At 31.0% G+C, this 243793-nt stretch overlaps 12 protein-coding genes and 1 long non-coding RNA gene across 15 annotated transcripts in view; 3 read left to right on the top strand and 10 right to left on the bottom strand.

Moving 5' to 3' along the window:
* Window positions 1-1834: 1834 nt before the first annotated feature.
* On the bottom strand, window positions 1835-28432 carry LOC126743088 (CLIP domain-containing serine protease HP8-like). Its single transcript, XM_050450038.1, has 7 exons — window positions 28170-28432; window positions 27780-28016; window positions 11483-11608; window positions 11321-11429; window positions 11063-11268; window positions 2286-2419; window positions 1835-2230 (listed from the first exon to the last, which is right to left on the bottom strand). Exons 1-7 carry the CDS (start codon window positions 28231-28233, stop codon window positions 1925-1927), a joined length of 1182 nt encoding a protein of 393 aa, XP_050305995.1. The 5' UTR covers window positions 28234-28432; the 3' UTR covers window positions 1835-1924.
* Window positions 28433-30991: 2559 nt separating this feature from the next.
* Window positions 30992-32754, bottom strand: LOC126743290 (craniofacial development protein 2-like). Its single transcript, XM_050450320.1, has 2 exons — window positions 31096-32754; window positions 30992-31036 (listed from the first exon to the last, which is right to left on the bottom strand). The coding sequence occupies exons 1-2, from the start codon at window positions 32752-32754 to the stop codon at window positions 30992-30994; spliced, it is 1704 nt and encodes a 567-aa protein (XP_050306277.1).
* A 10232-nt stretch (window positions 32755-42986) lies between these two features.
* On the bottom strand, window positions 42987-43739 carry LOC126743286 (uncharacterized). The gene has a single exon (XM_050450315.1). It carries the CDS (start codon window positions 43737-43739, stop codon window positions 42987-42989), a length of 753 nt encoding a protein of 250 aa, XP_050306272.1.
* Window positions 43740-48014: 4275 nt separating this feature from the next.
* LOC126743001 (NADPH oxidase 5) lies at window positions 48015-204340 on the top strand. The gene is made up of 20 exons (XM_050449908.1): window positions 48015-48522; window positions 54527-54906; window positions 166253-166347; window positions 171400-171511; window positions 171602-171699; window positions 175719-175839; window positions 175901-176051; window positions 181877-182087; window positions 182139-182368; window positions 186398-186586; window positions 186645-186838; window positions 195759-196077; window positions 196133-196462; window positions 197138-197276; window positions 197334-197560; window positions 201365-201501; window positions 201559-201621; window positions 201761-201970; window positions 203043-203246; window positions 204015-204340. The coding sequence occupies exons 1-20, from the start codon at window positions 48324-48326 to the stop codon at window positions 204210-204212; spliced, it is 3807 nt and encodes a 1268-aa protein (XP_050305865.1). The 5' UTR covers window positions 48015-48323; the 3' UTR covers window positions 204213-204340.
* On the bottom strand, window positions 202675-203624 carry LOC126743002 (uncharacterized). The gene is made up of 3 exons (XR_007662754.1): window positions 203329-203624; window positions 202993-203231; window positions 202675-202928 (listed from the first exon to the last, which is right to left on the bottom strand). It is a non-coding gene; the product is annotated as an uncharacterized LOC126743002 (long non-coding RNA).
* A 474-nt stretch (window positions 204341-204814) lies between the features above and the next one.
* Window positions 204815-205808, top strand: LOC126743160 (iron-sulfur cluster co-chaperone protein HscB). The gene has a single exon (XM_050450137.1). It carries the CDS (start codon window positions 204885-204887, stop codon window positions 205623-205625), a length of 741 nt encoding a protein of 246 aa, XP_050306094.1. The 5' UTR covers window positions 204815-204884; the 3' UTR covers window positions 205626-205808.
* On the bottom strand, window positions 205794-206611 carry LOC126743161 (TM2 domain-containing protein CG10795). Its single transcript, XM_050450138.1, has 3 exons — window positions 206286-206611; window positions 206148-206229; window positions 205794-206094 (listed from the first exon to the last, which is right to left on the bottom strand). The coding sequence occupies exons 1-3, from the start codon at window positions 206512-206514 to the stop codon at window positions 205818-205820; spliced, it is 588 nt and encodes a 195-aa protein (XP_050306095.1). The 5' UTR covers window positions 206515-206611; the 3' UTR covers window positions 205794-205817.
* A 179-nt stretch (window positions 206612-206790) lies between these two features.
* Window positions 206791-208739, bottom strand: LOC126743159 (solute carrier family 46 member 3-like). Its single transcript, XM_050450135.1, has 4 exons — window positions 207591-208739; window positions 207394-207531; window positions 207088-207331; window positions 206791-207030 (listed from the first exon to the last, which is right to left on the bottom strand). Exons 1-4 carry the CDS (start codon window positions 208588-208590, stop codon window positions 206859-206861), a joined length of 1554 nt encoding a protein of 517 aa, XP_050306092.1. The 5' UTR covers window positions 208591-208739; the 3' UTR covers window positions 206791-206858.
* A 915-nt stretch (window positions 208740-209654) lies between these two features.
* LOC126743162 (uncharacterized) lies at window positions 209655-215135 on the bottom strand. The gene is made up of 3 exons (XM_050450139.1): window positions 214968-215135; window positions 214843-214916; window positions 209655-210061 (listed from the first exon to the last, which is right to left on the bottom strand). The coding sequence occupies exons 1-3, from the start codon at window positions 215010-215012 to the stop codon at window positions 209800-209802; spliced, it is 381 nt and encodes a 126-aa protein (XP_050306096.1). The 5' UTR covers window positions 215013-215135; the 3' UTR covers window positions 209655-209799.
* A 9418-nt stretch (window positions 215136-224553) lies between these two features.
* LOC126742958 (uncharacterized) lies at window positions 224554-228167 on the bottom strand. The gene is made up of 4 exons (XM_050449846.1): window positions 228019-228167; window positions 227673-227949; window positions 227414-227617; window positions 224554-224725 (listed from the first exon to the last, which is right to left on the bottom strand). Exons 1-4 carry the CDS (start codon window positions 228091-228093, stop codon window positions 224718-224720), a joined length of 564 nt encoding a protein of 187 aa, XP_050305803.1. The 5' UTR covers window positions 228094-228167; the 3' UTR covers window positions 224554-224717.
* Window positions 228168-232938: 4771 nt separating this feature from the next.
* LOC126743188 (uncharacterized) lies at window positions 232939-234449 on the bottom strand. 2 transcript variants are annotated; one of them, XM_050450169.1, is made up of 6 exons: window positions 234038-234449; window positions 233863-233981; window positions 233727-233808; window positions 233493-233671; window positions 233223-233436; window positions 232939-233169 (listed from the first exon to the last, which is right to left on the bottom strand). In XM_050450169.1, the coding sequence occupies exons 2-6, from the start codon at window positions 233959-233961 to the stop codon at window positions 233102-233104; spliced, it is 642 nt and encodes a 213-aa protein (XP_050306126.1). In that variant the 5' UTR covers window positions 233962-233981; window positions 234038-234449; the 3' UTR covers window positions 232939-233101. The 2 variants fall into 2 exon arrangements, with proteins under 2 accessions (XP_050306126.1, XP_050306125.1); XM_050450168.1 differs by having other exon boundaries at window positions 233493-233675; window positions 234038-234442.
* Window positions 234450-237414: 2965 nt separating this feature from the next.
* On the top strand, window positions 237415-238938 carry LOC126743150 (uncharacterized). Its single transcript, XM_050450123.1, has 4 exons — window positions 237415-237527; window positions 237582-237843; window positions 237901-238206; window positions 238264-238938. The coding sequence occupies exons 1-4, from the start codon at window positions 237486-237488 to the stop codon at window positions 238905-238907; spliced, it is 1254 nt and encodes a 417-aa protein (XP_050306080.1). The 5' UTR covers window positions 237415-237485; the 3' UTR covers window positions 238908-238938.
* The window catches only part of LOC126743152 (alpha-tocopherol transfer protein-like), an 11685-nt gene continuing 6813 nt past the window's right edge, over window positions 238922-243793 (bottom strand). The window contains exons 2-6 of one of the 2 annotated variants that reach the window (XM_050450125.1): window positions 242439-242585; window positions 242085-242244; window positions 241758-242013; window positions 239227-239440; window positions 238922-239174 (exon numbers count right to left, since the gene is read on the bottom strand). In XM_050450125.1, coding sequence (XP_050306082.1) covers window positions 239023-239174; window positions 239227-239440; window positions 241758-242013; window positions 242085-242244; window positions 242439-242580 — 924 coding nt within the window. In that variant the 5' untranslated portion in view covers window positions 242581-242585 and the 3' untranslated portion in view covers window positions 238922-239022. Of the gene's footprint in view, window positions 239175-239226; window positions 239441-241757; window positions 242014-242084; window positions 242245-242438; window positions 242613-243793 lie in introns of those variants that run through there. The other variant, XM_050450124.1, reaches the window with a different exon arrangement.

Below are 243793 nucleotides of genomic sequence, written 5' to 3'. Positions count from 1 at the left end.
AAACTAGTTGACCTAGAATAATGAAATTTGACGTAGAGCTTCTCTATAAAAGTGTCCAGAGCTGTACAAAAGGATTTTTCCAAATTTTTACCTTAACTGGGAAAAAACTGGAATAAAGGTCTTCGTCTACGAAGTCTAGGCTGAACGGACAGGGAAAATTAGTATTTCTCCTAAATTGGTTGAAGTAGAGTCATGAAATTTAAAACAAAGCTTCTCTATAAAACTGTCCAGGGCTGTACAAAAGGATTTTTCCAAATTTTTGCCTTAACTGGACAAAAACTGGAATTAAGGTCTTCGTTTGCGGAGTCTAGGCTGACGGAATAGGAAAATCAATGTATTTCTTAAACTAGTTGACCTATAGTTATGAAATTTGACAGAGAGCTTCCCTATAGAACTGTCTAAGGCTGTATCAAAGAATTTTGCAAAATTCCTTCTTTAATTGAGAAAAATCCGGGATAAGGGTCTTCGCCTACTGAGTCTAATCTGAACGGTTCGGAATAATCAGTGTTTTTAATTAAAGTAGTTAACCTAGAGTAATAAAATATTAAGAAGAGCTTCTCTACAATAATATCCAAGGCTGTATGAAAAATTTTTGTAAAATTCCTGCTTTAACTGGAGAAAAATTGGGAATAAAGGCCTTCATCTACAAGTCTATACTGAACGGGCTGGAAAAATTAGTGTTTTTCCTAAAGTAGTTAAAGTAGAGTCATGAAATTTGGAATAAAGCTTCTCTATAAAACACTTCAGGGCTGTACAAAAGAATTTTTCCAAATTCTTGCCTTAACTGGAAATCAAACTGGAATAAAGGTCTTTGCCTACAAGTCTAGACTATACCGGCAGAGAAAATTAGTGTTTTTCCTAAGCTAGTCAAAGGAAAGTCATGAAATTTGAAACAAAGCTTCTCTATAAAACTGCCCAGAGCTGTATAAAAGGATTTTTCCAAATTTTTACCTTAACTGGAAAAAAACTGGAATTAAGCTCTTCGTCTGCGGAGTCTAGGCTGACGGAATGAGAAAATCAATGTATTTCTTAAACTAGTTGACCTATAGTTATGAAATTTGACAGAGAGCTTCCCTATAGAATGCTCTAAGGCTGTGTTAGAGGATATTGGAAAACTCTGACCCTAACTAGGAGAAATTTGGGATACGGGTCTTTGCCAATGGAGTCCAGGCTTACCGGACAGGAGAAATCAGTGCTTTCCTTAAAATAACTAACCGAGAACCATGAAATTTAAAGCAAAAATAGCCCTAATAACATAGTACCTTACTGCAATAAGTAAGGTTGAGGTTCGCCGCTATTTATTTATTTATTGCTGATCATGTAGAAAAAGGAACTAAAAATCTGACGTTACGACAGACTTAAAAAGTGCTAAAATCAACTTTAGCAAGGCAAATATTATTTATTTTCTAATTAATGTCCATTTCTCGACAAAGTATTACTGTCACATTTTGCACAGTAATCAATGGGCCTGTTAAAATAATCAAAAAGTGTTGTTGCAGATTCTATCATACATTTTTAAAACGTCTGCATAAAGTAAGAAGTGCAAGAATGGTGAAAACAAGAATATATAATTTAAACTTTATTTTTCACATATTTAGGAGTAACTGCAAAAAATATATGGGACGCCCATGATAACTCCGCTCTCGCACGCTTTTAATTTGCACACGTGACACGACATTGGCCGCAGTCATAGTGATGGGTGTGCCTGTTCAGTGGTGTATCATTTAACATTAATTTAATTGCAAGTTTTGGTGTGACGAACTGCGGTGCCGTCAACATTATTCTATTTCCTGTAAAAACTGAAGATGGAACAAAATATATAAAACCAACTAAACTTTCTATAAGACTTTTATTCATCACACGCGCACCATACAACTTAAACATCCGGAACCTCACTGTTTTCTCTCGAAAAACAACTTACTACTCATGCCCTAAGTTTATCAACGATCCAGGGCACGTAATTCGAAACCTTAGTGTAAATCCCCGGCCAGTTTTGCATACCGCAAGGGGACGGGCCGAAGGACACCACCCCGACCGAATACCAATTCAAGGACGGTATCCCGTCACCAGACGGATCCGGAGCGACATTCTGGATCATCAAAGGACCTCCGCTGTCTCCCCTACAGGAATCCTTGTTCTTTTTACCGCCGGCGCACAGTTGACCGCTCCCTAGACGCACGTTCGCTTGACTGTACGTTCTGGTGCACACGTCGTCTGGATTCACCGGGACCTAATGGATACGGACACTGGAATCAACGGGAACTAAATCGGGCGGACACGCTTACCGCTAGTTTCAACTTGATGTTGCTCTCGGATCGGTTCTCGGTTTTACCCCAGCCGGCTACGATGAGGTTCTGGCTTACGTAAGATTTCGTGAGGAGTGTCGGTGTTTTTGGGATACAGATGGGCCGCACGTATGCTGCAATATGAGTTCCAGTTATTAGATGCGTAATAATAATAATTATTAACCAATCAAAAGTAAATCCGGTTATTGTTGGAGACGGAAGTTGTTTGTGTAGGGTACTAAGCCTTTATCTGATAAGCACAGAGAATTAAGAGTAAGATCTTTATACTATCTTAAGAAAGATTGGGACGAAGTCGAAATATTTCCATTAAATCTAAGTAATATAGACAACTGCTATTTTCAAATGATGAAAGCAACAACATATTATCCAGATAGCACCGTTTGTCCAATGGACATCCAAAATTAGTTCAATTATTCAGTATGTTCAAGTATAAAGAATGAATATTCATTGGACAGCTAGTTTTGGACATCCAATAGATTCAATAACCAAAGTATGCACTTATGTTTTTGCACCGGTTATATAAGATTTCTCGACTAGAAAATTCAACAAATTCATAATTTTCACATATAGTCTATAATTGTTAGTGTTGTTTTTGTTCTGTATTGGAGCTAAACGTACAGCAGTGTATTCTAAATGCCTAAAATGATAAATGTAAAAAAAGCGTTTTTAGTTATTAGAGTACGATTTTATGATTAGTGAACCTCGATTGAATCTGTAGTCCATTCTTTACCAGAGGTCAAATAATAGTTACTTATCTATATATTAGTTACAATATCAAAAAACTAAGGGAAACATTTCTTTAACATATTGTAAATGTTCAGGCACTTAAAATGCTTAACTAATTTATGTGTAAAAATAAAAGAAGATATCTCTTTAACGTAATCCGAAGAATTTTCCCTTATTTTTTTATCTTAAACATACGTGAAGCAAATTAATATCAATTTAATTCATGTTTACAATATATTGTCTACGTCTCAATTTTAATTCTTAAAAGCTATATATTTTTTGAATTTTTTAAATATTATTCCTTCCAGGCACTGCAGTGAGGAAATATCAATATGTTTATTATTAGTGTATGTATTTTAATATTTTTTTTCCGCAGTTGCTTGAAAAACTCTTGAAGTAGCCAAGAAATCATTAATTACAACATTTTAGTCACTAGAAATCAAGTTATTTGATAGTCAATAAAAGTCAAATTATTTTTTTTCTTCCAGGCACTCCAGTGCGAAAAATATCAATATCTTGATTTCTAGTGTGTGGATTTCAATAATTTTTTCAGTATTTCCTTAAAGGACCCTTGTAGTATCTTAAAAATTGATAAATACAACAATTTAGCCACTAGAGATTAAGATATTCGATAGTCAATAAAAGTCAAAATATTTTATTTTTTCCAGGCACTCCAGTGAGAAAAATATCAATATCTTGATTTCTAGTGTGTGGATTTCAATAATTTTTTCAGTATTTCCTTAAAAGACCCTTGTAGTATTTTAAAAATTAATAAATACAACATTTTAGCGACTAGAAATAAAGATATTCGATGATCAATAAAAGTCAAATTATTTTTTTTCTTCCAGGCACTCCAGTGAGAAAAATATTAATATCTTGATTTCTAGTGCGTGGATTTCAATAATTTTTCCAATATTGGTTTAAAGGGCCCCTGTCGTATCCGAAAAATTAATAAATACAACTTATTATCAACCATCACCATAATTGTATTGAATTTTCCACAAAAATTTATACAATTAACTATAGGACATTATATCGTGGTCGTACAAGCAAATCCCTTTAAGTCCACTTTTTGACGAACTTGAGTTTTTCGTACCACTAAGTCCGCGCGATGATTTCTCATCAAGTCAACAATCATTTAAATCCATTTTCCCCATACTTTAAAAGATATAGGCCACATGTATTTGCCTAAGTCCAAAATATTTTAATTTTGAACAAAAAAAATCAGTTATGTGCACTTAAGCGATTTTTATTGGGAGCATGAGACAAGTTTAAACAGGAAAAAACCTGTAAGTCCATTTAAGTAAATATTTACGCGTACTTGTGTTATTTTATTTGCCGGCAGTTTACATTATTTTGTTGTTTGTGGCGGTTGGTCAGTATGTCTTCCAGAGGGAAAAAACTTGTGTTTATGGCGTGTAATAATACACTAAACCAGAGAAGTAGTAGTGATGAAAACTCTTTTAGTTATAATAGAATAATAGGCTCTAACGTGTCCAGGTTTTATGAAAGGGTTGGGGAACATCGCGATGCTACACCGAAAGGTAAGTAGATAGAACTTCTTAAATTTTGGATATTTAGAGTTAAAATGCATTTTACAGTTACAGCAAATTATTATCTGTTTCATTTTTATTAGATTTTTATTCGCTAGTTTTAAACTGTGTAGGGACTTCAGTTTTTTTTCTGTTTGTGGTATTCGTAGGTAAATGGACTTAAGTTTGTCTTCCTGTTTGTGGTACTAGTAGCTTAACGGACTTAAGTTTTTTTCTAAATTTTAGATAAAAATATAGAAATTGAAAGAGGGTCAGAGATGGGAAATTTAAATGTATCAGAACCGTCTGTTGATCACGTGTCTCAGCATTCCTTCAATGAAGACGATTTAGCCTTAATTGAAGATAGTGATGACTCGATCCTAGATCCAGACTTTAATGAAACAGATGATTCAAATGACGGTAAGATTTTTAGTTGTCACAGAAAAATTAGAAAATGCCTTAATTGCCTTACTTCTATTTTTTTGTAGAGCTTGGAAATGACACACAGCTTAAAAGATGGAAAGAAAGTCAACCTAAAAAGTGGAAAAGAGCTGTGGCGAAAAAAGAAGAAGCGAGGGACTTGATTATGTGACTAACAACAAACAGCGGCCAGCCAAGAAACCTCAAGCCATTAACTGTGAAAAGTGTCGTTTTAAATGTCAGACAAAATTTTTAGAAGAGGAAAGGCAAACTTTGTGTTTAACGTATTGGAGAATGAATAATTTTACACGGCAAAAAAAGATTTTATTCTTGCAAATGTCACAAGCTCTTCTCCAGAGAGAAGAAGACAGAGAAATGAAATTAAGGCTCCTAGAAGTAATTCTAAACAGTACTATTTTACAAAAGATAAAAACAAACTAAGAGTTTGTCAGGCATTTTTTTTGAAAACTCTTAATATAAGTGCTGATGTTGTAAAAAATTCATTTTGTTATAAAGGCTCTTCTGGCGTCTATGTCGGTGAAGACAGACGTGGCAAATCGGTACCCAAGAACAAAACCAGGCCAGAACTTCTTGCCGATGTAGAAAGGCGCATTTAAAGTTAGTTTTCCGACCGTACCATCCCATTATTCCCGAAAGTCAACTTAAAAGGAATACTTGGACAGCAAATTATCAATAGCTAAGATGTACAACCTTTATGAGGAAAAATGTAAAACAGAAAAAAAAGAAGATGTATCGTTCATAACGTATAAAAGGTATTTTGGTTCCAAATTTAATTTATCTTTTTTTCACCCTAAAAAAGACCTTTTTCAAACTTGTGAAAAACATAAGACAGGCGATGAGAGTCAGACCGATATTGAAAAATTTGAAAGACATGAAAGTCGTAAAAGGGATTGCTACTCTGCCAAATAAAAGGACAAAATATGCGCTCTTAACGACCCGACATTTATTTCAGCAACTTTTGATTTGCAGTCAGTCCTTTAAATACCCTGCTCCGACGTAAGTCCCATGTACTACTCAAGAAAACTATGTGTTTTCAACCTTACTATTTATAACTCGGCCCCTCCAAATGATGCCAACTGTTATTGCTGGACTGAGATTAACGGAAAAAGAGGAAGTTCAGAAATAGGCACTTGTTTGTTTGAATATTTAACACACCTGCCTCTGCATGTAAATCGGGTGTCACTCTGGTACGATACATGTGGAGGACAGAACCGCAACCAACATGTTGCAGCTTTACTGCTTTATTTAGTGCAGGTTACGCACCTTCAAGTAATTCAACATAATTTTATGGAAAGTGGGCATTCCTACATGGAGGTGGACTCCATGCATAGCTCAATTGAACATGCAAAGAAATATGTACCAGTTTACACAATTCAAGATTGGCTTAATATTTTTAGACTCGCCAGATCAAACAGAAAAAAAAACAAAAAAAGTCAACCATACAATGTCCAAGAATTAAAATTTAATGACTTCTATGATCTAAAGGCTTTGTCTGTAAAAATACTTCGAAATAAGAGTAAAGATACAGAAGGAAACACAGTCAATTGGTTACTAATCAAATCATTACGTTACTCAAAAGACAAGCCAAGCATAATTGAATTTAAATACATGCATTCTGACCCTTATAAGTATATTAATGTTTTTGGAAGGGGGAAAACCCCAACTTTTCCGAAGGTCTTAAAACCATTATACAGCAAGCAACTGCCAATCACTGAAAAGAAGAAAGAGGATCTTCTAAAACTGTGCCATAACAATATAATTCCGGCCGAATTCCATGGATGGTACAATTCTTTGCCAACATCCACAAATGCACCAGAACACTTGGTCGAATCAGATAGTAGTGATGATGACGATGATTTACCATTAATCACTTATGTCCAACAAAATAAATAAATTTATCAGAAAAAAAAATTAAGTCCAAGCTGTATGTAAAAAACGTAAAATTAAAAAAAAAACTTAGATGATATAGGTGTTTTACTGATAAATTATCATTAAAAAAAAACTAACAAATCATGTCTACAGCTTTAAAATATCACATATTCAAAAATAACTTTTACAGGCAAATTAAAATCTTTTTTTCCATTTTTCTCACAATTCACTTTTATGGACTTATACGGTTTTGCTTGTACGCCCACGATATAGGGTCATTATTTCAATTTTCTAGGTAACATATTTTATAGCGTCTCCTTATTATATATTCTGAAACGATTATTTAAATTCCCTTGAGTCTCTTTTTTAGACATTTAAATCAGTTTAAGTACCTAGAATTACTATTAAGTAACAGTGAGCTTAAGAGCCTGGAATGGCCTTATTTTTTTATACATTCCAGGAATTTTTTATGTCATTCAAACCTTTAATGGAAAATTGAAGTCTATTCCAGGCATTTGACTTGTCTATGCATCTAAAGTAATTTTGTGTATCTTTTAGGCAATTAAAGGCATTTTTATATGTGTCCAGGCAAACACAGTCCTTTTTTACATGTTCCATGTATATAGAGTCATTTTTCATATATTCCAGGCATTTGAACTTAGTTTTTTATTGATACCGGGTATCTATACAAATTTTGTGCGTCTTTCAGGCATTTAAAGGCATTTTTATACGTGTCCAGGCCAGCACAGTTCTTTTTTACATGTTCCCTGTATTAAGAGTAATTTTTCATCTATTCCATTCATATTGTAATTGTCATTGAAACTTGTAATTCTATTCCAGGCATTTCAACTTAGTTTTTTATAGATCTGAGGTATCTAGACTAATTTTGTGTGTCTTCCAGGCATTTAAAGGCATTTTTGAACGAGTACCAGATATACGCAGTCCTTTTTTACACTTTCCAGGTATCTAAGAGTCACGTTTTCTATATTTCTAGGTATTTTGTATATCTTTTAAGTTATTGAGAAAAATGTTAATATCTTCATTTTTGGTGTATGCATTTTAGTAAGTTTTTCAAAAAGTGCTAAAAGAGCCCCTGGAGTATCCTAGAAAAATCAATAATTGCAGCATTATAGTCATTAGAAATCAAGATATTCGATAGTCAATAAAAGTCAAATAATTTTTTTTCTTCCAGGCACTCCACTGAGAAAAATATCAATATCTTGATTTCTAGTGCGAGGATTTCAATAATTTTTTCAGTATTGGCTTAAAGGGCCCTTGTCGTATCCGAAAAATCAATAAATACAACTTATTATCAACCATCACCATAATTGTATTGAATTTTCCACAAAAATTTATACAATTAACTATAGGACATTATATAGGGTCATTATTTCAATTTTCTAGGTAAGATATTTTATAGCGTCTCCTTATTATATATTCTGAAACGATTATTTAAATTCCCTTGAGTCTCTTTTTCAGACATTTAAATCAGTTTAAGTACCTAGAGTTACTATTAAGTAACAGTGAGCTTAAGAGCCTGGAATAGCCTTATTTTTTATATACACCAGGAATTTTTTATGTCATTCAAACCTTTAATGGAAAATTGAAGTCTATTCCAGGCATTTGAGTTGTCTATACATCTAAAGTAATTTTGTGTATCTTTCAGGCAATTAAAGGCATTTTTATATGTGCCCAGGCAAACGCGGTCTTTTTTTACATGTTCCATGTATTAAGAGTCATTTTTCATATATTCCAGGCATTTTGTATGTCATTCATACTTGTAAGAAAACTTTGAATTCTACTCCAGGTATTTGAACTTAGTTTTCTATAGCTCCGGGGTGTCTAGACTAAGTTTGTGTATCTTCCAGGCATTTTTGAACGTGTATAAGACATACGCAGTCCGTTTTTACATGTTCCATGTATTTAGAGTAATTTTTTATATATTCCAGGCATTTGAAGTTAGTTTCTTATAGATCCGGGGTATCTAGACTAATTTTGTGTGTCTTTCAGGCATTTAACGGCATTTTTATAAGTGTCCAGACAAACGCAGTTTTTTTTTTACAAGTTCCATGTATATAGAGGCATTTTTCATATATTCCAGGCATTTGAAGTTAGTTTCTTATAGATGCAGGGTATCTACACTAATTTTGTGTGTCTTCCAGGCATTTAAAGGCATTTTTGAAAGAGTACCAGATATACGCAGTCCTTTTTTACATGTTCCATGTATATAGAGTCATTTATCATATATTCCAGGCATTTGAACTTAGTTTTTTATAGATCGCGGGTATCTAGACTAATTTTGTGTATGTTCCAGGTATTTAACGGCATTTTTATAAGTGTCCAGATAAACGCAGTCTTTTTTTACATGTTCCATGTATTTAGAGTAATTTTTTATATATTCCAGGCATTTGAAGCCAGTTTCTTATAGATCCGGGGTATCTAGACTAATTTTGTGTTTCTTCCAGACATTTAAAGGCATTTTTGAACATGTATAAGATAGACGCAGTCCGTTTTTACACGTTCCAGGTATTTGGGAGTTACATTTTTTACATCCCAAGTCATTTAAGTTATTGAGAAAAATATTAATATTTTCATTTTAGTATTTTTTTTTTAACAAATGCTAAAAGAGCCCTTGGAGTATAAATTAATAATTACAACATTTTAGTCACTATAAATTTTACTTTCCAATACTTTATTTACTTTCCAATAGGAGACCAATAATTTTATTGGTTCCAGGCACTCCACTGATAAAAATATCAATATCTTGATTTCTACTGTATGGATTTCAATAATTTTTACAGTAGTTGCATTTAGAGACCTTAAATTATCCAAAAAATCAATAGTCACCACGTTTTAGTCACTAAAGATTAAGATATTCAGTAGCTAATAAGAGTCAAATTATTTGAATTCTTCCAGGCACTCCATTGCGTAAAACACCAATATCTTGATTTTTAGTGTATGGATTTTAATAATTTTTTCAGTTATTGCTTAAAAAGTTCTTGAAGTATCCTAGGAATCAATAAATACAACATTTTAGTAACTAGAAATCCAGATATTTACTTTCCAATAAGAGATTAATAATTTTATTTCATCAAGGCACTCCACTGAGAAAAATATGAAAATCTTGATTTCTACTGTATGGATTTCAATAATTTTTTCAGTAGTTGCTTGAAGAGCCCTCGAAATATTTTAGAAATCAATAATAAGAATATTTTAGTCACTAAAAATCAAGATATTCAGTTATTAGTAAGAGACAAATTATTTGATTTCTTCCAGGCACTCCAGTTCAAAAAATATCAATATCTTGAATTTTAGTGTATGGATTTCAATAATTTTTTCAGTAGTTGCTTAAAGAGCTCTTGAAATATTTTAGAAATCAAAAAATTTTAGTCACTAGAAAAGCCCTAGATATATAATAGAAATCAATAATTATAATATTTTAGTCACTAGAGATCAAGATATTCGATAGTCAATAAAAGTCAAAATATTTTATTTCTTCCAGGTACTCCACTGAGAAAAATATCAAAATCTTGATTTCTACTGTACGGATTTCAATAATTTTTTCAGTAGTTGCTTGAAGAGCCCTTGAAATATCCCAGAAATCAATAATTAGAATATTTTAGTCACTAGAAATCAAGATATTTAGTCGCCAATAAGAGTCAAATTATTTGAATTCTTCCAGGCACTCCATTGCACAAAACACCAATATCTTGATTTCTAATGTACAGATTTCGATAATTTTTTCAGTTGTTGCTTAAGAAGCTCTCGGAAAATCCTAGAAATCAATAAATACAATATTTAAGTCACTAGAAAGCAAGATACTTTTTTTTCCAATAAGAGACTAATAATTTTATTTGTTCCAGGCACTTCACTAAAAAAATATCAATATCTTGATTTCTACTGTATCGATTTCAATAATTTTTTCAGTAGTTGCTTGAAGAGACCTTAAATTATTCGAGAAATCAATAATGTCAACATTTCAACCACTAGAAATCAAGATATTCAGTTGCCAATAAGAATCAAATTATTTTATTTCTCCCAGACACTCCGCTCATAAAAATATCAATATCTTGAGTTCTAGCGTATGGATTTCAATAATTTTTTCAGTATTCGCTTAAAAAATCCTTGGAGAATCCTAGCGAAAAAAAAATTACAACATTTTAGCCACAATAATAATCCTTTTTTTACCTGTATATGCAACATTCCTACTTAACCTCAACAGTGCGATATCGTGGTACTGATTGGTATCCAGCGGGTTGTACCGTTCATGAGCGATCGTCTCTTCGACAGGCACATCCACCGCAGGAGGTGCGCATATGGTCTGATTGGTATTTTTAATTTCCTCACAATCCTCTTCGGTTTCAGTGTTGTACTCCCCAAGACGCACGCTCACACTAAAAAAAAATTGATTATTTTCAGTCTGGAAAGTGAGGAAACATGAGTTACATTTTCCAAGTGGGAGGGAGGTCTTTGCCTTTCAGACAATGCGCGGCAGTGAGGATGTACCTCGGGTTGATCAGGACTCCTCCGCAATAAAATCCTCTCTGGCCGTTACCTGGAAGGTTAAAATGTAAGGGAGGTTTTACGTGGGGTTGGAATAGGTGGTACCTTTTTGGTATTGGACCAGGACCATCCAAGGGAACTCGTCTATCCCAGCAGTTTCGCCGCCGTAAATGCGATTGTTGGTACCTTGGAGCCCGCACTCGTCAATGTTCGGCAATAAGCTCGTGTCAACTATGGACAAATGATAATTCGATTTTATACTATGCATTTCATGACTGTACAACCCTTTTGGTATAATTTTTTTCTTAATTACACCAAACTAATTATTTATCGGATCTTTGTCCGGAAATTCTTGTTTTAGTTTATGGGGTGTAATTAGATGGTATTTAATTGGGCCGGCCACGCCCACTTTTTCACTGGAAAGGGTGACGATGGCGACACGTTACATGGATAATGCATGCTGGTTTAAATGAGTTACCGGGGAGTGTTAAAAGGTTATGTAATTTAATTTATAAATTAAAAGTTATATATACAGGATATAATAAGTGTGTGGGCTTGGTAAGGCAGAGTACTTCTAAAGTTATACAGAAAAAAAACGTTTTTTTTAAATCTGTATTTAAAGAGATTTTTTGAAATTATGAAAATCGTGATTACAGCCCTGCACTTTTTTTTTAAATTTCTACACTTATTAAATAAGAAAATATCATGGGACGCCCATGGTGACTCCGCCTTTTCGGTCGTAGTAGGCGTGACCGTTCAGTGGCGTTTCGAATTTTTTTTAATTCAGATTTTTTCAATTTCAAAATGACAATTAATTGAGCATTTAACTGTACATGATTGGTTCTCCAAGAAATATAATGTGTTAAACAAAGAGAGACTTTTTTTTAAAAAACTGCAGTTGATGATGACCGCCAAAAGCCGTTGGATTGACATCAGATTGACGTAATGGCATAGGCGCACTTTAAGTAATTTATTTTAAATTATTATTTATTTTTTTTTAAATTATTGTTATTGGCATAAGTCTCTCTTTCTCTAACACATTAGACCCTTTTATAGCCTAAATAAATTATTCTTCAATGAAAAAAGCCGCCCATCACGCTACAGACGAAAGACAGACTTATGACAATATCAATGTGTAAGATAAAGACGGATATATCTGGAAATGTCTTTTCTTTAAAGGAAAGATATATCGTAAATCTTATTGACGTGGATTCAAAAACTCTTGAAATAAATTAAATAAAAATGCAGGGGCGTATTTAAGGAAATAAAGTTGACAATGTCCGTGCATATCCGAAACGTCGAATTTTATTTATTTATTTACTTCATATTTAAAAGACAAAGACAATTAATTTTAAAAATTAAAAAAAAATACAGTACGCCCCTGAATGGTTACGCCCTTCACGACATTGTCGGCCAATCAGAATAACATAAAGGCGAAGCAACCCCATAGGCGTTCCAAGAATTTTAGTAATTTATCATCTTATATATTATTTTAAATAAAATCAGTGAGTTAGAGAAAGACGGACTTATAGCAACAAAAATGGGTAAAATAAAGATGAGCTTCTTTAAATCTGTCTTTCTCTAAGAATCGTTCCTAGCCTAAATAAATTATTTGTAAATAAAAAAAAATCTTGGGACGCCCATGACACTATAGACAAGAGATAAGAAAAAGACAGACTAATGACAATATTAATGTGTAAGACAAAGACGTATATATCTAAACATGTATTTTCTTCGAAAACAAAAGGTAAATATTATTGACACGGTTTGTATGGGATTCAAAAACTCAAAAAAAAAAAAAGTACAAAGCGTAAAATTTAAAAAATCTTGTACGCCCCTGAATGGTTACGCCCTTCACGACATTGTCGGCCAATCAGAATCAGAAACCCCATAGGCGTTCCAAGAATTTTAGTAGTTTATCATCTTATATATTATTTGAAAATCAGTTTGTTAGAGAAAGACGGACTTATGGCAACAACAATGGGTAAAACAAAGATGAGTTTAGATAGAAGATTTTAAAATTACTTCTTAAGGAAGTTTTATTATTAACTTTGTGCCCATGTTTATTTTATTAATTCTTTAAATCTGTCTTTCTCTAACACATCAGAATCTGAATCAAGAATTTGTATATTTAAAAAAAATCTTGGGACGACCATCACACTTTAGACAAGAGATAAGAAAAAGACAGACTAATGGCAATATCAATGTGTAAGACAAAGACGTATATATCAAAACATGTATTTTTTCTTCAAAAAATAAGGTAAATATTATTGACGCGGCTTGTATGGAATTCAAAAAAAAAACATACAGAGTGTAAAATTTAAAAAATCTTGTACGCCCCTGAATGGTTACGCCTTTCATAATATTGACGGCTAATCAGAATAAGGTAAAGGCGGAGCCACCATGGGCGTCCCAAGAGTGTTAGAGAGAGACCGATTTATGTTCACAGTAATGAGTAAAACAAAGAAGGACTTATGTAGAAAATTCTAAGAGTCTACTTTTCAGAGATATTTTTATCACATTAGAACCTTTAATAGCGTTATTAAATTAAATTATTTGTAGATAAAAAAAAGCCTTGGGACACCCATGACACTACAGACAAAAGACAAGAGAGAGACATACTGATGGTAATGTCAATGTGTAAGACAAAGAGGCATATATTCGAAAATGTATTTTCTTCAAAAAAAAGTGTAAATGCTTGTATGGAGTACAAATTAAATAAAAATGCAGGGGCGTATTTAAAAAAAATAAATTTGTTAATTTCAAAAATTAAAAAAATCTATTACGCCACTGCACGCAGTTACCACCTTTAAGGGTATAACGTGGGCGAATATAGAGAAAGACAGACTTACGTCAATAACAACAAGTAAAATACAGAGGAATTTATTTCACATTTCAGCAATTTTATCAGTTCAAAATGTCAAAAACGTCAAAATCAGCCTTAAGGTGCCTTCACCAAAATATCAAGAATCCTCTCAAATCAGTTGAAATTTAATTGCAACATAACAGGATCTCCCTGCTCTCCCTCCATCCATAATCGATCCAATGATGTGCCAGTTCCTTACAATTAAAAAAGATAAACTTTTAAAGTTTACTTAAACAAACTTATATCGATTACATTTAAAAAAAAACGAACATATATGGGTCAAACGTCTCAATGACTTTATCAATCAACCCCGGTAAACCGAACTCGACCAGCCATATAAATACCATGAAAAACCCATTGGAACTTCATTAAAAAGACACTCAATCATGTCTCAGCTACAGCTTCTGTACGTACCGAGTAAAATCCTCCTCGGTACGGCCATATGGCCGAAAACTAATCCCAGTTTCAGCTACAGACTGCGAAACTGGTTTACCCGACTGAACTTAATCCTGTTGACTATTTGTCTCACGTATAACGCGGCCGGTTATCGCGGCGACGTAATCAAATTTTCGGAGAGTCTGTTCATGATGTTCTCTGTACTGAACAGCCTGGTGAAAACCGAAATGATCTGTTTTAACGGCGACAGACTCCTAAGACTGTTGGGGATGCTACAGAAGCGGAATTTTCAACAGGCCGAACTGGATTATGCCGAGGTGTTTCGGCATTATCACGGAATAGTGAAGAGGTTCACGATGGTTTATTTGGCCATTGTGAATTCGACTATTGTCTTATTTATCTTACATCCTGGTAAGGTGTTTTTGGGGGGGGATATTTCTGGATTTATCCTGTGATATATGCAGAGCGTGGTCTGTAACAGTTTAAGGTAATTTTTTTATTGAGACGCCCCTGGTGGCTCCGCCTTCGCGTCATTCTTATTGGCCGTGGATGTTTATATTATATTAGTATGGGCGTCACCATTCAGTGGCGTGTTGAGTTTCTTTTAGGGAACTGATATTTTTAAAATAAAATAATTCATTTTAGGTATTTTTAGGAGTTTTTGGGAATAGAAACACGTATGTTTAAAGTAACATTTTATTTTAAGTGCGAAAAATTCTCAAAAGTGAAGAAATCTAAGGCATAAGAACTATGAGTTATATTTTACTTTTCCAGAGAATTTGTATTCCTTCCAGGCATTTCAAAAAGAAATTCCTGGATGATCTGCAAAAAAAAATAAATGAACCTTCTCACAAAAAAATAATTTCAATAAAATGAACCTAAACGGTCTGGAATGGCTATAAAAAAAATTTATTTGACTTTTCCAAATATGAATTAAACGTTAAGGTTAATGATCATAACTTAACTGACACAGTCAAACGCTTTAGGCAGATCTCCATATGCTGTTTCCGGATACTTATTGCCCTGTAAGTAGGATTCTGTGGACTGCAAGAAGTTCCTGTAATGGTCCCCCTAGTAAGACTTAATACCTTTTATAAGTGATGACATTGCTAGGACTGTTTAGGAAGGAAATACACTAGTATTTAATTAATCTATTGAAGAATTTGTATTTATATAGTAGAAAAACGAATAGAACTAGAAAGAAGGAAAATAGTGGAAGCATTCCTGCTTAAAGGTCTGTATTATTAATCCTCCGTTTCTGGATAACTGGAAAGCGACAATTGGGAGGAAATAGGACAATCTGGAAAGCAGGTTAGGCTTGTAAGAATATAAAAAAATTATTAATTCTTCTTAAATTTTCTTGGAATTTTTTAATCCATTTTTTGACAATATAATATTTTGAAAATAAGTCCTCGAACGCCCATGGCGGTCCCTCCTACACGTCGCTCTGATTGGCTGTCGATATAGGGCGTGACCGTTCAGTGGCGTACTGGATTTTAGAAAATAAATGAAAATTTCTTTTTCCAAATATAATTTTTTGATAAAATTGAAAATGCGATGTTTTAGCCTTGGGTGATTATCATCAACTTTTTTTCCTGTAAGTTTTATTTATTTACTTTTTTGATATATAAGCAATGAAGCATTAATATTAATTTTTCTTCCTTGTCTTACACATTAATATAGCAATACATTTATTTTTCTTTAACACACAAATGCAGTTAAATTAATTACTCACATGTTTTAAGAAAAAGACCTGGGACGCCCATGACAGCCCCGCCTTTAGGTCGTTCTGATTTGTTGGAAAAATCGTGATGGGCGTGACCATTCAGTGGCGTACTGGATTTTGGAAAATAAATAAAAACTTTTCTTCTAAATACAATTTTTAAAAAAAATCTAAAATGCGACATTTCGGCTTTAGGTGGTCATCATCAATTTTTTTTTTTAATATACTCCTGTACTTTTTATTTTATTTTTTTTGATATATAAGCAATGAAGCATTAATATTAATTTTTTATCCTCGTCTTACACATTATTATAGCCATAAATTTATTTTTCTTTAACACACAAATGCAATTTAATTAAGTACTCACATGTTTTAAGAAAATGACATGGGACGCCCATGACAGCCCCGCCTTTAGGTCGTTCTGATTTGTTGGAAAAATCGTGATGGGCGTGACCGTTCAGTGGCGTACTGGATTTTAAAGAATAAATAAAAAAATCTTCTAAATATAATTTTTTTAAAAATTCTAAAATGCGACATTTCGGCTTTAGGTGGTTATCATCAATTTTTTTTTTAATATACTCCTGTACTTTTTATTTTATTTTTTTTTGATATATAAGCAATGAAGCATTAATATTAATTTTTCTTCCTCGTCTTACACATTATAGCCATAAATTTATTTTTCTTTAACACACAAATGCAATTTAATTAATTACTCACATGTTTTAAGAAATCGACATGGGACGCCCATGACAGCCCCGCCTTTAGGTCGTTCTGATTTGTTGGAAAAATCGTGATGGGCGTGACCGTTCAGTGGCGTACTGTATTTTAATTACGTAATCAAAATTTGTCTTCTAAATTTCATGGAATTTAAAATGCGAATTTCGGTTTGGCAGATTATCATCATTAATTAATTTTTTTTTTTTTAAATATGCCCTTGTAATTTTAATTTGATTTTTCTTGAGAGTTATTTAAATATACATGGAAGCAACATTCTGTAATATATTTTTTCTTTCTCTGACCCATTGATTGCCATCAGCTTGTCTTTTTCTGACACACTAGATATTTTTTGTGAGAAATTTTTATTTCTTTGGAATTACATAAATGAAATTTTGTCCTTTAAAAGGTTTGAAACTAACATTTGAAAATTATGCAGAGTACTTGTAATAAAATGAGAATTTACCTCAAATGCTTAAGAGACTAGAAAAATTATGTCTAATGCCAGGGAATTAATTTATATCCTTAAAAAGTAAAAAAAAATATATGGAAAATGCCTGGAGGAAAATGGAAAAACGAAAGATGCCTAAAAGATATATACAATTATTTATTATACCTGGAAGACATAAAAAATACTTCCAGGCACCTGGAAAATTTGAAAACTTACTTCAGATTAGAGATATAATATGCTTGGAATATTTAAAGGTATGACCGAATTTGACTGTGTTAGAGCAAGGCAGACTTATGCCCATAACAGTGCAAATTTTTTTTTACTTAGAAAATGCCGCAGTTTGAAAAAAATCCAAAAAAATCAAGGATTTCCTTGAAGTCATTTTCCAGAAATTTATTATGTGTTTCTCTCAGACAGTGAAAAAAACAATTTTTTTCATACGATTCCTAAATACCTTCATGATCATTCTAAAGATAATCTAGCAAAAGTAGAATACTTTAAAAAAAGGTCTAAAAACAGCTTCAGACTACGCTCTAACAGAGTCTAGCTTATCTAGCTTATCTATACAATCGACACATATCCAGGGACAAATCCAGAAGCATTTCACCAAAATCTTCACTTGTTTACGAAAGTTTCTACTCAAAATTCCGTTTTTTTTTTAGTGATGGGTAGTAAGGCCTTACCAATGGACTTTCCCCATTTCAATAACGGCACTTATCACATACCATTTTTCATTTTCGAGTCGTTTTCTTTGGCTTTAGCGGCTTACCAGAACGTCGGTGCCGATCTTTTGGTTAATGTGGTGATCCTAATGGCGGCCATCCAGTTAAGGATCCTAAACCGGAAACTGATCGATTCCCATGAAAATGTTAAAAAGTCTGGACATGGAGACGCAGCAATTTTATCATACTTGAACGACTGTTGCGTTCATTACAGCGATATCGAGGAGTATAAGAGTTTTATCACTCAGGAATCTTTTCGTTGTTAAACAAGTGTTTTTTTTTCAGTTACGTTAAATGCATAATTGAGGTGTTCACGGTGCATATTTCGATGCAATTGGGAGCGAGCGTGGTGGCCATTTGCAATTCCGGAATTATGATTTTAACGGTAGAATTTTCGCATTTTGGGGTCCGGTTTAATGAAAAATTAATTTTAGGCAAAAGCTAATTCTGTTGAAGTGCTTTCTTTGGCCTACTACTTTATAGGCATGATAACCGAGTTATGGATGTACTGCTGGTTTGGCAACCAAGTTCTTGTAGAGGTAACTAACATGACAACGTTTCTGTTTAACGTATTAAACAAAATAGTGGTTTTTACAGTAATATGTTGTTAAATTTGACAACGTTGGTTAGCTAGATTTGTTATCGTTGGTTCAACATTAGTCCAGTGTTGCCACTTAATAAATGGGTTTCTTAGAGGGGTTTAACAACGCTGTATCAATGTAATTTCATTTATTTTAGGTATTTAGATTTTTTTAGTTTTGTTTTTTATTCCAGGCAGTTCATGATGTCATTTTTCCCATTTAAATGAAAAGTAATAACAAGTATTTGGACTCTATAAATATAAATAGTTTTGGCATATAATAAGGTGTAACTAAGTAATATTTTTAGAATATTTGATCTCTTCCAGGCACTCCAGGATTTAACGATAATATTATATATATAATATAGTATATTCTCAAAAATATGTTTTTTCTCTGCACCCTGTACTTATTTCAATAAACCATGAAAATTAGGTGTCTAATCAATTTAATTTAGGAAAATCTGTGTACAAATTTTTAAGTCTGTAGGTTTTTTAGATTTTGAATTATGACTATTTTCTCAATTTAAAAAAAAAATTACTTTCTTAAAAATATTTTTTCTCTCTAAATCTTGTACGTTTTTTGAAAATCACTTAAATAGGTATTCAATGAATTTAATTGAAGAATCTGTATACACATTTTCAAGTCTGTAGGTTTTCTGGTTTTTGCGTTATTGCCATTTTTTCGACTTTTATTTGAAAAAAAAATTTGACTATAAAATATTTTTTTTCTCTTAATCTTGTGCGTTTTTTGAAAATTGCTTATATAGGTGTCCAATGAATTTAATTAAGGAATCTGTGTACAAATTTTCAAGTCTGTAGGTTCTCTGGTTTTTGCGTTATTACCAGTTTCTCAATTTTTATTAAAACAAAAATATTATTTTTCTGTGCATCCTGTATATTTTTCAAAAAACGCAATAATTTGTATTTAATAAATTTAATTGAAGAATTTGTATACAAATTTTCAAGTCTGTAAGTTTTCTGGTTTTTGAGTTATGGTAATTTTCTCAATTTGTATTAAAAAAAAATATTTTCTCAAAAATATACCTATTTTCTCTACACTGTGTAAATTTTTCAAAAAACGCTGAAATAGGTATCTAATGAATTTAATTATAGAACCTGTGTATGAATTTTCAAGTATGTAGATTTTTTAAATTTTGAGTTACGACCATTTTCACAATTTTTAAAAAAGAAAATTTACTTTTTCAAAAATATTTTTTTCTCTGTATCCTGTATATTTATCAAAAAACACCAAAATAGGTATCCAATAAAGTTAATAGAAGAACATGTCTGCAAATTTTCAAGTCTGTAGTTTCTCTGGTTTTTGAGTTTTTCATTTCTTAGAAAAAAAAAAGACATTCTCATAAAAATTTCTCTGCCCCTTGTATGTTTTTCAAAAAAATGCGAAAATTGAATAATAAAGAAGGAATTATTATTTAAATAAATTTTTTATACAATTTTTATTTTTTATTATAACATTTATACAAAAATTTTTTTTTAGTATTTTTAATTTTTTAATTATAAATTGAGAGAAATTTGATAAACAATTTCAATTTTCGGGGAGACGTAAATCAATAATACTTTAATTTTTAGTTTTTTTTAGGCAGTTTATTTTTGAAAATCATAATTGGAAAATTGAATCTTCCTGGAAATTGTAATTATTTTTTTATCTTTATATTACAGTTTTCAAACAAACGTATATATTTTCTTTTTAGATTTTTGTTAAATATAAAAAAATAAATAAAGGTTTTTTCACGCAGTCGATTTTCGGAGAAAAAAATCTGGAAAATTAATTCATTCTTGAATTACATCTTTCTCAAAGATTAAATTATTTAAAACCAATTTTTTATATTATAGCATTTAAAGAAATATATATAAATATCTTCCAGGTCTTTAAATATGAAAAATATAAAAAAAAATTAAATAATGAACAAATTTCACATTCCAGGCAGATGTAACTTGATAATGATTTTATTTTCCAGAATTGTTTCGTTTTTTCCAGGGAGTAGATTTGATGAACTTTTATTACATTTTATTAATAATGTAAATGTATTTTATTAATAATACATTTTATTATATTTATTACATTTTTACATTTTTACATATTATATTTATTACATTATTTACATTTTATTAATAATGTAATGGGAGAGAGAAAGGAGTCAAAAATGATGAAGCAGTGAAGGGCTTCAATTTATGCTTAAAGTGGGCTGAAGAAAATCGAGTGCCATTGTATGATATTCTTGTTCTTCAAAGACTTAAAAAAATGGCTTTTATGAAAAACCAAGAAAAAGTAAAGCAAGCAAAAATTACAGATTTTTTTAATTAGCTTTATTATGTACCTACTACATAGCAAACATGTAATTTAGTTTATCTTTTTAATTTGTATGTTTTTCTCGTTTATCACATATTTGTAGGCAATTTTTTAGTTATATACATATAATATTATTCCCTAATAAAAAACATATATGTATGTAAAAAGACATCATGTTTCAGTAATCCGAATTTTTCGTTAATCCGGATCACCGTCGTTTTTATTAGTCCGGACTATCGAGGCTTTACGGTACTAGATCACATTTTCCTAGGAGTTGGAATTAATTTAATTATTTTTTATAAAATTTTTAATTTTATATTGTAACATTTAAATATTTTTTTTTTAAGGATATTCTTCTGAAGAAAAAATCTTGAAAAAATTAAAATGAAAAGAAAAAAAAATAATTTTTTTAATGCAAAAAAAATTTTAATAAAATTTAAACAAATAAAAACAGTATTTTCAATAAAAAAAAATCCCCGGACTGCCTGTATTTTCTAAAAGAAAAATACGTTTTCCTGAATCTGGAACATTTTTAAAATACATTTTTCAGTAAGTTTCCAGAAAATTAGTACAAAAATGTCAAAAAACAAGTTTTTTATTACGTAATTTCTACAGTACAAAAATCCAAGTTTCGTCCTTACAACGTTGTTAAGCTCCTGTAAAAAAAAATATCCTCTATTCTTTTTTACAGGATAATTTGAATGATTGATGAAGAATTGATTACCTTGTAAAAATTTGAATATTACATAAATTAATAATATAAAACAATAAAAATATTTCAAAATTATTTTTGAATTTTTGCGGAAAATGTAATTTTTATGAGGAATACTTTACTTTCCAGAAATGTTGCATTACTTCCAGGCAGTCTAAAAATGCTGAACTTTTCTGGATTTTTTCTAAAATTTGTCTTCAAATATAAAAAAGCAGAATTTAAAAAAAAATCGATAACTCAACAACCATACAATAATAACACACACAAAAAATTCAAACTCTTTCCTTATTATTACATTTCGACCCTACATTCTTCAACGTCAATTTGATGCTTAAGTACTACTCCGATAATAACAAATTATGCTAGTCTTAAAAGGCATTTCAAACACTTTAAAACTTACTATAATCTGAAAACCTTACTTAATCCTTACTAATTATAATAAAACTGGTACAAAAATACATGGAACAAAATTGAACAGTCAAGGACTAAGGAAAAAATTCACTAAAAAACTTCAAAAGCCTGGAATAAAACATTAAATTAGTCTAAATACCTGGAATAACCTAAAACGTCCCTATTAAACAACAGAGATTTTAATAATGTAATTTATGGATAATAACTGTTTTTTAGAGTGCAGAAGTGTTGACCTCGTGTTACTTAACCAAATGGTACGAGTACGGTACCGCCGTAAGGAAAACCTTATTTATGCTAATGGAGAGGTCCAAGAAGCCCTTACAGATCAAAGGGTTCAGATATGTTAGTTTGTCTTTTGTCACTTTTATAGCGGTAAGCTTATGAAAATCTTTGATTCTCGATTAACTCTCAATTTTTTAGATATTAAAATGGTCGTACTCGTATTTTGCCTTATTGAGGAATTACACCATGAAGGACAATAATTAATTTTAGGGATAAAAAAGTATTTTTTTTTTGTATTTCGGCAGCATTTAGTTCTCTCAAATGAGAATTTTTTCACGTAATCAAGATCATCAATTTCTAGAATGACTTCTAGATAAGGATTTTATTTTAATCAATTTTTTCAGCTTCAATTACACCTCACTCCTCACTTACAACCTTAATTGCCTTGACATTTTAATTTATTCTTTCTTAATTATGATCCTTACTTACATTATTGCAAGGACTCGTAGGTCTCAGGTTAAGATTTATGCAAAAAAGTAAATTTTTTGTTTCTTGACTTATTTATTAAAAATAAATGCTTTTGACATTGCAACAAATAAATTTCATTTTTCCTTTTACTCTCTCACGAAACTTTTTAAATGTTCCAACCTGCTTCAGTTAAAAAGAAAAACGTTAATTTTATAGGGCATGCAATTATCATTGCAAGTTACGTAGATTTAATTACGATAATAAATCACAATCTGCAAATTTTCTAAATAAATCTACTAAAGGAAGATTATAGGTACTCAGTATGGTCATAAGCTTGATTCCTTCTTAATTTTTTTGAGTGTTTAATTCACTTTTCTTCAATAAAGTTTATAGCAGTAATAGAGGCCTAAGCAATAGTAGCTGCTGACAATGAAGTTAAGGGTAGCTAAGAAAAATGCTGTTAGTGCTATTTTTGACAATCTTGTATTTAGACTCTTGATTACCTACTTATAAATATTTTTTTTTGTGATATTAAGGTGACCTAATTATTTTAGGTAAATAAATTACTTATTCGAGATACAGATTAATCCAGACATAACCTTGTGACTTATTCAATCTGAAATCCAGTAAATAAATGCAGGTCAAAAAGGTGCTAGGCCATTAAGGAGTAACCTTTACTTATTTTTTTAAACAAGCAATAAAGGTTGTATGGAAAAAGTCAAAAAAATTATGAAAAAGTCAATCAAAGTCCCCAATTCTGTCTTTTCTAATTCCCTGGAAAAGACAGAATACTAAAACCTTTTTGGTTTGTTAAGAGTGTTTTTTTTTTGTTCTATATGTTAGTCATATATTTTATTTTAAACAAATTGGACATTTCTCAAAATGCTCTTCTTACATCCTCAATAAAAAAGTAAAAACACTAACTTGGTCCTCGATGGTTATACGACCTATTAATGGTCCTCAGATCTCGTAGTTAAAATTTAGAAATAATTGTAAATGGTAAATTGGTAAATGGTAATTATATTAATTGTAATGGTAATGTAATGGACTACTCTGAAGAATAATGAAATCTAAATCGATGCACACAAATTTAGGATATGGGAATTCTTATTCCAGGAGACATTATTGACGAACGAATATCTAAATTTGTCATTGTCAAATTTTTTAAATTATTATATTATAAACTACTCCAAAGATGTTAATAGTGTTTTTTGAAAAAATGACTAAAATCGATGCATTATAAGATATTGGAATTCTTATTCCACGAGTGCCTTTAAGAAACAAATAAATTTGTCTATAATTGACAAATTATTACCCTGGATTCTTGTAGTCAAAAGTTAGAGGTTATTGATTTATGGACTACTCTGAAGACTATTTTGGTCTTTTTGCACTCGAAGTCAAGATATTGGAATTTTAATTCTAGGTGTGCCTGTAAGAAATAAAAGACTTTGTCTGCTTTTGAGAAATAAGTATCCTGAATTCTGGTAGATCAAAGGTAAAAATTATTGATTTTTGGACTAGTCTAAGGACTCTATTAGTCTTTTTTAAAGAAATTACTAAAATCTATGCACTATAATTCAAGATATTGGAATTCTTATTCCAGGAGTGCCTGTAAGAAACAAAAAACTTTGTCTCTTATTGACAAATGAATATCTTGGGTTCTCTTCGTCCAAATTTAAAAATTACTGATTTTTGGACTAATTTAATGACTTTTGTAGTCCTTTATGAATAAATGATTAAGATCCATGCACTACAAGTCAAGATATTGGAATTTTTATTACAGGAGTGCCTATAAGAGGTAAGAGACTTGATCTTTCATTGACAAATGAATATCTTAAATTCTCGTAATTAAAATTTAAAAATTATTAATTAATGGAATACTCTGATGGCTTCTTTAGACTTTTTTTAATAAATGATTAAAATCAATTCACTATAAGTCAAGATATTGGAATTTTTCTTCCAGGAGTGCCTGTAAGAAACAAATAAATTTGTCTATAATTGACAAATTATTATCCTGGATTCTTGTAGTCAAAAGATAGAAATTAGTGAACTATGGACTTTTCTGAAGACTTTTTTAGTCTTTTTTAAAAAAATTATTAAAATCCATGCACTCGAAATCAAGATATTGGAATTTTTATTCTATAGGGGTGCCTGTAAGAAACAAAAGACTTGAAGAACTCAAGATATTGGTACTTTCATTCTAGGGGCGCCTGTAAGAAATAAAAGACTTTGTCTGCTTTTGAGAATCAAGTATCCTGCATTTCTGTAGTCCAAAGTTATAAATTATTAATTTTTAGACTAGTGTAAGGACTCTATTAGTATTTTTTGAAGAAATTACTAAAATCGATCGATTATAAGTCAAGATATTGGAAGTCTTATTCCATGAGTGCCTATAAGAAACAAATAAATTTGTCTATAATTGACAAATTATTATCCTGGATTCTTGTAGTCAAACGATAGAAATTAATGATCTATGGACTATTCTGAAGACTTTTTTAGTCTTTTAAAAAAAAAATATTAAAATCTAAGCACCCAAACTTAAGATATTGGAATTCTTATTCCAGGGGTGCCTGTAAGAGGCAAAAAACTTGACCTTTTATTAATAAATGAATAACTTTAATTCTCGTAATTAAAATTTAAAAATTATTGATTTATGGAATACTCTGACGCCTTCCTTAGTCTTTTTTTAATAAATGATCAAAATCAATTCACTATAAGTCAAGATATTTGAAATCTTATTCCAGGAGTGCCTGTAAGAAACAAAAAAGTTTGTCTGTTATTGACAAATGAATATCTTGAGTTCTCATAGTCAAAATTTAGAAATTATTTATTAAATAAACTATTTTAACCTTTTTTCGACTAAAATCGATGCACTAAAATCAAAATATTGGTATTCTTATTCCAGGATGCCCGTTTTTGTCTATTAAAGTGTTTTTTTCTTGTTTTATATGCTAATACGCGCTTAATTATATTTAATTCAGACTCATAAATTTTCTATAAAAAAATAAATGAGCAATTTCTCCAACACAAAACGCACGTCCCTATTTACCAGTGAAACGTTAAAAACCATTCATTTAAATCCTCACACATAGCAGATGATGGTTTGAAACTGAATTTTTTTAGACAAATATTTATTTTTAATGTATATTTATTAAGTGAATAATTGCTCAAATGCTAATAGCTAGAATGCACGTATTTGTTACAGCTGTCAATTAATAATAAAAAAATTAATTACGATTTTTTTTTCATTCAAAAACCTCTGTATAGATTTGATTTTTGTTAGTAGTTTGAGCTGTGAATGAGCGATTTCTTAATGAATAACTATTCAATTTTATTTCACATTCACTTTTTTAATCCCTGAAGTTTTTTTTAATTATTCATTCAAACGCTTTTTGAAAATACCACAGAAGAAATTATATAAATTTTTTTAAATGAATATATATTTAATCATGCGTGGACACTATTTGAGGACAGATACACACAGATTGAACTTCTTAGTCCATTTTAAATTGAATATTTTTTAATGAATATTTATTTATTTTAAAATTCTTGTGAGTAAGCTAATACCCATAAAACTCCTTCATTTATTAGACCTCCAAGCTACGAATAAATTGTAAGGTAACTTTTACATATTTTAATGAATATTTATTCAGTCGAAATTGTAATGTAATGTTTGTAAATTTAAGTACTGATCTTTTAATTAATTTCATTCCTTAGGAAATTAATTAATCTTTTTTTAAACGAATAATTATTCATTCAAAAGTTCTCAAGAAGCAGAAATAACGAAATTATTTCTTCTAAAGCTGCTAAACTTATTAGTCTAATCTAATAAACTCTATTAAATAAATTTCTTAATAAATAATTATTTAATTAAGAGCTGAGTATTTACTCACTTTTTTAATCCCTGAACTTATTCGGAATAGCACGAAACCACATACATACGAAATTATTTGTTCAAATGCTGCCAATAGGAATTTTGTTAATGAATAGTTATTCAATCATAAATCGAATAAGTATAACTCATTTACCTTTTTTGAATGCTTCATTAGAATTATTCTTAATGAATATTTATTTATTCATGTGCTAAACAAATGCACATAGTTTACTTTTTGTTTAATTACTAAAGATCCATTACGAAAAAGTATCTGGAATTGAAGGAATAAAAGGAAAGTTTTAACGAATATTTATTTAAATAAAATAAGCCATTTGTTATGGAGTTTGCTTTTGCTTTTTTGAATGAATATTTATTCAGTAAAAATTAGTAGCTTGTAAAAAAGAGTCTAAATTTCTTTGACTAAATATTTATTCATTTAAAGTCTACTTCACAGTTTTTCTTTGACGCTTCTTTAAAAAGCTGCTAATGAGTAAAACGTAATTTTATTTAATGAATATTTTATTCAATCGAGAGCTAATATGAACCAATAAATAGTAAAGTTAGTGTTAATTATTCGGTAATTTTTACGAAATATTTATTGAATTAATTATTGAATAAATGCTCAATTGAATAATATATAATAAGTAATGTTTCATTAATGAACTCATTCATTTATTTATTCAAAAACTGCTGAAAGCCGTTAGTTATTTAAAAATTAGTAAATTAATAATTTTTTAACGAATATTTATTTATTCAAATACAGTTTTTGCTTGAAAGTTGAATGAATAACCTATGATAAAATTTAATGAATATATATATACTCTTTTGAAAAGCTGCTAATGAGTAAAATATAATTTTATTTAATGAATATTTTATTCAATCAAGAGCTAATATGAACCAATAAATAGTAATGTTAGTGTAGTGTCAAAAACCTCACTAAAAAAACACTAACCTGTTCCTCGAGGATTATACGACTCAGTAGTGGTGGTGGTAGTAGTCGGTAAAGGTCCCGAAGGACAACAAACCTTCGGTGTATGTCCCTCGAAACCGCACTGGGACCTCCTGAGCAGATCTGCCGTGGAGGAGGTCAGCGGTCTCTGTTTGAGGAGCTCATAAAGCGGCTCACAGTTGAGGAGGTTTATGCATTCTCCCTGCTGTCTATACGGGGTTGTACAGAAGTCACCCGGTTCTAAAACAAACGTCAAATTAAGGAGGTTTATATGGCCTGAATATTCAAATGATCTCATTAAACCCAGAATTCCCACGGTTTTTCCATAATCCTTTATAGCTTTGTGACTATAGAAGCATTTAATTGCGAGGGTTTTTCCGTAAACGTACTTACGACAATGAGAAAAACCTGCGAAAGACACCAAACTGATCGCCACCAACAAAAATCGATTCTTCATGGCACTTTTTGAGAAATTCCTTAATATACTTAGCACACAAAACTAACAGCGGTCTTACGATCTGTTGCACTAGAACATTGAAACCATCGAATTAATTAATTAATTTATTTATTGACCCGCTTTAGTTGATAAACTTTAAGGTTTTCTGCTTTTCGACTAAGAAGCGAATAACAAAAGTGACCGCCGATAATATGAACAACAATAATGGTAATTCTTGTCAACCTTGGAAAAGTTGCGGCTAAGCTTTTTATTAAGTCGGGCTATAAGTACCATCATTAGCATTCTGCATATTATGTACATTGGCGTACGTACGTACCTCCTTTTAATTTAGGAGATTTCGTAAGAGGGAATTCCGTGAATTTTGTTTAAACAATTTATGCGCAAAGGTTTATTGTTGTTATTTCGTAACGATCATAGTCACTTTTAATCAGTTTGATTTATTAATAATAGGCAATGTGATGGTGGAAATTCGTTTTATTATTTTTTTTATCAAAATGTTACGGTATTATGGTTTTTGAAACAGTCAATATTTTTAACCGTCGTTGGTTGTAGTCTTAAAAAATTGTAAAGTCGATACACTAAAAGTGAAGATATTGGAATTTTTATTCCAGGAGTGCCTGTAAGAAACAAATGACTTTGTCTCTTATTGACAAATAAATATCTTAGATTCCTGTAGTCAATATTTAAAAATTATTGTTTTGTAGACTACTCTGAAGAGTTTTCAAGTATTTCTTGAAGAAATCACTAAAATCGATGAACTAGAAGTGAAGCTATTGGAATTTTTATTCCAGGAGTGCCTGTAAGAAACAAATGACTTTGTCTCTTATTGACAAATAAATATCTTAGATTCCTGTAGTCAATATTTAAAAATTATTGTTTTGTAGACTACTCTGAAGAGTTTTCAAGTATTTCTTGAAGAAATCACTAAAATCGATGAACTAGAAGTGAAGCTATTGGAATTTTTATTCCAGGAGTGCCTGTAAGAAACAAATGACTTTGTCTCTTATTGACAAATAAATATCTTAGATTTTCGTAGTCAATATTTAGAAATTATTGTTTTGTAGACTACTCTGAAGATCTTTTAAGTTTATTTTGAAAAAATGACTAAAATCGGTGCACTAGAAGTCAATATATTTAAATTTTTATTCCAGGAGTCCCTGTAAGAAACAAATGACTTTGTCTCTTATTGACTAATAAATATCTTAGATTCTCGTAGTCAATATTTAGAAATTATTGGTTTGTGGACTACTTTGAAGACTTTTAAAGTCTTTTTTGAAGAAATGACTAAAATCGATGCACTAGAAGTGAAGCTGTTGGAATTTTTATTCTAGGAGTGCCTCTAAGGAACAAATGACTTTGTCTCTTATTGGCAAATAAATATCTTAGATTCTCGTAGTCAAAATTTAGAAATTATTGTTTTGTGGACTACTCTAAAGAGTTTTTAAGTCTTTTTTGAAAAAATGACTAAAATCGATGCACTAGAAGTCAAGATAATGGAATTTTTATTCCAGGAGTGCCTGTAAGAAACAAATGACATTGTCTCTTATTGACGAATGAATATCTTAGATTTTCGTAGTCAATATTTAGAAATTATTGTTTTGTAGACTACTCTGAAGATCTTTTAAGTTTATTTTGAAAAAATGACTAAAATCGGTGCACTAGAAGTCAATATATTTAAATTTTTATTCCAGGAGTCCCTGTAAGAAACAAATGACTTTGTCTCTTATTGACTAATAAATATCTTAGATTCTCGTAGTCAATATTTAGAAATTATTGGTTTGTGGACTACTTTGAAGACTTTTTAAGTCTTTTTTGAAAAAATGACTAAAATCGATGCACTAGAAGTCAAGATATTGGAATTTTTATTCCAGGAGTGCCTGTAAGAAACAAATGACTTTGTCTCTTATTGATAAATAAATATCTTAGATTTTCGTTGTCAATATTTATAAATTATTGATTTATAGACTACTCTGATGATTTTCTAAGTCTTTATTGAAGAAATGACTAAAATCGATGCACTAGAATTGATGCTATTGGAATTTTTATTCTAGGAGTGCCTGTAAGAAACAAATGATTTTGTCTCTTATTGACAAATAAATATCTTAGATTCTCATAGTTAACATTTAGAAATTGTTGTTTTGTGGACTACTTTGAAGAGTTTTCAAGTCTTTTTTGAAGAAATGACTAAAATCGATGCACTAGAAGTCAAGATATTGGAAGTTTTATTCCAGGAGTGCCTGTAAGAAAAAAATGACTTTGTCTCTTATTGACAAATAAATATCATAGATTCTCATAGTCCATATTTAGAAATTATTGGTTTGTGGACTACTCTGAAGAGTTTTCAAGTCTTTTTTGAAGAAACGACTAAAATCGATGCACTACAAGTCAAGATATTGGAATTTTTATTCCAGGGGTGCCTGTAAGAAAAAAAATGACTTTCTCTCTTTTTATTTGAACTTTGTTTGTTTCTATCTCTTCCGAGATTTTAACGGTGATTGTCGCATTTTCGTATATGTGTTTGAGAAGTTGCTTGTATCGAGAGTCGATTCTTGCATTGTTCATGGCCTTAAAAATAGCCCACAACTCTACGGAGTCAAAAGCTTTGTTATAGTCAACAAATGCGAGGTGTAGTGGTTCATTGTATTCGTTGCATTTTTCTATTATAGTGCGCACGGATTGTATGTGTTCTATTGTGCTATGACCTTTTCGGAAGCCAGCTTGTTCCGGGGGCTGATAGCCATCTAGTTTAGCTGTAAGCCTATTTGTTACTATCTTTGTCAGAAGTTTGTACGGGTGGAGTAAGCTAATAGGTCGATAGTTATCGATTCTCAACCTATTTCCTTTTTTGTACTGTAAAATTACCTGGGCCTTTTGCCATGCTTGAGGTATCACGCCTTCTGTCATACATTTATTAAGAAGAATTGTCATTGCTTCTACAGTGGTTCTTCCCTCAAGTTTTATCATTTCAGCTGTAATTCCATCTTCCCCTGGTGCTTTACCGTTTTTCATTTGAGACAATGCTAGTTCTACTTTTTCTCTGGTGATGTCAGGAAGATCTTCGGAGCCTACATTGAGAATCGTTTCATCAACTCCGATTGCTTGTTCTGGATTGTCTCCTGTGTACAGTGTGCTGTAGAAATTTTTCACGATATCCATTAAATCTTTACTGTCCTCTTTGATGTTTCCGTTTGCGTCCCTTAGTTGATGTATTTGGAAACGTCCATCATTGTTACGTGTTTTAAGTGCTTTCATGTTTTTGTTGTTTTCGATGGTCGTTGTTATCATTTCTGTGTTGTATTGCCTTAAATCTTCCCTTGTTTTCTTTTTTATCAATCTGTTAATTTCATTGTATTTATGATTCCCTTTCTCCAAGTTTCTTCTCTTCGCCATGAGTTCTCTAGTTTCCTTTTTTATTTTTGAATTATTTTTCTTGGTAGCGGCACATATCTTTTTGGCTGTCGTTCTAATGTCAGTACTTATTCTGTTTTCTAGGTCGTTTATATTTAAGCTGTTCAGTGCTTCTTTATTAGACAATTTCTTGTCGAGTTCAGCTTGGAATTTTTGGCGGTTTTTCTGGATTGTTTTTGATATGGGAAATGGTTGTATTTTGATTAGCTTATTTCGTTCACTCTTCACGTTTATTTCTATTTTAGCTCTTACCAACCTGTGATCGCTACCAGTATCAAAGCGATTTAGGGCCGAAATGTCTTTTATATTAAGCTTTCTATTGGTTAGTACGTAGTCGATCTCGTTTTTCGTATTTGAGTTCGGCCTTCTCCATGTCCAACGTCTCTTTTCTGATTTTTTGAAGAAGGAGTTCATACAGTACATACTTTCTTTTTGGAGATAATTGATCAGTCTTTCTCCTCGTTCGTTGGTACAACCCAGTCCAAATTTACCCACATATTGATTTTCGTTTCCCGCTGGTACTCCTAGTTTAGCATTGAAATCGCCAATAATGTATTTGTAGTGTGCTGTTTCTATTGTCAGCGCTTGTGAAATGTCATCGTAGAATCTCTCTACCTCATCATCGGGTGCAGAGCTTGTAGGGGCATATTCTTGAATTATTTGGACGCTATATCTTTTCGATATCTTCAATACTATGTAAATGACTCTACTCGATATGGATTTCATCTTAGTAACTAGCCGCTTTATACTCTTATGAATCATTATCGCTGTTCCGCCAATGTGTGTATTATCCTCTCTGTTGTTTCGATACAAAAGGTGGCCTGAATTCAGTGTGATGCATTTTTCGTCCGGTAATCTGGTTTCGCATAGGCCCAAGATGTTCCATTTGATATGGGATAGTTCCACCTCTAATTCTTCCAGATGTTCGGTTGATCTCATTGTTCGAATATTATAGGTGGCTAGGTGAAATTTAAATTTGTTCTGTATTAAGAGTGGAGGAGATGAATTTTTGCCTCCCCCAGAATCCTTGAGGCTGACCTTGTTACTGGTGTGGGATTTGTCACGCGATGATCTACCCACCTGGGGTACTATTTCGTTTGTTTTAAAATCCATCATGGTTTACGGGGGTTTTTAGCCATAATCTTCCACGTTGGCTTAACGGGTTGGAAGATGTGAATATCAGCCGCTCCCGACATGGAGAACAGACGCTGTTTACAGCCGTCCACTCTGACAAATGAATATCATAAATTCTCATAGTCAACATGTAGAAATTATTATTTTTGTTAAGAGTTTTTAAGTCTTTTTTGAAGAAACGACTAAAATCGATGCACTAGAATTGATGCTATTGGAATTTTTATTCTAGGAGTGCCTGTAAGAAACAAATGACATTGTCTCTTATTGACAAATAAATATCTTAGATTCTCGTAGTCAATATTTAGAAATTATTGTTTTGTGAACTACTCTAAAGATTTTTTAAGTTCTTTTTGAAAAAATGACTAAAATCGATGCACTAGAAGTCAAGATATTGGAATTTTTATTCCAGGAGTGCCTGTAAGAAACAAATGACTTTGTCTCTTATTGACACATAAATATCTTAGATTCTCGTAGTCAAAATTTAGAAATTATTGTTTTGTGGACTACTCTGAAGAGTTTTCAAGTATTTTTTGAAGAAATGACTAAAATCGATGCACTAGAAGTCAAGATATTGGAATTTTTATACCAGGAGTGCCTGTAAGAAACAAATGACTTTGTCTCTTAGTGACAAATAAATATCTTAGATTCTCGTAGTCAATATTTAGAAATTATTGTTTTGTGGACTACTCTGAAGATTTCTTAGGTCTTTTTTGAAGAAGTGACTAAAATCGATGCACTACAAGTCAAGATATTGGAATTTTTATTCCAGGAGTGCCTGTAAGGAACAAATGATTTTGTCTCTTATTGACACATAAATATCTTAGATTCTCGTAGTCAAAATTTAGAAATTGTGGTTTTGTGGACTACTTTGAAGAGTTTTCAAGTCTTTTTTGAAGAAATGACTAAAATCGATGCACTACAAGTCAATATATTTAAACTTTTATTCCTGAAGTCCCTGTAAGAAACAAATGACTTTGTCTCTTATTGACAAATAAATATCTTAGATTCTCGTAGTCAATATTTAGAGATTATTATTTTGTGGACTACTCTGAAGAGTTTTCAAGTCTTTTTTGAAGAAATGACTAAAATCGATGCACTGGAAGTCAAGATATTGGAATTTTTATTCCAGGAGTGCCTGTAAGAAACAAATGACTTTGTCTCTTAGTGACAAATAAATATCTTAGATTCTCGTAGTCAATATTTAGAAATTATTATTTTGTGGACTACTCTGAAGATTTCTTAGGTCTTTTTTGAAGAAGTGACTAAAATCGATGCACTACAAGTCAAGATATTGGAATTTTTATTCCAGGAGTGCCTGTAAGAAATAAATGACTTTGTCTCTTATTGACAAATAAATATCTTAGATTCTCGTAGTCAATATTTAGAAATTATTGTTTTGTGGACTACTCTGAAGATCTTTTAAGTCTCTTTTGAAAAAATGACTAAAATCTATGCACTACAAGTCAATATATTTAATTTTTTATTCCAGGAGTGCCTGTAGGAAACAAATGACTTTGTTTCTTATTGACAAATAAATATCTTAGATTCTCGTAGTCAACATTTAAAAATTATTGCTTTGTGGACTAGTCTGAAGACTTTTGAAGTCTTTTTTGAAGAAATGACTAAAATTGATGCACTACAAGTCAAGATAATGGAATTTTTTATTCCAGGAGTGCCTGTAAAAAGTAAAAGACCTTATTTGAAGTCATCGTTGGTCCAAATATTTTTACTATACATACCCTAGACAACCCACCTAACATCTGCTTACTACAGAGACCGACGAGCGTGTAAAGAAGTGACTGCTATATTTGTTAATCAGTGTCAGTTTTCAGTTATTTTTCCTATTCGAGGTAGTTGAGCAATTATTTTTGACAGTTAAATATATTTTTAAATAAACAGTCTTTGTTTTAAGCCCTCAATGGTCCTAATGTTTTTAACACATGTAACCGAGACAATTTGCAATATATCGGTCAACGAGAGTCCAAAATATTGACTCTCCAAGGATTAAATCTTATACTAATTGAAATAACATAATAAGAGAAAAGTAAAGTTTTTATAATCCATCCAATAGTTAGGTCACATTGGATGCAAAAAATCCGTTATTACAAAACCTCTGGATAAGTTTACTTGTAGTAATGTTGATTGTCTAAGTGTATGCAGATGACAGCTGCTTTATGATAGCCCCAACATTATCCAAAGAGTCTCTTAACATAGATATTTGATCCATAAAATTAAAGAAGTTACGATTATCAAATTTATGCAGATGACAGCTGTTTTATGAAAGCTTCTATAGAGCAATCTTCTTCTTCTTCTCTAGCCTGTATCTATCCACATGTAGGCCTTCCAGTGCTTTCTATGTTGTATATCTAAGGCAGTTTGGAGCCAGTTTCTCCCTGCTATTCGTTGGTGGTCTTCCCGCATTTCTTTTTGTGGCTCTTGGGCGCCATTGCATGATTTTGTTAGTCCATCTAGATGGGTCTTGCCTTGCAACGTGACCTGCCCATCTCCATTTTAGTTCGGCTACTCTTCGCATAATCACGTCCGTTACCTTTGTCCTTCTTCGAATCTCATCGTTTCTAATGTGGTCTCTTAAGCTACTTCCCAGCATGGCGCGCTCCATGGCTCTCTGGGTTGTTCTGAGTCTTTCTGCGCTCCTCTTTGTCAGTGTCATCGTCTCGAGTCCATACGTTGTAACGGGTAATATGCAAGCCTCGTAGATTTTCCGCTGGGATCTTAAAATGTACCCTAGTCTTCCGAATGCTGCCCAGCTAAGTCTTGTTCTCCGGGATATTTCGGCTGTTTGGTTTTGTTTTCCCAGTCTGACAGCGTGGCCCAGGTATATGTATTCCTCGACGTTTTCGAGAGCGCGGCCTTCTATATTTATTACTGTTTGTTCGTTATTTTGGTTTTGTTTAGATTCATCTTGAGTCCAATTTGTTTTGATGTTTCTTGCAATTCTTCCAACATATCTTTTAGATCGTTGATGTCATCACTAATGACAACAATATCATCAGCAAATCGAAGGTGACTTAGTCGAGCTCCATCTACGTTGATACCTTTATTTTCCCATGGCAGCTTTTTAAACGAGCTTTCCAGTGCCATCGTGAAGAGCTTAGGGGATATGGTATCTCCTTGGCGGACCCCCTTTTCTATCTTGATCTTATTTGTTGATGGTCACTTGTAGTGTTGCGTTGTCGTAGATGTGTTTTATAAGTTTGGAGTATCTTGTGTCAATTCTTGCCTCGTCCATTGCGTTCAGGAAAGCCCAGGTCTCGACAGAATCGAACGCCTTCTCGTAATCGACGAACGCCATGTGCAGGGTTATGTTATACTCAGAGCATTGCTCTATTAGAGTACGGACGTTTTGTAGATGGTCATTTGTCATTTCCTGAATCCTGCTTGCTCGACTGGTTGATAGAAGTCAAGTTTATTTGTCAGCCGTATATAGAGCAATCAAAATAAAACAGTTTTTTTAGGTAATTTGCATTGGCAAATTAAAAGCTTTGCAGACGAGAGGTCTTTTATACAAGCAAACATCAAATCGTATCTTTTGGTTAGGTTTACCTGGAAAACTTTTGGCCCGATCAAGTTTATGCAGACAATAATAAATTAAAAAGAAATGTCCTGGTATTTAGTCATATGAGTGAACCGGAACATTTATTATATAAAGTTATGCAGATGACAGCTGCTTCATAAAAACAAACCCGAATTAAAAAAATACTTTTTTGGTCAAGAACACGTGAGCGATTATTAAAGTTATGCGGACGACAGCTGTTTCACGAAAGCTCCCACCAAAACGATCACTATCGAAAGACCGGTAGATAATGAGCTAGTTAAATTTCATTAGGTCTTGCCTTCCGTTTATGGTCCGGTAAAATAATTAAATATTTCATTTAATAATATGACTTGGCACTATCCTTATCTCTCATGCTAGTTATAATGGTAAATTATAGGCAATTTTCTATCTATATAAAACGAAAGGCCTCTCTCGCTCAGTTAACTGATTAATTGTTTATTATTGTTCATATATAAAACACTGGGTGGATATTTTTTTTTAAGTTGCAACGAATGTTTTTGAATTGAGGTCACGTACGCGTGTAATGATCTCCAAGGAGTACATCCGTATTATTTTTTTTTGTAGGGTTTAATGTAGTTTTAATGTAGTTTTGTTTTTTGGGTTGATTACCTCAGGTTACATGCTTTATAGGCGAGCTTTACAGTATGTGTGTGCTTTAGTGGTAAGTTTAAGTATCGGTCATATTGTGAAAAAACTCGGGCTTCAATGGTTAAAATTGCAACGATTTCTGCATGTTTTTGACCCTCTGAATCAAATGAGTTTAATTAGAAGATCTTACCTTCATTTCAAAAAGTTTAGTTTTAAATATTTTTTTAAATTCCAGGCAGTTGATGATAAATTCTATTTTTAAGTTATTATTTTTAGTCATCGTTGGTCCTAATGTGTTTACTATTTATGTAGTGTAGGCGATACACCCATACATCTGCTTAGTATAGAGACCAACAAGGGTGCAAAGCAGTGACTCTCTTAGGGCTATTTTACCAATTTATATTTTAAAGAATTTTATATATTTTAGTTCTGAAATAATAGCTTAAACCCTGCTTTACAAGGTGTCATACATAAATAAATTATTTTGGTTTGCAATTTTAGACGTATGATTCGCAATAAAAAAGGCCTTTAATTTTTTCTAATAGGTCATTATTTTTAGTCATCAAAAAATTCGTACGAATAAAATATCCTTTGAAAATTCAGATAAAAATCAAAATTTGTATTTTTTCGATTTTTTTTCCAAATATACCTTGGCCTTGTTAAAAAAAAAATGTAAAAACATTTGTTTCTTAAAAAAAATCAAGAAAAAGTCCAAAAATTCATAATTTTTGAAATTTTCCTTTAATATATCACAGAAAATCAGCAAAAATGTTAAACATGATAAAATAGTTTTTCAGAAATTCGAAAAAAGGAAAATTTTATTATTTAAAAAAAAAATAAAAACTGGATTGTGTATTGAAAAAATAAATAAAAAGATCTGGAAAAAATCCAAAATTTAATAATTTCCAACGTAATTCGTTATTGGAACTAATGAAACCTCACTAAAAATTATTGAAAATGATAAATATTCAGCAAGAAAAACAAATTATTTTTAAAATTTGTAAACAGAAAAATTGTAAATATTCCTTTAAAAGTGTAAGTAAAAGAAACTTTTTATTTACAGGTTTTCTTTTTAAATTAAAAATATGCACATTTCCCTTAAAATTCGTGTTTTTGTTGTTTTCAGTTGACATAATATTTTTGAACATAATTTTTTTCATAATTTCTTTGAACAGAATTTTCTGTTTAAATTTTAAAAATTTGAATAATCTTACTTTATTGACTTATATATTTTCAAATAAAATCAATTGCATGGAATTGAAGAGCCAGGGGGAATAAGGATGAAAGTCCATGAAACATAAAATCGAAATATCGATAAAATTAAGTTTGAAACCATTCTATATTTAGCGTAAAAACTATTCAATGAATAAATATGTACTATTGGGTAGTTCAACGGCGTTACTACCCGAAAAAAAAATTGTAAGGCTCTAGAACAATAAACAACAAAAAATTCTAGCAGAGATCGCAAAAAACTGAGAAAGAAATATGAGGGTCCAGTGACTTTCATCGATATTTCCTCTTATTATCAAGAACTTATACGGTTTTTCAATAAAAGCTCAATTTTACAAAATAAATCTTTATTGTTTGGTGACAAAATGGAGACTACGAAATAAAATAGAAATTCTCAATTGTGTGGCAGGCTGCAAATGTACTCCTGTGCCGATTCTTCACAAAACTTGCAAGCTTAGTTAGATCTTTGAACTTAGCACCTGATAAAGGGAGTAGACCTGAAACAAGACAAACTGAATAAGGTAAAATCTCATCGGAAAATGCATACAAATTTATACCTTCGTAAGAAATTCCAGGTAATTCAAACTCCCCCCCTATTGTTTGGCACCAATGGTTTTCCGACGATATCAGCTGACTGCCACTCCCCGTTGAATGTTGTCCGGAAATACACAAGCCTTGGATTTTTCTTTGAAAATTTTAGTTCCCTAATAACTTTAGTTGGAAAAAGACATTTTTTTTTGTAAAATGTATTTAGAAGCACTTCCCATTGCCGGAAAAAGTGTTGTTGAACATTTTCAGTTTTAAAGGGCGATGGTTTATTTCGACTTGACTCGAAAGCCTCTATCCAGTCTTGCGGTATTTCTGCTCTATGCTTTTGATTCACTGCGGCTTGTCGCACTCCACATATGAATGGCCTCGAATCGGAAATGTCATTTGAATAAAGTCCAAACGTTTCTGGAAATGTATAACATAATGCAAGTATCTAAACATTGTCCAGTTTTTATTTTGTCCTGGGCATGAGTCACAGAAAATGTTTAGTTTCCTCGTTTCCTGATTTAAATGATTGTACAGCATATGATGCAATAACGAACAAACATCCGAGCTTTCCTTTTTGGCTATTACTTCTGGATCCGTATAGAAAATAGCTTGATTATCCGATAAAATGTGAATAATAAATGTGTAAATTGACAATTGACGGCAATAATACACGTCATTTGTGGAAATGTTTGGAACTGGCAAGTTCTTGGCATAATCGATGCATATTGATTCCATTTCCATTTTCTTTCTACTCTCATTCTTCGCAGCTGTTTTCCTTTTGTAAAAGGTATCTGCTTTCCTCAAATGAATATCTTTATCCAGTTGCAGTTTCTTCAGTTCTCTGAGAATTTCAGCAGTACTTTTTTCCGTCTTTGAGAGTTTTGATTGAAGATTTTGTATTTTGACGTTTATCTCGTCACAAAAAGAACAGGTATCTGAACGAGGGTACCCAAAATTAATGTTGAAGTTCTTGTTAAAAATTTCTCGATAGTTGTCGTAAGATAATTTCATATCATAATGTTTTTGTTTAAACAGTTTATGCATTTTTGCAACATTTAGGTCCTCCGATAGATACGTTTTCTTGGACTTACTTAAGCTGTAATGGCTGCTACGGGATTTGAAAGACGAGATGTGCTGCTTTACACACGCAATAATTGTTTCCTTGGACAGAGCATGCTTTCTATTTCTGTGCTTACCTCTGTTGTCAACTGGAGAAACACCTGTCATTTTTAATGACCTTTGAATTGTTTGGACACGCCGCCCACTTATTCCGTGAATTGACAGGAACGCTTTAAAGCATATCTGAACGTCAGAAGTGACACCGTCTTGCCTCAAGACTCTAACTTTTGACTAATTTGTATGATGACTGATTAAACTTAGTGACTTCATTTTGCGGTTTACGGGGTCGTCGTTGAGCTGAATGGGTACTACGGAAATTAGTCCGGCAAGATACGAGTTCTGCTCATTGTATGATGATAAAGAATTATTGAATTCACGCAAAATTATACGACGCGTTTCTTCGTTTACAACAAAAAAACATTTCAAATTGTTACACTTACAATCACTGCCAGTCTCATTAAATTTTAAGCGAAGTTTCTTTGTAGCATCACAAATACGTCGATCTTTCGTTCGTTTTTTCGTCAGAGCGCTAGGCAAACTATACTCCATAACCTCAAAAATGCACGTGTTTACAATATTTATCAGTTATCACTCACAACAACATAGTGGCACTGATTTAAAAGTGATATTATAAAGTAATATTTTTAAAGGCGCCATTCAATCCATATGGGACTCTCAGCGTTTTTTCCTCTGACGCATGGACTTTCAGCGTTCTTTCCTAGTACATCTAATTTTATTTCGATTATAACTCTGGACTGTCATCTTTGTTTCTTCTTATACTGTAACCCGACAAAATAGAGGCTATACGCATCGTTTTGCATTGAATACTTTATTTTTCGTTAAATGTGGACTTTCATCGTTCTTCCCCCTGACTCTTCAATTTAATAATTTTTTGTCCAGATACAGTTTAACAAATACCAGGGGATATGTTGATAGAATATTTCCTACTAAAAAAAAGTATATAAAAACCAGCAAAAGTTATCCAAAATGGTCAAAATAAAGTGTGGGTCATTAAAAATTGAAAAAAAATTGTCAAAATTGTGTTTGAAAAATAACACACAAAATAAAAAAAATGTACAAGGATTTTCAATATTTTCTAAAATAGCTGTATAAACAAATATTCGATTTTTTTAATTAATAAATTCTTTACTTAAAAAAACATTATTAATTAAATATATAAAAATTGATGAAGAAAAAACTCAAACCAGTTAATGGCTATTTTCAGTATAAATAAACAATTTAATAATGTATGTTTTAAATAATAAATAATATATTATGTTTGATAACGATAATTAATTGGTCAAAATTTATACAGCTAAATTGTTATCTAAACGTGCAATTTTTAGAATAGATTTTTTTAAGATCTATAAATGACTTTTGCATTAAAAAAAATCATCAACAGTGAACTAGTAGCATACCATATACAACGAATAAAACGGCGAATGCACTGGGAAAACCCACCGTGTTAAATCAAGATGATAAAGTATCTTAATTACTATAATTACTATAAAAGATAATTAATACCTCCATTGAAATAAATTAAAAACAAGAAGCAACAAATTTTCCATTTTCCACAAAAACACGTATGTATATGTACTACATACGGTGATGATTAATTGTGTATAACCATAACGAGTTGTTCTAAGTACACCTAGTTTTTTTTTAATTCCTTTATCCCATCCCCCCCAATTAATCTTCCCATTACCATCTGTTCGAATTCAATCAAAATTAGCTCCGTATAAGGTTGACCGGTTCGCCGTCTAATTAAATTCCAAAATTGGAATTTAATAATTTTTAATAACAAAAAGCGAGAGTGCACCAAAAAAATTAATAAGTACATTAAAATCGTTGATCAGGCAGTTTGATCCTGTCAAATTGTAATTTGAGGTTGTGTTTAGTTTTTAGGTTAAAGAGGATCCGTTTTGTTATATAAATCACTCTTGAGATTATATGGAAGGATTCTGAAATCATTGTTAAAGTTAATAGTTTATCGTCTTTTAAAACTGCTTATTTTGCTGCTTTCTGGTTTTACAATTATTATTATATGCGCATAAGGTGATATTTTTGCATAATATATAAAACATGCAGAAATTTAAAATAAACTTAGAAAGAAAGTATAGGTAAACTAAAATTTTGTTAGCATTTAAAATGTATTTTCCTTTCCTCTTTTTGCATTTGTTCTCAATACAGTCTTTCATGTGTTTCTTATAGTAGCGGTTATTTGTAATGGATATCTTGCTCTTTTTGTCGCATAAAATATTGTCTTTTTTAAATTGTTATTATATTTTTTGTTTAATGGACAAATAAATGCTTTTAATTTTGAATTTATATTAAATAATGATCAAATAAATGTTAAGTAATAAATTATTATTAAAAAAATAACAACACTAAAAATAGCCACTTTCCGGATTTATCTTTGTTAAAACCTGATCAATTTACATGCATTTAAATAAAGTCAAACATAAATTAATTAAAAAAAAAACAAGTATACCGGATGGACCAGTAAGAGCTGAAAAATGTATATATATACTTTTTGGGTTTTATGTTGTTTTTTTCTATAAATTAAATGGGAGGGAGGCATTTTCGATTTTTTTTTCATGACTGCTAGTTTGTATTAAAAAAAAAGTATTGATTTTTTTCTCCAGTTTTTAAAGAATTCTGATACGATTCTCGAGTTTTCAATTAACTAAATATCGAGAAAAAAATTGTCTTTTTAACAGATCTTGAATTAAAAAAATTAAAACTATTAAAGAAAATGAAACGATGATATAGAGAAAGGTGGAAAAATTGTATTCTCAATTATAGAGTAAAACGGGGAAATATGGCGACATAAATGTCAATCGTTCACATTCTGACCTCCATCAGAGCTACTGGCAATACGAACACTGAACCTTAGAGCGTACCCATTTAGGTTTGCGACGTCAAAACTCTCGTTGGCATATTCTCGTCGTCAGAAAGAGTATAATCATAAATAATGTCCAATGATTAAACGGTATTGCCATATTACCCGCACCCTGGCATCTAGCTCAGGGTAATATGGCATGTTTTCGTCATGTAAAAATTAGGAATTAGGAGTTTTTTTTAATAAAAAATGCTAATGATCCCAAAAACATAAATTTATTTCTAATAAAAGAAGTCAAATACAAAACATGAAAACTTATTAATATATATAATTCCTAGTGGCTACTAGTACAATATTTAATAGTTGGGCAAATTGCAATCGGCTTAGTTTTCGACCAGGATTGCTATGTACCCAGTTTTGACAAGTTTGAGCCCAATAAGCGTTCAAGGACTTAAAGAATGAGCGATCAAGCGGTTGGAGCCAATGAGTGGTGTGGCTGGGAAAAAAAAACAGGATCACATCATTCGCTAGAGCATAATCTAAGAGTTCGACATTGGAACAGTGCGAGGAATGTCCATCCATAATTAATAGAACCTTTCCGCGGAATAAAAAAGTCTTTAAACCATTGGAAGAAAATTTCAGATGTGACATAAGCTGACTTTTCGCCCATAATAACCTTGCCGTTGCTTCGAATGCCCGTTTTGTATTTTTGCCCTTAAATATGCAGCAGGGTGGGAAAAAAGTCCTTTCCGCGTTTACACAGGTTATAACGGAAATAGTTTCTCCCTTTTCAGCGCTTGTGATACAATTTACCATTTTAGCGCCTTTTGTTACCACAACTTTGCCTGGATTGTTATTCAATTGCAATCCTGTTTCATCGAGATTAAAAATCTTTTGTGGGGTATTCAATAAATGATTTTCTCTAAGAACGTTTCCCAGTAATTCAAAATATTGTGTACATTCTTGTTTTGTCATGCCCTTGGCCCTGGCAGTAGACATACCTTGAGCCTTACGAACGGCCAGTACAGGGTGTCTTCTCATAAAGGCTAGAAACCAGTCTTGTCCTGCCATTTTCCGTTCAGTATTGAATTTATGTGCAGCGCCGTAGCAACAACATAACGGGCCTGGGTTCGAGACTATATCCACGGGCCCCTAAAGAGATACTAACCGTCGTCTCTCCCTAAATCGACGGCTTAAGAAAAGAAAAAATTTAAAGGCTATTACATGTTAACTAAACTTTTATGAAATTAATATTAAGACAAAAATACTAATAACAGTAGTTACGGAAAAATATAAAAATATTAAAAACATATGTACATAATTATAAAAAACATTTACAAAAGGATACAAATACAAAGTTAATATAGAAGAAATACACCCATTAAAAAGTTACTTTTCGAGATTTAGCAGTCGCAAATGATTTAATAATTTCCTTTAAATCTATAGAGCGAGCAACTTTATTTTCAATGGACAGCATTGCCAAAGAAGATAATCGATTTTGATTCGTCGAATTCCTTAAATATGTTTTGATTAATTTTAATTTTGAGAACGATCGTTCTGCCGATGCAACCGTTACAGGAATTGTCAGATATAGGAAGCATAATGTTATTATTTCAGTAAAGCTACTACTAGATGAATAATTGTCAACCAGAATAAATTTAAGCAAATCTTTAACTGACCTAATATTTTTAAGATCTTCAGAAAAACATGTTCGAAATGCTAATAATTGATTAGAAAGTATATCTGATATATCATGTTGATATATTTTACGAATATTTTCAGCCATTTGGTATATTACTGTGTCACTAGAATTTAATAGAACTTCTGTATCCAAAATATTGAAGTTAGTAGATATTTGTTGTAAACTAACTGTTCTACATTGTAACTGACTAATAATAATGTCCAGCGTTTTATAAAAAACTTCAACTCTAAAGATATCTTCCGCAGTTTGTAAAACAAAGTCATTTGCAGATTCATCAAAAAAACGTCTACGTTTAAAAATTCGTTTTTGTCCAAACTCTGGACTTACACCCCATTTACTCGCCGTGGCTTGAGCTTCTTCTTTTACATTTAGAAACTCATTTCGAAGATCAGATATGTCATTTGTAACGTTTTTTAGGAGTTTACTCGATTTTTGTATATCTTGCTGCTCATTTTGTAAAAGTTTTGATGCTGCGTCTATGCTATTTAAAATTCTAGATTGCAAAATAATTAGAAATACTGTTTCAAAGTTTTGCAATGTAGTTTTATATCCTTTAGAGTCGTCAATTTCAGTTTTATTATTTGATGTTAAAATAATTTTTGACAAGGCCTTAAGAGCATCAAGATACCTAAATTTTAAGGCTTTTATAGAAAAATATACAAGCTTTGCACTAAAGCAAAAAAATTTCTAATTTTTTCTACATTATTTACAGAATCGTTCAAAACCAAATTAAGGTTATGCGCAGCACAGTGTACAAAAGGAGCATTTTTCGCCACTTTTAAAATTCTAGATTGAACCCCATTATACATACCGCTCATATTTGCGGCACCATCGTAACCTTGACCACGCAATTTCCTTAAGTTGCTAATTTGGTTAATTGCATTTATAATTTCATTGGTAAGATTTTCCGATGTCTGATATAATAATAATATAATAATATGTTTAATAACAATATCTACTAACTTCTTATTTTGATCATATTCAACAGAAACATATCGAAAAATAAGACTAAGCTGATCAATTTTAGATATATCCTGGGTAGTATCTATAATTATTGAAAAAAAAGGAGCCGACTCTATAGATATTTTTATTTCATTTTTAACAGCTTTTCCTAAAATATTTATTATTTCATTTTGTATTTGCGGACTTAAATAAGTAGTTTTTGAATGATTCTCTAATAAATTTTCTAAAACTTGATCATACTTAGAAAGTAACTTTATAATGGACAAAAACACTCCTGGATTGCTTGAATTTAAGTTTTCATTAGTACCTCGAAATGGCATATTTGTTGTCGCTAAAGTAAGAATTACATCAATAATTCGCTCTAGTATTTGCCTCCATTTATTAATCTTCTGACGAAACAAATCTTCTTGGGCTTTGTCTATTGTTTTATTATTTTTCCATTTATCAAAAATAGCACAACAATTATTATGCTCATCATTGGCTTCGTGTCTCTTTATGATACGGTTTAAGTGATTCCAGTCACTAAAACCATAAATCAATTGATCCGGTTTTTTTATGTTCCAGAATAACCAACGTGGTTGACAGTGACATTTATTTAGCTTCAGTGAACAACATAGCCACCATCTTTCTGTTTTAATGCCAGCCTTAGATATTTCTGAATAATAAAATGAGGAAAAACTTCTATTGTTTGCATCTTTGGGAAATGGTCCTCGTGGACGACAAGGTTCGTTATCAATAATAAATCTTTTCTCTTGGATTGATAAAGCTTCGCCAAAATTAGTTTTGTCCGTAGGAAAATTTACCTATAAATATTATTTTTTATTCCTAGTTTTAGCTCTAACGCTAAAACTATTCTAGAATAAAGAGATGTGGAATGGAACAAATGAATATGGAACAGCGAACGAATAAAAAAAATTAATACAAATTACCAAAAAAAAAAACAAATAATAATTATTATTCGTGATCTAATTTTAATATAGGTTTTTTACAATCTGATCATAAAATGCGATTTTAATAAAAACAGAAATATTTTATGTAAAACCTACGGGACGTTAGTGTTACAGATCCATTTGTCAGACTATGCACCTACTTACATTAATATCTGGTTCATCGGTGATAAGTATCTCTGATTCGAGTTCATCTTTATTAGTTGAGCTAAGGCTAGCGTTATTTAAATCTGTGCTAAAGGCTAGAAAAGATGCTTCGGCTGCGGATAGGCACATCGATGTAAGAATTTTAGCTGTCTTGGATTTTTATGTTTTTTATGTGGTTTGTTCAATTATATAAGTTCACAATATATTATTGAGTTTTAGTTTAAATTTACATCCTTTGTTTATTTATTTATTATTATGTTTATTAGCTGGCTACGGGCCCTTGAGAGTGGCGGGTCTGGTTCCACCGAACCCGTGGAACCATTGTAGCTACGGTGCTGTTTATGTGGTATATTTTGTTGGACTACAAAAGAATAAGCAAGCTTTCTTATATCATGAGCAGTCGTAATAAAGCAAAGCCGTGAAATGCCATAATTTGTATATATTTGGCTAAACTTGCCTCTTGTTCCATAGTAAGTGAGCCTTTGCGACCTTATGCCATCTTATCCAAATTTCCGGAACGCATTCTTCTCATTAAGGTTCTAACTGGAACATTATAAGTACGATTTATTTCCCGAACCGACCCTTTGCCTGCACGAATATCACTTACTGCATTTCGAAGATCTACTTCTGAACATTGGGCCCTTCTATTTTTTCGAATTTAAGAGTTTTATTTTTACTTGGGGTAATATGCCGCACTTGCATTTTCATGCGGCATATTACCCCACGGTGCAATACCAACGCTTCAACTGAAAAGCAAAAACCCGGTGTAAATACAGTCAGCGGCGAAGGTGTTAAATGTTAATAGTTCTCATTATATATATCCCTATCCCAATCTAAAAATTAGAAGAGCATAGGAATAAAATGATGTTTTTCGGGTATAATTAGACACATTATGAGATAAAAACACTATTTCCAACCGATGCAAATACTATTTAGAAAATGAAAGGATGATATAGAAAAAGGTGGAGAAATTGAATTCTGAATTATATATCCCTATCTCAATCTGAAAATTAAAAGAGGATGGAAATAAAATGATGGTTTTTGGGTATGATTACACAGACTACAGGAGAAAAACACTATTTCTAGTATTATAAGTAGTCGTATAACTGAAAAAAGTTGCCAAGAATTATTTAAAAATTGAACATTGTTTTGAAAAGAAAATTGAATTTGTTAAATATTTTCACCCAGTTTGATATTTATTGTTTCAGTTTTTAGGTAAAATATGCAAAACCCTATAATAGAATTTAAACTTTTTTATTTTTTTGAAAAAATCTTCGTCATTACTGTGAATTTTTTTCAAAAATCTATACCTTTCACGTCTATATTTATGCACAAACCGAACACCTCAGGACCCCACCTTTTGACGTTTCAATGACACCCTGTACACACCAATAAAATTCCAACTCTCAGTGAGTGCGTCACAACAAACACCAATAACCGTTAATCTCGCTTACCGCGATAACCGATCCGAAATTACGCCCCAGAGCAACGAAAAAAATCGGGTTGTCCTCAAAACGTTATTTTTAACTCACATAAATCTCGTTATTGACCCAATTTATCCCCCTTCAGAAGACAGGTGGAACCACCACTCTCTTGCTCCCACCTTAAGAGTGAGTGAGGGCGGGAGTGCACCACTCACGGTACCTCCCTTTCAATTTTTTTCTTATCCGCGACCTTCTTTCGGTACCAAAAGAGCACGTGGTCGCATTCCCACCCCCTCCGTGAGTGAAGTGAACGGAGCGAGCGGGTCTCTTAACATTGGCCGTATCACGTAACACCGAGATGAGATGAACACAGTTGGACGCGGATTAACCGCTAAAGAACTACTTTGAGACTTGCGACCCCCTTGCGTACAGAGTTTGAGTGAGTAGTGGCGAAAGTGGCGCGGGAAAAATTATGTCCGGGAGCGAGAAATTGTTGGTGGCCAATCGGAGGCGCGATAATAAGGGATTCGATAATTTCGGTTTGGAGGTGGAGAGTGACGAGGAACTAGGCGAAAGTGTACGGGTGGACAGTGCCGGTACGACCGTACGCGAAAATGGGAAAGTTATCATTAATGTGTTTCAGGCGGGGGTGTTGGATGCGAGTGCCCAAGGTAGGATTAACTGACCTAGGAAGGGAAAGAAAATCGTATTGTAATGGATTTTGAATTTTTGAGTTTTTAAGTTTTTGAATTTTTGAATTTTTGAATTTTTGAATTTTTGAATTTTGGAATTTTTGAATTTTTGAATTTTTGAATTTTTGAATTTTTGAATTTTTGAATTTTTGAATTTTTGAATTTTTCAATTTTTCAATTTTTCAATTTTTTAATTTTTCAATTTTTCAATTTTTCAATTTTTCAATTTTTCAATTTTTCAATTTTTCAATTTTTCAATTTTTCAATTTTTCAATTTTTCAATTTTTCAATTTTTCAATTTTTCAATTTTTCAATTTTTCAATTTTTCAATTTTTTTAAAATCAATTTTATAATAATAAGGACTTTATTTATACAGGGTGTCCCAAATTCGAGGGTGACCGTTGAAATCTCGGAAACCGTAAGAGTTACAGGGTCGGTTAAATGCAGGCAAAGTTGCGCAATTTAGAGCTTTATAAAATGACGTTTAAAAAATTCCGGATACTTCCGGAAATATCCAAAAAAAACCGAAATTTGTCAACATCGTTTTACCTTCTACCGACTTTATTTAAAGAGATATCGGAAAATTAAAAACAGTTTTTCATTGCCACTTTTTATGTATTATAATATGACTCAAAAAAAAAATTAATCCGACGTTTTGTTTTTTTCCGATCATCATCAACTTTATTTTTTCTTATGGGCGCCACATCAAATTTTCTCATTTTTAAAAAGTATTTTTAATTGCCTTTAAAATGAGGTATGGCACTTGCATATCCAATTACTCTTTCTAGTACTTCCCATAAGAACTCCATGAGTGCAAGAGAGAACGTAAAAATAGAAAGTAAAAATAACAATTTTTCCGTTTTTGAATTAATAATAATAATAATAATATAATATCTCTTCAGTTTAGTGTTTGTGACCCAATATCTTTAATATTGCGAAGGGTTGTTGGGTGGGCTTAGAAATAAAACAGAAACCTGTTTACTTAAATGTCGACGTTTCGACTTATTACTTTAGTCATCCTCGGGACACTGAAATGGATGTTTTTTTCAACAAAAAAAAAACCCTTCAAGTACTCACCGAGATGAAACAAAATAATTTCAAGTACATAAAAAACATTATTAAAATAAATGTGTTTTACGTGTACAAAGTTTCTTTAGTTATTATTAAAATACATTTATAATATTTTCCTTAATTATCCTAAGTTTTTCTAATTCCTTTTCTAATTTGACTGACTATGCCATTTCTTTTTGCCCTATATTCAGCTCCTTAGTAAAAATGTCTCTTTCATTGAAATTTGTAATTTCAGTATTAATCCATTTTTTGTCTAGAAACTTTTGTTTTATAACAGATTTATATAAAGGACACATAAGTTCTAATTTTGCTGTAATTGTTGTGACAAAATTCTCTGCTTGTACATTAACATCTGAAATGTTGTTGTTCCTTGTGCATTCAGGATGAAAGGAACAAATTCATCTAAAATGCAGGTTGTTGTTTCTTCTTTTATTTTTTGACAGATCAATTAATATTTTACACTCGTTTTTGAAATAAAGCATTTTGATACAGAGTGCCTCAAGTAGAAACTATGGCGCCAACATTCATTTTTTAAATAGAGGACCCTCTGTATATTATGACGTTTTATAATTCTATAATATATTCTGAATACTTTATGTATAGCAATTCATATGTCTAAAGTCAACGATTTATCAAATAGACATCCATGATAATTTTTTTTCTCGAATTTTCCGAAAATTGGCAAATTTTGATTTTTTTTTGGTTACAAAAATACATAAAATCTTAAAAGAAATTAGGCCAAATTCCACTGAAAAACCAATAGTATCAGTTTACTCGATGTTTCTTTAAACGTTTATTTTATTTCAAAAATTTGGGTTTTCTTAAAGAATCTCTTTAGAATTTCTTATCAAATTTCATGTATATTTACACTTCTTAATTAATTTTATTCTTAAGATTTTAGCAAAGAAATTCGACAAAAAAAAAGGATTTTAGAAAACTCCAATCTTGAAATACTCATATTTCCTTGAGTTTTTTTTCTAACTAAAATATTTCAATTTTGACTAGAAAAAATTCTTTTTTGTTTTTTTTCTCAAATTTTGTAAACTAAAATCATCATAACATTTTACCAGTTTTCAAGTTTTTCTTTAAGAAAAATAAAAAAATTTAATGGACTTGATCAATTATTTGGATAAACTGACTGGAAAAAATGTAATTCGGAATTTTTGGAATCGATATTTGTTAATTTTCTTTTTTACCCTATTAAGCAAGTTTCTGGTTTAACAATATCTAAATTTTAAGGCAGTTTTAACTAATTTTAAATATTTGTTAATTTTTGTTGAGCCTATTTGTTAATATTAAATAAATTCCATAAATAATTTTAGCATGCATAAAAGAAAATCGAAGAATCCAAGTTTCCATTTTAACAATCTCGAAAACTCATGAATTTACCTTTTGGATGTTTGACCTGAGGAAAATTCAAATTTTAATGGTTCTACTACAGTTAAGTGATATAACTTCAAATTTCAGATCTTTAAAAACTCCCAAAATTTAAATATTTTTGAATTTCTTTCCCAAAACTAAACAAAAGATCCTTCTATAGTTTTTTTTCCCTGACAATTAAATATATCTATCGAATTGATAATTAAACAAAATCTGAAAATTAAAATTGAACCATTAAAAGAAAAGTATATAATTAATTAAAAACGTAAAACGTGATACTTTATGCCGATGCGAAATATTTTGTTTATCTTAAAAACATGTACGTACGTGGACGTTTCACTATTCAAATCTACACTTTAAAATAACTATCTCCTGTTAAACCGGTAGTTTAAAAACAACTTAATTTGAATATTGAATTATTCAAATATTTAAAGATGAATAAATGATGACTCGACTAATTATAATTCCAAAGGGATTATAATGAATGTTCATTTTGAACAAATATTTTCTTGTTTTATTGAGAGAAATTGGAAATTTACAATGATTTTTTGACTTATTGAATATGATTTTTTTAAATTATTGACATGCAAAAAATTATTTTTTTTAAAGGAGAAATAACAAAAAATGTTTTTTTTTAAATTAAAAATGACATAAAAGTTTTCTAAATAAGACCCAAACATTTTATGGAAAATTTCCAAATTTTAATAATGATTTGATTAAATTAGGAAAACCTTTCATAGAAAAATGGCAAATAAAGAAAAAATCAATTATTTTAGACAAATAAATAAAAATTGAAATAAAATATTGTCTTTTGTTTAAAAAGTTTTGTGCCCAAATAGTGACAAAACCAAAATATAATTTTCTGCATTTACTTTGATTATATACTTCATAAAATATTTTATAAGTGGCGTATAATAACAATAAATTAAAAAAAAAATTTGGCCTTTTTTTAATTTAAAAAATCCAAAAGTGGCACTCATATGCTTTTTGGATCAGATTTCTCCAAAAACTGACTTTATACACCTAACTCTACCAAAACCATTGACATTTTAATTATTTCTTAATACAAAAATGTAAGAGCTAATTCACTGAGTTAAAATCACTGTTTTTAATTAAAATTTAAACATTAAATTTTTTTCGTATGTTCTTTGATGACACTCTTAATATAAATAAGTAGGAGCATCTGCAAAAACAACTAGAGGTTCGTAGCAAAATTTCTTAAGGTAAGACATAAATAACTAGGGGTACGTACTAAAAAAAAAAAATAGTAAAATTTATGGGCATTCGTCGTACATTAACTGGAAAGCAAATAATAAACAATTCAAAGGCAAAATTCCAGAAAATCACAATTTGCAGAGAGTAATTTAGAAGTAATGTAACTCTAAAATAAATAAAAATAATATAATTAGTCGTTGATTGTCATGATGCTCAATAAGAAGGAGTATCTACGAAAATAACTAGAGGTTCGTAGTAAAATTTGTCTATGGAAAAATTATAACTAGGGGTATGTACTAAATTGTACATGTATGTAGGGGCATGTATAAAAATCTTGAAATTCATGGGGAGCCCTCGTACTTTACCTAGGATACTAAAAAGAGATATAATAATAAATTAGTCGTTGATTATCATAATGGTCAAAATAATAATAAGTAGGAGTATCTACAAAAATAACTAGTACACTCTAGAAATCTATAATTACCGTAAGAGTCTGAATTAACGGTCTTTTTATTTAAAATACTTTAAATTCAGTTCAGGTTTTTTAATTAATTAATTAATTAATTACTTATTCCAAGCCTTGCAAACACAGATGCTAAAAGTTTAAGTCACTTCAAATGCTTGAATAAGAGTCTATCCCAAGCATCTTTAAATAGCCTTCAACTTACCCAAAAGAGGGTTAAAGTGCCTTGACTATAATTAACTGTATTTTGATTTATTTTTAAATGCTTATGGAATTAATCAATCGCTTATTCCAAGTGTCTCAAATGCCTTATCACAGCCTAGTATTTATTCACTTAGTCCAGGATTTTCAGACATTTACTCCAAATGTTAAAATTCCATCATATCCAAGAGAGAATTTAATTTCTTGGGTTAAGTGACCAACTAATTAATTGCTCACTTATTCCAGGGTTTTAAACACTTGAATTAAGTTATAGAACCCTTTTAATTAATAAGACACCGATTCCATTTGGAGTTCAAGCATTGGAAGTAATTAGTCATTTATTTCAAGGCCTATGAACTAATTAATTCTTTTTTCCAGCCTTTTGAATAAATAATACTAATTAATTAATCAGTTACTTCAGAAAATTAGACATAAAGACTTATTCTAGGCACTCGAGGTACTTAATTAAGGCAGTTAATGGAATGAGTTACCTAATTCAAGGCCTATGAACTAATTAATTCTTTTTTCCAGCCTTTTGAATAAATAATACTAATTAATTAATCAGTTATTTCAGAAAATTAGACATAAAGACTTATTCCAGGCATTTGGGGTACTTAATTAAGGCAGTTAATGAAATGAGTTACCTAATCAAGGCCTATTAAATAATTAATTAGGTATAAGTGTTAGTTAAATGATAATCCAGGTTTTTGATTTATTCGATTAATAATTTGTTTCAAGCCTTTAAAACACTTACTCCAGATGCTAAAGTTAAAGTTTTTTTTTAAATAATAATAAAATGAAAATTATAAATAGTCCAAAGAATTTAGAGAAAAAAAATAAAAGTTTTAACAAACCTGACCGCAAAAGTATGGATTTTTTGGATCAAAAGATTTTAATTAATTAACAGTAATTGGTAAAAAATCCGAAAAACATTAAAATTTGTATAGTAGTGTAAAATTAGTAATAAATTCATGGACATTCCGCAATTGTAATTAAAAATTATTATTATTATTTAAATATTTTGCTGTATTGACCTTCCAGTTTTTTTGTAACTTTAATCATTCTTATGAGTTTGCTAGGTATTCCAAGTTCTTCTATTCTTGATGCCTGTTTATGGTCTACGTATAGATTTGATAAATTTTTATTGAATTACCATAATTTTTCTAGGGGTTGTCTTAACGTCCATAGTTGCAATGTTGTTAATCGTTTCTTTCTAAATCGACTCTGGTATTGTCGAACTATATTTTCTCTGCATTGTGGGTCAATCAAGACTTCAGTCTATATTAAATAGGTCAATAAAGTATTCTATCCAGGTAATGAGGACCTAATGTTTGCTAGTCATCATCATTATTGAGCACTGTAGAGCTTCTTGGTCGAAACCTTTTTTTTGCTTATATTAATTTACTGGTAGAATTTTCTTGTTAAACTGTTCTATACCTTTCCACTTTGTGTAGTTTTACCATTCTATTTTATCATTACTACTATATTTGTTTAATTATATTTCCTTAAGCTTGCCAGCTCTGTAAAGCTTTAAAATAGCCTTCCTCTTAGAATCTCAATAAATATATCTATACCGAGAAATCTAAATTCTCATTGTGTTTCCCCATAGTATGAACTGATCTGTAACAAATGATCGCACGTTGTTATTTTCAGAATCCGGCGTGGAAACCGGCCATCAACCGACCGGAGCGCCGGCATCCGAAACCCTGGACTTATTAAAAGATCAGCAGAGAAAAAAATCGGAAAAACTGACGGATGTCCAGTCGCGGTCGATCGGTGTCGGTACAACGAGCGACGACGATCCGGATCCGGAAGGACCCAAGTCCGGAAAATTCGAGAATAATAATCAAAAGCAAATTTACGTGGACGAGGGTACGGCCTTGAGGAGACGCTCGTTGGTGCCGATGAGCAGCATGGAGGAGGAAAACTTGAGGGAGAGATTGAGGATCGGACATTTGAGGTTGTGCCAGGAGGTGGTCGGTAGGGAGCAGAGGTATACCAGGGACGGACTGAGGAAGTTGTTGCAGTCCAAGGTAGGATGTGATTTTTGTATTACGTGTGAAAAGAGTTTGGGTTTTTTATGACATTTTTGAATTCGGAATTTTTTGAAATAAATGCATTAAGTTTTTTTCGTATTTTCGTATATGTTATATAAAAAATTTGTAAATTAAACGAACTTACTTATAATGAAGTTCGCTTGTTATTATATGAAGTCCACGTGAAGTAAATAAGATAATAAGGTAGTCTCTCTACATATACCGTATACCACGAATTTTATAGAAAATAATCCCAGCATAACACCTAACTCAATTATATTTATTACACCTTTGCCATAGATGATGCTGTATGTGTTTTATGAAATGCATATTTGACAATATCACTATCAGCGTTGACTGAAAGAGTTTGAGCTCTTAAGTCTGAACTCTTTCAATCAACGCTATTAGTCCATTTTAATCAAAACTTTACGGATCCAGCATAAAATTGTTTGTGCTGTGGTACTGAGAATTTCATCGAGATTTTGTAGTTTCTATATTCTCATCGTCTTTGTTAAAATGGCGACCCAAGATTAGGTTGAATTTTATCTGATGGGCCAAACGTTTTATGATATCGTCGTCCTAAGGTGCAAATTGCCAAAGTCCATTTTTAATAAAAACAAAGGTGTTAGTGCCATCTAGTTACAAAAGCATAAACCCATGACTTGACAATGGCTTAAATCCCTAACTGAACTTTTACGAAGCGAAATTACATTAAAGGCATTTTGCCTAGGTCCCATATTTGTATTGGAACCGTAATCGTTGAATGTAAACAAAACGTGGTTTCAGTTTCAGTGCCTCTTTCAATTAAAAAGGTAAGTAAAAAACTTTTTAAAATAGTGAAATCAGAATTTAAGCTGAAGTGTAATAGTTTTAATATAATCATTAGATAAAAGATCTAACGAATTTTTGCCGTTTTAACTAGTTTTAACATCGGCGTGGAGTTAGGCAAATTTCTTCCTTAATTATTTTAATAAAAAATGGTAAATGCACGCAGTTAGGCAACTTCTTAATATCTGTTACATGATTACAAAAGCGTAGTTATAGGTTTTTTTTTGAGGGAGGTACTATATTTACACCCCCTCGCCAGAAAAAAGATAGGAAAAAAAGCATGCCGCAGGCGCAATTTGGGGGTGTCATGTTCAATTTTTGTTATAGGTATTACTTTCTGTATTTTCTAAGGGCTAACTAAGCCTGTGCTGTTTTAAACATTAAAGATTGGAAAATTGTGGACAAACCGTTTTGTCTTCTATAATATAGAAAGGAAACATTGGACTTCAGACATAATAATACAGACTGCAGATCCATTGTGTACTAAATCTTTCTGCTTCTTTGTCTTATTCAATCAATATTGTTTCTCACTTGTTGCTAGGGTTTTTAAATATTTGATTTTTTTTAGTTTTGTCAAGTGTTTTTTTTTAATTTATTTAGGTACATATACTCAAATATGGTTTTGGGATGGACCCGCATATCTACGCCTTTACCTGGGTACATGTCAAAACGTATTTCTTTTATAGGTCCAAATTTAGGCGTTCTGTTTTGTCATTGTATTTAGGTAAAAGTTTGCGCGTTCTTTATTGTCAATTTTTTTACCACTTAAATTAAACTTTTAATTGGACGTTGAGTATTGTAGTTTAACTTTTAAAAATCTTATTTTTTCAGAAGGCTACGTTTTTAAATAATTTTTTCATATCTTTGTCTTAATTTTCGAAAAATACTTCTTTGTATGTCGGTATTGACTTCAGGACTATAAATTTCGATTTTTTGCAGAATGGATCCGCGGTCCAGAGCATCCAAAATGTTATCCCTTGCAGGCGTAAGCTTAACAAGAGAAACTTTAGATTTAGAACCTTCTACTAACTTTTTGATGGAAATTAATGAAGACGGCGCGGCGGCGGCGTTCTCACAGAGTTCGGAGCTGCACTAAATGATGATGTATTGCTTAAAATGGTTGATGACGCTATTAAAGACCTACAGGAAAGTTCCGAAAATATGCAAGTTCCAACAATAGATTTTTCTGAGCAACTTCCTTACAGTGATGATGATTCTTGTGAGGCTCGTTTAGAAAATATTGAGGGGCAAACAACCAATGATGATGATTCAACTGACTCAAGCTATGATATTCTACAAGAAGAAGAACCTGATTCTTCCGACACTGAAGGCGATAGTGAAGAAAGTGACGGCGTTGTGTCTAGAGCTGATGAGACTGGAGTCCGAGGAAATGAAGAAATAGTTAAAAGTAGAAGCAGAAGAAAGAGACGTCAAGTAAATCAAAATGACTGGAAGAAAAACTCCGAAAAACTTAAAAGGCAATAAGAGAAAGAATATTTAGGAAAGCGAAAAAATGAAGGAAAGTGGGACTACCAGATAGTTAAAAAAAATAAGAGTATGGGAGAGAGGTGTAAATATGAAAACAAAAGTGGCCTAAATTGCAAAGATTTAACAGAAGAAGATAGAGCTCTAGTTTTTGATCACTTTTGGAAGCTGTCGTGGTCTGAGAAGCAAATATTTGTTACTACACTGGTTAACAAATGTCCAGCTAAAAGAGCTAGAAACCGAAAACAAGAGGAGCAGTAAAGACGAGCAAAACATCGTTTTGCAGACCTTAAAACGATGTTTTGCAGTACACTAGGCATACCAAAAAGAACAGTTGGCTATTGGCTTCTTGAAAAAAATATTGATAGTGCCAAGGATATTGGAGAACAAAAAGAAAATAATCCTAGGCAGGTGAAAATAAATAAACAAAAAGAGGTCTTAATTTCTTTTTTAAATAGCTTACCGAAGATGGAGTCGCATTATTGTAGAAAGTCTACACATCAAGTTAAAAAAGAAGAAGCACGAAACGAAAAACAAAAAGACAAAGAAGCAGAAAGTTGTAGTGTATACACAATGGATCTGCAATCTGTATTATTATGTCCGAAGTCCAATGTATCCTCTCTATAACACAAGACAAAACTGGTTGTCCACAATTTTACAATATTTAATCTTAAAACCAAGGATGGTTATTGCTACATTTGGCACGAGGGAGAAGGAGGAATGACAGCCAACATTTTTACATCAATCTTGTATAGCTTTGTCAGAAACCACGTAATGCCAGAAAATGAAGCTTTAACCAAAATTATTTTTTTTAGTGATGGTTGCACCTGTCAGATCAGAAATGCATTGCTCACAAGCGCCCTTTTAAACTTATCACAAGAATGTAAAACGACAATTGAGCAGAAGTCCCTTGAAAAGGAGCACACGCAAATGGAATGCGATGCTATGCACTCAAGTATTGAAAGGAAGCTGAAAAAGTTCTTAATTCTATAAGACCAGGAAGGACTACAGGTGGTGCAGCTGTCACTGACATAAGAGCTTTGAGATATAGCCCAGATGGTTCCATCTGGTTTAAAATTCGCCACTCAGAAGAATGGAAACTTTTGCCATGTCGCTTGAATAAAAATAAAACTGTTTCATCGTATGACGCCCTTTTTCGATGCATCTATACCAATTCAAAAGCAAAAATTTCAACATTTAATGGATTTAAAACTGTGTTTAAGTAAAGACTATCATGCGTTCGATAATTTGTCCCACTTATAAAATGTGAATCATTCTATTACTATTATATACTAATCCCAAATTTAGTTTTTTTTTTGTTTAGAATCTTTACTGGTATTATTAATAAAACGTTTTTTAAGTGGTTTCTTTGTTTTTCTAATAAACGAAAATGGCCCAAGTCCAAAATTATAATTTAAAAAGAGAAGGCAAATTGCCTATGTCCATTTAAAAATGTAGCAAAAAAAAATATATATACATATATATATATACCGTAAACAATAACCTTATTAAAAACACGCAATGTTAAAACATAATCAGATTTTATTTTCTTCTTATTAAAATAAAAATTGACAAAGTTTTTAGGCTCTCCTGAAAAACTGTTATTTTGTGAGTTAGGCAATTTGCATCTTAGGACGACGATATATTAATCTGACCTTAAAGCTTAACCGTATGACCTTGTCGCAGAAATCTATCTGTCATTATTGTCAAACTTGACGTCCTGAGACGAGAGACTTATTTGTCATTAAAAATTTAAGAAAGTTTTGGCAGAACCGTTAAAAATATTAAAATTTTGATTTTACTGATCGACCTTTTGTGAAAAATTAGGGGGGGAGGGGGTCACTCGACTAGACTATTTCAAAGTTTAAAAAAGTTACCTTTTTTAGGAAAACGGTTAAGGATATCAAAATTTTGATTTTACTAATTGATTTTAAAGGCAAAACTAGCAAGAAAAGAGGGGTCACTTGACTTGCATATCTCAAAATTTAAGAAAGTTGGCTTTTTTGGAAAGACCGTTAAAAATATCAAGATTTTGATACTTTGACAACTTAAATAACTTGCAAGTTATATGGGAAAATGTATTAGAATAATTTTAAAAAATTAAGCTTCTAATTTGTGCCTTCTTAATCGCAATTTGGTGATCACTCGCTTTTGCCAAATAAAATTATTGATATTTCAGAAAAAGTTAGATTCATAAATTTTTTTTACATATCAAATTATTCCTTAGGGAACTCATTTCTTTTTGTGTGAACCCTCCATTTGAATACTTCAAAAAGTTTTCAAATAATGCTTGAAAAAACTAAAAAAATTACCATGAGACCAAAACTCCTCTACCTTTATTTAATAAACTTTATTGCACACTAGGGGAATATATGCTGAAAAAAAATCAACGTTTTATTGATAGTCATCCCAAACTGACCAGTATTACACTCCGTGCTTTCTGTTTCTGAACAAGTAATAATAAAAATTACAAGAAGGTTAAAGACGAAAAAATCTCCTGGATTTAATGGCATACATATGATAGTCAAGGAAATTGTACACCACTTAAGTCTTTTAATAAATTTTAATAAATTCCAATTTGTTTAAAAACAGGTATTATTTTACCAATGCTTAATTCTGGAAGTAGATTCTTCTTCTTCTTCAGTAACAGGTGAGCTTTTCATGGTACTCTAATCATTCTTCTATGCAGCCACATTTTAAATGCTTCTTAATAATTTAATAATTTTTGTTTTCTAGAATTTTTATGAAATTTATTACGTCTCCCAGGAATTTGAGATAGTTTTTATTTTTTTCTAATGTTTGACGTTAAATATCTGACCCTCTCCTCCTTAACATGATTAAAAAAAAATTATGGCAATTTTGCAAACAATTACAATACAGTAATGTACAAGAACATAACGAACCTTCTTAGCCCAGCAATTTCAGTTAATTGTACGTACGGCGTATCGGCTCATAACCGCAGATGATGTTGTAAGGACCTTTATTAGTCAAAAATTACGTGGTAAACCGTATGTTCCGCCAATAATTTTGGTAAAAGAGAAATTATAGGAGCCGAATTGGTCTGGTGATGGTAAAAACGGGTATTTAGGATAAAATGCTCCGTAAAAATCCATCGAAAGAAATCTGGTTTTGGGCTCGCAACAAATTCGAAAGTAATTTTTCACAAAATGGTGGCCCCAAAAGACATTAGAATCCAAATCGTCCGCGTTGATCTCTCACATTTCGCCTTGAAGGATTTCTCGACTTTTTCGCCTAGATTCCGCAAAAAAAAACAACAGACTTAAAAGCTATAATTACACGCTATCCGCCTGCGGCTTTATAACAAACTCTATTAACTTGATGGAAAACACAATTTAAAAGTTTAAATAAATCACGTTTTGCACGTTTTTATTATAAGCAGATTAGTAAAGCCGTGTCTTGCCCAATAAAAACCAGTATCCGACGTTTAATTGGTTTAATTACCGCCATTTAATTTTCCATATTCGTTTGCCGTCGCTAAGATGGGTATTACACGTACATGCGTGTCCCCCATTTAAAGTTCAATTGAGGCCTAAAATGTCCTTTTTAACTTTTATTTTACCGAATTAAGGATTTTTCCTGCGTTTTTGCGATCGTTCCAAAGGCATGGATGAACGTGGATTAAATATTAATGATACAATACAATAATAATAATAATAATACTAAACGTGTATTAGGCACAAAAAATTGTACAAAATAAACTACTGAGAAAGTACAAAAAAAAAACTGATGAAAACAGCAAAAGTACATTTTTTTTAAATAATGCACTTACGTTCGCTTATATTTCCCTGGTTCTTTTGTTCCACATTTCACTAAATATTCTTAATTTTTTTTTACTCTAATTTGACTATTTTACTCTAACTTAAAATTTAAGGAATTTAATTTTTTTTTTTAAATTAAGGTATTTTACAGTAACACCCCAAAAGTTAGTTAAAGTTGTGCATAACTTAAGTGGATACGAAGAGCACTTAGCTACAGACATTATTTTTTATTATTTAAAAGTTTGTTTATGATTCAATAAAGTTAATTATAAATAAATGAAATTGAGTGTAGAATACGTAAAATATTTATAATAACTACTGCTGACGAAAGTAGGTTGGTATGTAGACTATAAAGTTTCACATTGTCTTCATAGAATTAAAAAAATATATAATGTATTTAATACAAGGTCCTGAGCCCACGTTTTTTAATAATGTGCTATTTACGGATGAGGCAACATTTCATAAAAACGGCAGATCGACTACCAGCATAGGTGGTCATTAAATGTTTGGGGTGGAATTATTGGAAGCACCATTATCGGTCCCTATTTTTTTAATGGTCTGGTACCTTCAATTTTTACAAAATGAACTGTCTAGATTACTTGCAAATGTTACATTAATTAGTAGAAACCGAATGTGGTTTCAACAGGACGGAACTCCTCCACATTTTTCTCGAAATGTCACTTAATATTTAAATGTCTAAGCCTTTGAAGAAAAATGGATTGGAAGGAATGGACCTATTAATTGGCCAGCCAGATCACCTGACCTAACAAAATTAGATTTTTTTTATGGGGTTTTGTAAAAGAAATTGTTTATAGAAATCCACCTACAACGGCAGTAGATATGGAGCAGAGAATACGGGATGCGTTTGCTCAAGTAACTCCACAAATGTTACATGAAGTAGAAAGAAGTTTTCAGGAACGTATATGTTTTGAACAAAACGGAGGACATATTGAACACTTAATGTAATAATAATAAAATGATAAATATTTTTAATATGCTTGTTTAATTATTATCGTGAATATTTTAAAAAACGACTAAAGATAGCTAATATATTTACATAATAAAAAATGTTCACGTATTAAAACTTCATTAAAAGGATTAACAATATACAGGGTGTTCCATTTAAAAAAAGCGAGAAATGGAGTTTTGAAATTTGTAAAATATGATTGCTAACTACGAACACCCTCTATATGACAGAAGGAAACAATTTAAGTCAAAGTAATTCTCCATTCTTCTCGAATCGCAATTAAGTCCAATATTGACATTGAATTAACATTTCTAGTATCAAGATGAAATTAAATGATTTTTAGATTTTTTTTATAAAAAAAATTATTGCAGTCAAACTGCGCCATATTTAGCGCATATACTAGGTAGGCTAAGGCAGTCTTAAAAATAAAATTAAAAAAATGGCATTCCATTAAAAAAATGCTGCTTATATCGCCTTACTTTTTTGAAACACCCTGTATACTTCAAAATATTTTCCAGATATGCGCTATCAGGTCCCAATATTTTTTTAAGAGGTTAGAAATTTTTAACCTTATTTTTTTAGGCTTTATGGAAGACCGACGCACTGTTGCAGGACCCTCTATATATGCTTAATAAAAATATATTATTATTATTTAATTTTGTCGCAATATCGTTAATACCATACAAAATTAACAGTTTCTTGCAAATTTGTAGGCTTTTATGACAACGCTCTTTTTTAATTTCATAAAATACTGAAGATTGTTGATAATTCTATTTCTCTTATTTAATTTTTTTTTCAAATAAAAAAAAATTCCCTGAAGGTTGTCCCTGAATTCACCCCTAATCAAGTAAGGCTTGTAATGTTTAAAAAAATTATAATTTTTATAGGTCATTGTCTTAATGGCCCTAGTACTGACAGTACCTTAAGAAAAATAAAAAACAAGGTCCGACTGGCCGTGCACGAACTGCGCCGGATAGTAATTATGATCGAAACGATACGTGAACAGCGAGGAGTGAGCAAAATTTATGTTTTGTGGACGCCAACTCGACCAAGAGTTATCGATATGACGACATGAAAATATTTTAAAAAATCATGAAATATAACTTTACAAACGAACAGAAATTTTATACAAAAAAAAGCAATGGTTTTCTATTTTTCAATTCGTTGAAATTTTACCTTTTTTTATAATGTTTTACTAATACGTTGGAAATTCCTTAAAGTTTTTGAATTGAATGGAACTTATAAGTTTATTCAGTATTTTTTCAAAAAAATGTTTCAAGTTTGTTCGTCTTTAACTTTCTTGCAGTTGTCACTAATTTTTAGCACATTTTCTACGCATATCTTTCTAAAGAATCATGTACAGTAGTGGCCAAAAGTAGATAGACAAAGTATTATTTTCATATAATTGTTTACAGATTTACCCACAGGTTCGCTAGATTTTAAATTATTGTTATTTGTAAGGCGGTCTATAAAAATATACCAATAAATTTCAGTTAAATATTTTGCTTGCTATCAGATAGAACGTCGACATCTTATTAGTTTCAAGACGCGGCAAGTCAGTTCGTGTGCGAAAATTTACATTGGCACACGGTTTTTTCTTTTCGAGATTTGTGATATTTGGGGTTAGCGCGTACCCCAGTGTAGCAGTTGCAGTGTTGTGTGTTAGCAGTGTAGCACGAATAATGGCTGGGCAGAAAAAGTTTTTCGACCTAACAAAGCCTGAAGATGTCGGAGAAATTCATCGCATTCTCTATGAATCTGATTCAGACAGTTTTTCGGATGACAGCGAGGAGGAACATGCCGTTATACCTGATTTTAGAGAGGAGCCAGAAGAGGATGAAATACGCGGCAATCAAATCAATCTTAATTCTTTTATTGCACCAGAACAGACTCAGGATACCTTTCCATCTGATACAGATTCGGAAGATGACAATATACCATTGGCAGAAATACAGGCGATCAACAGAGATATGGTGGAAAGTTTACCAGTGCCTACCAAATTAAGGGGTAAAAATGGGTTTATGTGGTCAGGTAAGAAAGGCGCAATTCATCGTACACCAAAACGAAATCTGGTTTTGCATTTACCTGGAAACATCGGGAACTGAAGCTTGGAAATTATGTTTCACTCAAGAAAATCTCGATAAAATTACCCAATATACTAATAACGAGATCCAAGTTCAACGATTGAAATATTCAAATAAGAACGATGACCAATATACTGATGCACCTGTTATTACGCCAGTAGCTAAGAGACCCTCTTGGACTAAATATACAAACATCATTGAACTCCAAGCACTTTTCAGGATATTTTATTATGCCGGTGTTATAAAAATGGCCGGAGTTTTGACCAAGGAACTATTTGATAAAGACACAGGAATTCCAATATTCCGTGCTAACATGCCCGAGGCACGTTTCAGGTTTTTGATAAACTGTCTTCGCTTTAATGATAAGCAGTCCAGAGCTGAAAGAAAAGAAACTGATAAGCTTGCAGCTTTTCGAGAGGTATTTGAGAGGTCAATCGTTAAAATGAAAAATCTATATACTCCTTCAGAATATATTACAATTGATGAACAATTGGTTGGTTTTAGATACATCCCTTCAAAGCCCAATAAATACGGAATCAAAATTGTGTTGTCCTGTGATGCCAAAACAGCTTTTGCACTTGATGCTGAAATTTATATAGGAAAAGGTTCCACACCAACTGATGTTACTGTAGCCCAGTATTACTGTAATAAGCTAACCAGTTCTGTCCAAGGAACAAATAGGAACTTGACCATGAATAACTGGTTTACTTCTATTGAGACCGCGAAACATCTTTTGGAGAGGAAAATTACCATTGTTGGTACTGTGAGAAGAAATAAAAACGAAATTCCTGAGTCGTTTTTGGAACTCAAAGAAAGGAATCAAAATTCTGCCATGTTTTGCTACAGTGGACATCTGACACTGTTATCATACTGTCCACCCAAGAGTGCTAAAAAAGCAGTAATTATACTTTCGACAATGCACGAAAAAAGTGATGAGCCATTTACGACCAAGTTACCAAAAATTATTCAATTTTATAATTCTACAAAAGGAGGAGTGGATACTTTAGACCAGTTGTGCCACACTTATTCTACTGGTAGAAAAACACGTCGCTGGCCATTATGTCTGTTCTATAATTTGTTGGATATTCTGGGATATAATTCAATGATTCTTTTGCCTGGCTCTGGTGAAGTGAATAAAGAAATTGTAAAGCACAGGAGAGAATACCTCAAGAAGCTTGCCCTTGACCTGGTCAGACCGCACATGATGAGTCGTTTGGAAGCTCCAACTTTGAGGCGCGAACTCCGTGAAACTATATGTGGGGTCCTCAAGATAACCACTTCAGAAGAAGTACCTACTAGGCTTACAAAAACAGTGGGACTCTTCTGGGACAAAGCACACACCTATGCTTTGTCCCAGAAGAGAGGATCGAAAATCGAGAGTAAGCTGTGCTGTATGCAAAAAGTTCGTGTGTTTGCAATATCAAAAAAAAATATGCTCAATGTGTGCCGCATGAACATTTTATTATGTTACATTTTTTTTAAGTTATTATTTTTCTATAAGGGAATAAATTTTTCGTTTTTCTAAAATACGACGTGTTTTATTTGGGGTTCGGTTGTACCCTTGTGTAGCAGATGCAGAGTTGGAAATAAGTGTAGCATTCCAGGGTTAATGCATATCGCGCGGGTGATCGTCAAACTGATATTGCTCGTAGATTTGATGTTAAAAGAAAAGCTGTTTGGGCAATTATCAAAAGATATGAAAGGACAGGATCATTAGAGCCAAAAAATAAATCTGGTCGACCAAAAATAAAGGACATTAGAGCTGTACGCAAATTAAAACAAATTAGCCAGAATAACCCTTTCATGACTTCTCGTCAAATTCAGATAGAATTAAAGGCTCTAGAGATTTGTAATGTGTCCTCAAGGTTGGTAGAAGAGAATCTATTTGCACGTAGGCCAGCAAAAAAACCATTGCTTTCAAAAAAGAATCGCTTAGCCGGATTGGAATTTGACCGTCAGCATATACACTGGACAAAGCATGAATGGAAACGTGTTTGCTGGAGCGACGAATCGAAGTTTAATTTGTTTAATTCCGATGGAATTCAATATGTTAGACGTCCTTCTGGATATTATATAATTTTACTAACTAGTGTCTTATTGCTTGTACAAACGTTCGGGATATACTAGTGTTTCGAGTTTAGTGTTGGCTGTAACTTCTTCTCACAGATATTTTAGTGTCATATAAAACAGGTAAAGCGTTTTTATTTATAAGGAAAAAATTTACAAATCCATATAATCACAAGACGCTCCATTAAACGTGCCTTAATTTTTCGTAAAAAAATACCGTTACTCTGTTTTATTAGAACGTAATGTCAAAAAATTAGCAACGTATCCATCAACCAAACGTCATTTGTTGGTAAGTGCAAATTTACTTTTTAGTGGTTTAATAATTTCACTGCAAGACTAACGGTTAAAAATATATAATTATATAAAATTTAAATAAACAAACTGTGTTATTATATTAGATATTGATGATGAAACCAGTTGTTATTTATGCGTATTATTTTGGAAAACCATAATTTTTGAAAAAAATATTATGTGTGGGGTGCCCCACCCACCCGGTACAGGGGTAATGTTAATGAAAAAAGGTTTATTTGCAAAAAATAATTGCCTGAGAAAATAATGCTTTTTAAGAAAATTATAGGTGATAACAAAATCTATAGGTTTTCGAGTAAAATGTGAAATTTATTTCTTGAAAATAAGGCGTATCGCTACGAAAATTGCAGTAGTTGCCATTTTTTATCGAAAATAAGTAGAAATTCAGTTTTTTTTAAATAAGTCGTTAAGTTTTAAAAAAATAATTTTTTTTTTGAGTCTAGACAACTTTTCATTATCTAGGTCTGAAAGTTGATTTTCTTTTTTAAATTTAAGCTATTGGTATATTTATCAACCGTATATGATCAAGGTATATTTATAAAATTGTAAAATATACGTATATCATATACGATTCTGTTTACAAAAGGGAAAAAATTTCGACATGGGATTTACATATCTAGTTTATAACTCGATTACTATACACCTCAAATATTTGACAAAATTCTTCTGAAAAATCACAGTTTTTCGTCCATATATCCAATCTAATAACGCTGTTCTTATACTAAATATTTATATAAGAAATTATACTCAATATAAATAATCAATGTTAATTAATTAAATATTAAAAAAATATTTACTGCAAAAACATTGTTTTTTTATCAAAATAACCCTTACCCCCCCCACCCACCCCAAACATTTGTCCAGTAAAAAATTCTTTTGAAAAATCACCGGTTTTTGTCCATATCATGTAATCTAATAGCATCACTGTTTTGCATTCAATGTTTATTAATATATATAATTATATCAAATTTAAATAAACAAACTGTGTTATTAGATTAGATATTGACGAGGAAACCAGTTGCTATTTATGCGTATTATTTTGGAAAACAATGATTCTTGCAAACAATTTCTTACTAATAAGATGTGTAGGGTGGGTGGGGGGGTACGGGTAATGTTAATGAAAAAAGGTTTATTTGCAGAAAATAATTGCCTGAGAAAATAATGCTTTTTAAGAAAATTATAGGTGATAACAAAATTTCAGTTTTTTTTTTATTCTAGACAACTTTTCATCATCTCGGTCTAAAAGGTTAATTTTCTTTTTTAAATTAAAACTATTGGTGTATTTATCAACCGTATGTAGTCAAGATGTATTTATTAAACTGTAGAACGATTCTGTTTACAAAAGGGAGAAAACTTCGACATTGACATGAGATTTACATATCTAGTTTTTAAATTCGATTACTACACCTTACATATTTGATGACATTTTTCTAAAAAATCACTGTTTTTCATCAATATTATCCAATCTAATAACGCTGTTTTTATACTATTTATATAAAAAATTATATTAAATATTAAATTAATCAGCGTTTGAATCCCAAGTACACAAAACCCACAGTTAAACATAGAGGTGGATCAGTGATGGCTTGGGGTTGCTTCTCAGGTTGTGGAATGGGCCCGTTACATCGCACAATGGACAGATTTATGTACAGGGATATTCTCAAAGATGTTATGTTGCCCTATGTCGAAGACAATTTACCATTGAGATTCCAATTCCGGCAAGATAATGACCCGAAGCATTCCTCCAAAATTATGAAGCAATTTTTCGAAGAAGAAAAAATACCAGTTTTAAAATGACCATCCCAGTCACCCGATCTTAATCGTGATATTAGGGATACAAACTATTCAAATAAAGGTGAATTATTCGAACGGTTGCAACAGAAATAGAAAAATATTGGTTTTAAACTCATAGACAATCTTATTGAATCAATGCCACGTAGATGTCAGGCTGTAATAGACAATAATGGGTATTTTATAAAATACTAATATCGTAGATGGTTTAGTTTGTAATTAAAAAAAATACTTCGAAAAAAAAAGAGTATTGGTTATTTTTTAAATTTGTCTATCTACTTTTGTCCAGCGTATATTTAGTTATTTCTTATTATTTACCGAATTAGGTGATTGTTTCTAAAGAATATTTTATTATTTTTATACTTAAATATCTTTATTATAGAATTTTTATTTCCTTTGATTTTTTTAAAAAACAATTTGTCTCTCTACTTTTGGCCATTACTGTATATTAAATAATGCTAATATAATTTTTTTAAATTAAGCATAAATACATGGCAGTTTTTACGGTTTACTAAAAATTCTCTTAAATTCCAACAATTTACTTACCTTTTCTTAAAAATCTCCTTAAGTTGACAGTTTTACGTAATTTCACAATATCGTTACCGTTTCTTACAAAAATCAACAATTTCATTAAAAATTTCATGTTATTCCTAAGTTCTGAGGCATTCGGAAGCCATTTTCCTCAATATCCTGACTATTTCCTATGTTATTAATTTTTTTTTTAATTCCTTAAAATTACAATAATTTTCTAGCAATTTCAAACCACTTCTATACCAGGTACTTTTATCTGTGTCGATCCCTTTCATCCGCGCCGATTTCAATAGAACCAAAACTACTGCTTTGCTCCTAGATATAACGTGCCATAAATAGATACTGATCTGAATGGGCCTGTAATAGCGCTCAAGATAATTTCGAATTCCACACTGTCAAAGCGAATCCCGCGATCAATCAATCTCCCCCCCTCACCCGAAGCCAAAGTGAGTATTGAAAAGTAATTTCGGTTATTGTGGTTTGATGAGACGTGATGCTTGCTTTCTGTGTTTATTGTGAATGTTGTTGAATTGTATGCGGTTTTGTTGTTGCTCGGCCATTAACATCATCATTATTATTAATATTAACTGGTGCTGTCAAGTTTTTACAGGCAATATTTGAAGAATTGATTTTTTGGGAGGATCATTATTGGCATCAAAGTTCTGATTTCACTATTGAATTAGTTGGGAAAATTAAACACCCTTTTTCAAGAGATTTCCCAAGCAATGTTGCCAAAAAGTTGATGCTTTACAGTGTAACAACTTGTATAGTCCTAAATCGTGACAGTTGGAGCTTCAAGAGCACTATTTGAGCACTAAATTGTTCTTACCCTCTCAATTCCTATTTTTTGCGGAAACTAAAAAAATTAATATTCTCAGGCAGTGTTGCTAATGTGAAACTTTAAATATTCAATCTTCATTTTCTCAAAAGCTACGAAATTCATGGGTATTGCCACTTAAGAACCTAAAATAAAAAAAACCTCTATGGTTTTTGCAGGTAATAATTTTTCATGAAAAATTAGGTTTAGAAAAGAATCCAAAGAAGAGCGACCAAAATTCCTATTGAGACTAGAGACATGCCATATGAAGATGGATTAAGGTTGTTTAAATTAACAACTCTGTATGTCTGTTATTTATTATACGTTGATGACTTAAGCTCTCTATCACTGCATGGACTAGTGGTTCAGTTTGCCGATGATACTACAATTCTGTGGCATAACAAAGATCAAAAAGTAGTCAGATCTCTCATAGTAGAGGACCTTCACAAAATTAAAGAGTGGTGCATCTGCAATCAGCGTGTATTCAATGTTGATAAGACTTTTGTTCTGGGCTTTAAGTGTAATGTAGAGGGTTTTTTGTTTGATGAGCAGAGCCCGCTACATGGTAGGGATTATTGTCGATTTCTCGGCCTCCTCATTGATGAGAGTTTAAGGTTTGACAACCACGTTTTTGGCCTCGCTGCTAAACTTTCTTCTGGTTGTTTTGCAGTCAGGGTTGCCAGGCATGAGTTGGGGGGGGGTTGTTTGCTCGTTCAGTTTATTTCGCCTTAATAGACTCTCATATCCGTTATGGGTTGCCATTTTGGGGTTTGACTCCTTAACATAATTTTTACTATTCAGAAAAAAGGTATCTGTGTGGTGTTGGTCTCAGAGTCTCTTGTAAACCTCTTTTTGTAGCTGAAAGAATTTTAACAGTTTTCTCACTCTTTATATTGGAAACTGCAACACTCATACATAAGTCCGTAAGTCCACCATCCTGCACCAGTCATAATACTCGTCAAGTGGGCAACTTATCTCTTCCAATCCCCACCTCCTCACTTACGAGAAACTCTCTTATATTTATTAGTCGTAAAATATTTAATCATGTTCCTTTTTCGATTAGGACTGTTACAGACCTTAAAAAGTTTAGGAGAGAACTATAGAAATTAATCTTACCAAAAGCTTACTACAGCATTGAAAAGTATTTTAACGACTCATTTTAATATTTAAAATTAATTATATATCTGTTGATCAATTTTATTTTATTTTTTTTTGTTATTCTTGTTTTATATTGGTTCTCGCCTTTTCTTTTCATCTTTTTTGGTTTTTTCTTTGATTATATAAAATATGCTTCTATATACAATCAAAATCGATTCTGTATTCTATTTTTGTCCTGTATCCTGTATAACCAAATAAATACTTGTATTATAAATTCTAGGATTAGGAAGCTTTTAGCACAAGTTTGTTAGCAAATAAAGTATATTTTGACTTTGACTTTGACAACTGGACAAAAATGAGCCTTCATAGAAACTTATAGAATCATGCATGGCAACTATGTTGAAGCTCTAAAAGTGACATTTTACTTACCAAACATGGAGGGCACTCCAAAAATCTTGCAAAAAAAATACTTCCTCACCAGAAGAGTTGTTAGTGCAGAAAATGAAAATATATTCAAAAACTGACTAGACAAATTCCTCAAAGAAAAAGCCAATAACAACAACAATAATCTACATCTAACGAAGTAGTTCTATTGGTGCAAACCGCTTATCTACCGTAATCTACAAGTAGTAGGTAGTACTTTTTTGCGACTAATTTAATGATAAAATAAGATTTTTCAATAGGTCAGCCATAAACTCAAAACAATCAATTTGACACTCAATTTTGACACGAGAGGGTACAATGTTATAATTAAGATAACGTTGTTTCTGTTTGTTGAATCAACGTGGTATTTTCGTTGTGTTATTGATGTACGTATATAGAATGTTGAAATAAAAAAAGAGCATATTTTTTTTAATTTGTAGATTCTTTTATGTATCAGGAGACATTTTTCGACGTAATAGGAAAAAAATTATTTTTTTTCCAGGGGTCCATAAGGGACTTATTAAATATTAATAAATAAAAAAATCGTATCGAGGTTATTTTATCACATATTTGAGGTATCGTGATCGAGTGTAAAGCCAGCTATGTGAATCTCTTGTCAATTTTTTTAATGCCAAAATTTTCTCCCTTGTGTAAACAGAATCGTATTTGATATACGTATATTCTACAGTTTAATAAATATAACTTGAAACTATATGGTTGACAAATATATTAATAGTTTTAATTAAAAACCTATATTTTTGAACCTAGATAATGAAAAGTTGCCTAAAATAAAAAAAAAACTTAAATTTTTTCAAAACTCAATGAATTATCTAAAAAAAAACTGAATTTCCACTTATTTGCGATAAAAAATAGCACAACCACTGCCAAAAAAAATAGTAAATTGTTTTCAACAAATAAAATAATGTTTTTTCACTGTTTACTCGAAAATCTTAAGGCTATGTGAGAAAAATATATAGATACAAAAACTATAGATTTTTTTTATCACCTATAATTTTCTTAAGAAGCATTTTTTATCAGTCAATCCGCCCACCCGCCCCAACCAACTTACCAGTAAAAAATTGTTCAAAAAATCATTGTTTTTCAAAAATTATAAACATGCGTTTATATGTTTCAGCGTTAATATCTAATTTATTAACAAAGTTTGTTTATTTAAATTTGATATAATTATATGTAATGTATATTAATAAATATTTAAAACAAAAATTATGCTATTAGATTGGACGAAAAACGGTGATTTTTCAACAGAATTTCTTAGTGGGCAAATATTTGGGGTGGGTGGGGGGTGGTAAGGGTTGTGTTGATAAAAAACAATGTTTTTGCAAGAAATATATATTCAATATTTATTCTAATAACACTGTTTATTTAAATTTGATATAATTTTATACATAAATATTTAGTATAAAAACAGCGTTATTAGATTGGATAATATGGACGAAAAACAGTGATCTTTCAGAAGAATCTCATCAAATATTTGAGGTGTAGTAATCGAGTTTAAAAACTAGATCAATTTTGATTTTTCCAGGAGCTAAAAAATTCAAGAGATATCCCAAAACCCAAAATTAAAAAAAAACACTTTTTCCGAGGAAATAATTTTTGATATTAAAAAAAATGATTTTTTCTCAGTAACGACAAGCTACTTTAAATAGAGATATCTCGAAAAATCTTGGTTTAATATAAAAATACTTAAGAGTTTTTCAGTAGAACATAATCTGATCTACAACTTTGCTCTCTCAACGAGTTTTTAAACATGCAATTTAGAAATTTAATGATGATTAAAATGATAGAAAATTAGTCAGAGGGTTCAAGAATAAATAAGAAATATTTTTTTTAGCGTACTTTATTGAATTTTACCTGAAAAAATCACTCTTCTACTTTTTAGACTGAGACAAGGATTTACTGAATATACGGTAAAACCCCATTAAATGCTATAAGCTTATAAACATGGTATATGGTTATTAGTAGTAATTATACTATACAAATACCAAATTCAAAATAAGAGGACACTAACAATAAGAAAACATACCAAAATATAAAATCATATAATAACAATACGATTACCAAGCTAATACCTTATCACAAAGCATGAGATCTTTTTACCTGCTTGAATGTTCTAAGCCCTTAATATGGCCCATTAAACCATTCCTTGAGAATCTGTACCTATTATTCAATCAACGATTAAACGTTATACAAGTTAAATGAAAGAGACAATCAATATCATTATCTACACAAGCAGCGATGCCAGGTCTACCATGGATCGATCTACTGTTTTTATGCTTTAAGTAACGGTCTACCGCAAAGCTGTTTACATCTACCATTAAAACTTTTACTCATATTTTCAAATTAACTTACAAAAAAAATAGAGGATCTTATCTCAGTCAATTATTTTATGCAAAAAGCCGTTTTTCATTAACCCTACCCGTACCCCCCCACCCGCCCCAACCAACTTACCAGTAAGATATTGTTTTCAAAAATCATTTTTTTTTCCAAAATTATACACATGAATAACAGCTGGTTTCATCGTTAATATATAATCTATTATCAAAATTTGTTTATTTGAATTTTATATAAATATATAACATGTATATTAATAAATATTTAATACAAAAACTATGTTATTAGATTGAACGAAAAACGGTGATTTTTCAACAGAATTTCTTAGTGGGCAAATATTTGGGGTGGGTGGGAGGTGGTAAGGGTTGTGTTGATAAAAAACAATGTTTTTGCAAGAAATATATATTCAATATTTATTCTAATAACACTGTTTATTTAAATTTGATATAATTTTATACATAAATATTTAGTATAAAAGCAGCGTTATTAGATTGGATAATATGGACGAAAAACAGTGATCTTTCAGAAGAATCTCATCAAATATTTGAGGTGAAGTAATCGAGTTTAAAAACTAGATATGTAAATGCTCTGTCAATTTCTTTTCATCCTTTTTGTAAACAGAATCGTACATGATATACGTATATTTTACGGTTTAATAAATATACAGTTGATAAATATACAAAAACCAAAAATTTACAAAAAAATCGTTGACTAAATATGTATATGTTTAACGATAATAAGTGATGTGTTGCTTGGGTCTTATCAATAGGAGCTTCAAGTAGGTATACCTGAAAGCTTCAGTTTGAGCCCTAGGTTGTTCTTAATTTATTGTGTTAAGGACTAACCCCCTTTAATTTTTATTTCGATCCGAAATTAAAAAATAAATTAATATTTTTTTCTTAGACAGAGTTGCCAATATAGAATCTTAAATTTAATTTTAATTTTTACAGGAGCAAAAGAATTCAAGAGATATCCCAGGCAGTGTTGTCACTGAAGAAACCCAAAATTTAAAAAAAAAACAATTTTTCCAAGGAAATAATTTTCGATAATTAAAAAAAAAAGATTTTCCCTCAGTAACAACAAGCTACTTTAAATAACGTTATCTTGAAAAATCTTGGTTTAATAGGAAATCAGCATCGCCTTGAAAATATTTAATGTTCAAATATCTCAGCAATTATGATCGCGCGATTCATTCTACAAAATTGCCCGCTACGCATTTCTTGATATGACCAAAAAAAGACAGGATTTCCTTGAAATAACCCTCTAATACTCCTGGCATAATTTTTTTTAAATTACTGAACCATTTAGGGTTAGAAATTGGAAAGGAAAGTCTAATATTCCAGTTTTTTAGCTAGTGTTGCTCTATTGTAACACTTTTCTCTTTTTTTTTCAGGGTTTTCACTATCAATTATTATACTTGATTACATTTACCAAAATTTATGTGAAAAAATTCTTGACGGATCTGAAAGCCGCTTACGTTACGTCCCTATGCAACATTCTATGATTTGTCAATAGCTTTTGATTGTGTACAACAAACTACTTCCACAGAAGTTTAAAAAGCATATTGATAGTATTACTATTAAGTTATTCTAGTCCTATCTAGACAGTGGAAGCTACTTTTTCATTTTTAAGCCTGATACATGTCCTTCCATGCTTCCTGTTTCTACTAAGCTACAGACACTGGAGTAAACCGTGAGAATTTTTAGCGGGATTCACCCAGGACACATCAATAATTTAATTGCCATATTTCGGACTTAAATCTCCGGGTGTTTTATTTTTACGTCAATCGGTCCGAACCCGTTTTAAGGCGGGACCGTTTCCGCTAATTGCCGCTACCCGAATTCTTAATTAAAGACCCCGAAAAGAATCATTTAGAGGCGAATTTATGTCGTTTTTCGGTTTATCTTAAAGGTGTCGGCTTAATCGGGCGAGTTATCTAGAAGATTTAAGCCCGCGGACCTTCACAACATCATTCGCGCAAACACTCTTTTAAAAAAAACGTCTTCTTTGGGGTCTTTTGACCCGGACCTTAATAATTAATCCGTAAACGTTATTTTATCCGAAGTAAGTCATTATCCCGTAATAACTTATTTTCGAAATTGCCTCATTTCGTATGCGCTTTACGTCTTATTATTATAAGAGGTCTAATGATCGAGCAGAGAATTAACTTTTGAGTCAATAAACTTCCACTTAATAAGCAATAAAGCGAATAATTATTTTGCATTATGTAACTGTTTGCTAATTAAAACCGGGACAAGTTTAACTAAGCCAGTTCGTATAAATATAAAATGTTAATATTTAAACGGAAATTAACTCCTAGTCCGTATAGGGAGCGCGGCAAAACCTTAATCCGCAAAGTTCTATAATTATTTAAATCTAATTTAACAACTTATTAGCGTATTAATATGAAATGTGTGGACATGCAAGATATACCCGTTCGCACTTTGAATATTAATTTAATAAAGTCGGGATTCCTTATTTGGTTACTTTTATCTGGGTATCGGCGGTCGATTGGCATGCATAATTAGAGCCTTTAATCTTGTAATGGAATGTGCTCCATCTTCTTGATTTTTGTTTTTTTACGTTATAAAGGAAACATGCAATTTAGAAATGTAATGATGATAAAGAATTAGTCAGAGGGTTTAAGAATAAATAAGAAATAATGTTTTTCTAAGAGAAGACAAGTTCAATAGTCTTGAATATTCACTTGAATTAGAAGTAGTTAAAGCAACGTTTCGAGGCATTTGAGGTAAATTTATAGTAATGAAAGTAATTTTTTGATACATCCACACAGTTCACACTTCTCGAAGCCATTTTCTAGAACTTTTAGGCATCAATTTCTTCCAGAAAATTGCCTGAAAGAAGTTTCAACTGCCTGGAATAGTCGTTTAAGTTTCAAGTAGTGAATGCAACTTTTCCAGGATTTTAAGAGAATTTTGAAATAACGAAAGTCATTTTAAGGTTTGTCCAGGCAGTTGACACTCTTGAGAGTTATTTTTCGGCAATTCCAGGCAGTTGAAGAATCAATTTCTTCCAGGGAATTGCCTGGAAGATGTTTCAACTACCTGGAATAGTCACTTGAGTTCCAAGTAGTTAAAGCAATTATTCCAGGCATTTAAGGTAATTTTTAAGTAATGGAACTAACTTTTTTAATGCGTTCAGGAAATTGACACTTTTGGATTTTTTGTCATTTTCTGGAACTTCCAGGCATCCATTTCTTCCAGGAAACTGCCTGGAATAGTCACTTGAGTTCCAAATAGATAAAGCAACTTTTCAGACATTTGAGGTAATTTTGAAGTAATGGAAGTCATTTATTTGATACGTCCATCAGACAGTTCACACTTTTGAGAGTCATATTCTGGAAATTCTAAATATCAATTTCTCCCATGGAATTGCCTGGAAGATATTTCAACTGCCTGGAATACTCACTTAAGTTCCAAGTAGTTAAAGCAATTTTTCCAGGCATTTAGGGTAATTTTCAAGTAATGGAACTAATTTTTTGATAAGTCCAGGTAGTTGATACTTTTGGAAGTCATTTTTCGGCACTTTCAGGCATCCATTTCTTCCACAAAATTGCCTGGCCGAAGTTTCAACTGCCTGGAATAGTCGTTAAGGTTCCAAGTAGATAAAGCAACTTTGCCGGTCATTTGAGACAATTTTAAAATAACGAAAGTTATTTTTAGGTTTGTCCAGACGGTTGACATTCTTGAACGTTATTTTCCGGCAATTCCAGGCAGTTAAAGAATCAATTTCTTCCAGGGAATTACTTGGAAGATGTTTCAACTGCCTGGAATAGTCACTTGAGTTCCATGTAGTTAAAGCAACTTTTCCAGGCATTTGACGTACTTTTGAAGTAATGGAAGCCATTTGTTTGATACACTTTTTTGAGAGCCATTTTCTGGAAATTCCAGATATCAATTTCTCCATGGAATTTCCTACAAGATATTTCAACTGCCTGGCATAGTCACTTGAGTTATAGGTATTATATATATTATAAATCACTTAATCTTGTTGCCTCGAATGTGTTTCATTAAATGTGCTACAGAATCACATAATGTATTTATATACTGATACGTGCTTCGACGCCATATTAAGAACGAGAAAAGAAACTTTTACACCTATGACAACCTAATTGATAATCCTTTAAAACCCGAAAATAATTACTGTAAAAATATGAAACAACACCTCGTATATTATGACACTTTCGATATTCAAAAGCGATTATTCATTTCGTACGTCTCGTAACCAGTTTGACCCTGTATGGCTCGAAACATCATTAATAAATCGCGTCCTAGACCAAATTTAACCGTAACAACATCTCCTTTAAACAAACTGAAAGTGACTTTCAACGGTTGTCATTGTAAAATCGACTTACCACCCGCGGTTGCCCCGTTAACAAACACTATGGGGAGCGCATAATGAGGATTATTGCACCAAATGCTGTTACGAAACGAAGCGATTAAGTAAATTGCACATTCATAACGCCAATCGTCGGTAAACTTAGATCTCTGGGTATCGCGGAACGTGAACCTTGGAACCTCTAGTTTCCCTTATCAATAAAATGTAATTTTATCGAGGCACATACTAGAATCAAACGCAGTAGATCTAAAAATTGCTAATATGCAACGGGCCCCGTAAGAAAAATCAGATAACGAGCTTAAATACCAGCTAATAAGCTCGACCAGTTTTGTCTCAACTCAAGCCAAACTCGAACATCAATCAGTAGATCCGTACGTGATATTTAATCTGATCTAAATCCGAATCTGGTTTTCGAACTGATTTTCAGGTAGTCGGCATTTTGAAAGAGCATCAGATAACTCGTAACATGGTTCTTAGACAATAGTTGTTATAAGAAGTTTGGTTCTCGCTGTTTAATAAGGTACCGGAAATTTAAATGTATCGGTTCATTTTGTTGAGATCAATTACAATTGTAATATGCATTAATGTGGGAAAAAATATTGATTTTGTCATGGTTTATAAGGTACTACCGTAAACAAATACAACAGAGTTCCGAGGATATATTTATGTCTGATATTAGTATAAATTTAGGAGATCCATCGGGAAAAGCCCGAAAGAAGAATTACACTTAATGATATAAGTTGTTGAAAGTATAACAAATGCAGTCCCTAAATCCTCGGCTAGTATCGCCAAGAATGGCTCTCTCTAGGTCAATCCTTGCGTATATCATCCATTATACAGCTCCATAAAAAATCCAGTCGTAATACATAAACATTATTAATGTGGTACACGCGGTACGACCTCGTGTACTTACAAATCACCCCGTTCAAATGCAAATGTTCGAATATATCACGGCGTCGGACCCCCCTTGGAGTGAAATGAAGATGTTTTTCCTCTTTTATAGTGACAAGGAGCCGTGAACGAAGTCGTGTCGAGTGTAATTTAGTACAATCAATTGCTCACTTGAAATTGTCTGAGTTAAAGAACATTTATGGAATAAAAACTGAAGATAATTAAAATCTTTTGAATCGACTTATTGGGGACAATGCTGTACAAGCAATAAATTAAGAGCGGTGAAGGATGGTAAATCACTTAAAGGGCGTTAAAATTACAATCTTATTCACTTATAACGCAAGATCATTTATGTCAGAAACAAACAAATTTGAAGTAATTGAGCGGTTTCTTTGCACAGGTATTTCATAGTATTCAACTAAGGACCACTCCTGTTCATATTCTAGACCTTTTAGGATTAAAAAAGGTCGAATTGCCTTTCTCTCTAGGTTAAATATTCAATCAGCCCTATGTGCCAATAAAAGTATAAGACTCAATGGGAGGTAATAATCCAAAATATGCCGTTCTCAGTATTGTATTTGTTGAGGCACAAGCAGATAAAGAACGAACAGCAAACCGAACATTCCAGATTTGTCTATCTGGATTCCCGAATTGATTGTAATGGCCATCAGATGACAAACTGCGTTTTGCATTTTTACTTAAGTATTGTAGTGTCATCCGCAAACAAAGTAAATTTTACTGTCAGTTAAACAAATGGAAAGTCATTTAATACTAAAATAACAATTTTGAGTAGACCTTGATTTAAAGAAACTTATCCATTAACCCTTGAATTTTGTGACTTATTTGGCAGAAATAAAATAATAACAAAAATTTTGCGGACCTGTAATCATTGACTTTTCTTAGGCCTCCGATTGAATAAATCTAATGAGAGGGTTTTGAATTGCTTCGGATTGATACCATCTCTTTTCTTGCTTCCTACTAATCAGACTTTTAGACAACTATAACAACTAAAGAGTTTTTAATTACTTGATAATACAGGGTTCATAGTTTTTCTGCATTTTCAATTACTTTACAACGCATACCTATACAGACGACACGCATAAAACACCATATTCTTTGGTGCATCTAACAGTATTAAGAACCGTGTTAATATTACCAAAAGTATAGAACAGGCCATTTTGTATCTTCGTAAATTCATTGGAAGCACCTTTAAGTCCGGTAATGTTGTTGCAGCATTGTTCGGTGATATATCCAAGGCTTTTGATTGTGTAAATCATGAACTACCATTGTGAAAGTTTAAATCATATTCTCTAGGGTGGTTCAGCTTTTATCAATCAAGAGGATGAATTTTGGTGGTCATTGCTACAACAGGAGTTGTTCTGGGGCTATTATGTCTTTTATTTATTATTGACATTCATTTTCTTCCTATAAAAGGAAAGAGGCGTATTCAATTAAGGTAATTTTTTAGTTTTTCCAGGAATTTGAGGTTATTTTTCACTTTTCTAGCCTGTCAATGAATTCTTAGGCAATTTGACGTGTAATTTTTGTTCTTTTTTCCGGAGAGTTGAAGTTTTTTTTCACTTCTTTTAAGCATTTGAAGTAATTTCTCAATATCTAATTCATTGTTTACTATTATGCAGATGATACCACCATTATTTGGCATGGTAATCATGTTGACCAACTGAAGGGCTTTCTGGATTTTGATTTGCTTATAATAGAAAAAATAAAATATATTAAAATCAAAGAATCATCAGTTGTACGCTTTTTATAAGGGTTTAGTTCAAACTCTATCACGTCATAAAAGAAAATCCTCTCTGATCATTCTCTATTTTTGGTACCAAGATGCCAATTATTACTATTATTATTATTTTCCGTATACCACTTAAGTAGACTTAAGGTCTTGATTTTGAGTAACACCGTTCACGTAACTTTTGTTGTGGTGATATTTGTCTGTCTTATAGTACTTTTAGCACTATATAAGTTGTACCCGACACCACCACTACACGTTGCATCTGTAGCAGATAACTTTGATAAGCATGTTCTAGATTCTCCGTATTTCTATTTGTAAATCTTTTTACTTAAAACGGATTTGCATCCAGATCTACTCATTTTATTATTCTTGAACCAATTCAGAACTAAACAATTTAAAATCATCTACGAACATTAGACCAATAGAATGTCTCAGACTCCCAGGGAAATCATTGATAAAATTAGGAAAAGGAGTGATCTCAAGCTACTATCCCGGCGTACTCTCGATATAGCAATATACATGTCAGAGAAGGCATTACCAACTTTAGTCTTTGACGTCAATTTGATATGATGATGATTGAACATTGAAGATCTCTCCAATTTTCGCACCAAAATGCTATGGTCGACCAATGTAGCAGTCGATCGATGTAGTTTGTTTGCCACGATTGTTCGGTCCGTGCAAATCTGTGTATTCCACTTCGGGACTGTCAGCTCAGGATTCCAATTATGATGGTAAGATTTCTCAACTCTTTATTTTACTCTCGACACGTGTTTCGCTAACGATGTTAGCATCTTCGGGAGAAGTTTAACAACTTCAGTTTTGGTTTAAAAACAATAAAAATATGCTAAATTTTATTTTGTAATCAAGCAGGGCTGGATGCCAAACGGTTAAATTTTAACCCCAAAATTTTTTTTCATTTTTACATATAAATTCGCTCATCCTGGGACACACTGTATGTTGTACAGATGTTTCTGGGTTCTATTCATTGTCTCTTTTGTAAGCTGCCCAAGTATTTTAGATTTTCGTTTCTCAATTTGTGCATCTTTCATTTGCTTGTGATTGCAGATGTTGCTTAATCTATTATCTTGTTCTTTTTCTAGTTCTTCATCTTCACTGCTAGGGACAAAGTAGCCGTTGTTGCGGTTTTTCATGTAGAATATATCCAAGTCTTTGTCTCGTTCTTTTAACTTGTACAGGGATTCTATACTAATCAATCTCCTACCTCGGTGTCGACTTATGTATAGTATGCCCCATATTGTGAGAATTTTTATTGTTTGTGTGTCTTGTTTTCCTCATTCTACTCGGATTCATCTAATGATGTCTACGCTGTACTGGATTACTGGGACTACTCATGACGTTACTGCAGCTATCTTGTTTTTAGCGTTCAGCTATGTCTTAAGAATATGTCTTCAGTTTTTTGTATTGTAGTTATTGTTCCATTAATCCCAAGGTATTTACAAACCTTTTCACCATAATCGGGACTTGATAGATAAATTATGGGAGGACATTTCAGTGGATATGAAAGCAACAGTTAAAAAAAAAATAACGAAGTCAATTTTAACGGTTTATTATTACCATGAAGGTGACAACTTAAGTGGGCACACTATAATATATATAGACATAACGCAAAACGTATGCGTTTAATTCAATATTTTATTCATTTATAAAAGCAAATTTGTTTTGCCATGGTACAGACCCTTCTAGTGAATTAAAGTATTGCATAAATGCATTACGTGTTCTCAGAGCGGCGTTTGAAGCTCTTCTCCAGTTAGGTTCTTCCGGCAGCTGGTTTCTTTCGTCTTGTTCAAGTGATAACCATCCGTCATGAATACCATTAACACTACCTTCCCTTTCTCGAATCATGTTATGAAGTACACAGCCAGCTAATGTAACCAATTCTACTTTTTCTGGAGAAAGTAACATAGTAGTTTCAAACACGCAAAATTTTTTTGTCAACAATCCAAAGGCACATTCGACTATTCGAGGAGCTCTTGAATGACGGTAATTGTATATACGTTTATCAATAGTCAAATTATTTCTACTAAAGGGTCTCATTAAATGTTTTGAAAGGGGGTATGCTTCGTCTCCAATGAAAACAAAAGGATATTGTATATTATTAATACTTTCCGATATTTTTCGGGACTGTGGAATATTTAGCTCATGCCTGAGAAATAATTTTCCAAAATTTGATTCACTAGGAACCCCAATATCACTATTCCGACCAAAATCACCAACATCTACCGCTATAAACCTCGCAACAGCATCTACACAACTGCTTGAAGAATGATGGAATTAAAATTTTTATAACTATAATAAGCCATTTATCGAGCACTGCATTCGAACATGCGTCCCATTTATAGATCCTAAGCAATTGGGATAGTTCCAACTTTGCTCAAATTTTCTCGCAATTGCTAACCATTTGTCTGTTGTGGAAGTAGTCATATGAATTGGTGGCAAATTATCCCAGATCGCCTTGCATGTCTCCATTACTATTTATTCTATAGTTGTTGCCCCAACTCAAAAGTAATAATGAAACGATTGAAAGTGCTCACCGGTCGCGAGAAATCAGAAAAAAAAATAATAAATTTTTATTTCTATTAGTTGCAGATTGCAAAATAAAATGGAATTTACGTGCACGATAGATATGGGAAATGAAAAATACACCTAGTGGTGCAGCTTGTCCTAAAAAGAAGAAATGATACCTTTTTGATGCAATGTCATTTTTAAAACAAAAAACGAAGAATAATTATCCTGAAACGTCAACTTTTACAGAAGATAATACGAATGACAATCTCACTGAAAGTATTGATGATCTTGAAGACAGTAATAACTCCCAGCTTTCTGTCATATCCACGCCTTCCATCACACCTAATCAAAATCAACCCGAGAAGTTGAGAAAAGAAAGTGCGGCAGAGTTAGTAGCTGAACCAACGGTTGCGTTTTTGAAATCCAAAACGGGACAAAAAGGCGAAGACATTAATAATAGTGATTTAAATTTTTTCAAAAGTTTAATACTCGACATGCAAAAATTATTAAAAAAACATCGGCAATTCAAGGCACAAGTTATGCTATCACTAAATAGGTTCATAGATGAAGAAGATGATGAACGTGGAACAGAAGTTCGTCTGTTATACCAACACCACTAACATCTCCTGCTTCCACGGAAAGCTATATGTTTAGTACTGAAAGAAACATACAACCAATGCCAGATCAAAATAGGGAGTTTTCTATTTTCCCTAGTGAAGTTAATAATTATGAATACTTATGAACATAATTAAATTAAGTATAATCAATATCCTTTCTTCTAGTGTTATGCTTGGCCTCCAATTTGTACTTTTTTTTCTAATTTTATTAGATATCAGTTCCAATAGCGGAGCTCATTTTAGTGAAATTCTTAAATTGTTTTTACATCTGCCCTTAGTTCGTTCGGGAAAGATTGAAGAGTTTTTTCGACATTTCTTTTCTTATTTATTGGATGCACCCCCAATTGTCTGTTAGGTGCTGTTTCATCTTGGAGTAATAACCAGTGCCAGAAAATAAGTGCAATATCAACTGATTCGTCGTTTTCAGTCGACATCTTGACTTAAACTGGTTGTAGAAACATTTTGTTTCTGTTTTAAACAAAATGTTTCATGTAGAAACTTAAATGTTTTCGTCTGAAGCCAAAACGTTTTTGACTAAAACTGTTTTGCTCTTTCTGTGTCTGTGTCCAGCCTTACACATTCGGTCGACTCCAAATTCTATGCCGATGTTCGTCACTAAATTCTTTTATTACGACCAGTAGTTCGGTTAGTTATTCATCTAATGGTAGTGCCAAATTCAGGTTGCCTACGTCTAGAGGGTATCTTGTTTGATATCTTGCACTGGTGCGTTTGTTTTATTATGTATTTATTTTGTTTGGAATAGAGCTGAGGAGGTACAGTGCTACAGAAAATACCATTGAAGACAAGAAAAGTCTTTTGCCTTGATTGATCTTGGTAAATAGCAGATGTTGGTCCAGTCAGTGATCCGTTTCTTATGGTTTTGTTGATTAAGATAATGAAAACCGTGAAATTTAATCTCCAGGTGTAAGGGACTTTGTCGAAAACTTGCCTCTATCATTGCAGATTTTTTGTACTTATAGACAGATATATTTCGTCACATACTAACTACTGACAAAAAGCAAAAGGTACTTTTTGATGCCGGTGCTATAATTTGAAAATATTCATCGATTTTCTGAAAACATTTTCTTTATAAGACACCGGCAATTTCAGGTCGTAAATTTCGTTGTGCGATTAGCCGCCAGGCGATTACTCATGCACTCCACGCGGATTATGATAAATTATTTTAAACGGGATAATTGATCTGCCGAGGCGGGCATAACTGCTAAACAATGATTTATATGGACTCTTATCGTTTGTAATACGATAAAATGAAGCGAATTTTATCGTGTCGGTATATAAAATAGATGAAAGTGTTTTATTTGCTCTTCGTTAAGGCATCTATATTGTATGCAATTACGCGAGAACAGTACAGTTAAAAAAACACAATTTTTAGAAGGTTCACGCAGTAATCTAAATCACCGTCTAAAGTATCAGGAACAATTTGTACGATTTTAACGGCCGCGAATATACAGCTATTTTCCGACATTTAGGTATTATCTTGAAGGTGCAATAAAAATGAGGCGAGCATCTCGGGACAAATATAGAAATTTGGCGAATGTTCCGGAACAGTATTCCTTTCTCGCTGCTTAGTGTCAGTTTAAGATAACTAAAGCTAGGATGGTAAAAACTTTATTTAAAAAATTAATTCTAACCACTGTCACACGAGTGTATCTAATGCAGCGTTTATAGTTCCGTATGTAGCAACAAACTCATATCCTGACAGTGACCAGCTGAATATTGACGCGACTTAAATTGAAATTATTAGTAGTAATAAATAAATACTTGTTGAATCAATCAGTCGACTATTTTTAGGTATCAAGTGTTTTAATTCACGCTCAAGTGAACAATAAAAACGCTACATAACAGTTTGAGACAATGAAAGATTGTCAACTGATAACATACCCCAAGCTCACACTCACTTATCACAATAACAAGATTTGATAAATTATTTACGCTGTCGGAGGCCACTCGAGTTGAAAAAAATTGTCGCGTAGGTGTTTTTCTTTCTACCACCTGCCAGCTGTGAAAACATCAAAAATTTATTCGAATATTATAAGTCTACTGATAAATACGGCTCTACCGGTTCATAAATCAAACATGACATTGTCCATTGACATACATTTTTTTTTCGTGCATAAGAAATTTATAATAATTCGATAGTATTATGTAACATATCTTATTTTGACACTACAAGTCTTATTATTGCTTCAATTTTGAATCTCCTAAGTATTCTAAAATGATTTCTGATGTAGTAAATATTAATCTATTCCAGGCTTTTGGAACGATCATCAGGTCTTAACAAACTGTCAGCATTTCCCAGCTTTCTTGCATAATATATAAGAAACAAATCTTCCCTTTTGGGTAATGAAACGATTTTGCAAGTTAACTATTCTCCATAAAACTAAAAATTTTTAATTACATACTAGCGCTTGATTAATTCAACAATTAATTAGTTTTATAGAACGTGTTTACTCGGTAGCTCGTTAGCACATGAAAAACACATCCTCAGGGGATGCGTGCTCGATAAAAACCGACATCTCGTAATAGGTTTTTGCTCTTGTTTCTTGTCCATATTAATTAAATGGTGTATGTGGGCATTTTAATATGATTGTTCTTAATAATTGTAAGAAAAAACTGGCATATTTAACGACCAAAATGGCGTACGCATTCTATTCCTTAGCGGAATCGATCGACTTTCATATAAGTAACCTATAATTGAAGCTCCAATTAAGGCATAATGCCTTAGTAGTTTACGATTGTTTGTTCTTTATGGGGTTTTTAACTTTGCGCCATTGGGTTCTATGGGTTTATGGGGTACACTAGTACCGTTTCTTTTCTATTAATAAAACACCATAAAATCATTTGGGTAAAGTGGAAAATATGTTCAATGTATGGTACCTATCATTTTGTATTTATAGACTAGTCAAACTATTCAATTAACACTTTTTAAAAAATGTCAAACAAAAACAAAAAACCATTTGTTTAGCAGTGTGAAACTCTTCAATAAACTAAATAATAATGACTAGATTAGAATATAAAAATAATGAAATATTGCTTTTTTAATAGTAATACGTTACACTCCAAGACACCGGTTTTAAATGAATTGAAATATAAGATTAAAGGATTACGTGTTTCCCTTGATTTAGGTATCGTCAGATCTACTGGAAGAAAGAAACGGGAATAGTAAGCTTTTAGGACACTTATTAGTTAAACGTAATTTACACTTAAATTACAAACTAGTTACTTCATTCCTTGTGTAATCACAAATAAAAAAGGAAAAATAAAAAAAACCCTACATGATACAAGTCCAAGTTTAACTGACAATTAAAGTACCAATTTTTTTTTCAATTGCCTGGAATGAGTGAGGTATTGTTTTAAAATTCCAGGCAGTTCTTTTTCTTGTTATTTTCAACTTCAAATTTATATTGCCTCGAATAGGCAAAAAATTATATTGACATTTTCACGCGGTTAAACGGGCAATTGATTTTAAGGCTTTTTCAATTTTGTTTAACTGCCTCGAATAAATAGAATATTATTTTAAAATTCCTGGCAATTTTCTCGTTATTTTCAACTGCCTGGAATAGACAAAATATTTTACTGAGATTCTCAGGCGCCTATAAAGTGGCAATTGACTTCATAGCTTTATCAATTTATTTTAACTGCCTAGAATGAGTGACTAATTATTTTAAAATTCTAGGCACTTCAAATACAATTATTATTGAAGCTTTTTCTTGTTATTTTCCACTGCCCTGATTAGAAAAAAAATTTAATTGACATTTTCAGGGGCAATTGACTTTATTATTTTTTGAACTCTCTGGAATAAATGAAATATTATTTTAAAATTCCAGGCAGTTAAAAAGTGACAATTTTTTTTTAAAATTCTGCCTATGCTTTCAACTGCTTTGAATAAATAAAATGGTACTTTTGAAATTCTGGGCAATTGCCCTACGAGCCTTTCTTTTCAACTGACAGTTATAAAAGCACTTATTTATTTTAAAGCAATTTTTTTTCAACTGCCTGGAATAACTGGAACATTATTTTAAAATTCCAGGCAATTGAAAAGTAGCAATTTATTTTAAAAGTCTGCCTATTCTTTTAACTGCTTCGAGTAAATAAAATGGTATTTTAGAAATTATAGGCAATTGACCAATGAGCATCTTTTCAACTGCCAGTTAAACTACTAATTTATTTTAAATCAATTTTTTTTCCAAGTACCTGCAATGAGTAAGTAATTATTTTAAAATTATAGATACTTCAAATATAATTATTATGACCTAATTACTACGTTTTCTCGGTATTTTTAACTGCCTGGAATAGACAAAATATTATATTGATATTCTCAGGCGCCTATAAAGTGGCGATTGATTTCATAGTTTTATCAATTTCTTTCAACTGCCTAGAATGAGTGACTAATTCTTTTAAAATTCTAGGCACTTCAAATACAATTATTGTTGAAGCTTTTTCTTGTTATTTTCAACTGCCGCGATTAGACAAAGTATTATATTATATTATTTTCAAAGCCAATTAATTTTATTATTTTTTTAACTCCCTAGAATAAATAAAACATTATTTTAAAATTCCAGGCAGTTGAAAAGTAACAATTTCTTTTGAAATTTTGCCTATTCTTTCAACTGCTTATTAGTAAATAAAATGGTATTTTGGAAATTTTGGGCAATTAACCTATGAGCCTCATTTCAACTGCCAGTTAAAGTACTAATTTATTTTAAAGCAATTTTTTTTAAGTACCTGGAATGAGTAAGTAATTATTTTAAAATGTTAGATACTTCAAATATAGTTATTGTGACCTAATTACTACGTTTTCTCGTTGTTTTCAACTGCCTGGAATAGACAAAATATTATATTGATACTCTCAGGCGCCTATAAAGTGGCGATTGATTTCATAGTTTTATCAATTTCTTTCAACTGCCTAGAATGAGTGACTAATTCTTTTAAAATTCTAGGCACTTCAAATACAATTATTATTAAAGCTTTTTCTTGTCATTTTCGACTGCCCTGATTAAACAAAATATTATATTGACATTTTCAGGGGCAATTGACTTTATTGTTTTTTAAACTCTCTGGAATAAATTAAATATTATTTTAAAATTCCTGGCAATTTAAAAGTAGCAATTTACCTTAAAATTCTGCCTATTCTTTCAACTGCTTCGAATAAATAAAATGGTATTTTTGAAATTATAGGCAATTGACCTACAGCTAACAGTTAAAGTACTAATTTGTTTTAAAAGCAATTTTTTTCCAAGTACCTGGAATGAGTAAGTAATTATTTTAAAATTTTAGATACTTCAAATATAATTATTATGACCTAATTACTACGATTTCTCGTTATTTTCAACTGCCTGGAATAGACAAAATCTTATATTGAGATTCTCAGGCACCTATAAAGTGACAATTCGTCGTCAATATCACGAAATGGCGTAACTCGAAAAAACGCGAAATTAAGTTAAGCCCGTTTTTACATACCACATTACAAAGTGGCGTAAGTCGATCCTTTCTACGTTCTGACTTACAGCATATTAACTGATAGGCGTATCTAGATTTATTATAAGGTACAATTTTACAAACAGACTTAACTTAAGTTACGCCTTTTTGTAAAATTTAGAATTCTCCATACTGGTCTCTAATAAAACCATTACTGGTAATTCTAAGGCGTATCTCAGTTAAGCCACTTTGTGCAATTGATTAAATGTCGGTGTCGACACTATTCGGCAGAATTTTCTTGTCAATACTTGCATATTTTTGTTTTCCTAGGAGTGATCGAAGACGCAACGCGCTTAGTTCGATTGAGTATGTGCTTGGTTACGGTTTAGCCCTAGATAAAGGGTTTTCTTTAGTTAACGTGTTATTTTTTGTGTAATATTCAAAATAAAAAGTACGATAGGATGAACTCGTGCAGTGGAAAGATGGTACTAAAAATACGGTGCGATCTAGTGAGCTTAAGATTATAGGCAACAAAAAAATGAAAGTGGGAAGTAAAGTAAAAATGTTTTACGTGAAAAAGTGGTACACCGGCACCGTTTTGGATATGGAAACAGAAGAAATTTTGGATAGGGACGATTATTCTGAAAACATTTCGTTAGCAGAGTTAATGAAACAAGGTAGTGAAGAAAGTGATAATAAAAAGGATGTTCCTGTACAATACGTAGTAAAACACACCAGTAATTCAGATCGAAGAATATAAAGTTTTATTTGAATATTCCTTAAGTAGAGTAAGTCCTAAACCCAGCCCGCTATTATTACGTATGGTTTGTTTTATTATATCAATGTATTTAAATTAGATTTTTATTAACCTGAGTGTATAATGTTTTTTTTATGTTATGTTTGTATTTAGACCTAAAAATTACTTTTTCTCATTTACTTTTTTTATAAAATCTTTATTAAACATTTTGGTTTAGTTTCTTTAAGCACAATGTTTACTTATTTTGTCGCTTTTTATGTTTTCTTATAAATTGAATAATAAGATAAAGTATATTTGTCATTTTAATTATGCGGTGTCTCTTTTATCTATGGTAACGTACCTAGATGTTCAGAGGCGTAACTGAAGTTTTGTCTTATCAAATTATATTTATCAATTTCACAAACTGGCGTATCTATTTTTTTGCTAAATAACTTAAAGTATAAAATCTAATATGCGTTTTGGTTATCATGAATAAATAGTACTTATACATGTAAAAACAAAACACCGTAGTTGTAATGAATTTGCGTTAGCATTGAAGCAAAGATCGTAAAAAACTTTAAAAGCATCCTGAAAAATTTTAAAAAATTAGTTACGCCACTTCGTGATATTGACGACGAATTGACTTTATAGTCTTATTAATTTCCTTCAACTGCCTAGAATGAGTGCCTAATTATTTTAAAATTCTAGGCACTTCAAATACAATTATTATTGAAGCTTTTTCTTGTTATTTTCGACTGCCCTGATTAGACAAAATATTATATTGACATTTTCAGGGGCAGTTGATTTTATTGTTTTTTCAACTGCCTGGAATAAATGAAATATTATTTTAAAATTTCAGGCAGTTAAAAAGTAACAATATTCAATTAGACCGACAATCTATTTAATTTTTCGATTAGAAAAACTTTATTTTTAAAAAACCGATGAGCATAAGGAGCCACAACCTTAAAAACAATGAATGAATTCTTGGATTCTCACGTTTTACATGAAGAAAATGAAAAGTTCATGCCAACGAATAAAATTAAAGAAAGTGGTTAAAAAAGTTCTTGAATTTCAATAAATACTAGCAAATTACTTTTGTTGAAAACTACACCACCAAATTTTAAAAAATCTTTACTTGTTCCCTTCTAGCCATTAAAATGACGCAACTTAACGTGACCATTTAACAATTTCTTAAACCAACATCATGGGTCAAATATGTCGAAACGTGCCTAAAACCGACAATTAATTAACAACATTTAATTATAGGCCTCGTCTACCTAAACCTAGACGAGTGTTTTTTTTAATTGATCCTTCTCATGAGTTGAGATCTCTAACGGTCTTATGACAAAATCGTACACCTGCTGTACGTTATAAAGAAATATTTATGTATAATTTTAAAAATAGACATTCAGTTTTACGATTGGATAGTCTCTGTAGGCATGTTTGAAAATATACAATTCGAACAAAAGCTTGGAACAATAAATGTTTGGTTTTTGGTAAGAAAATAAACCGGAGTATGATGAGCCCAAAAATGTATGTGCAATCGATAATCGATTTTATAGTGAAGTTGAAAAAACCATCTTAATTTTTTTTTTTGATAGTTGGGTTGGAAAGTTTCTTAAAGGCAGTTAAAAAAGAATAATGATAAAGTCCTTTGAATGATAAATTGACTAAAAAAATCTTCAATTTGTTTTTTAACTGCCTAGAATTTTAAAATAATAGTCCATTTATTCCAGGCAGTTGGAAAAAAATTGCTTTAAAATAAATAAGTACTTTTATAACTGTCAGTTGAAAAGAAAGGCTTGAGCCAGAATTTCAAAAACACCACTTTATTTACTCGAAGCAGTTGAATGAATAGGCAGAATTTAAAAAGAAATTGTTACTTTTCAACTGCCTGGAATTTTAAAATAATATTTCATTTATTCCAGGAAGTTGAAAATAACGACAAAACGTAGTAATTAGGTCATAATAATTATATTTAAAGTATCTAAAATTTTAAAATAATTACCTATTTATTGAAATTAAAAAAATTGCTTTAAAATAACTGGAAGTTGAAAAGAGGCTCATAGGTCAATTGCCTATAATTTCCAAAATACCATTTTATTTACTCGAAGCAGTTAAAAGAATAGGCAGAATTTTAAAATAATAGAAACGTATCATCCATTTTTCACTAAGAGACCAAACGAAAACAAAACAAAGGTAAAAACACAAAGTCACGGTCTCATCAAATCCATATAATTTTTTAAAGCTACACGTGTTTCAGATCACATTACAACACGTTGTAATGTGATCTGTGTAGGTCTAGGCCTGATGATGCTCCGATAGGAGCGAAACACGTGTAGCCTTAAAAAAAAAAAAAAAAAAAAAAAAAAAAAAAATTATATGGATTTGATGAGACCGTGACTTTGTGTTTTTACCTTTATTTAGAATTTTAAAATAAATTGTTACTTTTCAATTGCCTGGAATTTTAAAATAATGTTCCATTTATTCCAGGCAGTTGAAAAAATAATAAAATCAATTGCCACTGAAAATGTCAATATAATATTTTGTCTAATCGCAGCTGTTGATAATAACAAGAAACGGCTTCAATAATATTCGTATTTGAAGTGCCTAGAATTTAAAAATAATTAGTCACTCATTCTAGGCAGTTGAGAGAAATTGATAAAACTATAAAGTTAATTGTCACTTTATAGGCGCCTGAGAATCTCAATATAATATTTTGTCTATTCCTGGCAGTTGAAAACAACGAGAAAACGTAGTAATTAGGTCATAATAATTATATTTGAATTATCTAAAATTTTAAAATAAATTGTTACTTTTCAATTGCCTGGAATTTTAAAATAATGTTCCATTTATTCCAGGCAGTTGAAAAAAAATTGCTTTAAGATAAATAAGTGCTTTTATAACTGTCAGTTGCAAAGAAAGGCTCGGGTCAATTGCCCAGAATTTCAAAAACACCATTTTATTTACTCGAAGCAGTGGAAAGAAGAGGCAGAATTTTAAAAGAACTTGTTACTTTTCAACTGCCTGGAATTTTAAAATAATATTTAATTTTTTCCAGGCAGTCGAAAATAACAAGAAAAAGCTTCAATATTAATTGTATTTGAAGTGCCTGGAATTTTAAAATAATTAGTCACTCATTCTAGGCAGTTGAGAGAAATTGATAAAACTATAAAGTTAATTGTCACTTTATAGGCGCCTGAGAATCTCAGTATAATATTTTGTCTATTCCAGGCAGTTGAAAATAACGACAAAACGTAGTAATTAGGTCATAATAATTATATTTAAAGTATCTAAAATTTTAAAATAATTACTTATTCATTGCAGGTACTTGGAAAAAAAATTGCTTTAAAATAAATTAGTAGTTTAACTGACAGTTGAAAAGAGGCTCATAGGTCAATTGCCTATAATTTCTAATATACCATTTTATTTACTCGAAGCAGTTGAAAGAATAGGCAGAATTTTAAGATAAATTGTTACTTTTCAATTGCCTGGAATTTTAAAATTAACTTTTAATATGCCATTATTTATTTTTTCTTCCATGCAGTTCAATTTTATTAATTTACGATTTTCTTGATGGATCTTTTAAACTAACTAGCAACAAGATCTCACTTCATAGATCATTAAAAAATCAGGTTATAAAAACATTTCAAAATTTCTATTCTAGAAACTACAGCACTTAAACAATTTTTGGTTTTAAATTATTTTTTGACCCTAAGATATGCTCCTATAACCAAAACCTTATTTTTGCGTTTCACTCGTTTTCAGCTACTTTTGTCCAATTAGAGCGATGTTCTATTTAAATTTTTGATTCAAATAACACGATCATCTTTAGTTAAAAAATTGTGTTTATCTATCGTTTATTTGTTTTATCTCATGTTTTTCAAAGAAAGTTTAATTGGAAAAAAATATAAAAAAATTCAAATCCTTCGTAAACGGTTCGATAAATGAATTCGTACCTAAAGGGCAATAAGGTTTTCGTTAACTGGATCTCCGGGGTAATAAAAGTTATTGTTTTCTTTCATTAGATCTTCTGAAAAGCAATTCAGTTCTCTATATGAAGCCATTTAATTGAGGGCTATATTTGTTATACAGCTTTTAAAATTAATTTTTTATTCCAGGGACAAATGGACCAAAGCGTGGTCATTCAGACCCTTGGTATCTTTAACTCAAATTACTCAGAATATTCTTTTAAAAAAAAAAGTATTTAATATCATTTTAAAGGCAATAAAATTATGTATATTAACCTATTGAAATTAGGGCTGTAACTTTTATACAACCTTTACAAATCAATTTTATACCAGAGGGGATTATAAAAATTGTAATTAACTAACATATCCTAAGAATGAGAACAATAAAAACCATAATAATTAATTAGTGCTTGAATTAGGACAAAAAGTTAAATGTCTACCATTATTCGTTGTGCAAAAATTCCTTATTAAACATACAATTTCCCACTTAATTCAATATGTCATTGCTATGACGAAAAAAAATCCATAAAATAAATTGCAAGAAATTCTCCATATTTTAACCAGACACAGGAACAATATCATTATGCACTTAGCCAAGCATGTAATTAAATGAATTTATTATATTGAGTCGGTTGTATGGGGTATCAACTGCACGTGCCTTAAGGCCATTAAATTGAATTTATGATGTATAAGGTATGTTTAATCAAAGGTTCCTTAAAATCCGATCTTTCTTATGAAAATTATTTTAAAAAATGGCCATTTAATGCGTGGAACCCGTTAATCTTTTTACGGTTTTTAATGCCGACAAAGGGACATATTGCGAAATCATCGTTGGAGCATAAAAGGGTTTTTAAGAGCGTAACGTGAAAGGCAAATAAGATAATGTAAATACCATGGTGATGGTTTTTTTTGTTCTTTTAAAGGTAAATGTATTATGGGTTTAGGGCCTTCAGGGGGCCATTTGGTTTGGCTTACATAAGACGTTAAGATCTTGAGATTTTGAAGTGTATTTGTGACAGGAAGAAACTATGGTTTTCACAGCTTCTTTTCTTTTAAGCCTGAATCTTATAAAAAAAGAACTTTTCTATAGTCGTAAATTTAAAAATGAAAGAGTGGATGAACTGGTGAAATGTACTTCTTTTACAGAAATTGCAGTACGAAAAACTGGCCAAAACTTTAAGAAATTTCAAATATTATTTAAGAATAAGTTGAAATTATTGAAATTATTCGAGTTTTGAGAAATTTTAAGACATTTCATACTATTTTAAAAAAACTGGCAATATTGAAGAATTCCATGAATTTCTGGTTCATTTTAAAAAATTGTCGGAGTTTTTAAGTATGTCAATGGCAAAAATATTCTTAAAATTACTTATATTGAAACAAAAATGTTTGTGAGAAATTACAAAAAAGTCTTGTAAATTCGTTAGATTCACGGATAAAAGAATACTGAAAGAATTCCATTAATTTGTAATTAATTTAAAAAATGATTGGAGTTTTCAAGTATGTATAGTCTATGGCCAAAAAATGCTTATAATTAAATGTAAATTAAAGGCGGCAAGAAATTACAAATTGCATAAAAATGCACTTGGATTGGAAATTTCCAGAAATTGTAGAGAGTTTTAATAAATTTTTAATATCTTAGGAGAATTAAATAATTTCTAGTTAATTTAAGAATAAGCTTTAAAGTATTGCGCAGATATGTACATCGACGTAAGGCAGGAGTAAATCATACTAAAAATACGCTAGAAAATCATTAAAATTTGATAAGAAATGAGGGAAAAACTTTGTCAATTTGTAAAAAAAATAAATTTTATAAAAAATTAAAACAATATTATAGAAATGGATGGAATTACGAAAAAAATATGAAATTTTTGCCTTAAGTTACGGAAAAAAAATTATCCGAGCAAAACTAAAAAATTATAAAAATAAACTTCAAAAATTATAAAGAACAGGCCGATTGCTCACAAACTTAATCAAATTGTACAAATTTAACTAATTCTAGGCACATACAGTTCAATTAGGAAATTAAAAATAAATACCAAAATAAAAAAAAAATTATAAGTTCCTTAAAATTCAATACTTAAATTATTAAGGCATTTGTAAAAATATTAAGGGAATGTTAACGAATTATATAAAATTTTAGTTGCTGATTTTTGTAAAAAAGAATTTAAAAATTGAAAATAATGATACAGAAGTATTCAAGGCGTCATTTTGTTATCTAGGAATATATCCAAAACATGTTTCATGGATATAGGTACCTTATAAATATTTATTATATATCCTGGAATATTAAAAATTTATTTGTATATTCTATAAAGATACATGTAACAGATACATAGAATATAATAGATGTTCATGGGACATCCGTAGAATATAATCCTTATAGATAGTTTAAATATCTAGGATATTCAGGATGTATACTGTACATACTAATAGTATATTCCATGTATTACCTAGTGTGTGACAAATGTATATTTATTTCATATCCATAAAATAAACAGAGCATTAAAATAAGACATTGCATATGTATATACATCAGGATATTATGAATATATATAGCATTTCCGTATATTATATATTTGCTATGTGGGTGTATTTAATAAATTACAGGTTGTGGCAATAATTTTAATATCAGATTGTTCGGGTTGATCGGCAGCCGTTAATGAAAATGCTATAAATTTAGTTTTTACAACGTTTAGGCTTATTTTATGGCTACTTATTCATTTTTGAAAAACGCTAAGGCCTTCAGCAATTGTCCCAATTCATTAATATAAACTAAAAATAAAACTGGTCCCAGGACTGTGCCTTAAGATACTCCACTGCCAATGCACATTTTAAATACGATTTTCCAAATATGATTTAAAAAGATCTAACACACGGCCTCTCACCCCAATACATTCCAGTTTTCTTAATAGCAAGGAGTGAAAGACCGTGTCGAATGCTTTAGCAAAATCCATATAGATTGTGATGCATTTTTTATTTTGCTGCATTTTAGATAGTATATCACGGTACCAACAAAACACAGCATCCTCAGTGCTTTTGTTTTGCCTGATCCCAAACTGTTGTTTTAACACATTTTTCCCATAATTTGGAAAAGTTACTTAGAAGTGAGGTTTGGTCTGTAGTTTGTCATTTGATATGGGCCGACACTTTTGAAGACTGGAATAACTATGGCAGTTTTCCATTCTATGGGAATTTTTGAAGTACTAAAAGTTAAATTAATTACATGCACTAAAGGCTTTAAAATACAGGTATGAATTGATTTTATTAATTTGGCGCTTATACCGTCTTCATCCAGAGAAGAGTCTGTTTTTAAAGAGTTTATATGTGATACAAGTTCTTTTTCGTTGACTGGTTTTGGAAAAAAATTATTTGTTTACAGCATAGTTACTTTTGTTGTCCTCATTCGTGAATGTAATTTTACTAGCCATTATTTCCCCAATTTTTTTGCAAAAGTGTGTTTTTCTTTATTCTTTGTAATCGCACCTGATCGATATGTTTCGTCTTTTATCATTGGTTTTGTTTATAGATTGATTAATATTTTTTTATAGTTCCTGCCTGCTACGTTAATTTTATCTTTGCAGTAATTATATTAAGTTTTTAAAATATGTTTCTATATTTCTTATACTGCGCCTCCCTTTCCACTGAAACATTTTTTAGCTGTTTTAGGCTATCCCTATGTTTAATGGATTTAATTAATCCTAAAGAAATCCAAGGTTTAATCCTAGTATATTTTTATTTAGCAATAAAGTTTCCCGAGATAGGTGCCATTTTAATATTCTGTAATCTATTTTTTTATAAATGTGACTTTGTTCCGGCTAAGTTATTTTATAGTTAAACTTCAATTCTGTAAGTAAACCTGTCATAGAATGATCTGTTATATCAGTTTTATAGATAAAAGAAGAGATTTTAGGCACAATTTGTTTACTGTAGCGGACAAATATATGATCTATACCACTCGAACAATCTGAAGCTTTATTCAAGCTGAAATAAAAACGACTCTCATTAGTTCATTAAATTTAAATATTCATTCATTCAAGAAGAATCATTTAAGAGATTGATGTTTATATCGCTATCATTTAAAAATATATTCAAATTATAGGGTTTATAGCAACAAGTTATGAAAGGAAGCATCTACCTTGTTTATTTGAATACATTTAATTTCGGAGAAATTTATTATGTTTGCTTTATGTGATTTATTTATTTTTTATATGTACAATTACTTCGTCATTTTTATTAAAATGAGAATAACTGTAAATCAATTTAAAATTAGGTAGATCAAAGAGGCTTACCTTGTGTTCATCCAAAAGAAAAGTTTCTGACAATACCAAAATATCAATATTTTCTGAGTCAATTTGATTCAATAAGGACATTTAGTTTATTAAAATTTTTCCTTATACATCGAACATTTAAGTGAAACACCTTCAATTTACTATTGCCCCCAGCCAACTCTCTCACCTCCTCAGACGCTTCTAAATACTGCGCATTAAACTGCTCGCACTCCTCGATAGCTCCAAATAAGTTAAGTATTACAACAAATATTTAACTAAACTAAAAAAAATAATACAACAGAAAAATTATTAAAAAAAAAGTAAAATTTCAACCTATACTCCTTAATATTGATGTGACTATAGTATTCGCTCGCACAAAGAAAAAAATTAACAATGAACAAATGTAGACAGAATGTTTGCAAAATTCAAATAATAAATATAAAATTTATAAAAATAAACTAAGAGCTTTGATAAAAAGACAAAAACAAGAAATACAATTTGTACAAACTTGGAAGATATTACTCGATGCCTTTAACTTGGATATAACTGTGCCAAGAAAATAATTTCACCTACGAATAAACCTCCAGAGCAGAAACCAAATTAAAATCCAACATTTTTAAACTTAATAAAACAGCTGATACCAAGAAATGAAATTAGGTGAAAAAATCTTAAGCAAATAACCAGATGCTTTTTCTTTCAATAAATAAATACATGGATAAAGGACATTATGCAAAATTTGTATAAAAGAGGTGATAAATCTGTAAGGCTCTATATGAAAAGGAAGCTTCACTTTGCATCTTTCTTAATTTGTCCGTCATGCTATCAAAGAAATATGCCTTAATTTACTTAAGAGTTAAATAAAACGACAAGCTCGATGCAAACAGTTACCTAAGGTGTTCCCCTGGGAACAATCCTGGCCCAGTTACTATTTTTTGTTTATATGACCGACGTCTTTGATCTAAAAATAGCTAATGTCCTTGGAGGTTTTGCTGATGATACCTTTATGTTTGTTAAGAGTAACTCTTAAAATAAAACAAAGAGGGAATTTTCTATAGTTAAGGTTCGGTTTTAATGACCTTACACTTTACGTGGAAAAGGCTCTTCATTACTTTTTCATGTTATAAGTCGGAAATTCCAAATTTAATATTAATGAATTAAATATATCTGATTCTCTTAAAATAGCGATCACAGAATCAACTAGATAACTAAGAATCATAATTGACAAGCATTTACGACGGCATCTTCAAATTTAGCACCTATTTAAAAAAATGAATACACCTGAACAAGATTGAAGTAGGTATCTTAGCACGCTATCAAGCACTGTTTCAGTCACATCTAATTTATGGACTGTGTGGATGTGGAGGTGTAAATAGATTACCATACATTTCTCCAGGGTGAAGTACCATTATGCAAAGCAAAATAATAGATTAAGGGTCCTGTTTACTTCACAATCTTTATTTCAAGAATCCCGACGCGTTTCGGTTGTTAAACCATTGTCAAGGGAAAATTATGTAAGTAGAATATAAAAGGTTGTTATTAGACTAATAAATTAATTAAAAACATAGTAAAACTTACATGATATTATTACAAAATGTCCATAAAAAGGTCAAAAAATGGCACACACATAAGATGACAATACATCAATAATTCTTCGTCTATTATTTTGCTTTTGAATTTGAAAAATTGCTTGCAAAAATAGGTAATAAAAGTAATATTTAATAAAAATATGAAGTACTTGACCAAAAATCACATAAAGAATCAAGTCTCTTAAATATAAGACAATTTGTAATACAAGTCATTGGAACCAATAATATAATATCAGTAGCACCTAAGTTATATAATCTAATTACAAATCGAGGATGAGACTAATTAAAAAAAACTATAAAGAAATTGATTTATAAATTAAATAGAAAAATTATCGAAGGAGGAGAAAAGACTAAAAGAAATTGATTGAAAACCACTTTAAAAGTGAACTATTTATTCATATAATTTTTGTTTTGTATTTCTATAAATAAATATATTTTTATTTATTATTTATTTATCATCGAAACAAATTATTGTATTTCTGGGACATAACTCGCTCCTAATAAGAAAACCCAATATCTAAAAATAAGAGACAAATAAAATGAAAAGAATCCGAGACATCTTTCATCGGAATCAACAACATTCCCATAAGTCCATCGAAAAGGAAACCTGAATAACACGTCGCCTTAACAGAAAATTACCGAGAAGACATCGACGACACTATATCAAGGAAAGAATCAGCAATCGGACAGATTTACACGTTTTACGTCACATCAATCTCGCAACGATGATTTATAAAATTTTATAAGTTTATTATTAAAAAAAAAAACGATTTTCTGATGTTGAAATTGTTTATACGAATCCGAATCGTTTTAAGTTTATTGGCCCGACGTGGTTTATTACCATAAACGGAACGCCGAAGTGACCGATAGTCGAAAGGCATTTTATTTCTAAGTGGACTTCAATGAAAATAGCATGTCCATTTAAGATTGGCGGCCTTAAACCAAATTACTTCGCAGAATTGGATTATAATTGCGATTTTACATGATTGGGATTAGCTGGAGGTGAAAAAGTCGGTTTTGATTACTTCAGAAATTGTTGCTGTGTTATATCATTTATATAGCATCGTTTCATTTCGTTAATAGTGTTTTGATCGGCTGAATATAGTGTTTTTTTTTCCATAATATGTCTAATTATACCCATAAAATATTATTTAATTTCCATCGTCTTCTAATTTTTAGACTGAGATAGGGATATACAAAAAAAAATAAATGAGAATTAGATTTTTCCACCTTTTTATATATTATTGTTTCATTTCCTTAATAGTGTTTGGATCGGATGGAAATAGTGTTTTTTTCTTGTAATGTGTCTAATTATACCCGAAAAACATCATTTTATTCGTATTCTCTTTTTAATTTTAGACTGAGATAGGGATATACAAAAAAAAATAAATGAGAATTCGATTTTTTCACCTTTTTATATATCATCGTTTCATTTCCTAAATAGTGTTTGGATCGCCTGGAAATAGTGTTTTTGTCCCGCGAAGTAGACAGTTCGCAAAATCTGAGGTGTGGATGATTAAAAACACCGAAGATACTTTTCACTTTCTTGATTCTACAGTAAATAATAAAATAAAAGGTAACAAAATCATTAATTATTCAGCAACTGACACACTAAAAGCGTATGACTCGCTAAACTTAACCTAGCAAAAAATTAGTTTATATACCAACATGAGAGGACCAACTCAGACGCCTCTCAGTATTTTTGATTAAATTTACAATACTCCCACTAGATCAAAAAGACAATAAACATAATTGATCAACATTCTATTTCTTCTACACTTATATTGTTTATCACTATCTAGACTTTTGGTAAACACTCCTGCATGCATATCATTTGTTCACAAATATCTTAACTGACTTTAAGGGATTTAATTTAAGTATACTGCTAATAGAGCTTGAAGATCTAAATTAAATCTCCTCTCCAACATTCTCGTGCCTAAATGAGTCGCTATTTGTGCCATCACCAGTAATTTTGATCTAATTTAGGACAGTTACATGGACATTAATTACATAAAATGGTCCTTGCTAAAGTTGTATTTCTATTCGTTTGTTATGAATCAATCGTAACCCAACCTTCTTAGATTCTCATCTATTGCGACGACACGAATGGTTTCTCGATCCATTTCCCGACCATTACGTTAGTTTACAGGGCAGTTATTACGATATATTGTACGAGCATATCCTTGTTTCCGATAACACCGAATGACCCGCACAAGTGCATAAATTCGCCATTTATAACCCATACGATCCGGTCCGTGTATGCGGTATCGTTTGTAAAATGGTGGGCGGTTACCAGCGATCGGGCCCATGGACAAACCTTAACGATCACTTTTACGGTTTTTCATCGGTTGTTTTTATTCGGGTAATTTGTTGCGAATATGTAGAGCAATCGCCTTAATTGCTTATTTAATCTCCGATTAAAGCATCTGCGGCCTTCGTATAAAACAAATAAGATCCGCCCCCTGATTAATAAAAGTCGAGTGATTATATTGATATGTGCTTATTGAATGTTTTTGTATTTTTTAACTAAAATGTAGATTGGCATTTTGATTTAAATCTGAAAACCCGATCTTTTCGCAAGTAATTATCGATACTGTCATCACAAATGTAGAATAATAAAAACTTAGTAGCAGAATAATAGAAATCTATAATAATTATAAAATTTCCATAAAAACGCTTTTATTAAGATAGGTACCTTTACTCTAATGAAGTACATTAAAAAAACGTATATAGAGTTTATAAATGGTAATATTAATGGTATTATTATGGGATAAATTTGAAAATACTACTATGAGTGATACAAGATCTCTGTTAAAAAATATGAAAAATGTTAAAGGAGGAGAAAGCGTCTCAAAAAAAGTCTTTCTAGATGTGTTTGAGGTTGTGGGTAACCGTGTGTTAGACATAATTATTAAACGTTTCAATATGGTGATTTTCCAGAAAATTGAAAGGTCTCAACAGTCTTACCGGTTCCTAAGGTCTCAGTGAGTTAGTTTAGGCTTAATAATACTGTACCAGTTTACGAAAAACTTCTAGAATTAACTGTAAAAACCCAACTTCAAACTTACTGTGATAAACATAATATTTTAACAATAAATCAGTCAGGGTTTAGACCTCATCATTGTTGCGAAACTGTGATAGTTAACATCTCTGAAAATTTTAATAGAGAAATAGATAAGGGTAATTTTGTTTTGGCAATTTTCTTGGATTTTAGAAGAGCGTTTGAGACAGTAAATCTTTCTCTAGTAGGAGTTAAACTAGATTACTCCAAGTAAATTTGAATGTAATAAAAGTATATAAATAATGAAGCAATATCCTACCAGAAAGAAATTAAATATTTGGGCGTTGTTTTGGATCCACATTTGAATTTTGATTCTCATATTGATAGCACAATACGCAAAATGTCAAAAAAAAATTAATTTTTTATCGAAAATTGGCAGAAACCTCTTTTTACAAATAAAATTGCTAATTTATAATAGTATTATTTTGCCGCACTTGGATTTTTGTTCTACACTTTTATTTGCTATTCCGGATTACAGGGTCAATAGACTTCAAATCATACAGAACAGAGTCATGAGAATAATACTAAAATGTAATAGATATACACCGGTAGATAACATGTTAAATGTACTAAATATCTTATCGGTAAAACAAAAAATTATATTTCGTACCTGTATGTTTATTTTTAAATTAAAAAATAAATTGCTACCAAACTACATTTGTGAAAAGATTACAGTCTCTAGTGATCTGCATAACTATGCTACCAGACAACAGGAGGATTTTGTATTGATGAGTAGACATACTTCAAACAGAATGACAAACACACAAAGGTCTTAAATATTTTAATGAATAATTACATATTAATATAAAGAACTGTAAAAGCTTAATTATATTTAGAAAAACATTGAAAAGACATTTATATACATATGTAAGTGTTTTATATTTTAATTGTCTTTCTTTGTGTCTTTTATTTTTACACTTCTGAGTATTGTTTTAAATTATATCTGTGCATATGTTTTATGTTTAAATTGTCTTGCTTTTTCTTTTAATTTTTATTTTTACACTTTTTAGTATAGTTTTTAATTTTATATTAATTTTATTTTGTTACACTTTTGACACACTAGTTTTAGGTTTTATATTGTTAATTATAAGTTTGTAGTTTCTCGAATCTTGCCTTGTTACTATGTATGTAGCAAATATGCTAAATAAACATATAATTATTATTATAGATGCTACTCTAGCGCAAAGGTGAATTCTATTCTTTATAAAAAGTTAATCGAATTTAATAAGTTACCAAATAAAATTAAGGAATGTAGTATATAAGAGAATTTAAACGGTTGTTAGGAGGGTATATCTAATTTTAATATTTGTATAGTTTAACATTGTATTTTACTCTTTTATTATTTATTCGCTTACTTTTATTTTTACTAGTTTTATCAAGATATTGTAAACATGTTTTAAAAAATTATAATATATATTATTGTACTTGCACGTAGCAATATGCTAAATAAATAAACATTATTATTATTTTTATTAATAAACATTTATCATGTAAATATTTTTTGACGATGTCACTGGTAAAGATTCCTTGTATAGGTGGAATCAACAATAGCTACGTTTACAACGCAACGCGCGGATCTATTAGGTCCATGGATCAAATGATAGACTATTTTTATTTAGTATAGCAATGTTTACAGGGACTGATTTTAAGGGTTAAATTAGTGCAGGATTATCTCTAGGATCAAAATTCAGATCAGTTTTGACGGAGAATTATAAGACATAACCTTTAAATCTTTAAAAGTGTTATTTTTGTTTAAAAATAATAAAAATAAACTAATAAATTTTTTTAACGTTACACTTGTCGTTTCTCTTCCTTTTCTTCTTTATTTTTGTGTAAAAAAATAATCTCCTAATCTAACATCCAATAAAATGTCAACTTTTTGCAGTTTTTCAAACAGCATTTTGGTACTTCAATATAGGTCCTAAGTGTGTAAAAAGTCCTCATGTCGAGTGAAAACAAGCGGCGTTGCGATGTCGTTGCCTTTTTCTCTAATAAAGGGACGTTATTTGCATTCATTTAACCCTCCAGTAGTCGGATGGGGTCTATCAGGCCAATGGCAATAAGACTTTTAAAGTATGTATATAGTAAAGTTTGTAGTAATGGCTTCACTATTATTTTTTGTTTGAACACGTCGTGATTTTCAGTATCTCTTTCTCTGTCGGTCGAGAATCAGTAGTTTACGGGTCATAAGGATAAATCCGTACGTAAAAAATCCAGACATTACAGCAGTTGCATGATGAAATACAATCCGTGAGAATATTGATTCAAAGAGTGAGACAGAATCGGATCATTGTCAGGAAAGCGATCACAATACGGATACTGAGGAAGAATTAAAGAAAGAACTACAGAAAAAATTAAAGACTGAGCCTAAAACTTCAGAATACTTTCAGGCTAATGAAGAAAGTCATCGACACTTTAATTATGCAAAAGATGGTGCAACTTGCAAAACATGCCCTCCCAAAAATATTTGAATATGGAGTTGTAACATAATCTCAAAAGTTTCAAAAGTGGTTATGCTGGTTAACAGCATATCCAACTTATGTGTCAAGAATGCATTGAAAATGGACAAAGATGTTTTTTATTTAGAAAGAATAAAAGAATTAATTGAAATAAATAGAGAAATAAATAAAAGAGGTAAAAAAAAATATTAAAATTAAAAAGATGTCAGAAATAAAATAAAAATTGTGTTCTAGCCGTAAGTGTTTGTTTATATTTTTTTTCAATTTTTAATTGCCAAATAAAATCTGGGTCCAATAGGCCCTACCCGAATATTAATGTAATCTTAAGGTACCCGATTACTAAAGGGTTTATTTTGAATATTGACTTCTTTATAGAGTATCTCATCATATTTTATTCAAAAAAAAAAGAATCATATTTTATTAAAGAGGAGCAATAGTATTGTTTTGTGCCTCTCAAAATAAGTGACTAATTTTTATGATATTTGTGAAGAATTTTTTGCCATTTCTACATAAACTTTTGGCATTATTGCATCAGAGATGTTGCACGCAAATAAACTGCCCATAGTTTTATGGCAATAGTCATTCTAGCTTTTCAATGTTCTAAGGAAACTTACTTAATTGTGACTTTTGCCTTGAATTTTTCACTAGAATAGTAGGCGTACATTTTCTTCATTTTTTCACTTTTACATTTAGATATAAAAATTAAATAAGAATTCCAATATATGTGTAACTATACCGGCTACCCAGGAATTCTACCAACAAACTTTATACAATATAATTTTCGTGCAATATAATATTATGCAATCCTTCCGCATTACATAATATGTCTTCTTTCCTAATCCAACATTTCTACGTTTAACGTTATCATAACGATTAAGATCATCATTCATAATACATAATATTTATTAAATTAATTAATATTTTTTAAACATATTATGTAGTCGGGTTTAGGAAAACAGTAAGACAAGTCGAGATTTATTTAAAAAGCTAAATAGATCAAAGCACAGTTTATTACACATTAAAAATCATTAAAAACAAAAAATAATATATTAAAAAAATATATATATTAAATCAGAACTGTACAAACTAAAACAAAGATACAAAGTAAAATTCTCTGCATTTAATAAAATTGCAAACCAAACTGATTTAGGTTTGCCTGAATTAGTTGAATTATTAATTGTTACTATTATTTTATTATTATGCTGATTTTTTATTAAACGTTTCATTTGTTGGGGTATCAAATAAGTAAATAAATAAAAAAATTAAATTGACAAATTAAAAGTTTGAAAAAAAATAAGAACAAAATTTAAATGTCTTACTTTCGGATCTACAGGCTGTTACTATCAGTGTAGATATTTCTTTAAAAATTTGCAAATGTGTTTTTGGCTTCAGGAGATATTTTTTGACATGAAATTGATTTTTACCAGTGGCATTTTAATATTAACAATTTTTATTCAACAATTATAAGAGTTTTATCTTCTTAAATCTTGATAATTGGGAGAAAAAGCAACGCGATAAGTGTAAATTCCTAATAAATTAAAAATTTCTGGGCAATAAATTCTAGTGTTTAAATGATTTTATTTATTATAAACTTTAAGCTAATAAGAAAATCGTTTTTTAATTAAAAAAAAAGAAATTAATAGCAATAGCAACAATTAGAAAATAAAACAAAACAAAATATTTACATTAAGTGTTCTATATGACGGAAACACGAATCGAAAAACGAAACATCGGATTCTTTGGAAAGTCCCCACTTTATTTGGGAATTTATTGCAAGTCTGCCCAATTCCTTCGCAAAACTGTTCTCGAGTTTCTATAGGAATGGCATAAGCTTTTATTCTCCAAATGCAAAAATCACAGGGATTTAAATCGGGGGATCTAGGGGGCCAAGCAACCAGACCACCTCTTCCTATCCATTTACTTTGGTAGGTGACAATTGTACAATTTGTAGAAAGAGCTTAAGTAAAAATAACACAATACAAAATATACAAAAATACACATAGAGAAACAACAAGCATACGATACTCTATACAATTTAATTAAATTGTATGAGGTCAAAATACAAAAAAAAAAACGAAATAAATTACCAAATAAATAAAAAAGGAAAAAAAAATCAATATACACTAAATTGTATATAAGCAACCGTTCAAAATTTATTAAAAATTCTTTCATGCAAATTAAAAGAAAGGTCAGAGGATGAATTAAACGTACAAACGTTATGATTGAACTGAACTGAAAATTTCGCTTAATCCAAATGATTCTAGTGACCTCGATTTTTGAGTTATTTTAGAAACTTTTAGAGATTTTTTCCAAAAAGTTTTCAGTCGAACATGCATATTTTAAGGTATTAACGGTTTGTGTACCTCGAAAACTTTTAAAATAGCAAGGGTTTTTATAAATCACCCAATTTGAACCCTCTTGAGGGAAAACATGATGATGAACGTGCGAAACGTATGCGTATATCGTAAAGCGTTAATTTTTTAAACATTTTAGCAGCTGGGACGATTTTATAATTAAAAAATTCCCTTGACCGAAGGTGTTTTAATGGCCTTCAATTTTTTATATCGATTTTTAAATTTTTCCAGATTTTTTAGAAACATTTTGAGACTCTTACAGAAGGTTTTTGACTAAATGATGTAGCGTTTTGAGGTGCATATTTTAAAGTGCTAACGATTATTGTACCTCAAAAACTTTTAAAATGACAAGGTTGTTTGTAGATCAGTCAATTTGAAGCAAAAAATTGAAATTTTACAATTTTACACTAATTTTTCAGTGTAACTCAGCAACCGTAAAAAACATATTGAAAATTATTTCATGCAAATCAAAGGCAAGATCTGAGGATGAATTGAAAGTACAAAAAGTTATAATACGAAATGATTTTGTAACTGAAAAATTCGCTCAGTCAAAGTGATTCTAGCGACCTCCGACCAAGATGTATTGTACCTCAAAAACTTTTGAAATTACAAGTGATTTTGTAAATCACCCATTTCAACATAATTGAATTTTAAGAAAAGTATATATTCGTGGCATCAATAAATCTGATTTCCCCATTAAATTAGTTGAGAAAAAAAAGTACCATTCCATCATTCAATATCTCATCATCTACTGCAAGAGTTTCATTGATTTTTTTAACCGTAGTTGAAGAATCCTTCAAGGAATCCCACGAATCAAGAATCATATCATATTGACCATCATATGCTTAGTTAACGACTAATTTACAAGAGTTAAGTGATTTAATTTAGTACATGTGCTCCTGTGATAATTATTCCAATACCTCATTATCGACTGCGAGAATTTCAACGACTTTTTCAATTATAACAACGTTTTTATAAAACAACATCAATTTTTAACTCGTTGTAATACTAAAAATGAAAAAAAGGGGCTTATCGAGTATTTTTATTAAAATTTTGGGTTCTAGATTATATCCTAAAGTTCCTGTTTTCAAATATAAGTAAAGTTAAAAAAAGGTGCCATATACGATGTTGGAATGGTAAGCCATATCGAACCCACCAAATAAAGGCAAGAATATTCGATTTGCTGAAGGAAGTGCTGAGTCCTAGGGTGGAATCGCAACGGATTCCGAGGTATAAGATTTTTTTAATTCGAGGCAGTGTACCCATGATGCTTCCTTTATAGCCAATTGCTTCACCGTAACAACGTCCGAAAGTAGATAAACTAATTGCTAAAAATTATGAAAAATATATAGGAAAAGCACTCAAATTTAGTTTTCGCCTAATAAAGTAACCATTTTTGAATATTTTACTAAGGATTATGGGTTAAATATTACGCAGCAACATCTCCATTTTCAGATAAAATCTTAACAGTACTTTAAATGAACATTGACACCTAGACAAATTGGAAAATTTGTTGATAGAAGTGCTGAATTCTATGGCAGAATGGCAACGAATTCAGAGGTATGGGATTTTCTTAAAAAAGTAGTTGGTGCTTTGACAGTTGTGCTCATAATGGCAGTACATTATAGCTTAGCTCGCTAGTAGTGTCAGTAGCGTCGCTGATATAATTGAACGCCTATGTGGCGTTTTTTTGTGAATTTTGAATTTTCTTGGGTGTAAATTAAGAACTAAACAAGACTAGACATTTCTGTTAACAGTATGCAAAAAATATGTCAATTTACGTCACAGTAATGTCAATTATGCCTCGACGACTACGTCAACTTTACAAATCCCACTAACGTTGATTAGGATTTATGCCATGCAGACAAGAAACTGTTTAAATTGATTATACGGTCAACACAAGAGTATACCATGTCATAATACGTCATAAAGAAAAGATTTATCGGAACATTAAGGCCGACCGCGATTTCTTAACCCCAACATTAAGCGACTTTTATATCAATTTGTAAAATGACACATATAATTTGTGCGGCCATTTAATTTGCATCTCGCAGACGGTAATTTCGGTGAGGTTCTACCCCGGAGCTGACGCTCCATTTTTTATTATCTGCCGGCCGATTGATGAGAGATCACCGGCATTTTATGGGGTCTAATCAACGTCATTGGTATTCATGAACATGGCGAAACGAGTCAATTACGTTACATGATGGATCGCGAGGCTGCCTCACTTTTATGAAAATACTTTTTACGACCACAAGAAGAATGGAATGTCCAAAAGTTATTTATCAAGTACGTAATCGTCCTTCGGAAGTTGTATGTATGTGCCACCCAGCTGGACGTTGTAGATTTTCTGTGCTGATTTTTTAGAAACTGCTACTGGAGTATCACACATTCGGTTGTCACAGTCTTATCAACGTTAAAAAAACTTTTGGATCATTAGCCAATAACTAACCAACTGATGGTCAAAATGAAATCATTCTTGATTCCTGGAATTCCTTTTATCGTTTTTCAACTAAAATTGAAAAAATCATTGAAATTGTTGTAATAGAAGATGAGATATTGTAAGGTTTATCACAAGAACGCTTATACTCAATAAAATCATTTATCTGTTGTAAATTAGCCAATAACTAGGCGTCTAATGATCAAAATGAGATGATTCTTGATTCGTGGGATTCCTTGAATGATTCTTCAACTACAATTTAAAAAATCAGTAAAACTCGTAAAAGGAGCGCCTGTACTCATTAAAATCATGTATCTCTAGTAAATTAGCCAATAACTAAACGTTTGATAATTAAAATGGTATGATTCTTGATTATTGTAATTCCTTTAATCATTCTTCAACTTTAATTGGAAAAAACATTGAAATTCTTATAATAGATGATGAGATAATGTAAGCTTTATCACAGGAGCGCCTGCACCTAATAAAATCATTCAACTCTTGTAAATTAGCCAATAACTAAGCATCTGATGATCAAAATGGCATGATTTTTAATTCATGGGATTCCTTGAATAATTATTCAACTACGACTTTAAAAATCAGTAAAACTTTTGAAGTAGATGATGAGATATTGTAAAGTTTATCAAAGGAATGCCTGTACTCAATAAAATCATTTATCTCTAGTAAATTAGGCAATAACTAAGGATGTGATGGTCAAAATGGTGTGATTCCTGATTCGTGGGATTCTTTGAATGATTCTTCAACCACAATTTAAAAAATCAGTAAAACTCTTGCAGTAGATGATGACATATTGTAAGGTTTATTACAGCAGTGCCTTTACTCAATAAAATCATGTATCTCTAGTAAATTAGCCAATAACTAAGCATCTGATCATCAAAATTGTATGATTTTTGATTCGTAGAATTCCTTGAATGAACTATGAATTTGTTTAATGAGAATAGTCCAGTTAATTCTTGTATTTTATAGTCAATGATTTCTTGGAGAGCCAAATGTAGTTTTAGGACATCACTGCTAAAAGAGTCAGATATTCCTTATAATATTTTTTGAACCAGTTTGTACCTTAAATCTCTTAGTGTAATAGGGATGATTCAATTAGTTTTTGAGTCAGTCATGGTCTTAAGACACCACTGATTAAACATTTTTTTAAAAATTTTTGTAGGACCAACCTTAAACAACATTTTTAGGAAATACTCTTTGGAACAATATGTTTTTTGTTTAACACGAATAGCCCAATTAGTTTTTCAGATACTGGACTTTAAAACCAGTAGTCACCTCAAGTATATCTTATAATTTTGCTTGAACTAGTTGGACCATTTGAATGAAATTTGTAGAGAATATCCTACTGAATACTATGCTGCTTGCTTAATGATAATAATCTAACTTGAAAGAATGTGGACTGTCAATTCACGCTTTGCCCTTCAGCAACTAATTTCTAATGAAATTCTTGCAGTAGATAATGAGATATTGAAAGTTTTATCACAGGAGTACATGTACTCAATTAAATCCCTCAACTCTGGTAAATTAGCCAATAACTAAGCATCTGATGATCAAAATGGCATTATTTTTGATTCGTGGGATTCCTTGAATGATTCTTTAACTACAATTTAAAAAATCAGTAAAACTCTTGCAGTAGATGATGAGATATTATAGAGTTTATCAAAGGAGTGCCTGTAATCAACAAAATCATTTGTCTCTTGTAAATTAGCGAATAACTAAGCATGTAATGGTCAAAATGGCATGATTCTTGATTCGTCGGTTTCCTTGAAGGATTCTTCAACTACAATTTAAAAAATCAGTAAAACTCTTGCAATAGATGATGAGATATTATAAAGTTTATTAAAGGAGTGCCTGTAATCAACAAAATTATTAATCTCTTGTAAATTAGCCAATAACTAAGCATGTAATGGCTAAGCAATAAAAAAATCAGTAAAATTCTTGCAGAATATTATGCTTGTTGCCTAATCTAACTTGGAAGAATTTGGACTGTCAATTCACGCTTTGTCCTTCAGCAACTAAATCCAGGACAAAGAGTCATTCTTTGTCAGCTGGAACTGGCCCACTTCGGAAAGGGTCAAAGCGCCAATTATTATGATTACTATTCCCGATATCTGGAAAAAACGGGGATTAATACAAGAAAAAATGATTTTTTTTGTTAAAAAATAAAAACCTGTATTTTTCCTTAATTTTTTACATGGTGTTCTTTCATATTATTTTTTTTTATGGAAAACTGTTTCTTCTTCGTTTAAAGGTTTTTCCCTTTTATTTGAAAGTTTCCATTTTCTTTTAGGTCTGAAGGGTTAAATGTGCACAAAATACGCTTTTTTTTTGAAAAATAATCGAAATATAAGTGTAAAATTATGAATTGCTTGTTCTATGTAAAAATTTCTTCTAACTTTGTGGTTTTTCCAGGTAGCTTTTCCTAAAGAATTGATTTTCCTTGAAACCGAAATATTTGAATAATTTTTGACGATTGAACATATTCAACTGTATCCTGAATTTTATCAGATATATGGTTTCAGTGACAAATCCCAAATATAAGACTTGAATTCTACGAGATTCCACTTGATCTAAGCATGTTATCATGATATCAGGTTACGAGTGGTTGAGGTTGGATAACACTAAAGAATCACAAAGAGGTTTTTTTAAATCTTGTTCTAAAAATACGCTTTCTTCAATTTATCAGTTATATACTCACGACATCGAAGATCGCCGCTAAAAAAATGATATATTATGTTTTTTTTTTTTGGTTGAAATCATACCAAACAAAAGCCAGGCAAGCATTGACAGAAGTTGCACAAAAAAAAGCGAACCAAAGATCAGACGAGATCCATCAATTTACAACAAAAAAAACTGACTTCGCGTCTATAACAGAACTTTTGCTCGCGATCTTGACATTTCAGTGTGACCGGTCGTGAAATCGACATCCCGTTTCCGTGTTTATTTATGTACGTCGTTGTTAAAAAAATCTTTGAAATTTTTGCAGTAGATAATGAGATATTGAAAGTTTTATCACAGGAGTACATGTACTCAATTAAATCACTTAACTCTTGTAAATTAGCCAATAACTAAGCATCTGATGATCGAAATTGCATGATTTTTGATTCATGGGGTTCCTTAAATGATTCTTCAACTATGGTTTAAAAAATCAGTAAAACTCTTGCAGTAGATGATGAGATATTATAGAGTTTATCAAAGAAGTGCCTGTAATCAACAAAATCATTTATCTCTTGTAAATTAGCCAATAACTAAGCATGTAATGGTCAAAATGATATGATTCTTGATTCGTGGGATTCCTTAAAGGATTCTTCAACTACTGCTTTGCCCTTCAGCAACTAAATCCAGGACAAAGAGTCTTTCTGAAATGTACTTATGCAAATTGCTAAAAAAAATGATAAATTATGTTTTTTTTTAGTTGAAATCATACCAAACCAAAGTCAGGCAATCGATCAACTAAAAACCTCGACAAGCATTGACAGAAGTTGCACAAAAAAAAAAGCGAACCAAAGATCAGACGAGATCCATCAATTTACAAAAAAAAAACTTTTGCTCGCGATCTTGACATTTCAGTGCGATCATTCGTGAATCGACATCCCGTTTCCGTGTCAATTTATGTACGTCGTTGTTCTTCCACCATCTTAATAGAGAAACCATGTTAATTATTCAAGAATAGAATGTAGATTCACCTCGATCTTCATTCTTCGGCACGAAAGGGTACCAGGCTCTTTTTATGGTGCGAAATAAAAGTACTCCGCGTGTGGGTTCCACCGTATAATTAAATTTAATGGGCGTGTAAAGTACCTTTTAGAGGCATGCATTATTCATCGTGCACTCGCCTAGCCTAGATTTTTAACAAAAAAATATTCTATATGTTAATATGTTCAAATTTCGTCGGGGTTATTTATCATATTTTTTCAGTCAGTGGCGGGTTAAGACGATATTCGTTTTTTAATTGAGGCAAAATCAATGGGCCAAGCTGGTATGATGGATTGGACTTCACTTGACTTTAATCAAATTTCAAGTGTGGGTAATTTGGTAGGAAACTAAATTCAACTGCTTGGAAGAATATTTCGGCTTCTTCTAGGCATTCCAGGTTTTCCAATTTAACTTCCAGGACTTAGAGGTAAATGAATTGATCTTAAACAACTTATAGAAAGTAGTAGGTTTTAATTCAATTATCTGTAAGAAAATTTTAATTTCTTCTAGGTATTTCAATTTATTTAACAGGTCCTAATTGAATTGCCTGGAAGAATATATCGGTTTCTTCTAGGTTTTCCAGGTTTTCCAATTTAACTTTCAGGCCTTGCAGGTCCACGAATTAATTTAATAAACTCATGGAAAGCAGCAGGTTTTAATTTAACTGCCTGTAAAAATATTTCGATTTATTCCAGGTATTTCAATTCATTGAACAGACTCATAAAGAGCAATAGCTCCTAATTGAACTGTCTGGAAGAATATATCGGTTTCTTCTAGTTCTTCCAGTTTTTTTAATTAGGCTTTCAGCACTTGGAGGTAACTGAACTGATTCAATAAATTCGTAGAAAAAGTCCTTTCGATTTCCTCGAGGTCTTCCAGGTTTTTCAATTTAAATTCCAGGCCTTGCAGGTCCATGAATTAATTTAATAGACTCATGGAAAGCAGCAGGTTTTAATTAAACTGCCTGTAAAAATATTTCGATTTATTCCAGGTATTTCAATTCATCGAACAGACTCATAGAAAGCAATAGCTCCTAATTCAACTGCCTGGAAGAATATATCGGTTTTTTCTAGTTCTTCCAGGTTTTTCAATTTAAATTCCAGGCCTTGCAGGTCCACGAATTAATTTAATAGACCCATGGAAAGCAGCAGATTTTAATTTAACTGCCTGTAAAAATATTTTAATTTATTCCAGGTATTTCAATTCATTGAACAGACTCATAAAGAGCAATAGCTCCCAATTGAACTGCCTGGAAGAATATATCGGTTTCTTCTAGGTCTTCCAGGTTTTTCAATTTAACTTCCAGGCCTTGCAGGTCCACGGATTAATTTAATAGACCCATGGAAAGCAGCAGGTTTTAATTAAACTGCCTGTAAAAATATTTTAATTTATTCCAGGTATTTCAATTCATTGAACAGACTCATAGAGAGCAATAGCTCCTAATTAAACTGCCTGTAAAAATATTTTAATTTATTCCAGGTATTTCAATTCATTGAACAGACTCATAGAGAGCAATAGCTCCTAATTCAACTGCCTGGAAGAATATATCGGTTTCTTCTAGTTCTTCCAGGTTTTTTAATTAGGCTTTCAGCACTTGGAGGTAACCGAATTGATTCAATAAAGTCGTAGAAAAAGTCCTTTCGATTTCCTCTAGGTCTTCCAGGTTTTTCAATTTAAATTCCAGGCCTTGCAGGTCCATGAATTAATTTAATAGACTCATGGAAAGCAGCAGGTTTTAATTAAACTGCCTGTAAAAATATTTCGATTTATTCCAGGTATTTCAATTCATTGAACAGTCTCATAGAGAGTAATAGCTCCTAATTCAACTGCCTGGAAGAATATATCGGTTTCTTCTAGTTCTTCCAGGTTTTTTTAATTAGGCTTTTAGCACTTGGAGGTAACTGAATTGATTCAATAAAGTCGTAGAAAAAGTCCTTTCGATTTCCTCTAGGTCTTCCAGGTTTTTCAATTTAAATTCCAGGCCTTGCAGGTCCACGGATTAATTTAATAGACCCATGGAAAGCAGCAGGTTTTAATTAAACTGCCTGTAAAAATATTTTAATTTATTCCAGGTATTTCAATTCATTGAACAGACTCATAGAGAGCAATAGCTCCTAATTGAACTGCCTGGAAGAATATATCGGTTTCTTCTAGTTCTTCCAGGTTTTTTAATTAGGCTTTCAGCACTTGGAGGTAACCGAATTGATTCAATAAAGTCGTAGAAAAGTCCTTTCGATTTCCTCTAGGTCTTCCAGGTTTTTCAATTTAAATTCCAGGCCTTGCAGGTCCATGAATTAATTTAATAGACCCATGGAAAGCAGCAGGTTTTAATTAAACTGCCTGTAAAAATATTTCGATTTATTCCAGGTATTTCAATTCATTAAACAGACTCATAGAGAGTAATAGCTCCTAATTCAACTTCCTGGAAGAATATATCGGTTTCTTCTAGTTCTTCCAGGTTTTTTAATTAGGCTTTCAGCACTTGGAGGTGACTGAATTGATTCAATAAAGTCGTAGAAAAAGTCCTTTCGATTTCCTCTAGGTCTTCCAGGTTTTTCAATTTAAATTCCAGGCCTTGCAGGTCCATGAATTAATTTAATAGACTCATGGAAAGCAGCAGGTTTTAATTAAACTGCCTGTAAAAATATTTCGATTTATTCCAGGTATTTCAATTCATTGAACAGTCTCATAGAGAGTAATAGCTCCTAATTCAACTGCCTGGAAGAATATATCGGTTTCTTCTAGTTCTTCCAGGTTTTTTTAATTAGGCTTTTAGCACTTGGAGGTAACTGAATTGATTCAATAAAGTCGTAGAAAAAGTCCTTTCGATTTCCTCTAGGTCTTCCAGGTTTTTCAATTTAAATTCCAGGCCTTGCAGGTCCATGAATTAATTTAATAGACTCATGGAAAGCAGCAGGTTTTAATTAAACTGCCTGTAAAAATATTTCGATTTATTCCAGGTATTTCAATTCATCGAACAGACTCATAGAAAGCAATAGCTCCTAATTCAACTGCCTGGAAGAATATATCGGTTTTTTCTAGTTCTTCCAGGTTTTTCAATTTAAATTCCAGGCCTTGCAGGTCCACGAATTAATTTAATAGACCCATGGAAAGCAGCAGATTTTAATTTAACTGCCTGTAAAAATATTTTAATTTATTCCAGGTATTTCAATTCATTGAACAGACTCATAAAGAGCAATAGCTCCCAATTGAACTGCCTGGAAGAATATATCGGTTTCTTCTAGGTCTTCCAGGTTTTTCAATTTAACTTCCAGGCCTTGCAGGTCCACGGATTAATTTAATAGACCCATGGAAAGCAGCAGGTTTTAATTAAACTGCCTGTAAAAATATTTTAATTTATTCCAGGTATTTCAATTCATTGAACAGACTCATAGAGAGCAATAGCTCCTAATTAAACTGCCTGTAAAAATATTTTAATTTATTCCAGGTATTTCAATTCATTGAACAGACTCATAGAGAGCAATAGCTCCTAATTCAACTGCCTGGAAGAATATATCGGTTTCTTCTAGTTCTTCCAGGTTTTTTAATTAGGCTTTCAGCACTTGGAGGTAACCGAATTGATTCAATAAAGTCGTAGAAAAGTCCTTTCGATTTCCTCTAGGTCTTCCAGGTTTTTTAATTTAACTTTCAGGTCTTGCAGGTCCACGAATTAATCTAATAGACCCATGGAAAGCAGCAGGTTTTAATTTAACTGCCTGTAAAAATATTTCGATTTATTCCAGGTATTTTAATTCATTGAACAGACTCATAGAGAGCAATAGCTCCTAATTCAACTGCCTGGAAGAATATATCGGTTTCTTCTAGTTCTTCCAGGTTTTTTAATTAGGCTTTCAGCACTTGGAGGTAACTGAATTGATTCAATAAAGTCGTAGAAAAAGTCCTTTCGATTTCCTCTAGGTCTTCCAGGTTTTTCAATTTAAATTCCAGGCCTTGCAGGTCCATGAATTAATTTAATAGACTCATGGAAAGCAGCAGGTTTTAATTAAACTGCCTGTAAAAATATTTCGATTTATTCCAGGTATTTCAATTCATTGAACAGTCTCATAGAGAGTAATAGCTCCTAATTCAACTTCCTGGAAGAATATTTCGGTTTCTTCTAGGTCTTCCAAGTTTTTCAATTCAATTTCCAGGACTTAAGGGTAAATAAATTGATTCAATACATTCATAGAAAATAGAAGGCATTAATTCAGTTGCCTGCAAAAATATTTCAATTTATTTAACAGGCTTATAGAGAACACTAGCTCATAATTAAGACTTCTGAGTATGATGATGATGAAATGAATGAACTCCTAAAACAAGATTAGCATTTATTCTTAAGAGAAAGAAATTTCTTTTAAAAAAACATCTTCCTGAATAACTCTACTTCCAAAATGGACTTCTTCACTAAAATCAACCATTGAAGTTTCGCTAGTATAATTTGATAACTGTAATAGTTACAAGAAAGTTGTTTAATACATTTTTATAGCTACTTAGAGTGACTATCAGGAAATTTTTGTTTCATCACCCTATCCTTATGCTGGAAAAAATTACCTGGAAAAATGTGGAGTCAATCAATATGGTGTCCAACTGACTTTACCCAATTTTCAAGTATGTGTAATTTAGTTACTACAATAGTTATGAGAAAGTTGTTTAATACTTTTATATAGCAATTTAGTGTAACTATCAAGAAGTTTTTTATTTACTATTCTATGTTTATTCTGGAAAGAGTTATTTGGAAAAACGTAGAGCCACTTGGTTTCGTCCCCACCTGACTTTAACCATATTCCAAATATACATAACTTGGTAACTATTATAGACACAGGAAAAATATTTAACACTTTTTTATAGCTATTTAGTGTAACTATCAGAAATTTTTTTATTCTTTATTCTATCTTTATTCTGGAAAAAGTTATCTGGAAAAATGTAGCGCCAATCGGTTCTGTCTCCATTTGATTTTAACCACGTTTCAAGTCTGTGTATTTTGATAACTATAACAGTTACAGGAAAGTTATTTAATACTTTTTTATAGCTATTTAGACTAACTATTAGACAGTTTTTTATTTACTATTTTATCTTTTTTCTGGAATTGTTTATTTAAAAAAATGTAGCGCCAATCGGTCCTATCTTCACCTTATTTTAACTAAATTTGAAGACTGTTTAATTTAATAACTATAATAGTTACAAGAAAGTTAATTAATACTTTTTTATAGCACTTTAGTGCAACTATCAGAATGTTTTTTAGCCACTATTCTATTTTTATTTTGTAAAAAGGTATGTGGAAAAATGTAGCACCAATCGGTTCTGTCTCCACCTAATTTTAACCAAATTTCAAGTCTGTTTAATTTGGTAACTATAATAGTTACAGGAAAGTTACTTAATACTTTTTTATAACTAGTTAGCGTAACTATCAGAAAGTTTTTCATTCACTATTTGATCTTTATTTTGTAAAAAGTTATTTAAAGAAATGTAGCACCAATCGGTTCTGTCTCCACCTGATTTTAACCAAATTTCAAGTCTGTTTAATTTGGTAACTATAATAGTTACAGGAAAGTTACTTAATACTTTTTTATAACTAGTTAGCGTAACTATCAGAAAGTTTTTTATTCACTATTCTATCTTTATTTTGTAAAAAGTTATTTAAAGAAATGTAACATCAATCGGTTCTGTCTCCACCTGATTTTAACCAAATTTCAAGTCTGTTTAATTTGGTAACTATAATAGTTACAGGAAAGTTACTTGATACTTTTTTAGAACTAGTTAGCGTAACTATCAGAAAGTTTTTCATTCACTATTTGATCTTTATTTTGTAAAAAGTTATTGAAAGAAATGTAACATCAATCGGTTCTGTCTCCACCTGATTTTAACCAAATTTCAAGTCTGTTTAATTTGGTAACTATAATAGTTACAGGAAAGTTACTTAATACTTTTTTATAACTAGTTAGCATAACTATCAGAAAGTTTTTTATTCACTATTCTATCTTTATTTTGTAAAAAGTTATTTAAAGAAATGTAACATCAATCGGTTCTGTCTCCACCTGATTTTAACCAAATTTCAAGTCTGTTTAATTTGTTAACTATAATAGTTACAGGAAAGTTACTTAACACTTTTTTATAACTAGTTAGCATAACTAACAGAAAGTTTTTTATTTACTATTCTATTTTTATTTTGTAATAAGTTATTTAAAGAAATGTAGCACCAATCGGTTCTGTCTCCGCCTGATTTTAACCAAATTTCAAGTCTGTTTAATTTGGTAACTATAATAGTTACAGGAAAGTTACTTAATATTTTTTTATAACTAGTTAGCATAACTATCAGACAGTTTTTTATTCACTATTCTATCTTTATTTTGTAAAAAGTTATTTAAAGAAATGTAGCACCAATCGGTTCTGTCTCCACCTGATTTTAACCAAATTTCAAGTGTGTTTAATTTGTTAACTATAATAGTTACAGGAAAACTACTTAATACTTTTTTATAACTAGTTAGCATGACTATCAGAAAGTTTTTTATTCACTATTCTATCTTAATTTTGTAATAAGTTATTTAAAGAAATGTAACATCAATCGGTTCTGTCTCCACCTGATTTTAACCAAATTTCAAGTCTGTTTAATTTGTTAACTATAATAGTTACAGGAAAGTTACCTAACACTTTTTTATAACTAGTTAGCATAACTATCAGAAAGTTTTTTACTCACTATTCTATCTCTATTTTGTAAAAAGTTATTTAAAGAAATGTAACATCAATCGGTTCTGTCTCCACCTGATTTTAACCAAATTTCAAGTCTGTTTAATTTGTTAACTATAATAGTTACAGGAAAGTTACCTAACACTTTTTTATAACTAGTTAGCATAACTATCAGAAAGTTTTTTATTCACTATTCTATCTTTATTTTGTAAAAAGTTATTTAAAGAAATGTAACATCAATCGGTTCTGTCTCCACCTGATTTTAACCAAATTTCAAGTCTGTTTAATTTGGTAACTATAATAGTTACAGGAAAGTTACTTGATACTTTTTTAGAACTAGTTAGCGTAACTATCAGAAAGTTTTTTATTCACTATTCTATCTTTATTTTGTAAAAAAGTATGTGGAAAAATGTAGCACCAATCGGTTCTGTCTCCACCTGATTTTAACCAAATTTCAAGTCAGTTTAATTTGTTAACTATAATAGTTACAGGAAAGTTACTTAATACTTTTTTATAACTAGTTAGCGTAACTATCAAAAAGTTTTTTATTCACTATTCTATATTTATTTTGTAAAAAGTTATTGAAAGAAATGTAACATCAATCGGTTCTGTCTCCACCTGATTTTAACCAAATTTCAAGTCTGTTTAATTTGGTAACTATAATAGTTACAGGAAAGTTATTTAATACTTTTTTATAGCTACTTAGATTAGTTTACGCAAGATTTTATTTAAGTCATCTATCTTTATCACAAAAGAAGTTATCTGGAAAAGTGTGGAACCTGTCGGTTTGGTATCCACCTAACTTTAACCATTTTTCAAATATACATAACTTGATAACTATAATAGTTACAGGAAAGTTATTTAATACTTTTTTATAGCTATTTAGGCTAACTATTAGAAAGTTTTTAACTTACTACCTTATCTTTATTCTGAAAAAAGTTATCTGGAAAAATGTGGAGCCAATCAGCTTGGTCTCCACCTGACTTCAATCAAATTTCAAATATGTGTAATTTTATTACTATGATAGTTACAGGAAAATTGTTTAATACATTTTTATAGCTACTTAGAGTGACTTTCAGAAGATTTCATTTCACTACTTTATCCTGAAAAAAATCTCTGGAAAATTGTCGAGTCAGCCGCTCTAGGTCCTGATGCCCCTTATATATCAATGAACACTGCTTATATATCAATGCCCCTTATATATCAATGAACACCTGAACACTTATATATCAATAATTATAACAGCTACTTGTGCACTTTTTAATACAATCTAAACTGCTGAATTATAAAAAATTAGTAAAAAGTATGCAAAGCAGTTGAGGCTGGAATAAAATTGGCACAAAAAATGGCTTTAAATGCCTGGAAAATAAAAGGAATGACTTCATTTACTTTGAAGGAATGCTCCAAATACTAGGAAGAGGTGAATAAAATGACTTCAACAACCTGGAATAAAGTGATTTAAAATTCCTGAAATAAAAACAGAAATTTACCTTAACAGTGTGGACATGAAAATATTCAATTGCCTTGAAGGAATGGCTTTAAACAGCTGTTAATCTTCGTCAGAAAACCCCGATATTGAATTAAGTAAAATTCGAAACGTTCGTTGAACCTCATTTCAACACTCTCCCGACTCTAATATTCCTACAGATTTTGAATTAAAAAAAATAATAAAAAAAGTGCGGTAATTGCAAATCAAGTAAATATGTCAAATTAAAGCGAACGCTTGTCCGGGTACCCTCAAATGAACACGTTCTAAAATTACTAACTACGTTTAATGGTCAATTAAAGACGGAAAAAGAGACGATGGCTCCCCTTTTTCTTTCGCTTTTAATGACGGGTTTGCTCCGGTCATAATTGGGTAACAGTTATTTTTTTCGGTTTATAGTATGTATGTGTGTGTGTGTACGCCGCCGCTTCTTCTGCTAAAACAATGCGCTTCATTATTTTCGTCTTTTCGAATTTACGCTCTACTGACGTAATTTATACGCTTCGATTTGCCACCTTTTTTTTTTGTTTTTGAACCCGACCGAACCGACTATTAAATCAATTAAACGAACAAACGGTTTCTGTTCATAAGTTCTCACTTCGGTCTTTGCTCGACGTTTTGTCCTCCGTCCGACCGCGCTTGGCATAGACATCATACAAAACACATTGACAACTTTTTGACACGTCAGCATCATATGAGCGTGATACGTGGAACAAACATATTATTAGACTGAAACTACTGACAAACTCGAAAACGTTTAACTAATTTATTTATGCTATTAGCACGTCGATTACTGAAAGATGAATATGTTGTTATTTCAGTAAGCCTTAAGTAAATTGCTATCGATTTGATTTTTTTATGAATTTTTAAACTTGAGAGTAATCTGCTTGGACTACTGGTTTCAAAGTAATAAAAAGTATATAAAGAAATGAAATATTTGACCAATTTACGATATCTCGATATCTCGACTTCTATTGTCACAATCGAGAAATTTTCAACGGTTTTGACTTAGATTCGTCATTCTGAATCCAACGGGACCTTCCGCAAGGTCGTAGCTCTTATATTAGCTGAGATATACGCCCATTTTTGGGCTCCAAAACGAGGTCAAAAAATTACTTTTTCCAAATATTCAAAGTGCTCTCATTCCCTTAGTTCTGCTCGAATCCCGTTATAACCCGGTGTTTTCGTGATGCAGGTGATACGAGCAAGCCGCTGGTATAGTCAGTTCAATTTCGAAAAAATACAATTTTTGCTGAAAAATTCGATACGGGGGGGTATACCCGAAAAATGAAAAATCCCAAACTTTGGAGGTCGATATCTCGACTTCTATGGTTACTATCGGGAAATTTTTAACGGTTTTGTCTTAGTTTCGTCATTCTGAATCCAACGAGACCTTCCGCAAGGTCGTAGCTCTCATATTAGCTGAGATATCGCATTTTTAGAGCCCATTTTTGGCCTCAAAAACGAGGTCGAAAAATGACTTTTTCCGAATTTTCAAAGTGCTCTCATTCCCTTAGTTCTGCTCGAATCTTGTTATAACCCGGTGTTTTCGTATTGTAGGTGATCTAAATAAGACGCTGGTATAGTTAGTTCGATTTCGAAAAAAATCGATTTTTGATGAAAAAATTCGATACGGGGGGGTATACCCGAAAAATGAAAAATCCCAAACTTTGGAGGTCGATATTTTGACTTCTATGGTCACTATCGGAAAAATTTTAACGGTTTTGTCTTAGTTTCGTCATTCTGAATCCAACGAGACCTTCCGCAAGGTCGTAGCTCTCATATTAGCTGAGATATCGCATTTTTAGAGCCCATTTTTGGCCTCAAAAACGAGGTCGAAAAATGACTTTTTCCGAATTTTCAAAGTGCTCGCATTCCCTTAGTTCTGCTCGAATCCCGTTATAAACCGGTGTTTTCGTGATGTAGGTGATAGGAGCAAGCCGCTGGTACAGTCAGTTCAATTTCGAAAAAATACAATTTTTGCTGAAAAATTCGATACGGGGGGGTATACCCGAAAAATGAAAAATCCCAAACTTTGGAGGTCGATATTTTGACTTCTATGGTCACTATCGGAAAAATTTTAACGGTTTTGTCTTAGTTTCGTCATTCTGAATCCAACGAGACCTTCCGCAAGGTCGTAGCTCTCATATTAGCTGAGATATCGCATTTTTAGAGCCCATTTTTGGCCTCAAAAACGAGGTCGAAAAATGACTTTTTCCGAATTTTCAAAGTGCTCGCATTCCCTTAGTTCTGCTCGAATCCCGTTATAAACCGGTGTTTTCGTGATGTAGGTGATAGGAGCAAGCCGCTGGTACAGTCAGTTCAATTTCGAAAAAATACAATTTTTGCTGAAAAATTCGATACGGGGGGGTATACCCGAAAAATGAAAAATCCCAAACTTTGGAGGTCGATATCTCGACTTCTATGGTCACTATCGGGAAATTTTTAACGGTTTTGTCTTAGTTTTGTCATTCTGAATCCAACGAGACCTTCCGCAAGGTCGTATCTCTCATATTAGCTGAGATATCGCATTTTTAGAGCCCATTTTTGGCCTCAAAAACGAGGTCGAAAAATGACTTTTTCCGAATTTTCAAAGTGCTCGCATTCCCTTAGTTCTGCTCGAATCCCGTTATAAACCGGTGTTTTCGTGATGTAGGTGATAGGAGCAAGCCGCTGGTACAGTCAGTTCAATTTCGAAAAAATACAATTTTTGCTGAAAAATTCGATACGGGGGGGTATACCCGAAAAATGAAAAATCCCAAACTTTGGAGGTCGATATCTCGACTTCTATGGTCACTATCGGGAAATTTTTAACGGTTTTGTCTTAGTTTTGTCATTCTGAATCCAACGAGACCTTCCGCAAGGTCGTATCTCTCATATTAGCTGAGATATCGCATTTTTAGAGCCCATTTTTGGCCTCAAAAACGAGGTCGAAAAATGACTTTTTCCTAATTTTCAAAGTGCTCTCATTCGCTTAGTTCTGCTCGAATCCCGTTATAACCCGGTGTTTTCGTGATGTAGGTGATACGAGCAAGCCGCTGGTATAGTCAGTTCAATTTCGAAAAAATACAATTTTTGCTGAAAAATTCGATACGGGGGGGTATACCCGAAAAATGAAAAATCCCAAACTTTGGAGGTCGATATCTCGACTTCTATGGTTACTATCGGGAAATTTTTAACGGTTTTGTCTTAGTTTCGTCATTCTGAATCCAACGAGACCTTCCGCAAGGTCGTAGCTCTCATATTAGCTGAGATATCGCATTTTTAGAGCCCATTTTTGGCCTCAAAAACGAGGTCGAAAAATGACTTTTTCCGAATTTTCAAAGTGCTCTCATTCCCTTAGTTCTGCTCGAATCTTGTTATAACCCGGTGTTTTCGTATTGTAGGTGATCTAAATAAGACGCTGGTATAGTTAGTTCGATTTCGAAAAAAATCGATTTTTGATGAAAAAATTCGATACGGGGGGGTATACCCGAAAAATGAAAAATCCCAAACTTTGGAGGTCGATATTTTGACTTCTATGGTCACTATCGGAAAAATTTTAACGGTTTTGTCTTAGTTTCGTCATTCTGAATCCAACGAGACCTTCCGCAAGGTCGTAGCTCTCATATTAGCTGAGATATCGCATTTTTAGAGCCCATTTTTGGCCTCAAAAACGAGGTCGAAAAATGACTTTTTCCGAATTTTCAAAGTGCTCGCATTCCCTTAGTTCTGCTCGAATCCCGTTATAAACCGGTGTTTTCGTGATGTAGGTGATAGGAGCAAGCCGCTGGTACAGTCAGTTCAATTTCGAAAAAATACAATTTTTGCTGAAAAATTCGATACGGGGGGGTATACCCGAAAAATGAAAAATCCCAAACTTTGGAGGTCGATATTTTGACTTCTATGGTCACTATCGGAAAAATTTTAACGGTTTTGTCTTAGTTTCGTCATTCTGAATCCAACGAGACCTTCCGCAAGGTCGTAGCTCTCATATTAGCTGAGATATCGCATTTTTAGAGCCCATTTTTGGCCTCAAAAACGAGGTCGAAAAATGACTTTTTCCGAATTTTCAAAGTGCTCGCATTCCCTTAGTTCTGCTCGAATCCCGTTATAAACCGGTGTTTTCGTGATGTAGGTGATAGGAGCAAGCCGCTGGTACAGTCAGTTCAATTTCGAAAAAATACAATTTTTGCTGAAAAATTCGATACGGGGGGGTATACCCGAAAAATGAAAAATCCCAAACTTTGGAGGTCGATATCTCGACTTCTATGGTCACTATCGGGAAATTTTTAACGGTTTTGTCTTAGTTTTGTCATTCTGAATCCAACGAGACCTTCCGCAAGGTCGTATCTCTCATATTAGCTGAGATATCGCATTTTTAGAGCCCATTTTTGGCCTCAAAAACGAGGTCGAAAAATGACTTTTTCCAAATTTTCAAAGTGCTCTCATTTCCTTAGTTCTGCTCAAATCTCGTTATAACCCGATGTTCTCGTGATGTAGGTGATGCGAGCAAGCCGCTGGTATAGTCAGTTCAATTTCGAAAAAATACAATTTTTGCTGAAAAATTCGATACGGGGGGGTATACCCGAAAAATGAAAAATCCCAAACTTTGGAGGTCGATATCTCGACTTCTATGGTTACTATCGGGAAATTTTTAACGGTTTTGTCTTAGTTTCGTCATTCTGAATTCAACGAGACCTTCCGCAAAGTCGTATCTCTTATATTAGCTGAGATATCGCATTTTTAGAGCCCATTTTTGGCCTCAAAAACGAGGTCTAAAAATGACTTTTTCCGAATTTTCAAAGTGCTCTCATTCCCTTAGTTCTGCTCGAATCTCGTTATAACCCGGTGTTCTCGTGATGTAGGTGATGCGAGCAAGCCGCTGGTATAGTCAGTTCAATTTCGAAAAAATACAATTTTTGCTGAAAAATTCGATACGGGGGGGTATACCCGAAAAATGAAAAATCCCAAATTTTGGAGGTCGATATCTCGACTTCTATGGTCACTATCGGGAAAATTTCAACGGTTTTGTCTTAGTTTCGTCATTCTGAATCCAACGAGACCTTCCGCAAGGTCGTAGCTCTTACATTAGCTGAGATATCGCATTTTTAGAGCCCATTTTTGGCCTCAAAAACGAGGTCGAAAAATGACTTTTTCCGAATTTTCAAAGTGCTCTCATTCGCTTAGTTCTGCTCGAATCCCGTTATAACCCGGTGTTTTCGTGATGTAGGTGATACGAGCAAGCCGCTGGTATAGTCAGTTCAATTTCGAAAAAATACAATTTTTGCTGAAAATTTTGATACAGGGGGGTATACCCGAAAAATGAAAAATCCCAAACTTTGGAGGTCGATATCTCGACTTCTATGGTCACTATCGGGAAATTTTCAACGGTTTTGCCTTAGTTTCGTCATTCTGAATCCAACGAGACCTTCCGCAAGGTCGTAGCTCTCATATTAGCTGAGATATCGCATTTTTTGGGCCCATTTTTGGCCTCAAAAACGAGGTCGAAAAATGACTTTTTCCGAATTTTCAAAGTGCTCTCATTCGCTTAGTTCTGCTCGAATCCCGTTATAACCCGGTGTTTTCGTAATGTAGGTGATCTAAATAAGACGCTGGTATAGTTAGTTTGATTTCGAAAAAAAACGATTTTTGATGAAAAAATTTGATACGGGGGGGTATACCCGAAATATGAAAAATCCCAAACTTTGAAAGTCGATATCTCGGCTTCTATGGTCACTATCGGGAAATTTTTAACGGTTTTGTCTTAGTTTCGTCATTCTGAATCCAACGAGACCTTCCGCAAGGTCGTAGCTCTCATATTAGCTGAGATATCGCATTTTTAGAGCCCATTTTTGGCCTCAAAAACGAGGTCGAAAAATGACTTTTTCCGAATTTTCAAAGTGCTCTCATTCGCTTAGTTCTGCTCGAATCCCGTTACAACCCGGTGTTTTCGTGATGTAGGTGATACGAGCAAGCTGCTGGTATAGTCAGTTCAATTTCGAAAAAATACAATTTTTGCTGAAAAATTCGATACGGGGGGGTATACCCGAAAAATGAAATATCACAAACTTTGGAGGTCGATATCTCGACTTCTATGGTCACTATCGGGAAAATTTTAACGGTTTTGTCTTAGTTTCGTCATTCTGAATCCAACGAGACCTTCCGCAAGGTCGTAGCTCCCATATTAGCTGAGATATCGCATTTTTAGAGCCCATTTTTGGCCTCAAAAACGAGGTCGAAAAATGACTTTTTTCGAATTTTCACAGTGCTCTCATTCCCTTAGTTCTGCTCGAATCCCGTTATAACCCGGTGTTTTCGTGATATAGGTGATACGAGCAAGCCGCTGGTATAGTCAGTTCAATTTCGAAAAAATACAATTTTTGCTGAAAATTTTGATACCGGGGGGTATACCCGAAAAATGAAAAATCCCAAACTTTGGACGTCAATATCTCGACTTCTATGGTCACAATCGGAAAAATTTTAACGGTTTTGTCTTAGTTTCGTCATTCTGAATCCAACGAGACCTTCCGCAAGGCCGTAGCTCTCATATTAGCTAAGATATCGCATTTTTAGAGCCCATTTTTGGCCTCAAAAACGAGGTCGAAAAATGACTTTTTCCGAATTTTCAAAGTGCTCTCATTCCCTTAGTTCTGCTCGAATCTCGTTATAACCCGGTGTTTTCGTGATGTAGGTGATACGAGCAAGCCGCTGGTATAGTCAGTTCAATTTCGAAAAAATACAATTTTTGCTGAAAAATTCGATACGGATATTATACCCGAAAAATGAAAAATCTTAAACTTCGGAGGTCGATATCTCGACTTCTATGGTCACTATCGGGAAAATTTTAACGGTTTTGTCTTAGTTTCGTCATTCTAAATCCAACGAGACCTTCCGCAAGGTCGTAGCTCTTATATTAGGTGAGATATCGCATTTTTAGAGCCCATTTTTGGCCTCAAAAACGAGGTCGAAAAATGACCTTTTCCAAATTTTTAAAGTGCTCTCATTCCCTTAGTTCTGCTCGAATCTCGTTATAACCCGGTGTTCTCGTAATGTAGGTGATCTAAATAAGACGCTGGTATAGTTAGTTCAATTTCGAAAAAAAACAATTTTTGTGAAAAAATTAGATACGAGGGATATAGTTACGTACCCTAAAAATGAAAAATCCCAAACTTTGAAAATCGATATCTCGGCTTTCATAAGCACTATCGGGAAAATTCCAACAGTTTTAACTTAATTTCATCCTTCCGAATCCATCAAGACTATTCGCAAACTGGTAGCTCTAATACTTGCCGAGATATCGCATTTTTAGAGCCTCCAGTGCTCCGTTGGACAGTGAAACGAAAAGTGAGAAAAGGAACAATTTTAAAACCAATTTACGTGGCTCTTATACCGTCCTCCTCTATCTTTGGAATAATCAAAATATAAAGGTGAATAATGTATTTTTTTATTATACGCGAACCTAATTATGTCTGCGTTAACGTTTCCAAATTTACGAGGTCATAAACAACGTCCAGATGAGTTATTTTCGTTTTATGGGTTGATTGGTCAAACAACGCTTTAATTGATTTTATTGGGTCGTAAAATTTTAATTGAGCTTCTGGTCCGGTGAATTTTGCATGCACTTTTTGTTTTTTCGAGAATTATATGCCCGGCGTTCAGTCCTCCCTCCGTAGTCCGTCCTCAAACAATATAATCAATAACATGAGTTCCGTGTATGGTTGTTTCCGTGACTATCGAAGCTCACCTTAAAATCTGTGATATCCGATAAAATCTGAAATAATAGTCATTTTTCGCATGAATGAACCGAGCGAATTAGGGGCCGTTACGTGATAACGATAATACGATTTTAACGAGACACGTATTGAGATTCTCTCTCACCCGTTGAAGCTTACGGTAATTTTATGGCAGGAAAACCGTAAATTCCTCCCATTTTAAAATTAATGATTTTATAGCGACGTAATGACATCTCGAGGGTACCGACGTAACACCGTAACAGTTAAATTCTGTACCAAGGCTCTCGGCCATCAGATAAACGTTATTTTTATGAATTATTTGATACGTGGTCGGGTCCGACACGCCCGTAAACAATAAGTAAAAGAAAAAAAACAAAAGCGAAAATAAAATAACGCTCTAGAGAAATTGTGTTCTTTTTTTTTAATAATAATGACCGTGTCGAAAGCGTATTTACATGCCTAGATAATGGTTTATTGTTTGTTGCATGGGGCGACGTTTTCTTTGTGAGGTTACCGCCAAGGAAGTTCACTTTCTTTCATTGTAAATCTCAAGAAACTCGGGTGGAAGACATTGGCAAGATTTCATGAATAATTGAAACTCAACATTGGTTAAATTTGTTGAGGGCGGACGGAGGACTGAACGGTTGGAGTGTCAGTAAGGTATGATCGGGCGGAGGACTGAACGTTAGGCATAATCAATTTACAGGTGGATGGGTAATGATACTCCAATATTAATTTATGGATTTTTATTCTGCTGGTTAATAACATTGGACTCACTCATTACCTGGTTTCAATCTGAATAACTTGGAAACTTTTGTTTGGAAAGTTTTGAACCCTATACATCATTTTTAGAATATTTAATTCTGAATCCAACGCAATTTTTTTCATCACATAATTTTGAGCGGTTTTTGAGAAAATCGAGTTTAAATGACTTAAGGTAGGTGGAGCATAAAGAACTTCAAGACTTTCCATCTGGGTAATTTGGAAATTTTTAGTCGGAGATTTATAAGTCTTTAAATGTGTTGAGGACGGACGGAGGTCTGAACGGTTTGACTGTCAGTAAAGTAATATCGAACGGAGGTCTGAACGTTAAGCATAATTAATTTACAGAGGAGAGCAATAGTTTAATAAAAACTCAATTTTTATTCTGCTGGTTTATATCACTGGAAGGACTCACCATCTGGTTTCAATCTGGATAACTTGGAAACCTTTGGTTGGAAAGTTTTGAACCCTATACATCATTTTTAGACCATTTAATTCTGAATCCAACGCAATTTTTTCCATCACATAATTTTGAGTGGTTTTTGAGAAAATCGAGTTTAAATGACTTAAGATCGGTGGAGGACAACCAACTTCTGAACCACCTGATTTAGGCCTGAATAACGAAAAGACTTTTAGCTGAAGACTCTTAATTCCTAAACATTATTTTCAGAATATTTAACTATAAATCTAATGCAATTTATTTCAATAAAATATTTCAAGCATTTTTTGAGAAAATTGAATTAAAATGACTCAACCTCTTTAAGACGTTCCATCTGGCTTAGATCTGGGTAACTCGAAAATTTTTAGTCGGAGACTTGTAAGTCTTTAGTCATATTATTGATTATATTTCTTGAGGACGGATGGAGGACTAAACGGTTTGACTGTAAGTAAAGTACGACCGGACGGAGGACTAAACGTTAGGCATAATTAATTTACAGAGAAGAGGAAGATTTTTATTCTGCTGGTTAATATCACTGGAAGGACTCACCATCTGGTTTCAATCTGGATAACTTGGAAAGTTTTGGTTGGAGACTCTAAGGTCTTAAACAACATTTTTAGACTATTTAACTAAATCCAAGGCAATTTGTTTCAATCAAATATTTTAAGTAGTTTTTGAGAAAATTGAGTTTCAATGATCAAAGGTCGATGGACCATATAGAGGACTTTAGGATTTACCATCTGGTTTAAATCTGGATATCTTCGAAACTCTTAATTGGAGACTTTTCAACCATTTACAAAAGTTTTAGACTATTTAATTCTAAATATATCGCAATTTACATTATTTAAATATTTCGCGTCATTTTTGAAAAAATCGAGTTTAAATGACCAAAGGTCGGTTTAGAACAACGACCTTCAGCATTCATCACCTGTTTTAGGCCCGTATAATTTAAAAACTTTTGACTGGAGAATTTTGAATTCTGAGCAGTATATTTAAAGTATTTATTTCTGAATCCGATGCAATTCTTCTCATTACATAATTTAAAATGGTTTTTGAAATAGTCGACTTTAAAATGTCTTAAGGTCGGCCAAGAGTAAAGGAATTCAGGACTTACCATCTTGTTTAATATTTAAATAACTCGGAAGTATTTAGGCAAAGACTTCTGCACCATAAATAACAATTTTAGTATATTTAATTCTGAATCCAACGTTATTTGTTTAATTAAAATCCGTCAAGTGGTTTTTGAGAAAATCAAGTTTAAATGACCAAAGGTTAATTGAAAGATTTCGTAACTGGCAACTCACATTATTGATTCAATTTGTTTAGGGCGGACGGAGGACTTAACGATTTAACGGTAAGGAAAGTATGATCGAACGGAGGATTGAACGTAAGGCATAGTCAATTTACAGATAGGGAGAAGGGGTGAAAATTTCTAATAATAATTTATGAGCTTTTATTCACTGGAAGGTGAATAATTTGGAAAGTTATAGTCGGAGACCTTTGAACCCTGAACATAATTTTTAGACTATTTAATTCTTAATTAAATACAACTTGTTTTATTAAAATATTTTAAGTGGTTTTTGAGAAAATCGAGTTTAAATCAGTAAATTTCGGTTGAGGACAAAGCACTGCAGGACACACCAGCTGGTTTAAATCTGGATAACTTGGAAATTTTCCACTGGAGACTTTTGAACTCAAAGCAACATTTTTAGACTATTTAATTTTAAATCCAATGCATTTTATTTCAATAAAATATTTTGAGTGGCTTTTGAGAAAATCGAGTTTAATTGACTAAAGGTCGGTTAAGGACAACGAACTTCAGGACTCACCGTCTGATTTAGGATAATTTAAAAGCTATTCGTTGGAGACTTTCGACCTTTAAAGAGAATTTTTATAGAATTTAATTGTAAATCCAATGCAATTTATTTGATTGAAATAGTTTGAATAGTTTTTGAGAAAATCGAGTTTACATGACAAGGATTTCCATTTTTTTTTTTTTACTAAAAGACTAATTTACATGTAAATAGAGGTTTTTGACGCAGTGCATTGTGAAACTGGAGGTCCTGGGTTCAAATCCTATCAGTGATACTATTTTTTTTTATTTATTTATTTATTTATTAGGAAACTAATCTATCAGTAAAAACCTAAAATTAACAAATATTAGGAACCAGCCCAATCTCATAAATTGACAGGGTTCAAAATTAAATTACACATTTCTCTTAAATGAATAAATTCACAAATAATCATTCATCAAAAGCCCTTAAAAACCGTTCGTCGCTATACATCTCCGTGATGCAACCAAAACGACCCTCACGTTTCATGAGAAGAAACAAACTTGTCCGATGGTTCTGTCGCATTATTCGCATCTGTACTGGTGCTGCTTAATCGACCGCAAGTACCGCCGGGTACCACTACCACAGAATAACGATTTTACGAGTGGTACGACCAACGGAGAGGGCGGCCAATACAAACAGTGAAAGTGACTCGATTTGCGCGGCTTAACGTTTCGAAGAGTTGGAACAACAATTTACCAACCGCAAAAAAAAAACATAAATAATAATAAAAATGAATTATATGGGGTTAGCCCAGATTTCTGCGGTGATATATTGATATATGGCGTGCGTCCGTTTTAATCGGAGGGGCGTATTGAAACGATTAATTTGGTTTATGTGTAAATTGATTTTTTTTTGCGGTCGTTTTTGAGAAAATCGAGTTTGAACGGGAAAAAGTCGTTCCTGGCTTTAAGTCTGGATAACTTGGAAATTTTTTGTTGGAGGCTTTTGAGCCCTAAACAATATTTTTAGGGTAATTACTTCTAAATCTAACGCAACTTATTTCATTAAAATATCTTAAGTGGTTTTTGAGGAAATCGAGTTTGAATGACAAAAAGTCGGTTGGCGACAAACAACTTTATAATTGAACATTTAGTTTCAGTCTGGATAACTTGGAAATTTTTAGTTGGAGACTTTTAGGCCCTAAACAATATTTTTAGGATAATTACTTCTAAATCTAACGCAATTTATTTCATTAAAATATCTTGAGTGGTTTTTGAGGAAATCGAATTTGAATGACAAAAAGTCGGGTGGGGACCAGGAACTTTAAAATTTAGCGCCTAATTTCAGTCTGGATAACTTGGAAATTTTTAGTTAGAGGCTTCTGGACCTTAAACAAGATTTTTAGGCTAACTACTTCTTAGTCTAACGCATTTTATTTTATTGAAATATTTTGAGTAGTTTTTGAAGAAATTGATTTTGAATGATAAAAATTCGGTTGCGGACAAGGAACTTTAAAATTGAGCATCTAGTTTCAGTCTGGATAACTTGGAAACTTTTAGTTAGAAGCTTTTGGACCCCAAACAACATTTTTAGGCTAATTACTTCTAAATCTAACGCAATTTATCTCATTCAAATATCTTAAGTCGTTTTTGAGAAAATCAAGTTTGAATGACAAAAAATCGGTTGGGGACAAGGAACTTTAAAATTGAGCGCCTAATTTCAGTCTGGATAACTTGGAAATTTTTAGTTGGAGGCTTCTGGACCTTAAACAAGATTTTTAGGCTAATTACTTCTTAGTCTAACGCAATTTATTTTATTGAAATATTTTGAGTAGTTTTTAAAGAAATTGAGTTTGAATGACAAAAAGTCGGTTGGGGACAAGAAATTTTCCAATTGAGCGCCTAGTTTCAATCTAAATAACTTGGAAATTTTTAGTTGGAGGCTTCTGGACCCTAAACAACATTTTTAGGCTGATTACTTCTAAATCTAACGCAATTTTTTTCATTAAAATATCTTGAGTCGTTTTTGAGAAAATCAAGTTTGAATGACAAAAAATCGGTTGGGGACAAGGAACTTAAAAACTGAGCGCCTAGTTTCAGTCTGGATAACTTGGAAATTTTTAGTTGGAGGCTTCTGGACTCCAAACAAGATTTTTAGACTAATTACTTTTAAATCTAAAGCAATTTACTTCATTAAAATATCTTGAGTGGTTTTAGAGGAAATCGAGTTTGAATGACAAAAAATCGGGTGGGGACAAGGAACTTTAAAATTAAGCGCTTAATTTCAGTCTGGATAACTTGGAAATTATTACTTAGAAGCTTTTGAACTCTAAATAATATTTTTAGGTTAATTACTTCTAAATCTAATGCAATTTATCTCACTTAAATATCCTAAGTGGTTTTTGAGAAAATCAAGTTTGAATGACAAAAAGTCGGTTGGAAACAAGGAACTTTAAAATTAAGCATCAAGTTTGAGTCTGGATAACTTAGAAATTTTTTGTTGGAGACTTTTGGGTCACAAACAATATTTTAAGACTATTTATTTCTAAATCTTATGCAATTTATTTCATTAAAATATCTTGAGTCGTTTTTGAGAAAATCAAGTTTGAATGTCAAAAAATTGGTTGGGGACAAATAGCTTCAGTACTGACCACCTAAATTTCAGTCTGGATAACTTCGAAGCTTTTAATTGGAGGTTTTTGGACCGTGAACAATATTATTAGAATATTTATTTTTCAATTCGACATAATTTGTTTTATTAACATATTTTAGGTGGTTTTTTTAGAAAATCCAGTTTGACTGACAAAAAGTTGGTTGGGGACAAGAGGCTTCAGGGTAGAGCACCTGGTTTAAGTCTGGATAACATGGAAACTTTTAGATAAAGGCTTTTAGACTATATATAACTTTTTTATATAATTTATTTCTAAATCTAATGCAATTTACTTCATTAAAATATTTAAAGTGGTTCCTGAGAAAATCGGGTTTGACTGACACAAAGTCGATTGGGAACAAGGGACTTCAGAACGTAACACCCAGTTTCAGTCTGAATAACTTAAGAACTTTTAATTTGAAGCCTTGGACTCTTAAAGGCATTTTTAAAATAATTCATTCTGAATCTAACGCAATTTATTTCATTAAAATATTTTAAGTGGTTCTTGAGAAAATCGGGTTTGACTGATACAAAGTAGGTTGAGGACAGGGGACTTTAGGGCTAAGCACCTCATTTCAGTCTGGATAACTTGGAAACTTTTAATTGGAGGCTTTTGGATTCTTATCAAAATTTTTAGAGAATTTGATTTTGAATTTAAGGCAATTTGTTTCGTTAAAATACTTTAAGTGGTTTTTGATAAAATTGAGTTTGAGTGACAAAAAAACGGTTGGGGACAAAGGACCCTGGAAAAAAACTCGTGTAAAAAAAGGAACTTTGTGAGATTATTTTAGGTATAATTGAGTTTTAATCTTAATAGCAAAATTTCTCTAAAATTATTCCTTGGACATTGGATTGACCAGCGAGATCCCCAGATCTAACACCGTTAGATTTTTTTCTCTTTTTGCGACTATTGCGGCACTTTTACGGACTCCTTTGGTAAAAACGAACCTAAACAATCTCTTCTCCGTTTCTAGTGAACCGGCTGATTGGAATTTAATGACGACAACTTTTTCAGGAAACGAACCGTCGACGACCATCTACCAACTAACAAATTGCCCACTACGGCGATCGCTTCCGTTCGATAATCCCATTTTCGGCTCGAATCTGTCGTAAATTCTGCCTTTTTTAATTTTTTTTTTTTATTTCATTATTATTAATTATTATGAGTTTGTTGCGAGATCGAGGCGAACGCATTAACGACGTGCCGATAACGATCGTTGTGCAAAGAATGTTTTATGGTGGCACCGCTTAATTTTTATTATTAAAAAAAAAAGGAAAATTAAAAAGAAAGACAGTATCAGGCTCGTAACGAGTTTTTCGCATGCGTTTAATTGAAAATTGTTAAGTCGTTATGGCCCAGGGTTTATTATTGATTGTGACAGGTTCATTATTTATTTTTATGCGGTTTTTGGGCATGAAAAGTAACTTTTTTTTTGGGCCACTTTCTTGGGGATTCTACCACAGTTGTGTGTCCTAAATCGTTGGGAAATTGTACTTTTCTTATGTAATTAGGCTTTCTGCATACAACAGCCATCATTTCATTAAGATGGATTACGCTGTAATTGAAGACTGCTGGATATTTTTGGTTCTAATAGTGGAATTTAATTAAAATTTTCTATAAAGATACACAAAAGATCCTTAAGTATGGAAATGAAAGAATTATTAAATTATCAAAAGTAAAAGCAGAGATATGAATTTTTTTCAAAGTTCAATTTAAATCGGACATTTTATGGAGGTTGCTGGATATTTGTGGTTCTAATAGTGGAATTTGATTACAATTTTCCGTGAAGATACACAAAAAGTCACTTTATATAAAAGTGAAAGAACTGTTTAATTATCAAGAGTGTAAGAAGAGTTATGAATTTTTTCCAAAATTGAATTTATAGGACAAATTAAAATTGGACATATTTCGGAAACTGGTCGATATTTTTGGTTCTAGTAGTGATATAAGGTTAAAATTTTCCAAGAAGATACACAAAAGATCCCTTTATATATGAATGAAAGAATTATTAAATTATCAAAAGTAAAAGCAGAGATATGAATTTTTTTCAAAGTTCAATTTAAAGGAAGAATTCAAATCGGACACCTTTTGAAGGTTGCTGAATATTTTTAGTTCTAATAGTGGAATTTGACTATAATTCTCTGTGAAGATACACAAAAAGTCACTTTATATAAAAGTGAAAGAACTGTTTAATTATTAAGAGTGTAAGAAGAGTTATGAATTTTTTCTAAAATTGAATTTATAGGACAAATTAAAATTGGACATATTTCGGAAACTGCTCGATATTTTTGGTTTTAGTAGTGATATTAGGTTAAAATTTTTTAAGAAGATACACAAAAGATCCCTTTATATATAAATGAAAAAATTATTAAATTATCAAAAGCAAAAACAGAGATATGAATTTTTTTCAAAGTTCAATTTAAAGGAAGAATTCAAATCGGACATTTTATGGAGGTTGCTGGATACTTTTAGTTCTAATAGTGGAATTTGATTATAATTTTCTGTGAAGATACACAAGAAGTCACTTTATATAAAAGTGAAAGAACTGTTTAATTATCAAGAGCCTAAGAAGAGTTATGATTTTTTAAAAAAGTTGAGTTTATAGGACAAATTAAAATTGGACATATTTCGGAAACTGGTCGATACTTTTCGTTTTAGTAGTGATATTAGGTTAAAATTTTCCAAGAAGATACACAAAAGATCCCTTTATATATAAATGAAAGAGTTATTAAATTATCAAAAGTAAAAGCAGAGATATAAATTTTTTTCAAAGTTCAATTTAAAGGAAGAATTCAAATCGGACATTTTATGGAGGTTGCTGGATATTTGTGGTTCTAATAATGGAATTTGATTATAATTTTCTGTGAAGATACACAAGAAGTCACTTTATATAAAAGTGAAAGAACTGTTTAATTATCAAAATTGTAAGAAGAGTTATGAATTTTTTTCTAAAATTGAATTTATAGGACAAATTAAAATTGGACATATTTTGAGAACTGCTCGATATTTTTGGTTTTAGTAGTGATATTAGGTTAAAATTTTCCAAGAAGATACACAAAAGATCCCTTTATATATAAATGAAAGAGTTATTAAATTATCAAAAGTAAAAGCAGAGATATGAATTTTTTTCAAAGTTCAATTTAAAGGAAGAATTCAAATCGGACATTTTATGGAGGTTGCTGGATATTTGTGGTTCTAATAATGGAATTTGACTATAATTTTCTGTGAAGATACACAAGAAGTCACTTTATATAAAAGTGAAAGAACTGTTTAATTATCAAGAGTGTAAGAAGAGTTATAAATTTTTTCCAAAATTGAATTTATAGGACAAATTAAAATTGGACATATTTCGGAAACTGGTCGATATTTTTGGTTCTAGTAGTGATATTAGGTTAAAATTTTCTAAGAAGATACACAAAAGATCCCTTTATATATAAATGAAAGAATTATTAAATTATCAAAAGTAAAAGCAGAGATATGAATTTTTTTCAAAGTTCAATTTTAAGGATGAATTCAAATCGGACATTTTATGGAGGTTGCTGGATATTTGTGGTTCTAATAATGGAATTTGATTATAATTTTTTGTGAAGATACACAAGAAGTCACTTTATATAAAAGTGAAAGAACTGTTTAATTATCAAGAGCCTGAGAAGAGTTATGATTTTTTTTAAAAATTGAGTTTATAGGACAAATTAAAATTGGACATATTTCGGAAACTGGTCGATATTTTTGGTTTTAGTAGTGATATTAGGTTAAAATTTTCCAAGAAGATACACAAAAGATCCCTTTATATATAAATGAATTAATTATTATTTTATCAAAAGTAAAAGCAGAGATATGAATTTTTTTCAAAGTTCAATTTAAAGGAAGAATTTAAATCGGACATTTTATGGAGGTTGCTGGATATTTGTGGTTCTAATAATGGAATTTGACTATAATTTTCTGTGAAGATACACAAGAAGTCACTTTATATAAAAGTGAAAGAACTGTTTAATTATCAAGAGTGTAAGAAGAGTTATAAATTTTTTCCAAAATTGAATTTATAGGACAAATTAAAATTGGACATATTTCGGAAACTGGTCGATATTTTTGGTTCTAGTAGTGATATTAGGTTAAAATTTTCCAAGAAGATACACAAAAGATCCCTTTATATATAAATGAAAGAGTTATTAAATTATCAAAAGTAAAAGCAGAGATATGAATTTTTTTCAAAGTTCAATTTAAAGGAAGAATTCAAATCGGACATTTTATGGAGGTTGCTGGATATTTGTGGTTCTAATAATGGAATTTGATTATAATTTTTTGTGAAGATACACAAGAAGTCACTTTATATAAAAGTGAAAAAACTGTTTAATTATCAAGAGCCTGAGAAGAGTTATGATTTTTTTTAAAGATTGAGTTTATAGGACAAATTAAAATTGGACATATTTTGGAAACTGGTCGATATTTTTGGTTTTAGTAGTGATATTAGGTTAAAATTTTCTAAGAAGATACACAAAAGATCCCTTTATATATAAATGAAAGAGTTATTAAATTATCAAAAGTAAAAGCAGAGATATGAATTTTTTCAAAGTTCAATTTAAAGGAAGAATTCAAATCGGACATTTTATGGAGGTTGCTGGATATTTGTGGTTCTAATAGTGGAATTTGACTATAATTCTCTGTGAAGATACACAAGAAGTCACTTTATATAAAAGTGAAAGAACTGTTTAATTATCAAGAGCCTGAGAAGAGTTATGATTTTTTTTTTAAATTGAGTTTATAGGACAAATTAAAATTGGACATATTTCGGAAACTGCTCGATATTTTTGGTTCTAGTAGTGATATTAGGTTAAAATTTTTTAAGAAGATACACAAAAGATCCCTTTATATATAAATGAAAGAGTTATTAAATTATCAAAAGTAAAAGCAGAGATATTAATTTTTTTTTCAAAGTTCAATTTAAAGGAAGAATTCAAATCGGACATTTTATGGAGGTTGCTGGATATTTGTGGTTTTAATAGTGGAATTTGATTATAATTTTCTGTGAAGATACACAAGAAGTCACTTTATATAAAAGTGAAAGAACTGTTTAATTATCAAGAGTGTAAAAAGAGTTATGAATTTTTTCCAAAATTGAATTTATAGGACAAATTAAAATTGGACATATTTCGGAAACTGGTCGATATTTTTGGTTTTTGTAGTGATATTAGGTTAAAATTTTCCAAGAAGATACACAAAAGATCCCTTTATATATAAATGAAAGAGTTATTAAATTATCAAAAGTAAAAGCAGAGATATGATTTTTTTTCAAAGTTCAATTTAAAGGAAGAATTCAAATCGGACTCCTTTTGAAGGTTGCTGAATATTTTTAGTTCTAATAGTGGAATTTAACTATAATTTTCTGTGAAAATACACAAGAAGTCACTTTATATAAAAGTGAAAGAACTGTTTAATTATCAAGAGTGTAAGAAGAGTTATGAATTTTTTCTAAAATTGAATTTATAGGACAAATTAAAATTGGACATATTTCGGAAACTGCTCGATATTTTTGGTTCTAGTAGTGATATTAGGTTAAAATTTTCTAAGAAGATACACAAAAGATCCCTTTATATATAAATGAAAGAATTATTAAATTATCAAAAGTAAAAGCAGAGATATGATTTTTTTTCAAAGTTCAATTTAAAGGAAGAATTCAAATCGGACTCCTTTTGAAGGTTGCTGAATATTTTTAGTTCTAATAGTGGAATTTAACTATAATTTTCTGTGAAAATACACAAGAAGTCACTTTATATAAAAGTGAAAGAACTGTTTAATTATCAAGAGTGTAAGAAGAGTTATGAATTTTTTCTAAAATTGAATTTATAGGACAAATTAAAATTGGACATATTTCGGAAACTGCTCGATATTTTTGGTTTTAGTAGTGATATTAGGTTAAAATTTTTTAAGAAGATACACAAAAGATCCCTTTATATATAAATGAAAGAATTATTAAATTATCAAAAGTAAAAGCAGAGATATGAATTTTTTTCAAAGTTCAATTTAAAGGAAGAATTCAAATCGGACATTTTATGGAGGTTGCTGGATATTTGTGGTTCTAATAGTGGAATTTGATTATAATTTTCTGTGAAGATACACAAGAAGTCACTTTATATAAAAGTGAAAGAACTGTTTAATTATCGAGACTGTAAGAAGAGTTATGAATTTTTTCCAAAATTGAATTTATAGGACAAATTAAAATTGGACATATTTCGGAAACTGCTCGTTATTTTTGGTTTTAGTAGTGATATAAGGTTAAAATTTTTCAAGAAGATACACAAAAGATCCCTTTATATATAAATGAAAGAGTTATTAAATTATCAAAAGTAAAAGCAGAGATATGAATTTTTTTCAAAGTTCAATTTTAAGGATGAATTCAAATCGGACATTTTATGGAGGTTGCTGGATATTTGTGGTTCTAATAGTGGAATTTGATTATAATTCTCTGTGAAGATACACAAAAAGTCACTTTATATAAAAGTGAAAGAACTGTTTAATTATTAAGAGTGTAAGAAGAGTTATGAATTTTTTCTAAAATTGAATTTATAGGACAAATTAAAATTGGACATATTTCGGAAACTGGTCGATATTTTTGGTTTTAGTAGTGATATTAGGTTAAAATTTTCCAAGAAGATATACAAAAGATCCCTTTATATATAAATGAAAGAATTATTAAATTATCAAAAGTAAAAGCAGAGATATGAATTTTTTTCAAAGTTCAATTTAAAGGAAGAATTCAAATCGGACATTTTATGGAGGTTGCTGGATATTTGTGGTTCTAATAGTGGAATGTGATTATAATTTTCTGCGAAGATACACAAAAAGTCACTTTATATAAAAGTGGAAAAACTGTTTTTTTATAAAGAGCGTAAAAAGAGTTATGATTTTTTAAAAAAATTGAGTTTATAGGACAAATTTAAATTGGACACATTTTGAAAACTGGTCGATATTTTTGGTTTTAGTAGTGATATTAGGTTAAAATTTTCCAAGAAGATACACAAAAGATCCCTTTATATATAAATAAAAGAATTATTAAATTATCAAAAGTAAAAGCAGAGATATGTTTTTTTTTCAAAGTTCAATTTAAAGGAAGAATTCAAATCGGACATTTTATGGAGGTTGCTGGATATTTGTGGTTCTAATAGTGGAATTTGATTACAATTTTTGATGAAGATACACAAGAAGTCACTTTATATAAAAGTGAAAGAACTGTTTAATTATCGAGAGCCTAAGAAGAGTTATGATTTTTTAAAAAAGTTGAGTGTATAAGACAAATTAAAATTGGACATATTTCGGAAACTGGTCGATATTTTTGGTTTTAGTAGAGATATTAGATTAAAATTTTCCAAGAAGATACACAAAACATCCCTTTATATATAAATGAAAGAATTTTTAAATTATCAAAAGTAAAAGCAGAGATATGAATTTTTTTCAAAGTTCAATTTAAAGGAAGAATTCAAATCGGACATTTTATGGAGGTTGCTGGATATTTGTGGTTCTAATAGTGGAATGTGATTATAATTTTTTGTGAAGATACACAAAAAGTCACTTTATATAAAAGTGAAAAAACTGTTTTTTTATAAAGAGCGTAAAAAGAGTTATGATTTTTTAAAAAAATTGAGTTTATAGGACAAATTTAAATTGGACACATTTTAAAAACTGGTCGATATTTTTGGTTTTAGTAGTGATATTAGGTTAAAATTTTCCAAGAAGATACACAAAAGATCCCTTTATATATAAATGAAAGAGTTATTAAATTATCAAAAGTAAAAGCAGAGATATGAATTTTTTTCAAAGTTCAATTTAAAGGAAGAATTCAAATCGGACATTTTATGGAGGTTGCTGGATATTTGTGGTTCTAATAATGGAATTTGATTATAATTTTCTGTGAAGATACACAAGAAGTCACTTTATATAAAAGTGAAAGAACTGTTTAATTATCAAGAGTGTAAAAAGAGTTATGATTTTTTTTTAAAATTGAATTTATAGGACAAATTAAAATTGGACATATTTCGGAAACTCCTCGATATTTTTGGTTCTGGTAGTGATATTAGGTTAAAATTTTCTAAGAAGATACACAAAACATCCCTTTATATATGAATGAAAGAATTATTAAATTATCAAAAGTAAAAGCAGAGATATGAATTTTTTCCAAAATTGAATTTATAGGACAAATTAAAATTGGACATATTTCGGAAACTGCTCGATATTTTTGGTTCTAGTAGTGATATTAGGTTAAAATTTTCTAAGAAGATACACAAAAGATCCCTTTATATATGAATGAAAGAATTATTAAATTATCAAAAGTAAAAGCAGAGATATTAATTTTTTTCAAAGTTCAATTTAAAGGAAGAATTCAAATCGGACACCTTTTGAAGGTTGCTGGATATTTTTAGTTCTAATAGTGGAATTTGATTATAATTTTCTGTGAAGATACACAAAAAGTCACTTTATATAAAAGTGAAAGAACTGTTTAATTATCAAGAGTGTAAGAAGAGTTATGAATTTTTTCCAAAATTGAATTTATAGGACAAATTAAAATTGGACACATTTCGAAAACTGCTCGATATTTTTGGTTCTAGTAGTGATATTAGGTTAAAATTTTCCAAGAAGATACACAAAAGATCCCTTTATATATAAATGAAAGAGTTATTAAATTATCAAAAGTAAAAGCAGAGATATGAATTTTTTTCAAAGTTCAATTTAAAGGAAGAATTCAAATCGGACATTTTATGGAGGTTGCTGGATATTTGTGGTTCTAATAGTGGAATTTGATTATAATTTTCTGTGAAGATACACAAGAAGTCACTTTATATAAAAGTGAAAGAACTGTTTAATTATCAAGAGTGTAAGAAGAGTTATGATTTTTTTTTAAAATTGAATTTATAGGACAAATTAAAATTGGACATATTTCGGAAACTCCTCGATATTTTTGGTTCTGGTAGTGATATTAGGTTAAAATTTTCTAAGAAGATACACAAAACATCCCTTTATATATAAATGAAAGAATTATTAAATTATCAAAAGTAAAAGCAGTGATATGAATTTTTTCAAAGTTCAATTTAAAGGAAGAATTCAAATCGGACATTTTATGGAGGTTGCTGGATATTTGTGGTTCTAATAGTGGAATTTGATTATAATTTTCTGTGAAGATACACAAGAAGTCACTTTATATAAAAGTGAAAGAACTGTTTAATTATCAAGAGCCTAAGAAGAGTTATGATTTTTTAAAAAAGTTGAGTTTATAGGACAAATTAAAATTGGACATATTTCGGAAACTGCTCGATATTTTTGGTTCTAGTAGTGATATTAGGTTAAAATTTTCTAAGAAGATACACAAAAGATCCCTTTATATATGAATGAAAGAATTATTAAATTATCAAAAGTAAAAGCAGAGATATGAATTTTTTTCAAAGTTCAATTTAAAGGAAGAATTCAAATCGGACATTTTATGGAGGTTGCTGGATATTTGTAGTTCTAATAATGGAATTTGATTATAATTTTCTGTGAAGATACACAAGAAGTCACTTTATATAAAAGTGAAAGAACTGTTTAATTATCAAGAGCCTAAGAAGAGTTATGATTTTTTAAAAAAGTTGAGTTTATAGGACAAATTAAAATTGGACATATTTCGGAAACTGGTCGATATTTTTGGTTTTAGTAGTGATATTAGATTAAAATTTTCCAAGAAGATACACAAAAGATCCCTTTATATATAAATGAAAGAATTATTAAATTATCAAAAGTAAAAGCAGAGATATGAATTTTTTTCAAAGTTCAATTTAAAGGAAGAATTCAAATCGGACATTTTATGGAGGTTGCTGGATATTTGTAGTTCTAATAATGGAATTTGATTATAATTTTCTGTGAAGATACACAAGAAGTCACTTTATATAAAAGTGAAAGAACTGTTTAATTATCAAGAGTGTAAGAAGAGTTATGATTTTTTTTTAAAATTGAATTTATAGGACAAATTAAAATTGGACATATTTCGGAAACTCCTCGATATTTTTGGTTCTGGTAGTGATATTAGGTTAAAATTTTCTAAGAAGATACACAAAACATCCCTTTATATATAAATGAAAGAATTATTAAATTATCAAAAGTAAAAGCAGAGATATGAATTTTTTTCAAAGTTCAATTTAAAGGAAGAATTCAAATCGGACATTTTATGGAGGTTGCTGGATATTTGTGGTTCTAATAATGGAATTTGATTATAATTTTTTGTGAAGATACACAAGAAGTCACTTTATATAAAAGTGAAAGAACTATTTAATTATCAAGAGCCTGAGAAGAGTTATGACTTTTTTTAAAAATTGAATTTATAGGACAAATTAAAATTGGACATATTTCGGAAACTGGTCGATATTTTTGGTTTTAGTAGAGATATTAGGTTAAAATTTTCCAAGAAGATACACAAAAGATCCCTTTATATATGAATGAAAGAGTTATTAAATTATCAAAAGTAAAAGCAGAGATATGAATTTTTTTCAAAGTTCAATTTAAAGGAAGAATTCAAATCGGACACCTTTTGAAGGTTGCTGAATATTTTTAGTTCTAATAGTGGAATTTGAATATAATTCTCTGTGAAGATACACAGGAAGTCACTTTATATAAAAGTGAAAGAACTGTTTAATTATCAAGAGTGTAAGAAGAGTTATGAATTTTTTCCAAAGTTGAATTTATAGGACAAATTAAAATTGGACATATTTCGGAAACTGGTCGATATTTTTGGTTTTAGTAGTGATATTAGGTTAAAATTTTCCAAGAAGATACATAAAAGATCCCTTTATATATGAATGAAAGAATTATTAAATTATCAAAGTAAAAGCAGAGATATGAATTTTTTTCAAAGTTCAATTTAAAGGAAGAATTCAAATCGGACACCTTTTGAAGGTTGCTGAATATTTTTAGTTCTAATAGTGGAATTTGACTATAATTCTCTGTGAAGATACACAAGAAGTCACTTTATATAAAAGTGAAAGAACTGTTTAATTATCAAGAGTGCAAGAAGAGTTATGAATTTTTTCCAAAATTGAATTTATAGGACAAATTAAAATTGGACATATTTAGGAAATTGGTCGATATTTTTGGTTTTAGTAGTGATATTAGGTTAAAATTTTCCAAGAAGATACACAAAAGATCCCTTTATATATAAATCAAAGAGTTATTAAATTATCAAAAGTAAAAGCAGAGATATTAATTTTTTCAAAGTTCAATTTAAAGAAAGAATTTAAATCGGACATATTTGGAAAACTACCGGATATTTTTGGTTCTGGTTAAGCAATTTGATTGGTATTTTTTGTAAAATTACTTTGAACATTAGTAAATATAAAACTTAAAGAATTATTAAAATATCAATAGTGCAAGAAAAGTTATGAATTTTTTTCAAAATTGAGTTTAAAGAAAAAATTTTGATCGGACATATTTTGGAAACTGTCGGATATTTTTGGTTCTAATAATGGAATTTGATTAGAATTTTCTGTAAAGGTACATAAAGGACCTCTATATATATAAATAAAAAATTTATTCAATTATCAAGATTCCAAGAAAAATTATGAATTTTTTTCAAAGTTGAATTTAAAGGAAAAACTCAAAGAGAAATAAAAATTTAAAATTTGAAACGTCAAAATGTACAATATACTAAGCTTGTCAACAGACTTATGTACATTCGATTATGTAATAAATTTGAGTTTATTTGTATTCTCTTAACGTTGATTTAAGAAGCTAACGTTGGCTTAACGTTAAATGGTCTGAACATCTGACGTTGGTTCGACCTCCTATAAAAATTATGTATCGATAGAGAAGGTCCTGACGACATCGGGTTTGGTTAATTTATAGTTGAAAGTCATAACAGTTCGTAATACTACAACTGAACATCTGACGTTGGTCTGCCGTCCGATAAAAGTAATATTTATTATGTCAACCAGAAATTGATTCAATGAAATACTTAACTGACTAACCAGTCAGACATACTTTAAAGATCTGACGTTGGTTTGACGTTCCACGTTAGTAACGCATATTGCCTATTATAATGACGCTCGGAATTGATGGAAGATCATGTTAAAAGTAAATTTCAACGCATGACTACTGACAACGTTGGAATTGGTTAACGCATTTGATTAAGTTGATGATGATGATGATGTGCGTAATAAAAACGCATGATGACACCCAACGAATCACTTTGCTAAAAAATAAACGAATTGATTAAGAAACGGCGATAAAGTCAATCATTTTCGCCCTCTCTCGGTACAGGTGAAGATCGTGAATGAAGATAAATACCGATTCTCGTGTGGAGTTTCGTGGAAGTCGATTTTAATTGGACCAGTTGTCCAAATGGTACGCATTCTTCTGTCTCGTAATTGGGTATTGAATACAATGAGGTTTAAATATGTAATGTATGTATGTGGGAAGATCCGTGAGTCGAGTGTTACTTCACTTATTTAAGCTCGCTTAAGGGCTAAACATTTAAAAAGTCCCAAAAATCAGAATATTTACACTACGGGACTTCTTGTAATTATACTATAATTAATCAATCAAGTTTTACTGCAACAGAGAATTAGAAGTAAAAAAGGATCAAAGAAGTAACACAGGGTTATTATTATTGTGCTATTTATACTGGTTTATTCAAGGCCTTTGACGGAATTGACCCTTTGCCACAGAATGGCACTTCTTATATTTAGGGAGTCTTATTACATTAAAAAAATCTATTGCTAGATACATTATTACGTTTCAATTAGTGACGTAATTTACCCAATTAGAGTCGATGGACATAGTTCTTATCAAACGTCAAAGTAATGTTGACTTTTTAAGCTAATGTTGCTAGATTTAGACGACCAAAAAAACGTGCTTCTTCAAAGAAAAAAATTGTCAATCGGTTTAATCCATATTATTAAAAAATTACACACCAAACCCAAGTTAATAATAATTGCCTCATTAAAAATTAAGGCGACATTTAAAAAAAAAAAAAGTGGCCACAGAATACCCTAATTTAGTAACTTATTATATTCTTTATAGAACGAGACACTCGACACGTCTTTTACACGTTAAATTGTTAATTGAGCCAAGTGTAAGGACGAAGAAGACGCATAAAAAAACCATGTAAAAATGCCATGTACCTCCGTCTTAATTTAATTTTGTGGCCCCAAGAGGTGTGACGAAACGAGATTTTAACACTTCGGGTGGTCTTACTGAAGAAGAAAAAAAACCGTCGATCGTAAAAGGTGCCTACGGAGGACACAATAAAAGCTACCGTTCGACTTTCGAGAATCAATTACAACCACCTTTTTTTTTTTTTAAATTAAATGAATTTTTTGTACGCCTATGCTAGACCCGCCCCCGCGTTGCTCCAATTGGCCGGAGCGTTATCGTTTCGTCAACTATAGGCGTGGCTTGAGGATTTCTCCAGTGACGTCCCTTTATTAATTATTGATGAAATTGGTGTACCCGCATCGGAGGTTTATTGTTTATTTCGCAATTAATGACCCTAATAACGACTGTATAATCGCGAAACAATTTATCGCCCGGCGTTAATTTCACAAGTCGGATCTCTCGCGGAGATTGCGATATTTATGTCTATGAACCTGACGGGATAATAATTTCGCTCTCGTGGATGCAGAAGAAGAAGAAGAAATTAAAGCCTATACTTTATGGGCGCAATAAAAATTCTCGCAGGTTGATTTATAATTTTAGTGGTTTTATTGAAAAATTATGGACTGAATTGAATTGAATCTTTGGCACGATTTCTCTGTACATTTTTCAGTTTTTTTCAATATAGTTTGAGAGTTATTTAGGGGATTCTAATGGGAAGGTTTCTTGGCAAATATTTTCTTATATGGAGAATTGTGTAGCTTAAAGGAATTTTAAGTAACAGCCTATATCAGATTCTTAATTATGAATCCCAGCCTGGTTTGTTGGTTCTTTATATTCCATTTTTTTAACTTTCAGCAATCTCTTCACCATCTCTCTCTCTTTTCTTTACATCTTTATCAATAAGACCTATAAAAAATTCTACATCTATTCTTATACTCTTGTACTTCCACTTCTGCTTCTGAACATACTTCTCTCTCTCTCCAAAGCAAATTGAAAATGTTAAAGATATCGTCATTATCATCAATCTATACTTGCAAATTCAATAAATAACGAACTTTTGTTGAGGGTGAAAAATACCACTAACATTTTATGCCAAGTTTATGCCAACAATTCTGAGTGAGTATAAAGTCAGAAAAACCAGAAAGCATGCAGTTAAGCAGTGAAAAGTTTATGGTTGACTCAGTCAAATGCCTTGGATAAATCAGTGTAAATATTTTCTAGTTATCCCATAGTTCTCTCTTATACAAGTAGGGTAATGATTACAGACAAGCCAATAGGCAACGCAATTTTTCAGCATTTTAAGAAAAAGTCATCAGAGAGCGACTTATTTAAATATAAGCCACAAGAGTTAAATAATAATAAAAGATATACCAGTTGTTCTACGGTCACCTAGATCCGAAGGTGTGACAAGGATGGAGCGGGGAATCTCAGGACACACTCAAAAAGTTGGCGAATTTTCCGGAAGAACAGTCTACCCAATATTTAGTAAGTCTGAATATTGGCGCGACTTTTAAATCGCAATAAATAGTAAATAATTTTTTTAGCAATCTTAATCAAATGTAAATGTTAAGACCCGTTTTAAGCCAAAACTTTCAGAAAATTTTAAGTTATTTCTAGATAAAAGTAATATTTCGATTTCCAAGGCTGATTTCTCAAGTTTTAATTTTTTTTTTGGAAAAAACGCTGGAACAGGTGTCTAATGATTTCACTTGAAGAATCTATGGTCCAAATTGTCCAAATATCTAACTTTATTGGACTCAGAGATAGATGCAGCTTGTCCCTGGATTTTCATTTATTTTTAATATATTTTTTCAACTTCCAAGGCTGATTTCTCAATTCCTAATAATTTTCTGGAAAAATGCTAAAAGAAGTGTGCAATAATTTTATTAGAAGAATCTGTGTTCCAATTTTCACCCCTCTATCTCTCTTGGATCTAGAGATATGCGCAGTTTATCTGTGCAACTTTAGTTTTTTTTAATACATTTTTTTGAACTTTGTCTGAGAATATCTTCATATATGAACGGTTTTTGTACCTTCCAAAGCCAAATTTCTCAGCAATATTCAACATTCTTCCAGGATATTTTGGAAGCTATTCTAGGTATTTTAATAGGGTTTTCACTTGTTTGCAAATATTTCTATTTATGAATCATTGTTATAGTATAAAGGCTTTTAAGAACTTTTTTACTGAGTATAGACACATATCTTGTAACTTTCACCTTAAAGTACTGATAAGTGTGATAAAGTCGTCTTCAGGACGTTATTTTGCTGACCGAGTTAAAACGGGCCAATTCCGCAATTTATCGTGTTGCCTTTCATGTTAAATTAAACATAAAAATTCCGGGGTAGCGAGCAGAAGTCCGAATTTATAACATTCCGGGCGAATATTTTAATTTCGGATACCTCGCATGCGAATTAACATAATGCGCCTTCGGGAGGGCGATTTACACGATCATTTTTTAATAATTTTATGTGGCGGGTCCGTAACATGCGACCGCGAAGATTTTTAATTTATTAAGTCCACAACCGAGTATGAAAAATATAACGATCTACGGGGTGACCACAATATTATGATATGACCGTCAGAAATTCACAGTAACATTTGTTCCATTCTTAAAGCTAAAAACTCTTTATGTAGAATTTTATATACACCCGGTATATACAAAAATTTCAATTTAGAAGTTATGACAAAAGTTGTTCATATTTTACTTACTAATGAAGTCATAGAGATATGGTCCTTCGAGCCGGATTGGCTTATCAAAACAGTATTTTGAAAGACTTATAAGAGGGGTCGTGGATTTGTCATTTCTCAGACAAATTTGACTAATCATGACCATATTGATGTAAAAAATCAACGTCGCGAGTTCTTTAAAAGTTAATTGTATTTTTTCTTTGAGTTTAGTTTAGTCATGGGTATATGGTCCTTCGATCCGGATTAGTAGTAGACTTTTTATTAGTTTTTAGCAAATTTGTTTCATATTTATAAGCGATAAGAATTAAGGCACTGTAAATTCCTTATTCACGGACTAAGGACTTCTGCTTGGGAGTTTTTGCGGTCACAAAAGTACTTCAAATAAAACGCTATGCTATCTTTAAACATAATTGTACCAATAAATTGGTTGTTGTAGTTGATTCCTTAGGTTAAAGATTGAATTTATCTATCGTGGAGTGTGGTGTTTGCCAAACCATAACAAGAACAATTTTTCAATTGGATGCATGTAGAAGAGATATTTGCAGGGCTTATAGAAATTTATGGGCATCAGAAGTATAAGTTTTAGAACTCAATTGTTTTGAATACCTTTAATTTAAAACGTACACCACACTTCTTCAACAAGCTAATTTTGCAAACAAATTTGACTCTTACCACCCCTTCACTTTACAACATCAAATCGACAAACGAACCTCGGGGTACACATTTGTAATTTTTTTAATTAAATCCGTCCCAACATATGGATAATTAAATTCAATTTTTTGTCTCCCAACCCAATCTATAAATACATAAATATTAATGAGCATTCAGATTTCTTAATACATCGTAACTCAATTCATTTAAAGAAGACTTACAAACAAGTTTGTTGAAAAAAATTATTCGCTTAACTGATGTTTTTGCGTGTGATCGTTTTTTCGGTTCTACTCTCCAAATATGGCTCTAGAAACCCTTGAAGATACAAAACTTATTATTATACGAAAATATTTATAGGAAAAAGGCAAAGCTTCATTAAAATGCCTACAATATTTTTTTAAAACATTTACATTTGAATCACATGCAGAACTGACCCAAGCCCTCCTTCAGTTGTTCCTTCATAATATCTTTAACTACTTGAAAATATATTCGTCCTTTCATCCATTCCTTGGCATCTCTTTGCTCCATTAAAGGAGATCTGTGATCGAATGCTAAAGCCAATGAAGCACATGCATTGGATCATAAAGAGAAGTTAAAAAATAATGAAGATGGCTGATGATGAAGCATATTCAGATAGCAAAGAAAGAGATTATTGCATTTAAAACATGAGCAATGAGTTGATAATTTTCTGTAAGAAACTTGCAGATGTGTCTACGATATCTTTTACAGTAACAGACAGAAATGGAACGCTATTGATGATAATAATGATATTCTTAATTCCTTTAATAAAGACAAAGAGGAAGAATTTACCACTATCTTATTAGGAAAATTTGAGAAATAGATTTCAAGGAGATTTCTATTCAAACGTGGCTGCTATAGTAAAAAGAATCAAGGTATGAATAATGATCATTCAGTTATTAATGATAGTGGTCATATTTTTGAAATTTGCTTTGAATAAGAGGAGTATGTTCAGGTACAGAAGAGGAAGTCGAAGTACAGTAATGTAAGAGTGGAATCTTTTGTCTTATTCATATATTAAAATATTTGTATTGAAACGATCTAATTATAAGTTTTTCTTAAAAACATTTATATATTTCGGCAATAAATTACATTGTTAAACTTAAATAAACATATTCTCTAAACCTTAAGAACCTTAACCTATATTACAGTACCTTAAACATAAGAATTACCTTACCTACTTATTTCTAAACCAAGCTTATTTTCGTGTGCAAATTTTTGAAACCTCTCTACATATACTTTATATAACATTATATACTTTGCAAGCCTGATATAAAGGATTTCTTAGACCTGCATTAGTTCTCACTGTGCCTTGGTAAATATTAAATTGAGCTCTAGCATTATAGTTATGTACATCATTCGTTTTTATAATATCAATATTAGTTCTTTGTTGATAGTTTAATATTTTTTTATACTAATTTCATTTGTTCTAATTCTAGAATCACATCAAGTTTTGGTATATTTAATTCTCTGGAAAGAATGTTTGTACTAGTTAGTCTATCATAATTAAATAATATTTTAAGATTATTAAGTAAAATTTGAGCTGCATTAGTTTACCGCATGTATCCCAAATTGGTATTAAATATCTAAAATGCGAGAGAAAAAAAGCATTATGAATGTTTTATTTTGTTATTTATAAAACGTCTACATTTGTATATAATTGGAATCATTGCTAATTTGTTAATTTTTTTAAAGTAAAAATCCCATCAAAATGTCTGGAATAATTTGCAAGTTCTATATTACTTTTTTCTAAATCTTTTATTAACCTTGTTTTGTAATTGACTTTTCCATAATTAAAAAACTAAAATTTATCTTTTTTCATACATTTTTCCCCTCTATGCAACGGTATACCATATATCGTCGGTTTATTGCCAAAGCAAGATAAGTACATACATTTTTACAATTTTTGCGTTTAGTACATTTTCATAACCAAAATTTGTATATAAATTTACTACATAAACCATATAAGTGTTGGATAATGGAAAGGTAGTAATTGGCAATTTTGCTCAAAACTATACAGCTAAAACAGGGTAAGTGCACAACACTAACAAAATGTTACTTATCTGGTTTTGGCAGTAAGCTGACGATATTTTTCTATGCCTTTTAATCACGAGTCTATTAAACCAAAGCTCAAGTTTTTTTTTATTTTGAAGCGGAAAAACTGACCGTTCGTGTGATTTAAGTAAAGAATGAAACTCCTTTAAAAATGATTTCCAAATTATCCTGGAAAATGTACTAAAAAATTATGATCTAAAATATTCCTTTATTAAAGCTTGTAAAGTTTGGTTATATTAGACAAAAAACAAGCGTTGAAGGAGAATTTAATTAAGAAACGTCGGCAGTGAATTAGTAGTAAATTACCATGAACACCCTATATATAAGAGTATTTTAATATGTAATACATTATTTATTCAATACGAATACTTTTCTACCAAAAAACAATTTCAGGAATGTCTACAACTCGTTTCAATAACACCATTCCATAGTTCGGCAGTTCAGTTTATAAACATTGCGTGCTACTACTGCGTATTTTTATGAAAAAATTAGTGGTAAAAATTGTGATTTAGTGCTATTAGACGAGTGGGTATTTATTGTAGGTATCTTAATTGATTTAAAGAGAAATCATTGGGAAAATTGCATTTTTTAACCGAGAAAACTAAGTCGCTTCTCTTGGCCACCATCAACAATTTTTTATTATTGACTTTTGCTTATTTAAATAGATTTCTCTAGTACCAGGTTCTATTAAATATTTCAAAGGCTGCACATAAGAGAAAGAAAGAAGGGTATATACTATATAAGCCTTTTGACCGACAAGAAGAAGCATATTTGAGATATATTTATTATAATTAGCAATAAACAATCCTTTTTAATGTACTCAATCCAGCAATAGACAGGCGTATAAGTTTCATGAAATTCAAAACCTTCTTTCTGCATAAATCCCTTTGCAACTAAACCCATTTACAATATATGACTCATTTTCAGGTCAACCAATGTCCAAATATTGTTTTCTTATTAAAGAGTAAAATTTTCTAATCTACAGCATTTTTTCAAAACTTATACTGGCTCTTTCTAAACTATCATTAATGCTGAAACGTTTTGAGCCATATATTTAAAATATAATTATCACAATAAGCTGAAGTTTATCTTTTGTTTTAGTATCAAAACGTTTGCCTTGTTTAATTATTACTTCCTTCACTATCTTCTCCATATATTTTAAAGGGAGCATTCTCTTTTAAGTTACTTTAAGTCTTGAATTTATCAAAAGTTACCTTTTTTACTGTCATTGCAGCTTGCTTGATAGGATTCCACACTCTACAACTATTATTTGCATTATTATATTAATCCCACTTGGATTTCTGTTTTTCTTTAATTATATGAGAGCACACTAATCAAATCAGGTTTTACCTTATAAAATATTTCAGAATGCATTACATTTTCCAAATTAATTGAAGTAACTCTCATATGCGTGTCATAAGTACTACACATAAATTTCTTGGTTGTAGGGAACCTTTAGTACCTTTAGATTTACAAAAAACAGTATTCACTGCCTTACCACAATTTTGGCAAGCAAATCCCTTCTTCTATTCACGTGCTGCCTGTATTTTTTTACTCTCTACTGTATGCTCCATTAATGTTTCTAGGTGTTCTGAGTTAGTTTTTTCTTCTTTTCATGATCCAGTAATTGCCCTTTAACCATAAGTAATAATTTATCTTCCTCTAAGTTAGGCTAACTGTATTTATTTCATTATATTTTCAAGACACATGAACATAAAACCTAATAATTTTTTTTTTATCTCATCAGTAATTAAAAAATCTATCAAAAGAGGAATCAGTACAAAACAATTTTTTTGCCTTATTAATTAAGAAATGTTTTTTCTATCTTAGGACTTCTAACATAAGAAAAAGTTTGTTGTCCTTTGTTACCTAAAGTTAGACGTGCCAGTGACTATAAATGTGCATCCACCAAATTAATATAAAATAATTAAATATTTATTTTATTGAGACGATAATAATGAGTGATAAAATATTTAGCTAAGAAGCCATTAATAATTTTTTTTGTGCCTGTATTCATATTCTAACAGTTATATCTAATAGAACTATTATCTCACCAGTGACTGAAATATATGGAAAAAAATCACTAAAAAATTACTTCAGTGATTTTCTGGATGTATTGACATAAAACTTGTGAAAATCATCTTTTTGCCTCATTTTTTGTGAACTTAGCAGGTAGTTTTGCATTTCTAATAATTAAAACTAAGTAGCATTTTTAACCCTTAAATTCATATTGTTGCTTTTTGGCAACACACTGATAATAAGCCGTATACAATTTACACAATCGCGAAATCCGCTCTAGCGCATAGTGTATCTATTCGGCAACATACCAACAGAAAATAAGCTACAATCATTTTTTGATATATGGCGCAATTAGTACTTCCGGAAATCATTCAGTCGGCTTGTTTTTATCGATCTTCAATAAAGCTTGCTTTTTTACAAAACAGTGCAGTTTGTGTTATAAAATTGTGTTTAGGAGAGCAGCAGGTATGTTATTCACGATTGTAATAAAAAAAACTGAATAATGTTAGGGCTTTTTACAAAAAATAGATTTTTTTGTTTTGTTGCCGTTTGGCAACATTATGCATTGTGTGCATTTTTTTTTTGCGTACATTTTGAAATATTTATAATTGACAATATATACTCAAAAAAAGTGATGTTGGCAAAATTTTTATTGACTTGGAGGAGGGGAGGGGATGCTGTTACCTGCTTCTAGAAATTCCAAATTTCTAAAATTCATAAATTTTAGAAATTTAGAAGGATGCAATGCTAAGGATTTATTTTTGTTGCACGTTATTGAAAAATAATAAAATTGGCAAATTATTTAGGCCTGGAATTATTTTGTGGCCCCCTCCTCCTCTAAAGCAAAATTGTCTTCTATTTTTTGTAAATTATAAAAGAAAAATAAGGGGGGGCCTTCCAGAACTTCGCATTTTTATGATTTCTTTATTTTTAGTATGAGCAAGAACAAGTTTTTGACTAACGCCGATCTGCAGGAGTATTGGGAACATTTTACGGGACTAAGTGATGATGGATGTGAAGATAGCGACACAGATAGTATTGCTGATCCTTCTTTTCTACCAGAAGAAGAATGTATTGGCAACAACGAGAGTGATCTTTCATCTGAAGTAAAAGAAAATGGAAACGATACTCAATTTGATGATCTTCCACTTTCGTCATTTCTGATTCCAAAACTAGGTGAGGGACCTATGACCAAAAATTTCGAATGGAAATCAAGGGGTTTAGAGCTGAATGAATATCAATTACGATTCCGTGGGGATGTTGAATTGCCTGACGATATTCTATCTTTAGAAAAACTATATGCATTTTTTAACTATTTCTTTTCCAACGATCTGATCTCTTCAATTGTACAAGGGACTAACCTTTATGCTGTGCAAACCAAACCTGAGCAGCCACCCTGTTTTACTGAAAACAATATGAAACAATATCTTGGCATTATTATTTTTACTTCATTGGTTCATATGCCAAATCTGAGGTCATTTTGGAGTAAAGAGCTAAGATTTGCACCCGTGGCGGGTGTGATGTCGGTAAATATTTTCGAGAAGATAAGACGATTTATACATTTCGCCAACAACGATACTTTTATTCCTCGCGGTCAGCAAGGTTATGACAGGCTGCACAAAATCACACCTCTTGTTGATTTTCAACAACAAATTTTCTTCAGTGTCATTAGAGCAGCATCTTAGTATAGGTGAACAGATGTGCTCAACGAAATTCAGGCACTATATGAAATAATATATGCCAATGAAACCCCATAAATGCGATTTCAAATTTTTTGTTATGTCAGGAGTTTCAGGGTTTGCTTATAAATTTAAAATTTATACTGGTCAAGGTCAAGGCGTACCAGTCAATCAAACCAACTTTGGAGTTACTTCCAATCTAGTCCTGCGGTTGGCCAGCATTATTCCACGACAGCAAAACTACGTATTATATCATGATAATTATTATACGGCTTTGGCCTTGATGGTCCATTTAGCAAAAGAGGGAATCTATTCCTTGGGTACTATTCGAAGAAATAGAATACCCAACAACAAATTACCAACAAAAGCTACATTGAAAAAAGCCGACCGTGGTACTAGTCATGAATTTGTTGCTACAATTGATGGCGTTGACGTTTCTTCCATTATCTGGATAGACAATAAATACGTAACTCTAGCGTCTTTATTTGCTGGAAGGAATCCGATTACTAAAGTAAAAAGGTTTGACCGAAAAGAAAAAAAATCTATAAAAGTGGATTGCTCTTATATAATAACAGAGTACAATAGACATATGGGTGGAGTAGATCTGTTAGACAGTTTAATGGGGAGGTATAAAATACAACTAAAAAGCCGCAAATGGTACATGAGGATTTTTTACCATCTTCTAGATCTAGTGTTGGTGAATTCGTGGTTGCTATACAAACGTGCATTAAGTAAAAAACAACCAGGCTGTAAACTAAAAAATCAAGCAGAATTTCGTGCTGAAGTTGCTAATTAGGTACTTGTGTGCTGTAGTTATAAAACGTGGTCGCCCTAGTTCCAGTCTGCAAAATGACATAGACGAAAAGAGAAAAAGAGGTCCCATGAAGCATGCGAGGTCCATGCAGAGCAAATTGGTCATTGGCCAGTTCTACAAGACGCCAAAAAAGCGCTGCAAATATCCTAAGTGTAAAGGGTTTACTCACACGAAATGTGAAAAATGTGGAGTGGAGTTATGTTTCAACAAAAACAATAATTGTTTTAAATATGTTCACGTTTCTTTTGTTGTGCTAAATGCATATTGTTGTCATTTGGCAACAAACATTTTTTTTGAATAAATTTGTTAAAAACTGCCTTAAACATTTTAAAAATATTTTCCCGTTTTGTTTAGACCTAATCCACCATTTTTTTTTTATTATTCGGTTAAAATTTAAAAAAATAAATTAATTCATGCATTTAAGGGTATCGATTTAAAAATGATAAAACATTAATCCTACCAGTGATTTTTTAGATTTTCTGTCCTTTAATCGACCTAGAAACGTTAAAATATTTATCTCAACAGTGATTATAAGAATTTTACTTTAAATAATACTATTTTATGTATTTGACTGCTTTGGAAAGATTATTAGAAGCAAAAATCTTCTTCCAAAGATGTTATTAATAAAAAATTATGACTTTGCACCCAATAGTTGTAATAAAATATTTATTTTAGTAGTGATTTTCCAGGATTTCATGTGCCTTTAATGATTCAGAAAATACATTATAAAATACAGCGTTTACTAGAAAATAATTAAGTGTTCATCTTAGTAATAATTTTAATGTTTAGTGATACGATAGCAATAAGTGATAAAATATTTATTTAAAAAAAAAACGTAATGACGTAGAAAATATATATTTTTTTGCTAATATAATTAATAAAATTTATATCTCATCAGTGATCGACTTGATAATAAATTAATCTCACCAGTGATTTTAAAAATCGTTAAAAAAATATTTTCCAACTTATGATTGTCAAAATAATTTATTTTGCTTCAAGTTTCCTAACAGTATCTTTAAATTTTATAAAGTTAGGACAAACCACATCGATATATTGCCCTTTTATCCTTTATACACTCAAGGTAAGTGCTTTCTACCCACTATTTCACTTTCAATAGTAGACACTAACCTACTCTGACTTAATGTTTTTAATGGTCATAATCTTTGCCATCATACTTCTGATTCCATACCTTTGCATCCGAATGTTTTCGTACCTAAATAGTCATTTCAACAAAAATAAAGTGCATCGTATTTGGATAAATTTAACAATTTTCTCCCCGTCTTGGGTCGCTAATAAAGCGATTTTTAAAGATCCTCGAGAGCGGCTTAATTGGCAAACCGTCTCGGGCGGTTCCTTTGTTCTGATCACGCAATCATTTTAATTTTTTCCTTCTTACTTATTTATTTTTTTTTAACAAGAAATTCCCGAGATAATGTGGGGGATTACATGATTTTTATTTAATTGCCGTCACTCGGTTTAAAATGTTGTTGTAATGAGGCTAAAAGGAGTTTTGACAGTAAGCCAACGTTAAGAGACTCCATCTATATGTTAATGAGATTAGTTACTAAGATATTGAAAAAAATGTTCTACTCATTAATTGGATTGATAAGAATATGTCCTGCGGGATTTCCAATTAAAGAAAATGCCCAATCATTTGGACATAAAACGAGGGAAATTAAGGTAACTTAATAGACCGAAACTCCCGTCTGAAGACTCTCAAGTGGATCGTTAACGGTCGCGACACGGTCATTTTTCTCTGTTGCTATTTTTCCGAAACGGGATAAATAAAACGATACCGCTAAATGTTGAAGTGGTACCTCGGGGTCTCTTAACGGCTTCCTTTGCGACTTAAGGAATTTTCATTATTTTTCTTTTTAATCGATCGAGAGAAGATACTAATGCAAAAGTACGAAATAATGCAATTAAGGAGCCAAGAAAAAGTTTCTTTTGTCTTGGTTGTAAGCAGGATTTTTTACGCGAAGGAATTAATTGTGAGAAATTTAAATACAAAATGTAATTACAAGATAAAAAAATTGCAATAATTAACTTTTTTCCAATCTTCTCAAAAATATTAACATATTTGTATGTGTTCCCTAGACCATTTTGATGTGTGTATATAAAATTCAAATTCAAATAAATAAATTAAAACTAGGAGCATCTACTACCGCCTAAGGCGTTATTTTGGCGCCCAACAATTTCCTTAAAAAACAGTTTTACGTTATGAAAACATTATCTTTGCCTATTATGCCCGTAAACATTATCTGATTGTTTTATATAACTAAAGAAAAAATTATTTTTTTGATATGCTGTTAAAAAGAGAATAATGACTTCAGGAATATTTTTTCCATTAAAAAACTAGGAGCACCCACGAAGTAAATTATGATTAAAAATTCATTAGTATTATATTTTTTGATTCAGATGGGTTATTTGTTGGGAAAATAAATAAATTAGTGAATTTTTTATTATTCTTGGCTTTGTCGAGATTTTTTAAAGGCACCTGCTACGCAATTTATAATTATACCTCTTTGAAATCTTTAAAACATTTTTTTTTAAATTGTAACGTAAGATGTGTCAAAAACATGACTAGATACAATTTAGAAACTACGTATACGTATTCCCTTAATACCTCGATACGTATATCAGCGTTTCTCAAAATATAGACGCAATATTGAAAAAAACATATTATGGAGTTTTTTTAATTGTGATGAATTTTTTTATAACTGAAAAACTCGACTAAATACAAAAATTGTATACGTATTTGAATTATTTGACAAGTTAAATGTATGAGCCTTTCACCATATATGGACAATTTTTTTTTATATTGTAGATGGGTAATTTTTGAGATTTTCTCTAAAATTCTGACGAAATATTCATAACTCGAAAACTTGACTAGATGCAGCTTAGGAAATTTGTATGCGCATTTTTTGAATAATTTGACTAAATACGTATAACAGCGTTTTTTAAAATATGTACAGGATTTTAAGAAAAAAAATTGTGGGAACTATTTAATTTTTGTTTCTAAAATTCTGACGAAACGTTCATAACTCAAAAACTTGACTAGATATAATTAAGAACCTCTGTATATGTATTCTCTGATTTATTTATACATATTTCAGCGTTTCTCCATATATGAACAAAATATTAAGAAGAAAAATTGTAAGAATTTTTTGAGATTTTTTCTAAAATTCTGACGAAATGTCCATATCTGAAAAAGTTGACTAGATACAGTTTTAAAAATATATATACGCATTGTCTGAATTATTTGATTGGACACGTCTGTCAGCGTTTCTTAAAATATGAACGAAATGTTAAAAAAAAAATTATGGAAAAACTTGACTAAATACAGTTTAGAAAAATTGTATGCATATTATCTGAACAATTCAACTACACATTTATCAGTGTTTCTCAAAATATGTACAAGATGTTAAGAAAAAAAATTGAAGGAAATTTTCCAGACTTTTTTTTCTAAAATTCTGATGAAATATCCATAACTCAAAAACTTGACTAGATACAGTTTAAACAAATTATGTACGTATTTTATGAACAATTTGACTGAAAACATCTATTAGCATTTCTTAAAATTAGTACAAGATTTTAAGAAAAATATTGAAATTCGAACTAAATTTTTAAAATTTGAACGAAATATTCATAACTCAAAAACTCGACTAGATACAGCTTAGAAAATGTGTACATATATTCCCTAAATATAATACAAATGAAAAAAATACTATAAATTAAAAAGTAAATTCTCTGTTTTTTATAAGATGTTATAAAAATATATTTTTTTTCAACATTATGCATCTAGTTTGAGAAACACTGAGTATCCATTCAAATTGTTTGGAGAATAAGTGAACAAGTTTTCAAGGTTATCTTAATCAAATTTTTGAGATATGGATTCTTTGTAAAAATTTAAAAACAGTAAAAACATCAAAATTTTCATCATGTAACAAATAATTTATTTTAAATATCAAGTTTTTTCTTTTCAAAAATGAATTTTTTTATATTAAGGTAAATCTTTACTGCAGTAATAAAAATAGTACTTTAATTAAGAAATGTGAAAAAAAACGTGTGAATGTCCATATTAAAGAAAAAAAGTGAAAATATACTAAAACATTACATTATATAAAAATAAATAAAAAACTGAAGCTTAAATTAAAAAAACCAGTTTCGAATTTGCATTGCTATAATAAAAAATAAATATAGCCAGTAGTAGTAAAAACCAAAAGTCATAACTTTGTGTAAGCCAAAACCTGGTGGGTAAGAAAACAGAATTACACAACCTTTAAAACATTAAAAGTAAAATAGTTATAGTATTATTGGCACTCTGTATATTAAAAGTGCTTATGTATGTATTGACTACATATATAATAATATGCTATGCGTAATTTCCTCTTTAAGTCTATTTTTAATATTTTGAGAAATGCCTGAATACATGTCACCATTTTACAATGACACATGGATTTCTTAGGTATATTAGTTACTCTTACTGACGAAAATATGTTATTGAATTAGGTGTATAAAAATTATTAACATTCCTCCCAAAAAAGCTCAATCTATTAATGTTTCCATCAAACCGAACTGTCCCCTTCAAATTGGCTTCTGCAGAAACCCATTGAAAAAACGTAATCGATCGACTTAAGCCCGTAGCAACCTTACGATCGCCTTAATAAGATTAAAAGTTGCCAGAGTATCTGTTATTGCGGCACTTATCGGAAATTGCGAATCTCCTCTCAAGTCGGCATGTGCCGCTTAAGTTCGCCCACTTCCATTGTCCGTTTATTCGATTATCTTTTGCTTCGCCAAGAAATTTTATAATAATAAATAATTTTTTTATTTGACATTATTTTGATAAAAAAAATTCGTTCGTTAAATTTTGTTTTATCTGTGCATATTAATTTGCTTATTCCGGGGCTTCATTCTTTATGTTTTCTAAATATTATTATTTTTGTTCGTAAAATTTTAAGGAAAATTGAAATTATTAAAACAAAATGTGTAAAGAAAGATATGAAATAGATAGGAAACAAAATTTCCAAGTTTAGATCATTTAAAAATTACCGAGGTAAGAAAACTTTTAACAATTTTTCAATAATCTAAAATCATTGAAAAATTGTTAGATAAGGGTTAAAAATTTTTTACAGGCCAATTTCCAAAATCATTGTCTAATGATTTTCGAATAACTGAAATTATTTGTTTAAAAACGTTTTTTTGTATGTACAATTTTTTAATGATCTGAAGTCATTCAAAATTATTTGCTAAGCATTAGGCAATTGAGAGAAAAAATTCAGGCATTTAGATGATTTTTGTAGTATCAGTACATACCTTTATTAATCGTATTTAAACATTCTTTGCCTCTTGTGATGAATAGCAAGAGATTAGTAAATTGTTGTATGTTTTTATGCATTTTTTCATGGACAAAAATAAAGCGACTTGATCGATATTGTTCATCGGTTTTGGTCGGTATCAAATCTATATTTTGTTTAAAAATGCCTCGTGGTAAAAGTTTTTCTATTGATTGAAAGAATTATTGCAAAAGATGGGAACACCACAATACGTAATAAAACAAGAACTAAGGGTTTCAAAATCTGTTGTGTCGAGGACCATTCAGAACTATCGAATTAGAGGAAAAGTAGTTAACCGAAAACACACGGGTAGACCGAGAAAAACTTCAAAGAAACTGGTTAGAAAAATTAAAAGGATCTCCCAGGCAAATCCTTTTCTGTCACCAAAGCAAATTCTGGCTGAAGCTGGGGGTTCTAATGTTTCCTCTCGAACGATACAGCGCAGACTAGTTGAAGCAGGTTTAAAAGCATGCAAACCTGCCGAAAAACCGCTTCTTAGTAAGAAGAATATTATAGCACGTCTTCTGTTTGCAGAACAACATGCTCACTGGAGCAATGGAAAAAAGTACTTTCTAGTGATGAGTCAAAGTTTAATTTGTATAAAAGTGATGGTGTTCAATATGTTCGTCGTATTGCAGGTAAAAGACTTGACCCAAGGTATGTCCAAGGTACTGTAAAACATGGAGGTGGCAACGTGTTAGTGTGGGGTTGTTTCTCTGGCTATAAAATGAGACCAATTTACCAAATTGAGGGCATTATGGATAGGTCTAAGTATAAATATATCCTTGAAAATGTCATGCTACCTTATGCGGGGAATATGCCACTACGTTTTGTTTTCCAACACGACAATGATCCATAACATACTGCAAAATGTATAAAAGAATGGTTTAATGAAAATAAAATAGCCATTCTTAAATGGCCAGACCAATCGCCCGATCGAAAACCTGTGGGAAATTGTGGATAGGCAACTTAGAAGTAAAACTTATAAAAACAAAGAGTACAGTTTTGAAGAAATGAAAAATATTGATCAAGATATAATTGATAATTTAATTTCTTCCATGCCTCAAAGGTGCCGCCAGATAATCGCAAATAAAGGCTTGTGGACTAAATATTAAGGGCGCAATCTGATAATTTTTTCTTTTATTTTTATTGTAAGCGTCGCTTAATTTTTGTCGTATAGAAATATTTAATTTTTCTTTTTATGATCTTGTTTATATGGAAGAATTTTGGTATGTTATGTAATAAATATATGTTTATTAATGAGTGTATTTGTTTTATTGAGTTTTAATTCTTCTTGCGTTTTTGCTCTTTTAATAAAAGAAAAAAACTGTATCGTCGCTCTATTTTTGTCCGATACTATATGTATATACACAGATTTTGCCAAAGTCGTTTGGTCTTCTCTTGTGCAAATGTTCCCAAAATAACAAAAAATTAAATATCTTATGTGATTTACTTCAGAAGAAAGTCTGAAAGAAATAAATTAGGTTTAAGTTTATGCACAGAAATAAAATGATGGAATCTGAATTAAAAAGAGTGTCACAGATTAGGGACTTTCTGATCCCGAACTAATTAATGTAGATGGAGTTCGCAGGTTCAGTTTACGTCTTTTTCAAGGCTGTAATTAAGGAACACAATTTTTTTTTCAAGCACGTATTTGAATATTAATTTTTAAACGTCAAAATATAGACATAAATTGTTTTTTTTTCGTTAAGTAAAAAGGACGTTTTATTTTTTTATAATATATAAAAAAAAACCATTTAACTCTATATTTTGATGGTTTTAAATTAATATTCAGTTACGTTCTTAAAAAAAAAATGTTCTGTTTCTTAATTACAGCCTTAATAAACTTAATGATGATAAAGACGTAAATTAACTTGGCACATTTTCAAAAAAAAGGAACCATTTGATTTGTTGGTCCTAAACCTGCGAACTTGCGCATCTACGTTACTTATTAAGGAGGCAACTTTTAGTCAGTATTATTATTATTTTTACTGCTAAGAGAATGACTGTCTATCCTCGTCAGATAACCCAAAAAAAACTATTCTTTTCCTTCTTCTTCATTCCCTTAAAAGTAAAAGCCTAAAAATAGAAAGTGATGAGTGATGAGAAAAATAACAAAAAAATTATCGGGTTTTATATTTTTTAATACTAAATCTATTTTTAATTTTTTTGTTATTTTCTTAAAATTTTTTGCATATTTAAATTAATTTCAAGAATTAAAAAAAAGAATAAATATTCTTGAACATAATGGAACATATTTAAAAATAAAAAAAATAATTAAAACGTACTTTTACTGCTAAGAGAATGACTGCCTATCCTCGTCAGATAACCCAAAAAAAAACTATTCTCTTCCCTCTTCTTTCTTCCCTTTCCAGTTCAAGAATAAATAAGACTTCAAATAAATAAATCTACGGTTACCCTTCTTCTTGACCTTCATCAGTGACATGAAATAAAATCGACAGATCAATATTAGACTTCCAGTTAACTGTAGATATCTAAAATTGCATGATTTGTAAATCAATTAAAAAAAAATCTCTCAACCTTATACCAGGAAACCAATAACGACCAATTAAACCGGCCACTAAAACCCTTAAAATTCCGCACGAATTAAGTTAAATCCGCGCAATTAAATACCAACAGAGAAGAGAATCTCGTCAAAATTTTTGGTATACATGCGTTCCCATAGTCGTTTCGAGGGGATCAATTAACAAAAATTCTGACCAGAATCGTGGGTCTCATCTCTTCCTTTGTTGCAGGACCTTTTGGAGCAAATATTCAAACTATTCGACCAGGACAGGAAACAATTTTTACCGCAAGACAATTGGATCGAATTCCTCAAGCAGCGGCTCATGTAAGTTTGCTCGTTAATTGGAATTTTTAATGATTATGGTTTTGTTTTTTTCTTTTAAACTAGTGAAAATTACAAACATTTTAAAATGTAATTTATAATTAATTAAACAAACACGATTGCCATTAATAAAGGTGTCAGGGCGTACTAATAAGACATTGTTTAGAAGGTACGTTATTAATGAATACTTGATTGGATTCCAATCACGATCGCGTAATTACTTGGATATTAACTCACGACCGTACTTAATTATTCTGTCATAGAAACTTCAATTTTTTGTTCTTTTTAAGGTTAAATTGGCTTAACTTGTGTGAAAACTATAAGTTTCTTTTAGTGATTTAGTGAAGTTTCTAAGATTTTGCAGGTGAGTTTTGGGTGAAAAATATTTATTTTTTTTTATGATAAAAAAACAATTCTAACTCACACTTTATTTCTTATTTTTGTATTTTATTTTAGAGTTCAATTTTATTTATAATTTTTCTGTATATGAGACTCTTTGTTTTTTTGTATATGTATGTCATAGTCGTTGTTATATTTACTTGTTTATTACATTTTGTACGAGCACACACTTTTTTCAACTTATTTGCATTTTTTTTATTTTTATTGATTTAAATTCTTAAGTTTTAAATATGTATTATATGTATGTATTACCTTAGTGACTGAAGCTAAATAAATACATTATTATTAGGATTTATTGGTTTTAGTCTCATTAACTAATTTCATTCATTTTAGTTTTCTCATTAATGGTTTCTGGTCTTTTGCTTTTATTTATTATCATTTATTGCTTTTCTCTTAACTATTGATTTTCCTATTTTAATGCATATCATTTGCTTTACATTCTTCTATTTAATTTTTTCTGTTTTAATTAATTGATTGTTTTTAAATTAAAGTTTTGATACATTATAGGTCATTCTTTTCATTCATTTTATATTCGTTAATTTTGTGTTTTCTATTAAATTTTTCAATTTTTCCTTAATTTTTTATTGTACTTAATAAGTTATTTATTTTTTTAAATTAAAAGTGAAATTATTTATATTTATAATTTTTTATAATTCCTTTTTTTTATAATAATTATAATAAATTTAAATACTTCGAAAAAAATTATATTAGGTATTTTTAACCAAATATTATTAAAAAAAATTAATAATATACAAAAAGTGTAGTACAAAAAATTATTTGAACAAAAAAAATTAAAATCTAAGTAAATTAAAAATGGAAATTAAAGAGTAAAAATAGAAAATATTGAATCATAAAAATAGCAAAGTAATTAATTTCTTTTTAATTGTATTTTAATTTCTTTAAAATTACTAAAAGAAAATAGCATTTTTGCTTCATGTTTTGCACTTTTAGTTAAATATTTTTGTTACAATTAATTAATAAAAAAAAGGACAAAAATTGTGTGCCAAATTGAACAAATTTTAAAATAAAAAATGAAGTTAAATAAACAAAATATTCAAATAATAAACAGTTGGAAAAAAAATGTAAATAAAAAAAGTAAAAGCCTAAAAATAGAAAGTAATGAGTAATGAGAAAAATAACAAAAAAATTATCGGGTTTTATATTTTTTAATACTAAATTGAATATTCATTCTTTTGTAATTTTCTCAAAAATGTTTGCTTTTTTTTCGCATATTTTTATGCACTTTAAATTTCTGTCTATTTAAATTAATTCAAAAAATTAAAAAAATAAGTTGAATAAATAAAACATAGAAAAAATAAGCATACAATTAGTTGAAGAAAATATGAAAAAAGGTTTATTAAAAAAAAATAATATACAAAGGAAAGAAAAGAAAACTAATATAAATAATAAGTGTTTTTTTTTTTTTAATTTTTTTAATCAAAATGATCAGATTTTATGTTTTTTTTACTAGTTTTTTTTTATTTTATTTTTTTTTAAATCGTCCTAAAAAACTAATTTTTGCATTTTTTTTATACAAATGAATGCAAAAACTGTTTTATAATAATAATTTGTTTACTTAGCAATTTGGCTACATATAAATAAAAAAACTACAAACTAAAAATTAACAATATAAAACTTAAAACTAGTATAAAATAGTTAAAAAATTAAATATAAAACTATATAACTATTGAGAACACAATGGAATACCCTAAATCAAAAATTTATTATAAAAAGTGAATTATATTCAAAACGCAATGCAGAAAAATAATTTATTTAAAAAATACTAAAAGTCTTAAAGTGGAATTTAATGAATGAGAAAAAAATAACAAAGAAACTAAATAGTAGTGTTTTTCTATTAATTTTTTTTTTTTATTTTTTATTTTGTATTTTACATTTATATTTGGAGCATTAATATTTGATATATTTATTGTTTTTTTATATGATACTTTTGCTGACTAAATATGTTGTTGAATTAGGTTTATAAACATTATTATTATTATTATATTTTTCTTTCTGCTTTTTTAAATTAATTAAAAAACTTTAAGAAATTAATTTTTTGATGAAAACAATTAAATTAAATAGAAACTAAATACTAAATCTAAGGTTTAAAAAATAAAGGACGGGTTAAAAATGTAAAAAAATAAGACTTCATAAATAAAATAAATGTAAAACTAAACTGTACATTTAAAATAAAAATAATAAAACAGAATAATTTAAAAATAAATGACATAATAAAATTTAAAATTGAAATTAAATTAAATCAAAATGTAGAAATGTAAATATAAAAATAAATAATAAAATATGATGAAAATCAAGCCTTGATGTAAATGAATGTTGGACATATAATAAAAACATAAGAATTAAATGGTGTTTTTCCTAAATATTTAATTCAAAATTATTAAATTAATTCATGAACTAAAACGTTTTATATTTTTTAATACTAGATTTAATTTTTTTCCTTCGTTATTTTCTTAAAAGTGTTTGCACTTTTTGTCATCTTTTATTTACACTTTAAATTTTTTCCCATTTAAATTAATTCAAAACTGAAAAAAGAAAATAAAAATTCTAAAACAATATGGAATATTTTTAAAAATAAAAAAACAAATATATTAAAAAAATATAATATACAAAGGGTTTTGATAAAAAACAAAATACAAGTTTAAAAATTAATAATATCGAATGTTTGAGCAGAAATAACAAACAAATTTAATATAGAGTGTATTTTTTTGTTTATTTTTTTTTCAAACTTTTTAATGAAAATTATCAAATTTCATGTTTTTTTAAATAGTTTTTTTGTAAATTTTATTTTCTACTTAAATATTCCTTAAAAAAAAACTAATTTTTGCAAATTTTTTTCTTAAAACTAAATTTCTCCTTATACAAATGGTTACAAAATACTTAAAATTATATAGAAAGGGGAGAGAAAAAAACTATTAAACTCAAAATTAACAATATAAAACTTAAAACTAGTATAAAAGAGTTAAAAAATAAAATATAAAACTATATAACTATTGATAAAACAGTGGAAAATCCTAAATTAAAAATTAATTAAAAAAAGTGAATTATATGTAAAACGCATTGCAAAAAAATTAATTATTTAAAAAATACTAAAATTCTTAAAATGGAATTTAATAAATGAGAAAAACTAACAAAGAAAAAATAATAAAAGTGTTTTTTTATTAATTATTTGTCTTTTTTTCCTATTTTGGTATTTTTATTTTGTATATTTCAATTTAAATTTATCCTTTCGCTTTTTCAAATTAATTAAAGAACTTTAAAAAAATTAATTTTTTGATCAAAATATATAAATTAAATAGAACAAAAATAGAATTAAAAATAAAATAGAAACTAAATGCTACATTTAAAATTTAAATAATAAAACTCAAAATTAAATTAAATTAAGTCAAAATTTAGAACTGTAAATATAAAAATAAATAATAAAACATGATGAAAATTAAGCTTTAGGAACAACAATAAACTTAAGCAATTACAGATACGAAAATAAAATAAAGCAAATTTGAAAGTAAAATTAAAAACATAAGTGAAAAAACATAAATAGTAGACAAAACGCATTACTCAAAATTATTCAAATGAAAAAACTGAAAATGAAAAATAAGAAAATATTTTTTGTGTATTTTGTATATATTTTATGTAAATGAATGATGGACAAGTAATAAAAACATAAAAATAAAACGGTGGTTTTCCTAAAGATTTAATTCAAAATTATTAAATTTTATTTATTCGTCACTAAATTCAGAGCTTTTTATTTCGTTATTTTATTCATTTTTAAACAATTCTTGGTTGTCCAAATAATGCAAAAACTAAATGTTTTGAAAAAAAGAATCAAATTATAAAGTTATTTAAAAACATTAAACATAAAAAATATATAAAAAGCTTTGCAAGAAAATATCTGCATAAAAGAACTAAAAGCCTATAAATTGAAAATAATGGATTGCAGAAAAATAAGAAAAAAATTACTAAAATACATTTTTTAATAGATTTTTTCTTACAAAAATATATTTTTTTGTTAATTAGTTTTATACAAAAACAAACTAAAATTTGTATTTTTTTCCCATTATTGTTAGTTAATTTTACGTTAAATTTTTTAAGACATTTACGTTTATTCAAAAACCAAATTTTGTTTCTAAAATGAGACAATTTTAAAATGAAATTGTAGGCATAAAAAATGTGCGAAGAAATAACGAATAATTAATAAAATATTTAAAAAACCAATATAAGAATTTAGAAAGTTCGCAATTAAACCAATTTTGAAATAAAAAAAAATTGAACGTATTTCAACTATATGTGCGTAACAAATTTTGATAAAGCATTTGTTATATATATCTCTATCTAAGTTTTTCAGGATAAATTAGCACTTGAGGCATATATAATATAAATAAACTCTTATACATCCATCATACTCTATTACCTAATTAATTTTCTCTTGAAATATACTCTCGAACATCCATCTTCGTCCTACCAACTGACGCCTTATGCTAAAATCCATTTAAATACAGTCATTATTGTATTTACATTATGTACTGATTGATAACCACCATTTTTCTTTATTAATCCATTTAATTTATCGTGGTTGAGAGTAAGAAAACTTGAAACAATAATTTTTTATTATGTTTGTGTTGTTATTTAATTTTTCAGAAACGAACACCAGATAGATTTCGCTGAACAGTTGGAGAGTGTGGCATTTTGTCTTTGCGGAGATGAACCGATTAAAAGTCATCAGTTTTACCAGATTTTCAACGCCAAAGGGGTGAGTGAGTTTTTTGTTTATTAATTTTTAAAAAAAGTTTGATTTTTTTTTTTGGAAATTCTATTTAAAAAAAAAAAATTACACTTTTAGGTAAGCGACAAACTGTTCAGGCTGTTGGACGAGAATAATTTGGGAATTGTGTCGCCCGAGCAAATTATGGAGTTTTTGGCCTCTATTACCAATTCTAGGTAAGAATAAGTAATAATAAAATAAATTATTATTATTAATATTAATAATGGTAAAATTTTGGAAACAAAAATTGAAAAATTCATTATGGCTGTTGTAAGGAAAACACATAGTCCAGAAGGTTATTTAAAAAAAAAAATCTTATTAAAAAAACTCTTTTTTTACTGTACCTTGTACCTCAAAAAAGTTGCACCAAAATAAGAAATTAATTAATAAAAGTAAATAAAGTAAAGAAAATAAGATGTGAAAAATCTAAAGTAAAAAATTAAATAAATAAAATATGAACAGGATTTTAGTAAGAAACAAACAGAGCAAAAGAAAATTGAATATTTTAAATAAAGCAATAAAAAATGGAAGAAAATAAAAATTATTTATTTTAAATTGCTTTTATATAATGTATTTGAAATAAAAATCTGTAGAAAAAAGAGGAGCATGGATAGGAAAGATTCTAGTAAAAAGTTGCGACGTAATAAAATAAACTATAAAAACACAGAAATAAATAGGGAAAAAATTTAAATAGGAAATGTAGCAAGAAGAAAAATAGAACAGCCACAAAACAAGAACGAAAAATTTTTAAAAATAAACGGAAAACTTATGAAACATTAACAGAAAGATTACATATTTTGATAGGTCTTAAGATTTTTGATCCTTAACCACTTTTTTAGCTATATTTTGAATCTAAATCTGTTTAATTTCAAATTTCTTAATATTAATGTTCAATTTAACTCTAAATTTGAATTGTTGTATTTTTCACTTAAGTGTACATTCCTTTGAATTTAAACTTGAATATTTTTTAGGTTAAATTTCCTATATCGATCTGATTTCGTTTATTTACAATAGAATCAGAATTTACGTTTTTTTTTGAATTCTCGAATTAATCTGAATTTTTCAATTTCGATTTTTGATTTATCTCCGAATTTAAATTTGTAAGTGTTTTATTTAAAATTTTAATCTGAATCTGAAATTTCTTATTTGAGGTTGAATGTGATTTTTTTTTAATTTAGTCTGAATTTATATTTAAATTTTTAAACTTAAACTTGAAGTTATTTATTTTCAAATTAATCTGAATTTTTAAATTTGAATTTTCGATTTGCCTTTAAAATTTAATTTTTTAGTTTATACATGAATTTTTAAACTTAGTAGTTGTAATTTAGTATCCTGATGGTTGTGAATTTTTAAATTTAAATGTTTAATTTAAAATCGTCATTTTTATTTGTGTTTGAATCTAAATTTAAAATTGATTGTGAGTCTGATTTTTTAAATATATTTTTTTTAATTTATAACCGATTTATTTTAAATTGAAATACTAATATTAATATTATTCTAATTCATAAAAATATTTAATTGGAATCTATCTCTTTTTTATTTGAAGTTAAATCTGATTTGTTTTTTATTGAATTTGAATTTTTAAGATTAAATATTTGCGTCTGATGGTTGCGATTGATCCAAATTTCTCTTTTAATTTGAATCTTTTGTATTTCTTATTTAAATTTATATGTGAGTCTATAAAAATATATTTTTTTAAATTGAATTTTAAATATAGGTTTCTTTTTTGTATCTAATTTTTTTATTTGTAGTTAAATGGGCGTTTTTTTTTAATTTTTTAAAGAAATTTAAATTTTCAAATTATAATTTGTCTCCGAACTTTTCAGTTTTTTATTTCAATCTTGGATCCTAATTTAAATTTTATTTTCTTTTATTTGAAAATTAATCTGAATATGTGCATTACATTTTTTGATTTAAATTCTGAATTAATCCGTAAATTTGGAGTCCTTAATTTAATTATGTATTTAAAATTTTCAAATTTTGGGATTTATTGCTTCTTTTTTTTTCATTTTTATTTTATAAACTTATTTTTAATTATGAATCCAGTATATTTATTAACATCTGATTTTTTTAATTCCTAACTTAAATCTGAATTTTTGAAGATGATTCTGAATTTTTTTTTTGATTATGAATCAAAATTTTCAAATTTTGTATTTCTATATCTGATCTGAATTTTTTCTTTAATTCTGAATTATTGTTTTTGTTCGTATCTGATTTTTTAATTATAATATAAATTTTAAATTTTTGATCTTATTTTGAATTTTTCATTTAAATCTAAAATATTTTATTCTGAATTTAAATCTGAATTTTTAAATTTAAACCTGAATCTTTTTTTCTTTTGTATTTCCTATTTAAATTTACATGTGAGTCTATATGCATATATTTTTTTTAATTTAATTTTAAATATAGGTTCCGGTCGGCATTTTTTTTAATTTTTTAAATAAATCTGAATTTTTGAATTTTAATTTGTCTCCGAGTTGTTCAGTTTTTTATATCAATCTTTGATCCTAATTTAAATTTTATTTTCTTTCATTTGAAAATGAATCTGAATTTGTGCATTAATTTTTTTTATTTAAATTCTGAATTAATCCGCAAATTTGAATTTTTTATTTAAATTATATGATTTTATTCTTAATTTAATTATGGATCAAGTATTTGCATTATTATATCTATTTTTTAAAATTTTTAATTTGTGTCTGAATTTTTGAAGTTAACTTTAAATTTTTCGACTTAAATTGACTTGAATTTTTTTTGGGTCAAAATTTTTAAATTTTGAATTTTATAGCTTTATTTTTTATTTTCATTTTATGAATTAATAATAATCTTAATTTAATTTTTGAAATTAAATTCATTTTAATTGTTTTTTTGATTATGGATCAAAATTTTCAAATTTTGGATTTTTATACCCGATCTGAAGTTTTTTTTTTTTAATTCTGAATTATTGTTTTTGTTCGTACCTGATTTTAACTATAATAATTATTTTAGTTTAGCTTCTTTTTTATATTTTTAAATAAACCTGATAATTAATTTTTAATTTGGCTCACTCTGAACTTTTAACTTTTTTATTTAAATTTTTGATCTTATTTTGAATTTTTGATCTAAAATATTTTATTTGAAGTTTAATCTGGACTGTTATATTTGATTTATTTATTTTTCTCTGATTATTATTCTTATTTCAGTTGCATGAGTCTGATTTTTCAAATTTAAACCTGAATTTTAAGATTAATAGTAAAATTTTTAAAATTTTGAATTTTATTGCCAGATCTGAGTTTTTTTTTATTTTAATTTTTAATTTGTTTCTAAATTTTTCTCTAAATGTGAATTTTTTAAATTTATATTTGAATTAATTTCTTTTTAATTTAATTATGGATCTAGCTTTTTTATTTATGTCTGATTTACTTATTTTAATTTCTGGTAAATTTAAATTGAAATTTGGATTATGAAGCTTAAATTTTTTAACTTTCCAATTGAAATTTTTAAATTTTAGATTTTATTGTCTGATTTATTCTTTAACAATTTTTTTTAATTAAATCTAATTTTCATTTCATTATAAAACAACTCTTTAGCAATTTTTGTACATTAATTAAAAATATGAAAATTATACATTAAGTTAAAAAAATACTGTAAAACAAATTATTCAACAAGCAAAATTGAAAAAATAATAACAGAACAGTAAAAATAATAATAATATCGTTTATTTAGCATAAAAGCTACATACAGTATCAAAAAAAGAATATAAAATATAAAAACTACAAAATACATAAGCTGAAAAATACAAAAACCCTGAGAAGTACGAAAAACTAAACATTAGAAAGTGATAAAAAATAACCTTGATTAAAAATGGTAAAGACAAAAAAGTTTAAAATGGTAAATATAATTTTAAAATTAAATGCTAATATAAAATGGTAAAGTTAACAGATTAATATTGGCAAAAATTAAAAAATCTAGAATCTAGGTTTTTGCTCCTAAGACTACAAAAATAAATGAATATGAAAATATACAAAGAAACAAATTAACAAAACCGTAGTAACGCGTGAAACTCAAATTAATATAATTATATAAAAAAAACCTTTTGCTACTTTCTTTGGTTTTTCAATTTTTGAGACAAAGACACTAAATAAAAAGAAAGTATACAAAAAAAAACAAATTAACAAAAACCGTAGTAACATATTTTTTTTTTTAATTATATATTTAGACCCAGAACAGGGATCGACCAACAAAACCTCGCCCGTCTGGAACAACTATTCCGTCAAACGGTCGGCACCGAAAAAGAAATCAAGAAGGACGACTTCAATAAAATCGTCAACTCAAAAAACGTAACTAAACCTTTAAAGGACATTAGAACAAAAAAAACACTCAAACTCACCCTTTTTTCAGCCCTTTTTCACCGCCAGGGTGTTTCAAATATTCGACAAGGACGATTCCGGATCGATTTCCCTGCAAGAATTCCTGGACGCGATGCATCAATTCGCAGGACAGAGTCCCGACGACAAAATCCGTTTTATGTTTAAGGTTTACGATATTGATGGTGAGTCCAGTGTAAAATTTAGTCCATGAGTAAGATACACCTTTACTTAGTACAGAATTCATTAACTTTAACTACATAAGACTTGAATTTAACTATGTACTAATAATTTACAGGACATGATCAAGTGATTATGTACCATAGATGAATGAATATGTCTTTGAATAATTAGGAGTAGGAACTGTATGTATTCTTATTAACAAACAAAATGAGATTTTAATATAAGAGTAGATTGACTATTAGAACTTGTGGTTCTACTTCTACTTGGGAGGGAATAATATTATCTTCTGAATTTTTCTTATATACTCATCTTATTGGCGGTATACCTAGCTTTTGGAAAATATCTACTGCTGTTTTACTAATGTATTTTTGGAAATTGAAGAGAGGATGGTTTGAGATGGTCAGCATGAACATAATCTACTCTTCCTATTGCCGTCATTATTAAATCAAAATTCATTCCAAGTACCTTTAACACTTTGGCAAAAACCCATTTCTTAAGATATGTCAAGTATAACTTTACTAATTGCTTAATTAGGTATTTTGTTTTTGGATTTTTAACAACAGTTTCGCGAGTGACTTCAAGGTTAATGTACTTGAAGTATATCTATATAAGTATCTGGATCGCCTGGAAATAGTGTTTTTCTGCTTTAATTTGTCAAATTAAACCCGAAAAACATCATTTCATTTCCATCCTTTGCTAATTTATAAATTGAAATAAAGATATATCTATAAGAATGCGATTTTTCCACCTATTTTATATATCATCGTTTCATTTTCTTAGTATTGTTTGGATCACCTGGAATTAGTGTTTTTCTCCCATCATGTGTCTAATTACACCCGAAAAACATCAGTTTATTTCCATCCCATGCTAATTTATAGATTGAGACAAATAATTAAAATAGCCATCAGAAACCATCAGATTTGCAATTCTGCAATTGAATTCGGCACTTGTGAGAATTCGTTTACATATTTCGTAAACAACGGATGTAACCTTACTTTATTTGTTTCTATGAGGTTTACGACTTGGAGACAACAAATAGATGCCATTATTTTGCATCTTTTTGTTGTTGTAATAAGAGCATAAATAAAAGATATTAAATTAACCTAGATTGGGTGGAACATACATAATTATGTCTGCCAAAATATACTCTGCCAGTTATTCCCTATCTAAATACCTTGACTCCAAATGTGACTTTTATTCTTATTTAGGGTAACGAGTACAGTAATTGGCCACTTGGGCACACATAAGAAAACACCAAATTTTACAAAAAATCAATTTATTTGAAGTAAAATAACATTGGGTATAAAAAATTAAACACAAATTTAAAAACTTCACAGTTAATGGCCATACAAATATAGTTATTGGCATGTAAAATTACAGTTATTGGCCATTATATAGCATGTAGAGCACACAAAAACTTCTAAGTTTTCAATGTCTTGTTGTTTCTTTGCACAAGTGCCGATATGATAACTTCTAACACAAAATTGACATGTTATTCCAACTTTGGATTTAGTCATATTATACGAACAAGAATAACATAATCCAGTATACAAGAGATTCTTTACAGATGGTTTGGTGTCTTCTGAGTGTTTCACTGTTGTATCTGAGATCTGTTCTGGATACCTATCAGTTTCAAAAAATAACTTTCTTTTAGCCGACTCACCAGCATGTTTTTTCTATCCTTGTTTCCAAATTAGCATATTTGCTACTCACAACATCAAAAAATGTGTCATCAATTTGTGGGATTAATATTTTCTTCTACAGAATCAGGAAATTGATTTTGTTCTGTGAATAATTCTTGGCTATCATCTTTGGGGCACTCTAACTCCACTTTTTAAAGTAGTACTTTTAATTGTGTGACTAGAAAGTGTATCTCCCTTTAAAATATCTATGTCTACAATATCACCTGCATCAACGTTCAGATCTCAGGAACTATTATTTAGATCATAATAAAACTTTTCTTTGCTGCTGCTTCCAATTTGGTCTACTCGTTTGTCAGTAGATAAAGCAATAATTTCTTTTTTCTTTGGAACAGTTGGACTTTTTTTACTCTCAGCATTGTCTTTTGTGGAATTTCTTTTAATTACTTTGATCTTGTTTGGTTATGTTTTTTTGACTTGCTTTTGCATCAATTCGCTTTTGTTTCCGCTCTAATTTTATTTTTTCTTGCTCTGCTTTTTCTTCAATTTTACGCCTCTCTGCATTTTGACGATCCGAAGAAGTAAGCACAAAAGGTAACCTTTCTGTTTGTTTTTGACCCTTTCTTTCTGGGGTAAAAAAGTATTTTTCTATTGAGGTGTCAGTTTTTTTAGATAATGAATTGTCCTGTGGTAATTGTTGTTCAGAAGCATCTTCCAAGGATTGATTATGTGAAGGAATATTGGATCTGGATGGAATATCTAAAGCCATTATATTATCTTCTGTGATACTAGTACTATCTTTTATGCCGGTGATATCACCGGTTTCTGGAAGTTGTACTCTAAAATATAAAAGGAGATCGTCTTCCGTGATAATAGGGATATCTTGTACGTTGTATATGATTACATTGCTCTCTGAAGGCTCAAGTGAAATATCTGAAGCTATCTGGTGATAGAGATATCTTATTTATCATTTGTAATTCTATTAGTTTCTGTAAGCAGTGTTGTGGATTGGTTAGTTTGAAATAAATTAAAAATTATGAAGAGCAATTTTGAATCTCCAATTAGTTCTTCGGAATTTTCTAGACTTTCAAATTCTAATATTTTTGCGGCTTCAACTGTGTTTACAAATACTTCATATGCTATTGATTTTTTTTGCAGAAAGATTCAGATTAATACCTTTACTGGGGTCGTCAATCTTTCCTAAACATTTGGAATTGTCGATTGCTTCAGGATTCGACGGGTGTTTCGTTCTCTCTCCTTTTGTTACTTTTGCTAATTTTGCTTATTTTTAGTTAACATAAGTTTTCTATAAGTTTAAGATATTTAATAATTAGTTCGGTAATACTTTGTTTATTTTGGTTTATTTACATTGATTTTGCATATAAAAGTTCACCCGGTATAACACACGCGTTTCTTGGTAAATTCTCAATATTTAAACTCGACCTATCTTACATTTCCTTACTCTCTTACTCCAATGTTCCTTCCATAAAGCCTTGCTCTTTTATCCTACTTTACCTTATGGATCCCTCGAGGCGAGAGGAGTAAGCTATTTGACCGAGGTCATCCGCCAAAAACTTAAAATACGGAACAGGTGTGCGATACCGGAAAGCAGTAGTACTACGGGAACTATTGAATCGGTACCTAAATCTCATGCGAGATAATACCGAAGTGCATCACGTCTTTGTCGATTTAATAAAAGCTGATTGGGGTGTTCCTTATATCAACAGCCTTTACTTCATTTATGACTAGGGTAAGTCGAGTAATTTCTTTTCCTTCTCGTTAAATTGTGTCTCTTCTTATTTTGTTTCTATTTTATTTCACTCATTACATAGTCACTAAGGGTGTGCATCGAAAACAGAAGGATCACCTTATTTCAGTGTGATTGAAGCCTATTTTTTTACAGTCTGGCCTTGATAACTTGATAAATAATTAAGATCGAAATAACCTTGATTTAAGTAATTAAACATATATTGTAAATAGGCCCGAAACAACGGGTATAATCCGGAAGCTTTAAAGCCATTAACGATGGAATCTGATTTTAATTCACTAATGGCTGTATTTAGTACCAATGCAAAATTTTCTTTGGTAACTACTGAGTTTCGATTATCTCGTCTAAACTTTAACACTGCCCGATTCCAATTCACCTTTAATGGTTTAAATGCAACAACATGTGCTGGCTGCATAATTCTGGTCGCGTTGGGATACAATGCCACTAAAATGATTTGTAACTTTAAACATAATTCACTAGTTTGAATGAGCATCAACAAACAAAATAACAGGAAATTTTGTGTTTTTCGCAATTAAGTATCTGTATAAGACGCTTCCTTTGTATTCATAGAAGTTTTCATTTTTCATCCACCCCGTATCGCTACATCCTACGCCCCATTCTCGTGGAACTGAATTTACGACATTGCTAAGAATCCGTTTATCAGGGTAAATAACCATTGGGGCTGTTACTTCTCCGGATGCTGCGAAAGTAAACATAACTGTCAAATTTACTTTTGAGTGATGCTCTATTTGATATATACATTTTTGCTTCCCTTGACAGCTAACACTCGTTTATTCTTGGGGCACAAGAGAAAGCAGGTTTCATCCCCATTTAAAACACGTGAAGGGTCTTAAAGAACTTCACTGTAACCTTTACGATCCAAGTATTCTTGAACACTGGTGAACCATTTTTTTTAAATCTTTTTTTGACACAACTGAACTTGCTGCTGTCACTGCCTCTGGAGTTCTCTCGCTTAAATCTGGGTGTCGCTTTAAAACGGATCTATACCAACCTCTACCGGGCCGATCGTCAGATTGGCACGTGGATTTGCGTTTGCAGAGAACCTTTAACTGAATCTTGTATATCTTCCACTCTTACTGGAAAACCTTTGTCTTGGCATGTTTTAATCCAATTCTCTAAACGATTCTCTCTTCCTCCAAGGAAATAATAGGATTGGGGCCAGGAGTCGTATTTTCATTAAATTTCTCGCTTGCTCTAAACTGCAGTGTTGCTCTTGGCACATTAAATTGTTCGGTGGCTCATGCCATTTTCCATGGCCTGAAAGGCAGATTGCAGATCTTGTTCGGTGTATTTTTTGTAATAGTTTTTATCTTTCTGAACTTTTGGCATTTTATTCTAGAAATAAAAATAATTTAATGGTAATAATATTATCTTTATAATTATATTAGCTAATAATTGGCCAACAATTGTAATGAGGAATCTAAAATTACACATGACAGTTATTGGCCACCCTGTGGTTCAGTGGCCAACCAGTGGTTATTGCCATAATTTTTCTAAAAAAATGCATAAAATATGTGTTCTTGGACCAACCTAGACTAAAAAAACCCAAATTATAATAAATATTTTAATTTAAAGTAAGTACAGTAATTATAACACGAACATTTTTTTAAACACAGTCGTTGGCTACTAAATGTTACCGCCAAAATATATAACCTTACTTTTGGAACCACTAATAATCTAAGAAATACTAATACAATACTATTACCCAGGATAACTAACCTTGTTTATAGCTTCCCTTAACAATTTCCTTGTAAAATCCTTAAAACTGGATGCACCTGTTAAGCTTCGAACAACACATGCCGTAACAACAAGAAAATCTTGACTGAGACAGTTAGAGAAAATAAATATCAATGTTGCCAGATTGCAATGCAAATAATAATATTTCCTTTTAATTTTTAAAAACCTTATTATTTCGGAATTTTGTAAAACAACTGTACCCGTTACCCTATATTCCCAGTTTTTAGCATGACATGTTTCCGGATTGTGCTGGATCTTCCATTTCGGAAACGACTACCATGACTTCTAATTTGAGTATGACTGAATAATTACTTGTACTTTAGGTGACTTTTCTCAAATGTTCCTTGACCTGATCCATATTGTTTTTTTTTGTGAAAATTATTATATTCATAACTCAGCAGCACATATCTTTAAATTTTAGTTAATAATTGTCCTTTTTTATCAGTTTCTGGACTCACATCTTAGACACGATACTGACAACTGAATAATATATTCAGCAATCGATTCATCAACCAAGACTTTTTAAGGACTTTTTAACACTTGCCATACCATATGAATAATGGACCTTTGTAGTAATCTTCCTTAAAAATAATTGTTTAATGCGCACCTGACCCTCATATTATTACAATTATTATAATGTTACTTCTTAATATTGTTTGAGGTGATGGTCTGATCCAGTACAGGGAATTACAGGACGTGATGCGCGCCTGTATGGAAGAAAACGGGATGCAATTCAGCGACGAACAAATCGAAGATTTAACGGTCGCTTTGTTCGAGGATGCCGATACGAATAGTCGGGGGGCGATCACTTACGAGGCCCTAAAAAGTCAACTGGAGAAGCATGGCGGCTTATTGGAGAATTTATCCATTAGGTTGGTTATCCATTAATCTCTTAAACATTAATGGATTGTTTAATTTTCCAGTATAGACCGCTGGCTGGTTCCGGCCCCCTTGAAACCGATCAAATCGACATCGCGGCTCAGGAAAGTCCTGTCTTACCGGCCCAATTATCTTACCGTGCCCTATTGGAAGAACAACATGGTGTATCTTACCTTTTTGTTTGGATTTTTATTGGTTAATGTTGCCCTGTTTATTTCTAGATCTATCCAATACAGGCATTCGAACTGGTTTACTATATTTGCCAGGGCGTGTGGTAAGTTTCGCTTGCCGCTTTAAAGGGGTGATAAGTATTGATTTTTTTTTAAATTTTGTATATTTAATTGTTAAAATTAAATTTAAATTTTACTATCAATTTGTATTTCTGAAGTTAAATTTTTGGTGTTTATTTGATTTTCTTTATTATTAGAGGTTGAATCTGAATTTTAATTTTTGCTTTGTCTCTGAATTTGAATTTTTCAGTGTTTTTTGCTTCAATATTTAATTCTAACTAGAACTTGCAATTTTAATTTAAATTATTTTTTTTAGTTTAAAGTATGGCATTTAATTTCATTTTGTTCCTAAATTTTAGCTTCTTATATCTTTTATGTCATTTTAAATTTTAAAAATTCATAAATAAATTAATTTCAGTTTTTGAATATGAATTTAAATATTTAAATTTTGAAAATGGCTTTGAATTTTGAAATTTTTAACTTGAATCTGAATTTCGTTTGATTTTAAATGTGATTTAATTTAATTAATTATTTAATTAAATTAATGTACTTAAATCTGTTTTTTCCGTTTGATTTTAAATCTAAATTTTTAACTTGAATCCGTAGTTTCTCTATTAATTTAAGTTTAAATTAATCAGTTTATATTTGAGTCCGAAATTTTAATTACGAATAAGAATTTTTGAATTTAAACGTGAATTTTTGATCTCTTTATTAATTTTATCAACTTGATATGAATCTATGTGTTACACAAGAAAACCCAAGACTAAAGAAGAAGTTTTATTAAATTTTGTAATTTACATAGAGAGAGAAAAACTTTAATAATTAACGGACAAAATTAAAAAATAAGACAAAAGCAGCACTAACAGCTGACATAACATTAAAAAGACAAAGATACATGACACATGACAGTTAACTTAAATATAGTACAATTACCGAGTAAAATATAGGAAGGCAGGTTTGCCAAATCTATTTGTTTATATTAACACTATAAATCTGATTTTTTAAATATTTAATTTAAATATGAAATTTAAATTTGGTTTTTAATTTGACTAAAAATCTCTCTTTTTCAATTTTAAATTTTTTTGTAAATTGTACTTTTCATGCAAAATTAAACATTAAATGAACTTTTTTTAATATTTAACTATAAATCTATTTTTTTAATTTTTATTTGGTTTTTTTATTTTAATTTCGGTTTGCATCTAAATATTTTGGCTTGGAAATTTTTATTATGAATTTAAATGTTTCAATTTTATAATTTTTTATTTAATCCTTTATTTCAATTTCATTGAATCCCGAAATATTTAAATTTTAATCATGAATTTTAATGAGAATTTCTGATTTTTATCTTTGTGGCTTGTATTTTCTTCCATTTAAAACTTAACCTTAATTTTAACTTAGTTTTTAAGTTTTTTTAACTCTGGTATAAATCAGACATTTTATTAATTTTATTATAATGATTATGAGTCTAAACGTTTGTTCTGAATTTTTAAATATTTAATTTGAGTATTGACACTGAATTTCGAATCTGAATCAGAACTTGAATCTTACCTTTTCAATTTTTATTTCTATCAGAAATTTTGTATTTAAAAATGAATCATTTTTTAGAATTTTAATTTTTGTTTTCTCCTTAAAATTTTCAATTTTTTATTTGCATCTGATTTTTTGTATTTTTTACTTAAATTTAAACATGAATTCAATTTGCTTAAAATCTAATTTTGTTTATATTTTGTTATATTAAATTCAGTTTAAATTTCGATTTTTCGTCTAAATTTGGTAAATATGATCCTGGACGCTGAATTTTGAAGTCAAATCGCAACTTCTTGAATTTGAATCTTTTAATTTAACTATGACTCTAAATTTTTGAATTTTTATCTGATTAAATTAAATTTGAATCTTAATTGTATTCGAATAACGTAAGTTTTGTTTATTAATTTGAATTGTTCAACTCTAATTAAAATTTTTGAGCCGTTAATATGGAATTCAGATCATAAATTCGGATTAAAATTCGATAAAACCGACGTTAAAATTTAAAGTTAAATTAGAATTTAAATCTTAATTTTTGGTTTGAATTATAAGTTTCGAAGTTGATTCAAATTTTGGATTTTTTTATGTGTATTAGATTTTTTTATTTAATCATTTATTTCAATTTCAGTTTGTAACTAAATTAAATCCATTGAATCCGAAATATTTGAATTTTGATCATGAATTTCAATTTTTGACTTTTAATGTTAATTTCTGATTTGTATATCATTTATTTTATTTAAAACTTAACCTGAATTTAAGTTTTTTTTTAACTCTGTTTTAAATCAGAATATTTAATTATTTTTTTTAAATATTATTATGAATCTCAACTTTTGATCTGAATTTTTAAATATTTCATTTAAATCTGAATTTGGAAATGTTGGTATTGACCCTGAATTTCGAAATTTTATCAGAACTTGAATCTTACCGTTTGAATTTTTATTTCTATTAGAAATTTTATATTTAAAAATGAATTAATAAAATTCGTTTATTCAATTTAATTATGAATCTAAAGTTTTTATTATTATATTTTAATTTGAACCTGTACTTAATCCGAATTTAATATTGAATTTTTGATTTGTTTTTCAATTTTTTATTTGAATTTGATTTTTTTTTAACTAAATAATAAATCAGAATTTTTTAAATTCATTAGAATAAGTTCAAGAATTTAAATTTTTAATTTCTCTTTAAAATTTTCAATTTTTTATTTGTACCTGATTTTTTGTATTTTTTACTTAAATTTTAATATGAATTCAATTTGTTTAAATTTAATTATAAATCTAATTTTTTCATTATATTAATTTTAGTTTGAATTTTAATTTTTGATCTAAATTTGGTACAAGTACGATCCTGAACGCTGAATTTTGAAGTCAAATCGCAATTTCTAAAATTCGAATCTTTCAATTTAACTATGACTCTGAATTTTTAATTTTCATCTGAATAAATTAAGCTTGAATCTTAATTGTATTCGAATAACGTAAATTTTGATTATTAGTTTGAATTATTCAACTCTAACTAGTATTTTTGGGCCGTTAATATGGAATTCAGATCATAAATTCGGATTAAAATTTAAAACAAAAATTATAAAATCGACGTTAAAATTTAAAGTTAAATTACAATTTATTCATTCATCATTCATTCATTTAAATATGAGTTTGAATCTGAACTTTTAATCTGATATTTTGAATAAATAATTTGAAAATGAATTTTTGATTCATTCTTTGATTTTTTTGACCTTGAATTAAAAATTCGAGACAGAAACTTGAATATTATACAATAGTCTGATTTTTTTATTTTTTTTTTTGGATTGGAATATGAATTGGAAATTCTAGTTATTTTTTTAAATGTGATAATGAATCTGAACTCTTAATCTCAATTTTTCAATATTTAAATGAAAATATTTAAAATTTTATACTGATAATTAAATTTAAATTCAGATTGAAGTCACACATTCGAACTCAAGTCAAATTCAAGCCGAAAGAAAATTAAAAATTTAGATTCAAATTTAAGTTTCCAACTTAAATACATAAATTTAAATTTTTGTTTAAAATAAAGTCAGGTCAAATAAATAATTGAAACTGAATAATAAAAAACAAAAATTCAGATTCATGGTGAATATAAATATTCAAATTCAGATGCAAAGCAAATATTCACATATGAACTTACAGATACACACATCAAAATGGTCTAGGGAACACATACAAATATGTTAATATTTTTGAGAAAATTGGAAAAAAGTTAATTATTCCAATTTTTTTACATTATTCGAATAAAATAACAATATAATTATTAACTTTTTTTTTGTAGATTATAATTTACTCATAATTTAGGGCCCAATAAACAATAAAGAACAAAATCCCATTTATTACCGTTTATTAAAAAAAAATATAAAAATAAAAATTTACCAAATACAAATTAAACTATTAGCCAGATGGTCCACCTCTATTATTAATAACACTTTGGCATCAGTACCAGTTTAAATCTGAATTTTTTAAAGTTAAACCTGCACTTTTTAAATTGAATTTTCCTATTTGAAATAATCCCTTCTTTAGGACAGTGTCTGAACTTTAATTGCGCCTTCATACTGGTTTTAATGCTAAGAAGGTGCATCACCTTCCTAAGAACCCGAGGTTACGGCAGTGTACTACCTCTGGACCAGCACATCTACTTTCACAAAATAACCGGATGGCTGATCTTCGGATACAGTTTTTGGCACTCCATAATGCACACCTGTAATTTTAGTAAGTTTTTACGTGGATCGCCAGGTGTGCAGTTCAGTAACACGCTGATTATATCCAGGTCTTTTGGTGGTGAACGATCCGGTTTTGAACGAGAGGAACTTCACTACGTCCCAGTGGTTATTCACCGCTAAACCGGGCCTGTTTGGACTTATTGGTGGATGGGCAAATCCGACAGGCGTTGCCCTCTTTGTCATTTTGTTGGTTATGTTCTTGTGCTCCCAGTCGTTTGTGAGGAGAGGAGGTTGTTTTGAGGTAGGTACTTGTTTGTATTATATTTTTTAAGTTTCTTAAATCTGAATTTTTAAAATATAACTATTTATTAAGTTTCTGAATGTACGCTCAATTATAAACATAATTTTTGATTTGTATTCAAGTTTAATCTATATTTTAATGTTTATTTTTTGTTTAATTTGTGTTGAAATTGTATTTTTTGTTTCAAGTCTGAATTGTAGCATTTGAATTTTTCATTTAAATATTAACCCGAATTTTTATTGGCATTTCAATCCAAGTTAAAACCTTTAAGATTTGGTTTGAATTTTCCTAATTTGATATAAACCTAAATTTTTAATTATTTCATTTGTATTTGAATCTGACTTTTTTATATTTCCCGGGAATCTAAATTAATTTTTTTTTTGTTTAATATGAACTTCATTTTTTTGACTCGAATTGAATCTCAATTTACATTTTTTAAATTCCATTTTGAATCTGAATTTTGATTTGTAAATTTCAGTGTAAATGGTTTAGTCGAATTACTAATTTATTTAATTTTAGTTTTTAGAATTATTAATTTGTATTTTTTTTTTTATTCCTATGTAGGTTTATTGGGCATATCCTTGTCTCAGTTTTTTATTATCCTCGGTATTATTTTAAAATTGTGTTTTTCTATTGTAGTTTATCTAATTACATACGGAAACACTCATTTAGTAAAAATCCTTCACTTATTTTTGAACTGCGTCCAGGATATAGGTCTCAGAAGTGGTAAAATCTTGACCTTTTGGCCGGTTTTTCGGACATATCCCTTTCTCAGTTCAATAATATCCTCGGTAATATTCTTAAATAGTGTTTTTCTATTGCAGTTTATCCCATTACGTAGGAAAACACTCATTTTGTAAAAATCCTTAATTTATTTTTGAACTGCGTTCAGGATATAGGTCTCAAGAGTGGCAAAATCTCGACTTCTTGGTCGATTTTTCGGACATATTCCTGTGTTAGTCTTTTAATATCCTCGGTATCATTCTAAAATTATGTTTTTCTATTGCAGTTTATCCATTTACGAATGAAAACATTCATTTTGTAAAAATCCTTAACTTATTTTTGAACTGCGTTCAGGATATAGGTCTCAAGAGTGGCAAAATCTCGACTTCTTGGTCGATTTTTCGGACATATTCCTGTGTTAGTCTTTTAATATCCTCGGTATCATTCTAAAATTATGTTTTTCTATTGCAGTTTATCCATTTACGAATGAAAACATTCATTTTGTAAAAATCCTTCACTTATTTTTGAACTGCGTTCAGGATATAGGTCTCAGAAGTGACAAAATCTCGACTTCTTGGCCGGTTTTTCGGACATATCCCTCTCTCAGTTCAATAATATCCTCGATATCATTCTAAAATTGTATTTTTCTATTGCAGTTTATCCCATTACGTATGAAAATACTCATTTTCTAAAAATCCTTCACTTATTTTTGAACTGCGTTCAGGATATAGGTCTCAGAAGTGGCAAAAATCTCGACTTCTTGGTCGATTTTTCGGACATATCCCTGTCTCAGTCCTTTAATATCCTCGGTTTCATTCTAAAATTGTTTACTACCTTCTTTCACCTACTTTCGCTGTCTTTTGGTTCTTTTGCAAAAATTTAAATTTCGATATGAATAAAAAAAAAATTTGTTTTAAATCTTTTATATGCACTAAATTTCTGGATAATTTTTATTCTTTCGATGCTAATATTTATGATTTTTTTTTGAATTTTATCTTTTGATTCTGCAAGAGATTATAAAAGTAGACCCGGAAAGAATTTTAATTGCTATACCAAAGTTATTAAAAAAAAAGACTTGAATATTAAATTTTTTAATATTCAAAAATTCGTGCATAACTTAAATGGGTACCAACGGCATTTTTCTAAAAAATGTTTTACAAAATTTTGGCTGGTTATTTTGGCTTAATATTTTGTTTTTAGTAACTCTCTCGTAAAATTTACTGGAATATAAATTTTTCTTATGTGCTTCATCTAATCAAGATGTCATTTTTGGTGAATCATTGGCATTGTTTTCTTAATTTTTGCGCCTATAAGTAAAAATTAATGCATTACATAAATTGGTACTAAGTACATTGTTCTAAAGAAATCGCGTTTTCGAATTAATTTAAGTGTAAATGTCAAAACTGTTTGCCAAACATTACATTCACAAATTTGGTTTAAGATTTTGCGATTTATGTTTTAAAACTGGAAAATGATTAAATTTCTCAGATTTTTTTGCATATATAATAATAATAATAAATATCTATTATTAGAACATAATTCAAAGCTGAAAAATAAAAATGTTAGGTGTAAAAGACTGGCGCAGTCAAGCTAATAGATACTCTACTGAACCAATCAGCATATTTTAATTGAGACCTATCAATAAATACATGTAATACTTATGAATAAAAAATAAATAGGTATCTAAAGCATATTATTAACAAAAGTAAATACATATCTTTCCTTTACGAGCCTGCACCACTCAGAACATTTTTTCTTAGACTGGGAACTCCAATTCAAGCAAAATAAACAACAAGCTAATTATAAAGTAACCGCATTAAATTACAATGTTAGCAGTTATTTCTTAAATTTAGTCTTAAAGACATTAATTGGTAAATTTAACATATTTACAGGTATTTTATTGTACACTACTGCTGCGCTATATAAAAAAGATCTTTGAAATATAGCTGTTAAGATGTTAGAAAACCTAAGGTTTAAATTATGACTATTTCTACAAAAATTCATTCAAGCCACCCAATATCTTCAAATAAGTGAGATATATGGTCGAAGTTTGTTAAATTATACACAAAACATAGACAGGCATTTTTACCCTTTTGAATTCATAGTTTAGTTTCAAGAATCACAGTTAGTAAGGTGTGATAGCGCAAGAGTTTCACATAATTGCTTTCTTAACTTAGCGTTTAATATGTGTCTATTATTGTAAAGAGTCGTAAGTGCTTAAAAAAAGTTTTTTGAAAAATCTTCGTTAAGTGTTGATCGTCCAATATGATTCCCCAGTTTTAAGTAGAATCAATACATGCCAATCTTGTATAAGATTTGGTTTGAATTTTCATTTTTCCTAATTTGATATAAACCTAAATTTTTATTTAATTTTTTTTTTTATTTGATTTGTGTTTGAATCTGACTTTTTTATATTTCCCAGGAATCTGAATTAATTTTTTTTTGTTTAATTTGAATTTATTTTTCAACATTTTTATCATTTCTTAAGTAAAGAACCTTAATCTGCATCTCAATTTATAACTTACCTTCAAAATTAATTTGATATGAATCAAGAATCTTAATTTATGTTTTTCTAAATTCGATTTTGAATTTTGACTTGTAAATTTCATAGTGTAAATGGTTTAGTCGAATTACTAATTTATTTAATTTTAGTTTTTAGAATTATTAATTTGTATTTTTTTTATTCCTATGCAAGTTTATTGGGCATATCCTTGTCTCAGTTTTTTATTATCCTCGGTATTATTCTAAAATTGTGTTTTTCTATTGTAGTTTATCTAATTACGTATAAAAACACTAATTTTGTAAAAATTCTTCACTACTTTCTTGCACTGTTTTTTGGATCTTTTGAAAAACTTTAAATTTCGACCTCAATTAAAAAAAAAATAAATTTTTGTTTTAAACCTTTAATATGCACTAAATTTTTTATTTTATGGATAATTTTAATTCTTTCGATGCCAATATTTGTGATTTTTTCATATATTTTTTTGAAATCAATGCATGTAAATGTAATTTTTGTAATTTCGATTTAAAAAGTTGACATTTTTTTTTCGATATTTAAAACTTGTGATTTTTTTTTTGAAAATTTAAATTTTGATTCTTTGATTTTATTCAATTTAAAACTGAATTTCTTAAATTTTATTTTAGATCTGAATTTTTTTGAATTACATATGAATTTTTCAATTGAATTCTAGTATGACTTTTTTTTAAATATGTAATTTTTTCCATTTTTTTTTTAAATTTAGATTTTTAATATTTTTTGTTGAAAACGTCTGAACTTTTATTTTTTAATATTTTATTTTTTTTCTCGTTTGCATTCGAGTCTAAACTCTCAAATTTTAATTTATTTATAAACCTTTTTTTTTAATTTTAAGAGGTCTCAAAGGAAAGGATTTGTGAGAAATACTAGATAGCGTTTTTACGAATTCTCTAGATTTGTAAAAACGCTATCTAGTCTTTCTCACAAATCCTTTCCTTTGAGACCTCTTAAAAAGAAGCAACATAACCCCTGGTCTACCCAAGGCTTGCGTACATCTGCTAAGAACATGCGCTTATTATCTCATCTTAAGAAATTTTCAGGCAGCGCTTTTTTTCATGAATACGTAAGACTTTACAAAAAGATTTATCAGAGAACTTTAAAAGCCGCCAAGGATATTTACTATAATAGGAGACTGGCTAAATCTAAAAATGTGGCTAAGGAAGCATGGTCGATTGTTAATGCTTTGAGAAATAAGCCTTCTTTGTCGAATACTATCTCCACTTCATCTGAGAACCTTAATGATTATTTTGTAAATGTGGCAAATAATTTAATGAGTACCATAACTTTTTTCCATTGCAAATGAGAATTTCCACAGTTTTTTCTTTACGCCCGTAGTGTTACCAGAGCTTTGCAGTTCAATTAGGGAAATCAAAAACAAAGGCTCTTCTGGAATTGATGGACTTACTCTCAAAATGTTTTCAAATCTGCCCGAATGTACATTATGTCATCTTATTACTCTAATTAATCAGTCTTCTCAAAAAGGTGTTTTTCCTAACTGCCTTAAGATGGCGATAATAATTCCACTACTTACATAAAGGAGGAGACAAAGATCAGTCTTCCAACTATCGCCCTATCGCTCTTCTTCCCACACTTTGAAAAATTATTGAAAGATTGATTAAAAAAAGACTTCTATCATTTTTGCTAAAATATAAAATACTTACTTCCCATGAATTTGGATTTTTAAATAACAAATGCACAAATGATGCTATGTTTGCTCTTTTTAATAATGTATACTCTAGCTTAAACAACCAACACCCTACAGCAACAATTTTCTGTGATTTTTCTAAAGCCTTTGATTGTGTTAATCATGACATCTTATTAAAAAAGTTGATATTCAGAGGAGCGCCTTTTGAATGGTTTAAGTCGTATCTCAATAACAGAAGTCATGCTGTGAGAATTGATTCGACTATGTCTTCTTGCAAGCCAATGCAAAGTGGAGTGCCTCAAGGTTCCGTACTTGGCCCTATTTTGTTTCTTATCTTCATCAATGACATTGCTAATCTAAATATTAACGATAAAGTCTGTTTATTTGCTGATGATACTAGTTTTACCTGGAGTAATCCGGATATTTCTACACTTTATAGAACCGTATCAAGTGATTTGACTACTATCAAATCATGGTGCGACTCTAATCTCCTTTGTCTCAACATTTCCAAAACTAAAATGTTGTCCTATAAAAATACCTTGCTATGAAAGTTGATTCTGTAAAGTTTTTAGGGCTAACTGTTGACAACTCGTTAAAATGGGACACACATATTGACTCTTTATCAAGAAAATTAAGTTCCGCTTGTTTTGCGTTAAGATCAATTTCTAAGGAGCTTAGCCTGTCTACTTCCAGAACAGTTTATTTTGCCCTTTTTGAATCGCACCTTCGATACGCCCCTCCATTCTGGGGTACATGTGGTGCAACTCAATTTGACCGTATTTTTAGACTACAAAAGAGAGCTTTACGTTATACACTGAGACTTAAATACAGAAGTCATTGCCACCATTTCTTCAAAAAATTCCATCTTTATTCATATTTGAGTCTGTTTGTCTAATACGCAAACACGGTTCAGCCTCTGATAGGCCTTCCCATAGTTATCCACTTAGAAACACGGAACATGATCGATACCTGCCTACCCCACATTCAGAGTTGGTCAAAAGTTCCATATTATATAATGCAAAAAAAATGCACAATCATCTGCCATTGGAAATTACATCCATCCATAACATAGAGAGATTTTTTAATGATTTTTTTTTTAACATTGTATACATTAAATTGTATATTTTATAATAATATTTTTGACTACTTACAATTTTTAAATTGTATTAATCTGTATATATTGTAGATATTCTATTCTATTCTATGTATTTATTTATTTTTTTTTAAATTTTGTTTTGTTTTTCTTTTCTTTAATTGTGTTTTGTTTGTATTTTTTTGTCTTTTTTGTTTTACAGCTTTGTCTACAAATTGTAACAATTTCTTGACAATAAAGCATTGATTTGATTTTTGATTTATATTAATGTAAATTTCAATCTGAATTTTTTGAATATTTAAAATAATTGATTTTTTTTTTTAAATTTGAATCTGAATGTTTAAATTTTGACGCTTAACCTGAATTTAAACCTAAACTTCAGTTTTATATGATTAAAAATTTGAATTTTTTATTTAAATTAAATTTTGGTTTTATTATGAATCTGGATTTATTAATTTTTTTTTCTTTGGAATTTGATAGAAATGTTAGTTTGAATTTAAACTTAAATGTATTGACTTTTTTTTATTTTTATATGATTCTATATTTAAATAATAATAATAATAATAATAAAGAAGTTTATTTAGCATAACAGCTACATACAGTACAATAATTATAATTATAATATAAAGCAGTACTAAAGTCTACAAAGAAAATAAACTACAATAAAAATAATAAACCAATAAAAGTTCATCTTCACATTGTATGTGTGTACATCCTCACACGATTTTAACTTATCACAGATATAGCTGGGTAACAAACGATGTTTCAATTTAAATATAAACAAATGGACATTAAACTTTATACGTTCAATCACAGACATCATATTTAGGACACTTAACATACATTTAATTGGTGTATATCGATCACATTATAAAATCAGTCTCATAGCTCTATTCTGTATTACTTTCAACTGGTGTATTTTATATTGTGGCAGATTAAACAACAACGTGGAGCAATACTGCAAATGCGGAAGTGCAATGCTATTAAACAAAAGCAACTTTGTGCTCATGGAGAGGTTTCTTTCCACTCTGGTGATAAATCCAACTTTTTTGGAGAATTTTCGCATGACGTAGTCTGCATGTGCATAAAAGTTTAAATTCGCATCTAGAATAGTACCCAAATACTTAATTTCACTCTTATAAAGAATGCTATCCCCATTTACAGTAATGCTCACCCTATCCATGTCTATTAAATTAAGTCGTGACTTTTTGCCAAATATGCAAAACTTCGATTTAGCTGTATTTAAACGCAATTTGTTAGTGCAAAGCCAGATAAATAAACTTTTCAATTCTTTGTTTAGGTCGATTTGCATTTGCTCATTATATCATCTGCAAATAATACCACCATACACTTTTCAAAAACTTTTACCATATCATTAATGTACAGTAGAAATAACAATGCTCTTAAAACAGTTCCTTGAGGCACACCATAATTAACAGAAACACAGTGAGATATACTATTTTTAAAAATTACACGTTGCACTCTGTTGGACACATACGACTTAAACCAACTCAAAGCATTATCCCTAATTCCTAATTGCTGTAGTTTGGTAATTAAAATTTGTCTATCTATCGTTTCGAAGGCTCTCTTAAAATCTAAAAATACCGCTAAAACAAGATTATCACAGTCGATAGCTTTGAGAAAATCATCACAAATATTAAACGGATTCACAAGAATGATGCTCATGAAATCCCGACTGTCCAGGAACAATTATTTTGCCTTTATCACAAAACTCAACCAGTTGTTCCTTAACACAATTCTCAAGGAGCTTTTCATAGACAGGTACCGTGTTAATTGGTCTAAATTCATTATGCAAATTTGTGTTTTGTACTTTGGGAACAGGAATAACAGTAGACAGTTTCCAAATATATAAACCGAATTTTTCATTTGCATTGAATTTGAATTTGATCTAAATTTAAATTTTTGAAATTTGAATATCCGAATTTATAAGAATGACTTTTTTGAGTTTTTCATTATTTTAAATATTTAATTTTTTGAATCCGCTTTTTTTGAATCTGAATGCTTCAATTCTTTGTCTCAATTTCAAGCCATAATTCCTTGTGAATTTAATTTTTTTAATAATTAATATTTCAGTATTTTGTTCTCGTTGGAATTTGAATCTGAAATTTTGCCTAAGAGACTAATCAACTTAATAAATAAATGCATTAAATTTTTTAAATAATCAAATTTGAAGTACACATTTGAATCCAAAAGTCTAAATCTTCTATTTGTATTGAATGTAAGATTTTTATTTATTTTTTCTCGTTTTTTTAAATATCATCATTTTTGGTTGTTTAAAGATTTTTGAATCAAAATTTTTGACCCGACATTCTAAATTTCAATTTTAATTTGAATATTAACATTTTTTATTTAAACCTTCTAAGTTTCATTTCTGTTGAATTTAAATTGGAATCTGAATTTAAAAATTTTCATATGATTTGTGAATTTAATGCTTAACTTCCATTTTTTAATTTGATTACAAATATGAATTTTTGAATTTAAATTCTTGATTTCTCTATAAATTTAAAATTTTCCCCTAGATCTATTTTTACTCAATTTTTAAGGTTAATTTCAATTTAATTGTGAACTATTTATTTATAAAAATTTTTGAAAATTAATTTTACATAATTCATTGATTTTCTGAATTTGAGTATAAATTTTTTCATCATAAGGCGAATTTAACCCTCAACCTGAATCCGAAATTAATTTTTTTTCTTTGAATCTGTATTTAATTTTGATTCTGCAAATATGAAAAGAATTTTAATTCCTAGCTAAATTTTCAAAAAACAAAACATCATACTGGCCATTTGCTCTCCAAAATCATTTATTCATTAAACTGCGTTGACCTAAACCTCCCACAACCTCAATTAAATCATGACCCGGAATTTTTCAAACGAATCCGACCCTAAATTCCAATTTAAAGGTGTTTTACTGGACCCACTTGATGTACGTCCCCTTCTGGATCCTGCTGCTCCTCCACGGTCCCAACTTCTGGAAATGGTTCATCATTCCGGGCGTCGCTTACTTGATCGAGCGCATATCCAGAGTCGACACCATGTCCAACAAAGGGAAAACGTACATCAGCTCAGGCCTCCTGCTGCCCTCCAAAGTGACCCATTTGGTGATAAAACGCCCCGCACAGTTCGATTTCCATCCTGGCGATTACGTTTTCGTCAATATTCCCGCTATAGCGAAATACGAGTGGCATCCCTTCACCATAAGCAGCTGTCCAGAGCAAGAAGGTAATCGAATCTTTAACACTTTCCTGCTTTAAAACGTTCTTATACATTTATCCAGACTACATGTGGTTGCATATAAGAGGAGTGGGACAATGGACCAACCGTTTGTACGAATACTTCGAAAAAGAACAGGAGAAACTTCATAGCGGTGAGGTGTCTGCCGTGCAGTCTTGCGGATCCACACCAAAACCGAGCGGTAATGATTCAGAGGCGAGCAGCACCCCGAATGCTTTCAGTCAAATTAAGGCGACGATCACCAGGACCCTTTCGAGAACCGATAAGACCTCTGAGGGAAATAAAAGTCCTGGTCCCGGGGTGCAACTGGTGGGGTTTTCCAGTGAGGATCACGAGGGCGGCGGTGAGGGTGAGACTTTAGGTGGTGTTCCAGGTAAGACTTTTGAGTGGGTTTTTTTTGTATTGCACTTAAGGCAAATGTATGCTTGTAAATCTGATTTTTGATTTGAATGTTTTTTTTTTTTAATTTCACGTATAAGGCAAGGCAACATCAATTAACTGTTCTTTTAATAGATGGGGCAAGAAAATTATGTTTAGGTTAAGTCTGGTTTTAATTTATGGTCTACCTCTGACAGGATATTTCTGGAACCGGGACCATCCATGGAGAACCCGGAGTGTCCTGATAGAGTTATGGTTCAGAGTAGTCCACAAAACAATAATTTTTAAATATTGACTACGACAATCTAAGATATTCATATGTCAATAAGAGAGAAAGTAATTTGCTTCTTACAGGCACTCCTGGAATAAAAATGCCAATAGCTTCACTTTTAGTGCATCGATTTTAATCATTTTTTCAAAAAAGACTTAAAAAGTCTTCAGAGTAGTCTACAAAACAATAATTTTTTAATATTGATTACGAGAATCTAAGATATTTATTTGTCAATAAGAGACAAAGTCGTTTGTTTCCTACAGGCACCCTTGGACTAAAAAATCCAATAGCTTCACTTCTAGTGCATCGGTTTTAGTCATCAACTTTTACTTTTACTTTGTTTTTCATTTATGTTTTATTGAATGTAGCTTTTTTGCTAAATAATTTTCTGACTATTAGAAATGCCGAACAGAGGAAGAAGAATGTCTCCCGAGCACCGTCTACAACGTCTAGTGTTCTCCAAGAGGGCTCCATTAGAAAAATCCTTGTCCCTCCCAGACGTACAAACCAACGCGAAAAAAAGAGAAAGAATGCTCGCGTAAGTTTTGCACTAAACAAATGAATGAAATCGTGAACTCTGGGTTTATTTTTTCAGTTTAAGGGAGTACATGCGCTCCGAATCGGAGAAGAGTTTCGACCCGAGACAGATGAGAAAGGCGCGACAAAAGTCCCTGGGTTTGGCCTACTTTAGTCCACAAAATAAGAGTTTGGCTCAGAGTTTCCGGTATATGCGGAACAAACCCACCATTATCGCTTTTAAGACTCCCAGTTTGGAGAATTGCGACCAAAGGGACTCTAGTCGTTCGTTCGCTTCTACAGTTGGTAAGTACACAGAAAATGTATTTCTTGACCAATAATTTCATACTAAAACAATTCTTGTACCTCAAAAACTTGCTAAGTTAGAAGCACTTTTGTCATCCAAGGTTCCAAAGCCCCTCAAATTTGCACTTTCTAACCTTATATTGCAATATCACGATTTTTATGAATCACCAGACATTTTTGGGCATAACTTTGCAACCACTTGAAATATTTTCATAATTCTTTTACGCCTATATTAAGTAATTCCTGAGGATGAATTAGAGGGGAGAAACGTCTTTATAGCATAAAGATTTTGGTAACTAGGTCTATTTTGGTTAAGACATATTTTTTTGCTAATTTTTTTAACAAACCTCACGACTCTTGAAGCTACTTTTATGAAAAAATACGAATATTTTTAAAAAAATTTGATTCAAAGAAAGTGTATTTTTTTCCCAATAATTTCATACTAGAACAATTCTTATACCTCAAAAACTTTTTGAGTTAGAGGCACTTTTGTCATCCAGGGTTCCAAAGCCCCCCGAATTTGTACTTGCGAAGCCATATTGCAATATCACGATTTTTATGCATTACCAGACATTTTTGGGCATAACTTTACAACCACTTGAAATATTTTCATAATTCTTTTACGCTTAAATTAAGTAATTCCTGAGGATTAATTAGAGGGTCGAAACGTTTTTATAGCATAAAGATTTTGGTAACTAGACCCATTTTGGTTAAGACATATTTTTTGCAAATGCTTTTAACAAACCTTCACGACTCTTGAAGCTACTTTTATGAAAAAATACGAATATTAAAAAAAAAATTGATTCAAGAAAAGTGCACTTTTTTCCCAATGATTTGATACTAGATCAATTCTTGTACCTCAAAAACTTGCTAAGTTAGAAGCACTTTTGTCATCCAAGGTTCCAAAGCCCCTCAAATTTGCACTTTCTAACCTTATATTGCAATATCACGATTTTTATGCATTACCAGACATTTTTGGGCATAACTTTACAACCACTTGAAATATTTTCATAATTCTTTTACGCTTAAATTAAGTAATTCCTGAGGATTAATTAGAGGGTCGAAACGTTTTTATAGCATAAAGATTTTGGTAACTAGACCCATTTTGGTTAAGACATATTTTTTGCAAATGCTTTTAACAAACCTTCACGACTCTTGAAGCTACTTTTATGAAAAAATACGAATATTAAAAAAAAAATTGATTCAAGAAAAGTGCACTTTTTTCCCAATGATTTGATACTAGATCAATTCTTGTACCTCAAAAACTTGCTAAGTTAGAAGCACTTTTGTCATCCAAGGTTCCAAAGCCCCTCAAATTTGCACTTTCTAACCTTATATTGCAATATCACGATTTTTATGAATCACCAGACATTTTTAGGCATAACTTTGCAATCACTTGAAATATTTTCATAATTTTTTTACGCTTATATTAAGTAATTCCTGAGAATGAATTAGAGAGTAGAAACGTCTTTATAGCGTAAAGATTTTGGTAACTAGGTCCATTTTGGTTAAGACATATTTTTTTGCAAATGCTTTTAACAAACCTTCACGACTCTTGAAGCTACTTTTATGAAAAAATACGAATATTTTTAAAAAAATTTGATTCAAGAAAAGTGCACTTTTTTCCCAATGATTTGATACTAGAACAATTCTTGTACCTCAAAAACTTGCTAAGTTAGAAGCACTTTTGTCATCCAAGGTTCCAAAGCCCCTCAAATTTGCACTTTCTAACCTCATATTGCAATATCACGATTTTTATGAATCACCAGACATTTTTGGGCATAACTTTGCAACCACTTGAAATATTTTCATAATTCTTTTACGCTTATATTAAGTAATTCCTGAGGATGAATTAGAGGGTAGAAACATCTTTCTGGCATAAGGATTTTGGTTACTAGATTCATTTTGGTTGGAACATATTTTTTTGCTAATTTTTTTAACAAACCTTCACGATTCTTGCAGCTACTTTTATGAAAAAATAATAATATTTTAAAAAGAATTTGATCTACAGAAAGTGCATTTTTTGCCCAATCGTTTCATACTAGAACAATTCTTGTACCTCAAAAACTTTCTGAGTTAGAGGCACTTTTGTCATCCAAGGTTCCAAAGCCCTTCAAATTTGCACTTTCAAAACCTATATTGCAATATCTTGATTTTATGAATTACCAGACATTTTTAGGCATAACTTTGCAACCACTTGAAATATTTTCATAATTCTTTTACACTTCTATTAAGTAATTCCTAAGGATGAATTAGAGGGGAGAAACGTCTTTCTAGCATAAAGATTTTGGTAACTAGGTCCATTTTGGTTAAGACATATTTTTTTGCTAATTTTTTTAACAAACCTTCACGATTCTTGAAGTTACTTTTATGAAAAAATAAGAATTTGATTTAAAGAAAGTGCACTTTTTTGCCCAATGATTTTATACTAGAACAATTCTTGTACCTCAAAAACTTTCTGAGTTAGAGGCACTTTTGTCATCCAAGGTTACAATGCCCCTCAAATTTGCACTTTCGAACCTCATGTCACGATTTTTATGAATTACCAGACATTTTTGGGCATAACTTTGCAACCACTTGAAATATTTTCGTAATTCTTTTACTTCTGTATTAAGAAATTCCCGAAGATGAGTTAGAGAGTAGAAACGTCCCTTTAAGTTAAAGATTTTGCAATTTAGGGCTGTTTTGGTAAGGTCATATTTTTCTTATTAAACCTTCACGATTCTTGAAAATATTTTCATGAAATAAAACGAATATTCTTAAAAGGTTTGAAATAAAGAAAGGCCATTTCTTTCCAAATAATTTAATACCAAAACGATTCTTATACCTCAAAAACTTTCTGAGTTAGAGGTAATTTTGTCAATCAAGATCCTAAAGTCCCCCGAATTTGCATAATGCTACCTCAACATTTTTATGAATTACCAGACATTTTTTAGCATAACTTGGAAACCACTTAAGATATTTTCATAATTCTTTTACATTTGTATTAAGAAATCCCTGAAGATGAATTAGAGGATAAAACCAGCCCTTTATTTTAAGGATTTTGATAGTAAAACCCATTTTAGTTAAGGCTTATTTTTTTGCTAATTTTTTTAACAAATCTTCACTATTCTTGAGGATATTTTTACGAAATAAACCGAATATATTTATAAAGATTTTTTACAAAGAAACTACATCTTTTACGAATAATTTCATACTAGAACGATTCTTGTACCTCAAAAAGTTTCTGACTTAGCGGCAATTTTGTCAACCAAGGTACCAAAGCTCCTCAAATTTTTCAAATAATGCATATTACAATATCAAGATTTTTTTAACTGTCAGACATTTTTAGGCATAACTTCTGAACCACTTGCAATACTTTTATAATTCTTTTACATTTATATTAAGAAAGTCCTGATGATTAATTAGAGGGTAAAAACGTGATTATGGGTTGAGGATTTGCTTAGTTAAGACCATTTTGCTTGAAGCTTATTTTTTTGCTAAACTCCTCTATTCTTGAGAATCTTTTCATGAAATTAAACCAGAATTTTTAAAATGTTTTTAAGCAAAGAAAGAGCGTTTCTTGCTCAATAATTTAGTACCAAAACGATTCTTGTAGCATCAAAAATGTCTAAGTTAGAGGCAGTTTTCTCGTCCAAGGTTCAAAAACCTCTTAAATCAGGATTTTTATACCAGACATTTTTGGGCATAACTTTGGAACCAATCGACACTTTTTCATGATTTTTTTACGTTTATATTAAGGAATCCCTGAGGATGAATTAAAGCATAGAAACGTCATTCTGCCATAATTTCCTTTTTACTTAGGGAAGCCTGATAGTGAGTTCAGTTACTACAGTCCGGAACGTAGGGTGGAGGAGGGACAAGTTTTCCAACTGCACGACATGACCGCCGCCGATCCAAAGCTGAAACACATCAACTACCCCGTAGGAAAACCTTTGGAGGTAATAAATAAATAAATTTTATTTTATTTATTCATATTTATTTAAATATATATTTAGACAGAAGATAGTTTGAAGAACGGAGATTTAAAAATTAAGTTTTTGGACCAGGCCGGTACCGAGGTACACTTTGTGTGATTTTGTAACCCTTTCTAACCCGTCTCTTCTTCTCTTTCTCTCACTACGATTTCGGTGTGCTTATGGCAATAAAATTTTAAAAAAATGGTTATGAAGAATTGACCTTTTTTTCTCATACATATAGATTTTCCTTGATGGTCCCTACGGAGCCCCCTCGAGCCACATTTTTAGAGCACAACACGCGGTTCTTATAGCAACCGGAATCGGAGTCACCCCATTCGCTTCCATTCTACAGTCGATTATGCACAGGTATTGGAAGGCGAGACACACTTGTCCTAAATGCAAGTTTTCATGGGCCTGTGACATACCAGCCACCGTTATGAACTTAAGAAAAGTAAGTAGGTGGAACTTGTGACGTAATATATGTCCTTAGGATTAAACTAGCTACGCAGCTAGCTAGTCTAAGCACATATCGTTCAGGGCATATAACAGCAATGTTTTAATCTTAAAAGGCTTGAGGGAATGTTGTCTGAATAGTTCAGGAATGTTTTACTTTTTTAATGACATTAATTATATAATTATTTTATTTGTTAATGGACATTTTTAGGTGTAACTTAGGAAATAATTAAAATATTACCATACTTCTTTCACATTCAGATAATATGTTTCCTGAGGATTGATTTAAGGGTAAAATAATTATTCTGCCTCAGTAAATTAGGTAGTTACAGCAATTTGGGTAGTAAGACTTTTTTCAAAAATTTTCTTACCAAATTAATAAGATTCTTAACATTTTTTTCCAGAAATACTTCGAATATCCTTAAAAGCTTTATACTCAAAGAAAGCTCTTTTATTTCCCAATAATTTAATACTAGAACGGTTCTTGTACCTCAAAAACTTCCTCAGTTGGAGGCAATTTTGTCAAGCAAGGTCCAAGAGTCACCGATTTTGAGGTTTTAAAACCTGTATTTCCACATCGAGATTTTTATTCATTAGTGAACGTTTTTGGGTGTAACTTCAGAAGTAATTAGAATATTTTCATAATTCTTTCACATCTATATAATAGGGCTCTTGAGGATGAATTGGGTAGTAAAATCATGATTCTATGTCTACAATTTAGGTAGTTACAGCAATTTCGGTAATAACACTATTTTTAATAATTTTTTTACCAAATCTTCAAGATTCTTGACAATTTTCTCCCAAAATAATCTGAATATCCTTAGAAGGTTTTTCCTTAATGAAAGTCCTTTACTTTCCCAACAATTTCATACTAAAACAGTTCATGTACCTCAAAAACTTCCTCATTTAGAGGCAATTTTGTCAAACAAGGTCCACGACTCACTATATTCAAGATTCTGTAAACAAATTGCACAATTTTTTTACACCAAAATAAAGGATGGCTTGAACTCTGAAGAATACCCTTAAAAGCCAAAACATAATGACGAATTCTATTAACATTTCTTGTCCAGGTGGATTTTTTCTGGATAAACAGGAACCAGCGGTCCTTCGAGTGGTTCGTGAACCTGCTTTCCCAGTTGGAAATTGAACAAGCTGAACTGGGCGGGGCCATGGAGAGATTCTTGGAGATGCACATGTACATCACCAGCGCTTTACAGAAAACCGATATGAAAGCAGTCGGGCTTCAGTTAGCTCTGGACCTGTTACACGAAAAGGTATGTCATTTTTTTATAGACAAATGTATTTGCTCTCAATGAAGGAACCAGTAAGTCGAGGAACGTTTTCTTAATACTATACCGTTATTTTTATTCATCTATGTCCAGTAGTTCCTGAGAAACTTCGATTTTTGGGACGTCTAGGCTTGAAAATTAATTTATTTGGAGTCGGCCTTAATATAGGTCAACAGCTCCAAAAGTTTTATTCCAATCACGTAGAACCCTTAACAAAGTTTGTAGACCAATATTTTCTTAATAACCTACTGTTAATTTCATTCTTCTACCTCCAATAGTTCGTGAGAAAATTGAATATTTGTGACACATGGACTAGAAAATTAAGTTGTCTTTTTTCCATTATCACTCATATTTAACGAAACGTCAAAATTTGTATATGTCCAATGTTGCCAATTGTCCACGGAATAATTCATGTTTGACGTGAAACTTTTTTTTCAACGTGGATCGACCCACCTGAACCTGAACTGTCTAAAGTAACACTTTTTAAGCTCTATTCATATGTATATAAAATATATGTATGTATATACTCCTCTCTTGTTCCTACAGTATTTTACCTCAAAAAAGCAAAAACAATTAAAAATGACCTGACACTCAAAAAAAAAAAAAAACTCTGGCAACACTGGAACACTTTAGCCGCTACTGTCAATATAATGCTCTTCGGCGTTCTTTAGCAGTGTTGCCAATTGTGCCCAATTTCCTGGTTGCCAACAGTGAAGTCTAAATCGGCTCTTATATTATTTGTTTCTTCTTTAGGAAAAGCGTGACTTAATTACCGGCCTGAAAACCAGAACGAACGCGGGCAGACCGAACTGGGATAAAGTTTTCAAGCAAATTTCCGACCAGAAAAAAGGGAAAGTCACGGTTTTCTATTGCGGACCGCCGCAATTGGGGCGCATTTTGCGGGTGAAATGCGACCAGTACGGATTTATTTTCAGGAAAGAGAGTTTTTAAAGAAAATTTTAGTACTTTTACTTGTAAATATACCCTAATTGTATTTTATTGTACTTATGTGTGTGTAAAATGGCTTATACTTTTGTACATATTTATGTAATTATTAATATATTTTTAATCAACGTGAATTTCGTTTAATTTTACCCACCTATAAGGTCATTCTACACAGTTGGCAACACTGCCAATTTCAACTGTCACTTCAGTGCAAGGAGGATTCTGTGAAGTTTCATGTCCGCCATATTTGTTTACGTGTCAATTAGCTAATGACAGTTTCCAATCTCTCGGATGTCAAAGAGACTAGCAGTTGAATATTTATACTTACCCCGCCGTCTTAAATTAAGAATATCATCACACTTTTTTATACTTACATAAATTTATGCAATGCCTCTAAGAAAAATTAATTTTTAGGCCTAGGAATAGTTTTTTTATTTAATACACAAACCCAAATTTTGTTATCACTCGCGCCATCTCCTGAGGAAATTAGAGAAACTATATCAAATGTTTCTGTTTTACTGATATGCCGTAAGATGACGCTCTTTTTTTTTTATTAACCTTGGCAACACTGACCACCTGTCAAGTAATTTTTGACATTGACAACATAACCTTACATTTTTTTTTTAAGGTTAATTTACAATTTTCCTCATAATAAACAAATAATTTAACTTCGAGACCATGTCAGTGCTAAAAGGGGCACACAAACTACTCAGGCTCTTTATCGCAGATCATAAACACCATTACCACCATTTAAATAGCCCGATAAGTCCCTTAAAGCATATCCCTTATCAGAACTTCTATGCCTCCCAAAAATTCGACTCGAAACTGTGTTGGAAATGCGGCCTGGAACGTAGAAACCCTTGCGAGGTGTTTTGTGAGGAGTGCAAGACGATCCAGAGCCCGCACGAGACCAAAAACTACTTTAAAATATTCAATTTGGAAGAAAAATTTGATATCGATGTCAAGTCTTTGCAGAGCAAATATAGGATGTTACAGGGCCGCTTGCACCCCGATAAGTTTAGTAATAAAAGCGAACAAGAGAAACATATATCGGAAACGTACTCTTCTTTAGTTAATAAGGCTTATAAGAGCTTGCAGGCCCCACTAAGGCGAGCTCAACATTTATTAGAGTTGCACGGGGATGGAATCGACGAAGAACAAAAGGTTGATGACCCAGAATTTTTGATGGAAATGATGGAACTTAATGAGGAACTGGAGAACTGTACTGACGCTGATAAACTGAGGAAATTAGATATAAAGAATAAAAATCAGCTGGAGATGCTTGCGAAAAGCATTGATGAGTGCTTTAAAGAAAACAACTTGAACAAAGCCAAGAATTTAGTAATAAAAATGAAATATTATTCTAGTTTAGGTAATAGGATTAATAGCCAATTAAGAGATTTAGGCATAGTGGATTAATGAATTAAATGACTGTCTTGTAATTTATGTGATATTATTACTGTGAGTTACCTATGCCCTGGCCCTATTGTGTGCTAAAACATGTGATGATAGGAAGGCATTAGGTATATTACGCTACTCTAAACAAAAGATTGTTGAATGATTAAACTGATACATTAATAAAAACACTTATCAAAGAAACAACTCTTTTATTCACCAATTATCTTGTCTTAATTTATATGTGGTGTTATCACTATAAATCACATGTACTCTGGCCCCATAGTAAGGTATTACATAAGCAGATCCGTCTGCAGGCCCTACCACTTGTGTAGCAATTAAAATTATGTCAATGAGTTGCCCCAAAAACATGAAACCGAAAGTGCAAAATTTCGCTAGTCCTATAGCGGGATAACCTAAATAAAACCGATCTAAGCCTAACATACCTAAGAATATTGAGAGCAGTAGGGACGTCTCGAATGAATAACCGTTGCTGCAAAACCACTTCAAATAAATAATTTGATTAAGAGCATTTTAAGTACTTACGTCCATCTGCAATCCACTTCTTTTGTGAATGTCCTGTTTTGTGTTTCCTTACACACTAATCCGTCTACAGCCAAGCACCGGACTGCAATTAAAATCCTTAAGTTATTGGTTTTTATGGAATATAGCTGTAACGCTTACTTGTCGCCTTATTTTCTGGGGTGCAACCAGAGATTTCTTGCGTTTTAGGGTCTATTAGCGGTTCACTTTTGGGATCGGTGAAATAACTGGGGTCAGGACATAAATACTGACCTAAACTTAATGTGTTACAATCGACTGACTTTGAGGGCCCCAATTCAAGTTCCTCATCACTTTTTATATAAGGAATTAGGAAAAAATAGATTAAAAGCGTTAAGAGGAATGTTTTCATATTGAGGCTAGAACTACAGGTACATAATGAGACATTTAATATGTAATGTTGAATATTTATTAAATTTCAAAACAATAACAATAATAAAGTGACAGCTGACATAAATCAGATCTAATGACAGTGACAGTTGCTTGACATTAGTGATGGTTTGTTTTATTGTGAGTGTAATGTTTATAGGCAACCCACCTAACAAGCCCGCGCTATTTTCAAATATTTGTTTGTTTCGTTGTTGAATAAGGACGCGTTTTCGCTATGAAACTTTAAAAATTACAAATATAAACTTAAGAAAAAATATATTTTTTTAACAAGTGTATATACAGTATTGTCCCTTTGTCATAAGAGAATTACATATGTGTGGAGTGAATTTCCTGTAAGGGAATAGACTTGTCACCCTGGAATGCTTCGTTGGCAATACCCATATTACCGGTTTCAGTTTGGAGATCTGTCGGTTTTTCTGCGGGAGACTCCCCGGAAGGCTCTGCTGTTTGTTCCCTTCGGTCCTTAAAGTACATCCAGCTAAAAAATTTAAAAAAAAAAGTAAATATCAAAAGGGGAAGCTTTTCTTTTACTTACATAATGACTAAGATGTATGCACCATATAGAATCGGGCAAACGAAGAGGAAGAACGAGGGCGCACTGGCGTAGGTGTTCACGTAAATCCCTTTATTATAAAAGGGGCCAGCCACCATGGCCCCCAGGGTCTCGACTATGGCAAATAGAGACTGAGCCTTGCCTACGTCCTCCGGTATGACCACCTTGGTGGTGAGCGAACGTAACGAGATGGTAGTCACCCCTATTATTAAGCTTACGACGGAAGCTGTAAAACATATCCAACAGTTATAGGACTTTATCCAACAGTAAGTAGAACCTTAAACTTACCAACGTACATGATAGCTGTGGTTCTTGCAAAACCCATAATTATATTCGACAGGATTTTATTGAGAAAGGCCAATAGTAAAATGGTCAAATCGTGTAGCTTCAGGACTTTGGTGAAGAGCGGTATTGCCACCGTTGTACCTAGAAATTATTTTTTTTGCGTGTTATGATCAAAAGAAATATTTTTTTTTTAAACTCACCAGCCAAATGAATCAACGTATTAAAAGTGCTAAAATTAGTCAAGTCGACCAGATCCCAACCTAAAAACTCCTTGGTATATAAAAACCATAAGCTGCCCTCCCCGATGTTTACCATCGACATCACAAACAAACCGAGCGATATCAACAAAAACTGCAATCGCTTATTCCCGGGTTTCTTCTTAAAAATCACATTAACAGTATCGACGACCTGCGTGGTATCAAATATGTCCGCGCACACGTTCTTTTTCACATCCCCTTCCGACTTCCGGTTCTCTTTGATGCACATCAGAGCATAGACGATCCCTATAAGAAACCACACACCGGCAATCACAAAAATCCCAAGGTAACCGACCGCATTGAACACCCGGGAACTAACGAAACTCGTGGTGATACTGCAAACGTTTATCACTATTTGCACTATACCGAGACGCAGAGTTCTCATTTCCAAGGTACTGTTGTCGGCCACATAAGCGAATAGGGCCATGATGAGCATAGTTTGACCACCGAAGAAGTTCGGTAGCAGCACTTGCACTACGGCATGAGTTTCAATAGTCCAAGAGTCCATGTAAATCACTGATAAGATCCCTAAAGGAAGTGCGATCAGTTCACCTAGCAAGGGCATGATCAGAAACGGTTTACGCCACTGATGTCTGTCACTGTAAGCGCCTAGAAAGAGCACTAGAACCAACGGGATCACACTGCTAATTGGTAAATTCCAGCTGTTCAAGTTACCGATTGCTAATTGCACTCGCTCAGTTTCGTTCGGATATAGATAGCTTCCGTCTCCAGCTATTTGGTCGCAAACTGTCTTGTTCAGCCCCAGGTTGGCTCTGCAAGCCTTTTCGTATTGTAGCTGTTGGATAGCTGGACTGGCCAAGGTGACCGCTATGAGGTATGACGCTATCACTGGCTCAACTGTGATGACTTCCCTGATCCGATGTAGTAGCTGAGTCAGTTTTGACTTTGCTGATATAGTTGTTGCTTCTTCGGGTGGGTCCATGGTTGGTTATAGGTTCTGATGCACACTGACGTTGTTCATTTGATTACGACCACGACGACGGTGGATTAAAATGAACGAAGCCCTTGGGCGATTATTTTAATGAAGACGGTCTGGGAAAACCAGTTTTATCGCGACCTTAGAAGAGAGAAGAATTTATATTTAATGGCAACAGGAATTAGATAATCGTGTTCGCGGTTCGGAGGATGTTTACGGATGTATGGAGATGAAAATAAAAACTTGATGGAATTTTAATTGACCGAGAAACGGTTTGCGGTCATTTTGATGCGGGTGTTGAAGTGATTTTTCTTATGGCTGATTACTTTCTGCATGAAGTCTTGTCATGATTTCGTCAAGTAGTTTTCGAGATATGAACAAATGGAAATCGGCCTCTATTACGTCTACTCTTTTTTAATTAATTTACGATTCTCTAACATTTAATTGTAATTTTAATGTTGCAAAATTGTAAGTAGGAGCTAAACTATATATAGGGTGTCCGATAGATAATGATAAATAATATAACAGCAGATTTCTTGTAAAAACAGAATGAGGTCAAGTTACATTTTCCAAGTCCAAAAGTCAAAGACAACCAAGATACAGGTTGATAAACCTGAGGTAATTTGTTTGAAGAAAATAAAAATTCCTTTAAAAAAACCCTATTCAATTTTCCTGTTAAAATGCATGGTTTTAGAGGTATTTGTTGAATTTAGGCCAGGTACCCCTAGTTTTTTCACGTAATTTTGATATAACTCCTTGTTTCTCTAATAGATAAAAATATGGCATCAAGTTATTATTAAAGGAAATTGGATTTCTTTTCAGAAATCTTTTTGGAGGAAATTAGAACAATAGGTACCCCTAGTTTCCCACATAACATCAATATAATCCCTCGTTTCTCTGTTCTAGGTAAATGTTCTAACATATATTTTATATCAATTTAAAGGAAATTGAATTTCCTTTGAAAAATCCTTCTATAATTTTTCCCAGAAAATGAATATTTTCAGAATTATTTGGTAAATTTAGGCCAGGTACCCCTAGTTCTGCATTTCAATAAAATAAAAAAGAACTCCTTGTCATAAATATTATATTTAAATAACGTAATAGAGCGTATTATAAACCATAAAGAGACACAAAAAAACCGCTAAATTTAAAATAATCGTCACCACAACAACGGTTGCGTAAATGAAAAATCTGGAAACCATGATGCTTTTGACTTTATTCTTGGATAGACTTGGTGGGTTTGTAGGCGGGTATCTCCAGTGCGATCATCATTTGATCGACGATTTTTGATCCATCGAAGGTCGGCAATTGGCTTAAGAGTTCCTCCACCTTATCGCCCAATTCTCTGCGTTTAGTGCGTTCCTTTTCTGCCCTATTTAAGGCTATTTTCGACGATTTATATCCGGTATTGACCAGTTTGTTGACGAATCCGACTATGGTGTCTTCGGCTAGCAGGAGGCTTTTGCGGAATTCCGGACTGGAATGAAAAAATTGAGAATTTTTTTTTTAGGTCTTAAGAGTCCCATGCCAATTATTAAATTTTAAGAAGCGTAAATTTAAGTTCTTAACCAATGGAAAATTTTGGGACGAATTAAGAGTTTTTATCAGAAAGATTGATGTTTTGAAAAAGTTGAATATTTTGCGTAAATTAAGACTCTCAGGCATTTCATTTTTTTTCATGCAAGGGACTCTTAATGTTTTGGTTGAGGCTCTTATGCCAACGCATTTAAGTAGTGAAATATTTTTATTTTAAATAATTAGAAAATAACGAATATTTCCCTCGTATAAAGAATCCCATCCATTTTTTTAAGAAAAATTAAATTTCAACTTAAAGGCTTCTTAAGACTCCCAAGTCCCCCCTTAAAAGCATATTTTAAAAATTAATGAATTTTATGTTTAGGGGCCTATTAAGAGTCCCATGCCAAGGCCTTTAAGAAGTAAAATGTTTTTATTTAATTTTTTTTGAAAAATGAATACATATTTCGGTGATATTAAGAGTCCCATGCATTTCTTAAGAAAAATCAAATTTCAAGTTTAGGGCGTATTAAGAGTCTTCTGCCAAGGCCTTAAGTAGTAAAATGATTTTATTTAAATTTTTTTTGAAAAATTATGAATATTTCGGTGATATTAAGAGTCCCATGCATTTCTTAAGAAAAATAAAATTTCAAGTTTAATGGCGTATTAGGAGTCTTACGCCAAGGCCTTTAAGTAGTAAAATGTTTTATATAAATTTTTTCAAAAATGTTAAATATATCAGTCACTTTAAGACTCCCATGAATTTTTTAAGAAAAATTAAACTTCAAGCTTAAGGCTTATTAAGAGTCCCATGCCATAGCATTTAAGTAGTACAATGTTTTTATTTACATTTTTTTGAAAGTGATCAATATTTCGGTGGTATTAAGAGTCCCAAGCATTTTTTAAGAAAAATAAAATTACGAGCTTAGGGCTTATTAAGAGTCCCAGGCCGTGGCATTTAAGTAGTAAAATGTTTATGTTTAAATTTTTTGAAAAATGTTGAATGTTCTGTGATATTAAGAGTCCCATGCATTTCTTAAGAAAAATAAAATTTCAAGTTTAAGGGCGTATTAAGAGTCTTACGCCAAGGCATTTAAGTAGTAAAATGTTTTTATTTAAATTTTTTCAAAAATGTTAAATATATCAGTCCCATTAAGACTCCCTTGAATTTTTTAAGAAAAATAAAATTTCAAGCTTGAGGCTTATTAAGAGTCCCATGCCGTGGCATTTAAGTGGTAAAATGATTTTATTTAATTTTTTTTGAAAAATGATGAATATTTCGGTGGTATTAAGGGTCCCATGGATTTTTTAAGAAAAATTAAATTTCATGTTTAAGGGCGTATTAAGAGTCTTACGCCAAGGCCTTTAAGTAGTAAAATGTTTTTATTTATATTTTTTTAAAAATGTTAATATATCAGTCCCATTAAGACTCCCTTGAATTTTTTAAGAAAAATAAAATTTCAAGCTTGAGGCTTATTAAGAGTCCCATGCCGTGGCATTTAAGTAGTAAAATGTTTTTATTTACATTTTTTTGAAAGTGATCAATATTTCGGTGGTATTAAGAGTCTCAAGCATTTTTTAAGAAAAATAAAATTTCGAGCTTAGGGCCCATTAAGAGTCCCAGGCTGTGGCATTTAAGAAGTAAAATGTTTATGTTTAAATTTTTTGAAAAATGTTAAATGTTCTGTGATATTAAGAGTCCCATGCATTTCTTAAGAAAAATAAAATGTCAAGTTTAAGGGCGTATTAAGAGTCTTACGCCAAGGCATTTAAGTAGTAAAATGTTTTTATTTAAATTTTTTTCAAAAATGTTAAATATATCAGTCCCATTAAGACTCCCTTGAATTTTTTAAGAAAAATAAAATTTCAAGCTTGAGGCTTATTAAGAGTCCCATGCCGTGGCATTTAAGTAGTAAAATGTTTTTATTTACATTTTTTTGAAAAATGATTAATATTTCGGTGGTATTAAGAGTCCCATGCATTTCTTAAGAAAAATAAAATTTCAAGTTTAAGGGCGTATTAATAGTCTTATGCCAAGGCCTTTAAGTAGTAAAATGTTTTTATTTAAATTTTTTTCAAAATGTTAAATATATCAGTCACATTAAGACTCCCATCAATTTTTTAAGAAAAATAAAATTTCAAGCTTAGGGCTTACTAAGAGTCCTAGGCCGTGGCATTTAAATAGTAAAATGTTTATGTTTAAATTTTTTTTAAAATGTTGAATGTTCTGTAATATTAAGAGTCCCATGCATTTCTTAAGAACAATAAAGTTTTAAGCTTAGGGCTTATTAAGAGTCCCACGCCATGGCATTTAAGTAGTAAGATTTTTTTTATTTAAATTTTTATGAAAATGATTAATATTTCGGTGGTATTAAGAGTCCCATGCATTTCTTAAGAAAAATAAAATTTCATGTTTAAGGACGTATTAAGAGTCTTATGCCAAGGCCTTTAATTAGAAAAATGTTTTAATTTAAATTTTTTCAAAAATGTTCTATACATCAGTCCCATTAAGACTCCCATGAATTTTTTAAGAAAAATAAAATTTCAAGCTTAGGACGTATTAAGAGTCTTATGCCAAGGCCTTTAATTAGAAAAATGTTTATTTTTAAATTTTTTTAAAAATGTTCTATACATCAGTCCCATTAAGACTCCCATGAATTTTTTAAGAAAAATAAAATTTCAAGCTTAGGGCTTATTAAGAGTCCCATGCCATGGTATTTAAGTAGTAAAATGTTTTTATTTAAATTTTTTCAAAAATGTTAAATATATCAGTCCCATTAAGACTCCCATGAATTTTTTAAGAAAAATAAAATTTCAAGCTTAGGGCTTATTAAGAGTCCTAGGCCGTGGCATTTAAATAGTAAAATGTTTATGTTTAAATTTTTTTTAAAATGTTGAATGTTCTGTAATATTAAGAGTCCCATGCATTTCTTAAGATAATAAAGTTTTAAGCTTAGGGCTTATTAAGAGTCCCACGCTATGGCATTTAAGTAGTAAGATTTTTTTTATTTAAATTTTTATGAAAATGATTAATATTTCGGTGGTATTAAGAGTCCCATGCATTTCTTAAGAAAAATAAAATTTCATGTTTAAGGACGTATTAAGAGTCTTATGCCAAGGCCTTTAATTAGAAAAATGTTTTAATTTAAATTTTTTCAAAAATGTTCTATACATCAGTCCCATTAAGACTCCCATGAATTTTTTAAGAAAAATAAAATTTCAAGCTTAGGGCTTATTACGAGTCCCATGCCATGGTATTTAAGTAGTAAAATGTTTCTATTTAAATTTTTTCAAAAATGTTAAATATATCAGTCCCATTAAGACTCCCATGAATTTTTTAAGAAAAATAAAATGTCAAGCTTGAGGCTTATTAAGAGTCCCATGCCATGGCATTTAAATAGTAAAATGATTTTTATTTATTTAAAAAAAAAAAACGATGAATATTTTGGTGATATTAAGAGTCCCATGCATTTCTTAAGAAAAATAAAATTTCAAGTTTCAGGGCGTATTAAGAGTCTTATGCCAAGGCCTTTAAGTAGTAAAATGTATTTATTTAAATTTTTTCAAAAATTTTAAATATATCAGTCCCATTAAGACTCCCATCAATTTTTTAAGAAAAATAAAATTTCAAGCTTAGGGCTTATTAAGAGTCCCATGTCATGGCATTTAAGTAGTAAAATGTTTTTATTTAAATTTATTTAAAAATGTTAAATATATCAGTCACATTAAGACTCCCATGACTTCTTTAAGAAAAATAAAATTTCAAGCTTGAGGCTTATTAAGAGTCCCATGCCATGGCATTTAAATAGTAAAATGATTTTTATTTATTTTAAAAAAAAATTATGAATATTTTGGTGATATTAAGAGTCCCATGCATTTCTTAAGAAAAATAATATTTCAAGTTTAAGGGCGTATTAAGAGTCTTATGCCAAGGCATTTAAGTAGTAAAATGTTTTTATTAAAATTTTTTGAAAAATCTTGGATGTTCTGTGATATTAAGAGTCCCATGCATTTCTTACGAAAAATTAAATTTCAAGTTTAAGGGCGTATTAAGACTCTTAGACCAAGGTCTTTAAGAAGTAAAATGATTTTATTTAAATTTTTTCAAAAAATGTTGAATGTATCGGTCACATTAAGACTCCCATGAATTTTTTAAGAAAAATAAAATTTCAACTTTTCGATTCTTAAGAGTCCCATGTCCCTTCTTTAAACTGTTTTTTAAGAAAATAAAATTTTAAGCTTAAGGGATTAAGAGTCTCGTGCTAAGGTCTTTAAGAAGTGAGATATTCTAATTTTTTGAAACATGTTGAATATATCAACCATATTAAGAGTCCCATGAATTTTTTATGAAATTTAAAATTTCAAGCTTAAGTGCTTATAAAGCCAACGCATTTAAGTAGTAAAAGATTTTTATTTGAATTTCTTGATAAATGATGAATATTTCGGTCATATTAAGAGTCCCATGCATTTAAAAAAAAATGTTAAGCTGAAGGGCTTGTAAAGACATTTTAATAAGTAATAAGATGTTTTAATTTAAATTTTTGAAAATTTATTAAAATTTTTCTGTCTAGCCAAAATAGTATATTGTAAAGTTTCTTAAAAATGGTACAGTTTTGGTCATATTAAGAGCCCCTTACCGTAAAAAGTTATGATTGTAATGAAAAAAATGCATATATTAAGAGTCCCAGGCATTTTTTAATTTTTTAAAATTCCATTCGTGTCAATGCTAAAACCTTAACTCACCTCAACTTTGTGGTATCCTCGAAGGAGTTTTCGAACGACTCCCCTTCCGGAATCCGACCTTTGACCCCTAAAAACTGCCGATTCAAATTAAAATAAAATTGTTGCAAAATGTAGTCGTATCTCACCAAAATCGACCCAAACAACGCACAATACACAAAACAAATACTCATTATGTAGTAAAAAAAACAAAACCGCAAATGCGACAATGGCCAGTTAATTAAAGTCAGTTTTTGTCAGTCAGACGATCCGCGACAAAAGTTCAATAAAATACAACAATATTATTTAAATGTTGTATTAAACATTTGCATTACATGCAAACGAAATTGCTGAACAAGGTTAATTTGGTTACCTTAATGTTTATTTTATGTTTGATTGTTGTTATTTGAACGGTGTGATGGGACTTAAGACTTCTAATCGATTAAAAATTAAATTAAAAGTCCGCACAGGAAATATGAACTTAAGGGTATTTGGATCGGGTGGGAGTCTTAAGTAAACAATTTTGGTTTACTCAGCTAATTTGTTAAGAAGAATTATGATGTCACTGTTTAGGATTTTTTAAATAGAGTGTCACTTATATGAACTTTTTGAAATTCTACGAAACATTCCGTGAAATTTGATTAGTCCAACGATTTTCGAGTTATAGACAGTTAAAAGTAGCGCCAGAATTTAACATAGAAGAAAACGGGTTTCAGTTTATTGTAAACAAATTTGGAACCTTTAGTAGTATTCTGGAAGAACTGGGATTTTTTAGTTGTTTTTTCCAGCAAATTCTCCCACTGTCTGGATGAAACACGCATTTTTCAAAGCAATTTCATGAAATTGTATTTTCAACTCTGGACATTTTTGAAAAAATTTCATGACATTTTGCACTTTTTCAATTGTTTTAAAAGGAAATTTAAACCCCCTGCAAGAAATATGAAATTCTTTTAAGTGCCTAAAATTTCTTGAAAGAAACACCCAATTTTCGTCAACTGCCTGGAAAAAACTGAAAAAATTTTAGCCATAACTCAGCTAATTATTAACCGATTTAAGTAAGAATTCTCTTAAAATATTTCTGCTTTAATTCTTAAGTGAAAAGATAGAAACACACTTTTTTGCAAAATTAACCCTTTTTGAGTTAACGCACGTTAAATTATTTTTGTAGTAAACGAGGAAATTACTCCTAGCATCCTGGACAAAAGCGGTCATAACTTCGTTAATTATTAATCGATTTTAATCAGAGTTACTTTAAAATAAACCATTTTAAATTCCTAAGTAAACATGTAACAAACAAATTTCTTGTAAAATAAACCGTTTTTGAGTTAAGACATTTCTAAGGAAAATAATCAAATTGCACTGTTAACCTGGACAAAAATAACCATAACTCAGCTAATTATTGACCGATTTTAATGTAGCTCAGCTTAGAATTAACCTTTTTTAATTTTTAACTAAAAAGGTTATTAAAGATTTTTCTCTAAAATTAACTGTTTTTGTGTTAACTTACATAACATTTTTGTTAGAGAAAATGAGGTGATTTATCTGATAATCTGGACAAATACAGCCATAACTCAACTAATTATTATCCGATTTTGATCAAAGTTACTTTAAAATAAACCATTTTAAATTTCTAAGTAAACATGTAATTAACAACTTTGTTGTAAAGTAAACCGTTTTTGAGTTAAGACATTTTTAAAGAAAATAATGAAATTGCACTGTTAACCTGGGCAAAAATTACCATAACTCAGCTAATTATTGCCCGATTTTAATGTAATTTAGCTTAGAATTAACATTTTTTAATTTTTAACTAAAAAGGTTATTAAGGAATTTTTTCTAAAATTAACTGTTTTTGAGTTAACACACATTAAATTTTTGTTAGAGGAAATGAGGTGATTGCTCTGATAATCTGGACAAATACAGCCATAACTCAACTAATTATTAACCGATTTTAATTAAAGTTACTTTAAAATAACCCGTTTTAAATTTCTAAGTAAACATGTACTTAACAAATTTCTTGTAAAATGAACCGTTTTTGAGTTAAGACATTTCTAAAGAAAATAATTAAATTGCACTGTTAACCTGGACAAAAATGACCATAACTCAGCTAATTATTGACGAATTTTAATTAAAGTTACTTTAAAATAACCCGTTTTAAATTCTTAAGTAAACATGTAATAAACAAATTTGTTGTAAAATTAACCGTTTTTGAGTTAAGACATTTCTAAGGAAAATAATCATATTGGACTGTTAACCTGGACAAAAATTACCATAACTCAGCTAATTATTGACCGATTTTAATGTAATTTAGCTTAGAATTAACATTTTTAAATTTTTAAAAGAAAAGGTTATAAAACAAATTTTTGTTAAATTAGCTAGTTTTAAGTTAACAAACGTTTAATTTTTTCTCCAGTAAATAAGGATAATGCACTGGTAACCTGGACATAAACGGGTATAACTCAGTTAATTATTAACCGATTTTAATCAAAGTTACTTTAAAATAAACCGTTTTAAATTTCTAGGGAAACATGTCATATATAAATTTGTTGTAAAATTAACCGTTTTTGAGTTAAGACATTTCTTAGAAAAATAATTAAAATGCACTGGAAACCTGGACAAAAATGACCATAACTCAGGTAATTATTGACCGATTTTAATGCAATTTAGCTTAAAATTAACCTTTTCTAATTCTTAACTGAAAAGGTTATTAAAGGATTTTTTCTAAAGTAAACTGTTTTTCAGTTAACACACATTAAATTTCTGTTAGAGGAAATGAGATGATTGCCCTGATAATCTGTACAAATACAGCCATAACTCAACAAATTATCAACCGATTTTAATCAAAGTTACTTTAAAATAAACCATTTTAAATTCCTAAGTAAACATGTAATAAACAAATTTCTTGTAAAATAAACCGTTTTTGAGTTAAGACATTTCTAAGGAAAACAATTAAATTGCACAGGTAACCTGGACAAAAATGACCATAACTCAGCTAATTATTGACCAATTTTAATTAAAGTTACATTAAAATAACCCGTTTTAAATTCTTAAGTAAACATGTAATTAACAAATTTATTGTAAAATTAACCGTTTTTGAGTTAAGACATTTCTAAGGAAAATAATCAAATTGCACTGGTAACCTGGACAAAAATGCCCATAACTCAGTTAATTATTGACCGATTTTAATGTAATTTAGCCTAAAATTAACCTTTTTTAATTTTTAATAGAAAAGGTTATTAAGGAATTTTTTCTAAAATTAACTGTTTTTGAGTTAACTTACATTAAATTTTTGTTAGAGGAAACGAGGTGATTGCTCTGATACCTGCACAAATACAGCCATAACTCAACTAATTATTAACCGATTTTAATAAAAATTACCTTAAAATGAGCCAATTATTACCGACCAAAATATGAGCCATACATGTGCAGCAGTACTTTTAAATGAAACATATTGTTGCTATAGGTGCTATCTTTTGATATAGGTGCCAAAATAAAATTTAAAAATTTTCACTTTTTGACCTTTGACTCAAAAACTTTTGGTTCTGTAGTCTCTTGAAGCCAAAATAAGTAATTTCTTTTAATTTTCATATTTCTAAAACGGTTTTATTAAAGTAGGTCATCAATCCATTAAAATTCTTAATAATGACCATTGCCTCTTATAATAATGATTTACCCAAGACGAGTACAAAGTATACGTACTTCAAATAAAGTCACAAATATTTATCAAATTTTAAACATAAAATTCACTATTGGACCATAAACAACGCGATACGATAACAATAATTGGCTTTGACCTCTTATCGCTGCTTTTAACGTAATTATTAGCAGAGGTTGACCAATAATAGATGTAAAGTCTATTCCAATAAAAAATGCTTAAAAATAACTGACAAGATGCCATTATAATGTTTTGAAATCGTTCTGATTTCTTAGCAAGGTACCACTACTCCATTGGTAATTCTTGCATAAAGAAATGGAACCCGTATGCGGTTTATCAAACACGGAATAGACTCTACGTAACACAGTGAGCCCCTATCAAAGATAATTTCGAAAATTGTTAATAAATAAAGCTTCGGGTTATGTAGAAGGTTCAGTTGAGGTCGGTCGATTAATATACGAGCAAATATGGCTGTTAAATTCGCTTTAATTCTGGCTGCGGTCTTCATGGTCTTTATGGTAAGTGAACATGCACGAAAGACTCCTGTAACTTTAAAGTCAAATTTCTGAATTCGCTCATTCATGCTTGATAATATTTAAAAAAAAAACAACGAAATTTCTAGATCTTCTCAGAGGCCTCTATAGTAAGAAGAGATGCCCCTGTAACTGCAGCCCCTGTAAAAAACGACCTGGAAGAAGCCCTGAATTCCATCAAACAAGGGTTCGAAGAATTCGCTCAAAAAGTGCAGGTAAGAAATTTCCAAAAAAAAAAAGAATTTTTGAATTTGCGTGTGAGAAAAAACAATGAATTACAGAACAGCGAAATCTACCAGAACGCGTCGAGATTATTGGATGAGTTCGGCCAGAAGGTGAAGCAACAAGGCGACGAACTGGTCCAGAAAATTAAGGATAACGCTGCACCCAAGAATTGACGAATTTAGTTAATTAATTAAGTTAATAAAGGTAATTTTGTGTGATTTATTGATGTGTTTTATTGCGTAAGACAGTGCCTGAAAAACCCTCAAAAATTGAAAAAAACGGAGATCATCCCTGTAGGGGTGGTTTTATTGCCACATTTTTTTTTTAACATAAAATGGCGATTCTTCACTTATTTCCATTTACTTCTTCCAAGTATTTAAAGGTTATTGGAGAGTCTATTCCAGGCAGTCGAAGCCTGGAAGTACTCTTTGGAACCACTGAAAGTCTATTCCAGAAATTTAAGTATTATCTAACAAATTCTTCACTAGAAATATAATCAAGTCTGGCAACATCGGTACGTTCTGGCTTATTTATAATTAACGTCAAACGTCAACGAATTAGAAATGTCAAAAACAGAAAGTGAGGTTATCTATTTGTTTCCTCCTGACTTATTTGGTTTGTGCTGAAATATTTTGATGCTTAGACGCATTTTCTGACTTTTCTTAAAATTGCGTCGTCACCACTACCACACAATGTTGATATTATGGCAAATTCGTTTAAGTCTGGCAACATCGGTGCGCTCTGGATTATTAATAATTGACGTCAAACGTCAAGGGATTAGAAATGTCAAAAATAGAAAGTGAGGTTATCTTTTTGTTTCCTACTGACTTTTCTGTCTTATCTGGTTTAGGCAAAGACTTTTTAATATGCCTCAACCTTAAAGATAATCCGAGATTCTGTTGAAGGACTTTTAATCACTTTGACTTCTTTCTAATTACTCTTGAGCCTCTTCCAGGTATTTAAAGGTTATTAAGAGCGACTACGCTACAACTTATACTGCAAGGTAATCTGGGAGGAATTTTAGCCACTTTTACCTTTAAAGGTAAATATCTTAAAAACTAATAGGACTATTTCCATAAACTAAAAAGATTTATATTCAGAAAAATCTTCTTTAGAAATGTTGCCTTTAGTCAAAATCGATCCAAGCAAAAATTTCAAAAATATCCAATTTTTTAGACAGTAGGATGCTTGGAATAGTACCAGTAGAAGAATTATTAAAGTAAAGTGTAAATTGACCTAAAATAGGAATATCAAATATATCGATAATGTAAATAGAGAAAAATAAACGTAAAAGAAACACCACATTTTATGTCCAATTTCTGATAAAGTTAAATGCACTTATTTGTTAATGAAAACCGTGTTCCTACTTAAATGAGAGGGTCAAGTTCACGATAGTTTATTTCCCAGTTTATAAACAATTTACTTATGTACGTTCTTGTTTAAATGTAAATTTTAAACAAATTCTCTCCATGCAATAGTCACCATTATTTTTCATTTAAAATTAAATTCTTGACGTAAAAATAAACTGCTCTTGCGAGTTTAAAAAATACCGATGAGCGCCATCTTAAACAAAATGGCGTCCTGAAAAAAAGTCGCCATTTTCTCTTTCGTTATTTTATATTTTTCTTACTTATTGGGAATGAATTAAAGTAGTTTTTTATTTCAAAATGGCGGAGGGGTCCATCTCGCGCAAATACAAAATGGCGACGTTTGTAGCTGCAAACAGTAAATAAAAAAAACTCTTTTACTGAACTACAGTTTACGTCATGTCTGTCAAATTAAAAATACCCTAAAACGTTAACAATGTATTAGTTAGGAGACGTTCCCATATTACGTCATCACGACTTGTCACGACAAGGGGGCAGGAGGTTAAAAAATGGTCTAAAAACTGATGACGTAATATTGGAACGTCCCTTAAGAGTCTCATTATTATTACGAAAAATTCTTAGTAGAAAGTCATACTTCGAGTCGTGGCTTTCAAATTTAAAATGGCGGCGTTCGAACACCTTCTTATTAATACGAAAAACGTCATGACAATGTAAAAGAAAAAGTATCATCTACTAGTTTCGATTTACGTCATGGCCAAAAAGCGCCATCTTGAAAAATAAAACAAAATGGCGGGGTTTCAAGGGTAGCATAAATAATACGAAAAATTCCTGGTACGGGTTTTAGAGGTTATATTTACTGCTTACGTCATGGCTTTTAAATTCAAAATGGCCGAATAAAAATAAAATGATGACATTAGAACACATGTTAATTATTAAGAAAACTAATTGATAAGGTCGTAAATAGTCTCAGCTATTAATTTCGAGTTAAGTTTACGTTAAGGCTGTCAAAGATGAAATGGCGGAGAAGCGCCATTTTGAAAAACAAAACAAAATGGCGACGTTTCAAATATTATATCTTTAACGGGAAAAAATCCTTGTACAAAGTAATACTTAAAAGTTTTTAGAGGTTATGTTTACTGCTTTCGTCATGGCTTTCAATTTCAAGATGGCGAAAAAAATTTAAAATGGCGGCGTTCCAACACCGTCTAATTAATACGAAAAAAGAAAGTTTCGGCTTACGTCATAGATGTCAACAATCAAAATGGCAAAAGAGCGCCATCTTAAAAATAAAACAAAACAAAATGGCGGATTTTAAAATATTGTATTGTTAAAAGCAAAAATTCCTGGACAAAGTGATAGTTCTTACTGCCGCTGTCAATGTCAATCTGGCGAAAGAAATCAAAATGGCAGCATACCATGCCTTGATAACGTAGCAATAAAGGTCTATTAGTTTCGGTTTACGTCGTGGCTCTCAAAGTCAAAATGGCGAAGGAAAATGGCCATCTTGAAAAATAAAACAAAATGGCGAGGTTTTAAATTATACATACTAAATACATTAAGCTAACTGAGAAAGCAATATAAAGAGTTCTAGGTTATATATTTTTTTTAGGTTATTAAATTTAAAACAGGGATTGAACGCCATCTTGAAAAAACAAACAAAATGGCGGCGTTTTAAATTGTGCATATTTAATATGAAAAGCTCTTTGACAAAGAAACAGTAGATCTAGATAATAGAATTAGGTTATATACTCTGTTGACGTCATGGTTTTAAAATTAAAAATGGCGATCTATAAATATTCTATAACTAATATAAAATTCCTCGAGGAAGTATTGGTTAGATTCTAAGTTTATGACACGGATGTTAAATTCAAAATGGCGTAAGAGAACATCTTAAAAAAAAAAAACAAAATGGCGGAATTTGAATTTTCCGTATTTAACTCCTTGACAAAGTTATTGTAAGTGTATAAAATTCAGAAGGGCACCATCTTGAACAACAATACAAAATGGCGATGGCAAAATGTCTTATAACAATAATATTATGGATCTCTGGTGTTCTCGCTGTAAAATTCAAAATGGCGGCAGTTGAACCTCTCGTAAATATTACAATAAATCATTTGACAAAGTAAGAATCTTAGCTTACGTCATGACTGTGGAGCGCCATCTTGGAAAAAAATGAAAATGGCAGCGTTTAAACATATCCTAATTAATGAGAAGGATTCCATGACGAAGTTATTTTCTATTTACATCATAGCTTTTAAATTCACGAGGACAGATAAACGTCATCTTGAAAAACAAAATGGCGACATTTAAATTCTCCTAATTCACGCGAAAAACTCTCTGACAAAGTAATAGAGTCTCATTTATGTCACGGCTATCAAACTAAAAAGACAGAACATCAGCGCCATCTTGAAAAACAAAACAAAATGGCGACGTTTAAAATATTATATCTTTAACGTTAAGAATTCCTTGTACAAAGTAATACTTAGAGATTTTAGAGGTTATGTTTATTGCTTACGTCATGGCTTTCAATTACAAGATGGCGGAAAAATATTGAAATGGCGGCGTTCCAACACCGTCTAATTAATACGAAAAATATAAAGTTTCGGCTTACGTCATAGGTGTCAACAATCAAAATGGCAAAAGAGCGCCATCTTAAAAATAAAACAAAACAAAATGGCGGATTTCAAAATATTGTATGGTTAAAAGCAAAAATTCCTGGACAAAGTGATGAAATTCTTACTGTCGCTGTCAATGTCAAACTGAATGAGAAAAAATGGCGGCGTACAAAAAACGCCTTGATAACGTAACAATAAAAGTCTATTAGTTTCGGTTTACGTCGTGGCTCTGAAAGACAAAATGGCGAAGGAAAATGGCCATCTTAAAAAATAAAACAAAATGGCGAGGTTTTAAATTATACATACTAAATACATTAAGCTAACTGAGAAAGCAATATAAAGAGTTCTAGGTTATATATTTTTTTTAGGTTATTAAATTTAAAACAGGGATTGAACGCCATCTTGAAAAAACAAACAAAATGGCGGCGTTTTAAATTGTGCATATTGAATATGAAAACCTCCTTGACAAAGAATTAGCAGATCTAGATAATAGAATTAGGTTATGTACTCTGGTGACGTCATGGTTATAAAATTAAAAATGGCGATCTATAAATATTCTATAACTAATATAAAATTCCTCGAGGAAGTATTGGTTAGATTCTAAGTTTATGACACGGATGTTAAATTCAAAATGGCGTAAGCGTAATCTTAAAAAAAAAAACAAAATGGCGGAATTTGAATTTTCCGTAATTAACTCCTTGACAAAGTTATTGTAAGTGTATAAAATTCAGAAGGGCACCATCTTGAACAACAATACAAAATGGCGATGGCAAAATGTCTTATAACAATAATATTATGGATCTCTGGTGTTCTCGCTGTAAAATTCAAAATGGCGGCAGTTGAACCTCTCATAAATATTACAATAAATCATTTGACAAAGTAAGAATCTTAGCTTACGTCATGACTGTGGAGCGCCATCTTGGAAAAAAATGAAAATGGCAGCGTTTAAACATATCCTAATTAATGAGAAGGATTCCATGACGAAGTTATTTTCTATTTACATCATAGCTTTTAAATTCACGAGGACAGATAAACGTCATCTTGAAAAACAAAATGGCGACATTTAAATTCTCCTAATTCACGCGAAAAACTCTCTGACAAAGTAATAGAGTCTCATTTATGTCACGGCTATCAAACTAAAAAGACAGAACATCAGCGCCATCTTGAAAAACAAAACAAAATGGCGACGTGTAAACATCTCATAATTGATAGCAACAGTAAAAATCTTAGATGTTAGCCGACTATGTCATGGCTGTCAAATTCAAAATGGCGGATGAACTACCTGGAAAAAAACAAAATGGCGCGATATGAAGAGCTGATAATGTGATAGCCCTTGTCAGAGTCACAGTCAGGACGCCTTTTTAATAAAAATAAAAATCGTATTGAACAATTTATTTTTATATTTAAAGAGATCAATAATGCTCAAAAAACCCATATAATAAGTATACAAATAAAATTATTAATATTATTATAATTATAATCATAAAAAAATATAGGATCGCTTTGTTGTCTTCCCTATTTTTCCATGTGTATGGGTGCTTACCATTTAATACCCTAAAAAACAAAAAAAAAACAAATTAAAATTTAAAAATGCACAAAAATATGGAAAAAATAAAGTAAGACAACAAATTACACGAATGATCCTGTAAAAAATTAAATCAATATTCAAATATATGGTCTCTTTATTTTTTCCATATCAGTCTCTGAAACTCTCCTAACCTATATACACCCTAAGAAATCACATAAAACCCAATCATTATCAATGTTTACTCTTCTTTAGCAAATTCTCCCTTCTCTCTTTAGCCTTCTGCACCATCTCCTCGTGTCTCCTTTTAATCTCAGCAATGACATCCTTAACATCCTTCTTCTCACTCATCCTGGTAGCCTTCACCACCTGATTGCCCAACAGCTCGTTCAACTCCAACTCACAATCCTCGTAACGTTTCTGCAAATCGAACATAATCTTCAACTCCTTCTTCACCTTCAACTTCTTCTTTAACTTCCTCAACAACTCCTCGATGGTCTGACTTTGGAGCTTCTGCAAGTTCTTCAACTCCCACAGCAGCTTCGCCACCTGCTCGAACTTCTCATAGTCAGCATCCATCGAGATCAACAACTTCTTCAACTTGTGCAGAAGCTCAATATTCTTATGCCCTTCCGCTTCCCGATCCTTATTCAGCCTCTTCACCAAATCGTTCCTCGTTTTGGCATGCACGAACTTCAATTCGGACAAGAAATCCACCATTTTAATCTCCTTCTTGGTGTTAAAAGAGGTCTTGGTCTCCAGATGTTGATCGAAGTCATCCAGGACCGTCGAGATTAAGCATTGCAACTTCTGAAGCCTTATCATGCTGTGCACCAACTGTTTTCTCACAAAAGAGTTCTTGGTTTGTTGCAATGCTTCCGCTACACGCCTCACACTGTCATCCTTCGCATGCTGCAGGTCTCGAAACTTACTGAGGAGCCCTATTTTGGATTTGATGTCCTGGATGCGCTCGTCCATGATCAACCTCTTCCAGTCCTGCTCTATGGAGGTTTTAATATGTTGCACCTTAATAAGAGACTCGAAAATTGGATCGAAATCTTCTGGATTTAGTTGGACCAGTTGGTCGATCTCTTCCAGGATGGCGCTGATGCGCTCCTTAATGATCTGGTGAGGCATGTAGTCCGGTTTAAGTGACGCCCCCACTATCTCCGAACCTTCTTTGGCCCTGGCTATCAGAGATTCGATTTTATCCTTTGATTCCTCAGAAGAATCTTTTGGGGGGGCGGACTTGGAAGGCTTAAGGATCAGAGGGCGTTTGTAACCGTCGTATTCTAAGAAAGGAAGTCCCTTGTTGTCGATGATCACTTTCGGTTTGATTTTTCTTATTTTCAGGCGGCGCTTTTTAGGTTTTTCCGTGACCTGTTCATCTTCCTGTTCCGGCTGATCACTGCCTTCGCTGTACAATTTGGTCACGAACTCATTGACTTTGTCATAATAGTGTTGTAGAGGCTGTAGGTAGCTGAGGTGGCCGTTCATTTGTTCACTTAAGTAGTTTTGGACTTGATCCTGGATCTCGCTGTCGTCCACCACCTTCACCACGTAGCGTTTCTTTCTGCTGGTGTCTTCAGGGGCCTGTGGAAAATTTCTTGGGAGCAACGAGGGGAACGTAAGGGTGTATTCGGGTGTAATGGAGTTTTTCTGAGGAAAATTGGAAGGTTTATTGAGTTGTGAAGTGCTTGAAACTGGATCAATGGGTGCAGAAGTTGTTGCTTCCTCAGCTTTTCGATCAATGTCTTTTGAATGCTCGGAAGTCAATGCACTTCTCCTGAGGCGCCTTGCACTGGTAATTTCCTGGATAACGTTTGGACTTACGTGGTCAAAGTCCCCGATAATATCACTGGCCAAGTTAAGACAGTTCTTGTGGAAGTTCTTGCCGAAATCCCTAAAGTATTTCTTGGTGGTGTGGACCAGGGTGGGCAAAGAGGTCACCACCGGACTCACCCCCTTGTTGATGTCGTGGAAATGCCTCAAAAACTGCATGGGAGCAGTGAGGATCCTAAAGATGGGATTTTGCGGCACCACGTTCTTTTTCCGGAAAACCTCCTCCTTGAGCTTCTTCAGCTTCTGCTCCTGCTCCAGTTTCTTGTGGTAGTTGTGAAGTTCCTCGCGTACGGCACTTTGGATCTCGTGTTTCCTCATCACCACCTCGGGTTTCTGGAACAGCGGTGCCAGCACCGGACGTCTCTGGTGTAGGTTTCTCATAAACGACGTGTCACCAACTATAGGGGACTCGTACTCTACAGGTTCATCTTCGTCCTCTTCCTCACTAACGAGGTCGACCTCGTAGTGCGGAGGCAGATCAATTTCGTCACTTCCAATGGTGATGGTGCGTTTGGCCCTTTTGAGTGATGGTTGGATGAGGGATTTCATGAAGGTGGTGGCCTGGTCTTCCAGGTTGGAGGAGAACGGGTTTCCGTTAAGTTTTTTAAGCTTTCTTAGTAGAGTGACTTCGTCGGCTTGCTTTGGCGATGGTGGAACTTGCTTTAGTAAACTATATCTTAAATAGTCTGTGCCTAAGTTGGGTTGTGGTGGCTTGGAACGACCTTTAGGCAAAAAGCGAAAATCCTTTTTTGAACCAGTTAGTAAGTTGGAACCTCTAAGACTATCATGCAGGGGCGCCCTAATATACTGAGGTAACATATTCAAGAAAAAATTGTAGCTATGCTCAGCTAAATCCCTCTTAGTTCTACGCCTACCTAGTAAGGACTGTTTTTGACAGATGGGACAGCTACAGCTCTCGCCGCACTCGCAGACCTCCCGTTTGTTTCTGCAGCTGCAACAGCCACAGGTGCTGGGGACGGCCGCTACGGCAGCTGCTGTTGCTTCTGGCGTAGCAGAGAGACTCAGAAGGAACTGGAGGAGCTCCGCTGGGATTTCCTGTTCTGGAACTGGTTCAGGTGCTTGAAAAAGTACCAGTGAGTTAGCTAGGAAGTGAAAATAATTACTGAGACTTACTTGCTGGTGCTGGTGGTGGTGGTGGTGGTGGTGGTGGTGGTGAGGGTGGAGGTACACGGACTGTAGTAGTTTTGTATTTGAGATTTTTCAAGAGGCGTGCTGGGGGTTTTGGGGCTGTAGGTGCCAAGATCGTGCCGCTGCATTTTGGTTTCTGTTGCGTGTTGATTGGGCTGTAGCTGTTGGACTGTTGGCATTGGCACTGGGGTCGTTCGAATATTACTCTAATGGATTGCCCGTCTGGACCAGGGATGTCGATGGATTGTAGATGTTTGGAGCACTGGAGTGAAAGAAAAAGAGATTAATAGGCATAAAATATAAAATAAGAAGGCTGCAAACAAAAACTCACCTTTAAACATCCGCAGTTGGCACTAACACCGGCCACAACACACATAACCACAAAAATTGCAATAAACAATTTCATGATGAACAAAAAATTTGAAACTAATTTGGGGCTAAGCGACCCGGAGACTAATAAATCGATAATTTATATACCGCGGGATTTATTTAAACGATTTTTGTTTAAACAAGTCGGTACTACCGTGTTTATGATTTGTTTATAAATACGGTAGTAGCAAGTGAAGGTGAATGATATATATGTTTTTTTTAAGGTGGTTAGTAACCTATATATGTTTTTCTTAATATAATAAAATATTTCGAGGAGTCCATTTAAAGTATTTTCAAGATGGTGGTACTTCCGGTCGTACTGGCAATAGATGCTAACTTTGTTATTTTAAATAGGACATTGTATATATTATTGCATTTTTAGAATCTACGTGAAATTTTGAGAAATTTGAGGCATCACACGCCATACTTTGACCTAATAGTTTTTGAGATATAGTCGATTGAAAATAGTCATTTTTTTGAATTTGAAAGCCCTTAGCATCACAACTATTTGATAAGAAAAGAAACAGTTTTCACATTTTCGTTTAGTTGTTCAATATCTATCTACTAACATAAGTTTCACTGTTGTCAATAAAATTGTGAAAATTGTCATCTCTCTTCAATCTTCGTAAAAACAAACCGTTCCCTTTTTTATCAAATAGTTTTGACACTATAAGCTGTCAAATTGAAAAAAGTGACTATTTTCAACTGACTATAAATTAAAAACTATTAAAGAAAATAAAGGCACTTCCGGTTATACCCAGAGAAGATGCTAACTTTGTTATTTTAAATAGGATGCCCTATATATTGTTGCATTTTTGGATTCTACGTGAAATTCCAAGAATTTTGAGGGGTCACACGGCATACTTCGAAGCAGTAGTTTTTGAGATATAATCGGCTGAAAATAGTAATTTTTTTACTTTAAATGGTTAGAGCATAAAAACTATTTAATGAAAAAAGAAACTGTTTTCATTTTTTTGTTTATATTTTTAAGAGCTATCTTTTAGCGTAGATTTTAACTAATGTTAAGAGGACAAATTTTTGATGTTTTGCAGATGACCCTAATATAATTTTTTTTTTAATTGAAACTTTTATGTAAATAAATACACTTTGCTGAGTAAAGATAGGTAGTGAAAACCGTATTTCTTTATCTTAAATAGTTTTCACTTTATAAGCTTTGAAAGTCAAAAAAACGGAATTTTCAACTTCTAATATCGCAAGAACTGTTCATCCAAAGTACGGCATGTGACCCATCAAATTTCTTGGAATTTTACGTAGAATCTAAATATGCTATAATATGTAGGGTGTACCATTTAAAATAAGGGAATTAGCACTCAGAGGAGACTCAACATATTTCCTGTTTAAAATAAGGAAAATATCTTATCACATTTTTAGATTCTACATCAAATTTTAAGAAATTTGAGGGGTCGCATGCCATATTTTGGTGGGATAGTTTCCAAGTTATGAGCATTTGAAAATCTTCTATGTTTAGGTTTCCAAACGGCATAGGACCAAAACTAGTTGACATACAAGAAAATGGTTTTCACTTTTATTTTTAACTTTTCAAGGGCTATCTATTAGCATAGATTTCAATGAATTTTAAGAATAAAATTTTTAATGTTTTGCAGATGACCCTCATATAATTTTTTTTTTAATTGAAACTTTTATGTAAATAAATACATTTTGCTGACTAAAGATAGGTAGTGAAGCCCGTATTTCTTTATCTTAAATAGTTTTCACTTTATAAGCTTTGAAAGTCAAAAAAACTGAATTTTCAACTGCTAATATCGCAAGAACTGTTCATCCAAAGTACGGCATGTGACCCATCAAATTTCTTGGAATTTCACGTAGAATCTAAATATGCCATAATATATAGGGTGTACCACTTAAAATAAGGGAGTTAGCACTCAGAGGAGACTCAACATATTTCCTGTTTAAAATAAGGAATATATTTTATCACATTTTTAGATTCTACATCAAATTCCAAGACATTTGAGGGGTCGCATGCCATATTTTGGTGGGATAGTTCCCAAGTTATGAGCATTTGAAAATCTTCTATGTTTAGGTTTCCAAACAGCATAGGACCAAAACTAGTTGAGATACAGAAAAATGGTTTTCACTTTTATTTTTAACTTTTCAAGGGCTACCTATTAGCATGGATTTCAATTAATTTTAAGAAAAAAATTTTTAATGTTTTGCAGATGACCCTCATATATTTTTTTTTTTTAATTAAAAATTTTATGTAAATAAATACATTTTGCTGAGTAAAGATAGGGAGTGAAACCCGTATTTCTTTATCTTAAATAGTTTTCACTTTATAAGCTTTGAAAGTCAAAAAAACTGAATTTTCAACTTCTAATATCGCAAGAACTGTTCATCCAAAGTACGGCATGCGACCCATCAAATTGCTTGGAGTTTTACGTAGAATCTAAATATGCTATAATATATAGGGTGTACCATTTAAAATAAGGGAATTAGCACTCAGAGGAGATTCAACATATTTCCTGTTTAAAATAAAGAAGATATCTTGTCACATTTTTAGATTCTACATCAAATTCCAAAACATTTGAGGGGTCGCATGCCATATTTTGGTGGGATAGTTCCCAAGTTATGAGCATTTGAAAATTGTCTATTTTTGAAATTTCCAAACGGCATAGGACCAAAACTAGTTGACATACAAGAAAATGGTTTTCACTTTTATTTTTAACTTTTCAAGGGCTATCTATTAGCATAGATTTCAATGAATTTTAAGAATAAAATTTTTGATATTTTGCAGATGACCCTCATATAATTTTTTTTTTAATTGAAAATTTTATGTAAATAAATACATTTTGCTGACTAAAGATAGGTAGTGAAGCCCGTATTTCTTTATCTTAAATAGTTTTCACTTTATAAGCTTTGAAAGTTAAAAAAACTGAATTTTCAACTTCTAATATCGCAAGAACTGTTCATCCAAAGTACGGCATGTGACCCATCAAATTTCTTGGAATTTTACGTAGAATCTAAATATGCCATAATATATAGGGTGTACCATTTACAATAAGGGAATTAGCACTCAGAGGGGACTCAACATATTTCCTGTTTAAAATAAGGAATATATTTTATCACATTTTTAGATTCTACATCAAATTCCAAGACCTTTGAGGGATCGCATGCCATATTTTGGTGGGATAGTTCCCAAGTTATGAGCATTTGAAAATCTTCTATGTTTAGGTTTCCAAACGGCATAGGACCAAAACTAGTTGACATACAAGAAAATGGTTTTCACTTTTATTTTTAACTTTTCAAGGGCTATCTATTAGCATAGATTTCAATTAATTTTAAGAAAAAAATTTTTAATGTTTTGCAGATGACCCTCATATAATTTTTTTTTTTAATTGAAACTTTTATGTAAATAAATACATTTTGCTGAGTAAAGATAGGGAGTGAAGCCCGTATTTCTTTATCTTAAATAGTTTTTACTTTATAAGCTTTGAAAGTCAAAAAAACGGAATTTTCAACTTCTAATATCGCAAGAACTGTTCATCCAAAGTACGGCATGTGACCCATCAAATTTCTTGGAATTTTACGTAGAATCTAAATATGCTATAATATATAGGGTGTACCATTTAAAATAAGGGAATTAGCACTCAGAGGAGACTCAACATATTTCCTGTTTAAAATAAGGAATATATCTTATTACATTTTTAGATTCTACATCAAATTCCAAGAAATTTGAGGGGTCGCATGCCATACTTCGATGGGATAGTTTCCAAGTTATGACTATTTGAAAATTGTCCATTTTTTAAATTTCCAAACAGCATAGGACCAAAACTAGTTGAGATACAAGGAAATGGTTTTCACTTTTGTTTTTAACTTTTCAACAGCTATCGATTGGCATAGATTTTAATTAATTTTAACATTCAACATTTTTGGTGTTTTGCAGATGACCCTCATATAATTTTTTTTTAATTGAAACTTTTATGTAAATAAATACATTTTGCTGACTAAAGATAGGGAGTGAAGCCCGTATTTCTTTATCTTAAATAGTTTTCACTTTATAAGCTTTGAAAGTCAAAAAAACGGAATTTTCAACTTCTTATATCGCAAGAACTGTTCATCCAAAGTACGGCATGTGACCCATCAAATTTCTTGGAATTTTACGTAGAATCTAAATGTGCTATAATATATAGGGTGTACCATTTAAAATAAGGGAATTAGCACTCAGAGGAGACTCAACATATTTCCTGTTTAAAATAAGGAATATATCTGATCACATTTTTAGATTCTACATCAAATTCCAAGACTTTTGAGGGGTCGCATGCCATATTTTGGTGGGATAGTTTCCAAGTTATGACTATTTGAAAATTGTCTATTTTTTAAATTTCCAAACGGCATAGGACCAAAACTAGTTGACATACAAGAAAATGGTTTTCACTTTTGTTTTTAACTTTTCAAGGGCTATCTATTAGCATGGATTCCAATTAATTTTAAAAGTTAAATTTTTCAATCTTTTGCAGATGATTCATATTAATTTTTTTTTATTTAAATATTTACTGTACTTGATTATATTTTGATGAGTAGAAATAGGAAGTGAAAACCGTTTTCCTCTATCTCAAGTAGTTTGGGTTCTATAGCCTTTGAAAGTATAAAAAAAAAGGATTTTCAACTTCTGATATTGCAAAATCTGTTTAGATCTCCCTAACAATAAGCAATCGAGCAACAAGAATCTTATTTTAAACCAGTGAATCGTTATATGGACTCCTTCACCCTATATATCACATTTTAAATATAGAAGCAATTAACACAAATTTTAATTACAGGGTTTGATTCAGTTGTATATTTTTTTTTGTTTAATCGTCTTTTTTTATTTATTTTTTTAATCTCTTCTGTGGTAAAAATCTGATTGAAAAACAGGCAAAGATAAACCAAACATTTATTACAGGAAAACAATTAAAAACAAGTTAAAAGGATGAAGAAGAAAAGGGACACTACAATTAAAATAAACATTATAAGAAAATTTAAAATAAACATATATAAATAATTTTAATTCATAAATCTCCCGTGTCCTAAGTAAGGATACAGCCCTGGTTCTCGGCTCTAAACCCTGGATATTCCACGAATTTACCTGGAGAAGCTGAAACATACCCTCATTAATTATTCTAAAAAAAAAAACACTTATCCACTAACCAGTGGCAGGACCATAACCCAAATCAACCAAACTCGGCTTCTTTACAACCCAACCGGTTTCGACCGCTTCATCGGACCCATCAACGTTCATCAGTTCCTCCTCAGCTTCTTCAGCTAAATCTTCATGCTGCTCAGCTACCGATGGTCTCACTAGTTCCATCACCGGACCATTTAGTTGATGTAAATTTTCTTCCGGAAGAACACTTTTGGAAATCTATGGATGAATGGTTTAAAACTTCTCCGCTGATACATTGATTGGTGCGGACTTACCTCTGGTTTAACCACGGCTTCATTAACAGGCATCTGACGAAAACCATAATTCAGCTTATCCTCCTTTATTCTTACACTGTATCCGTGGTTGTTCGGGTGGTAAGCTATTGCTATGGAAACAGGGTCAGCTGAAGGTATGCTCGTCTTTTGGTAAGCTAGCGATAAGTCTATTGGCTTTCCTGGCTGGGTTATTAGGCATTCAATTGTCAGTAGTTTGGTTTTAGTGAAGCTTACCTGTATAGGTGTTGTTAGACGCTGAGCAGCTGCAGCTATGGTTTGGAGGTAAGTAGGTGCTGGTTTTACGATGCTCGGGCGTCTATAAGGTTAATATTTAATATATATATATTTAGGGGTTCTGGTAAGTACTCACCTGAAAATAGATGGTTTTAGTAGGGTTGACAAAGGTAAGAGGGTTGGGGGTCTCAGAAGAGGTCTTGGCCGTAAATTGAAAGGCTTTAATTGGTGACATTTGAAGCCTTGAGAAGAGACCTGAAAGGGTGAGTTGGAAAAGGTAAGAGAGACACTTGTTGTGATTGTTTACTTACGTTTTCAAAAACCACAATTGTCGCCGTAAGCACCCCGATTAGCGTTCGGTACGACATTTTTTTTTGAGGAATATTAACCGACCAGAAGTCGAAATATTTTGTTTATAGTTATGAGTAATGTTGACTTTTTTGGTGTATTATGTTTTTATAACGTGAGGTCAACGGTAGACATTGAGTTCGTTGTTCATAGGTTTGTTGAAATTTCTGTCTAAGGTATTTTCAGCTCAACGGTTATACCGGAAAAGAATGTTCACTTATTATTATAGTTATTTTAAATGGGACACCCTATATGTTATTACATTTTTTGATTCTGCGTGAAATTCTAAGAAATTTGATGGGTCACATGCCATACTTTAGATGGACAGTTCTTGAGATATCAGAAGTTAAACATTCTCTTTTTTTGACTTCTAAAGGTTATAGAGCCAAAGCGACTTAAGATAAAGAAAAATGGTTTTCACTCTCAATATTTACTCATCAGAATGTATTAAAATATATGAAATTTTTAAATAAAAAAAAAATAATACGAGAGTCATCTGCTAATCATCAAAAATTTCATTTATAAAATTAATCAAAATCTATGCCAACAGATATCCTTTGGATGGTTAAAAACAAAAGTGAAAACCATTTTCCTGTAGGTCAAATATTTTTGGCCCTACGTCGTTTGGAAATCTAAAAAAAGGCGATTTTCAAATACTCATAACTCGTAAACTATCCTACTGAGGTATGGCATGTGACCCCTCAAATTTCTTGGAATTTGACGTAGAATCTAAAAATGCCATAAGATATATTGTTTATTTTAAACAGGAAATGTTTAGAGTCTTATCTGAATGGTAATTCCTTTATTTTATATGGTATACCCTATATATTATTGCATTTTCAGATTCTACAGGAAATTCCAAGAAATTTGATGGGTCACATGCCATACTTTGGAAGGACAGTTCTTGCGATATCAGAAGTTAAACATTCTCTTTTTTTGACTTCTAAAGGTTATAGAGCCAAAGCGACTTAAGATAAAGAAAAATGGTTTTCACTCTCTATATTTACTTATGAAAATGTACTAAAATACATGAAATTTTTAAAAAATAAAAAAAAACTAAAATGAGAGTCATCTGCTAATCATCAAAAATTTCATTTATAAAATTAATCAAAATCTATGCCAACAGATATCCCTTGGATGGTTAAAAACAAAGGTGAAAACCATTTTCCTGTAGGTCAAATATTTTTGGCCCTACGTCGTTTGGAAATCTAAAAAAAGGGTGATTTTCAAATACTCATAACTCGTAAACTATCCTACTGAGGTATGGCATGTGACCCCTCAAATTTCTTGGAATTTGATATAGAATCTAAAAATGTCATAAGATATATTGTTTATTTTAAACCGGAAATATTTTGAGTCTTCTCTCAATGCTAGTTCCCTTATTTTATATGGTATACCCTATATATTATTGCATTTTCAGATTCTACAGGAAATTCCAAGAAATTTGATGGGTCACATGCCATACTTTGGATGGACAGTTCTTGCGATATCAGAAGTTAAACATTCTCTTTTTTTGACTTCTAAAGGTTATAGAGCCAAAGCGACTTAAGATAAAGAAAAATGGTTTTCACTCTCTATATTTACTTATGAAAATGTACTAAAATACATGAAATTTTTAAAAAATAAAAAAAAACTAAAATGAGAGTCATCTGCTAATCATCAAAAATTTTATATATAAAATTAATAAAAATCTATGCCAACAGATATCTCTTGGATGGTTAAAAACAAAAGTGAAAACCATTTTCCTGTAGGTCAAATATTTTTGGCCCTACGTCGTTTGGAAATATAAAAGAAGGGCGATTTTCAAATACTCATAACTCGTAAACTATCCTACTGAGGTATGGCATATGACCCCTCAAATTTCTTGGAATTTGACGTAGAATCTAAAAATGTCATAAGATATATTGTTTATTTTAAACAGAAAATGTTTTGAGGCTTCTCTGAATGCTAATTCTTTTATTTGAGATGGTACACTCTATATATTATTGCATTTTTAGATTCTACGTGAAATTCCAAGAAGTTTGAGGGGTCACATGCCATACTTTGGAAGGACAGTTCTTGCGATATCAGAAGTTAAACATTCTCTTTTTTTGACTTCTAAAGGTTATAGAGCCAAAGCGACTTAAGATAAAGAAAAATGGTTTTCACTCTCAATATTTACTCATCAGAATGTATTAAAATACATGAAATTTTTAAAAAATAAAAAAAACTAAAATGAGAGTCATCTGCTAATCATCAAAAATTTCATTTATAAAATTAATCAAAATCTATGCCAACAGATATCCTTTGGATGGTTGAAAACAAAAGTGAAAACCATTTTTCTGTAGGTCAAATATTTTTGGCCCTACGTCGTTTGGAAATCTAAAAAAAGGGTGATTTTCAAATACTCATAACTCGTAAACTATCCTACTGAGGTATGGCATGTGACCCCTCAAATTTCTTGGAATTTGACGTAGAATCTAAAAATGTCATAAGATATATTGTTTATTTTAAACAGGAAATGTTTTGAGGCTTCTCTGAATGCTAATTCTTTTATTCGAAATGGTACACTATATATATTATTGCATTTTCAGATTCTACAGGAAATTCCAAGAAATTTGATGGGTCACATGCCATACTTTGGATGGACAGTTCTTGCGATATTAAAAGTTGAAGATTCTGTTTTTTTAACTTTTAAAGGTTATAGAACGAAAACTGTTTAAGATAGAGAAAAACGGTTTACACTTACTATCTTTACTCACCAAAACCTATTTATTTGCATAAAAATTCCAAATAAAAAAAAATATGTAGGTAATAGTCATCTGCAAAACATCAACAATTTTTACTCTTAAAATGAATTAAAATCTACCCTTATAAAGCCCTCAAGAAGTTAAACAAAAAAAATGAAAACCGTTTTCTTGTATGTCAAAAATATTTTTGACCCTATGACATTTGAAAATCCAAAAACCGGAGATTTTCAAATACCTTTAACTCGGAAACCATTTTAGGTAAGTAGGGCATGTGACCCATCAAAATTCTTGGAATTTCACGTAGAATCTAAAAATGCAATAATATATAGGGTGTCCTATTTAAAATAACAAAGTTAGCATCTTCTTTAGGTATATCTGAAGGTGTGATCAACCTGAAAACAGCTATTTCCTAGAGACCTTCCTATATTGCCAAGTTTTCCAATTATTAAATAATTTAATTAATAAATGCAAAATTGTGCTTGCTAAAAAATAGTTAAATTTAATAAACTTTCTTTGACCCCATAAATTGAACAACAACAAAAAAAAAATTAACCTTCAAACAAATGGATGTCACTAAACCGTGATCGTGTTTTATTTACCCTACACTGCTCGGTTCAATTACTTATAAATAAAAAGTCACCGAAACCATAACCCACATTACAAACTTCGCAATATTGTTGTAATGATGCCGATCAAAGTTCCGATCCTGCTCGCAGCTTTAGTGGTAAGTAAACCCTAAAAGTTTCCCTCTCAAATTAATTATTGGAAAAACATTTAGTTTCCCCAGGTGCTTTGCTCCAGCTTGGGTCTGGAAAAAGTCTTCAAAACCCCAAAAGAAATCAACTTTGACGATCTGGAACTGGTCGAGCGTAAGGGATTTGAAACCCCCACTGAGAGCACTGAACCCTTGGTGACAACCACGACCCCTAGGGGCAACCACAACGTGGCGAACGCGCAAGTTTTATTGAGAATTGGGGGCGAAGATGCCCCCGGTTATAATCATATCATGAAAATACCGCCGCACCAGTGCAGACATATGAGTGAGTCCCCTTCATTTGATCGTGAATTTTATTCAAAAGACAAATTTCTTTACTCAGCCCCCTCGCACCCCCACGACCTCTATTACCCACCCTTCTCTCACCGATACCCGCCCACCTGCCATCCACAGTTCTACCATCCCTATCCACCCCCAGTGCCGTTCGCTTTTCCCAATTACTACTTCTACGATTACGGATCCGGAAGCAATTTGCCGCCGCAGCTGAGCGAATATTTCGCCAGACAATCGAACGTGGTGGTGAAAAAATTTCCAGGACCGGAGCAGGTTTTTATCCGGGGCCGGCCAGTGAGGAGGAGAGAGGAGCACGAGGAGGCGACCGGTGGTACAAAAGACCCCGCTGCAGCTGGTATTAAAGCACCGTAACCTTTTTATATACATCTGCTTTATTCAATATTTGTTTTAGTAAGGGAAGCTATGGACGCTCCAAATACGACTACGATAGTGAGGAAAGTTGTTTTGATTCATCCGAGAGGTACCGAGCGAGGAAATCTGACAAGCGCAGAAGGAAACACGGTAGACGCCAGCAAAAGCGTAAAAAACCTAAAAGAGTTAAAGAGGAAGAGCAAGAAAGTGAGTCAGAATAACGTCACCGTTGAAGACCAGGATCTGGACATGCTGGAGAACATTTTAGGCCAGGCTTTGGTGACTTACAAGAAAAACCACAGTTGCACTAACACCAGTCAAAGTCTCAACAGAAATGAGTCCATGGAGGCGGCAAATCTTACAATCGAGTGCCCCCTGGACGAGTCAGCCACCTCCCCACAAGCTTTGGACCATCAAAACTCTTCAACCAAGAACCCTCTTGGAGACTTAGCCTTAGTAGTGGCCGAATATATAATTCCAGATCCACAACCAGCTTTTGCTTCACCAAGGTATTTAGGGCCAGGAGTGTATTGTTCCAGGTGTGGCTACCAAAGACCTGGAATGTATTGCTCCAAATGTGGTTACAGACACAGCGGGGGCAGCTATTGTGACCAATGTGGCTATCCAGTGTTGGTGGGAGGGTGTCCATATTGCAGAGAGGTGAGTCCCTATGCTGATTGGTGATTGTAAATAGACCGTTTTTAAAAAAAAAAAAGTCGAGTTTTATTTACTAAAAATTAACAAAAACTGAGCAACATTAACTGTGTAAGAGCTTGACCTATTGCATAATACGAAGTTATTAATCAATGGTTAGTTGTCTAAAGCTGCCATCGATGCCGAATAAATCGTCGTAGTTGGTGGGTGTTCCGGGTCTCTTGGACTCGTCTGCTTTGATGTCCTCTTGCTCCTTGAACCATGGTCCATATTCTTCCAGTTTCTTCATCCAGGCCTCTGAAAAACAACCAAATTAACAACATGTTTAACGTAATACAACTAAATCTACCGTGGAACTCTTGCAGTTTTCCAGCGGTTCCGCCATATTCCTCAGGCAGGATCTCCTTGGGCACCATCTTATGTAAACTATCGAAACTGGAGTGTAAATGTATCCTGTTCCTGATTTTCTCCTTTAAAAATGGTTTTACGAATTGCACTATGGTGTCTACTAGTGGTGACACGTTCACCACGTGGACTTCCTTCAGTTTTACCGGATAGGCTTCCTATGAGAGAAAATCATGAAAAAACAACTTTTTTGCTGGATATACTTCGGATGATTGATTTATATATTTTGTTCGACGTTTTGATCTCTATGAGATCATCGTCAGGATAATAAGACATATAGAGGTACACAAATAAAATCATTCTGTTCTGGCATAGTTAGAAAGTAACCATTTTCGCCCACAGGAAAAGTAATAATTTATTGCTTTATTAAAAGTGAGTTTTCTTTAGTATTTGGAATCATTGAAAGTGTCAACTTCGAAAATTAATTAAATTTTTATTGGAAAGTGCAAACAAGCTTCAAATAAAGTAAATCATCTTAAAAATAAAAAAATTTGAAAAATGAAAAATTTCAAACTTTGAAGGTCGATATCTCGGCTTCTATGGGCACTATCGGGAAAATTCCAACGGCTTTGTCGTAGTTTTGTTCTTCCGAATCCAACGAGACCATCCGCAAACTCGTAGCTCTAATATTAGCTGAGATATCGCATTTTTGGTGCCCATTTTTGGGCTCAAAAACGAGGTCGAAAAGTGACTTTTTCCGAATGTTCAAAGTGCTCTCATTCCCTTAGTTTTGCTCAAATCCCTTTATAACCCAGTGTTTTCGTAATGTAGGTGATACGAGCAAGCCGCTGGTATAGTTAGTTTAATTTCGAAAAAAATCAATTTTTGCTGCAAAATTCAATACGGGGGGGTGTACCCGAAAAATGATAAATCCCAAACTTTGAAGGTCGATATCTCGGCTTCTATGGGCACTATCGGGGAAATTCCAACGGTTTTGTCTTAGTTTTGTTCTTCCGAATCCAACGAGACCATCCGCACACTCGTAGCTCTAATATTAGCCGAGATATCGCATTTTTAGTGCCCATTTTTGGGCTCAAATACGACGTCAAAAAGTGACTTTTTCCGAATGTTCAAAGTGCTCTCATTCCCTTAGTTTTGCTCAAATCCCTTTATAACCCGGTGTTTTCGTAATGTAGGTGATACGAACAAGCCGCTGGTATAGTTAGTTTAATTTCGAAAAAAATCAATTTTTGCTGAAAAATTTGATACGGGGGGGTGTACCCTAAAAATTAAAAATCCCAAACTTTGAAGGTCGATATCTCGGCTTCTATGGGCACTATCGGGAAAATGCCAACGGTTTTGTCTTATTTTTGTTCTTCCGAATCCAACGAGACCATCCGCCAACTCATAGCTCTAATATTAGCCGAGATATTGCATTTTTGGAGCCCATTTTTGGGCTCAAAAACGAGGTCAAAAAGTGACTTTTTCCGAATTTTCAAAGTGCTCTCATTCCCTTAGTTTTGCTCAAATCCCTTTATAACCCAGTGTTTTTGTAATGTAGGTGATACGAGCAAGCCGCTGGTATAGTGAGTTCAATTTCGAAAAAATACAATTTTTGGTGAAAAATTTGATACGGGGGGGTATACCCGAAAAATGAAAAATCCTAAACTTTGAAGGTCGATATCTCGGCTTCTATGGGCACTATCAGGAAAATTCCAACGGTTTTGTCTTAGTTTTGTTCTTCCGAATCCAACGAGACCATCCGCAAACTCGTGGCTCTAATATTAGCCGAGATATTGCATTTTTGGTGCCCATTTTTGGGCTCAAAAACAAGGTCAAAAAGTTACTTTTTCCGAATTTTCAAAGTGCTCTCATTCCCTTAGTTTTGCTCGAATCCTGTTATAACCCGGTGTTTTTGTGATGTAGGTGATACGAGCAAGCCGCTGGTATAGTGAGTTCAATTTCGAAAAAATGCAAATTTTGCTGAAAAATTCGATATGGGGGGGTGTACCCTAAAAATGAAAAATCCCAAACTTTGAAGGTCGATATCTGGGCTTCTATGGGAAGTATCGGGAAAATTCCAACGGTTTTGTCTTAGTTTTGTTCTTCCGAATCCAACGAGACCATCCGCAAACTCGTAGCTCTAATATTAGCCGAGATATCGCATTTTTGGTGCCCATATTTGGGCTCAAAAACGAGGTCGAAAAGTGACTTTTTCCGAATTTTCAAAGTGCTCTCATTCCCTTAGTTTTGCTCGAATCCTGTTATAACCCGGTGTTTTCGTGATGTAGGTGATACGAGCAAGCCGCTGGTATAGTCGGCTTGCTCGACTCGAACAATAATTAGACTCAAGAAAGCTGCCAGAATGAATGAATTTATTTGTGCTTTTGTGTATCCTTTAGATTCTTGAGGATGATCTCATAGGAATCAAAACGTCGACCAAAATATATAAATCGATCATCTGAAGTAGTTTTTTTTTAATATTTCACAAAAACGAGAAATAGCACGGATATGGGCATTTGATGATATAGTTACCTGCACACAAACCAAAAACTTCTTAGCCAAACTGGGCGAAACTTTGGAAAAGTGACTGGCACTGGCAACGCTGGCGTCCAAAATGTAAATGTCACCGGCCACGCCCGTTTCTTCGGCAGCGAGGCGCACGTCACCGATCATCAGCACCAACTTGGCAACGTCGCCTAATGGGGGCGTGTCTATGTCCTTGTCCTTACCGCGCATGACCACTATTCGTTTACCGTCCGGGGTGAGTCCGGGAAGCGGGGGGAATTGACTGGGGGGAGGCGGAATTTTTTATTGTGAATAAATCAGTTTTTTGGTGAATGTGTTTTTCAGTTTTTATACCCTAGTTTGGCGATATGTTGCAGTTCCGGTCTGGTGACGTCTCGGTTGGCGAAGAACTCCGGACAGGCGGTGCGCATTGTGAAGTACATGTCGAGTTTCCTTTTGGTTTTTTCTAGGGAGAATTTGCAGCCTCTCAGGAAGGTCATTATTCGTTCTTCATCTGAAATTATGATTTTATTACTCACTCTGTTATTTTAAGTTAGTCAAAACCAGACAGAAATTGAAAACCATTTCTATCTAGGTTGAATAGAACGGTTTCTATAGCTTCGGAAAGTTTCAAAAGAAGCGATTTTTAATTGGTCATGTCTCGAAAAAAAATGTCAACCGTTCAATGATTTAGTGAAGGTTCCTTACCCCAAGTGTCTGGTAAATGGGGCTGTTTTTTCAGCCACTCCTTAATATGCTCCAGGTCGGACTGTCTCGTGTTAACATCTTCGTTTAGGGCTTTTCTGATGTCGATTTGCATCTCTGGCGAGGGCTGGATTAACAGGGTCATTTTGGCTGCAATAAGAATTAATTTTATCATTCCGTTTATAAATATTCCATAAAATAAATAATATTATTATTAAATTAATTATATTGACCAATGTATGTATGCAAACAAAAAATTTGCATTTCAACGATATTTTGTCATTAAACAGTTTGTCGTCATATTTCGAAGCGTGTCAAGGTAATGAGGGTAATTTAATAAACGTTTCCGAAATATTCGTGAAAAACTGGTTTTCAGTTATTTGATTACCTGAACAAATGCCTCTAATTATTGTTTAAACCGCTTAATTAGTACTCAATTTGTCATTAATGAACCAATTAGAAAAGGTGTATAACGAAAATGTGGTTCTTTTCATAACCCCAAAAAATCAACCGCGGTAACGAAGATTGACGTAATCCATCAGGAGAGACACGACAGCAAGTTCATCAGCTATTACATAACCACGCCATATAATAATAATAAAGGAAACCACAGTAAAAACACTTTTCGTTGACCCAGATTCTCTTTTGTGGATGGTATTCTTGAATCTCTTCAATTTTACAAGTCGGAGGTTTATTCAAATACTACTCAAGGTAGCCTAATGAAACCAACTGTGTTATATTTGAAGTTGATTTTTCTAAAAATTATGTCTTGGGTCCAAGAGGGTTTAATCAACGGTTTTTTAGATATCGTGATTTTTACAAGGTAATGAAGCAGTAATTTCTAACATACTTTCTTGCATTCAAAGCTGATTTTCTCAAAAAGTACTTGAGGTATCTTAATGGAATTAATTGTGTTGGAATTGGAATTAAATTGTCTTAAAATAATGTTTATATTTCAAAATCTTCCATCAAAACTTTACATGATATCAAGCCTTTTGCAAGGCGGTGAATCTACAAAATATAATAACTTCTCACTGACTTTCTTGCAATCAAAGCTGATTTTCTCGAAAAGTGCTCGAGGTAACTTAATGGAATTAATTGTATTGGAATTGAAATTAAATTGCCTAAAAATAATGTTCATATTTCAAAAGTCCTCCATCAAAACTTTACAAGATATCAAGCCTTTTGCAAGGCGGTGAAACCTGAAAGTATAATAACTTCTCACTGACTTTCTTGCAATCAAAGTTGATTTTCTCAAAAAGTACTTGAGGTATCTTAATGGAATTAATTGCGTTGGAATTGAAATTAAATTGTCTAAAAATAATGTTTATATGTCAAAAGTCCTCTATCAAAACTTT

The sequence above is a fragment of the Anthonomus grandis genome, chromosome 12 (assembly GCF_022605725.1).
Source record: "Anthonomus grandis grandis chromosome 12, icAntGran1.3, whole genome shotgun sequence".
NCBI classification, from domain to species: Eukaryota; Metazoa; Arthropoda; class Insecta; order Coleoptera; family Curculionidae; genus Anthonomus; species Anthonomus grandis.
This window is presented reverse-complemented; position numbering and strand designations above follow the sequence as displayed.

What these genes read in the sequence shown, in the direction of transcription:
- LOC126743088 (XM_050450038.1), bottom strand. Translation starts at nt 28,233, where the DNA reads ATGAAGAATCGATTTTTGTTGGTGGCGATCAGTTTGGTGTCTTTCGCA. An exon ending in CGCAGGTTTTTCTCATTGTC is followed by an intron (nt 28,017 to 28,169) that starts GTAAGTACGTTT and finishes CGTTTGTTTTAG; the next exon opens with AACCGGGTGACTTCTGTACA. An exon ending in CCTGGTCCAATACCAAAAAG is followed by an intron (nt 11,430 to 11,482) that starts GTACCACCTATT and finishes TTAACCTTCCAG; the next exon opens with GTAACGGCCAGAGAGGATTT.
- LOC126743290 (XM_050450320.1), bottom strand. Translation starts at nt 32,754, where the DNA reads ATGGATTTTAAAACAAACGAAATAGTACCCCAGGTGGGTAGATCATCG. An exon ending in AAGCATGGCAAAAGGCCCAG is followed by an intron (nt 31,037 to 31,095) that starts GTAATTTTACAG and finishes TCGACCTATTAG; the next exon opens with CTTACTCCACCCGTACAAAC.
- LOC126743286 (XM_050450315.1), bottom strand. Translation starts at nt 43,739, where the DNA reads ATGGCAGGACAAGACTGGTTTCTAGCCTTTATGAGAAGACACCCTGTA.
- LOC126743001 (XM_050449908.1), top strand. Translation starts at nt 48,324, where the DNA reads ATGTCCGGGAGCGAGAAATTGTTGGTGGCCAATCGGAGGCGCGATAAT. An exon ending in TGGACCAGGCCGGTACCGAG is followed by an intron (nt 201,622 to 201,760) that starts GTACACTTTGTG and finishes TCATACATATAG; the next exon opens with ATTTTCCTTGATGGTCCCTA. An exon ending in CCGTTATGAACTTAAGAAAA is followed by an intron (nt 201,971 to 203,042) that starts GTAAGTAGGTGG and finishes TTTCTTGTCCAG; the next exon opens with GTGGATTTTTTCTGGATAAA.
- LOC126743160 (XM_050450137.1), top strand. Translation starts at nt 204,885, where the DNA reads ATGTCAGTGCTAAAAGGGGCACACAAACTACTCAGGCTCTTTATCGCA.
- LOC126743161 (XM_050450138.1), bottom strand. Translation starts at nt 206,514, where the DNA reads ATGAAAACATTCCTCTTAACGCTTTTAATCTATTTTTTCCTAATTCCT. An exon ending in CCCAGAAAATAAGGCGACAA is followed by an intron (nt 206,230 to 206,285) that starts GTAAGCGTTACA and finishes TTTTAATTGCAG; the next exon opens with TCCGGTGCTTGGCTGTAGAC. An exon ending in GAAGTGGATTGCAGATGGAC is followed by an intron (nt 206,095 to 206,147) that starts GTAAGTACTTAA and finishes GTGGTTTTGCAG; the next exon opens with CAACGGTTATTCATTCGAGA.
- LOC126743159 (XM_050450135.1), bottom strand. Translation starts at nt 208,590, where the DNA reads ATGGACCCACCCGAAGAAGCAACAACTATATCAGCAAAGTCAAAACTG. An exon ending in CACAGCTATCATGTACGTTG is followed by an intron (nt 207,332 to 207,393) that starts GTAAGTTTAAGG and finishes TATGTTTTACAG; the next exon opens with CTTCCGTCGTAAGCTTAATA. An exon ending in GCATACATCTTAGTCATTAT is followed by an intron (nt 207,031 to 207,087) that starts GTAAGTAAAAGA and finishes TAAATTTTTTAG; the next exon opens with CTGGATGTACTTTAAGGACC.
- LOC126743162 (XM_050450139.1), bottom strand. Translation starts at nt 215,012, where the DNA reads ATGAGTATTTGTTTTGTGTATTGTGCGTTGTTTGGGTCGATTTTG. An exon ending in CGTTGTTTGGGTCGATTTTG is followed by an intron (nt 214,917 to 214,967) that starts GTGAGATACGAC and finishes TTGAATCGGCAG; the next exon opens with TTTTTAGGGGTCAAAGGTCG. An exon ending in GAGGATACCACAAAGTTGAG is followed by an intron (nt 210,062 to 214,842) that starts GTGAGTTAAGGT and finishes TTTTCATTCCAG; the next exon opens with TCCGGAATTCCGCAAAAGCC.
- LOC126742958 (XM_050449846.1), bottom strand. Translation starts at nt 228,093, where the DNA reads ATGAAATTGTTTATTGCAATTTTTGTGGTTATGTGTGTTGTGGCCGGT. An exon ending in CCAACTGCGGATGTTTAAAG is followed by an intron (nt 227,950 to 228,018) that starts GTGAGTTTTTGT and finishes CTTTCACTCCAG; the next exon opens with TGCTCCAAACATCTACAATC. An exon ending in ACCACCACCAGCACCAGCAA is followed by an intron (nt 227,618 to 227,672) that starts GTAAGTCTCAGT and finishes TACTTTTTCAAG; the next exon opens with CACCTGAACCAGTTCCAGAA.
- LOC126743188 (XM_050450168.1), bottom strand. Translation starts at nt 234,094, where the DNA reads ATGTCGTACCGAACGCTAATCGGGGTGCTTACGGCGACAATTGTGGTT. An exon ending in GTCTAACAACACCTATACAG is followed by an intron (nt 233,676 to 233,726) that starts GTAAGCTTCACT and finishes CTAATAACCCAG; the next exon opens with CCAGGAAAGCCAATAGACTT. An exon ending in GGGTTATGGTCCTGCCACTG is followed by an intron (nt 233,170 to 233,222) that starts GTTAGTGGATAA and finishes GGTATGTTTCAG; the next exon opens with CTTCTCCAGGTAAATTCGTG.
- LOC126743150 (XM_050450123.1), top strand. Translation starts at nt 237,486, where the DNA reads ATGATGCCGATCAAAGTTCCGATCCTGCTCGCAGCTTTAGTG. An exon ending in TCCTGCTCGCAGCTTTAGTG is followed by an intron (nt 237,528 to 237,581) that starts GTAAGTAAACCC and finishes AAAAACATTTAG; the next exon opens with TTTCCCCAGGTGCTTTGCTC. An exon ending in AAAAGACCCCGCTGCAGCTG is followed by an intron (nt 238,207 to 238,263) that starts GTATTAAAGCAC and finishes TATTTGTTTTAG; the next exon opens with TAAGGGAAGCTATGGACGCT.